Here is a 288,358-nt window from a genome sequence, read left to right as displayed (position 1 = left end):
TCCTACATACACAATAAACCAAACGATGATGTGGCTGCCAAGTAGTCCTGCTGATTTTAATGAGGTAGTGCCTAGCAGTTGGCAAGATTAGGGCCTTCTAGTAGTAATACTGAGCAAAGTAAGGAAGGCTAAAATTCTGGAGTAAACCCTACTCTATTTTCTCATACTATGCAATTCCTAGATTGCTAGTCTGCTTAAACTCTTAGGATTTTTCCTACTATGAAGACAATATAGCAAAAGACAGAATGTTGCTGTTTTACATAGCAAACTGTATCTTATGCTTTAATGTCATAAATGCATCTATTCCTAATGTTATTCCATTTGTGTTCAAGATACCTGACAACGATCACCATTGCAATAATTATGCAATAGATGCATCATCTTAAAGGCATAAGAAATGGAAGACAGTGACTATAAATTAAGGCTAAAGGTCAGACTGAGGGGCACTTTCCAACAAAGGGAAACACAACTTCTGGATTACAAACTTAGGAGTTAGAATAAAAGAAGCATTTTAAAAGAAAGTCCAGCTTTAACTTCAAAAGCGAAATGTTTCTTTTTTTAATTTCAGCCTTTAACAAGAGGGGGTTGAACAAGAGAAAAAATTTAGTTGCAAAAGATACTTGACAAGTTTGATAATACATGAATGGAACTGAAAGTATTATACTCAGCTTAAAAGATTAAAAGATAGAAAAATAAAAGTAGTGTTCTTAATTAGAGAAGTCATATGCTATATGAAATAAATCCTGGTAATAGAATAGCCCAGAATTACAACCTTATTTTTAAATAGATCCTCATAATTCTGTTAGATGCTGTATTTCTGATTTATTTACTAAAATATTAAGATCACAGAGTTATGAAAAAATGCACTTCAGAGTTGAAAGGATATCACAGAAATGATTTTCCTCCCTCTCTTCCTACAAACAGAAGACAGAAGGCATGCTTTTACACATTAAAGATTTTTTTTTCTTTAAAGTGAAAATAAAAACTAAGAAAACTAGAAAATAAAAACTGCCATAGCAGCCTGTCTTGCTCAGTATCCTGTCTCTAACCACAGTCAGTAGCTGGTGTTCAGGGAGTGATATTAGAGCAGGGCATAAAGGGAATGATCCTTCCCCAGTATCTTCTCCCAGCTTCAGGCAAAGATGACCTCTCCGTGTCCCTCCAGGCCCTGCTTTCCATGGTTCTTTGATTCTAATGACTTCAGACAAAAAAGGCAGGAGACATCACCTGAATCCCCAGAGCATGTTTGCTCTTGCTACAACATATTTTAAAAAGGAAAAAATAAATTTGTAGCACCTAAAGGAAACTATTTGTTCTCTACAGAGCTAAAACTCCATGAGTTTTCAAACTTCAAGTCTGTAAGGCTTGAAAGAAACTTGTCCATGATGAGCACTTACCTTAAAGACTGCCAGTGCAGTCAGCTAGTGGCTGACCTTGGAGGTGTAGTTTGGGAGGTGGAGTATTGGTCCCCAGACAAATTACAACTTTTTCCAGACAAAGGGGTAGTAATTGCAAATAAAATATTCTATGACATCCCAGTGAAGAGACAGCAAAAATTAGATCGGCCTTTCTGAGCCAGGAGCCTTTGTGAAGCTGAAATGAAACGTGCCAACCTTCACAGCTCCTAAGAAAGAGCCTTCCAAAATGAAGGCTCTGTTGCAAGGTCTTCAGGTCTGATAGCCCATATAAACACTATAGAACAACTCAGTATTGAGAATCTTCCACACTGACCTCCAGCAGAAAAACAGCAAGAGAAAAGGTCACCTGTGGCTGCTCACAAGATTGAGACGTACACTCAAAACCCACTTGAACCAAAAGGAAAAGAGAACACACATCTCATTTGGGTTCTGCCTGCTTTGGGCTTGAACTGCTAGGAATATGCTATTGCCTCAGTATCACACAGGCGTCAAGCTGGGCATTGGGGAGGGCAGAAGCCAGAGGAGAGGGCAACCACACGGAGCTCCTCAGAGAGAGCTACCTTGACTTTGAAGAGAGAGCGGCCCAGAGACATCAAGGCCAGCCTTGAAAAGTGCATCCACGTTTTACATATGGTTAATCATTCTTCTCAGTCGGGTACAAGCCTGCCTCAGATCAGAGTTGGGTGCAGGTCTGATCGCAGAGCCCAGAGCTTAACCCAGCCAAATCAAGTATATAAGCAAATTTGGTTTCATGATTTACACTAGGGCAAGGTATAAGTGTTCATGCATGCTGAAGCTGTCCCAGATGTTGTCATGACTGCAAATATAGTGGTCTCAGAGGCAAACTAAAAGCAGTAGGTTCTGCCTCTTCCGTAAAACAGATTATTTCAGGCAAATCCATACAGTCTTTGAGAATCAGCCATTGATGTCCTTGCAATTATACCCTTACAAGTTGCAACAGATTTCCATGTTCATGTCACAGCTGGAGCTGGGACTCTGAGTGGTATCATATGGGACAGAGACAAATCAATCAGCTGCTACCTTGCACCATGGTTGTGAGCACTTCAGTGTGTGGGCATGTGGGCATGTCTCCACTCCTGAAATTAATATGAGGCACAATGTATGAATACAATATTTAACAGCGTTCAAATGAAAATAAGCCTCAAGTATTGCCCACATATTCTGAAACTAGAAGGGTCATATGAGAGCATCAGATCCAAACACCTGTCTCACCTTAGGCTTAGGACCGCTCAGAGGGCTTTCGTTTGGTTGAGGGGTTTTGTTTTAGTTTGGTTTTGAGGGGAGGTAAAAGGGATTGTAACTGGTACTATCTAAATGGCATGAAGGTTTGACCTATGTTTTCAAGAATAAATTTCTTCTCAGTGAAATTCACCAGCATTTCTCCTGTCTTGATGAAAGTGTCTTTAATATAATACTCATTCATAGATGCTAAAGAGTCACTGCCATCCTTAATATTTCTATAAGGGATGCTCATAATGAGATGGTTTCGTGTAAGGAGGTACCAGTCACTTTCATAGAGTTGCAGGTAGTTTATATATATATATATATAAGTATAATTTGTTAACATAAAGTTTTTCCAAGCACCAGATTCCCCCAACAAACAGTCCAACCAAGATAAGTAACTTACTCAGCCCTGACTCAGACGCATCTCTAGAGCAACTCGAGAAGATCAAAACTTCTCGCTGAGAAATTTAATGCAGCCAAACTAAATCCAACATAGCAATTTGACTGTATTTTCAGTCCTGTGAGTCTCAGGTCCCCTTTCTGAGGTGCACCTCACAGGATATGACTCTAAATTTTTACAGCTCGTTGGCAATGGCACTTACCTGTATGCACTGTGGCCGTCCTACATTCATGCAGACTGTACAGCTCACTTCCCTTTAAGCATTAACATCTTATAGCTGAAACAGGCTTATTCCAGTTCTGTTGTTCTGATGGCTGAGCAAAAAGGACAGGAAATCATTACAGTCAAAACATTTCTAAAAAAGGTCACTTTAATGCAAAATTACATCAATCACCTTGAAGAAAAAAAGTACATTTCAATTGATGTCATTCATTCATGGGCTAATATCAGCTTTAGTTTTAAAAAGTTAGGCTGGCTCTGGAGAAAAATCATTAAAAATTAACCATGTCTTTCAACAGAGATTTGAATCTTGTACCAGTAGGTAGAATTGTATGAGTTGTTTCATATGGTAATCTAAATGGTTGTTTGAAAACTTTTTCTGAAGACATTACTGTGTAAGTAATTTTAATGCAAGAGAAATCAGCTAGAGAAGAAAAATACGCACGAAGCATTTCTCAATTCTTTACTCTGGTCTAGTTACATGCTTCATAGAACCCAGGACTTTAATTCACATATGTAGAATTATATGAGTGAAACAGGCCAGAATTATTATACCTATAATTCGTAAGTATATTCAGGACTATTAGACACATTAGGTGAAGTATCTAACTTTACATAAAATTTTAGGATATGATTATGACACAGCCACATATTCAGAATATCTTCTAAAACTGTAGGAAAATACTTTATATATCTAAAACTTTTAATAGTAAAGTCTAACTGAATCTGTAGGAATAAATGAGGTCCCACACTTTTAGCCGTTAATACTCACATATGACTTCTAGAGTCAGGAATTAAACTTCCAGTGACTTCAATGGTACATGATCATGCCTATATATCTTAATTCATCTTGTAAGCCCACTTTTCTCTCTATCAGAGTACATAAGCATGTGTTTAGCTTCAAGTAAGGAACCGAAGGACTTTCCCATGTGTTAAGCAATTTGCTGAAGAAGGATGGATGGATATTTTGGAGACAGTGATATAGCAGGACTGGATTCTACAAGCACACAAAATTCTTATTTAAATGCCATCTACTTAATACTTTATGTACACATATTTTACAGACATACAAAAACATGGACAAACAGGACCAAATATATACTTTTACAACACAAGATAGGCCTCCAATCTCAACAATTTTAACCTATATACCTTAATAGGGTCCATAATCTGCAACATTAGAAAATAACTAGCATCCACAGGGCTGGCTAGCAGGATTAGTCAACCACACAAGTTTAATTTAAGTGTAGGTTTTTTCAGGGTCCATGGCTAAATGGCTAAATTCTTAAGTATGCTGCGATTTTAAAAATAATTCCTCAAGTGTTTTAATTTTGTTCTATCTGTAACACATCTATGTCTGGATTTGCAAATAACGCTCAAGTTCCTTAATTTAAAGTCAGCTGGAACACTGTGTTTTGAAATGGCTGGTACAAAACTGAATGTCACTTGATTGTTATTCTGCTTAGGAGAGACTACAAATGATGGATCATGAAGGAGCAGAGAGAAAATCCAGTGAGAAACAGGACGAAAATGGAGCAGAGAATGTGAAGAAAGAACACAGTGTGAGAAAGAGAAATACAGATGGAGAACAAAAAGCCCTCACAGACTGTACTTAAGGGACAAGAAGCTGACACACACTACAGAGCTGTGCCAATGTCACTTGTTGAGGGTTAGGATACTCGAGCAGTGATAACTTCGCATAGCACTTGCTTCAGGACAAGGTTCACTTGAGAAAAGTTTACAGCATCCAAAGAGGTCACAAACCAGAACTGATTTCCTAATATACAAGTTTGCAAGCGCTGCAAAACCCCACACTCCATCCTATTGTATCCTCTTATCAATAGTATGCATGGATAAACCAGGGAGTTCAGTCCTTTCTAAAAGGAACCATCTCTTTCGAAGAAGCAGCTCTCCCCAGACCTGGCACCCAAGACGGTAAGCTCCCTGCTCTGTGAGCCGAGGCTCACAACTCTCAATGAGATTTCTGCCATGCTGTGCTGGGGTCATTCCCCTTGGAGAGACGGGGCCGTCCTGAACTGCCAAAGGCAGGCTGCTACCTGCTGGCTGCAGAGAAATCATTGTCACGTAGCAGCAATGGTGGAATTTGAATTGTTCTCTTTCCAGTCTTCCAAGCCACGGTTCATAAAGACGACAGTGGTAATTAGTCCTGAATGCTTTATGTGCCATAGAGAACCATAGAAGAATATGTCCAGCAGGCAAGGTTTTTAAAGAGTTTCTGCCAAAACTTTGATCACAGAGTGAATGGTCTGGAATAATACTGTGAACTTTTGCTTATTAAAAATGAAACTGGGGTATTGTATCAATGAAATATATTTTATTGTGTTCTGTCAATGAGACAAATGCTATTATATTATCAAGGTACTGATTCAGACTATAAAATCAGCTTTCCATTTCTCCTAATGAGAGACTGTACCAAAAGTAAATTACATGAGTTTTCATCACTGTATTCCTCAATAAGAATAGGGCATTCTGGTTCTCTTTGTTAAAGAGAAAGCTAATATAGTATTTATTAAGTCCATGAACTGAGCAGTTAAGGACTAATACTGAATCTCCAAAATGCTACAAGATCTTTAGTCAAAAGGGAGCATGACAGCATAAAACAAAAATCTTTTGACTAGAAAAAGGAAAAAAGAATGTAATTCCTCAGGTAACAGAAAAAGAATGTTGTTTAATTTTAGCACTGGAAAAAAGGAAAGGTAAAGATGGAGAAAGAGGAGAAAGACAACCAGCATTTCCAGAAATTAAAACAGGGTGTATTTCTGAAAAAGAAGATGCTTGTAACCTGTAACTCTCTAAAGAGACAGTGAATGTGTACACAGAAAAATCACCACAATATCTGAAAAGAAATGGGATCTTCCTTGGCGACCATAAACTATGCACCATTCACTTTTTTGGGTTTTTTTTAAAGGGTCTTGCTATTCTGTTTTGTCAAGAGGAGTTCTAGGTCAAAATGTCCACGTGCTTAATGCCACTTTAGATGGCAATGAAAGGGGATCACAAGAAAAATGAGAGTCCTGGGGCTTGCCAGGCCTTTCAGGGATGAATGTTCCTGGGAATGGCAAACTTGTATAAACGATGAGAATCCATCAGCTGATAATGTTGTGGGGATTATTTACATTTTGAAAAAGTAATAAAAAAAGATAGAGGAACATTTGAAGATAGTCTGTATGGAAAATAATTCAACAGTTAAGAAAAACAGGCTGAGCAATGATAGACCACAAATTCTTCTGCTTTTTTCAGAGGTGGGAGAAGAAATTGTTAGGGGAATAGAGGAAAGCGTGGATTGAAAGAAAACTTCAAATAAGGCTAAACTCTTTTCATAAAGGCATAGTCTCTTCCCTGCAAACACAGGGCATGCTGAAGGTAAACCAACTTAAAGGGAACTTGGTTGAAATCCAAGAACATAAGAGAAACTTGCCTACACATAAACAACAAATTTAGGCCTATTAACAACAGAAAACATACTACGTACAAGTCAAGGAAGTGTTTTGAAGGCAGTATTCAAGTGTGTATCAAGTGAGACATAGCTGCAGAGGGAAGAGTGTCCTTGTGGCTGAGTTTTCAGTGCTCTGTGCACAGCAGCCTGTGACATTGGCAAGCAGAAGTCTTGTCCAGAAAAGCACGAGAGCAGCAGGGTCTCTTGGCTTATTGTGGATTGGCCAAATGCATCTCCTAGGTCTCCACAAAGTTCATGCTGCTCAAGAACAGAGGGTGAGGGAGAAAAACAACAGAAAAACCCCTATCTCCATCCTGCTACACTGTTGGAGATAGGGCCTCATGTCTCCTATGTGCTATGTTTTTATAACCAAAGCACTGCGTGCAGCACAGACCATTCACTGCTTGGATAAACGCTGTATTAAACTCAGCAACCGTAGTTCAGTAAAGACAGTACAGATGTTTGGCAATTTAAATTCCTTTTCTCAATACCCTGATGGAAGTAACAAGGGTTTCCTGGGAAGCTGAAAGGGCATTCTTTCCATCCATTTTGTTTCCTCAGTGTTCAGTTTTAGGGTGGCATTCCTCGCTGGTATTCACATCTGACTGGTGCTGGCATCAACTACCTTAAGGAGATAATTATTCCTCTGAAACGTAGAGTGAATTTCACTGTTCTTTGAAAGATTATGCTTTTGCTTAGAGGATATATAAAGTGGGATGTATACATTTAGCAAGGCAAAAAAAAGGGCCGATTCAGGTGATAGGAAACACAGCTCTCTGTACGCAGCTTGCAAGAATAAAAGCTCTCAGGAAAGCAAGAAGTCTTTACAAGGGGACGTAAGTGCAGAGAAAAGCCTGAGAGCACTGAGAAGCCACGCTCTGGTGCAGGAAGGAGCTGGGCAGGAAAGCTGGGGCTGAAGGCAGCCTGCAGCGAGGTGGGCAGGAGGGAACAAACAGCTTGAGGGTTACCAAACTGCCCCCACTGGGAGAGGACACCCACCCACCCCAGACACACACGCTAAAGGAAAACTTCAGAGGCCCCTGCAAGCTGATGGCTACGGCGGGCAGCCTATGCGTTTTGCTTCTGTTTGTAAGATCCTGCTGTATTTTATTTGTTCAAGAACTTGAACGATTTGAAAGAGTTCACTGATAAAGAAAGTAAACATGAACAGAAAGCTGAGAGAGATTATAAGTGTTGCCAGGAGCAGCAGTTTCAAGAGTCTCACCCATTATACTGTGGGTCTGAATTCTTAGTTCAGCTAACTTAGCACTCATAAGATTTTTTTCTTTAAAAGACAAAGAACAGAACTGAATTCCATTGAATTGCCTATTCACATGCACAAAGAAACAAAACAATGCCCGTTTCTCATGTGCTACTGTGGTATTCATCTTCCACTAAAGGAAGATATCAGCTCCCTTGTCCACAAGCCCTCCCTTGAAATCTTTTCACCTTGGTGCATGTAGTACCTTTCACGAAGGAAAAAGGAGGGCAGAATATTTCCTGAGAGAATATTATCCTCCAGTGTTTGCTGTTTCAACCATAGGACATCAGAAAAGCAACAGCTACAGGTGTTAAAATACATATTTTAGGAACAAAATGCTAGAACAGAGGAAAGGAAATGTCTTTCACTTCCTAAAGGCACTTCATCATTAGCCGGGGACTCGAGTACAGTAATGCATGCACTCAGTATGTCCCCACTCTCATTCCTGTCCGTTATCCAGCTTGTAGATAGATTTCCCTGTTCTTTACTAATCTCTTGGACAAACTGCTTCACCAGGGACAAAAGACAAGAGAGAAGCTCTGCAGCACTCAGAGGAGCTAATATTCACCCTTGCTTAAAGATGCAGCATAAGGCCTATAATTAACTTAAGTGGCTTGAAAACCCTATGAGATCCTCAGCTAAACTCTTATTTGCTGAATCCTAATATGTGTTTTCTTATATAAAGACTGGAGGAGCAAGCTGGTATTTTGATTTCGGAGTGCTCCAGAAATATGGACCTCCCAGGGCATAAAAGTATCCTGTGAAGTAAGTGCCAGTTTTGTGCTGAGATTGAGCCTACCGAAATCAATGAAAAGACTTCTTTAAGCACTACAGGATTTTGGATCGAATTTTAAATCAAGTTCACTGATTTAGCCCCGGGGATGCCTGACTTGAATCATTATATACAGTCAGGTGCAGAGCACGATTGTTCTATGAGTTTCCAGGCTAAGGAAGATGGTGCTCAGCTGAAAGCTGTAGTGTTGCTATCGGGTCCAGGGATACTAAAACAGCAGAGCCAATAGTTACCGATCATATCTATGGCTTGCTTCTAGTTATATCTTGATTTACATCAGCACGCTTGAAGCATTATTAATATCACAAGAGGCAGACCTGTCAACTGGAAGACTCTTGGCAAATTTGCTCCCACCGACTTTCACTTTCAAGTTCATCAGGTACGTCATTTGTTTCTGCTGTTGTCAACTATAGATATGAAACATGAGAAAACCACGTTGCCATTAATTATAGAGGCAAAATAAGCATAATTTGTGCAAAGGAGATTAGGTAAAACCAAAAATGTACAAGCCTACTGAACTCACCCTTAGCTCTGATGACAGGTGAAAGCAGATTATGATCCTTTTTTATTACACTAAAAAGGCAAAAAACTAATAGGACATGGTTTGTATACTAACATTATTTCCTCTGCAAAAATCAACACGCCCATACATGGCTTCAGAGAGTATCTAACAGAGACATAAAGTAGTCCCGCAGGGCAAGTTTGACACATGCACCAGTGTCTGCAAGGTCAAGACCCAGCTCTACTAACACACGCCACCAAGGTTTGTGTGCTCTTGTACAAGATCCTGGACAAGGGCTACGAATCACTGGAGTCCTCCTCAAACCCCAGTTGCACAGAAAACAACATTTAAAGCCAGAGATGCACAAACCAGCTGTGTTAATATGTCCTTTAGAACAGGAAATATAAAATGAGGTGGGTTTTTTTGGTGGAAAGCTTAATCTCATATACTTACCTTCAAGAGCTCTGCAAGCACTGCATTTGCAAAAGAGCTAGAAGATCCAACTTTACTTTCATAATTAGTGATAAAATGTCTGATTTTAGTGACAAAGCATGCTACTTGCCGGAATATTGATTCTACTGCCACCTTGAGCTTCTGAAAACTTATTTTGCTAGGGGTGTTTAATCATGCCAGAGAGATAGTGCTTTCCACTTTTTGTAGGTGCTTGCTTATGCAAACCTTAAAGACAAGTTAGTCAATTGATTTTCACAGTACTGCAATTAGATATTGATTTATTGGCTCTCAAGGGTTGTTATGCACCTGATATTCAGAAAACGTCCTTCCACGTGACTAAATTCAAGCAAGAACAGTGTGAGCTGGAAATAATCCATACCCCATGAAATAGAAACCTATGCTCTAACTCTTCAGAAGGTTTAGATTTAGACAGGAACAAGACAGAAGTTCTAGATTTGGGGGTGGGAGGATATATGGAGACCTTTTGATAAGGTTTTCTCCAGGGGGAAAAAAAAAAAGACAGAAAGTTAAGGATTCATGAGTGCATGACTTAGTTTGGAAGGAGTCATGTAAGATTAGTATCCTGGGCTGCCCAAAGCTAAAATTTAGCTATCATAACTGTGAGCATCAAATCTGAAAAGGATGAATGACTGAAAGAGCTCAGGAGGGGGTCTCTTTCATTTTCCCTGCTTTGGGGAAGAGGGAAACGTAAGAATACAAATCTACTGATTCATACCTATCTATTAGTCATTCTTCTATTGCACTGGTTGCTTATTCTGTAGACATTCTCTGTTGTATAAATAAGGTGCACTGCCTTAGAGCTTAATATAGTATGTCCTTATACCTCTATTTTCTAGTTTTCTTCTTAACCTCTGATCATTTTGCACTTTCTTTCACACATTTTGTAATTCAGCTGATCCAAAATTCTTCAGCAAGAACTTTAATGCAAGAAGTTTGTGCCGTTCACTCGTACTTTCCAATTAAGTGTTGTTGTAGTTTTGCCCAGACATTTCCTAAAGAAAAAAAAATTATTTTATTATTTTTAGAGCAAAAAGTATTTTCACTAAACGTATCCATGGAAGAAATAGACTGAAGCTGCAGTCTTTCTTAAAATAGGCTATGAAGACAGATGTTTATTTCAAAAACTGCTTTACAAAAAGGTCATTTGCAATTTCTCAATGTAGACATTGTTTTTTAAGAAGCCCTTTACCATGACGAGCATTAAGCAGTATATTTTAAACAGCAAACTCTAAGAGCAAAGTTTTTCCCCTTTTAACAACAAATTTAATGAAAAAGATTATCTTGTTTAATTTGTTAAAGTAAAAAAGAGTTTTGAATTAGAGCAAAAGATGTGCTGCGCTACAAATCTGACCATGCTTCAAAGAAAACACTGGGGAGAGGCATATAGGACAAAATTCAGAACTTTCTTGCCAGAGACTTCTAATCTCTCTACATATATTATTTAAAGCTTTACAAAAGACTACTCTGTACTGCTGAATAATTATTTTGCTTGTACTAGTTCAAATACTCCATCTGTTTGTTTGGATTTCCTTTTTGATTTGCTAGTTGTTATTTTATAGTAAAAGGAAAATTATATGCATTTATTTCTCCTAAAGCAAGGAAGTTGCCATAACGTTGGTATTTTAATCTCAATACCTGTCCATACTGGATGAATGCAGAAATCGGACAATTTAAATAGCCTAACTTGCAGTCAAAAACTCATTAGTGATATGTGATTTGACAAGGAAGAGCTTTAACAGTGTTATGTGATTGTTTCTACATTAACCTTTACATTTCAAGTCAAGGGTACAATAACCTTAGCTGATGTGTTTTTGAACTTATTAGTTGTGATTGGTGAAGAAATGTAATGCTGGTGTACTTTACCTCATGCTGACACTGAGGTTTCCTAACTCCAGTATGCTCTGTTTTTTCAACCTTGACCTGAGAAAAAAGTAAGCAGAAGAGTTAACATACCACTTTCTGCAGTAATCTCCTTCTAGAAAACATAGCATCTTTCTAATAAAAACCTGGGGGTCGGACACTGCTCCTTTCTCAAATTTTAATGAAACCTCAGAAAGGCCCTTGTAGCAATCAAAATTTGTTCAAAGCAAAATAGACTAAATTCAAAGGTCATTATTCAAGGGAAACATGCCCTAACTTCATCTGAGGATTTATCTGAATACAGCTCCACTGGTGTTCTTCACGATTTAGCTCAGTGAACGTTCACCCAAGTGAGAGCTTCCCCACGACCAGGCAGAGGAGTTTCATGTGTTAGGTTTATGAACTGGATTACAACTCTATTGACAATAGCAAGTATCATCACGTGCTTGGGTCTACCTAGTTAAAAGCCAAAATTAATACACCACTAATCTGAAAGCAAGTTCCACAGGTGGGAGACCTACGTGCAGATCCTCCTCTCTCCTACAAACACTGCACAGTAAATCCTCCTCTCTCCTGGAGGTGGAGGCAGGGGCAGCCATCTCAGCATAGGCAGTATCTAATACAGACCCTTACAACAACTAATTCTGACTTCAGCTGGAGTAGATCTGAATTCAAGGAAGCTTCCAATGTTACCCCTCACAAAAAAAGAAAAAACGCAGAACGTTTTGCAGCAAATTTGGCAAGACCCTTATTAGCATCAACAGCACTGAAGTCAATGAGAGATTTTCCCACTAACTTTAGTAGACACTGAATCAAAAATTTAAATAGACGTTAAGCAAAAACCAAATTCAGACCTCAAGGAAGCACCCTCTCTCCATCTGGCCACTTTTTCCTCTGACCTTTGCCAGGCAGCAATCTGTTGTTTCCAGGTTCTCTTTATGAAAGACAGTTCTGCCGGGTTTGACTGGCTGCTTTGATGAAATTGGTTAATTATCGCTACAGAAACTGCCTACGCGCATCCCTCGTGTCTCAGTCTGGTTATGCCCGCTGTATGTGTAGTTAGTCATCCTTTATCACAATTGCCATTCTTGGGGGGGGGGGAAGGTATAATTTTTAGTTTAGTTCCCCTGGCCCTATTTTCATATATATATATTTTCCAAACAAATTCCTCTCCCACATGGCAAGAGCACCTGATCTTTGTATCTAGCCTAAGGAACATTTTTTGATATATTAATGTCTTGGCCAGAGTATCCAACTGTCTGCCTGTTTTGCATCCTGAGTTAAAAGAGAAAAGGTCTGCATATTCTTTTAGTTCTATTAACGTTAATTTGAGTCTATATCAAACATAAACCATTGACGGAGTAAAGTAAATCTGTCACAGTGAGGTTACCATGAGCCTAAAAAGTTGCCCAGCATGTGCCACTTTCCTTTGCTATGGGCTCAGATGAATGTATAGAAATCATGAGTATAGGTTTGGCTTGGTACAGGAAACAAGGTCTCTTGCATTTTATCTAACCCAAATTAATGGGGAAGAAGTGTCAAGTCATATTTAACTTTTTCTGTAGTTCATTGTCTAAATTCCTGAGTATTCTATTTAAAAATCCTGCGTCTTTGCCAAGGTTAGAGAGGTTTAGCTTGAGAAAGTTGTAGGCCCTGGGAAGGAAGATTTAAGGAAGATTTCTGTAACACTAGTGAAACAGGATATGACACCGAGCTGAAATACATCAATCCAGTCTGGACTGGGATATCTCCCAGGAAATATTTCGCCCTAATGACAGCGAGCAGCAATATCTGCTATTTATCTGGTAGAATATAATAATATAATAAAAAAATCTGAATAAAAGGAAAGCATGTGCCTAGCACCAAGTGATTAAATAACATCTAACCAGGCATTAAAATTCTCAAACTTTGAGTCTTTCAGTATAAAAGTTAGCAAATAAACATTGAACAGAGAAAAGAGAACAACTGACAAATGAAATACGTAACTATAATTATTATTTAATAAATATCTGGTTTCCTTTTAAGTCTTTGCAGACTATATCATCTCCTCTGTTTTTTTTTTTTTTTAATACATACTTCTTGGCTAAGATTATTGAAATCAACAGAAATACCCCCATTAGTTACAATGAGTTTGAAATCAGTCCGATCAGCCTTGATTCCGAGGTAACACACTAATCAAGGAAGTCCTTAAACAGCTACTTTACTGTACTGGAACAACCGCATCTCCTTTTCAGTACCATTACACATCCGCATGCAATAAACTGTTTGCCTCTTGACACAATCATTTTCATTCAAAGGAATTATTAATACAGTTAAAGGAAGAAACCTTTTAGACATGCAGAAATCTTCATTATCAACTGATCCTATGCCAATGACATGTTAGGTTATTTTGACGCTTACTGTAAACTACCAATCCAGTGTTAGTAGCTATTAACACTGGAGTTATGAGTTAGGATGAAAAGACTTCTGGTGTCATTCATTTACATCTGCTCTTCACACATCTAGTATTCTTGAAGGAAGAAATATTGGTACTTTTCCTTTTTTTTAATCAGAGAAAACAGTATTGGATACATTTGACCTTCCTCCCTTCATAACGTACAGAAGAGAAATCTGAGAGAGATTATAATCCAATCTAGCTCTAATCCATTCGTAATCAAGAGAAAACAAGTATATTATAAATATAACCTATACAAGTTAGTTTTCACTGCTCTGAATTTGTAGGGTATAACAGGACATGAAACAATCCCTTTCATCATCAAAGTACACACTGGTAAAAAATTTGGCGTTAGACAAAAAGTTACCAGTGACACTGAATTTTGTCATTTACATGATTACATCTCCTTACAGTCTGAGATATGTTAGGCAAAATGCCAGAATCTTTGAAGGTAAGCTCATCAGAACACAAAAGCATGCTGGAGGCGGAGGTAGAAGTTTGCCTTTGGCAAAACATTTCATAGAAGAGAGACACCGAGTGACCTGTACCGTGATTCGGTGGGATGGGAATAATTTGGAAACGTCCCCAGTCCATCTATGGAAAACAACACAAAAATATGGCTGCCAATTTCCTGTTTGAAATCAAATTCTCCCTCAATATAACTTCATGGTTTTGATTGCGTTGCCTACATGAGAAGCTTTAGGCAGTTTTTGGTTATTCCATGAAGCTGTTCCGAACGGCAGAGAGGTAGCTGATGAACCAAGACCAATCACGTTCCAGTACTTGTGCTTCAGTTCTATCCTTTAAAGGTTTTCTTAACTGGCTTCAGTATAGGACAAGATGGGTCTTAGGAAGGAATGAATTCTTTTCACAGGAAACTCAGATCATTAACTGCTTGGGTCATTACAGAGGATTCCCTATGCTACCCAAAGACAAACACATATGGAGATATATATGTCAATATTGATATATGGCTAACTATTGGAAGGAGAAAATTCAATTTAATAGTTAATTCTGAAAAAATACTTTCCTTTAAAAAATGTATTTTCCCACTATTTTATTTATACTTATGAATGAAGAACATTTAATTTTACTTATTAGAAAAATATATTAAAAATGCAGGGTTTGGGGGGATTGTTTGTTTTTTTTTTTTTAATAGCTTCCTAATTTGTACTTGGTGATAACATATTGAACTACTGAAACCACTTAAGACCAAGGTGATTGAGAGAAGTAGCAAAAGCACCCTTGTGCTCCTAGGGACTATGCTAGTTTCCTCTTTCTTTTCTTTTCATTTCCTCACATATTCATAATTTTATATCTAAATATTTATATAAATTTTCAAAGATATCGCAGCATAGCACCTTTCAAAATATAGAAGCTTTGCTGAAAATATCAGGCAGGGAGCAGAGGTCCTATTTTTTCTGATCAAAGTCAGAAGCGGATCTCTCACTGTCTTCAAATGATGAGGCTCCATTTCCTTACTCATTACTCCATCTGAGCGCTAGACTGATCCACGCAGTAAAGGTGTCAGTGCCATATGGTTCCCTGAATAATACAGTGCATTCGCTTTAAAATTCTGCATTTTCAGCAACATATTCTGGCCATTTCTCGCTTATTCTTCCACTACTTCTTTCTAAGATAAGAGTTTTTGCAGGACTTATTTACCTAGACAAGAATATGAAGCAATTGCAACCCAAGTTTTTAAGACTTGGCATTCTGAATTTGTTAAAATGAGTTTTCATGCCAGAAACTTATGCTGAGCTACATTCACAGACATAGGAAACAGAAATATATCATGACCTCTGTGCTTATTCAAAATAGTTCACATTTCTGCTTGTATATGTTGAATACTCCTAATGTTCAGTACTGCCTTGTATTTTAGCTCCTATTCCAAAGAAATGTCATCATTGCCAAATTCAAAGTAACATAGAATCTGAACAAAGAATATACATTGCAAGATGAGAGTATTTAGTGCGTTCAGCCATTTTTCTTATATTTGATCTTATATTCTTATACTTGATTAAAGAAAATATCCTGTAATCAAGTTTTCTGTTTCATTTATTAAAAGCTCAAATACACTCCGAGTATAACTCCTTGGTCCCATACTGGGATATATAGAAGCTTTCAGAGAGGAAAAACAACCTGCCACACAGAGCATCAGGTGTCTGCAAACTTGACTTGTCTTAATAGTATTTCTCTTCCCCAAGCTTGGAGAAAGGCCGGGGCTGCACAGGCCAATTAGCCTAAAGAAAGAATATGCTTCAATGAGGCAGCAGGGAGAGGGTAAGTATCCTTTAGATAGCCTTGTTTCATAAAACCTATAATTTGGTGATCCAAGAAAGTCAAATAGCATTCTTTACAAATGGGAAGGTTTGTCATCTAGCCAGATCAGAGTTGTACTGCCCATAGTGAATGCTGCCACAGTCAAAGAAAGCCAAAAAGCCAGAAAATTCTAAGTTAATCTGATCTTAATTTGCACTGCTATGAAAAGAAGTGATTACTGTGAGGAATCACAGAATCACAGAATCGTTTAGGTTGGAAGGGACCTCTGGAGATCATCTAGTCCAAACTCCCTGCTCAAGCAGGGTCACCTAGAGCATATTGCCCAGGATCACATCCAGATGGGTTTTGAATATCTCCAGGGAAGGAGACTCCTCCACCACCTCTCTGGGCAACCTGTTCCAATGCTCTGTCACCCTCACAGTCAAGAAGTTTTTTCTCAGGTTCAGATGGAACTTCCTGTGGTTCAGTTTCTGCCCATTGCCTCTTGTCCTGTCACTGGGCACCACGGAGAAGAGGCTGGCCTCATCCTCTTGACACTCCCCCTTCAGATACTTGTACACATTTATCAGATCACCTCTCAGTCTTCTCTTCTCCAGACTGAACAGGCCGAGCTCTCGCAGCCTTTCTTCGTAGGAGAGATGCTCCAGTCCCCTGATCATTTTTGTAGCCCTCCGCTGGACTCTCTCCAGGAGTGCCATGTCTCTCTTGTACTGGGGAGCCCAGAACTGGACCCAGTACTCCAGGTGAGGCCTCACCAGGGCTCAGTAGAGGGGCAGGATCACCTCCCTCCACCTGCTGGCAACACTCTGCCTAATGTACCCCAGGATACCATTGGCCTTCTTGGCCACAAGGGCACACTGCTGCCTCATGGTCAACTTGTTGTCCACCAGCACTCCCAGGTCCTTCTCGGCAGAGCTACTTTCCAGCAGGTCAACCCCCAGCCTGTACTGCTGCATGGGATTATTCCTCCCTAGGTGCAGGACCTTGCACTTGCCTTTGTTGAACTTCATGAGGTTCCTCTCCGCCCAGCTCTCCAGCCTGTCCAGGTCCCTCTGAATGGCAGCACAGTCTTCTGGTGTGTTAGCCTCTCCCCCCAGTTTAGTATTTAGTATTTAGGAAATACGCAAACTCGCAAAAAGAACATTCTTCTGGTCATATTCAAATCAGTGCTGCCTGAAAACATAGAAGAGATAAAAGGTCAAAAAACGGTGGCAAAGCATGCATATGTATTTATTAAACAACGTTCTGCTTACTTAAGTCTCATTTAAGATGAATACTACCTCTGAAATAAACGCAAAATATTCCAGGTAACAGACAAATACAGAAACATTTTCATATTGCCTAATAATATTTATTATCATTTTGAATATTCAAGTAATTTGTTTGAAGTCTGGATGTAGTCAAAATACAGTCTTCACCTGGGGTGAGTGTAAGAGCCCTGGCTGTGTGTTTAATTCACAAGAATGAAACCTCATTCCTGGGCAACTGCTTCATCTACCATCGTAAATCCAAAGCTGACCTGGGGTCAGCTGGAGTGGTCTAGCATAAGAAGGGGACTAGCTGGCAGAAGGGTAGCCAGACTCCAGTGAGCGTGATTAGGAAATCTCTGCTATCCTTAGCTAGAGGAAAAGTACTGCAAATCTAACTGACAGCAAGCCCGTGTCAACGAAGAAAATTTCTTTCGCAATATTTAAGAAGTGAAAAGTTTTGAAGGAAAGTAGAAGATGATAAATTCATAGGAATTAATAATTTAAAACCTAGGATGCTGTGAATTCTCTTCTTCAGCCACTGAATGCTACAGCTCTCTGTATACTCAGAGCAATTCTTTTTAAATTCAGAATACATATTTCCACTAGGGTCTAGATTCTGAAGTGCTTATTCAGAAATTGGTTTAGGTAAAAGTCCTACTGAAGCTGCTGGGAATTTTTTTTCCAGTTGAGGCTGCATAAATATTGAGTGTAGGTTTCTGGATTTCACCCTCTAGAGTAATAGACAATGCAAACTAGAATGAATAATTGGAGGATCTAGTAACTAAACAGGCGCTTTTAAGTAATTAATATGATTCTTACGAAAGCAATTCTCCTTTGTGGTTCTTATGGCAAGTATTGCAGAGAAAAACAGAACAAAAATACTTCAAATTCCTAAATACCTTGAAACTGAAATCTTAATTCATAAGATTGTCTTGCTGTACCAACATCTGCCCGCTCTACAATCTTACTCTTACATTTGTGGGCGATCTATCTTTGTATTTCTGTACCTCCATAATTCACATATACTCATTGATTGATTACAGTGTTAAAGCTCTTAGATTTAAAAACAATTTAACAGTACAAACAATTTACTAGTGATGAAATTAGTGTACAGAAAACACGTTGTGCTCTTGGGAACTAAACCTGTGCCTGAAACAGGACCTCGATCCCTGCCAGGTGTTCTTCACCACCACACACAGACAGACGCACATTCAAAAATGACCTAAGGTGCCCACAGGCTACCTGATTTAAAGTACTCGTAGATATACATGGATGTTGACATCTTAGGTAGGAGCTGAACAGAAAGAGCCTACAAGGTTATGACTATTTATCCCATTCGATCTTTGTGATAAAATAAAGCAAGCAGAAATCAAAATGCTCGCAATTCACTATCTTGCTGTCTGCCAGCAGGGGGGCAGCACTTTGCACCCCTGGATCCCACAGCTGGCTTGTGGGGCCCGGCTGGAGCAGATCCCTCCCTAGTTCATCAAAAGGCACCAAGAGATTTAGGTTCCCTGCCCAGCTCTGCCAGAGACACCTGTGTGACTTGAGCAAGTCACCGAGGACCCATTCCTGCTTGCTGGCAGACTACAACTTCTCCACACACCCCCACAGGTTCCCCACCTGTAACGCACAAGCAATACTTACTTACCGTAGATGGCGGGTGAGAGGCTTCACCTGCTTAATCTTTGAAAAACCCCCTCATGTTTTCATTCATTCTTTCAAGGGACATTACAGAAAGACATAGGATGGATTCATTAATTAACATGAATTCACAATAAACTGTTTTCCAAAAAATGCCAGTATGATCTCCTCCTACTCTGATGTATTCCATGCTAACTGGAAAAGGGTAAGAAAAAAGGTCAATTTATACACAGCGTGTTCGCATGGAGAATAACCACAAGAGTTTTAGCAGGGCTATTGGTATGAGTAGGAGCTGTTTATCAAGGCAAGACAATAATATTCTGACCCTCTGCATGTACTAGCACACGGTAAGGTATGCTGTATTATATTCGCATAAAGCATAGTAGCTCTGACATGCAATGAGGCAGTAGGTGGGAGGATGATTGCTCTAAATATACAAGGCTATGAAATTCAGGGACATATGTTGCTTCATGCCTCAATAAAACATGGAGAAGTCAACACTTTATAGAACAAGTCCTTGAATGTGAAAATTTCTTCTTAGTGCTCAAAATGCTCATCACAGAATCAGATTATTTTCTTCATTCAGTCTTTTTTATTATAAATTACCATCTTGTCTATCTTTATAGAAAGTGATTTTTAAATGCTTCTGTAGATACAGAAAATTGAAATTAACATAAAAAGAGGATCTTGTTTCCATTTATTTCCACAACAGATTGCTGACATTCTTTTTGAATTATTTCAATTTCTGTTCTGTTTACTTTTCAACGATGGCAATATTGTTGAAAATTATAAACTGACTTTATTTTAAACCAGTTCACCACTTTAAATTTAAATACAGAACTGAATGCTCCATTCACATATTAGCCATATTAAGATTAATAGAAATTCCTCTTTTCATTTGCTCCACTAATTATAGCTCTAGGATTCCAAAACCTAATTTTTCCTAGTGAAGAACTGTAACTTTAAGGAAAATTATTCGATAGGAACCATGTGATACAGCACGTAATGAATTTCCTTTACTTTCCTTGGATCTTCTTCAGCAACTTGTTCCTAAAGGGAGATTTGCCCCAAGCAGAACTAAAATGCCTCTTGCACATGCTCATTTATTAGAAGTAACATCAAGGAAGGTTTTCTAAAGATACTGCAGGATTTTGCTTGCTCCCCTTCTCCCCCATATAACCGAGTCTTCTAGTTTAGTCAAAATGAAAATTCCCATCAGCATGAGGCCAGACAAATAAGTGTTCGTAGGGCAGCCGTCACTATGTCTCGCAGCAGTTGCCCGACTACCTGCAGGACCCTGCAGCCTGGGCTAAATAAGCCCTAACAGGCTTAATTTGATCGTTGAAGAGTTGTGAAACTGCTCATACAGCATTAGAGTTAATAGCAAATATGTAAGCACTCAAATACCATTTATAACGCAATCTTACAGTGCAAACAACCACTGTTCCCAGAACTTTTCCATAACAGTGGGCCTCTTTTCCTTTTTTTTTTTTAACTTGAAGATTTAGGAATATAGACAAGTACAGATTTTGCATGATATCTCAATTACACAGTTAAATCTGGGGTCAAACTTGAGCAAGAGGCTTTGCAATGGGTAAAACTTTAAACAAAATTAGTCTTTCTTTTCTCACTTTCAAAATATTATAAAGTTTAAGACTTAATTTATTAAAATATGACTTGCTGGCATGCTACCACATTTCATACTTTAAAGATTTTTTCATAAGCATAAGAAAGGTAATAAAAGTTTTGCCTTTCCTTCCTTCTTTCTGGAAATGATTAGATTGAAAAAACGCACTTCTGTAAGTACAGTAGCTGCAATTTTTCTGTAGCTTTTATTGATCCATGTGTACTTGTAATAGAAAGCTATCTGAAAAAGACAGTGTGACTGAATATGTTTTTATTAGTTCCTCAATAATCCAAAAATGCAATTTCAATCATTTTCATTAACAGGATATGCCTGCCTTCTAGCAGTTTTCCCTGACACTTTTTGTACTTTTACAATCTAGGTTGCTCAGCTCTAACAAATACATATTTTTCAGATGTGTATTCACTCACAGATACGCTTAGCAAGCCAACACTGAACTTACCTGTTATGTACATCTGAGACCACAGCAACTATAAGTATGTTTTATTTAAGAAATACCTTTGCTGAGGGAATAGAACTAAAAACTTTCTTCTTGGGCCTTTATAAAGGATTTATGTGGTAGAATTTGTGTGTCCAAAAATCATTTCCCCTCAGCTTTCAATATGAATCTTTTAAACTTATTCTAAAAATATTATTATGCAAATAACTGGTTGGCAAAGAATCTCTCCAGTTTTGAGATCAGCTCAGCACAGAAACAGAGAAAACCATCACAAACATGTTCATGATGATGTCAGCTATGACCTCACAACAGGAGTTCCTGCGGGGTTGCATACTGGCTGGAGAGCACCCAAACACCTCCTTCCCCACCCACCCCTTTCCTGCTCCTCCCCAGCTCACCTTGCTGTAGGCATAGCCACCATCACCTCGGTGACATGAAAAAAAAGATGTTATCAGCCTCTCTAAATGAAGAAATGTTAGCAGACATTTGGTTACTGGGGGAGTTAAGCATTTTGAAATACTGATATGTTAAAATATTATTCACATAAAATGGAATACAGCTATCAACTGTAACAAGAATTCATTGTTAGGATGCTCTTTGTTTAAACAATTAATTCTTTAATATTGTAAATATTTAAAGGAGAGTTAGCAAGAAAAAGTACATCACAAAGACTTCTGCTTCTAAACTAATACTAAACCTTTCTAAAATGATACAGCATTGAAGTACTTAAAGTCCAATTCCTCTTGGAGCAATTGTAGTCTTCTGATTTAATTTAAGAGTAACTCAATCTGGCCTTTTTTTGCTTCATTATACAGCAGAAGACTAATCACAGGCTGTCTAGATGTGAGCCAAAGCTTCCCAAAATATGGGGGCTGTTTCAGAAATGGAACATAAACCGTTTTAGTCAGATGTCTTTCACGTTCCTCAGCACTAGCCTCCCCTACACATCCCTCGATTATTCATGTCACCGACTTCACTTATCTTAATGAGGCAAAAGCTTGAAGAGCTGAATGCTTTTGATAGGACCCCAACTTGGCCGTGGCTTTAAATTAGACCTGCCCAGTCTTTCTGCCTCTTTATATATGTACATGTGCATATATACATATGTACAAATATATATATAGTGGATGTCCAAAAAAGCCTTTAAGTTCTGAATGGCCAGATGCTTTGAGGAAGTAAGCTCTTTAAATATCGAAAGGTCAAAGCATTTGGGCAGGACAGGAGGAGAAGGGCTTGCGAGGAGCCCTGGCTGCCGCCACCTGCGCCATCCCAGCCCCAATACCCCTCTGCGGGGAGGGAGCACGCTGCTCCCCTCGCCTGCCCACATCCGAACTCCCTGCAGTGAAGATGAGTGCTCTGGTGGTATTCGGCGGGTATATACCTTTTCCTATGCCGTTCAGTTTACAGTACATCCACACATGCTTTCTCAAAAAGAGTAATCTTTTTATCCTTTGAATAAAGCCAGTCTTTGCCATCTAATTGCAATAATAAATTTTAAATTACTTTTTATGTCATGTGTCTATAATGTGACTATGCCCAAGATTTCAGGCCAGACCAAACTAGACTAGGAAGATGATTTTTGTGTGCTGTATATTTTCAAACGTTAATAGTATCATTTGCATGCTAAAGAAATGAAATTTTGATTTTACAGAGGCCACTAAGGATTAATTTAATGATTTGGATAGAGTTTAGATTGCTTCCCAGGGGAGTGAAGGTTAAAAGGTACATCTTGCTAAATATTTAAAATCTTTAACCTCTTCAGTGTAGAGCAAACTGATTTGAGGTCTATCTTTCTTTCACTTATATAGCCAAGTTTTAGCTCACTTCAAATTTATACTTCTGATCTATAAATCCTGAGGTGTTGTACCTAATTGACTTTTTAATGTAGTGCTTTATAATAACATTTTAAACCTTCACTTGATGCATTTTTCAACATGGTTATCAGATTTCCTTGGGACTCTAGTTTCCGTGAATAAGAGAAGCAGGCTTGTTTCTCCAGCCATATCTCTTTCTAGGCAGCTTAAAATACAGCCCCAGTGACGACCAGAAAAACACAGCTGTTGTAGCTCATCCCAGCAGCTCGCAAAGCAGCAGATAACTTTGCATTGGTAAATGTGTCCTGTGGCCTCCATATACACTGAGTTATTGACATCAGATATGGCCCTCACACAGAACCAGTCCATATGCATGAAGTTTTTGGCAGCAAAGCACGCTTCATAAAGCATTGGCTTTCTTTTTCTATTAGATGAATTCTCCTTTTGCTATAAAAAATACATTACAAGAAATCTGTCAAGTATATAACAAAACTGAGTCAACTTTGCAAATATCTCCAGAGGAAGTCTTTAGATGAATTGATGAGGAATGTACAAGTTGGGTGTACAAGCAGAAAATGATCTTCTTGGATATATGCAATAATCTCATGAGATACGTAGAAAGAGTATTTGGTGTTTCAGTAAAGCACTGAAAGGACACCAGCCTGAAGTGAAAAGCTGCCCTGCTACAGCTGATTTACACCACAAAAAGAAGTTACTATATAATGCCTAGTATTGATGTTCTCGCACTCCAGGTGCATAGATCTGGTGTTCGCTCAGTACATCTCAGCTCTTTCAAGCAGCATCTTTCTTGATCCTTAATATGTCAGACACAGCTAGTTCTTTCAGGCATTCAGAACTTCTGATTTAGATGCTTTTTTGATATTAAACTAAAAAGTCAACAATTTACTCTACTATGCTCTAATCTTTCTGCAGATTTTCAAGGTAATTCTCTTTTGACACCTGCAGCTCAGTTAAGTGCTTTTGGAGCTACAACTATTGAATTTGGTGAGCAAATGCAGCAGGGCTCTGTGCTGAGTAAGGATCAGAGGAGCTGTTCATAGAGGAAGGTTCCCCTTCAGCCATACGAGACAAACGCAATCTGTTCTTTAGACCGTATCATCCTGTGTGATTTAAAACATATGAAGATAACCCTATGAGATTTCCAAAATCAAGTGAGTTTGGCACAGTGCAAAGGTGAGATTTTGCTCTTATGCTGGGTGCATAGCTACCTCTTCAAAAAAATAGTTCCGTTTTTACCATCCCTAAAGGGCACAAAAAATATGCTTTCATATAAAATGGAGGTATGAAAAGATGAGAATTCAGAATAATTCTAATGTAACAATCTTAAATATTAGTCAAAACTAACACAAGATTTGAAATATAGATATTGTTATTGAATTCTATGACATAGCAAGCCCCTGTAAACTCCAAATATTGAGTTCCATAAGTTTGTGCTCACAGTAGCAGCCAAAGATAAGGATGATGAACCATTCTTCTACGTCTGAAAGATACAGAGAGCCACACCTTTGGCATAAGCTTAACAGGAACTATCACGATGCTTTTTCAACCATGTTAAAAATCTGTCAGAAATGAGCGTCATTGAGGCAAATATATTTGTTCTTATTATGACTTCAATTTTACTTCTGGAAATGATACGCATTCTGGATGTGACCTTTAAGAAAGAAGTTTAGATAAAGGAATTTTTGAAATCAAGGAAATTCAGGACATAATCCTACTAATCCTATTAATCAATAAGTAGTAATTAATTTTAAATAGTTCTAAGGTGCTTTGGTAAAAAGATACTGTTATTACACTATATACTACTTCTTTTTAATGCATTTATCTTGCCATTAAAATGCATATGTTCTAGAAATTTGAAAATCAAGATTCTTTTTTTTTTTAAAGGAAAAAATGCATACAACCATTCTGATTGCCAGGAGCTGAGTCAGCTACAATATGCTGGCTGTTCTACATTGATAGAGTCCGTGAGCCAGGGACTGCAAACAAAATCACAGGTTGAGTCATGAAAGAGGGCTGAAGTTGTTTAAGAACCTTTTCCTTTCAAAAAAATTAAGCCTTCTTCTAATTTCCTGACTAAAGTCATTGTGATTTGTGGATGGATGGCAGAGCTGGCTTGTAAAGCCAGAGTGATTTGTAGGTGGATGGCAGTTCTGGCTTGATCTTAAATACATCAGGAAGGAAATTAGGTTAGAAAAATCAATGACAATTTAAGGATACTAAAATCAAAATAAAACTTTTAGGGAACATGAGGCAAGCTTCCAGAGCTGCCCTATGGAGAACTTCTAGACCTAGAGTTACCTTTATTTAAACATCCAGAGAAATATTCCTGCTTCTGTCTTTGGCAGAGGCAGCAGCAATGTCCACTGGTTATTTAAATTAATCTCAATCGTGCAATTCCATAAGTTCACTTTAAGTAATAAATAAATAAAGGTAGATCTGATTTTCTCTACTTATCAGAATGCAAATTAGGAGTAGTTTTGTGAAATGCATATAGATTATACCAGCTGAAAGCCTGCCATAGTCAAATTTATCTGACCAGTGACATTTAGAAAAATAAATAAATAATAAAACCTATCAGCTTTATGTGCCCAAAAGCAAAGTAACACGCCGTTGTGGAGAGAGAGATAGATATACAACTGCAAACTTAATTCTTTTGTAGTAGCTGCCCTAATCTAAACTAATCTAACTATGGTTATGAGTACTTTGATTTCTGAAGTGCTATCTGTGGCCAACAGCCAGTTGAGCTGCACTCTGCTGGTCCTGAAAGGCAAATAAAGGGTAAACCAGAGTTTTCACTCAATAAGTTAAAACTCACTAGCTCCAGGAGTGTAAGCCTCAGCTTTTTCCCAAATTGTCCTTGCCTCCTCTAGGAAGTGCGAGTCAAACTTGACTGATTGCTGGTAATGAATACTTGAAATACCAGAGTGTGAACAAGACTTCAGCAGCAGTCTGGACTCAGGAGTAGTGGGAAAAATCTTCTGTCCTTCCTTCCTCTCCAAGCATTTTCCATAGGAAAAGAAGCTTTTCCATCTGTTAAACTTTGTCTATGGCTTGAACTCACTGGATGCATGTTTTCTCCTCCTAATTTTATTTCACCTATTTCCAGAACTACAGAATACAGATCCTTAAATTAAATCAACTTCTGATAACTTTCAATATTTAGAGAACAAAGAGAATCGAGAGGAGAGGTCTCAGTTCTGTTACTCAGCTTCTCTAAAGGCAGAAGCAGATAGCAAAATGGCATGCACCATGACAAGGATGTACATGGTCACATTAAGAATCACTAAGAGCTCATCCGCACGTAACAACTCATAATAATAACACTAGCAAAAGAGAATGGAAAGTGTTATCTGTCGTACTTGAAATACTGTGTCAATGTTCAGCGTTTGCATTTCATTTCATTTGCAAAACAATGCTTTGCAAATTTGTTTTTAAATGACTGTAGACTGTATTTCTATTAAAATATGCTCAAAACTATCGTTTATAGTGAATGCATTTATTTCTGCCTCCATGAGAACGCTGAAGCATGCGTGTTATGAATGAATAAAAATACTGCACAATATTTAGCAAATTCAAATTAAATGTTGATTTGAAAAGCATGTGGGAACAAAATGTCATGAAGATCAAAACCTGCTGCTTTTATGAAATAATCCTTCAATAAAAACGTGGATTTGCCGTTCTGCGAGACACAAATTTCATTAGTACCTCCATGCCAGATAACAGCTGTACATTTAACATCACTTGTTTAAAAAAATTGTCAAGCTTTTGAATTCTTTTGAGAGACTTATTGTCTGATGAGGTATTTCTTAGGCTGAAAAGGATTAGCTAACATATAAGATTCATATAATCATTTAATCAGCTTAAACAATCACTCTTTTCCACAGCCTTCTACCGTAACGCTTTCCAAAAAAAACTGTGCTGCTGAACTACAGGTGGACTGGAGCTGGGAGAACAGAGTGACTTGTGGAAACTCCAAATCTTAGAAGACCCAAACAAATATCACAGAATCACAGAATGGTTGAGGTTGGAAGGGACCTCTGGAGATCATCTAGTCCAACCTCCCTGCTCAAGCAGGGTCACCTAGAGCATATTGCCCAGGATCACATCCAGACGGCTTTTGAATATCTCCAGCGAAGGAGACTCCACCACCTCTCTGGGCAACCTGTTCCAATGCTCAGTCACCCTCACAGTCAAGAAGTTTTTTCTCAGGTTTAGGTGGAACTTCCTGTGGTTCAGTTTCTGCCCGTTGCCTCTTGTCCTGTCACTGGGCACCACGGAGAAGAGGCTGGCCTCATCCTCTTGACACTCCCCCTTCAGATACTTGTACACGTTTATGAGATCGCCTCTCAGTCTTCTCTTCTCCAGGCTGAACAGGCCCAGCTCTTGCAGTCTTTCCTCATAGGAGAGGTGCTCCAGTCCCCTGATCATTTTTGTAGCCCTCTGCTGGACTCTCTCCAGGAGTGCCATGTCTCTCTTGTACTGGGGAGCCCAGAACTGGACCCAGTACTCCAGGTGAGGCCTCATCAGGGCTCAGTAGAGGGGCAGGATCACCTCCCTCGTCCTGCTGGCAACACTCTGCCTAATGCACCCCAGGATACCATTGGCCTTCTTGGCCACAAGGGCACACTGCTGCCTCATGGTCAACTTGTCCACCAGCACTCCCAGGTCCTTCTCGGCAGAGCTACTTTCCAGCAGGTCAACCCCCAGCCTGTACTGCTGCATGGGATTATTCCTCCCTAGGTGCAGGACCCTGCACTTGCCTTTGTTCAACTTCAGGAGGTTCCTCTCCGCCCAGCTCTCCAGCCTGTCCAGGTCCCTCTGAATGGCAGCACAGCCTTCTGCTGTGTCAGCCACTCCCCCCAGTTTAGTATCATCAGCAAACTTGCTGAGGGTGCACTCTGTCCCTTCCTCCAGGTCACTGATGAACACATTGAACAAGACTGGACCCAGGACTGACTCCTGGGGGACACCGCTAGCTACAGGCCTCCAACTTGACTCTGCGCCATTCACCACAACCCTCTGAACTCTACCATCCAGCCAGTTCTCCAGCCACCTCACCGTCCACTCATTTAACCCACACTTCCTGAGCTTACCTAGGAGGATGTGATGGGAGACAGTATCAAAAGCCTTGCTGAAGTCCAGGGAGACAACATCCACTGCTCTGCCCTCATCTACCCAGCCAGTCATTCCATCAGAGAAGGCTATTAGATTGGTCAAGCATGATTTCCCTTTGGTGAATCCATGCTGACTACTCCTGATCACCTTCTTGTCCTCCACATGCTTAGTGAGGACCTTCAGGAGGAGCTGTTCCATCACCTTTCCCGGGATGGAGGTGAGGCTGACAGGCCTGGAGTTTCCTGGCTCCTCCTTCTTGCCCTTTTGGAAGACTGGCATGACATTGGCTTTCTTCCAGTCCTCAGGAACCTCTCCTGATCTCCAGGACCTTTCCAAGATGATGGAGAGTGACCTAGCGATAACATCCGCCAGCTCCCTCAGCACTCGTGGGTGCATCCCGTCAGGGCCCATGGATTTATGGATGTCAAGTTTGGACAAAAGATCTCTAACCTGATCCTCCTCCACCAAGGGAGAGTCTTCCTTTCTCTTGTCCCCAGGATCTGGAATTCCTGAGGACTGGCCTTAGCAGTGAAGACTGAAGCAAAGGCAGCATTCAATAACTCTGCCTTCTCTGTATCCTTTGTCACCAGGGCACCCGCCCCATTCAGCAGCAGGCCCACATTTTCCCTAGTCTTCCTTTTGCTATTGATGTATTTGAAGAAGCCCTTCTTGTGTCCTTGACATCCCTTGCCAGATTTAATTCCAAATGGGCCTCAGCCTTCCTCATCACATCCCTGCATACTCTGACAATGTTCCTATATTCCTCCCAAGAGGCCTGTCCCCTTTTCCACATTCTGTAGACTTCCTTCTTCTGTTGGAGTTCTGCCAGGAGTTCCTTGCTCATCCATGTAGGTCTCCTGCCCGCTTTGCTCCACTTCTTACTCAGAGGGATGCACTGCTCTTGAGCCTGGAGGAGGTGATGCTTGAATATTAACCAGCTCTCTTGGACCCCTCTTCCTTCTAGGGCCCTACCCCATGAGATACCCTTAAGTAGGTCTCCGAAGAGGTCAAAGTTAGCTCTCCTGAAGTCAAAAGCCAAGCGCCCAGCGTGGGGCTCGAACCCACGACCCTGAGATTAAGAGTCTCATGCTCTACCGACTGAGCTAGCCGGGCAGTGGTCAAGTCCCACACATTTGAGATGGAACAACTTGCAACACCTGAATTAGAATATTAACCACCGTCCCTCTGTCCTGCTCCTAAAAGCACAGACAATGGAAATACAGAAACTATACATTTAATTTCAAGTCTCTAATTCAGAAGATTCTTTGTGCAAACAAAAGCAGTCATTATAAGGAGGCTGACTTCAGTTAAACATGAGTGACAGAAAACTTTGAGATTCCATTTACATCACTAACAGCTAAAATAGCAACCAGGTCAAATCAGACTTCCAGGCACTTTGCACTCAGCTGGAACACTGAGAAGCAGTGAAACAGGATACCTTGGGCTTTACAATACCTCTTCAGTTTGATTTTTTGTGTTTTCTTTTATAGAACCATGAAAACATACAGAGACAAAAAGATATGCCTGCAAGACATCTCAAGCAGTTACGTGCTCTGTCCCTGTGCCCCACCATCACTCCTGACAGGCTTCTGTTCTGGAACCCTTCCAGTCATTGAAATTCCACAACCTACACAGGCAATCATTTCCTGTGTCAAAACTGTCCAGTTTTGACACTAACAGAATTTGTCCCAATGTCTAATGTCAGTCCTTCCTGCTACAATGTAAGATCATTGCTCCCTGTCCTGTTCACTGTGGACAAGTAGAACAGATTCTCTTCCCTTTTGCAGCAGCATTTTATAACACTGAAGACTTATCACATCTCTCCAGCCTTTTCTTCCCCAATTCATTCCACTTGCCTTTGTAAAGTCTGTTTTTTTCCACATCCCTGAGATTTCCCATTCCTCTTCTATAGCATCTCCCATTTTGTGTGTATCTGTCTTGACCTGCAGTGTCCAAATGACAGCACTGCAGCTGAGGCTTGCTTAGTAATGCAGAAAGATTACCTCCTACATCTGGCAGATTACACTTCTGTTCATACCAGTTTCATCCGGATCACGTTTCCCTAAATTGCTCATGATAGTTCTTTCCAGCCACAGCAACAGTAATGAGTTGGTCTTTGTTAAGACAAAACTAGAGTCACATACAGTTCGTGATCCACTGCAAGCTCATGGTCCCTTCCTGCAGGACTCCTGCTTTCACTCCCAGCAAGTATATAGCATCATGTCCTTATAACCATCAGATTTCATCCCTCTTCTTCAGACAATTATTCCAATTTGTCAAGATAATTTTGGATTCTAATTCTGTCCTCCAACACATCCACATGCTCTCCCAGCTGTGCCCCTTCTGCAGATTTAATAAGCTGACAATCTATTCTGTCCTCTAGCTCATTCACTAAAAGCTAAATGAACGCATACAGGGTGGGGGGGAAGAATCAAACAAGACAAGCACAGCCCATTCAACACAGCCATCCATTTTGACTCTGGACCACTGATTGATTCTCTGGATATGGATTTCCAACCAGTTTTGCACCTGTCTGTAGTAACTTCATCTACATTGTGCTTCCCTAGATTGTTTCTGAAAATTATTTGCTTTAAAAGCTCTGCTACATCATTGAAATAGGTTTTTCTCTTGGACCAGCCCCTTAGAGAAAATCATTTAAGAGTTCCCTGAGGCAGTTGAAATCTATCTTTGCAAAATATTCAGGGTCCTTTGGTGAAAGCGTTTTGGCTGCTGAGAGTTTTTTCTTTGCTTGGGAGGAGCAGGTTGTTTCTGTTCCTCTTACCTTTCTAAAGGTCATGAACTCTATCGCTTCTGGGTTGTCCTCATTCACACAGCCTTCTGATTTAACGTTTTCGTCCAGAAATTACCTAACTGGTACAATCAAGTCTGGAAAAGTCTAAGTCTTTCCACACTTTTTTGAAGTAAAAAGATGATGCCAATTCACTTCAAGATTTTGAATGAGTTGCATCCTATTAACTCCTTTCCCAGCTCAAGTGGTTGAAATCCCCCATGTGCCTTGGGCGTTTCTGTCCACTGCTCACTGAGAGCTTCCCCTGACCCTTCAAGGTTTGGCACTCCACAGCGAGCCACCACCACCGCAGCGCCCGTGTTGCTCTCCTCTGTAGTCGTCACCCACAGATTATTCCAACAGGTCTTTCATCCTCTCTGATCTCTACCTCAGAACAGGCACATACCTATTTGACACAGAGAGCGATGCCCTTTTCCTTGTAAACCTCTGTTTACAAGGTTTGTGTTTGTTGATCAAGTTCTCCACTATATTATTCTCGTCACATAAGTTACCCCTTAAGATCAAATCTCTCTATTTTCTATAGGTCTAACATGAAGACATCAAAGGTGTTTTGTAGACTGAGCCACTGTCCCCGTTCCTCCTTTGAGCTTGTCATAAATAACCTAAACCTTCTAATTTGTAGACTCTGGTGCAGAGGTTATCCCAATTACCTGCAGGATTTTGTTATCCTCCCCCTCAGAGCCTCATTTAAAGTCCTACTTTAAGGTCAGGAAGCTCACGAACATGGGTGTAATTTACCAGCTGAACCAAGGGATGGTGCTCCAGCAGAAGAACAAACAAAAATAAGGATTTAAAACAAAGCACTTTATCACTTTACCTGGTTTTTCACCATCTGCTATTTCTTCCTGCTTTATCACGCCTGATACACAAATGGAAAATACAGTAATACACAGAAGTGAGAGAAAATTACAAGGCACCCAGCGGTCACAATCCCTTATGACATGCATTATAAAAGTCCATTGAAGAGTTAAACCAGTATTTATTATTTACAGTGCTTCTATATGTAGTTAATCACTATAGGAATATGAGGTTTATAGCATTCAAATTTATGAAATTCCTTTCTTGTTAAAAAGCAGGAGAAAAAGAATTTTATATACAAGCCATATTTTGCAGAAACTGTGTGTACTGGTATTTATTAGAAATTCTATGTTGACTAAAATTCAGAGTCATTCCTATATAAGGCATATAAAAGATGTATCGGCAGTAACTATTAAAGATAAAATCATTTATTCCATACACTAGCAGCAAGTTTAACCTCCTACCACATTATGCTTCTACAAAGTCTATGAAGGTGTATGTGACAAGCTATGTAACCAGACTTATCCCCCCCACACACTTTTTTCTTTAAGGAAAGATCATAATGGAATAATTACGTTATTGGTTGAAATGACACTTTCACCTAGTTCAGAGACTCCACAGATGGAGCCAAGATTGAACTCAGACTTTTAATAGAAACTCATGGACAGAAAACCCCAATTTAAAACACCGCAAGCAGAAACTCCTCTTCTTTTCAGAAATTGTGAAGTTCAAGACAGGAGTACCACCCCCACACATATTTCCAGATCTCAAAAGCATCAAAATAAGCTTATGTGCCAGCCTTCAAATCTTGCAACAGAAAAACTTGAAAGTAAATTTCTTATCTTTCATTGATTTGAATCAAAGAAAATTTAAGAGCCACAGCTTATTTAAATTTAGCCTCTGTTACACAAAATTACCTGCCATATTTTTAAATCTGTTAATGCAGTAGGAGACAATCTGCAGGACATGCAAAAATACAGCAAAAGAAACAGCATTTAGAAATGAAGATGCAGACGCAAAGAGGAATAATAACTTTGCAGTGAACGAACCCGGAAATCCGGACACAGGCAGGGCAAGCGGAAAAACTGGAAGAGCTCTCTCTCTACTTCTATTTCCATTCAAGTCACAGAGATCTTTATAGCATCAGCATTACCGTGCATATTGCTTTTTCCTCACCCTGGAAGCTAGCCTGGGGCAGGCAGAGACATGACTTACGCATTAGGCTGGCCGCGAAGGCCGTGGCCCACCAGCCCCGCCAAGCGGACCGTAGGGGCTGCCCCTGCCTGTGGCAGCCCGGCGGCAGAAGTGGTGCAGGAGCGCCATGGGGGCCTCCCAAAGCCTTCCCCGTCCTCTGCTTCGTGCGAGCGTCTCTGCGCCCTCCCACATAAACCAGGCCCCCGAGGAAGCCCTAAAATTCTGCCTCTTACCAGATTATAACTGGTGGGCAACCAGGAGAGAACAAGACGACCGTCACCCTCCATATGATTTTTTTTTTAGGCAATCATGCTAAAAACAAACAAATAGCTTGTTTAACAGACAAGCAAAACAACCTTTATTATAACAACCACTCTACATTCACACTGCATGAAGAGGTCACATTAATTTGCAATTTCTCACCGGCCTTTAGTCAAAGGCGTCAAGCACTAAGTCAGGCAATGAAAACAGAGTAAACCAGTACAGCTTGACTTAAGCCAGTTAAGTTAACCTAGCTTTCACCAAGAGAGGATACATCCTCAGAAAATTTTATCCGCTTTAAATATCAAACAAACAACTCGTGGATATCCACAGGTTACCACCCACGTTGTCTGTATTCCATGACTTGAGGCTGTTTTATGAAATACAATTTTTAATGCCATTATTCTGGTACCAGCACTAATGATCACTGTCTTCCTGTTTGCTTAAAAACCCCATTCATGCAGCTGGTTCTCCTGACTAGAAAAGATCATATATCTGGTAGAACTATTAATTTCTTTTCATCTTGCTTTACCTGTAAAAGACATGGTGTGAATCATGTTCACAAACAGATGTAATTTTTCTGCACTATCACAGCTGGTATTGTACCACTTCAACCACACCCCTCGTGGGGCAGAGCTGTTTCCCAGCATGCCAAAGCAAAGCAACGTTATGTTACCAAAATAAGTTTCTGTAAAACACAAAACATTTTGTATTTCAGAGATCCTAAGAACATGGCAATTCATTAACACTGCAACCTGCTGTGATTCACTCTTTATCATTTCTGTAAAATGATAACTACTGCCTATCAAAATAGAAATTTGCAGAAACCTAGGATCTCTAATCTGTTTATGTGAAGTACTTTTTGCAGAACTTCGTATTTGACAGTTTCCAAGCCAGGTGTCTGTGTCAGTAGTTTTGCCTCGTAATTACTCATCTTTTCTCTTACCCTGGTCCATCACAGGGGACTAGTGGCTTTATTTGGCCCTGTCTCAGGACCCTATTAACATCCTGAAACTGAAGCAAACTGATCTTTACAAAAAATCCTTGCTATTTTACAACAGCAAGTATATTTCTCTAGTTTAGAGATACATAGCAAAGTCTAGAAGCAAGTATATTTCTCTAGTTTAGAGATACATAGCAAAGTCTAGAAGGAGAGTAGAAGAAAACAGGGAAGCTGTCATTCTTTTGAAGTTTCATAAACAACCGCCTGCCTTCATTTCCTTCTGTGAGACAGGGCAAGGGGGACTTGACTTTCTATCACTGGCCTGTTCCACTGTTTCACCTGTTCTACCTTAAAAATATAGTGTGTCCCAGCTGCTTCCGGCAGCAGCTCTGATATCCCCACTTTGTACATATATACAGGCTCGTCTTGCAGCACTTGGTGCAGTCTGGCACAAGCCCCAGGACTCGCAGGGAGAGGACGCTGGAAAGGTAGGAGGCGAGCGGGTCTTCTCGAAGGTATCGAGAACTGAGGTGCTCACGGTCACACTGTGGCTGCAAAAAGAAACACCTGAAAGCTCTGCAGCTTACTATGCGGAAGAACCTGAGAAAATAAACCAAAACAGTGCTTAAATACAAGGTTATGTGCAAGAAGAATTGTGTTGGATCTTACGTATAAGATATTCATTCCTTGTGGCCAGCAAAATATCTGAGTTAAATTATCAGATGGGGCAGTTTACACCTGTAACCTCCATGTTTGTCACTTTCTTCTCCCCTTGCTTCAGTCCCGTTTCTGCTCTGGGTTATTTATTTGCCTTTAATTCTTATGGATTTCCATTTAACATTGCCCAGTCTGTCAGTTTTTCAACACTCGGTGTTTCATAACTCACAGCATATCTTTAAATGCTAGAATGTGGTGATTTTGTCACGAGGTCAGCTTTTAGTTTATGGGGAAAAAGGAAGAAACCTCACATAACCACAGAGGGAAGCTAAAAATACATTCCCTACAGACCCTCAAAAATTCCATTAGATAGAATAAAGTTTCTTAAACAACCTGTGAGTTATTAGCTCAATTTTGAGGCACTTATTCATTTTTGAACATTTGTCATTGCCTACATTTTGCCTGCACGGTTTTCCGTCTCATTTTTAGCTCCCCCAGCTCCATTCCAAAAAGTGGACTGAATGCACTTGTTTGTTTTCTTTCTTCTCCTCCCTCTTTCCTAGCTTCCACATTCGACCACTTGGCATACAAGGTTATGGCATACTTTTGCACTCTACCTAGTACTGTGGAATATGATGTATTATAATATAAGTCATAAATAAATTGTTACTCTGACTAGAAACAAACAAGATCCAGTTATGCTCCCATTCTTTCCCAAAGTCAGGGGAAAAACGTAGGACCTGACAATCATAATGAATGTTAGGATATTTCTGTGATGCGAGCACATACTTGCCCAAGTTGCTGATTTTGCTTGAGGGCAGACGATAACTCCACCCCAGGACTGCCGCACAGGCAGCATTTCTTATTAAAACCACTGGAATCCCTTTCTTTTTTATCAGAAACGTTAATAGCCCTTCTCAAAAATATACTTTCTATGCAGAAGAATTTTCACTGGAGACCATATAAGATCATAAGTTTATTAATGAGGATGATCTTTTTTTAGCAGTTACTGTCAAACGCAAAGCTCCTGAAATTACAGTTGACAACATTTACACATTTTTATTTCTAACAAATTGTATTGGCTCTGTAGTATTTTGGCTGTTATAAGGCATGGGTTCATGTTCTATGATTGCTTTGTTATCATTGACCATTAAAGTCATGGTAGCAGTATTCAAAATACCGAGTGCCTGATTCTGCAAACTCTCTCCTTGGACATATTTGGGGAAAGAGGTGTTACACCTCCTTCCTCTAGGGTGACTTATACTTCTGGATGAGACAAGCTCAGTTTTGCAAAAGTGATGTCATCTCCATAATGAGTCTGAGGGTCAGCCCTGTAATGTCATCCTACACCCTGGTACTTCACAGCACTAATGGGCTCCACATAATTGCAGAATCTTCAGGCTAAAACCTCCTTATAGCTTTTCTTTCAGCTCATTCCCTTCTTATGCCTGGATCCACTTTTGTGCAGAGCAGGATAATTTGTATTTGGAGCTCATTCACCTTTGTTTTATTACCTCTCTCTATAGCACCTGGGTCATTCTTGGTGCCACGCAAACATGAGATAATAATGCACAATATTCATTTTCTCTGGTAGAAGGCATGATTCATTCCTCACATCCCAGACGCAACGGTGTGTCCCTGAACAGCTGAAATCATGTGGTTTTGGTTAGGCAAGCTCTATCAGAGTAAAGCCAATTAGTTTGAGATATATTTGTGGGAAGAATGCTTTTAATCACTGCTTTTAGAAGCACAAACCAGAGTGTTAAATAATAGACAGAGCCTGAAAGCAATATTGATTGCTCTGGCTGATGCAAAACACATCATTAATCCATTTGTGAATCTGAAATTTATTTTAGGTTGTTACAAATTATACTCTTACATTCAGGTTGTTCTGCATGTTCAGTCAAAAGTTCATTCACTGGTATCTGTCAATAAGCATGCTTCCTTCAGTCTGTAAGGCAATATATGTTAAAGAATTACTAAGACTGTCTACACTACGGAGGGAATTTGCATGCATATTCCTTGCGTAATCTGGTAAATCCTTGGTGTGATATATGCTTTTTCAGGGACTGCAAAGCCGAGGCAGATGGAAAAAGAAAGCAAGAAACCAGAGCAGAGCACTTTCACATGGTGAAAATTAGCAGCAATTCCAATGCAGAGGAGTAGAACAACACTGCTAGAGAGCTGCAGTAAATAAGATCAGAAATGAGTTAGAGTCACATATGGCCTACAGTCACCTCTTTTGAAAATAGACATATTTTACTGGTCCATCTTTATAAATTTGATCACAAAAAGTAGATACTATCTGAGCTGAAATTTTATCCAAATCCTTACTATGTTAGTCAAAAATTAAAGTTTCTTTTCTATAGCACATTTTGAGGTTTGGTTCTGTCATCAAGTAAGATTTAGGAAGATATCAGATCTATTTCATTTTAATTTTTTCAAAACATTTTGTTTAGATGCCATCACTTTGATATTTTATTACAAAAATAATCAAAAAGGGACCTTAAGAAGTCATCTCATTTATGCCTCAAAACAGAGACAAGGTCAAGTAAGACTCTGCCATCCCAGCAAGATATTTGTCTAACCTAGAATTAAAATTCTGCAAAAAAAGGGCATTTCACAGCCCCCACATGTAGCTTTTTTGGTTCTTAAATATCCATAGAATTAACATGTTTTTACTTATCCTAAGCCAGCTTTTCTTACAATTAAGGCAATTAGTCCCTTTCCCTTAGCCTTTTCGTTCTTGGAAACTAATAGGTCTTTTTCCGCCGGTCTCTCTCCAGTCTAGATTAAACAAATGCAATATCTTAACTCTTACTTTTCAAGCATTTTATAAGAGTTGTGCATATTGTGTGCTTTTTTATACTTAGAGCATCAACATTGAAACGGCAACACTGCAATTAAATGTTTCAAATTGCCTGAAACAAGATGTTTTGATAATATCCCTGCTCCAAGCTTTTGGTTTGTTGAGTCATACCATAAAGCATGCATTTAAGAGATCCTCCCTCTTTGCAGGTTTGTATCGAATTTACAAACAAGGAAAACAAACCGCAGAATTTTAGACTAATTGGCTTAACCCCTCTATACAGAAAAATTCTGGAACATAAAATCCAAGTATTTGTAAGTGTTTGGATGATAACAAGGACATTAACAGCAGCTAGCATGCATTTGTTGTACAAATGTCAGATCAGTCCAGTTTCCTTTCAGGACAGACTGTGAGAGCAGGGAAGAAGGAGTAAGTGTCATATACCTTGTTTTCAGTAAATCTTTGACAGTTTTTCATGGTAAGCTTGAGCAATATGATGCAAGTGAAATTACTATCAGACAGATGCAAAATTAACTAGATAAATAACAGAGTTGAGAGGGACTGTAGATATGTTGACAAGCAGGATTAGAATTTGAAATTATCTTGACAAACTGAGGAAATCCTTTTAAAAATAAGACAAAGTTCAAAAGTGACAAATAGAAGTTTCTGCATTTAGGCAAGAAAAATCAGCTGTGAGCACAGAAGCAACTTGCCCAGGAGCAGTACTGTAGGGAGGGACCAAGGAGCTGCAGCTGTTCATAAACTGAGGAGGACCCAAAAACACCACAAATGTGGTATAAGGATGTGTCAGGAGAAGCAAAACCTGCAAGACGCAACCAGAGACTCCTCCCACCTAATCTGACATAATTAAGATTTGGCTGTCTAGGCTACTCACACCCGTTCTCATCACTTTGAAGACTCTAAAGAGATCATATTAAAAAAGAGTGATAGATTCCTTTTTTTTTTTTTTTAAACTGTAGCTGGCAGTTCCAGTTGGATGATTCTCTCTTCAAAGTCCAGGAAGAGAAACCTAGTCCTACAGTCACTTGAATATGTATCACTTGCATGCATGACTCAAACCCTTTCAATATTTATTCACGTGCCCTGGTTTTTATCATCACTATCAAGCGTGGAGCAATAAAACATTGATCACAGTGCTAATAAAAAAAATTACTATGCATATTTAGCTGGTCATAAAATCTGACCAAGGGGATTGAGTTCCCTGACATGGAGCAATTTAGGTCAAAAATGGGTGCCTTGTTTGGCATTAGAATTAAATATGCAATGTAGGAATGAAAGCTCATGGCTAGTGTCAGGATAAGGGAAAAAGGTTCAAATTCAAGTTTTGCTTGGCAAGATTATGTAGCTCCTTTGACCTGTTGTGTAAAGTGAACTGATTTCAGTGAAAAATCACTGAAAAATTAGTTTAGGTCAGAGTCTTAGCTCATTTTTATTTCCTCTCATTTGCCATATTTCAGTCATCTTCCTTTTAGATCTGATCTTTTCAGGCAGGTCAGGTAAAGTACATCTGTTGCTCTGAAGTTCTTGTGGGCTGATCCAACCTGACCCTAAATCAGCAAGCCTGAGTCACTCGCTATGCAGTCTTTTGAAATCCATACTGTGGGGCCAGCTTCATCAAAACCAGCACAGAAAGCTAGAAACTAGGACTCTGAGCTCCATGGATTGAACGTCTATTCTCTCCCACACCAGGGAGGGTTCCCCAAGGGCAGAAGGGGGCATCTCTTTTCGGGATGGCTTTCAGGGAGGCATCTCTTAATTAAATCTTAATTACTTAAGAGTGACTTGGTCTAAAACATGAAAGATACTCAGCAGCCCCACAATTATTTTCAGTTCAGAAGAAAGCTGGCTGTCAGTAACAGTTATCTTATCCCACTTCATTTGAATGAAGACCTTGGACAGTTAAAAAAAAAAAAAAAAAAAAAGAAATCTTGTACTGCATTATTTCCTCTGGAAAGCTGTGGAGTTTTAATGTTTGCTGTTGTCATACATTTAATTGAATAGAATTCAGTGATAGAAAAGCTGCAATATCTTGTAAACTGTGTTGACATTTTGCAGTTGGTAGGGAGGATACTTTCAGTAAAACAGGATTCTAGCACTGAAAATCAATAGAATAAAGCACATGAGTAGAATGAAAATTCTCCAATGCACACAAGTACCTCTGTTTTCTGTGAAAACCGGAGGAGGGACCATTATTCTGAACACGATACTGTCGTACTGCAAGCTCATCCAACATGCTCTCCTGAAGGTGGCCTTTGACTTGCCCTGAGTTTACACAGGTTAAACATTTTCTGCAAAGACCAAATGAATGTCATAAAAGACCTCACAAATGCAGAGTGGAAACATTTTATAGGTAAGAATAAAATACCAAAAAAAGTAAAAGAGCTGTCCAAAAAAGTTCCAATACCTAACACAAAAATACAGAATAAATCACGTGGAGCAAAAAGATTTTTATGCTGTGACAGACAACCTTGCCGTCCCAATAGTGCCACTGGGGGAATCATAATACCAGAGCAAAAGCACCACTTCATGCCATTGACCCCCCAGGAGGGGAGTCTATGTATTTTGAATATGGTCATACGAACTCACTGACAAGGGAGAAACTGAGACAATTTCATAGCTCTTAAAGTAGTTCCTGGTGCCCAGCCCGTGATTAGCACTGAAAGCAGCAGTGTCCTAGCCTCTTAGCTGGACAAAGACAGGTTACCAATGGAGCAACAGATGTTCCTACTAGAGCAAGGCTAGAAAAGCATTAAATAAGAACTTTAAGAATATTCTTGCCAAACTAAAAATGGGGGAGAAAAAAAAACTTCCTACTACGTTATGAAGCCCAGGGCTGTCAAAGTTGGTGGCTGCTCATGCCACAAGGGACAAAACAGAAACCAAAAGCCAGCTTGCAAATATGAAACATCACCAATTATAAGAGTTTCCTGCTAAAATTGACTGGAAGGATCACTTTAATCATTTTAGTATTTCACTAGGAAATTAATAAAAGGAGCAGCAAAATGTCTTCTTGTTAATTCTGTAAAATAGGCTACAGCCAGCATTGTTTGGCTCTCTTGTTCTACTCGTCCTTTTTTAAAAAGTATTTTAGTGAAAAAACAACTTAAATAGAAGTTATATCTCTTCTGATGAACCATGCAAGAAGGAACCATTTCCCTTGGTATTTTAATATTTCTGATATAACATAGGCTAGGTCTGTGAAGAAATCCTTCTCATTTCACCCTCCTTTCAAAGCCAGGTTACATCTGAAGTGTCACAATTGGTTCCAAAGTCTAATAAAACAATAGTTTCAGTTACTAAAAAAATAATTTCTCCACAACATAACAAATGTAGAGCTTGCAAGTATGGATGAACCGAAATTTAGACCCTGAAATTGGTGGGATCTTCCTCTATTAAAAATGTGCAAGAATTTGAATTTGGACCATGGTAATCGCTCTTACACACACACTAATCACCTTTTCAGTGCTTTGCAATTGCCCTTTAATCCACCAGAATGATCAAAGACCAGACAGTGGTATCATATACTCAAATATGATAAGATAGGAAGAACATATTGAATAAAATAGCAAGAACTCTTCTGCTGTAAAATATCATTTTTTTCCATAAAGCTTTTGAAGACCCTTTTCATTTTTAAATGGCTTCCACCACAAAAATATGACTTTTAACCTTTATGTGCATTCTGCCTTATGTCTAAAGGCAGAAACACAAGGCAGCATTAGAAACTTTGATAACTTCAAGCTCATTATATTCAGCAAAGCAAGCATATATCTCTATGAGCAAGCTTTAGCACAGATACTAAACTGCAGAAGTTAAGCGTGAGTCAGCATGTTTTGCTAACGCAGAACCTGTGTGCACACTAAAATTCTCTGGCTTAAAGCTTTGAATCAACCCACATAATGCCAATTTAATCTGGATCTAATTGAACTGGATCAACACCAAGCCAAGACTACTCGCAAGGACGCAGGAGTCAGAAGCATTTTCTTGGACTTTCCAGTTCCAGCTTGAGATTACAGGAATAACCATGAGGAAGCATCTTTTTGTTGTGTAGTGTGAGATGATTTACTGTGAAAGAGGGAGAGAGACAACAAGCGCAGAAATACAGGCTACAGCCAGTTTTCCCTAAACTTTTAGCTCTCCAAACCCTGCACTGGAGCACGCTTCCCCTTGATGTCAGCAAACATCCCCCATCACTAGCGCCCAGGTCCCCCGGGCACACCCAGGTGTGGTGACGCCAAGGCCATCAGCTGTCCCCTGCCTGGCTATTGCCACCGCCTGGCTGGTGACCGATCCGACTGTCCCACCACCTCCTTGGGTCAGTGATGTCCCCGAGCCCTGCTGAACCCCGCGGGTGCGTCAGCCCCCAGGAGCCATCACTTCTCCCCCCAACAGGGAAAGGAATTCTCTGTATGCAGGATTTTCGGTAATGTTATTTACAGTAGGAGACAGCAAATTAAAAGTGACAATCATAATAAAATTGCAGGAGTAACAAATGGCAAATAATTTCCCCTTCAAAGAAAGGTGGAGAAGTAAATGTCAGAACTTGGCCTCAGTTTGCCAGATCCACCAAACCTTCCGAATTTCCTGTAAATGGCCAGAAACAGCCTAGGCCCAGCAGTTATCAACAAAGGAAATGGATTTTCCTAAAGGTAAACTTCTCCTTAGGTTCACTGTACATCTCATTTTGTTGAGGTTGCTTATGTACCATATAGCAGTTGAATAGTGTGCATTGTAAATACTGTAGTGTATAGCGCTTTTATTACTAGAAATGGTTTTAAAAGGTAAAAACGGCTATATGCTTTTCTTTGGAATCTAGCTAGTACCTAAATAACAGCATTACACCTTCCTTGTTGAAACTGCGCTCTTTTTAAAGCACACTAAAATGAAAAATTCTGAAAATCATCTGTTCAAGCATTAGCCATGCCCCACTGCCACACGCTCTTTTCCAGCCTACATCAGTGAGGAAAGCTTGTTTGATATCTGCCATTTATAAAATAATTGCCACTTAGTAATATTTCATTGAGTCAGGTTATGTCAGTTACTGTTGTATTAGTCCAGCAGATGTCACTGACTGAAACGCTTATTCTGGATTGCCATCGGCTCAGCTGAGAATATGACCCAATTCTCCACAGGACTCAGCAAAATTGGACCATTTTCTCTAGATGCAGCTTTGAGAAGGAACGCGTTAGAACATAACCTTGAAGGCTGGAAAGCGCTCTCGCTCTCTCTTTCCCTTTAAAATTAAGCAAATATTGTAATCTCTCTCCTATATCCACTACAAATTGTGGCTATTTCTAGTCTTTTAAAGGAGATTGAGTAGATCTGAATGCACCTCATATATATCATATACCATTCTTACCATATATCCTTGTTCTCAAAGGGTTTGTCAGGTGATTCTGAGAGAATATTTTCTGAAGCCAAATTTACCTCAGGGATTATAGTTTTCTGTCAACACATTATATAATTTGTTTTCAGAACTGTCCTATTCAAGGGCAGAACCAGAGCATATGTTGTAGCACACCTCCCCCATGTACTGCTTCTAGTGCTCCTTCCAGTTGGTGGTTGTCACAGAGATTAATTTAGCAAGTGTATAGTAAAAATCTGGATAAAATAAAATTTTACTGGATTTGGGCCAAACCACTAGATATAGCACTGCATCATCTGTATTCAGTAACTAACATACACTTAACAATCAGTCTGAATTTCACTCCTTTCTAGAATTTAGGAAGGCAAAACCTGTCAAAATTTTTGGATGCAAAGTACCTGAGGCCTGCCTGATTTGAGCTCCAAATACCAGGAAGTAGCACCTTTCTTAGTACAAGAATTACTAACATCAGACTGATTGTTTATTTAAAAGGCGAAAACCTTTAAAGTTGTACTTTTTTCTTTTATTACATCTTATCAAAAGAGTACACTTATTTTTCTATTGAAAATCAACATCACTTGAAATTCAAACAGCTACACATGAAAATATGAAAAATTGTAACTTTATCCATTTTTTATTACAACCTGCCATTTCAAGGCAAAAAGTCTCTAAAGATCACTTTTCTTGAATACATCAGCTAGTCACCTGATAGCACCTGCCCAACAAATTAAAAATCTGAAAAGCTGTTATATCCTAGCTTCCGTTGCTCCTGCCTTTCTGGATTCTCCTATTTGTCCATATACTCCACTGTCTCATCTCTATTTGTCCCTGAATTCCTGCAGTGGTTCCACAAGGTTCCCTCTGTCTCAGGCTTTATTCCCCTTATTCCCAGTTGGTTTAATCGCAAGTGCAAATTGAGCTAGTGTCTTGATGTTGACAATTCAAAGCTCTGGATATAAGGCAATACAAAAGGCAAACTAAAATCTTAAGCTATCTCCTTGACCTCAGTTCACAGAGGAAGGTCCTGTGGAGCTTTATCTGCAAAGTCTTTTATGGTGCAGTGCAGAGCTCTTGATTCCCCACCCTCACCCATCTCCGCTGCCTCCTTTGCGGTTGCTAAAGTCAGCGCTACCATACTGTCTGCAGTTCAAATCTGCAACCAGGGAATCATGTGTGTCATGGATGCCCCCGCCCGTTCCCACGTCCAGTTCAGTTTTTAAATATTACAGATTGTTTATGCATACCATCTCTAAGCTCTAACGTGTTTTAGCTCTAACGCTTTTTACCTGGGGGAGATATTAACAGGAAATTCTGCAATAAACTTGTGGACATACCTGGGCATATAACACAACAGGAGTTTAATAGTATCATGCAGACAAGCTGAGAATATTTAGTTGTTACATGTTGGAAAACAGGGGGGAAAAAAGGGGGTATAGGGGGATACCCACATTGGAAAGGACCTTGCAACATTCTCCCATGCGCCCCTCCTTCTACGCTCACCCAGAGTGGCTGCACACCCATCTCATGAGCTTGGGACAGCCACTGAAATCCCCCTAAGCAGGTGCATCAATGCCAGATTACTCCAAAAACGCATTGAAGTATTGGTAGAACAACAACAAATCTACAGAAACTAGTTACAACGTTGTAATAACATCTTACCTACTGCCGCTTGTTACATGGTGGAGCTTTCTCTTTGCTTTCTCAAAGATCTGCTTTGCTGTGCCACCACTGCACATCGTTGTAAGACGGACTGACAAAAAACATGTTTTAGCAGGTTGTATAAAGTTCTGGTGGACCCCACTGTTCCTTAGGCAAGATCCTCCCTGTCTCTAAAAATCTATCCCCTCTGACTCCAGTCAGTTTTAGACAGAGGCTGGTCCTATCGGTTACCAAATACTGCAATATCTTTTTCTCTGGGCTGGCATCCTACTTACCTCCAGCCAGAAGGCTCCTGTGAAAATAACTCCAAGTCTGGCGTGGTAACTACACTCCTCTTTGCTCTTTGCACAGTCACTCTCTTTGCACAGTAAGAACTACTACTTTATTCAGAAACGTATTTGAAAGCAACACATCTGACAAGGGTCTAACTCATTTAATGCCCGAGTTCTAATTCATAAGCACCATATAATGTGAATTTTGTGTATGGCACAGCAACGTCTTACTAGCCTTTACCTAGTCCTTCAAAAAACACAATTTGCCTCCCTCCCACCCCATCTGTCATACTGAACATGAAAGTTGGACATGTCTTCCTTTTGGGCTGTCTTTTTCACAGTAGGACCTAGATCACCCTTATCAGGGTTGGCTGTTCACTCCTTAGCCAACTTCACCTTCCTGAGCCCTAAGAGATACCTCCATATTTTCAGCAGTCCCCAAGAGACTCTTAACTTCATGAATTTGTTCTATCATACTTAGCTCCCACGATATCCTTAGCCCCTCACAAGTTCAAGGGCTTAATTCCCTTCATAATGCATATCTTTTTTCCCCCTTGAAATTTTGCCACTTGATAATGGCACATTCAGCAATATGGCAATTAGTACCTCAAACAGGAAAGCACAGCTTAAGCAGTAGGGTCTGTCCATCCAGCAGCTGAACAGCAATATCCAGGATATAAAAGCTCACCTTTATATATCTGTAATATATACAATTTGTTTTCCTGTTAGTTTTTATCTTGTTATGTGTTGATTGGGCCTTTCTTAATAATAATTACATTATGCACATGTTAAAATACACTCACGTTCCACTTACTGCCAATGTCATCAGTTCGTTTGTACACTGCAATTTCATATGCTGGATTTGATCATCCCCACACCTGTATATCCTCATCATGCAATACTTCTGATCTTGCTACATGACTGCACAGAAGCAGCATCCTGTCCTGGACATGCCCATTAGTCCAACAGAAGCCTAGGGACATATCAGTGTTCCCGGTTAGCTTATGCTCAGCTGTCTCCATTCCCCCCTCAAGATTTCCACCACTCCAGCATGCAGCACAAACCCTCTAGACCTCTGTTTTTTCAGTCCTTGCATCTCAGCCCTGCCTGTGCAACCACCCTGCTTATGAAATAGCTGGCTACTTCCCTCAGCCTCTGACAGCACTGGGTCATTTGAAGAGCCTGCCTGAACTTCAGAGTGCTACTGGGCACTGGCCTTCACAAATTTCCTTAGTCTAAACCCCGTTTCTCCCTCTCAAGACAACTTTTCCATGCCAGGGATCCTGCCGGTGCCCCATCACACCGCTGCCCCGTCCTGGGGGTCCCTCCTGGCTCCCAGGGTCAGAGCTCTCTCCTCTGATGTCATCCGTGACATACCTTTGTGCAAAATTAGAGCCACTGCATTTCAGCATGTGACATAGTTAAGGTATGAACCCTGGAAAGACGTTTCCAGTAATAATAACTGTTATCTCTTTCTAACTTTCCACAGCTGGTTTCATAGACACTGTTTCTGACAGGAATAGGGTTTTTGTTAGAAAAATCTTTGTTCAGTATTTCTTCACAAATGAGATCATTTGATACCCCCTTCACCTTGGTTCCTTGGGCTTAGATGAATTCTTGTAAATACATGACTCACATATGAAAAACTTAAGTATCAGTTTAGGTGGGGTTTTACCACATTTTAGTCTAATACTCTGCTTTTAATACTTAAATACATTTAGTTTGGTTATATTAATGGGAGAGCACAACCAGCCACAGCTGAGTGATTTCAAGATTTCTTTTTGCATTAGGCCTTAAGTTCCTGTTGCAAACGTTAATTTGGTACACCCTTTACTTTGAGATTTACTAAACTGAAGTTTGTGTTGAGCATGCTTCAGTCCCACTGTAAGAACTGTTTTTATAAACCACTAAGAGCTTGTAATTTGGGGGATTTTATTCAGGTTTTCCTGTGAGGTAGGTCCTTCCTTCGAGATAACAGAAGGCTCAAAAAGAATTTAATTCTCCACAGCTCAATAGGTGCAGCAGAGGGATATTCTCCCTCTGCTTTGCTTCAGCTTTGCATTTTGAACTGCAGTGTGAAACAGACTTTATTATTTTGACATGCCCTCTTCTCAGATATCTTTTATATAAGGAAAAGGGTTGTAAGACAGCTGTCCTCGCAATTCCATAAAGGGGAGAAGTTTTGTTACTCTTTCATTTTTTGTTTTTTCTTCCCACCTCTACTCTCCGAAGTCCCTCTCCCCCAAAAGTATGAAGTTCATTTTGCATACTAAGAAAACACAGCTTTGAACTTACCAGATATTTTATTTACTTCATTGGTGAAAACAAACTTCATTCATTGATGCTTTAAAATTTAAAGAAAAAAAATAGAATTGATAACTCCTTCCTTTATTACCTGGGAAACTTAAAGTAAATTAATTTCCACAGAATGCTCCTCTGCTTTCTTAATATATCTAGGCAAGTTCTTAAAGATCTTAATTTAAATACATTGTAATATAGACCATTACTACCTTTTCCTTCAGAAGTTCAGTAACACATTGAAGCTCCTGTTGCTTCAGAAGTCTCCTTTTTCTTTCATTTATGCACCTGCAGTACTATTCCCTACCGACTCTTCACTCCCAGCCCTGTTCTGGGACCCCTAGGTGTCTATCTTGATTTGATGCTATTAATGAGCACTGAATCTGGGTAGGTATATGGTGCCTATTTCCTTCTCTTACATCTCCTCAAGGGCGATTCTGATCAGGACGAATTAATGAATAATGATTTGTTTTTTATCACAACACTTATGCATCACAAGGGGAAAACTGAATACAACAAAATCATGCCAGCTGTTTTCATGCCAAGTTCTAACATTGAAATACTTAGTGTTTTATATCATGTTGTTGGGTAGCTTTTAATTGTTTTATTGTAACCACTAATACTGGTTAAAGGTCCAGTCATACTCTTAGCTTGCCTTAGTATCACGCAATACTATCCATCTCTTTCTAGAAATCATTTTTAGTGCTTGATAAGACAGGTTGTTTTTTAATTAGCATTATTACTCTTGTCATTTTGGACTTATATAGAATGGTAATATCCCTTACATAGCCATCCCTTTTTAGTTTGTCGTCTTCTGACTTAGAGAGGCTTATTATTTTGCAGTTTGGGTGGAAAAGGGGTTAATTCACATTTTACTTTTTAATTATAATCATTAAATACACTTACATTAAAAATGTTGTCTCATTTGATACCTTTTTAATATATTCTCTTCATTTTTGCCAATTTTATCTTTGACTGCTTATCTTTGCATGTTTAAGTCTGCAAGGTCATATATGGACTATTGCTGCACACGCTAATCTCAGAATTCCTAAGACTGTTGATAGCATTAGTTATTTATTCAATACAGGTTTATTTTCAAGGTTTTGCTGAGGATTATTATAAATACAGCTAGGGAACTCAAGGCAACTCCATGAAAGAGGCATAAACACGGTATCCCAAAGACGGGGTTGGCTGTGCAGCCGTTCTGATACAGACTTGTTTATATTATGCACTCTGAGGAATTCCTGGTTTTCTCTTTTCCTCTGCCATTGTGAATTTTCAATGGTGAGGTTATGAGGTTATTTAAAACGGGTAAAAGTGGTGGACCATTTACACTTGAAAGGAAGGAATTCAAAACATCCAATGCAAAGCAAGCATGTAAAGCAGTATTGGCAGGCATAGGGATGGAAAAAAAAGGGGGGGAAAGTAATAAGTCTGCATCTTTGATAGGATACAGTATTGAAAAGGCCATTGCTACTTTTTACTGTATGTACAAATATAATATTGAGCATAGAGTTGATAGTTCATTTCTTGATGACTCTGGTCAGACTACACAGACAAGTTCAGAAAGCCAAAAATCAGACTGGAAAGTGACCAAAAACAACCACCACCACTAAGGAAAACAAAATAAAACCAAACTGTAAATTACCAGTAAGTAAATCTTCTTAAGAGATTAATATGTCGGAGCTCTGAATAGCAGAGTTAATCATTGTTCATAACAGAAGTACACCAGCATGTTTGAAAGATGTAATCATAAGTGGCAATCAAAATATGGCATTATCCTTTTTTTATTTTTAATCTTTTCTTAATGGCTTTATTTGCCGTTTCGAATCCAGTTCACTATTTTGAAATTTCAAAGTTTATGTACAGGAACCTGATGACTGGGATCAGATAGGAAGTTTTTTTGTCATATGTATAAACTCTGGTAGAGAAAAAGAATTGCAGTGACATAAATGACACAAGTTGGATCAAATTAAGATAAAAATAGCTGAATATCTCGCAAAACATACTGCAGAGATAAGTAGGTCATCTAAAACATTTAAAACTAGGCAGGCTCAAGTGAAAGTAAGAGTTAGCAAGGGAGGGAAGCAATAAACTAATTAAAGATTAAAAAGAGGACATAATAAGTTAATACTTTTAATTCAGTTGTTCCCACAGAAATAAATGATGAAAATGGATTGGCCTCTTCCTGATCACAGTTATGGTTATTTTACTGTACTGTATTTTTATTGAAATGAACTATTTTAAGTGAAGCTGGTATAAAACCAATCCAAATCAGGAAGGGTTTCCTAGAGCTGCAAACTTGCAATATTGTGTTTCTCCCCTCTTGTTGTCAAATTTCAAGGTTCATGACCTTAGCTCAAAAAAGTTCAGAATTAATTTTTTTTTAAACATCCATAAAAACATTCCCATTAAACGTGACAAAGTTCTTAAGCAACTCAACATTTCTTTTACCAAGTTTTCATAAGGTTAGGTCTACAAATAGAAGTCAAGTAAAGCACCATAGCATAGGAGAAATAGGTTAGCTCAGAATGACTTAAAACAGCTCAAAGTCCTTTCATTAAAGGAAGGTTCAGAATGAAATGTGCTAGTTTATATGCAGTTGGCAGGCAATTAATGTTTTCTTTAACAGGGTTACTTGCTCATAAGTATATACAGATGAGGAACCTTCAAACAGTTCCCTAAAAAATTTTGTCATAGTTAAGAGAACAAAAAAACCACTCTGCTATAGCATTGGCAGACTTTAAAGTCATGTTAAGTGCAGTTTTCATCATCCCTTCAGTGCATGGCCTTAAAAGATAAGTAATCTGTAATAGTAACTACCAATGACTTTCTGGAAGTCGCAACCCAGCCATTGCCTGGGAGTCATGTGACAGTGTCAGAAATGCCAATGCTCTGGCAAAAAAAATTAATTAGAAGAACAGTATTTCGGTAGTTCGTAGTGCTATAGTTTGATTTGGCCTAAGACATAGTGCATGAAGGGAAGAGTTCAAAATGAATCTGGGTAAGAGTAAGCATCAACTCTGTTATCATGACATTGGATTTCAAAATGGTAGGAATAAAAATCCAAATCTTATGACATAGGTTTTTCTACATGATACTGTCACTCAGAATACATATATTTTAAATCCTATAGCTTGAAAATACACGTTTTATGAGTAAATATGCTTAAATACAAACATTCTTGATTTTTCACTCCTTAAATCAAATATATCAGAAAGGTATCGGGATACTCTTACGAGTTTTATTCTGGCACAACACTTCTGGTTATTAATAATATTGTCAACATTTAATGTTCACCAAGATCTTGCATTCATTGCTTTAGAAAGAATTTTAAATACAGCTCATGCGGTTCCTGCCTTGTAATAGCTTCTGCCTAATGCCCTTGTACTGCAGGGAATTTCATTAGCATGTGCCCTGATCTTGTCCTCCAAACCCTCATTGCTTTAGACAAGCATGGATTTAATTGAGAGAAAACCAAGCTGTGACTGTGGCTCAGGTGTGAAGGCTGTTTCCCTCAGCAAATTAAATCCAACGTAATGACTGAGCTTTCTTTCCCTTATTCTTTGCTTATGAGAGATTTAATACTGCATATTAATTACTATGCTGGTCTGCCTTACTATGATGATGTTTTTCCCATCATTTTGTGAAAGATTGATGCACTGATAAAACTGACTGTTTAATGTACTGTGAGGATGATTAACACCTTGAGGACGGATCACAAGGTTATTACAAGTCACCCGTTTTTCCGACCTACTTGAACCCAGGAAACGGCAGCCCGCAGCGAGGCGGTCCGTTGCAGGGGCTGCGCCCGACGGCCCTCTCGCCCAGGCTCCTGTAGAGCCGCCTCGCTCGCAGGGAAGCCTCAGAGGATCGCGAGCTCCTACGTCCACGTCAGATGGCTGATCCCTGTCCGTCAGCAGCACCGACCCAAACGCACTCAGTAACAGCCTCTATCAGAAGCGGGCTCTGGTACCTGCAACCCCAGAATAAGCTACGTGGGAGCGAAGGCAGCACCTGCCCCCGGACAACCGAGGCAGAAGGCACTGCGCAGCCAGCTGGACACGGGGAGGCAGCGGCGGAGGGCAACAGGGGCTGCGCTCCGCAAGGAACCGCTTCGGGGCACGAATCCAACCTGCAAAGCCTCACTTACCCACGGTGCCCGTTACATCTGCTGCCTGGGAGCGAAAGAGCTAAATATCTACAACACACCAAATAGCAACTGTATTACCTGCATGCATGTGCAGGCACCCGCACACCCCGAAACACATGCATCTCTGGGGTGGCACACTTCATTTCTCCCTTGCAATCATCTGGAGTGAAGCAATATCGTCTTTCTGCTGGGAACATAAGTGGTAGCTATACCTGCATGCAAATCCTGTTTATCGCCGTTGCCATCAAGTTTATGGGCACATAAATTTCTTTTCATAATACTTTTTCATCAGAGATCAATAAGCAGCCAGTAGCAAATCATCAAAAAAGAAATGAATATATATAATTGACTCGCTATATTACATTCAGGAAATCATTCTGAAGAGCTTCCTGTACAGCACACAGACTCACTTCTGCAAGTTTTAGCAAACAGAAGGAAGCTGGTAATGCAGCAAATGGCTGAATGCAGTGAATGCTGAACGAAATATTACATCTTTTCTCCTGAACCTAACACTGAGAGGTAAATATAAACTCCACGCTCTGAAGCGCTTGAATTGATACCCTTCTTCTGGATATGATCAGATTTATTTGTTATCTGTTATAGACTCCATTGCACTCCTTCGCCTCCTCTTCTGAAAGTTTCCAAAGCTCCTCTCCATTTCTATGCGTATCCTCTCTTTACTGGTTTGCAATTCGGTCCTTCAGAAAGTCAGTCATGAGGTGTTAAAAAATAAAAAATAAAGTCTTTCAACACTTGATTTGCCACATTTTTCTTTCTTCCAAAAAGAAAAGTGTTTGTAAACATCAAATGACACTTCTTGAAGAAGCTTAGCAAGGTTTAGGGCTCTGGCTGACCGCAGCGAGAGCCTCGGCACACGGCAAGTTCTGCGAAAGAAAAAGGCACGCTAGAAAGCAGGTTGTTAGTGGACGGCCTAACAGTTTTTGCTGACTTTAAAACACAACTAAGACTCCATTGCCATGTAATAGCAGCAGTTGTATTAATCTGTTTTTTCTTCATAAAAATAGGCTTGGATTCTCAGCTAGTATGAATTGGCATAGCCCGTTGCCTCCAAAAGGAGCCAGGCCGGTTTACCTTAGCTGAAGATCTAGCCTTATGCTTAAGGCAAACTGTTGGTATAAACTCCTTAAAGAGGGCAGTATTCTTGCACACCACATCATAGGTGCTCCTCCTCTCAGGTCAGTCCCCTAAACTATGCAAAAGTCATTTTGAGCCTCTAGTCCTGCTAACAAGGACAGAGCAGAAGTTGACTGGTGTGACCTCAGCTGCGCACCTCCGTCACTCAGACGGAATTCCTGGTTTCATTGAAATTCAGTCCTGAGAGTGGGTTTGGCAGCTTTTTAAGCTTTATAAGAATGTTATTTTATACACACACAGATACATCTATATCACACATTTGTATATACCATACATATAATATTCTTTTAATGCTCTTCACTCTTAAATTACTTCCATCCCTGTTCTCAACCTTCTTAGCACTGTAATGAGGTATTTTGTCTAGGAATAATATAAATTATAAAGCAAGAGACCAGATCCTTCCTCTTTGAGATTTCCTGAAAAGCCCCCAATGACTGAACTGAAGGACAACAGAGAGGAGACTAAAGACAAGGAAAGCAAAAAAAGTCTGTCAAATCAGTAATAAACCTTCACTCAGAAGTACTCTGAGGAGACTCCTCATGGGTCATGAGCCTGAGCAGGTTTTTGAACACCCTCCTCTTTGGAGGATTTAGCCTTTTGGCTTTCCCTGATCAGTATAAAAGTCATCTAGCTGCCAAGACTGTAAGGTGGTATCTCAATCAATATCTGCTTTAAGTATTTCTGGCAGGCACTCTCCTTTGGTTGACAACAATCTAATTTTTTGTGCTGATTTCAGCCCGACTTCTCTTGCTATTGAATGTCGCATAGAGAAAAAATATTTATGGAAGGCAAATATTCCGATATGAAGCTTATTCTTAAAAAGTTTAAGACTTTTTTGTAGCATCTAGCAAAGAGTTTTTAACTGAGAACCTACTTTCTTTTACTATCCTCAGTAAGAATTACTATCGTCAGTAAGAATTAACAGATTTTCAAAGTCAGAGTCAAACTCTGTTTACATATGAAATCCTTTAAACTGAGCTCCAATAAATAAGAATAGCATTTTTTTGAGGATTAGAATTATTTATTATTAACAATCACAAAACAAAAATATCAGACCTTGTAAAAAATGCAATTATGAAGGGAAATTTAGGCTGGTGGAATGTAATATTTTGGCTGACTGACTAGCTAGGGCTCTGGCCTGTTATTTCCCAAACTGGACAGACACCTATGTAGTTATAAAAGCAAAGGAGGTATCCAAAATTTCCATGTTGCATTTGAGATATGCAGGCTTACTTTCCATCTGAAAGAGGTGAATGACTACCAGAGTTTATGAAATTATGACTGGCTTTATGACTGGATGGGAGGAGTCAGTGGCCTTTCATTAATAAACTTCTAGTGCAGGACGTTTTCCTAGTTATTGCTGCTGTTACTATTGTAAATATTTCCACCTCATAAAATACCTCCCCTTTCCCCCTCCACCTTTTTTTTTTTTTTTTTCCTCTGAACTTTTATCTCCAGGTAGCTGGAGAGGTTTAATGCCCAGTTCAGAAAAGCATTTGAGCAGGTATGTGAGTCCCAAGACACTCAGTGAGTCAAGCACACACTTAAAGCTAAACATATACCTCCTTGTACCAGAAAGTTCCTTTGCATTTGTTCTTCAGTACTCTTTACAGAGTGAGTTTCCATTTTACAATGCTTTCATCAAATTGTATAGCACACATCACTGCAGACTAGTTGGATTAAGCAGCATGTTCTACAGTAACACCTAAGCCCAAGGCCGTGCAGGGCTGCACTACGCTTACTCGCCATGCCTCCTCACCGCCCCACGCTGGCGGTGAGCTGCTTCCGACTTGCTGAGAGCGAGGCGACAACTTGGGCTCCCAGACAATTGCTATTTCTCCTTTATTATAGCGCTGGTTTTATTACCCTCTTATCCTACTTAACTGTTGCTCCCAGCCCACTGCTCATTGCTCAAATCCATAACTTTATACAATCTCAGGGATACTGGTAGAAAACAAATTATCCCACAAAAAGTTTTGTTATCATATCTCTGGCTTGAACCCCAGATTCTTCTTGTTGTTTGAGGCAGCTGGTAAAAAGAGCGAGACTTGCACTATGCTAGTGAGAAAGCGTAAGGTATTTGGGACACAGGTCTGGAGTCACCGCCCAGTCAGTCGCAGATGCCTCCTGCTCAGCCCACGGCCACGATTACGCTGCGACCTCCCCGTCTCAGAGGAGGGCTGCCATCGCCACCAGCCAAGGACAGCGCTGCCTTTGAGCGGAAGGCTCCCGTTTGACCAAGAGAGACACGAGGAAGCACCTGTCCCCAGGCAGAGGAAACCAGTTTGGCCAAGCACTGCACACAGCCTTGAGCAGGTTTGTAAACTCGTCCTGCTGTCAGCTCTGCTGCTCCCGTGGGGTGCAAACCCATGCCAGACTGCCCAAGGCTAGATTGTAGCTAAGATCTGGTTCACATTTGTTTGATTTATTCCATTTTCCGTAACACTCTTGCTGTTCTTTTCTTTTTCCAGATAGTGTCTCACTCACTTTAACGGAACATGCCTTGTTAAATATTGTTTACCACTATGACTGCACCCATAGGGTCCATTTTGCCTATTTTAAATTAACAGTAGAAAGCTCTTAATTCTATGCTTTCACTATTAGAAAAAATGCTTCCTTTACTTAACAGACTACAGGTGAACTTGTCAGGCCAGGTCCATGAAAAAGCTATAGGAAAATTTATAAATATTTCCTACAAATAAGCTGTTACCCATGTCTCCACTTGGGAAGCACGTAAGTGAGAGACAGAAGTTTAAGATCCTTCATGACACTGAAGGACTTGAGGAAGCAGTATAAGACCCCTTTTCACAAGCCCCACTGGTCTTCATGTGGATGCTGCACAGCTGGACACAGCAAAATTCATATCTGTCAAGAACCTGTGTTGCACAGTACATCACTTGCATAGATGCACCTCACTGTTATCTAGTGATATCTGCATTTCCTGCCCTACTCGCTGGAATGCTTGTCCCCTGTGCAAAGGCCCTTTGTGCAGCTGCTAATTTTGAATATAAGAGAAGCACACAGTGCTGCTGCAGGTGTTCATACAACTCCTTATCTGTCAAGCCTGCTCCCTAGGGAGGGAATAACAGACTGTCACATTAAAAAATTGCATGTGAGAAGACCACTGAAAGCAAATCCAGACACATTTCCCCAAGAGTTTGCCAGCTTCTCTGAAATGGTTAAGCTGAAACTTAAATTTGTTGGGAGATTTTTGTACACTAGCAGCAACAGCCATTTTATTTTTAACCAATTAAAATAACACTATAAGTGATACAAAACATGCTGTAAAATGTCATAGCAGATGTTTGCAACTTAGTGGTAACCACTTAGAAATGAAAGTCTGGGAATGCTACGGAATGCAAGATGAAACCCAGATTTCATGGTGACGATCTTGAAAAGGATGCTCAAAATTATTGGACAGAGAATGATAAAGAATTCAGGTAATGCTTTGAGGGGGGACATCAAAGTTATATGTATGGCAGTGACAGAGAAAGCATATGTTGCACGTTTGAAATCAAGCAGTGTAACCAGCAAGGCAGTCTTTGGGATTCGATGTTCACAGCTCAAAATCTGACCATGATTGGAATCATGGTTTTGTTTCTTGCCCATCAGACCCCCTTTTATTTGTTTTGGTTGGCATCTTGGTTTCTTTCACTTCTCATTTTCTCTTTGTGAAATAACCCCACAGGGACTTATTGCGTATCTTGTGCTCAGTCCCTGAGAGCCTGACTTTGCGCTCCAATTTTGCTGCCTGCTACAGATGTCCCTGGGTCATGCCAACATTAAACCCTGTGCCCATAGTAGTATGTGAATCTCATATCTTTGTAACACCAAATCCAAATTTATTTTTTAGGTAGTAAAATGTGAAGAAACAAAAATAGATTAAGTCTCTCCCTACCCTGACTCTAAGAAAACTGCAAGAACAGGATACTTAGAAATACTTCCAAGTAGTAATAGACTCTGAAATCCTTCAAAGGAGGATCTACTTAAAGATTCATCCAAGACCTAGAAAGGCAGAACATGCAGAGAAGACGTTTCCATGGGAATTTCTGGGAAAGAAGTCATTTTTTTCCTATCACTAACTGCACAACTGAAGTAACCAAACATCAGAAGGTACTTTAAAAAGTCATCTTTAACCACTCCATGTCTCATATTCCTGTGTGTAACATGAAATTAATAACACTCAATGTTCATAAAGGTCATTACAGACATTTACCAAGTTTTGTAACTTCTCAGAGAAAAAGCTCTCCAAGCATTAGTATTACACCTAAAGCTGCTAAGTAAAATACTTTTAAAATCACATTTTCTTATTTAAAAAGAGATATATGAACTTAGAGCTCTTCCACTATCATCCTTTATTTCAAAATAAGTGACTACAGAAATAGGGAGCAATGTTACTTCTATTTTCCTGTCCATAAAGACCATTCGCAGAGCAGGAAAGTCTGCTCACAACGCAGATAACCTAGGCTTTCAATGAGACATAAGAGTTCTGCATTGTTAACGGAGACGAGTGATTTGCATTATATGCTGTAGACGCAGGTGACAAGTGAAGCTGGTCTTTGAAAAAGAAAAGGTTATATATACTCTTGACTCTAATGGATGACAGGTTATCATTGGTTAAGCTACGTGACATAATCTTTGACCCCAGGCATTAAGATGCATTGAATAATTATCAGATAAATGTCATCCTTTCAATACTCTTTCCATTTCCCCAGATGTTGAAAGTTTCGCCTTTTAGGTTATTTCCTTAGGTTAATGAATGCCCACAGATAAAGTGGGATCATTTTAACGTACGTCTGTGTGAAGAGGATATTTTCCTTGACAATAAGTCTAGTGAAGTCAATAACGCTGTGCTGGAAGAGAACCTGATGCAGTATTTAACTTGCTGCAGACCAGAGGACAGCAATGCAGAAAGTTCAGCTTTACTACCAAACTGGCTGTCATCAAGCCAACTATTCCACAACGCAATGCAAAGAGAGGAGTTACGCACAGCATAAGCTTTATGCTATGGTTGACATCTAAATTGTCTATCTACATGACTATAAGAACCCACAAAGTAAAATTAAAAGTTTTGGAAGATTATGCCTAAAGGACTTGAAAGTACATATCTGGAGTGTGTTATCATTTCCAGTGAGTCAAAGCACTGCTACAGCAAAACCACAAATTATTTATAACAATGGTTAAAGCATATCATTAATAATAATCACAGTTCCATATATGGATGGCAAGTCTTTCAGCAAGAATATTGCCGAGTGTTTTATGGTCTGTATTTATGGCACAAACTCACTGTCTGCAGAAGTGGGCTTTCACTCTGGCAAATGCTGCAGAAGTAATTGACTGTAAGGCTCCTCCTTGTTCCTGATTGTACCGGTGAGTTTTGTACATGACATCAGCTGCTCTGAGCTTGCCTGTATTCTCCTAGGCACAGGCTTTTGCTCTTACAATCTCCTTGTGCTGTCCTCCTCCCCCTTTTTGTCATTTTACAAATACAGTAACAAACTAAACTGAACACAATAAATTAGGTAAAGGCAGGCCACAGCTGAGAGAATCCTTGAATTCTGCAGTGACCTCCTGAATTGTTGACACTAAAAGGGAGATTTAACTAGATTTTATGAACTTCGTCAGGAAGTAAAGTCAAGGACTAGGAGAGTTTAAAAAAAATGCTCTCAAGTGCAAGCTATTTATAAGCAGTGGTTTCTTAAACTTACTTCTCTGAAATTAGACCAAGTGGAAAGATGTAGAACCACCATTACCTTCAGTAAGAACTGCTCTCCTAACACTTAATCAACAAAATTCTCTGTGAGAAAGATACATACTTTAGACATGAAATAAAGAATGATGAAAAATGTACCAAAGAGATTTGTTATAATGTGTTAACAGGTTAATAATAAAATTCTTACTCCCCCAAAAGTATTTATGCTTATAATATACAAGGCATAGTTATAAAGTGTGATAACCAATTCCAAACGAACTTAATAAGGAATGCAAGTTTGCACAGCAAGAGACTGCTCCCAGGACTTCCAGATTTAACAGATGCAGGGCCAGGCCTCCATAAGAGCCCCGAGGGGTTGTTTCCAAGAGCTCAGCACCCTCGGTTGTAAGCAGATTTTCAATACACCAAGGTTTAATTTAGACATTTGAGTGAGGGCCAGCCCCCCCACCCCCGAAGCACATGCTGCTCTGCTGCTGCAGACACGCTGCCGAGGTCAGCGTTCTGCACACACCCCACTGGGCTCTTCGCAGGATACGGCCACCGTGTCTGGGTGCCTAAATTGGAAATCAGCTTTTTCAAAAAGAATTCCGACTCATATTGTGGTTACTGATTTTTTTCCTTTTAAAAAATTTGGTCCATAGGGTATTCTTTGGATTACTGACAAGAATCTTTCCTTTGTCATCTAAATCCAGACCGACCTACAGCATGACCTGCTGTGCACAGTTTATACAGAAGCTGAAAGCTTATTGCTGTGTCTGAAGTGTGTACTGACCAAGCATCCTAACTATAAAGAAATACAAGTAATAGTTCTACCTTCGCAATTTATTAGTACAATTCTCAGCTCTCCCACCCTTCTAGAAGAGGTTATGGACTGCTACAGTACCACCTGATGGCTGACAAAAATAAGCTCTTTGATATCACATTACTGTATTACTACCCTAACCTCCATGCAGATAGTTCCAGATGCTGCATATAAGGATCTTCCAAGAGCCAGTATTTCGTCAGGGTACTTCCTAACAGGTACTAGGAAATGATATCAAAGCCCTCATATATAGCAAGTGAGCAGTAAAAGAGAAGCTGTTAATGGTTACCAAACTTGGCTTGGAAGCATATACTGTAAGTATTAATGCAGTCTGCACTCTGAACTTGTAGGGACACCCATGCCAACTCAGACAACTTTGCTGGATATTCACAAAGTGCCCAACAGAAAGTAATCCACAGGAATGTCAAAGCCAGATCAACCCCACACAACAGGGAATAACTCAAACACCAATTAAGCTACCTCCAAAACCAGAAGCCACCTACATGTACAATACTAAGGTGGGGGGGGGGGGGGCCTCTACTTTGGTTTTGAGACATGAAGATAGATTTCTACATGATGATACCCTGCCCAGTGTGGATGGCCCAGTGCATTTGAAACTGCATCAGGGAGTTGTACCTTATGTTATCCTATATGGTATAGACACTTCAAATGTCACTCATTTGAAATGGACCCCGTACTCACCTGATATTCACCTCCTCTTTGTACTAGGAAGTATGGGAAAGGCAGCAGTGGATTGCTATTGCTGTGTTATGAGAGCAAATTGTATATTAATGTTTCACGCACCAAGAGCCTTCACCTTCCTGAGTAACTGTACATAATTCTGCGGATATGCAACAAATTATAAAGTTTCATGATTCTCAGGGAATACTTTGCTCATAACTATTTACTGTAAATCTACAGAAACCTCACAGAAGCCCATTGGGTTAACCCTGAGCCTTGGGCACACACGGGGTGCATGTTTGGAGAGGACAGGGTAAGTCAGTTCCTTGCATAAAATTTGAAATGGAAATCTCCATTTCCTGTCTTTATGGGAACATTGACTTTCAAAAAAGCAAGCATGTCAACATATGAAAGGAGGGTCTGTACTCCCTGGCGCGCACAGTCCCTATCACACGTTTACAGGCTTTTTACTGTGTTTGTCCTGCCTCTAGCTACAATGGAGCTCTAGTCAATAGTTGGTACTCCTCAGCAATGCTGAAGACAAAAGTACGTTTCTCTGCTGTGTTACAGGATATGCCATGATGTACTTTCCTCACTCCTCCACTCATGTCTCCAGAGAGTGGTAAAACTCAAAGATTAAACAGTATTCACTCCCACTCTGCTGTTAAGGACTTTTTAAAGCTTTAACTTTGAGACAGGCTGCTTGTTCCTCCCGTCCCTGCCACACTCTGCGTAGGCATGAGAAGCCTCCTGCAGACACACACTCCCTGAGCTGCTGCACTGGCTGCTCCGGCGCGGGCTGCACACGCCCTACACCAGCCTCAGCCCAGGGTTTCTGCATTCATTCTGCTAAACAAGACCCCTTTGTCCACCAAGAGACATCACAGGCTTGGGAGCCTGAGCTTGTTGGATAGATTAATCCTTGCCGCATTAGCTCAGGTGCAAGTATTGGTGCAGGAGTTGCTCCTGCAGAGAGCAGTTATTCCTTCCTTAGTTAGGAAAAGTTCAACTCAGGGGCAGTTTGCTTCCCAGGGATGTCCTTAAGACATCCCCAAAGCCATCAGCTGGATGTCTTGGCTAGTGTCATCTAGGCTAGGGTGAGGAGCAACCTCGTTCCTCCTGGAAGAGCTGAGGGAGCAAACCTACCTCATTACTGGGCAGAGGAAGGATGTAAGGAAAACATAAGCGACCCACACAAGGTACTTGCATAGTATGGTCAACAGTGCTAGACGGGTGACAAACAACCCCACACCACGTGTCTTGGCCAGCCAAGGTCCTTCCCCTCTGTGAGCAGGGTCTGCTCACTCCATAAAGAGCCTCCAAAAGGGCCAGATGCTGACCCCAGGTGCCAGGGCTCCAGTCAGGAGAAAGTATGCTAAAAATAAAGAATTATACTGGTCCATATCTTCTGTTCTATGTTTCTCAAGCTTCTTTCAAAGAGACTGTCATGTTTCATTTGTGAAGTAGTGGAGCCAGTAAAACAGGCCTGTTATACAACCTGTAATGAAAACAGAGGCTCCTGTTGCTGATAAGTACAATCAGCATAAAAGCACTTTTTTAATCTTGTTATAATGTTTTCAAATTACCCTAAAACGTTAACTGGCATGACACATGTGTCTAGAGTTACCATAACTGTTGCTATAAAAATGCTAAAAGATATTACCACTTTCATCATTTCTATTTTTTCCAAATTAGATAGGAAGCTTCAGGCAACAGTGTTACAGAAAAGAGACAACAAACAACTGTAAAGTGACAAAAATTGTGAATATCTTTTTAAAAAATTACTAAATCCCACTTTTTTCATTTCTCTAAGGTTGTTAGATACCTTAGCACCAAATGGAAGAAATAACTAAGTGCTTAACAAATATAATCTCTGTACCAGGCCTGAGAGAGCCAGCCATATTTCCAATGCAGTGAATCATATTTTAATTTCTGTTCCCCCATACAAAGCCATAACGGTTTGACTGACTTCAGTGGTGCTACTCTACATTTATCCTAATGCAACTGAGATGAGACCCCGGCTTTTGAATTCTTCATTATGGTATCGAGAATCAAATATAGCCCTTATCACTCTTGAGAATAGTCACATGTTAGTAAAGTGGATACTTGAAATCATGCAAAGTGCCTCTTCAATAAAGCTATTTATGAAGCTACCCTGTATTTGGTTCATAATGGATACCTTCAGCTCTGGTTCAGCACTGGGGAAGAGTTCTTCGGGAATGCAACAAAAGATATACTATGGATATCTATGTTACTGAAACATAAATAAAATCACTTTGAAGATGATAAAACATCTAGAGGGACAAGATGAGCCAGCTAGAATTACACAGTGACCAGCAGTTTTATGACAGACACCCAAAATAGAAAGAGATCTCTACAGAATAAAAGGAACTTATGTTGACAAAGCTTTTAAGAAAATCTTTCAGAAGATGCCCTTTGTTCTATGACTGAAACATTTTCTAGGACCATTATGTCTTCCAGGCTCCTCTTCCTCTCCATTTTTAATTAGCCATGCCTGGTTCCATTTCCACCATAATAGCTCTACCTTTTCTGCTGTCTGCATATCAAAAACATTAGCAGGCAGTGTTCCTGGGGCATTAGGTTACAAAGGGACAGAGAAATTAGCTTCCCAGACCAGGCTTCTCTTTCATTTGGGCAGTATGCTGCTTAAAGTAGGGGATCTAGTCATAAAACTCACACTTGGCTATACCCAAGTATCTCCCTACAGACAGATGCAGGGCTGGCTCAGACAAATAAGTAAAAATACTTAAACATGTACTGTTTTAAGAGTAAACATAACTGTACAAATAGAATGGCATAAGTCACCACACCAGAAGGTTAACTTTTCTTCTTAGTTACACTGCTGTAATGCCATTCACTTTAGCTGTGTTCACCTGCCTTCTACTGCTGCATCTTAGACCAGAACTTAACCTCTGCTTTTATCTCTGTTGTTGGTTTCTTTTCTCAAATTCCTTGAAACATTCTGTAATCCTGTAGTTTATCCCTCCAGCTAAGGTTGTCCAATCTCTCAACAAATGGATTTCTCAATCAGTAGCTGGAAGTCTGTAGTAATTAAGAGAAGTTCAGGTAGACTTCAGTCAATATCTAGCAGCTGTTTTTCACCCTCCTTCTTATTGCACTTGACCACAAACTCAGTACAAGTCAGATAGTCAGGTTCTGCGCTCTCCATTTCCACAGATTGCTCAGTCCTATCACTTCTGGCATTCAGTGCACCCCAGGGGGTGTGGGGGGGGGGGGGATAAAATAAAAAGAACCACCGCCTTCTTTTTGCCTCTGATGGTAATGTGCCAAAACTCCACCTTTCCTAAAGGTGGCTATTTTGTTCACGAGACAGAGGCTTCTTTCTCCAGCAGTTGCTGCTGGGATGCTGCTCTGCCACACTGTTCCCTGCCACAGCCATCTATAAACATCATAGCAGGCAAGATCATGAAGAAAGCACATCACATCCAGAAAGCTCTTTATAGATAGTCTTGTTCTTGTTTTGTTTTGAGTTTTTTTTTTCCCCCCCAAAAGCATAAAGCAGGAACAGAAAAAAAGGTTGTAAGGCATTTGAGACTGCAGCAGGAATTAATGTCATAATAGAAGTTCCCAAATGTCTTGCCTTAAGCTTGGATTACCAAATCATTCCCATCTCCAGAATAACCTTTTTTGACGAATTTCCATACTTTCTAAACCCCACTAACCCCAGGAGATGGAGGTATGTGAAAACAATTATCAGTTTTTGAAACCTTCATTTTTGAATATTAAATATGGGTTTGGTTTAATTCTAATTTTATCTGAACTAGTCTGCCTATATCTAATGGCTTGGTTGTGTTCCAAAACACTGTCGTCTAATTTTAGAGGATGTTGCACCTCACTCTTCTCACCTACAAGCGTTTTGAGGTTCTCACACACTACGAGTTTTTCCTTTCTCTGTTAATAAGGAAAGGTGTACTTTTTTGTTTTAAAGGGTTTGATTAATACACAGTCATTTGTTAAAAAAATCTCACAGTAGCAACTTCCCCAAAATGATGATCTTGCAATTATGCATCTTAAGTTGTAGTGACAGAAGACCAATTCAGTTGCTGCAAAATTAACATTGACATCAAAGAACTGTCTCTCTGAGCCTGTTTATTCTCATCTACTGATCTTTTAGAATTCTTATCAAGAGCATAATAAATTATTAAGATGTACAACAAAGACTCCTCCTTGAATGATACAACAAAGACATTCCTCTAATGCTAAAATTCTGCTCATTGCCAAAGAAATTAAAGGAGGCAGGAAAACAAAGGAGGGTCCTGTGTAAGACTTATTTGGGGAAAAGGTGTACTCGAGCCCCCAAGAAGAAAGAGGAGCTAGTGAAGGGAATATGCCGAATCTTAAGCCTTTCACCCCAACACCATCCCCATCATCCATTCAGACAGTGACTGCGAAAACTGCTGAAGGAAAAGGTTATAGTCCAACATCCCGCTGGCAAAATACAGCCACTGTCATTTATTTAATCATCATAATAGCCCTTGGCAGGGTATCCTTCCCAGTAATATAGCAAACATTTTAAATGTCTTTTTAGACAAGCAGTTTGGAGAGCTGTGCAAGAATAAACCCCAAGTAAGCAGTTTCCACTGAAGAGTTAAGGCAGCAGTAATTATTACTTAATTCTTGCTTGTTTGCAGCTCCTGTTGTGGCAGCCCAGAGAAAATAGCCAATGGGAATTCATTGCTTCAGCACAGGTAACACATGAAAGCCGTCAGTTGCTGTAGTAGTCAGCTAAAATGATCAACTAATTTTCACTAAGGGATGCATTTGCTTGGTGGAATAGAGCTGATAATCCTTCGGGATGAAGGGACAGTGATTGACAGTGAATACTAATTGACTGCAGAAGAGACCTGCAGGCTGCTAGTAAACAAAAGTTTCAGACCACTAGCACTGGACTTCAAACATGAAGCTTTCAGCCCACAAGATATTCTTAACTCTCACTTTGTGCTCAACATCTTAATCTTCCTCTGAAAGACTGCATACAGGATCATTTTTCTGCATGTTCAAATCATGCCACATTCTTCAATAAAACACTCACGCTAAGATGCACCTTGCTGCTGACTACAGGAAAATATTGCATATAAGGCCAAAGGACTGGAGCTAGGTCACCAAGCCTAGTCCTTGCCCTCCGTGGGCCCCACGTGGCAGGACTATCTCACCAGCTGGGTGGTGTGTGTTTAAACTGGAATGCAGTCATCTCCCCTTTCAGGGGGGAAACAGCTTTTTACCAGATATATGGTTGGATTTCCCCCTTACAAGTCTTGCTGGAAGGATGCTCCAGGCCCTTACTCTAGGAAGATTTAAATATGTATGGTTTTTCCACTTCTCATGCATTTCTGCTTTTCCATTGCCTTTCCCCCAGTGTGTTTTTAAAGAATACCCTATCAAATATTGTCCTGCTGACCAAAATGATGCTGTATAGAGCATGCCCTTTGTTGTCACCTTATCTATATAAGGTACCCAGTTTAGTCCATTATTAGTGGACTACAGCTGATTTTATACTATTTTCCTCTTATCTTTCAATCACTATTATTAATCTTTTTCTTTCAAAGTTTGTTAGAGAATTGCAAGCTTTTGCAGGCAGACAGAGAAAGCTGTACCGGTCAAGTGTCTAAATGCTAGGTTTTTTTAAAATGATTGAATTTATTTAGCTGACATTAAGTGCCTGTTCTGTGCTGCAGTTAAATAATAAGCCTGAATGACAATCTGGCTAACAGAGCTAAAAACCTTTTGAATTTCATTCCCAAAAATCTCCTTGCTGATCCTACCCCTGAAGGGCAGAGCACTACAGTGGGAATGATTGGAGTGCTTGAGAAAATGCCCCGCCAGCCTAATCTTGCAAGGTGATGAGTCATTAATTCTGCAGGACTTTAATGAGAGTTCACATTCTCAGCAGGTTCCAGCCCCGCACTCAGAACCAAACACTTGTGAGATGTTCCCAGTGAACATCCACCAGGTAGAGCAGCCACAGAAAACAGGAAGACCGAGTAGTTTACAGAAGAATAGGTAGAAGGACAGGAAAATTGAAGAAAAATAATTTGAACATAAATTTTTAAACACCTGAAACCCCAGACTAGCAGCCAATGCATATGTTGAATAAATGAGCCATTTTTCTTACTCAAATAATCACTGCAGCACGCATTTGGGTGCCTGTTTGAAGAGATTAGAGCAGTGATAACAACATTAGAGTCAGTAAACAGCTAGTGTATGCATGTTAGTATTCAGCATCTTTCATTACTTAACCCTTTGGAATAACAATTAGTCTTCAGTTTAATTGACCAAATAAAGTCAGTAGAAAATTTAAAATGTCTTTTCCAAACGACAAAACTGAGACATTTTATTGATCTAGATGTTTTTAATGCAAACTGAGGACTGCTGAGGTAGCAGAACTGTCTACAATAGGCAACCGTGTACAGCGATAAACTCCCCATCTCCTCGCAAGCCTTCAGTGTGCTGTTCACTATGCAGTCTTTATCTGCACATGCTGACACATGTAATCTAACATTCTCACTTTGCCACAGTAGGAGCAATTGCTTGACAATTTGATTATGGTTTCCTGTCAGCTCATACACAGAATATTCTTTGAGCTTTCAAGAATTGCAAAATATTTTGATTTTACAATGATGATAATCTTCTAGGGAAAACATAATTTGAAATATTGATTTCTGATAGCTAACCAACTCCAGATCTGCATACAGAAGCAGCTCTGAACATCCAGAAGCTGATACGCTGCACACAAAGAGAGAGGCAGAAATGACAGTAATGTACGAACAACAGAGGGAGAGGGCTGGCGACTGAAAGCTGTTGCTATCTGATGGGTGGTCTGTGCCCTGTGTGAAATGAGTCGCTGGTCTCAGATCAGACTGAAGACAGGCACCCTCCCCACTACCAACACAGCAGTCTGAGCACAAGGGCCAAATCCTGAAAGGACATGAGAATAACTTTACATCCAAAAGTGACTTCTTCGCAAACCCTGTGCGAGCTTCATCGGCATAGAGGCTGGTGGAAGACATGCCTGCTCTTTCACTTTTTACTTGCGCTATTGAGAGAAATCAAGCCCTCCACAGCTATTGCTATCAGTCTAACACGTTTAGTTTTTCAGAACAATGCACTGTAAAGGTCTTAAACGTGGGTTACAGTGAAAGAGCTACTGCCTACCTCAGAGATTGGGGGCAAAACTGAACCACTACCACCTTTGCCTTCCCCCGTCCTGTACTGGCTTCATATTAAAGAGTTTTCCTCATGATTTGTTCTGATACACATGCCAAAAATCCCCACTGGGCCAACACGATGCCCAGCAGGAAGCAGAAGAGCCTTGGCCAGACTCCTTGGCTCTGGCCACATCCTAGCACTGGCCACAAAGTCCCAGAGGGCCACGGTACAGAAGGGGGTTCACACAGGTCAGCTGCTGCTGGTATCAGCCAGAGCAGCTAGGCAGGCTTCCTGCTCTAGCAGAGCAACCAGAGCAGCTGCAGCCTGCAGAGCACCCAGGGAACTAGGGCATGCAGTCAGGCATTTGTTGCCTTAGAAAAAAAGATTAAAACCAGAAAGAGTTAGTAACAAAAGAACACAAGTTTCACTGAACATGGTTTCTGGGGATGTGGGCTCCTAGAGTGCTCAGACTACGTGAGCAGCTTAGAGTGCAGAGTCCAGAGCACAGGGTGAAAGATGCTATCTCCAACTGAAGCAAACAGGAGACAGACATCTAAATAACTGTACCCTGTGTGGCTGTTGAGCACTTGTGAAAACATTAACCTAAAAGCCAAATTGCTTTGTCGCAACAAAGTCAGAGCAGACCTTTTACTTGCTTAAAAAAGGAGACTTTAATTGCTGTTTTCACCAAGACATCAAAATACATTTTATTTTCATTCTTCCTGTTGCTGTCATTGTCCCCGAGGTATGACACTTACATGAAAGAACAAGGAAACAACTACGAAGGGAGCCAGGGCAGTCTAGAATCAGACTGAAGAGCAGAAACATTAAAATGGGAAAGACATCACCAAAAATAATCCTGTTACTGAAACTGCGTGACTAAACAATAATTTATATGTGCCCAGGAACATATGTGCACCCCCAGAACATAATCAATCACTTCACCTGGAATTCAGCCACTCAGCACTGCAATATTCGTACATACAAGCTGCTAGCTACAATTAATCAAAAAGCTTTTAACTAATTACTTAAACTTTTAAACAACAATTCCATGAACTTACACTAAGTCACAAAATTACCATAATATCTCATTATATCAGTAGGTGTTCAGCTAAATACCCTGCCTTCTGCTGAACAGTAGAGGAAATACAAACATGTCATGAGAGGCAAACACGCCAAATGAGACAGCCAATGCCATGAAAACCTGCTCTGGTCTGAAGAGCTGTGACATGCTGTAAAAAGAGCAGCGCCCAGCAAAGACAAAGCCCCAAGGGCCTCAGTAGGCATGGAGCGACAGCTAAGTGTGGTCTAAGCAGAGCACAGGGAATCTCCAAATGCAAAACGTCCCTAAGAGCATCATCACCTTCATCTACACTACTGTATACAAAAATTATCAATTGTAAAACCGGGGGAAGAGTTTAGGGTACAGCTTCCTTCATGTTACACTAGACTAACACCAGGAAGTGCATGATTTCTGCCAACAAACATGGAGAAGGAAAATAGCTTCTATGGTTTTGAATGAGACTGCTTAACCAACTGCTTTATAACTTCAAGAGGAATCATTTGCTTGTAACCAGTGGGTTCAGCTGCTACACTGTAACCAGTTTCATCAAGAGTGCATGATAAAATGCCATTAGTGTTTCAAAATAGATTTTTGGTAAGAAAAAAAAGAAATAGGGTGGCCTGCATGGAAAAGGGGGAAAAAAATAAACTAGCATAGCAGGGTACTTGACAAATAAAATATGTGCATATATGATTTCAGTTATTTTTTAAAAAATACTATAATATAGTCTGAAGCTTTAAGTAATGTCAATTTACATATACAAACACAGCTCTGCTTCTTAGATTCCTATGAAAGTCTCCATCTTTAAAGTGATCCAAAATTTGAACCAAGTCACTTTTCTAGATTGTACCCAAAAAACTTCTTTCCCGAGCATCTTCCAGCTTAGTTTTTTTGGTGACTGTTGAATAAATGCTATATCAGTAATCAAATTGTTGTTTTTAGAAGATGCCTGATGTGTGAAGCTGCACCACCTAGCAGCATAGCTACTGGGCTGGGATGAAACACTTTGACGATTTTTCCTAGTCAGTCCTCTTTTTCAGTATTATGAAAACACCTTTCCCAGAAACTGCAGAGAAGCCACAAATTGAGAGGGCACTGAAATCACGTTGCTGGTCCTTCAGTCGGATCTAATGAATGTCAGAACTATATAGAGAATCACCAAAAAGAGCTGCCTCTGATCTCTGTTCGGCTCCCCAAAGCATGTAATTTTATAAATAAAAAAATATCTTTATAGTTTTAGCACACATAGAATATGGATGCTTTTTTATTTTTGCTAATAATTAAGAATAAATGTCAGGCCTACTACATCCCTGATCATTTAAGTCACTTTAATGATACATGAAATGTAAAAGATGACTTCACTAAAGATCTCTAAAAAGAAAGGGCAACACCACTAAATAAAGAAGGATTATCATGCTGGGGCAAACCTGAAAGGAGATGGCATTCATACAAAATGCAATTTACTTTGACTGTAATTTTCTGTATTTCCCCTGCTATTATTGAAGATGTGTGTCAGAATAAGAGCTTTTTTCTTTGAGAAACCAGCCGTTCGTTCTCTTTGGTCTGCAGTTAAGTCACAGTCCTGTGTTAATAGTTTCACAATTTGTTACATAAGGAAAAAGTGATTATGTCGTCCCCAGTTTGTCACTTGGAACCCAACCACAGGGCCAAGTAACTGCAGGAAGAAACTGAGAAAAGAAGTTCCTTCAAGAATCTCAGTGGGGTTGGGGTGCGGGGAGACTACAGGTTTAGTTTGTTTAAACAATGAGCAAAAAATATATAAGGAGAGGCATAAGCAATTTCTGAAAGGTATGCGCTTTTATGTGGATGCTGGAGACCAATTTCAAATGCCCATTTTTCACAGTAGCTCTGCATTAATGCTACTGAGCATACTATTTCCCTCTAAAACAGGGCCAGCTCTTTCCTGCCTCTTTATTCAGATTGGTCAAATATGATTACAAATCGGTCTTCCTAGGGATTTGTTTCTGAGAAAGTTTGAGGAAATATTTGACCTTCCAACCTATACTTGAGTTTCTGATAAACAATATTTTCCTGTATCAGATTAATTCAATTCAGCATTCGATATGTGTCACATTTGATTCTCTTCTCAAAAGCTCTCACCCTGTGTGGTGGATGTTTTCACATATGGCTTGTACCATCCTTGGCATGGAAGTGCTGCTCTGGTCCATGGTGAGGTGAGCAGTGGGGAGGGGACAGTCCCAGGCCTGCTACCCCTTGGCAGGAGGCAGGGGAGGACTGCTGCCCAACAGAGCAGGCAGCACAAATGTGAGTTCCAGGTGTCTCCAGCACGACCAGGGCAAGGCATGAGCAGGAATGGGAACACCCACCTTCATCAGCTCCTACAGCCTGACCCATGCTGACAAGATCTCCTGAAGGTGAGGTGTCTCCACCCTGGGGGACCTATTACTCCTGAGGAGACCTTCTGGCCCTGAAATTCTTGGGCCTATTGGAAGTCAAAAACATTGAGAAAAACTGACTTTAAAAAAAAAAGTAGCTAGCTATGTGGAAAGATCTCTCAATAATGAGATGGTGGGCTGACAGAGAGAACATGAAGTAAGTCAAGCTGAAGAACCATTCCAACATAAATATACAATTCACTGCTCCAGGACAGGTACTTACACGTGCTGCTATATAATTTAGGTAGGACATACTTAAGCTGACTGACACACAACAGTTATTAATAGAGCTCTAAATTGCACATTGATGTTCAAGGTCAAAATATTTTATTTCCCTTGCAAATTGGAATACTCAAAATAATGATCAACTGGTAATTGCTATATTCAGATTATCTTATATGTTAACTGATCATTTATAAACAGTTTTAAGATACAAATAGCCAGACACTACTATTCTTTCTTTTCAGGGAGAGAAAGTGCTCATAAAATATATCTGACAAGCTTCCTCACCAGAAAGCAAATCTCCAGAGCTCTTGCCTTGGGGTCCAATGATTAAACCCTGTGACTTATTTCACAAGCAAGTATGGCTACAAGATCATACTTAGCTTGAAAATTAACTGTAGCATTCTTCATAGTCATCCTTTCTTACTGTACATCTGCAAGAGAAATCAGTTAAGGTATTAGACTAAGTTAGCTGTCTTTATGCAGCATTAACGAGTTCTTTGAGCTGTTTGAGCATGGGTGTGAACTATTGAGTCCCTTCTCAGCAATGGCCCGCATGAGGACAGCTCCCTGCACTGCAGAAGCAAAACGCTCAGCTTGCTGACATGATTGTACTGCTTCCCACATGAAGACTGTGTTTATCTACAATCCCACCTGAGATTGTAGATAAGAGAATAGCACAGCTCTAATTGAATTTGCTTGCCATCACTGAAATGATTTCAAATATGCAGTCTTAAAGATGAAGTGACCCCCATTAACTGCATTGTCTTTGGATTTTTTATATCCCCAACAGAGCAGATGAGATTTCAGCTTAAACAGCTAGCCAAAATAAGAGACCACACAAACACATGGGATTAAAATGAAGGAGTTCAGTCATGCAGAGCTTAAACATGAAGGATGGATGCACAGTCGTTTCAGAAGTCCTATAAAATGAACATTGTGAAGGCAAGTTATTAACAGTTTTCAGAATTTGTTTCTGAATGATCATGGATAATAGAAATATTAACGCTAGCTTCTGTATTTTGACCTTTAGTGACCTCAGATTACTCCAAAAGGAATATTCCTAAGGACAAATTATTGATCTAATGGTATACAGTTATGAACCCCTCCCAGCAATAACGGGTACCGTTGGTGAACAATGCCACTGTAGGAAGATAAGCCTCTGTGTCTACTTGGGCTCTAAACTGAAGCCATTACAAACAGTCAATGGAAGCTGGTAGAGCCAAAAAGGGCATGTTTATCATACGAGTCTGTGTCAATTAGATAGAGTTATGCAATATGCCAGTTAGAGGAGAAAGCTGTATGAATCTGTATGTTCCCACCTCATACTGCCATGCAAAAGGGAAGCAAAGCAGTGTCCCTCCCTTCATCAGTCCATCTCTGACCAACACATCACTGGCCTGCCCTGCCAGGGTGAGCAGCTGCTCTGCTAGCAGCAGCATCTGGCCAAGAGCCACCCTGGTGCTCTGCACCCATCTCCATACACCTGGCTTGCAGACTCCGTGCTCTGCTAGTGCAGGCTTTTGGAATAAGTTTACCTTTGTTTCCTCTCCCCCTCAACAGTTCTCATTTACAAACCACATAGACAATGTGGAACAGTATTTTTGAGGGGCAATCTTTCAACAACTGCATTGGCTCATGATCTGCCTACGTAAAACACAGATATTCAGGCTTCTGCTGAATTTTAACATCGTTATTCTTTACATAAGTTTATAAGCATCTTCCCTCTATTGGCAGTCATTTATATTGGTTCCCCCCACAACAAGAAAAAGCAGCTCACACCCTAGCCCTGTTGACTTTTTTGCTTTACCACTATTCTCTAATTTTACCTTATAAGAGCATAAGTATAAGTTGCAGCATGTTTCCACAAGGCAAAGCAACGAAGCTGTCAAATATCAGGAAAGCTGGTTTGTCTCACTAAAAAAAATTACAGAGAATACAAGTCACAGAAGGCTTTTGCTGAGAAACCATCTGCTTTAACTATCAGTCCATTTCCTGCTTGCCATCTTATGCTGTTGCAGGGTAAGGAATACAACGAGCTTTGTCCCCTGCCAGTCACTCTCCTTGCACAAAAGCCTGAGCTCCAGAGAGATGACTCTTAAAACATCCATGCTTTGCAAGTTATCGTAAAGACAGTGAAAAAGCTTCAGAGAACTGGTGAGGAGAAATCTTTCCCTTAGTGCTGACAGTAGGAATGGGCAGCCACTGAAGGAGGAACCAGGCATGATCATCTGGAGGCAGGATCCTCCCTGGGCACAGAAATACAGAATTTTCCCACTCAATCACAATTACTCCAGACTGATAATACTCCAGCTTCAATAAGTTACCTGTATGAAAGTAGTTAAGCTACTATTCATACTTAGTCAAGCAGAAAGTAAAAAACTGAGATCTGCGAAGGAGTAGTGGCAGCAGTTGCTGTCTAATAGTCATGACCCTATCAAGGGCTATTTATCTCCATTTTCCACCTGCTCCCCTTCTGCCCAGCACTCGCCTCCCATCTCCTCGCTTTACTGCAATAACTGGTTTCATATAAGGAACTCCTTTGGGGCCTTTCCCTGTCCTCCATTAACCTCTTCCAGCAGCTAGTATTTCACATTTATGCTTTGTTCCTCACTGGTTGTGAAGCGGCATTTTAAACCACTCCCCCAAAACGTGGGCCGTTCTCAAATGAGCACAAGAGGGGAAGGGGTGGGGGGAAGCTATCATGATAGCAACTATCCTAATAACTTAGGTGAAATGAGTTGTAATCTCTTTCCTGTTTTGGAGCAATGAATCCCAGGAGGGATCTACTATCCCAGTAGATCTTTCCTTGTCCTACCAGGCTGGGCATTTAATTTAAATTTCAGCAAGTATGAAGCTTCATGGGCTGCTGTGTGAGGTAGTTAAGGCAGTAAAGAGAGCTTGATCAACCCACATGTTTTGTGAATGTAGCATCTGTATCCATCATAGGGCCTTCAGTTAGCCTAGAGCTATCAGCAGACAGGGGTGGAAGTCCGATCAACTACCAAATACTTCTTGCCTGCAGAAACCCCTAGTGTAAACCCACTAATATCAGCTATCTTACACAGTTATCAGAGCAGCTAGTTTTGCCCATGGTGTTGGTCTTAAGTTTATCTCCGGCAAGGCAGTCTTGCTAGAGCTGTACTCACAGTGAGGATGCTTTATTTTGGCATTTCCTTACTGATGAAGGGCTCCTGATACGGAAAGACCAGGCAGTACCCAACTGTCCCACACTGCCAAGTTGTCCACTTCTGTTAATGACAGCACAAGTTCAGCTAGAGTCCAATCCACTTACCCTCAAATCCTTGGATTCAGAAAGGACTTAACTGTTTTCAGAACAGTATATGGACAGACCCAGGAAATGCAAAAGTATAATAGTATTTCATATTATCATAATTTATTCTGAATCACCTTTGCCAGCAAAGAGATAGAAGCCCAGTTCTCTCAGGGTTAAAGAAAATGAAACACATGCAGTGGAAAAATTGAAGCTGTTGAGCCATTAGATGACTCATAATTATGTGCATAAATGTTCAAGTTCTACTGGTGAAAGGTGTGAGTGTTAGTAATTAATATTGGGTGTTGCCAGTAAAGATTAAGCTTAGTTATCAGAACACTGGTCGACCTCCTGCATCTCCAGATCATTGCAAATGAGATTCTTTTCTCATTACGCGGTTAAGTGTTCATGTACAGCATCCCATTTCTGATGAATATAGCAGGCAGAAGGGGTATTTCTTACAGTGATTTCCCCACAGGTTTGAGGCGCCTGGAGTAGGGAGGAAGGAATTTAAACAACTAGCTGCTGACAAGTTGGTTTATGCCATAATTACTATCATAAATTATTCTTACCTGAATATTCTGCTCTATATTCCAGCTATACAAGGGATTTTTTTTGTTGTTTGGACTGCACGTTTGAACTACGTAATTTATCATTTACATACCACATGGTGTAATTCCTGGTCTGGTCTTCTAGAAGACCTTTACAGATTTAGGGAAAAATCCATGATACTGTTCTCCACATGACAGCAGAGGGCTGTGACCAAGGGGCAGCAAAAGCCTTGGTGGCAGCACATAATGCACAGCCAAGCATGCCCATCCCAGACACGCAGCCACCGCATGCTCTGTGCCTCCTGCTGGCTCCACCACTTCCCAAACAGGCCTTTGTCCAGACCTACTCACCCACCCACCACCTCCATGTTCCCATGGTGCTCTTGCCAGGGCATGTTCAGTCAATGTTTATGGCAATACTTAAATTTGCCAATATGTAAACTAGAAAAAGCAATTATTCATATGGCCCATCCAGGTATGCCAGGTATGCTTGAACAGCCTGGCTTCTCAACCCTTTCACCCTGTTTTGTGCAGCACTAGATTGTCCTGAAGTGTGTGTGTGTGGGGGGGGGGGGGGGGGGCGGGGTGGAATAGGATGCACTTCATAAAAGCATGAATAAAATGAATGCTTTTCATTTACATACCAGAAAAATATTTTAGAGTGAAAGAAAAAGTTGTAGTAAACATACTAAACTATGTTTGCTAAATCAATCATACAAAGGCCAAAATAAAGAACATACATTCTGGAAATGTTCCTTTTCAGCCAATTAAAAATGCAATATCTCCTGGTTAGTTTGCTCACCAAGACCCACTTTTGCTTAGGAATGAGGATTTCTAAATAACAAAGATAAATTACTTTCCAGTTAAGATAATTTATAATTCATCATGTATGTGGGCTTATAGGTATATTAGTATCACTGTTTCTGGAATACTCCTAGTAGGATCCCACAGCATATTACCAAAAGGAATTACACTGGGCCATATGCCACCCAAAAGAGCCCCTATAGCTGAAGCAGCTCCTGAGGTTCAGAAAGTTTAGAGGTTATTCCTGGCCTGAAAAGGATATGTAATAGCTCTTCCTCGTGCCATAGGTTTGAAAGGCTGTTTCTGACTATTCTTCATAACTATTTGCTTCAAAAACACAATGCAAAAATAAGACTTAATATATCCTTGGGTAGTCAAGCAGTGGAACAGCTCATTAGCTACTCCTCCAGTCGCTACCACAGCGCCACAGGTAGGAGCCAGGCTTATAAGTTCATCTTATTCCTCTTTCGGGAAAAGGTGTACTACACCTTCTTACATAGCTTCCTGCCCAATCCTGCTGCTCTTAGAAGTAGATTTAAAAAAGCTGCAGCTATTTCTACACAAATGAAATCCAGTTTGCCAGTCCTCAAACACATATTTGCTTTTTCATTTTTCTTGTTTTATGACCATTTCAAATTTGCAAGAAAATATGGTGGAAACTTACTCAACTTGTCATATATTTAGATATTTATCAGCTGTCATTCAAGTCTCCCTTGAGGAGGGACCCCAAGTTGGCCCTGCTTCAAGCAGGGGACCAGGAACGCAGTGAAACATTTCCAGCATTCTTCATGGAAGTCATTAAGTGTGCAGCATGCCCTGCAGGACTCTTAGGAACAGTTATTTAGTAGTAGTACAGTATTATAGAATAAGTTACAAGATGCCAGTCAGCAGAAAAGCATAGAAAGCATTACCGCCTGCTTTGGCAAATTGAGATTAAAGAGTTATATATTTGTACATGAAAGCACTCAGATCACCTGCTTTTCCTGCAAGATTGTTTGGTGCAGGAGTTGTCTAGTAGAAATTTTACTTTTGGGAGGGGATCTTGTTTGTTTTTCCTTTTCATTAGTAAACTTCTACAGCACAGGCAGGATTTTGTGATGAAGAGGCACCTGGCTCTAGGAGCTCACTGAGGGGGGACAGGCAGAGCTACAGACCCATGCAGCAACACAGGACAGGCACACACAGCATCCCCACTGCGGGGAGGTCACCAGGGCACGGGTACACCACTACCCTGCTCCCTTTTAAATAACATATGCTTTCCCCTGACAAAGACCTCTGCAGTATATACAAGTTTAGTAGTTCATCCAAAAATATGAAATAAACATCCTTTCTTCCTTATCAAAGGAGGGAGTTTGGTTTTCAGCTAGCAACTTTAACATTAACTTAGGGAACTGACACCGGTTTTGAATGCTGCTTCACAAGAGAGTTTCAAGGCCCGGATGTCAGACTGCCCAGACTTACACCCTTATGGGCACAGGAACTGTACAACGAAAGACTCAGTGCTAAAGTTGTGAAGAGCTCTCTGTTCAGTCATTTCTCTCCCTTGACCTTTATGAACATAGCTGCATAAATGATATAATAAAGCCTTTTTTTAAAAGCTTTTTCTCATTAGTGTCTGCTCTTAGTTCTATAAATCATCCAGCTGTACATGTGACTGTGCCCTGCCATACGTCTCCAAATACAGAAATAGACAAACGAAGCTGCTACCCACCAATACTATTTGACATTTTTAACCCATACATTTTAAGAACTTTTTAATTACATATTTACTGCGATTTCTGATTTAACCAAAACTGCTTTCAGCAGCACTTAATAAATCAAACCACAGCATTATTCACGTTGTTCCCAAGTGTGGTGAAACCACTTGTCACATTTGTGATTGAAGTTCATCTCCCATTAAGAAAAGTTAAGTAAAAGAAAGCTCTTCTACTCTGTTGATAATTCCAGACTTTTCTGCAACTTGTTCTTCCCCATCTCCCTCTCCCTCCAAGGGAAGGTTTCTACATCTTCTTCAGGTAGATGATTTAGCAGCAGGTATGTGGCTGGACCTGCTCTCTGTACAGAGCCCTGGTACAGCCAGAAAGATTGAAGATTATGGTCAAGTTCTGTTCTCGTGAGAGCAGTATAACAAAAATTCAGGTATCATCCTGCTAAAGAGTATAAATTCTCCAGAGCCAAACACTGTTATGAGAAATAACAAAGGACAGTGTAGGCAGCAACTTATTCTCATCTACTCTGGCCTTGTTTCTATAGAAGGTGACTGTCAGACCTTTCTCACTGGTTGAAGTCATACAGCTTCCATTTCACCCTTATTTCCAACAAACGTTCCTATTAAGCTGTAGCTAATTTCTACAAAAACCTAAAAGAAATCGCATGAAGAAAAACTGCTCGACTGCCAAGTATTTTGTGGAAGATATACAATTAATGACTACAATACTGAAAATTCTTTTCATACTGATCTGAAAGTCTCATTTAATCTTTTTATCATCTAGAATATGCAGATAGCTGTATTAAATAGTTACAATCACTTCTGTTCTCACAGGTCTGTATTCTTGTATTTCATTGCAATGAAAAATATAGCCATTGCCAGCTAAAGTATAGGGACTAGTAATTCACAGGAAAGTTGACTTTTCTATAGCACTCTTCATACATGCAAGAACTTACTTTCTTCTGCGAGGCTGTCAGAGCTCTGTGTCAGTCCCTAGTAACATAAAGCCACTCAGCTGTTTAATTCTTCACAAGATGCAATGAAGAGTTCTTGCTAGGAAGAGGTTTTATTTACTGACTTAGAGGAGACTACAACCGAGACAAGCAATATAGACCAATAAAGGGAAGGAAAATTGTCCTTGCTCAGCATTAACTTATGCTTTAAAAGCCTCCTTCATACAAAATAATTGGGATTTTCCAATCCTGTGGCTGCCTACTTCAGCCTAGTTTGTATAACACTGACTTTGGAAGATCAGAAAGCTGGGAAATGGATACAGATTCCTTTGAGTAACATAGAAAAGTTATCTATGATATAGAGCATATTGGGCATACAGAATGAATAACAGTCCTGCACATACTGGAGCAGCCATCACTAGACCAGCTGTAGCACACTGTCTCGTTGGGACAGGAGAGCTGTCAGTGCGTATGAACATGACACAAACATGGCCTTGCACAACTGCTACAAGAGGAATAGCAGATTTCCTACAACACAGCTTCTGCCCTTCAACCAGCTACTGCAGCTAAGCTCCCTTTAATTCCCCAGTTCCTGGGTGACTTTCTGGGGAAGAGGATCAGCCATCAACAACCCAGATTCTCCTCCTCAACCAAAATCAGAGCAAATTCCCCAGTTTATTGAAGCTATTTGGTTTCATGACTTCCTGAGGGAATCACAAACAAATTTTGCTTTGGCATCTCTCCCTTACTCCCACAACCTATCTTCAAGCTGAATGGCAACTACCAATGCCTTGATGAACAAACTGACAGTCAAAACATATCCATATGTTTGGTTACTGGGATCTTACTTAGCCAGAGCAAGACTGTGCAAGGCTACTTCTGTTAACCCTATGTATGCTGGATTAATGATCAGATCCCCAACAGGATATTTTCTCTCTACCCATACAACTGGCAATAAAATCCGATTCTCAGAAGAGTAATCTCTTCTGTTTTCACCCCTGTCATTTAAGGCACCCTGATGAAGATATTTTTCAGACAATTCTTCTTCTTTTGAGCTATTTCTAGCTCAAAAGTACCAGTCCTAGTGGTCCATTTTGCAATATAAAATATTCAATTAAGCTGCAAACAACATTAATGGCAATTACTAGAGATCAGCATGAAGGGTAGCCAGAAGTGACTGATCTGTGCTCGAGTTTAGGGGCCCCTTCAATCCTTTTCAGGGAACGCAAAGGAGCAGATTAATCAGAAACAATGCCATATGTTAACAGGGTTTTTTATTTTTAAGTAATCAGATTTTTACAGTTAGAAAAGCACTGACAAGTTGATGCTTGATTTTCTCAGCACCCATAGTTCAGAAAGCCTTAGGTTCGTAATAAAGCTGCAGCTACTTGCTGCAGCTCTACCATGCCCATAGCTCAAAAGGGCAACTCAGGCAACATGCAATATGGCTCCCAGGATGCATTCTGTGTCCTGGAAAACATGCTGACTGAAACACGTTCATCTAGGGTGACTGGACTTAGGGTGGGACAGAAAGGTAGGAGCACAAGCAAGGCAGAGACCTACAATAAAATTCCAGTATCTGGCTTATGTTTCCATATGAAAAGTTGCTTAGTATAAGACACTCTTCATACAAGACCTTTAACTGCAACACCTCTACCATTTATAAAAAGATTTAACTCAAGTGATTTGTTCTCACAGGCTTCATTAAGGGAGAGATGGGGCAGAATAAACACAAGACCTTTATATTAATGGATGGATAGAGACAACTTTGTGGATGAAGATACAACCAAACTTATTCATTTTTAATCATAATGTATTAACCTGTGGCAGAGAACGCCAAAGTCAGCAATGCATTTAAGGAAGTCTTTAAGTTGAAGCAGACAGACAGCCACACTGCTTGAAGTAAGATCAGTAAGGTGCCTGGAATTAAGCTTAACACATTGCCTTAACACTGGAGGAGCAGAAATGCAGGAAATAGATTATTTAACTCACATCTGCAGTGATACAGTTTTTTTTTTTTAAAGGATTGCAAGCCATTTCAGACAAATTGTTGACAAAAAGAGTTTTTACATTCATCTGGAATGAAGACTGTGGGCCTAAGTTTAGCCATTTCACTTGCAGAGAGCGACTTTTGAGTAGGATCACGCGTTTCACAGGAACACAGCCCTGCTTGAACGGCTGCCACAGTGCCCCAGCAGATTATGCAGAACGAGGATTTTGACCCAGTTTTGGCATGGCTGTTGTTTAAAGCTCAGCCTGCAGCTGACTGGCTGTCCCGTTTTTACCTCTTTCCCTCTCCAATGGATTTCTCTTTTTGGATCTTTTCTTACAGAAGTTTCAGCCCCAGACATAGAGCTGGGAACCCTTCCTGAGGAAGGGAAGGCATTTCACTGACACCCAGCACCAGACAAACCCTCTCTTGGCAGGGGAAGGGAGTAGAGAGAGCAGTAGGTTCATTGCACCCAGTTTTCCTAAGGGTCAGCTACTTAGGCTGCTGCAAGTCCAGCATGCTCTGTGCCAAGCGCATTGCGCAGATTGAAAAGCAGCAGGTGCACAAATAAGTGTGCACAATCCTACTACTGAACTGTCAGAGGATTGCTTCAAAAGCCACATTATGGCCAGGCCCAAACAACAGGTGGTTTTGTGGAGCTTCAGGATTACTCACTTAATCTACTTAAAGAATGAAGCAGAACAGCCAGAAAGGACTCTTACAGATGAAGATCTCAAAGTTCATCCACTGAGAGGTGATTATAAGAGAGCTAATCAGTTTAACCACAAAGTGAATGATGCTATTTGTTCTTTGGAAAGCTCCTCAGCTTCCTCCCAGATCCTCTCCTCTTTCTTCCTTTCCCCCATCCTCATCCCCTCTTCCATTGCTCCTTCTGCCTACATACATACACTGACATGCTGGCTTGAATATTTCATTTAACAGAGGAAATATTTTTAATATGTGCTTATCTGTACATAAAAAGAATATGTACATACTCTTTTTAATATGTACTTACCACTTATGTAGTTCCTACACAGTAGTGGTAAGTCAATATAGTACAGTAAGAACCTTAAAAGTCTAGAGAAGGCCCCTCCAAAACCATCATTTCTATTTGCACTTATCACCAGCACTTGCATCTATGTTGACTGTATTGCTCTATTCAGTTTTCAGTGAAAAATAAGTTCCCCAGAGCTTCCACAGCAGGCAGGGTCATGAAACCTGCTGAGATGCTATGCATCTGCATGGCTTATTCAACCAGCCCATGGAAAACATGCATAGCATTTATGTTGTGTCAAGGCAAGACGACTGCTAACGTACTCTCTCTTAGCCCACAGTTCTTCAGAAGCTTTGACATGCTGCCAAAGACCAGGGAAACAATTCTTCATGTACCAAATACTCCTTTAAATAAGACCTTTCAGATACTACACTAATATGCTTCTCCACAGAGTTTCAATCCTTTGGCCTTATTAGAAGCAATCCTTAGCTACACACACAGAAACAGCACCTGGCAGACAAATGAAACTAGAAACTTCCTTGACAGTGTGGTCATTGCCCATTACTTTTTTCATTTCAGCCTCAGTCATAAACCACAACTTCAGGGCAGTTACTACCTGTTTCTTCTAAGATTAGCAGAAAACAACTAGTAAAAGCTGCACAATTTGTTATCTGAACACATAGCTGTGAGGTTTGGATTAAAAAAATAATAATAAGTTCCTTTCACTTACCCATCAGTAAACAACCAGCTCTCTGTAACTTTCCCACCTGTTCAGGCTCCCCATCAGCATCCAGAAGTTAAAATACTCTAAGTAGCTGCATAAGCCCACTGTTACTGTTATAAATATTTTACTCTTTAAAGGCTGTTTTTTAAACCTCTAATTTAGCAGTGATTGACTGAAAGTTCCCTGATATCATTCAGGAAATAGCCTGATTGGCCACAGCAAAATCATCCTCACCTGCAAATTGATAAGGACCAGGTGAGTCAATTAGCTCACTGACCTTGGGTCTGTCTTGTCATCTTCTCCTGGCCTAAGGAGCCCTTTATTACCTTGTATCATTTTCATGTAAAAGCACATGCACCCATTAAACCCCTATTTTTGAGGACATGCTAATGGTTCATTTTTACTGTGTTCCTATTTCTGTTCTTTTTACACCAGTTTATGCTCATTGAACCAATATCATGAGGATCTGTAAGAGAACTGAATAAATCTTGGGATATCTTTATAAGTCTGTATGAGTCAAAGAAAGAAAGGCTCAGAGTCTAACTGGAATCCTAAATAGATGTAACACACATATTGAAATCATTGTATCAGTTTAGCTTCCTTTTCTTTTAAATTGATTATCAGCCATCTCTGAGTTTGGTTTAAGCCCAGAGTTGTAGAAGGCTTCTCTGTTTACTTCTTTACAAAAGCCATTTTTATATTAACTTTAAAATAGTAAACAATATTTAACCATTAGGACTAATTTAAATGAATCTACAGACTCAGTCAGCTGCTTTCCATGTACTTCTTTCCTAGCACCTGTTCCCACTCCCTGCACAAGGGTTGCTAAAGAGGGTTATCTCCAAGCGCAGCAGAAGTGAGGAAGGGAAGAAGATGCTGGTCCCCTGGGTCCAGGAACAAGCAAAAGCATCCAGATGGGGTTGAGGCACACTGTGTCCTGCATGCAGTCAGACTGCATGTGCATTTATGCAGCAGATCAAGAAATTAGCTGTTGCAGGTCCTTAGTTACATTTCTAGAGAGGACACTTTTGAGGGAACCACCTCTTTAATAACTAAGTGCAATTTTTAAAAGTCCAACGTTTCTGGCCATTCTTATCTTTAGAGAAGGATTTTGTAAACAAAATGCTGTATTTATACCTTTCACAGAATATTGATTCAAGAAAAGTTAGATCAGAAATATCTAGAAATATCTTGACTCTGACCACTATAAAGATTGTCTGGCTTTTTCTTAGGTATTCTTATTCCTCCTATTCTAAGAAGATTTACAAACAGTACTGCATGCATTTTCTTTGAACTTGGTTCAGGAGAGAACTTACACGTGTTCTGTAGCCCATCTCCTTTCAGGGAAGCACTTAAGCACATGTATTATGTTTAAGTGCTCTCCTGACTAAGGGTATTTCCCTGAGGCAGGACTTGAATGAAGGTCCATAGCAGATGGGTTTCAATCATACATTTATTATATACACATACCTCTTTGTGGCTGAGAATGATGTAACTTGCCATTAACGCTGTGAACAAACTGTTTACTCTGCTATTTCAGAGGAGGGGCATTAGCCTGGGAAAAATTTCAGTACCAGCCCATCCTCCTAAGGTCGTTGAGAAATTCAGAGAAATTCTGAAGATGAGAACTTTGTTTAGGTAGCTATGTAGAGCACTCTACCTGCTGGATATTATTCTCTGAGAGTAAATTAGAACCATAAAAAACTTTATCATGCATTCCTGTAGTCTCTTCAGGCAGGGCTTTAAGATGAACTCTGATGGTATTTTACTTGCATAGAAAAATGCAAGCAGGCTTGCCTAACTAGGCAGCCAGACCTATCCTAAAATACATTCTTTTTCAGTGAGCTGTTAAATCAAAAGACATGAGAGGAACTCTATCTGTAATCTTTACTGAAAAAAACTAAAACAATACTTGTCTAAAAATGCTTGGTGTTACAGGAATTGTTAGAAGGGAACCAAAATCTGAATCCAAAATTACTTCTCTTTAATATACACTGTAGGCTAGATTGCCTGTCAAGTTGGGGAACACTTCAGATATGCATGAAGCCAGTGCATATGCTGGCTTTCTAAATAAAGCCTGTCAGCCTCATATTCAAGGGTCTGATTTCCATTTCTGTCTTCTCAAGCTAACCTTTCTCTCAGCGCTGTATGGTATATTAAAAAATTAAGTTCCCAGGACTGGAGCTGTTACTGAAGAGCAGAAGGAGCACCAGAGGCTTTTGGTAACTTCCACTACCAATTTTCCGGCTTTTTGCCACTCAGTTAACAAGGGTGAATTTGTGTTTGTGAGTCTTACTTTTTACCAATTAATTGAGAAGTCAAATCTTGATTCAAGGAATGTCGTATATTAGTTTCTGCTCTCATGGAAACGTTAAATTTGCATCTCTACATGTGCAAACTTACATGTACTCTAGCTCTCCCAATGATGTCAAAAAAGTTCCAGCTGGCGAATTTGGACAGGCAATTGGGACACTAAAAGTCACAGCTGAATCCTAGTGTCCATGAAGTCAATAAAAGTTTGCCACAGACTTTGGCAAAGCCACTGTTTTACTACGTCTGACATGGCCTGAAGAATTTCTGCTGACCTCATTGCATCAACTGAGGATCTGGCAAAACGCTCTTCGGTGGCCTCAACTCAACAGGAAGAAGCCCTGCAAAAAAATTTTATTAAAGAAAACTTTGAAGGATGTCATGTACTGATGAATTGGAGGAACATAAGTTTAGCTATGTCTGCCAACATTTGGGTCTTATAAATAGGAATCTCTTGCTGTTATAATTGCTACTACTAGAGTTTGCAATCATTTTTCTTGAAAAAAGAAATGGGAAAGGTAAATTGATTCTTGAGAATTGAAAATACACAGCGAGGTTCCTCATGGTAACAAGACACTCAGTGTATACATGCCTACCACAAACAATTATTTGGGATAAGTCCGGATTCCAACCCCACAAAGTTTTTTGATTTTTGTGTGAGCCTCATTTCTGAGGTATCCAAACATCTCACTAGTAATTAAGTAGTAGTCAGAAGTAGCAGTTAGAACTCTTCTCTCTTTCTTCCATATAGACCTAGCATGCTTTGTACAAACTACTTTACCTAACGAAGGCACCTACTTAATAAGTCTATACAGAAGGAAGAGAGAGGAATTCTAAGTATTACTTCTATTCCTAATTACTAGTGGAAGGTTGGGATACTTCAGAAAGTCTGACAAAGTTGTTGAGGAAAAGCCATGTGTGAAAAATCCATGTTTTCGTTATTCCAAAGACAATATGAATTCCTTCTGAGCTCAGATTGCTGCCCGTACTAGTTGATACAGTCCCATCTTTTCTCTGAACTCCTCTGTTTAACTGCATTATGTCCTGTCTTAGCCTTAGGCTAGAAATCATTTGGGACAAGGCTTATCTTTCTGCCCTGTGTGTGCCTAGCACACTGGGGCTGCTCTATGACGGGAACTCCAGGTACAACGAAAATCCAACCTGGAACTAAGAACAACAAAAATGAACAGGTCCATGGGCTATTTCTAGCTCGCGTGGGGGAGATCCACAAGTTAAGCGCCCGTAACACACCCGCCTTTCCATCTCACACCCCATCCTTTGCTGGCTGAATTTTTCCTCCGTGCATTTGAGTTTGCGAGCGAGCTGCGGAGGGGGAGATGCGGCCCCAGGGTCTGCCTCGAGGCCTTTGGCTACAAAGAGCAAAAGGACCAAGGGGACCTTGTTCAGGGGGAAGTCAGGCAGGCAGCAGAGCACAGGCTGATGTGTTGATGGTAATCTGCATTACTAAGCCAGTAAGTGGCTTGCAGCAGTTAGAGGGTTTTCAGAGTATTTAGCTTAAGACCTTGATGTAATGAATTGCAATACTGAACATTCAAAAGCTTATATAACTGGATCACGATTTCTAGACGTTTCTAAGAAAAGGGGGTTCAATCTGCACTCTGATCAGTGGCAGATGGAAATAGATGTCTTTCAAGCATAGCAGTACAGCACCAAGATGGATCATTCCCTTCACAGATAAACCATGGCAATAAGGCCCAAATTCATACTTAGAAAAGTCAAACAGTTAAATTACAGTTTTATCCTCTTAAATGAAATACTTTGTTAAAGGAATAAAACAGGATAGAATCAATTTTTATTGCTCTATCATGCCTCTAAACTGATTGCAGCTGTAATAAAATTAGGGATTCCATTTCATTTAAAGCAAGGAAAGTAATTTTATTTACTTTTTTCAGGCACACCCCCACACAAGCACACACACACACACACAATCAGCTGCTGCACTTGTTAGTTTGCTGATTAAATACTTTGTCACTTAACTCTGAACTAATTAAGGAGAATTGAAGTTGCCTGTGCATCAGCCAACATGGCATTAACTTCAATTGAAGTTCATATGCTTTACTCATTTGTTGTCTGCAGAGCTGGGGGAGGGAGACACTTTTTTTTCTTTTTTCGACTAGCGGTTTTACTAACCGGTCCTCAGCTGCTGGGATTTCTTTGGTCAATAACTTTTGATAGCTGTACTAAAACAGTAAAATGTCCTTGTACCTGTAGCCTTGTCAGCTTTGTGACCCAGAAGTGCTCAGCGTGCACACAGTGGCAGTGCAATAGTGCACGATAACTAATGGTTTAATAGTGCTGTTCTAGCCAGTCTGTGATGCAGGACTAGTCAGGGTGGACCCTGGTCACCTAACTGCTGAAAATGCTCACTTGCCAGAGTAATCGCTAATCGTTAGAACTTGTTCAAAGGCCTAGGTCCTAGACGTCTACAAATCTGTGAAAATCTGAGCTATGTTTTTAAGTTCTTTATCGTCTTTATTTTGATTTTGAGACACAAATCCTAAAGCCTCAAAGTCTAGGAACTGATTAAAAAGAACTCCACCTCTTTATATTTGAAAATTCATGATTTCTGAGCTCAGCCTCAGGATTCCTGAAAGCTTGACTCATCAGTTTGAAATATTGTCACCAAAGTAAAATTATAGCCCAGGCAAAACAATATAGCTTCCAATAGCCAAAGTTAACTACCCTAAACATATGCATTTGTCCTCTACCCTCCAAAATAAAATACAGTGCATTGATAAATTAAGAATAAATTGCTTAGCTGTGTAGGTATCTATCTGTGTTTGTAGTTTATGGAGCTGATAAGTTAATTTAGACTGATACTTAGACTGTGTGCGTTTCACAATCACATTTTTTGGAATATAATCAAACAGATGGTGCATGAGCATCACAATATACTCTCAGGTTCCCAGAAGGAGTTAACATGATTTTTTAGAATGGCAGCTCATGAAATAGGTTGTATCACCCTTTTCCCTATAAACTATGATTTTCAAGGGTTTATGATGTAACCATAAAAATTCACTCAAGCAGGAAAAACAGCCTGAAACCAAGAGCTCAGCTTTTGTTAAAAAAATGTCATGCAAGCTGTACTACCATTTTAAATTTTCATGTTTTAGATTTTTTTTGTGAATTCATATGAATCAGGGGGACGGGGAGAGGAGGTCCTCAAGATAAGTAAGATGTTCTTTAAACAGGGTAAATATATTGTATTTTTATGTCAAATTTCAAAGAGGTATGGTATACACTAAACAGTTCTTTATTATACTTGTACATGCTATGAGCCAAAAACGCTGGGAAGCTCAAAATAAAGAATAATCCTCTTTTCTTAGCCACAACATCTTTTTTTTCAAATATTAGAACTGGAGAGACGCCAGAGTCCAGAAATTAGGCTTTCAAAACATCTACTGGCTTGCACACCCCTAAGTTTGTCTTCCCCACGTCATCGGCAGCATCTGGTTTCAGATGCTGCGCTCCCTGCTCCTAGGATGTTCAGAAGCAGCAGCAAGCTCTGAGACTTCCCAGCTAAGAGGTCATTAGCACCAGCGCTGTGGCCGGTGGCAGAGGCATCACCTTGGTCCCACCGCAAGACGGGTTGACTCCACTTCTGTTTCAGCTCCCCTTTCACAGGGGGAAACAGAAGCAGAGTACGGGCTGCAGAAGGAAAGCACGAGTCTTTCTTTGAGCTTCTAAACTTGCTGTCACACTGACAAAGTTTTGGTCGGGGTTTTATTTCGGTTAGGTTCAGGCCCGTGCATGCCCACAAGCACCGTACTGTGTTTAAAACACATGACGGGCGCCCCGCGGCGCAGCCCTCGCCGCCTGCCCCGGTGCCGCCGGCGTGGCGGGGCGGAGCGGAGCGGAGGGAGCACCGAGGGCCGGTTTGGGGGCCCTGTGCAACGTCAGACCTTCGGGGGGGCCACGTCCACCTCGCAGCTTGCCCTCCCTGTTTCCACCCGCTCGGCTCTGCCTTGTTTCTCTCCTGAAGCTCTGCAGCTTAGGAAGCAGGGGGGAGGAGAGAGACGCCTGCCCCATCCCCAGCGCTCTCGGTTGTCGCTGCGGTTCCCATCTCCCTCGCGTTGCCTTTGTCGTTTTTCCCTTTCTTTGCTGTTGTTGTTTTCTCGGCTGAGCCTGTGAGGTCGGGCTTGTCTATAAAACCCCTGAGACAGCCGTACGAACGACCCACCGCGCACGCCGCGTGACCGTGGCTCGGTGGACAGGCACGGGCCTGGCGCAAGGGTGCCCGCCACGCCGCAGGCCCGGCGGCCGCTTGGGCGGCCTGCCGCCAGCCCGGGCCGCCCCCCCAGGGGACAGGTGACGGCGCCGGGGCACCGCAGCACGTCCCCTCCGCTGCGGGACGGATTTACCGCCGGCGGGTGGCCGGGGACACGCCGCTCACGCTACCGAGACGCCGCTTCAGCGCGGCCTTTTGGGCGGCAGCCGGCTCGCTCTGCTTTGCCCGGCTGCGACCGCCCCCGGTCCCAAACAGCCTTTCTGCACCCAACTACCTGTCTGCACCCAACGCAAGGGGCAGAAAAAAAGCTAGGGGAGCACTGGCTGGCCCATAAACAAGCAAAACCGAGGAAAAACACTGAGCGCATCCCTAAGCCCTGTCCCAAGACCCCAGGAGGCCACAAAGCTAACCCAGGGAACGGTGCGCCACCGTCTCCTCCGGCTCTTCCGCCGCCGAGCAGCAGACGATCCTCAGCTGCTCCTCTACGGCAGCATCCTGGCTGGGCTGCACCGGAGCAGCGGTGAACGACAGGCTCCAAGGGACGTGTTTGACACAAGACGTGTACTCATGACTAGAACATAAGCCTGACATCTGTTGCGAAACGGGATTAATTAGGTATTACTTTAAGTGATGAATCCTGGCCCATTCCCATGCGAACAGCTGATAAACGCACGGGCGTTCTAATCGGGCTGGAACTGGGGGGTTTGGCGTTGGGGGGGCTTTTTATCAAGATATTTGATTATAATCACAGCCTATTAAGACTTTTTTGTTAGTTTATTAAGACTTCTATTTGTTTTCTACATGAGCTACCTTAAGTGTCTCATCCTCCTAAATCCTCCTAAAAAGTATTTATATTGGATATAAAACAATGGCATTTGGGGAAAAAAGCAGCCAAAATACACTGGTAAAACCTTTTAATAGTGCAGTCTTAATTTGCACTCTTTGTGTTCATTTATTTTCATGATTAAAGACTTCTGTCCACAGCACTCCTGTTTTATCAGATGGTTGATTACTACACGTTCACAATTTCTTTTTGTTTTCCTCATTCAGCATATGCTCCACGCCTTATAAACTGCATACCTGTAAGAAGCTCCCAGTCTTGTTTAGAGTAGAGAGATTTGTACATACTGTGCTCTTTTTCTGAACAGATTTGCCTGGAACGCTTCAGCCTGACATTAGTAAGTTAAGGCAGTATGCAATAAAGAGATGTGCTATGCTATTGAGAATCACGTTTGACCTTAATCTGGGCTGTTTGTTCTCAGTTGATGCAGCTCCACACCTACCTGTACTGTTAGTCCTGACCAGTGATTTTTACTAACAAACTTTGAACAAAATTTTCCCTTGCTCTTTCGCACACCAAAAAAACTGGAATGCCTTGGCACACTGAGGGAAAAGCTTGGTTCTTAAATTATACTAAACCAGTGATATTGCAGTTCTTGGTGGTTCCTGTAGGTACAGCTATAGGGCAGGGTAAGATAATTTAGGGTTAACTGCTTATAATAACTGCTAAAAACTGATAAAAAATAGTTTCATTTATGCGCTCAGTGCTTCTCCAGTGAAGTCAAGAGAAGCTGTTCATACCACTGGCAGTAGAATTTGTCCCTATATATAATATTCCAGAAAAAAAAAGGCAAAAAATTAAAGTAAGATTGACTTTGATGATAAACTCTTTAGGGCAAAGACGATCTTCTTGCACAGTAGCAGGATACACTGAACCTGATCCACGACTCCAACTTTTAGGAGTTGGCCCAAAACCAAAGCTAATAACAAAATGACACTCGTATTTCTTAGACTAAATCATCGTGTTTGAACAAGGCACATACTCTTTGAACACAAGGGTAAACCAAAGTGCTTTGAAAATAGCAGTGATTTCTTCTGTTAAAAGTCTTTATTTAATCCCTCTACCCATATTGCCCGTCACACCTTTTCTGTGATATCTTTTGGTGTCTTTGCTGACGTTTGGCATACGGACTACATGCTGCCCGTGCCCTTTGGAAGACATGAAATGAAGATACCTGTTTTCACGGGCTTAACATGCACATCATGTAATGTTTTTAAGATCACTACTCTGAGAATTGCAATTTTTCACTATGTAAAACATGGGAAACGTCACTTACTTAAAAAGGCAATATTTAACACGCAGAAACTGCATTCAAACACTGCGAAGGTTGTGACAAGCCACGAGACGTGTAAAATCATAAATAACGCAAAATGGGCTTCTCAGTCAGTGAAATTAAAGGTTTCAAAGTGCACGACACTTTGCCTCCCTTCCCTGTAACCTAGCAGTTTAGAGCTGCTGGCAGGCTGAACAGCTGGCAGTTTGCTTTGCCACAGGTAAAGAAAAAAAGTGTTTCTTTTTACTCTCTCTGTGGAAAATTATCTTCAATTTTATTATAATGCGGTGCAAGTATGAAGTTTATTCTTAGCAGCGTGTCTCATAAGTCATGTTGTGAAAGTAATTGTAACAGAGGGAATATAAAATGTATTATTAGTAATAATAACGTCTTACTTTTATGCAGAGCTTTTCATCCAGAAGGGTTCCCAGTCACTCTGGCAAACCACTGACAGCATTTGGGTCTCAGCCACTCGAGGCAGAGCTCAGCCCCGATGTGCTGCTCGTAGCGTACTCGCAGAGCCCGCAGAGAAGACTAACGGCAGTTGAGCACATGTACAGAAATCAGCGTACTTGGAAGTCAGATCCTTTTGGTGAGTTTGAGACCTGAAATTTGCTCTTACCTTTCCCTCCGGAAAGCGCTGCCTCTCTTGCCATCGCTGTCTCCCGTGGGCTGCCGGAAAAAAACCCTAACTCGTTGTCATTTCTGCTAAAACCTTGGGACTTTTTGTGGAACTGCAGCCAAGACGTGCTTTCAGCCACTGTGGTCTCCTTGTGCGTGGCTGTCAAAATTGTGAGCATGGTACTGAAAAAGACTGCAAGATAAAAAGGCAATTGGCTCACAGGAAGGCAAGCTTTATGAGGACAGTTTGTACTCAAAGGTCATGGATTCCCTCCCTGATTTAAAAGTGAAATACATTTGGATCAGTTGTTCTTACAATAGCAACAGGAAATTTGGGCATACCGGTGGGGGCAACAGGTTCCCTCAAGAGCATACCTTTAGGCTTTACCATTTCCGTTTTATGGAGCCATGCCTGCCACAAGTATCTGCTTGTCTTTGTGACTGACTGTGGTAACTCCATGCTCTGATAAAATGTAATATTATGGGAAAATTTAGCTTATTTCCACAAAATATCATATCATGCTAAAATTCTTTCTGCAGTCACAAGTAAAGCAGTGTAATTATCTACTTAGAGTTTTCTGAGAGGAAACATTATAGATTAGTAAGTCGTTATGCAATCATAATTTTCTCTCTCTTCCAAATGACGGTACCCTCAGCAGGCTAGAACACTGTTTTGTAGCAAGTTTCTGTTAAATATATTCTGATGTTGAGTGGAAGAGCCTGACAATCGTCTGCTGTAAGTAGGACTTCAGGTTTCCAACCACTCTGCCTCGTACTTACAGGTGCACCCTTCAGCCTGGGAAAGAATTAGGAAAGCACACAGAGGGCAGAGACCCGAGATGTAAAATTCCTAAAGAAATTGCCTGTGGGTGAAGGAGGCCAGAAGGGGCAGGGGAGGACAGAACCGGCTGAGAGGATTCCCCCGCAGCAGAATGCAAAGGACAGAGAGAAAACATACTTTTGAGGCTAAAAGAAGAAATAAGCCAGAAGAATAAAAACGTTAACAAAGTAGTTCTAAGTTAATGCATGCTAGCGAAGGACAAGGGAAAGGCGGGTGGGCGGGTGGGTGTGCACGCGCGGATACTCAGTCAGCTACGCAGCGGGCAGCACCTTGGGGAAAGGGCTAAGCGCATGCACTGGCAAAGATTTGCATCTTCCTCACATTTGGCTTTTCGTATTTATTCAAGTTTCTGGCTGGGAATAAATGGTATGGCCAGAATACGATGTCAAGAGAAGTAACATCTGTTATGAGAAGGCAAATTGGCCAAGACTAACATTAAAGTGAGAATTTGAATAATGGTTGTTTACCTGCAAATTTAGTCCATTTCCTTTTTTTTTTCTAACTTTAGATATAATTAATAAATTCTTATAAAATCAGGGCACACACTGTTTTTATTCTTTGATTTGGAATTCAGCTACAAACAGTTGTATCTGAAAACATATTCTGATGAGAGTTAGGCCTGAACTGCCGTCTCCAAAATTCTCCCTCAAATGGGAGAGGACTAAGCTAGAGCTTTACTTGCCTTCATTTTACAATATGTTCTTTCATCTTGGTGAATCCTGTGGAGTTATTTCAGATTCGTCCTGATATACTCACAAAGAAAAAACATTTACAAAATTTGGTCCCGGATATCAAGTCTGGCACCTTGTTCTAAACCCGGTGTTCGCAGTCCTACTTGTATTTCCCAATTTTCATCGGAGGTATATCAGTCACAAATGCAATATATACACATGCATGTGCTGCATTTCTATTTATCGTACCACAGAGAAGTATTTTATGCTGTGATAAAAACAAGTGTATTTATACTAGGAAAAATTAAAATATAGTTTCATTTTCAGAGTCAGTGAATTTCAAAGAAGATTTCCTATTTCTGCCTGCATGAGCCTATGCGTATTACAGTGACCACCACATCAGGAAAGTGATTGCAGTTACATATATTCCTGGTAGCAACCTCTTTACTAAAACAGTGCAGCACAAACAGCATGTGCTTCAGCACAAATTCTCTTTTTTCGTGCATTCTATTAGACATGTTTAACTTACATTCAATCCAGACTCTTTTAAAACAATTTACAGGACTTAAGAAGTAATATATGCCTATTGCTACACCAGTTTCTAATTGCTCCTCGGGGTTCTGGTAAAAGCAGTGACCATGGCAGTGAAGCACAAGAGTTGGGCTGACATCATCAAAACTCTAAGATGAAGTTACAGTCACGGTATGTGTGTACGCTGAGAGAGGATGATGTATGGATACCTCGTAAAAAAGCTACCCGTGTCCTTCTGCCGATCGGTCTCTTGGCCTCCTCTTCTCCATCTTTTTTAAACTCCAAACAATAAACTGTCACCATGAGTCTATCTTTTTTTTGCTAAATTAAGATTGTTTTGAATTTAGGGCCCTGTGCGATTACCTAGAGGCACTGCCATCTTCCTGCCCCTTCACCTCCTTGAGTGAGATTTTTGCCCCAAGGGAGCCCTACCACTTGCTAAGATGCAATTCAGTTTTTTGTTGTAAGCAAGCAAGTCAGTGCTGGCTGTAGTGAGCGGAAGTACAGAAATGCCAGTCAGTGCACCGTGTACCTTTGCAAGAGGTTTTCCCTGCCATGATTTGCTATTAAATTGGTAGGAGGTTTATAAAACACATCAACCAGATCATTTTGGCACTCTGGCTGCCTGCTGCCCTGCATCACCCTCTGCTCGGCTGTGCAGAAATACGGTGAGATGGAGCAGGGACAAACCTGGCTGAAAAATAACGCAGAAAGGGAGAGAGCTCAGGGCTGGGTAAGCCGAAGTTGCCCTCCAAGGCAACGCCCAGAGAAGCGGACTGTCATTTAGCCAGGCTCCGGCATGGACATGACCAGCACGTAATTTCCAACCGAGACCACCCAGACTGGCAATGTCAAAGTTATTGGGAGTCTGGGGCCAAATTTGCCCGAAAGAACAGCATTGCCTCTTGTCCTGCGCCAAACCAAGCCTCTGCCTGCACCAAGCTTCACCTGGCCCGTGGTGGTTTACCACTACAACGTTAAATTTCCAGAAAATGTGGGTAGACCGCAGCTTCAGATTCAGTGCGCTATAATTTTAAAATGTATTTTAACATGGTCTAACAATGCAACTTTAGCTCTTATTCCAATTTCACATCCTTTTAGCTAGGGAAGATCTTTCCTTAGGAAAAGATAGCATTGACAATATATTATTTCTCTGCCAGAATAACTCAGTTTTGTTTAAATGTCTTAATTTTCCAGTCAGAACAACTGAAGAATAACTGCTTCAAAGTGACATCTCAAAATAGTTCTTACTTTAAATAAAAATTTGAAGCAATGATTTTATTTTTGCTTGTTGATTCCAAATGGGAAATTTGTTTTTGACATGTCAAATTGTTTCCAGCTGACTGAGAAGTCAGCGCTTCCCTTCCAGTTTGAGGTAGTGTCAAAGATTTTCCCACAAAAGGAAAATCCTGTTTTTCAAAGACCTGAGGTCAGCTGCAGAGCAGGGGTGGGAGCTGGGGATGGGGAACGGTAAGCTGCTAACACGAGCGCACACAGGCGCTGCTAGCGCGGTTCTGACTGTTTGCACTTTCCTACCTATACCCATACATTCATCTGTGTGTTTCACCCGAGTAGACTGCCTTCGGTTAAGGAGAATTATGTTCAAAATTCCTTCCACAGCTTTGGACCAATGCAATTTTTACCCACGTAGCAGGTAAAGGCCCCAGTTTCTGTTGTGCATTCAGTCTGGGAAATGGAGGCTGAGAGGAAACATCAGTGATTTACTATCCTCTTTCAGGAGCGCTCACGGTGCCAAGATGGTGATGAGGAGGCCAGGCAGCCCAGCTTTAAGAGGAGATATAAAGCCGAGGGCCCAGCAACAGTGATTGTGAAAGAGCCTGTGGCATTTTCTGCAAGTGTATATATAAACATATATAACAGTACCTAGGAGAAATTTCAGTTTGGATAAACTAAATTACCGCTGGATTTACAGTGAGATGCACTATTTTTTTTACTTTCTCTGCCCAACTACGCTGCAGTATTTTTGAGCTACCGTGGTCTAGACCTGAACCAGGTGAGATGATTCCTGCCTCAGGATGAAAAGCATCCTTTCTTTTCTTTTTCTTTTTTTTTGGCTCACAGAGTAGCCAAAATTGGCATGAGCGGCATGATACCTATTCACTCTATTTTGTATACAATTAAAGCAACAAAATGTGTGACTGGAGTATGATATACTCTGTTATTTCTACTAGTACTTGTGTGTGTCTGATCATAAGCTCAGCTTGGGGATAAGTAAATCCATCATATTCTAAACGGAACCACAGAGAGGTTATTCTCCAATTGTTAACTGTTTTTCAGGAAATTCTGTCTTTTTTTTCTCATTTTTTGTAGATTTTCCACTGTAACCTATGACGTTCAACACATTAACACTGAACAGATAACCTAAAGGGTATACTTACATTTATGCTGCTTCCTTATTGTCCACATAAGATGGCTAGAAATTATGTTATTAAACACACTAATAATGTGAGTATGCTTAATTTCTCTTTGCAAAACAAATCGGGTAAAAACACTAGAACGGGAAAATGTCCTTGACCAAGCCTGTTTGTGACATGCAAAATAGAGTTAGTCTGTCTTGTTTATAAATTTTTTTAGGAGATATAGGCAACTACTAAATTCAATAAGGCGTTTCAGATATGTTTTATGCATTGGGCCAAAGTGTGATCATCTAAAAAGATGGTGCTTTGTTTCATATACGAGTGGAATAACAATAAGGGGAACCTGAAAGTTAATTTAAATATCTGTAAAAGTTTGTGAATTCCACCTATTTTATGCAGGAAAGAAAAGAAGAAAAAATATTTTATGCAGGAATACTAAATTACAAGCCACCCTATTCTGTTATTAGGGAAAGCAAAAGAGAGTGTGACTAGCCGAGCTTTGCTTCTTATTGGCTTCTGTATCATTGATTCCTTTTGGCACTTTCTATCTAGAACACAATTAAGTTGTTCAATCTTCATCATCATGCTACCTGCCAAGCTTTGTGCTGCCTGAATTGCACTGCTCTGTTTGGAAAGAATTAAAAATTATGTGCTAGAAAGGATGAAAGTGTTTGATGTGCAGGTTTCAGAGTGAGTGGCTGTTTACATATTCATCTATCAAAGTATCAAGAATCCTTATTGTCGTACATAAGATTTCATGAAAATTGTGTAAGAGCCAAAATAACAAGCACAGATGATGTTTTTTTGCAGTGAAAGTCTACACTGCGGTTTAAGACAAACTTTTCATTACCCTGGCATCACCCACCTGATTCTTCTCGTAATTCGCAAATTATTGTCAAGACAAGAGTTACCATACGGGAGGTGGAGCAGTCCTAGGTCCCTCACTGTCTAAAACCTTGCAGATATCAAAGCCAAGAGGAGACTGTGGCCATGACTCTTCTAAAAATTATGCAAAAGGAGTTAACTTGTGTTCACAGCAGATTAGGTCATTGCTCACCAGCAAACAGACACAGACAGCAGTAAACTGACTCTTGTCACAAAGAGCAAGATCAGTTACCGGTGTGAAACGCTGTCCAGGAGTTACAGGTTTTGCCACTGTCCTGGTCCTGCTGCATGAGCCACAAGCTGAGGACTACTCGACAAACCAATTCTAAGAAAAGAACAACATGCACAAAAAAAAGCTAAGGAGAAGTTGTGGACAGCCATAAATAAGATATCTCTAAGCAACATGTACTCTGAGTATGCCTTTGGCTTAGAGGGGCAACCATGAGGGCTTTATTCCCATGGATAAATTGCACAGAGGTGCAATTTAAAACAGCAAAAATGTGCTTTTAATTGTTCATGATTAGAGGGAGAACCTAAGCAGCAGTGTAATTAAAAGAGGGCAAAAAGAGGAGCACTGCATTGGAGAGGCGCTATTGTAACAAGGCTGATGAAGAATTGAGACAAAAACTTGCCTGTTTTACAACTATAGCTGCTGATCTAATAAAAGACATTATACGTCCATAAGACCTTGCTCACTTATGTCCTTAAAGCACCAGCAGTACAATAACAATATCATTATGTTCATATATATACATATATATATATATATATAGAGAGAGAGAGAGAGAGAGAGAGAGAGAGAGAGATTATAAGTATCTGTAAGATATAAGCAGATTGTTTAGGATATTTCTTAGGATTTTTAGTGCAATTGTGATCATCACATTATTAAATGGGGCATTACCGAAAGGGGAATTTGTCTCTGATTAATGATCAATCATTATGAAATCTGCTTTATTACCAGTTATTATCAGTTGGGGAAAACCTTACTGTAAGTTAGACACATGCAGCTACCTCTCGTCCTGGACAGATGTAACCTCCAAATTCCTTTGTTCATCTGCAAATGAAATTACAGGAACAGCACCTAAAATTGAGGTATTTGGTGTTCAAAACCAGTCCAAGGAATGAGGAAACATTAAGGAATCCTCCTTAAACTGCAATCAGATCCCATCTTTCAATTTCTAATTACCTGCACGACACCAAAAAGCCCAAGACTCGAGGAAGAGATATGAGGGAATTCATACTGACTCACCGCATGAGTTTCTGAACAACTGAAAATCAGCAGGACTATTCCTTCCCCTCCCAGCTTCCAGCATTACACCAGACAGCAGCAGGAGCCCAAAGCAACTTGTTTTCATGCCCAAATCTTCTTACAAAGATGGGGGAAAATGGTAAGGGAAGAAGAGGCCGATGCTTTACCCTCACTCCTATCAGCTTTCAGGAGTGCCCCTCCAGTGCCCCTCCTCTTCAACCCCGTTAGCGGAAAAGAAGTGAAAAAGTCTATATTAAAGTAAAATTTTCAGCATCCTTTAAGACATGCCTACTGTAAAGCTTTTGGGCTGCTGCCTTCACTCTGTGAGCAGCAAAACAAACACCCTATTTGGGAGATTGCTTTCTATGTCCCCTCAAAACACAGATACATCAGGACAGAGGTGCGTTTGTCTGGCAGAGAGGATAAAGCGTGCCTGCTCAGAGGGAGCCAGCTCCTGCAAAATAAAGTCATCATTTACTTTCCTCTTCTTCCCCCACTCCCTTTTATAGTGAGAGGATAACTTAAAGTGTTGGCACTCTGCAAAACTTCTGGCCACATTAAAGCAACAAAAAGCAAGACCACTAAATCTCTGTGATGGCATTTGGCAAGAAATACAATGAAAACAGGGACTTAAACAGCAACCTCACAAATCACTTGCAGAAGCCCAGCGCCCAAGGTGATGCTGGTTGCACAAGAGTGAGAGCTCCCCTTTCCCGGCCCCAGGAAGCACAGAGACCTCGCTCTGCCCTGTGGCAATCCGCTACTTCTGCCAGGCGGGGTCTTGCAAGGCTGCGACGGAGGGAGCGGAGTCGGAGCTGCTGACGCAGCGTTTGCTGGTGCAGCAGGTCACCTCAGCGCAGACGCCAGCAATGACCATGGGCTGCAGAATTAGCATCAGGCAGAGGAAGGATGAGGGTCATTAAAACGCTTGCAGCTAAAAAAATAAAAAATTGAGCCTAGCGAGCTTTGAAACTGCTGCAGTCAGTAGAAATTCATAAAATAAATCTTATTGTAAAAATACATCTTCCTGGGGTTTTCTTTTTATAGCAAGCTTTACTTTTTGAAAATTGATATCCAGTCTTACAAGATATTTACAGCTCTTACGAGCACAGCGATTCCTGCTTCCCTTACTGTTTTGATGTTGGAGCTTGATGAAAACCTTTGGATGCGTCGATCTTTATCAGGAACCCCATCTACATTGAAAACTCAAAGGCAAAAGGTGTTGGCTAGCCCGCTTGTTAGAGCCATTCTTTACAAAATATAGAGAACTGGGCTGCACCAAAACTCTAGTCACAATAAGCAGGAGGCTGGAGGTATCGGCCATCTCTAAAACAAAAAAAATCCAAAATCAGGGACACGATTATTTATTTTAAAACAACCGAGGTGTTCGTAGGATTTTGCTCTGCACACACTGAACTCCTGCCCGTGAAGCCAATTAGCACAGTCACTGTTTGTTCATTACTCAAACCTATGTCCTCCAATTTGCACTACCCATATGCTGGGCTAATTTTGTATGGAATAATATGCCAGAGAAAGGTGCCAGATCACTCGTACACGAAAATTAAGAACCCTGTAGCGGCTCAGCTGACAGGCAGGACTGGTCTAGCATGTAGCGCTGGACCATTCGGCCACAAAATTTGTCCTGCCATATGAACCCTTTAAACCATTTTTCCCAGGCTAAAATTGGATTTTAGCAATGTGAGGGGGCAGAAGGGGAAGGATTTTCTATGATAACTGATTTTGATGGTGGCTGTACAGCATTGTTTGGGAGGTTTTGCAGAGATCAAAGACTCCAACTGTCCAAAGGGGTGGGTGGGTGTGTGTGTGGGGGTGTGGGTGTGGGTGGGTGGGTGGGTGGGTGTGTAAACATGCATTTATCATAAAAATAAGTCTTATGAGAAGACAGAAAGTAGTTTTCCACCCCAATCCTTTACTTTGTGACACAAACCCTAGATATATCAGATAAGATAGCCGCAGGACTAAGCCTATGCACAAGGCGTTACAGACATGCCGATGTATTTAGGCCTGAAAAGGGAAAACGTAGGTTTTTCAAGGAGCTTAGGGGAAAAACATCTTCATATTTTAACACACTCGGCGCCTGTTGCACATCCCCTTGCTACAGCCGTGCATTGCAGTTTAAGGAAAAGCTCAATCTAACCACAGCCAAGAAATTCAGCAGAATCTCAAATTTCAAGCAAAGTAGGTCATATGGAGAAATTATTGAAAATAAAAGCTGGGTTTTTTTTTTGGGGGGGGGGGGGGGGTTCCGCTGAGGAAGACAGCGTTGCAGCGCAGGGGCTGCATGAACCCCGCAGCGGGCATTACCCTTCATCACGCGGCTCGGCGCAGCAGGGGACGCGAAGCAAACGGCCCGGACCACAGGTAAAAGCACTGTTAGCGCCCAAACAGCCGCCAGCCGGGGTGCGGGCCGCAGCGCTCCGCCAAGGCTGGCGTCCAGCGGCTCGGCCTCCTCAGTCCGCGACCGCAGAGCGGAGCGCAAGGCAGGTCCCCAAACAGAGCTGTCCATGGCAATCGGCAAGGCAAACAGACCAGCAGAGTCTCGCCGAGGCCTGCGACCGCGATCATATTTGGTTGCGGCAGCTTTCCTGCTGGAGAGCGGACACTGAGTGAAGGGAAGAAGAAAAAAAATCTCTTGCGCCGTCCCTGGCACCGAGGCACGCGCGGTCCAGCCAGCCAGTAACTAGCTGAGCTAACTCTCAGGAAGGCGTGCAGAAACCCCGAGCCGTGCGGCCCCCAGGCCTGCAGGAGCCCCAGGCCGGTTGAAACCTTTTAGAAACATCACGTGCGGCTCTTCGAAGCGCCAGTCCCAGAGCCGTCCTGAGGATAACGCAGAAGTTAAATCAACTTTACCCTGGGATTACCTTGCCCCTCCAAGTCTCCTCCTGATCAGAAGTAATTTATTAGGCGATTACCTCCATTAAAAACAATTCTCTATCCTCCTTGCAAGCATTTCCTTCCAAAGAGTAAAGAGCTTATGTTAGACTTTGTAAAGCTGGTTAATCGAGAGGACATCGGACTTAACTTCCGCACTGTTCTTTGCAAAGTGCTGGCGCTGAGGACAGCCTGCTCAGGCACCTGACCAACCAGCCTGCCCATTTGTCCTCCATTTATTAGAGCTGCACATTCAGTCTGTTCCAAAGTTTTGCACATCCCCCTGTTAATAAGGTCTCTCAAGTCTGAGCGATAGCTGAGCTGTCTCATTAGCTGCTTTTAGTTTGTGTGTTAAAGTGATTTACAGTACAACGGCTGGAGGTTTGGGGGGGGGGGTGCGCTACTGTTTAGCACAGTAAATAATACAACATAGGAAAGTGCGAACAAATTCATAAGGTATGGTAGCTGACAGGGTCGAGCATGTAGTTACTATCTTAAAAAATAGATCAATCTGGCCTTGCGAGAGCAAGATAGCAAGATAAAATGTTTTTCAGTTAGAACATGTGAAATCTCTGCCTGTTAGCCCATGACACAGAGTAAGTAAAAAGGGTTTAAATGCAAAGTCTGTGCCCAATAAACTGTTTCACAGAAGATATAACTAAATCCTTTAAAAGGGTGAAGATACCTTTATTATCTATTGAAGTTAAATCTGTTTCTTCATTAAGAGCAATAAAATATTAAAACAATGGAGGCCTTCATTGAGAGGAGACGACACAAGGAAATGTTATCAGTCTTTCCTCGTATATTATCAAACACACGTAGTGGTTTTCATTAATGACTTTGTTGTTTGCCTGTAGGTGCTTCACCTACCCTGTGGCTGTAGTCTGCTCCCCGCACTGTGCTGCTGCGAAGAGTTTGAGAGCGACTGGTGCCAGACGGCAAAAAGGAATTAGTTTGTGCTGGACCGCTCCAGCGGTCCAGCGTCCCAGCCCAAACCTCTTACACCGGTTCCTGACTGATTTTTACTCCAAAAAGAAATCTGAGACCATTAAAAACTTTGCACCAGCCAAGAAAGTAAAACATTAACTCAAACACTCAATGGAAAGCAGTGGTTTTTAGCTGCGTTATGTAAAAAATAAAAATCAATAGATAGAAAGAGTAAGAGAGTAAAATTTCATGGACAAAAGTAGAGCTGACTTCAATCAGCAATGCACAAAAATAAGGATCATCAGACTAGAGGATTTCCTCGTGCCTTACATTCCTTATGCCATTTTGCAGTACGAGCTGTTTCCGAACAGCACCTCTGGCGTGGAAGATGCACGACCTGCCTGCCCTCCTCTCCTCACCCTCCAAACACACTGTCCTTTACAAAAGAAAGGATTTTGGTTAGTGAGTTCTCCCTGCCAAACAGATAACCCTGCAAGCAGCAGAACGAAAATAAGCTAGGCCTTATGGATCCCCTAAATACAATCCTTCTGCACAAAAAATCTCCAATTAATAGCCAGAAGTTACTTGCTTGTGAGTCATTAATGAATACTTGTAGATGCTGAATATTCATATCGTTATTTCTGACACCGCCTCCAAGCTTGACCCCCCTGTCATCACATCAGAAGGATCAAAGTTTTAAATGGGGTATTAGCAACTTCTTAAATAGCGTTTTTAAAAATAGCATGGAAAAGCTATTGAACCCAGGACAGTTTGGTCAGAGATGAATATTGAAATTCTAACACATCATCCATCTCTGATGTCCTTCAGCAGCTGAGTCCATGAACACCACATGTTTCATCATGTATAGCATTCTTTACACGAGTGCAGAAATTTGTGGTTATTTAGGCCCTGGCCGTGCAGTGAACTCTGTGGGCAGCTTCCCTGCGCTCTCGTGGCGCCGTGCAGATACAGACAAGCAGAAAAGCCAGATCCGATACGACATCCTCAAGAGGAACTCTCCTTTAATTCACTGACTTTTGAAAGTCAGTTTGATTACACCAGGTGTATAGTCCAAAAGAAACATTTAGTTAGTATTAGAGAAATTAACCTAGCCCTAAAACTGCTTTTTTAATTACCAAAGTTAGGAAAATTGCAATTTTTTTAAACTTATGATGGCAGATACCATTTGATTCTTTGACAACATCACTACCAACACCACCACAAAATATCACAATGGTATTGAACCAGGGGTGCGTGTGACTTTTGCAAGGGGCGAAGCAGTTCCCTTCCACGTCTTAGCCCTGCCCTGCAAAAGGCGGGCAGGACAGACCCGCTGATGGGTTTTGCGCGCCAGGGCCGGCCACGCCATTTCTGCAGGCATCAGGGGCAGGCGGGACAGCCAGCTCCGTCCCACGGCTGCCCGGGACCCCCGTCCTGTCCGGAAAGCCTGCAGAGCCCAGCCCCGCGGCTCGGCAGCGGTGACCCGGCTCCGCAGCCCTCCCGAGGCCGTGCACCGCTGTTCACTTCTCTCTGTATTGAGGATTTCAGTGTAACCTGGCTCAAGCAAAAGGGAAGCAGCCAGACTGGGATACTTTCAGCTGGCCTTGCTGCCTAATAAATGAACAAACACTGTCGAAGGGGATCCAGTGCTTGTCCTGGTGAGCCCTGCACGGGGTCTTTCGATGAGGATTGTTCCTCGGGCGGGAGGGAGCAGTTATTGTGGTAGATTGTTCCTTTTAGATACGAGAAGCTGTGTGAGGCAGAGGATGTTGAAAAAAAAAAAATTGAAGAGTGTACAGGAAAGACTCACATTAATTATTTTAGGGTGGAGGAAATACCTTACAGTGAGAAACATAGACAGCTCGATTTGTTTATCTTATCGAGAAGATGATTGAGTGGCGAGCTGATTACAACAGATAAGCACCTCATGGGGAGAAAATACCAGATACTAAAGGGATCTTTAATCTAGCAGAAAAATGTATAACAAGAAACAAGGGCTGAAAGTTGAAGGCAGATTAATTCAAACTAAAAATTAAGAACATGTTTTTAATCATGACGTTGGTGAGTTATTGGGCCTGACAGTGAAATGGGTGAAACTGAGAGGTCTGAGAGGAGCAGCAGAGGTGCCGGGAGGATACCGCGTTCCTCCTGGCCTCACGCTCTGCATTGCAGAGCGGCGCGGAGGAGCGGGAAGCATTCTGACCTGAGAGAGTGCAGTCTATATACTTCCCATCGGAGTAAACCAGCTTTACTAGCCCTTGCTCAATTCCTTTCTTCCGCTGGTCTGTGAAAGGGATATTGTTAATTAAGAATGTTTCAATAGATAAGTCATTTATGTGCTTTAATGTGCATATCTGCATTATAAATTTTAATGAAGCAGAATCTCAGTAATATTTTTAGTAAGGAGTGGGAAGTACAATTCTCTTCATATACCTTGCTGGGGAATATTCTATTTCTACACACTTATTTCATAGTAACATTACAATAAAACTAGAGAATTAGAACTGGAATTAGATTAAAGGAAGTTTTTAAGACCCTTTCAAAGGGACAACTCAAAGGGGCAAGAAGAGAGTGGAAACTTTATATCAAGTTATTGGCACGTTTTGGATAACATGTTCTATGTTTGTTCTGAAAGCAATTGCAACAGAAGAGGGCTAGGCAGAGAATAATTTCCTCAGACAGTTCAGACAAGTTTTCTCCTCTATCCTGACCTCAAAACCCTTCCTTACCATTGAGTCTCACTGAAGCAAATTGCCAGTACACGGCAGCAGCAGCAACAGGGCAACTTTGCTTCTCCTGCAGATCAGTGGGAAGGTGTGTCAAGGCGAAAGGGCACCAAGTGATGCATCCTTCAGCCTTGGCTTGGTTCAACAAAGTGCTGAGTCTTCATCCTTACAGCATAGGAGATGTGGCCCAACAACACACCTGCCAGTAAAGCCCTCTGCTTGGCAGGCAGCCGCTTCATCTGCATTCATAGGGTGCCTGGTGCATCACCATGCAGCATCATACAAACACGCCCTGCCCTGCAGGACCAAACCTCAGCACTGTTAATGGAGCTATCGCTTTGGGATCTCCTACATATCTCATTTGACATTTCTTGATCTGGTCCTAGGAAAAGAGTGCTGGAGAAAGCATTTCCCTCATGTGAAAGCAACTACCTTCTTTGTGCGTTTTCAGTTCCAGACCTCTATATTCTCTGGAAAACCAGGACTGAAAAATAAAGCCTGTATAAAAGTTGGCTGCTTTCCTGAAGCACTCCCTGCTATGCAGTGGGTAGCTATTAAGCAACATTAACCTTGGGTTTTATTCTAGTATTTACTGCAGATTTCAATAAAAGCAATTGCTCTGGAAACCCTCATGCCAGTTGGTATTTTATCAGTATATGCTGCACATTTTTTTAAAACGCACACATGCCACAGAGAATGCATAGAATATCATATGAATGACTACTTTTTAATTAGGAATTGTATTTAACTAAATGAAACATAATAAATCAAATTCTGTTCAGTTTTAACAGCATAATCCAATAGACGTTAGTACTATTACATTAGTGTAAATGAGAGTAGGATTTCACCCAGTGAAACATGAAAACGTCTGAAGACTGAAGAAAAGAGAAAATGATCCACAATGTGATTATCCATCACTTTCCCATCAGACAAAATAGATGCTTTAGATATTAGCTGCAATTTTGCCACACTTACACTGATTGCTGTATTTTTGGTCCCAAGCATGGAGCTTCTTCACCAGTCTCTCAATGCCGTATTAGAATTTCTGGTACTTCTCAAGAAGGAAATCACATATCACAATGATATGCTTTTGGTAGCTGCCTTACATGATAGGCAAAGCTTCAGGAATCACCAGAAAAGGTTTGACCAACACTGAAAATTGTTTATGGTGAGAAGTGAAATTATAAAATATATTGTGAGATTAATTATCTCAGAAAAGATGCCAAAGTGTAGATGCTGAGAACGAAGGCTGTAAATGGCTTATGCAGTGTGAAGAACTGTTCATGGGTTTGAGATCTATAGTAAATGCCTTCTATTAATCAGCTTAAAGAGTAATTTGACCTTTGTATGGAATAAGACGCCCCTTCAGGTCAAACTGGACAAGGGAGTCCGTGATTGTTATTACACTAATAGAATATATCTCCTGAAAGGTACCAAAAGGAAAAAAAGAGAAGCTTCTACATCCAAATGACACATCAAAAAGTTATCTTCAAAACAAGATTTGAAACAAACAGGAAATCAGCGATTTAGTTAAAGAATGGAATGAATATGCATTTGACTAAACAGGAGACCTGTGCATCCACGAAGCTGCCAGTATTGGGCATTTGGATTAGGAGAAGTAAGCTAAAGCAGAGCAACCAACTCTGTAGCATCTGTATTAGGGAAGCAGAGAGCTTTGCTAAAATATGTACTGGAGTCAGTTCAAGTAGTCTGCACTAATATCTGACATATCAGATACAATTAACATACAGTGGTTATGTAAAGTCCAACAACGCAGTGTTGTAGGTGCAAGATTGTAGGCAGCGAGAAGCCGACAAGATTCACCTCAACTACTGTTTGAAATATGGTGTGTTCATAACAGAGAGAGTTACACGAGGCAGAGTGGATTGAGAAATGGGGAGAGAAACGTTGTATTTTGATTGTTAAGATACTCCGAGGGGAACTGTGCTAACATGGGCACACAGAGAGGAAGGACTGGTAAGAAAGGACCAGTCGAGAGGGTCTGGTGGGGCAGAGCAAGAGACAGCTGGCTCTGGAGCAGAGATGGAAAGAGAAAGAGAGAAACAGGCAGATCTTAGCACAGCGCGAGGCAGAGAAGTGGAGGATGTTTGGAATCTTCTGCTCTGGTCTCAGATGACAGGACAGGAGAAAACATGAGACAAGAGAAGGTTGCACCAGTGATAAATTAACCACAGAAAAATCATTAGCAGCTTTTCCATTTGCAGAACATAGGTAGAAGTCTAGAATAAATGAATTACAAAATTACTCAGTTTAACTCCATCTGTAGTTCTGCCTGCCATCTGATTTCCATAGATTAGGAAATATCAGCAAAAACAGATCTAAAAGCAAGAACAGCAGAAAAACTGCCTTTGGATTATTAGGTATTAACAGCAACTGGAGAAAGGAAACGGTCACCATCCAGAAAAATAAGCTTCCAGGGATTTTAGCACAGTTTAGAAGTGCTTTTTAGGGTGACAGTTTACCTAAAGATGGGGATTAATCGCGATCTCAGAAAGTGGCATGACAAAAGACTGTGAAGCTGCAGGAGGAGCAGCTCAGACTGGCCAGTTTTAACTGGAAGCCGTCATGCCACGACCCAGCTGCCGAGAGAGGCGGTGCTGGTGCTGCCGCCCAGCACCGTGTCCAGCCAGGCGCTCGCGGGAGCGAGCTGCCAGCAGAGCGGCGGGGCACACCACATGGCCAGTGCTGCTTTTTCCAGTCCTACCCACTATGATTTATTCACCTGTTAGAGCACAGTGGCTCCCAGGGAGGAGAGGAAGAGTAACACAAAAGCAGGCTATTATTCAAGTTTGCGTCAAATTATTCTCTTAGCTATCACTTTGGTGACTCCCTAGTCAAGGCTTAAGATGCTGTTTGTTACCAGACCCCAATTTTGAATAACATTTCCTCTATCTCTTCTCCCCTTCTAGTTTCATCTGGAAGAAAAATCATAATGCGGAAGGTTTGATAGTCATTTCAACAGCAGTTGCATTTTGCCTATCTATACTTTTGATATGTTACTGATGAGTAAGGCTGAGTCAGACTCACAATTAAGATATTTGGCCAGGCAATTAATGATGAAATTATCTGAAGCCTGTGTTAGCAGTGTAATTTTGTTCCTATGGAAGCTGACAGGAGGTCTACTTTTGACTACAGTGGCAGCAGAGCCAGGCTAATGGTGAGCAGTTCAGAGTTTTCTACCTTAAAACCTTTTTAATGCCATGAATAGCTTGCTGTATCCTTGGTAGCATATCTTTGAGACTATCTGTTGGCGTGGCTTAACTATCCAGTATCAGCTTTCAATTACAAATAGATGAATTCTGACATGGAAGTCTAACAACTCTTTACCTAAAATGTACAAGTATTCTCTGGTGTCCTTAGGCACAATTTTTTCTTCTCCATCACAGCAAAACGTGACCTCTTTACTGGCATTAGTAGTGACATTGTAGTTCATAAACTGTCCTTACTTTGGGTTGAAAAGCACTATAATGATGTGAAAAATCTCCTTGCTACTGGAAAAAAAATAGATTTTGCTTGCTGAGGCATTGCCTGACAGTTGCTACACTCAAGAATCAGCATGCTAAGGGTATTTTAAGTCAAAGAAAGCTTATGGTACTGAAGTCTGGTATATACAGAGAGAAGATGTCATTTTCTTAAGTATGAACGGAGAAGTAGCAAGAGGATTCCTACTTTTACTATTTTTTTCCTCTTAGTCTTATCATGCATCTTATTACATCTTCCCTGCAACTATAGTGACAGCAAGACTGCTTTACAGCAAGCATCCTGATGTTCACACCAAGTCCTGGAAGCCAGCACCCTTCTCTGCTTAACTACGATGAGAAGCATGGTGCTGATAAGACCACGCTATGGAAAAACTGTTTTTCTAGAATAAAGTTTTCTAATTTTATGATGATTTTCAGCATATTTCCATTTAAAAATATCCAAATAATAAACACATAAAAATGTGTAATGAAAATAGTCACACCATGAACTACAGTAAAAAGCATGTATGGCTGTAATAAAATATGCTGATTCCCCTGTAATAAGCAAAGCAACATGATTTAGATTAAACAAGGAAGCAGAGATTCACTGAAATCTTTTACTCTCGTTTCCAAATTTTTAGAAAAATGCAGCTTACTGTTGCAAATTATTTTTCTTTCAGTTATTTTCCTGCATTGGATGCTGCAACAGCAGCCCGCATTTCATAAGGCATTGTTTCCAACCAGCAAAATCTATTCTCAGCAGGAAATATGCTCCACTTACTCCAGATGTTCTGAGGACATCAAGTGTGTTTGTGTAAACATTATATATCATAACTCAGAGACTTACTAGTACTTGAAATTTAGGCAGCACTTTACAGCTTCAAGGTGCTGTATAAACATTTAACTTATTTATTAATTAAATTTTTCTGACTAGGGACATAACCTAGATTTAGTTAGAAGAAAGTTTTGGATGTAAGAAGCTCTGGTATACAGACTTGTCGTGTTTACGTAAAGGACTTTACCAAGTTGTCTTAAAAGAGCATCCTTGTAAAACAAATAGGTAAAACCCCTCAAAAGATAGTCCAGTACCCAAATCATCGTCTGAATGGCATCCGAGCTTTATCAGGCTTTCCTCTTAGACTGAATTCCCTGCTGGCCTCATGCTGAAGTGAGCTCATGTGAACCATAGCCTTTCTAAATCAACATTAGCCCAGCATCCTGGAAGAACCTAAAAATGCCGAAAACAAATGCCTGGTTAGGCCTTTTGATGAAAACTTAAGAGCGTCTTATCTGGGCGTGTATTTATAAGACCTGCCAGCAACAGGAACTTTTTGGAGTTTGGGATGGGAGGACCATTCAGGTTACAAGATACATTTACAGTTAAAGGCTGATATGTGAGCCAGATAAGAGGAACCCACAGTTAAAAAATAACCAAAGGAACAACTACATGTGCAGCTGCATGCTGGAAATTAAGAATCAGGGCTAGACCAAAGAGCCAGCCTAACATCTGATCTCCAGCACTGACCAACAGCAGGTGCTCTGGGAAGAAAAGCCAAACACATAGTAACACTGCTCTCTGCACAGGTGGGGAGAGGATGGTGGGGATGGGACAGGTATTTAGAAACTGCAGTTCTGAGTGCAAAGTCTGAAAGCTGAAAATAATTGGCTGCATGAAACCTAAAAGCCTTTTCATAACAATTGAATATATGCAGCAGTGCAAAAATGCTCATGGCCTAATACCATATCTATTGCATTTTAATTGTGAAGTTCAGCAGAAAGTCTATTGCCTTCAATGGACACTGGACTGAGCCCTCATTTTGTATTGCAGACATACTTGACATTAACATGGAAATATTGCAGTTGTCGTGTACATACATAAACAGTAAATGTTGCCTTCAAAAGGCAAATCAAAAGCTCAAATGTCCACCTGGCTTCTCCTGAGTGACCAAAACAAGACTCCCATCAGCTTCACCAGACTTTGAGCTGAGTCTTTGAGACCGGACAAGCTTCTGGTCACTGGTGAGCATACCAGCATGTAGCTGCATGGAGAAGGGAGCTTGGACCTTCAGCTTGAGGTCTGCAGATGTATTTGGCATTGATCTCTCTAGGTTCACCCAGAGGAGCTAAGAAGCTTTCCGCTAAATTCAGTGGAACCTGGCTGATTTTTTTTTTATTTATTTCTACCTCTGTCACTCTGACATGTCCTCCCCTACTCTGTAAACTAGAATACTATGAACCAGTAGCTTCAGCACCACTAGTCTGGCTTCAGGTGTTTATAGTCACATTAGGGGATATCTTCAAAGATTCAGTTAGAAGTTATGATCTAGATTTACAGAGATATTGAGATTTTTATTTCTAATTAGATGCTTAACGTTTAGTAACATCAACATCTTTGTTGCCAATCTCCAGCAGGATTTTTGGTAAGAACTGTTTACTTTGCAATTGAATTTTGCCCAAACTCCAAAACTGCTGCGAGTCAACACAGTATAGCTAAAATCATCTGTCCTTTATGAGTTTATGTTCTGACAACACAGGAGAGTAAAACCCTCATCTGATATAGGAATGTCTCTGCATCTTATTATTCTTTCATTGACATATAGTAAATTGAGCCTTTGCAATAGCAATACAACTGGGAAATAAAGATAATTAAGCAACATAAAGCATGCCACTCTTCTTGAACCCAGCTGGAATCTTGGGTTTGTGTGTCTCTTGCAGTAGGATTATGAGCCTAGCTTTAAGTCTGTATTGTCATAATTTTACATAATTGACCATTTGCAATCTTCTGTAATCTAAAATGTCTAATAACTATGCACAGAAAGTGAGCCCTTTCCATAATATTTATAAATATTTCATATGAAATGGAGTTAATACAATTTATTTATAATGCATGGGAGTCTGCAGTGGGTTTATAAAAATAATGGGTGTTAACATGCAGTCATGATTTAGTAATCAGAGACTAATTTCTAAAATATATAGGAGAAAGGCTGGTTCCAGTAACTGGCAATAGGACTGAGAGGTGCAGCTATAGACAGCTATATGACATAAGGTTAATCCACTGTAGAGGGTGGAGTAAAAATGGCACCAACAAGAACTTCAAGCATTCATACCCTGACTGTTTTCCGTACGTACCAAGACAAAGCTAGAGTGGCTTCTCCACAAATTCCCAGGGCGCTGGACTAATGCCCTCCTTCCCGAGGAGGATGTCACACACATTATGTCACTGCGGTAGCATAACACCATCCGAGGGTTGCCTTCTCAGGAAGTTGCTAAGGAGCCATCAAGCTACATCAGTCATTAAACATCTACCAACTAATTGATTCAAAATTGTTAACATGGAGGAAAAGTCTCTCTCTGCTCCACAGTAAATGCCTCTCTCTCTCATCTGATACACTGATGTTGCTTAAGCAATTCCCACAGCCTTTTAGAGATCTACATTACCGACGGGAGAGAAGCAGCTTGTCTGCAAAAGGAAGCAGACAAAGTTATTGTACCAACCTAAGAACAGGCACACGGCTGAAATGGGCCTTCTGGTTTTCCTTCACAGAGAATAAAAGGGTGCAGAAATTAGAAAGCGGATGGCAGTACTTGATGCCCGCTGATAATGGGACAATATCTGCAGTGCGGCAACCATGTGCAAGTTATCCTATAAAACATGATTACAAGGCAAGAAACTTTACAAGTTAATGTCATCTATGACATACATCTTGATTCACTTCCCATGCTCTTTTAGAGCCCTGTGTAGAGAAGAGTAGAGAACAGCAATTGTTGGTGCTGTTGGATACTCGTTGCTGCATCTGGGGGAGGGCGAGAGAACCTAAACACCCCTAATTAGCAAGTGAGACCGCTCCTTTAGTCACACATATGCTTACTCCTTGCAGTGCCAGCCGCACATTGGTTATTATTCGTTACAAGACTCTAATCACACTTTCTATGATGGTCCAGCAATAAAATGACATTAGATGCATTTCTCCACAATTTTTGCACTGCTCAGCATCAGTAAGCCATGAAATGTATTAGAAAATATTTTTAATGACTTTATTTCAGGTTATTCATGTTGAGAAATGCTTATCTTTTGAACTGTCAGATTGCTGGGCTGAGCAAAACAGGGCCTTTAAACAACAAAACAAAAACTTATTTCGCATCCCCATTTTTAGTAGAACTTTTTTTATAAGAATTTGAATGGAGTAAGCAGTTATTTAAGGGCAGCTGGGTCAAGTTTCTCAGAAGTAAATGGGCGTTCAGGCAATGACTTGCAACATGGCATGGCACTAAATATCACAATTCCCTATTGCAAAAGACCTGGTGTTTTTTGTTTGGTAAGATGCCTTGCATATTTATTTACAAGAGAATGTAATTACAAAGACAAAAGAAGCTTTAAGAACTAATATGAAATTATTCCCATAAGCAGAGTTACGTACAAGCTTAAGCATCTGCAGTTATAAGCTGTACTGCCTCAAATCTCGTAAGAGTATTTAGCGTATATACTTTCCTCTGGCTCTCTATCCCCCGATCCATTTTGCCCGTTATTGGTGCCCATAACGTGCTGGAATCTAAAGTGACGTGTTGAAACCACCAGAGCGGCATACTTTTATCTCCTGTAAAAATATCATTTAGCTCCATACCACTAAATATTTACAAATGTAAAATAATATATCTATGACTCTCTATGAATTATACATAAAATACTGTTGCAATATATATTACTCAAGTGCACAATGTTTCTCGTTCTGGATACAATTCATGATTTCAGCCATCAGGCCAAGAATATGAAAAATGAAAACAAATATTTTTGTTTATGTTCCCACCTATGTTAGTTATGCTCTTTGTGCTCCACTTTTTCAACTACCAACTGTGTTCTTCATATAATTTTAATCACCGTTTTTCTGCTTAGGAAAAAAAAAAAAAATTACTTAGTGAGGCATTGCAAACGAGACAGCCAGAGGGATACACATAGCCAAGACCTAAAGTTACAGCATGAGCTGAGGTAGGTTCCGGCTGGGATTTAACACAGAGCCGGACTGGACACCAGCGGCCAGATTTACTTATTGTGACAAGAATTAATGTCAAAAAACATTCTCCCAGGTTTCAGTCACTGTGAACCAAGCCCCAGATCTGCAAATAAGGCTGCTGAAATGCAGTAGCTGGCCCAAGTGACACATAGCAGGCTGCCTTCAAAAGAGCCAAATCTGGGGCCTGCACCTCATGAAATCGATTGCAGCTTTGGCATCAACCACAAACGGATGCTCAATGCATCCCCTTGGCATTTAACCTCTGACTTCAGACATTTTTCTCTCAAAATCTTTTTATGTGTTTGTGCACAATCTAAAAGCATTGAAATCCGCTAAACCATTTGCCTTTAGCAGGTCTTTTGTCCTTTCTCTTTCACCAGCAGACCCTGTCCATCACCTAATTTTCTGCTCTTAGAAAACTTCAAGTTTCTGCCTGACCCAGTTTTGCTTTTTTGGAATTATTTGTTTATTGCAAGTGGTTCATTTCTAGCCCCATTTTATAAGAGAAACCTCCAAATACCCATCTTTTGTTTCCACCTATGCAATCCCTGGACTCAGGGGACAGGAGCCTTGCACACACTTCTCCCCAGCAACATTGCTGTCGCAGCACGCCAGGCGACCAACAGATTTCCTCATGAGACAGTGGGTCAAGCAAACAGAACGTAGGATTAGGAGAAGAAGCTCCTAGCCATAGAAACTTAACTCGTAAAGCCCGGGAGAATCTCCCATCTCCAAAAATGAATTGCGTCTTCCAAGACGCCCTTCCCTTCTGCCTGAGCGCATGAGTCGGGCACGTGCTGGTGTTTCAGGCAGGTCAGACCTCCCCCTGCCTCACCTCTCCTCCAGAGCTTCTTCACGTCAGCATCTCCTCAGATAACCCAGCATACTTTTAATGCAATAGAATAAAATAATAATGGTGTATGTGAGACTAAATTTGTCAATAACACTGATCAAACTTCAGATCAATAGAGCTTTTAACATATGTGAGTAAAAATATGAAGTTTAATGCCAGCTTAAGCCTTAAAACATTTAATTCATTTGTTAATTCATTCATCTCTCCTATGATCTGATCTATAAATTTGGTTCTCCAGCATAAAACCTATTATTGCAGCAAATCTCATCATTTAAATTTGTAACTAGTGTCCCAGATACATTCCATAAAATATTATTTTAATCCCCTAAAAGGAGAAGTGGCATTTTTCTTGAATTAGTTGGACAGTCTTACACATTAAAAGTAGTAATAAATGTCTTCCAGTGCAGGTGAAATTTAAAATATAAATAAATATTGCACCAAGAAGATTTACCATTGTTCATATTGGAAAGTGAATATTCTGTACTCTATGTCTACATTCAGACAGTATCACAGAGTAAAGAAGGACTCACCGAAGGCCTTCCGTCTGCTCAGCCTCAGTCTTACACTGGCTGGTGGACATGAGCTAAGAAGCTGCATGCACAGCTTGCCAGATCAGATTTATATTAGATGTATGATTCTCATTACCCTGATCAATTATCTACAAAGGGAATATAATATTCTAAATTGACATCTGGCCACTTCTCTTTTTGTTGAGCGAGAATGGATACCTTTCCTCTTACTTAACTCTTTCCCACTTTCATCTTAATTTGCTTGGGAAAGGACAAATTTTCTTCCTTGAAACAATGCCTACCTTTGCTTTCTACCTTATGCCTGCACTGAAAGTATGGCTGGTATTCTGTATTTAGAAGATTCATGTTCAATGTAAGTTACACATACTGAATAACTGAAGACTATGGTACAGAAAGAATTGAACTACAGGCTTGAGAAAAATGTTTAACATGAGCCAGTTAGCAAATAATTCATTTTCTACTGCAATCTAAAAGTTTCCAACATCATTCAAATGAGAGAATATTATGGCAAGTCAGTCTGCAGGTTGCCTTCTTCACCCCTCTGTAACTGAGAGAATAGAAATTCTGCTAGTTCCCCTCCAGATAGCCTTCATCTATTTACCATCCCACTATAGACAGATTATATAACACTGATCAGGCCTTTTTAATTACAATGCCTTTTTATAATTGTTTTTTAATATCATCTGTTCCTTTGTGCTTGCTATACAGAGTTTATTGAGTGTAGGAATCTGAAAATCCTGATATTTATGTTTAGGTAGTACCCAAGTCTGCCAGAGAGAGAAAGCAGCTGGAGTCATCTTGGCCTTGCCAACCCCCCCTATACCTGAAGGTGCGTGTGAGAGAGAGGGCAAGGAAACGCACCCAGCACCTGTCATTACTGGTTCGCTATTACTCTTTGGAGGCTTGGATTCCTACATAAATTCACAGGAAAAGGGAACTTACCCCCAGCCCTCAGGTCTGCAAGTGCCAAGGACCCACCCCAAAAAGCACTCCCTGCCGCAGGGCTGGCACCACCAGGCTGCAGAGGCAGTGTCCAGAACCCTTGGCATCTTCCCTTCAGCCTAAGGGCTCCCACCTGGGCCCTCACTATAATTAATCCTCTCTAATTTAGAGCTCACATATGGGAGGAACTGTGCAGGTGCTTACTGCATGCCCTTGTACTAGAGAGACCATAGAAACTTGCTTAGACCAAATGCCTCCTTTTGTATGCCTTTAGCACCATGAATCCACATGCCCTTCCTGGGAGTCCACCACCCGGCACCTCACGTGGAGCTCTGGGTCATCTCCAGGGCTTTGGCTCACCCACCTCAGCTCCCTGGAGACACATGGCCACTTCTCCAGAGCGCAGAGCAGACAGACAGCCCCAGAGATAATGCTGTCTTCATCTGTATAATCAGTTGCCAAGTTACTTCCAGCTGCAGACTCAGGAGCCCTGATTCAGCCTTGGGTTTCATTATCTTTTTGGCAGGAACACCAGCTCTATGCCAGAAACACTGCTGTAAGGACACCTTTAAAAAACTCTAAAGCATCCACATGATGCAGAACTGCAAAAAGTTGCAAGCGCACAATGAACTGCACGATCCAAACTCACTCTAGTACTCTGCTTAAAACATTCACAGCTAAAAACAAGAAAAAAATCCATGTAAGAAGCAAAGAGTTCTGATAATGCCAGTGAGTGGTTAAAATTCAGCTTTTCTCCCATATTTGCTTTTTGCTCACAGCACAGGCACATGTGATAATTACCCATATGTATGTTATGTGCCAGAACTTCTGAGGTCAAAGTAGAAGCTTTTGGATTAATGGGCAATGGCTTGACCTACAGTTGGGCTTTACACTAATCTTTATCATGTGTCCAAAATGCTAATCTGCAGCGTACCATCCACAGGGTCAGTGGCAATTCCTTGACTCAGAACCGGTTCTGGAGACCTGGGATACACACTTTCCCTTCTCTCAGCTTTGGGGACATCCCTGGGTCTGCGTGACCCCACTCCAAGGGCCACCGGCTGCAGCGGACAGCGGGAATAGAGAGGACAAAGTAAGAATGAATGCACGCACGCTTGCTGTTTAGGAGCTGAGTCCAAACAGTGCTCTCTCTAGCACTAAAATAGCCTTAGTATTAGAATAATGACTTTGTAAAAAGGGACAATGCTGCAAATTAATATTATTGGTAGCTGTTTGAATATAGATACATGGAGAGATCTTTTTCTACTATAAAATCACACTGAAGACCTTTATCTACATGGTACTCAGTTAATCATGTAACAAGACTTTGTTCCATCTCTGTTTTTCACAGTCAAGACAAATTTTTCCAATTCAGAATGATGTATAGCTGTTATTTTTACAAGTAAATGGATGAAGTTCATTTGCATGAAGCTATACAATAACATAGTCTCCTAAGGAAAGTCAAGAGCTTTTTTTTAAAAAAAAAAAGGCACGTTAAAATAATTTGTAAAGGTGTGTATGCAGGGAAATAGGAAATTTATAATTAGACTAAATAATAAAGCATCTTTTAAATGATTCCCTCCCAAGCACCACAGTAAATAAGATAGTATTTTGAGAAAATTTACATGAGTGTACAGCTAAATTTGCAAACTTGAGCAAAAAATACAAATACCAATGAAAGTTCTTTCCAATATACTGTTAAGTTTGTTAATTCCTATAAAAACAAGCTGATGGAAACTTCAGAAAAAGAAATGAATGAATGTAGTCTACCAATATGTGTAAAAAACCCTCCCCTCAGTGTTCTGAGCTACAAAAATATCCATATTATTGTTTACATATGATGAATTTTTGTATGTTATGAATTATGACTCTGCTAAAATCTGTTCTGAGGTATAGAACCTGTGCTATAACGTAATTAAACAGCCAAAGCGACCGTACTCTTAGTAAGAGATTCAGCTTTTTAATAACTAAAACGCCCTTTACTAAAATTCATCACCACTAAGCTGTTAATTTGTAGCTGTCGAATTCTGCTCTAAGGATTACAGAGTGCTCTTCAAGTTGCTGCTTTGCAGTGATGCAGCAGCACAACTGATTTAATAGCAAATTCAGTCAAACAATTAATGTTTACATCATTTAAAGTTTGAAAACATAATTAGTGATCTTTTTAGTTACCCAAAACAGTTGGTTAGTGCTGCCCTTTACTGGTTCGTAATGGTATACCACAAATCAAAAATAATGGTTACCTGACAAAACGTGGTTCAGTCCTACGAAAGCTAAAATGACTATTCTTTATTTCCCTCTGCAGGAGTTCTACACTCCTATGAGATGAATGCCAAAATGCCAAAAGTGCCTCTTCATAATCCAGTTTTTCAAGTAGCAAGTGCTTGTATATACTTATTTCTCCTTTTTATTTGGAGGAATAGTTTCCAATCAGTCTTCTGCTGATTCTTCTTCTGTGTTTATCCCATGCCAGTGTGTTGTTGTAACTCATTTGTGAATGTTAAACTATGCTTTTCCTCCATGAAAGAAATTCATCAACAATAGCACAATGAAAATCATCTAATCGTTGTTGAAAATCACTGAGTATTCTTATTCGATATTAAAATATTGGTCTGATTAAAATTGTTACTAATAAGTCACATCTGTATTTATGTATGAACGCGTGTGTGACTGGGTAAATAACCAGTGGTTCTTCATGCCTGCCTTTTCTCTGCTTACGATATAACGCAATAAAACATAACTGCTTCTTAAGAATGGTAGATGCAAACCTTATTGAACCCAAACTTTAAGCTTGATTTGGCAGCTAAATTCAGGAGCGGCTGATTGTTCAGCTAGCTATTACTGCAGTAGTTCAAGTTACAAACCATGAAAGACAAGGACACTTTAAAAAAACAAAATATGTTTAGGATAATATTAATAGCTAGGAGATACCTGACAGTAAATAATTAATTACTGTTAATTATTGTATGTGTTATATGTACCAAGTAGAACTTTAGATGCGCAGCTCAGAGCACTGTTAGGTTTCGTACATGAAAATAAGAAGCGGGCCCGACCCAAAGACCTGCAAGTCTAGCCACTAAAAATAAACTCACAAAATATTTTTAAAAAGTAGATTAAAAGATGGAACCTTCATTTCAAAGATAGGTTCAATGTATTTGGACAAATAATCTATTCTTTGTTATAATATATTATGTTTGACATTATGCTTGTTTGAAAAATGCCTGAAGGTTGCATGGGTGCTGACCGTTTCTGAGGAACGCTCCATTTTTAAAAGCCTGTTTGCAACACAGAAAACACAACAGCTTTGGTGTGCACATTTTTGATGAGCTGTATTTGCAGCTGGGCTTTGCTGCCATGCATTTGGGCAAGCAGGCTCAGCCAGGACGAGGCTCCGTGACACGAACCGCCGTGAAGAAGGTACCTAAATCAGGGCCTAAACAGAAGGCGAACTGAGCAGAGAGAAATTCAGGAGACTGGGAATTTTAAATTTTTTCCTCCAAAGCCACTTGGACAATGCTGTTGAGGGCGTTTGGCACTGCAAAAATGGCTGAGTCGGTCCAACACCCTTACTCTAAAACCCTTACTCTAATATAGTTGTTAGCACACCATATTTTCATTTGATTAACAACTTTTGATCTATAGAGACGTAAAAACTATGAAGTCTTTAAAAACAAACTAATAATCTCTTCCTTTTTCCATGTCTTATGTGTTGGAACTCCTCTGATGTTAGTATTTCACTAACTTTCCCATAAACATAAGCTCAGCCTACTATATGAAGAGGGCTATTTCCAGTGAAGTTTAGTGAACCATGCTTACATACGGTTTAATTGAAAACATATGAAAACTACATTCTCTTTTGTACCAGAAATGAATATTGAAATATGAGCTGGTTTGCTAACTCCTCCCATTGCATAAGCCGGGGGTTCATTAGCACAGCTACAACTTTCTGAGCAGACTGCTGCTGCCTGTGCTAACACAGTAACTAATAGCAGTAATACTGTCACCCTCGATGCGGGCCAGCCATTAAGAGCCAAACAACACAAATATTTTGTCAGTAGGTTTCTCAACTATTGCTGGCTTCTGGGAAATGATGAAACCTAAAAATACTGGGCTCTGAAGGCAGTAGTCAACAGGGGAGGGAAGGGTGTATCTACATCTGCTACCCAAAACCTCTCCCAGATCCTCGTTCTGTCCCGACTAGCATCCTCTGCCAAACGGTGCCAAACGGAGGAGTAACTCTGCCCTGAAGGAGCTTGTTTTCTTCTTTCCACGGCAGGGAGGAGGAGGAATTCTGCTATATCTCATTTTCCCTTTGTTCAGTTGCTGGGATTTTCCATGTTCTCGTCTATCTTTACGTTTTGCTTTAAATACAGCTGCAAAGACTTTGATATTAGCTACACCTTTTTTTTTAGTAAGCCTTGACTATTTTAGTTTTGAAAAAATGTGTGAAGAAACTATTTGTTATTTTCAAAGGAAAACATTGACTTTAATGGCATATCTGTTCGCAAAACAAATCACCAGCGATTGAAAATAGAACGTATGCTACCACTTTGTTTCATTTACAGCACAGAAAGACCACTTTGGCAGACACATTTATGTCTATACAAGATTAGATTTTGCATTTATTATGGGCATGTGGCACATTATTAATTATTAACACCAAAAATAAATGTTTATGTTTCCAGCAAAACAAGCTGCTAAATTCTGAAAAAATATTGTCGAGGATTTACACATTGTGTCATGGCTGTTATGTAAATGGAAACAGCAGAGTTTCAGTGTTTATTATTAGAACAAAACATTTTTCACTCTGCAAGCGGAAATCCAGGCTTTAATTTACATGCATCTGTGAACCAACAAGTTTGATACTTAAGAAGAAGCCTTTGTATATTAAATAATTGACTGTGCCTTCTCACTGAGAGCATAACTCATGGAATTCCTTTGCCCTCATTCCCCAGTGAACTGCATGAGAATTAAAACACGCTTCTCCCGGTAGAGCTGAAAGGGTTCATTCTCTACCGCAGGCCCAAGGAATGAGGAATAACGTTCCAAGCTCTGCCAGCGGGAAACAATGAGATCCAAATGAATAACCATGCTTATAAGGCAGTCTCTCTCCTAGATTTCATACATACCCAATTTGACGATTTCAGACCAAGATGTCCTGCACAGAGAAGCTCTCAGCTCTGAAATAAATTGGGAAAGATCTCCTAACCCTCTAAGGAGAGAAAGCCATTCTCAAGTCGCATGGAAATAAAGGAAGGGACAGAATGGCAGGCTCAAAAATCCCTTTCCGGAGCGAGCATCAGCGTAGCCCCGCACTCCCAGGCGGCCCGGCGGATCTGCTCCCATGTGGCCGGAGGCTCCCACGTGCCACCGGCCTCAACCAGCCTCCCGTTTCGACCTGCCAGGGTTTTCTGTTCTGCCGTCCACCCCGCTCAGCAGAAACCCGCAAACTACACCAGGACAGAGGTTTCAGAGCCAGGGGTGACATTTTTTGCAGCAGCCTCCCTGTCCCCTGTCCTTGGGCTGTGTGAAAGCTCAAGCATTGGCAAAAAGCTGCTCGGAGACGTCTTGTGTTTTTGCTGCCTTGCTGAACAGACGCAGGATTTGTCTCCCTGCCTGCACAAATGCAGAAACTTTTTGGTTTTGTCATTTATCTCAATACAATTTTCCAATCTTCCTGCTGGAAATGACACTGCTAGAGGTACTAAAGGTGCAAGCCCAGATCAACATTCAAATCCTTGCTGATCAATTGACTTTACAGGAGGTTAAACCACTGTGGGCAAAGCAGCAACGAAGTGGACAGGCCAGCTCTGCCTTTGGGAAAATCTGCTGTTGCTCAGTGATTTCTGCCCCTGTCTCAGCTCAGCAGCGGTGGCAGGGCAGCGGCGGGGGCAAGCCTGCACTCCTCCTCCTCCTCCTGTCTCGCACACCATTTGCCGGCTGCTTCACAACATCTCCATCAGCTGACTGCAAAAAGAGGTTAGAAACACGTATGCAGCGTTTTGGAGCAGCAGAGCAGCACACGGAGCAGGCAGAGGCTGCACCAGGGGACCACGGGAGCGTGAAGCTATTGTAACCCGAGGGGCCATCTCCCGCCAGCGGCGCAGCCCTCCGGGAGCAGCCGGCCGCTGCCGCCTCTCGCCGACATCCCTGCTCCGCCGGGCAGGGCACCGGGACGCCACCGCCACCCAGCTCAGCCTCTGCGTTGTGAGGTCAGCACTCAGGCACCGTGGCATATCATAGCTGAATGTTTCACTTCAGGCCTCAAATATTGATCCACTGCGATGCTGTTTTTCCAGCAGTGAAGCTCCCTACTTCTCTAGCCACATCCCCAAAGGCACCTGCTACCCCAGGCTGCCACCGCATCCAGGGCAGGATTCCCGCGTTGTGGAGAAATGCATTCACAAAAACAGTTCTGCTGTATCACTAGAGGTCAACGCAGACTGGAGCAGGTGGTAAAAGGTTCCTGATGGCGCGTGAGGGGATGCACTAAATGGCCAGAACTCAGCTTGAAATCTTGCGACGCTTGCTTAGGTTTGGACTTTGTAAAAAGTCACACTTCAGCTGTTGTTTCCCTGACAAGTTTGCAATCAGGGATAACGCTTCTCTACCAGCAATTTACACTGCCTCTACCATAAATTATACCCTAATATGCATAGGAGCTCCCATACTCAGGCCTGTAATCAAAAATTAATCCATTTCCCTGATTCTATTAAGGGCCAAAACCAACTATTAGCAAGAGAAGAAGTATTCCTCACTTCCTCGTACTGAGAGGATGTAAGAAAGAGTGCTGTAAGCACTTAAAGGATAACATGTTCCCAGTGTTGTAACTTCCCATTCTTCAGCATTTAAGGATTGGCTTAAACCTTAATTTTTGCAAGTTTTACCCCAGTAAAGCAGGTAGTGGACCAGCAGCAGTCTATAAATTTTTAAATATTATATTCAAATTTTGATTGATCTTATTTTCCTTCTGAGTATCAAATCTACTTTTGGAAGCCCACCGACATCTAGTCGCCAGATACAGCAGCGGTGCGTTCCACAGTCCATGCAGATGCCAAATCACAACTTGTAAAGGGGCCGGTAGAAACACAGTATGGCAGTGCATGCAAATATTTCAATTTTGATTATAAAGGCATCATCCTTTCTACATTTTACTCTGGCTTATGACTCCAACAAGCACAAAAACAAAACAGGAAAGTCACACCCAGCTGCTGAATTCCCTCTGCAACAGCCTTTGACAAAGAATTAATTCAGGTCCATCTTTCCTGACGAGCTTAAAATTTGGCTGTGAGGTTTGGCCACATTCTCAGACCGGATTTGATTTTTGGCCATGGTGCCTACATGTACAGCATATCTAATCTCAGACTTGGTGACAGTGCATTCGAACCAGGTGCTCGAGCTTTGGTGTAGAAGAGACTAATACCATTACTGCAAGAACGTAACGATGTTTGACATATCAAATGACGTGGCCCTGCTTTTTATCCTTGTGGGCAACGATTCCTCTCTGCTATGGGGTGGTCTCAGCAGACAGGCCACCAACTCACCACTGAGGACGGAGAGCTTGGAGCATCATCCAGCAGGTGAGGCTTAGGGGTCATTAACTGAGCGGCGAACTCGCAGCCTCGCCACTTGCAGCTCTACTATCCAGAAGCAGTGGCAGAAAGCATACTACTGCTAACAGAATTATTTCTAATGTGAAGAGCTATGTTTGTCTCACATGAAAAGGAGGCTTACTCTCCTAACTCAAGTATGAAGCTAGAGAGCCCTTCCGCACCCCAGTACATGCCTGGTGCATCATCTGCCCCTAGCCAACCCAAACCTGCCCAGCGAACAGCCAGACCCACCCTGCCAGAGGGCACGGCGTGGGAAGTCACTAGTAGCTGCTATAGGCGGCAGGGCTGGCCGATCGCAGTGTGCTGCTGCAGTGACTTGGCTCAGTATGTACAGCGTCTTATACTCCGTATAGCTATCCATCTGTCTTTTAATTAGGGAAACAATCCATTTATTCTGGCCGCAGTGAGAGTCTGCCCCTCTCCTTCGCAAGAAGCCTTATAAAGGAGCCTGGATGCCTGACATGCTTAGGGTTACAGTGGAAAGAAAAAATTACTCATTTTCAGCTTCCTATCCTTGTATACCAGGTTAGGGACAAGTTCCCCATTCCCTTCTGCGCTGGGATGCTGCAAACGGAGCAAGAACTCTTCTTGGGGGTGGGGAAAAAAAGCGCAGCCGCGTTTTCCCACCCCTCTGTTCGCTCTTGCCTTTCCCATACAAACTGCTATCACATGCAGGCAGCATCTGCCCTAGCGCAGCCAGAGACAGTGGAAAGCGCTAAACAACACCTCTGCCCTCAAAGAGGAGAGAAAGCTAGGAGAAATTGGAGCGGGTCTTCTTGAATTTTCTGGTTTAACTGTCTGTAAGGGGAAGAGAAAAATGTCCTTCCCAGTGGACTCTGCCAGTTTTTTACACAATCATCCACCACATTCCACAGCTTCAGTAGAGAATAAGTCCCATTGCTGTTACTGTAGCAGAGATCCGTCGCCCAGTGTCACTCGGTTACACCCTGGCATTGCAGAATTCCAGGTCTTGTCATCCGAGTACATTGGGACTGTTGCCTACATAAACACGGTTAACTCCTCTTAATATACAAAACACACAGCTAAACACAAAATACTGCTCCTGAGCTGTCACAGCACAGCTAACGTGCGGCTGCCCAGAGTTGACACCTGGAGTTGGCCAAATTCTGTAACCAGCTATTTGCCAGGACCGAGCATGATTCCTATATGGGATTCACTGATGATTATTAGTTTTAGACACTGTTTTATAGCCTGGAGAAGTCTGAAGGGCAGAAATTGGGCACATCTTACATTTAAATCACCAAACTGGAGAGCGTGCTGAAGGACGTCAGGCAGCCGGAGCAGAATATGGGGAGCAGGTCAGAGTTTTCACATCTGTCTTGAACCCGGAACGATCAACACTAGGAGGGCTGTTACAGCAGTGCAACAACAGGGCAGCAGCAGAAACGATATTTTCTTTCTGTTTTGGTGGCAGTTTTGGATTGCGGTCAAATGGAGGATCTGTGTGTTTAAGGCACCTCCCGGCACTGTGGAGCTCTACTTAAAAAGACGTGGAGAGCAAGGCTTCTATGTTCCAGGCAGGGAACTTGAGCAGGTGGAAGAGCAAAACAGCAAAATCCAAGCTCCAGTGCAGCAGGACGTTTGCAAGGCGTTCAGGTCAGCCTGCTTGGGATCTGGTTTCGGACGGCAGCAACATTTTACTCATGCTCTCCGGTTAAGCTGTAGCGTTATTAGACTGGAATGAAAAAAAGGGGGGGGGGGGAAAGAAAGAAAGAAAGACGAGCGGCTCCAGCAGGGAGGGAGCGCCGCGGCGGTGCTGAACTTGGCGGAGCCGGCTCGGGCTGCGGTGCAGGAGGGATGGGCGGGTTACGCCCGCCGCGGGCCGGCAGGGCCGGGCCGGCGCTGGCGGCGGCGGGCGCGGCGGGGCAGCCGGAGCGCGGGGCGCAGCGCGGGCGGCCGCGGAGGCGCGCGGGGCGGCGGCGCGGCGCGGGGCGGCGCTAGGACCGCTCGGAGCGCGGGTCTGGAGGTGGGATGAGGTTTGCGATCCCGCTACTCGCCGGCAGTTGCGGATCGCTCTTAAGTGAAACGTCCCCGTCGCCGCCGCCCGCCACGTCGGGAGCCGCTCCGCGCCCGCGCCCGCCTGCAGGGGCCGGCGAGGCGCGCAGCCCCCGCGCCCCGATGCGCGGGGCGCTCCGTGACTCGGGCGGCGGAGCGCGGCCAGGACGCCCCGGCGCCGGCGGCGGGGGAGCAGCTCCGCGGCGCCGCCGCTGCCTGCGATGACCCGCGGCGCTGCCCGGCTCCGGCTCCGGCTCCGGCTCCGGCTCCGGCCCGGCCCCAGCGGCAGCTCCGCGCCCGCCGCCGCCGCGCCGCCTCCCCCGGCCCCGGCAAAAGTTTAACGCCGCCGAGCGCCTGCGTCCGGCGGCGGCTGCCCCGCGCCCCGCCCGCGCCCCGCCGCCAACTTTGCCGGAGGGCGGCGGCGGCGCCGCGGTCCCTCATGTGGCCGCCGCCGCCGCCGGGCCAGGAGCCGCGGCCGCCCCGCGCCCAGCCGGGCCCCCGCGCGGTGAGTACCGCGGCTGCGGGCGTCGGGCCACCGCCGCGGCCCCACGGGCCGGGGGGCAGGGGGGCTGCGGCGGGGAGCGCGGAGGTTGCGCCCCTGGGGCGCGGTGCGGAGCGGGGAGGGGGCGCGGAGGGGCTGTGTGCGGCGGCGGCCGCGGGCGGGCGGGCGGATCGGCGCGGGCCGCGCGCCCCCTGCCGTCCGCGCGGCGCGGAGCGCGGCGGGGCGCGGGCGCGGGCGCGGCGGCGGAGCGCGGCTCCCGCGGGAGCCACAGGTGCCCCGCGCGGGCGGGGGGCTCCGGCGCAGCGCCGCGGAGCGGGCCCGGCCCGGCGGGCGCTTTGCTGGCCCTGAAGAAAGGTTTTTTGTCTTCGCGGGGCGAGGAGGGACGGAAAGCTGCGCTTCAGAAAAGGGTGGGATTGGCGGTATACAGGATAGCCGCGTGCGCCGGCGGCAGACGGTTCACCGTTCAGCCAGGAAACAATTCCGATTTTCCTTGAATCGGAAATTACAAATCATTTTTCTCACCATTCCAAAAAAAAAAAACCCAAAACAAACCTCAAATGATAGTGAGCAGTGCAGAATGGCTAAATCCACTAAAATAGATGCTCTTGTACTCTCAAAGCTGGTACATGTGGGTTTTTGGCCTCTACTGAATATACTTTTATTGTTATGCAATCAACTTTTTACCATTGTGTATTTGATGCACTAGGAGCCAGCCTTACTTTCGCAAAGATGTTAGCAAAGAGAGCGAATGAAATAAACAGTGGAGGTGCTTTTAAAGGGGAATAAATCACTGTTGTGCCTATGGATAATGCAATTCAGAGGCTCAAAACTCTGGCCTAGGTAGCCAATCAAAAGGAATGAAATCACAGTACTGCTTTTCCTTCTTTTTCCTATTTTGAATGGATATTAAAAAAAAAGGAAAAAGTTGATTTCTGGTGTATCTTTGAAGCTTCAAAGGATGTTTAGCACACAGTTTCCAGCAAATAAAGGCAATAGTCTAATGTCTCATGGACTTAGTCATCAACACTCAACCCTGTGACGTTGATAAGTAGAGCCAACTTTCCAGCTACATATGTAAAACCTGGCAGTAGCACAGACCAAATTCAAGGTCTGTTAGACTTTTATTTTTATTTGATTTTGATGCTAAGAACTTAGCATTTCGTCAGGCTTGAAGAAGACCTCTTCTGCTCCCACCACAACTTGAAAGCTTAGCACCCCTGCACACCAGGTTATACTTTTTGACAAGCGCCTGTATTACCTTATTTGTCAAAAAACAAAAAAAACAGCCATCCCAAATACTCACTTAAATTTGGAGAAGAAAAACTTGTGGAACAAATTGATTCTAGGTACAGAGATATTTTAAGCCAATAAGTCGCAATTATAAAGATTCTGGAGTAAAATCTTGAAGCAGCTACAAACTCTGGCTTTAACATTTAAATTTTAGTCCACATGCTGACTACTGATGATACCCTGCAAGTAATGGTAATGTTAGTGTGAGGGCTCACTCATCAAGGAATGATACTGGAAACCTAAAATATTCTAATTATAGTGCAGAATCCCAGCTTTTGCTAGTAGAACGCTGCATTTTATTTTCTTCTGCCAATAGGTATTGACATTTTAAATTCTTCCTAAGAGATAGAAATTTTCTTCTACTAAACAGTTAAATAAGCTAGATAAGTAGAATTTGAACTTCTTTTAGTGCAGCATCTGAGTCCAAAGGCACTCTAGGAATTTTTCAGAATATGCTATTTTTTATGCAGCTATGACAGAAATTGTGTGTTGAATCATTAAGTACAGGTTCCCATTTTGTTTGCGTAGATGAATAATTCTGCATTTATAAGAAGTGATAGTATTATTTTTGAAGTAGTGGGGCTTTATATGTAATGTGCTGGGTTCTCAAGGTTTCTAGGTGTAGCAAAGTAATTTTAGTAAATGGTGTAACTCTTCGCTATGAGGATTAGTTCTGTCTTAGTAATATACATGCTATTTTGTAAATTCTACCCTACCTTTAAGTAATTAATAACTGGGGTAGACACAAACAATCTTCTTACCTGGACCAGATTAGGTATATTCATTTGCTGAAACTGTTTAGAGGTGCAAAGTTAAAATACATTTCCTCAGAAAAAATTGTTCTGTAGATCCCAAATGTTGTCAGATCACCACCAACATTCACTGAATGGGTTTGTGATTTTGACCAGTTTTCTCACGCTGGCAGACACCGGCAGGCGTTGCTAATCATTCTTTTGACTCTTTTACTCATGTGTGGTGGCAGTGTACGTGTCATCAAGTGTTTCCTCTGTAGGAGAGATAATCATTTGTTATTTTGTTATATTCTCCGCATACCTGCTGGTTCTCAAAAAGGAAGAGCAGGAAACCCCTTCCCCCCCTCCATGTGTACAGTAAGTTTTCGACAGGGACCTTGTGCGGGAGGAGGGCTGCAGCGCGGCTCGCTGACGCCGCCGTTTCCGCTGAGCGGAGGAATCAGGGGTGGGGGGAAATTTCCCCTGAGCTCAGAGCAGGCAGGAGGAGGTGCGATTGCTGCCGAGCCCTCAAACGAGCCGGGGGGGGGTTGATACCAATACTAGTTCTCTTGAGATGCATTTTTAGCCAGTTTGTGGAGCAGAGGGAGTTTGATCAGGCTGCAGAATTAAAATGCTGTGTGAGGTCTGACTGACAGCTTTAGCCACCTGGAAAAAGATGCAAGTGCGTAAAGCCGCCTTTAAAGCTGATTTTAGTCTGGGGGTCAGCTGTTCTCCTTCCTTCCTAAACGTATGCTGCAGCCAGCCATAAGGTATTCATTGCAGCCTAAGCGTCCACCACTTTGCATACAAAGAGGTGCCTGGGGAGAAGGCAGAGACGCAGGAGTGGCGCTGGCATCACGGATGCCCAGGGAGCGCCTGCTGGCTTTGGGGCTGCGGAGGATATGTACGGCATGGGTGGCAATTCCAGGCCCTGAACGTTCTGCGCTTAATGCCGCTCTTGCCCCACAAAGAGCGTCTCCAGGAGCAGCGTGCGCCGGTGCTTTTGAATGCATAATCCCTCCTTCCAGCAGCCTGCAGTTGCCTTGCCTGAAGTCAGTAAAGGTGTCACTCCCCGTCAGACCCCACGGACCCGTTTAACACCCCAAACGCGGGACTAGACGGAGAACAGAGAGCTATGAGGTGCGGAGGATGGGGATGCTACATAGTAGTTACTCCAGATTTGTTTGATTCTTTTTACTTTTTAAGGTCAAATGTACCTGGATTATTGGGGAAGAAAAAAATTCTGCTTTATTGCCCACGGTATAGCTAGAAGCTTAGCGCTATGCTTTAGAAATGTTATTCTAAACATTTTCTGCAGAATAATTCAAATATATACAAGTCTTTAGAATCTTTAGAAATAGGCCACTAAAATGCAGAGCGCAGATAATGAGTGACTCTGCAAGAATAAATATAATCAAGACAAATTGTATAGCTCTGTTAGAAAAACCCCAATAGCGCTTAGCATATGATCCTTAATGTGCTTTGGTCAATATCTTTCTGTGTATCAATGGAAGCTCATTAAAAGAAGGTTTTGCAGACTAACTGAGCCATGCCGTATTAGTTCTTGCCAAAGCTTGACATTTTTAATACATTAATAATATATCTGTAATGTAATGGAAAACTATTAATCAGAACTGGTTATATGCCAGAAATTTAAGCTATAATTGGCTGCTTCTTGTCAGGAATGTCTGTCGAACAGTTCTACATCTGCCTAATGCTCAAATGTCTTGCACTCCTCTGCACTTTTTCCTTGTCAGTGCACTAAGTTCGATCAATGTTATAGTCTATAATTCTGTGTAACGACCATCATTATGACTCTGACTTACTTTAATGAGAATTCGTTATATGGGAAGTATTTTAGCACAGTGTGTTAAGACAGCGGCTTGCTTCACATTATTCTAGTCCTATCCAGTCCTATTTATTTGTAGATCAGTCTCAGCAGTTATAAAAGGTTATGGGTAGCTGAAGAACTAGCAATGAAAATATTAAAGAAAGCAAATCTATTTTTGCCTGAATGTAAAGGCTTATCGTTTAAGGATAATTAAACCCAGCAATATCTTATTTCCTTACAGAAACATTCACCTATTGTTTATTCCAACTATGACCGAGCCTTCTCCAGTACAGAGTGTGTCTTGATTTGTCGCAATAAATTTAAAATAATTTACAAGTTTTGACTGATGTCAAGGGATTCTTTTTTAACAGAGCAGTTGTTTCCCTTCTGGATTATGACTGTTCTATTTAAACTTTTTTTTTTCTTGCAAAATAGTAAAATATATTAACAAGAAGTAGAGAGGAAAAGCGTGATGTGTCTCTAGAAGAACATTAAAAATGTTCTCTGAATTATTGAACCTGTGAATTCCAAGATAAGTAAGTATTGCCACTGAAAACAGAAAAGAATGTAAGGTTGTTAATGAAGCTATGGTACTACCCGATGTGATTCTTAAAAGATTAATTTAGTCTTTGATATTTCTGCTTTGTTTCAAATTCAGATTTGAATCTTAAATATATTTGAGCTAATTGAGAATTATTACTGCATGAAAATTCAGATATTCTGTACGTATTCTGATAAAATATATCACAATTGTATGGTAACATTTGATTAAAATGAATATAATGGAAAATTGCATTTACGTCCATACGGCAATTATTGTAAATTACTTTGCTATGGAAACACAATTCAACCATCTGTTGGCATTTCATAGTGACTGTAGTTTAGTTCAGTTTAAGATGGTGCATTATTTAAATATAGGGAAGCAGTTTGTGAATAGCTTTGAAGATAAGTTTTGCTCTTTCTTGAAAACATGTATTACCAAAGCAACATGTTAAGGAGCTCACCCAGCTGCATATTCCTTTCCAATTTTCAGTGGTATAGGAAGGTTCACGACACCTGGCATAATTTAAAACTTGAAACAAGCTAAGTGAGCTACGGATTGTGGTGCCCGACAGTTGTTTCTGAGTGTCTGTCTAAAGCGCTCATGTGGATTTTAGAATTGGGTCAGAAAGAGCAGAGAAATGCTGTAGTGGCTCGCTGAAATTGTCCACCTGCGGGAGCCTGGTGCTGCTCCCCCAAGTCAGCGCCTGCTCCGCATCCGCAGCTGAGGCCGGCTGATGGCAGCCACCCAGGCCCGGGAAACGAGCTCAGCTCTGTAACCCTGGTTTTGATTGTGCATGCTTAGGGGACTTCCTCTGTCTTTGCAGTTTCCCTCATTGTATCTGTATTTTTACGTTTGCCTTTTAGCATATGTGTATTTTAAATCATCAAAAAAAATCCTAGGATTTTATACCTACAATAATATAATTGAGGGGTTATAAACTGAGGGGCTCCTCGTTGCTTTTAAGGAGGGGATAAAATAAACGCTGTGTAACACCTCCCCCACTCCAAACCTAGGAAAACATGGCATCCATATTAAAAGAGGAAAGGGTCCTTATAGTAAGCTACAAATGAATCAACTGTTATCTTCATCAGTAATCGCATTTGGAAAAAAAAAAAAAAAGGAGCAAAGCTCTTCTAATGCTAATGAGAAAAAATCACGGAAATGGAAGCGTGCTCATTACATCTTTCTCATTCTTCCAAAAAAGGCTAAGAAGTATATAAGACTTTTGGAGCTCTCCGAGGTCCTCTTGTCAAGAAACTACCAGCACCTGATAGCCCTGATACTCATCTCTTTGTCACTTTAATAAAAGAGCCTTCCTGCTGTTCCCCCACGGTGGTTCCATTCCCTTCTCCCCTACCTGCCAGCTGAGAAAATGTGAGAAATGTTTAAGTTCTGCTGTTTGCTCTCTGGTTTTGCCAGGGTGGAAATATAATTTTGGAAGCAGCAACCTGTAACTCACCTGGAACATTACAAATCGGTCTTTTTTAGAGAAGAGCTAAATCTTTTATGTTGAAACACTTTTCACTGTGAATGATTTTAGTAGTTTGTTCATTCTAGCACAGCACCCATGCTAAAGGTTATCCATATTACACCAATTTGCTTTACATTGCATCAAACCTCCAAAATGTCAACGTATCATATATTTTGTAATGCACCGATTCTTGGACAATAACTTTTACTCTTTTTTTGTTTCTAGAAGGGTGCTGGTGCCCGAAGAAAAGAATGATTGATGGGAAACAGACACCAGCCTGTAGACACTCATCCTTTCACTTCGGATACTGATTTATCAGTGCGTCTGGGCATCCCCTGTGAGCCGTGAACACGGAGGATCACTCAGGGTTATCGACAGCGTAGCTGAAGACCCGCAACTTCACGAGCTATTATCTGCGCTTGGACATGTGTTACAAGAAGCCCTAATAGAGACGGTATAAGACAAAGGACAAGCTCTACATTGCTGTGAAAGGCTGTCATTTGGGGATTGTGGCTTCTACCAAAGTCTTCAACTTAGTAAAGCAAACACCGTATACTAATGCTTCACTTTTGAGCTGGAACCTATTTTACAAAATATATACGTGTACATATATGTATAATCTATAGACTGCACGTACGCCAGTACCAAGCATCCTTACGAAGGTGACACAAAAGGATTTAGAGATGTATTTATCAAGCTTCCTGTCACTTCACGCCCTCTGGGTTACTGTGTCTTCAGTGATGCAGCATTATCCTTCTGTGTGGGGACATTATGACGTGTGTAAGACTCAAATTTATACAGAAGAAGGGAAAGTATGGGATTACATGGCCTGCCAACCGGAAGCCAGAGACATGATCAAATATGTAAAAGTGACTCTGGATCCCCCAGACATAACATGTGGAGATCCTCCTGAGACCTTCTGTGCAATGGTAAGGCAAGCTTTTCATTTTGCATAATTGGTGGATATATTTCTGTGATAGGATGGATGCAAAGTGGAAGTTCTTATAGTTCAGGTGTAAATATCCAAGAAAATCTGCATCATATTCGAAATGTGAAAGAGTTCTGCTAAATGAAATGGTAAGCGTTTGTTAATGCACTGCATTAAGCTGGGCAATGAGATGTTCTTCTCCTTAGGACCTAATGTGACTTTGTCTGAATTCAGTGTCCTTTTACGTCAACTTTTATGCCTTAAAAGAAAGCAGCATGAAATTCCTGCTATGCTAACCCTTAACTGGGGTGCATTTGCCTGGATCACAAAAGACTTACGTGAGCTGGTTCTGATCAGATCGGAAAGGATCCCGGTGTTGTATAATTCAGCATCACTTCCAAAGAGCAGAATATTGCTAGAAACTCAGGCTGCAGCAGCTTAGAAAGCGGCAGAGGGTAGCTGGGCTGGTGTCAAAGGATGCTGTAAGAGGTCATTAAAATTAAAAGAAACTTCAACTTGAAGATAAACTTTTTTTCTTCTTACAAAATAGGGAAATTCATTTTCTTTGCCTTAAATATTTATTTTTGTAAAATATTGAGTGAAAATATAGTATTCCTTGATCAGGAAATATGGGCTTGAGATGCAAAACATATATATTTGTATCTATTATGTGGTACTATTAAAGCATGAGAAATTTACATCGTATTAGCTAGATAATTTAGGTTTGAAAAATTGATGAGTTCTGGTAAGTGAGGTTATTGTAATTGAATACAATCTACAAGATAGCGGTTTGCCTAAACAAGAATCATCATCATCACTGTGTGACAGAGTCCCCTCAGGAAGAAATTTGCTTTTAAATGCCTCACAGGATCATTTTCAACCACTAGTGTTCTGTAAGAAGTTCAGGTCCAGCCACACACACATTTAGGACAACGTGTGCATGCATGCAGCTGCTTCCCACGTACATTATGGTGAGAGCCACGTGATAAATTGGAAAGCTATGTGAATAAATTACATTCATTGTGAACCTGTGACTGCACCACTTGCTCTCTGCCCACTAATCCATCTCTGCTGACACTACTTTGACATCCTAAACCTCCCAGCAGCTTCAAGCCGCCACCGTTTAAAAATAAATAAATGCAACATACCCAGCATAATATGGTCTTTTTTCTTTTATCTTAAAGCATATTTTCTCTGTCAAAACTGTATTTGATGTGGTTCAGCCCTGGACCAGTGATGTTCAATAAATCTTGTCATGTAACGAATAAAAAGTTGTACGTATCATTTTAGTGCAGTCTACTGCCCAACAAACTTATTTCTTCTGTTTACTGCAGACAGATATTGCAACATTTCCTCTCTTCAGTAATTTTTAAAGTTTCTAAGTGCATTAGCTACCAGCCTACTCTCAAGTTAGAACAAAGATGGTAGATCTAATCAAAATATCTTTTTTTTTTTAAGTATTAAAAATGTTACCGAAATGTTGCCAGAACTCTTCCTGTAAATGTTCGGCCTAGCAGGATCCTTGATGCTGTGACGGATTATGAAAGTTTGCTCAGGGATCATCTGAGGTGACAAACATAACTCACTTCCACTTTAAACCCTTGTGATGCCAAAAGCCAACAGAAACCTAGCAGGAAAGACAAGAAAAGGGGAAGAACGAGAGAGCACACAATACTGTATTTAATGGTGTGAGTTTGGGATGAGCGACTCCTACAGAGTCTGATAACTGGCTATATTTATTTTCAGTACGGATGTAAGCTGTACAAATACACTATATTCACATATGCACTGGTAATGACTTGACTGACTTGGAACATAAGGAAAATTACAGAAATACTTGTAGTTCCTGAGGTATTGTACAGCAGCAGAGCTTTAAAGTATGTATATGTTACAGTGCCCTGCAGCTCATTTTTATTCAGACTTTTTTTTCCTTCAACTGTCATGTCTTTGAAAAGGAAGATTACAGCATGAAGAGGAACTCTGCAGTCCGCTGTCACCCCTAAAAACGCTTCACGTCCCGCTATACTTTGTATACACATAGAAATTACACATGCACGTTCCATTCAAAATGAGGCTTATACATATTGGCAGGGCTGAGCCTTTGGCATTTCCCAGTGACATCTTTTATTTTTGCATTCAATTTTAGTTTTGGAAAATGAGGTAAGGGACTAGCACTGTCAGTGCTTGCAGGAGGTGGACGGCAGAAAACAATACATTCCTACTGGGCGTGTTCTTGCGCTTAAGAAATCCTGAGTTTGAAGTGATAGAGTGTCAAAGGTTTCTTTTTGGCACAATGAAGCACCAGATTTCAAAATGTTTGGTTTTTGGTTTTTTTATTGTGAATGTTAGGTATTAACGTACTAAACTTGTGTATTAGTTTTTTTTTGTTATTCAGATCAGCTTAATGCTTAACTGCCTTCTGTTATTTCCTTGGAGGAAATCTGGGTCCTTTCAGATATTCCAAGAAAAAGCAACTACTCCAAAGAAAACCAAGCCTGCTTCTGCAGGAGGAGGAGGTTGAATCAATTTTCTGTTTGGTCTCCGTATCAGTTCCCCAAACAGCCTTAGTAATTCTCTGTTCACCATAGTACCTTGCTGCACGCAGTCTGCGTGTTGAGTCTGTGTCAGTTGTCAGCCTGTTGCGGATCACGTCCCTGCAACAACACATCCAGGCTGAGGGCTGCGCCCAGGTCCTATTGAGAGATTGTAGTAAAACCTAAAGAAAAGTTGTCTGTGACATGGGACATGATAACAGTCCTCAATAAAATACTCTTCCTCAGGAAAAGAAATAATGCCTTCTCCGTGTCGGCAGAGGACAGGATGAGGCGTAAGGGGCGCGCGTTGCAGCGAGGAGGGTGAGGTGCTGGGATGCTGTGTCCGTGCTCAGGGCTGTGCCGCGCTGGAGCGGGTCCCCGGCGGAGACCTGCTCCTAGCTGAGCTGCCCACGCGGCAGGGAAACCGCTGCGGGGACTCGCAGGGCTATGCCGCGTGGAGAGCAGCGGAGCGGGAGGTTACGGTAAAACTGGCCTCCTACACAGTTTGACGTGTTCCCTGTGTAATTAAAATGTTCTTACGATTCCCTTTCAGTTTTTCGCTCAGTGAGCTTGTGTAGTTGAGAGGCCCAAATAACAAGGTTTTGCACATTCAGTTTTGTTACAAAATGCAAACGCAGGCTCTGAATCTAGCACGCGGCAACTCCTCATTTGTAAGAACCTGCGGGTAATCCCTGCAGGCCAGCGTTCACGGGCATTTTGGGAGAGCAGGCGGCAGGAAAGCTATCCCGCAATTGCTTTTATGCGATCCAGTCAGAGGATAATGTCCTAGTTAATGGTAACAGTCAGTATTGACAACTCCTGAGATTATTCTGAATCCTACAGTTATGTGAGTTTCTCAGATTTTATTTAAAATATCGTCTTTATTTTCTTAGCACTTCTGGATGCAGGGAAAAGTTTCAAAATGAAACTGAAAAGCTCAAACAGCAGAAGCTGAATAACTAGCACACCCCAAGACATTGTTTGTTTAAAATCTCATCGTTTTTAAGTCACAATTTCTAGGGCTTGCGAAAGGATTTTGCTTGAAAGGAGAAACATGATTTAAAAAAGCGTATAAAATGAATTACTTAGAGCAGTTATGCTCCCGCTTTCAGGCCATGGAGGTACCTGTGCCGGTAAGCGGCACGTGGCAGCCCCGTCCCCGCAGGTTGCGCTGCCTGCGCGCACAGCGGGAGCTGTAGTAGCTGGGTTGGCTGGTGACCGCTCTCATCCCTGCATGCTTTAAAACAGGTTTGGGGTACTCAGTGAGGCGCACAGTGGTGGCAGAGGGGGCACGACTGCTTGCTGTACCCTTCCTTTGCCCAGATTTGTGTGCGAGTTGTGAGTGAGGGCGCTGGGCTGAATAGTCACTGCGCGGCAGCACAGCCCACGGTTCAGGGGTCTCAAGCTTTTGATGTCGATAACAGCGCGTCTGGCGCCTTACGCTCAAATTAGGTGGCTTGGGAGAAAAGGGAGAGGGACAGAGAAAGGGAAACAGAAACAGGGAAGGGAGAGGGAAAGCAGCTACTTCACTTTTTCAGAATTAATTTTGCAGAGATATCATAAGCAACATATTAAATACCTGAATGTGCAAGTTGATGTGGCCTGCAGCTTTCCAGTTTACAAACAAATCTGCTTTGAATCCCCCAGGAATACCCAACGGTCGGTGAAATCTTTTCCTTCCTTATTTGCAAGCGCTTCTTAAAATTTTTCCAAAATTCTCTGCAATTATAAAAAGAAACAAACGAATCTAATTCTTTATGACTGTCATCATCTTTTGCCCCACAGAAATATCCTACAGGTAGCTTCTGACTTTTTTTTAGTTTTAAAAGGTTGGCGGACTGTGCCCCCCGCTATGACTGTCAGACTGCCCCAGCGGAGCTGGAGATCGCTGTTTGTACAATGAGAACCACAAACCAACTTAAGGTCCCCTTGTGAACCCCGTGTGCCACCGCTGCCCTCTTGCGCTGGCTGTCTCAGACCACGTCTCCCCAAAATCCTCGGAGGGACCCGGGACAGCAGCGCCCCTTTCGAACCAGCTCCCCGAGCAGGCAGCTGTGGGCTGCCTCACACAGGGGCTGCGCAGTTTGCTAAGATCTAGCCTTTATCGCTGCTTTTGCATTCAGACATTACCCCACGTTAATATTTAAATTCGCAGTAAACTCTCCACCTGGAGACTCCTAGTGGCTATCGCTGTAATGTGCAAACTGGAGAAGGATTTATGTTGTGTTTACAGCTGAAATGGCAATATAAAAATACAACTTTCTGCTCATGTTTAAGCAACCCTAGCTATCATAACCCAATCCGACATCCCAGTGGCATAAAAATGATAAAATTATCTGCAATTATCTGCTGCCTGCAGCTAATTTTCTTTGTAGGTTGAACAGAAGCTTGAAGAGAAGCCTACAGACAGAAGTCGTGTGCAGTTGTACAATTTATAGAGCAGAAGTGCTGATGGCGGTAGAAATTTGAGCCCTTGAGTGCTACTCTGTATTTCATAGCCAATCAAAACTAAATTAAGAAACAAAGATTATTAAAAAGTCTTTTGTGCATGTAATTCTGGCATAATATTATGAGGTGGACATTAAATGTTTCCCTCTGAGACTTTCAGCACCATTAATATAGCATTCCTTTAATTACAAGTAGGCTTATATTACTTTAAAAAGGGAAAACACTCTGCAATGTAGTTAGTGATACCATTATTATAATTTACTGTAATAATTAACAGATATTCTTCGAAGTAACTTATAAATCAAAGTGAGAAATAAAAATGTGTTCTGTTTTGGAAACATTCTAGCATGCATGTGCTTGGGTGAGACATTTTAAAGCAGTGGTGAACAATCCTCTTACAAGATACTGAAAAGAAAAAGCTTTTTCTTTTATTGGCTAAATATGGGCATACTGTTCTTCATTTTAGCTCTGTCTGTGCAGTCTGAAGTAGCATGGGGTAGAATGGAAACATGGAGTTAAAGATGAGGTTATTACTGCCTTGCTTAATATGCATTTTCACAGATGTTCATTTCAAGAGAACGCACACACCTGGCAGTTCTTACAGTCTTTATATACAGCACCTGGATTCATCTACTTTGTACTCTTTTGAGTACATTTAATTAATAGAAATGTCCCTTCATTGATGTTGGAAAACAACCTTATCTTTCAGAGAACACAACTTTTATTTTGGCATTTCCTCTAAAGTTAGGGGATATTTCCTTTCACGTTTAGTACGACAAGACCTGCAGGTACCTAACAGACTCCCCGTCCTTCCCCTCTGCCCCGCACAGGGCAGGAACCGCTCTGGCCGACTGCTGCACCGCCTCCGTCCTTACGGTCCCATCTCAGACGGGAGCGTCTGGGAGGGACGAGAGGGAGGCAGGGCCGCCATCCTGCTAGTCCTTCCCTCCCTCCTTGGCCCCCATCAGCCGGGCCCAGGGAGCACAGCCTACCTGTGCCTTTCGTGACAGCGTCTGTGGAGAAACGTCAAAGCTGTCCTGTTCCTCAGACCTCTTAGGAAAGCTGTTCCTAGAGGAAAAAAACCAACATGCTTAATGGCAGCAGAAAAACAAGTGGCTTGCTAGAATCTCAAAGTTAATGTGGTTTTGCGGAAATCAAAACTAAGGATTGCTGGAAAACCAGACTTGCATTTTATTCATTATCACACATCAAGATAAATCATTAACAAAACGCAGTCCAGTTGCTTTTTTCCCCCCTCTGTTACACCTTGGAAACTTAAGTGTTTTCAAACCTGAAGCTAAGCAAAAGTGTGCCTACAAAATATTTAAGATGTTAAAAATATCTGTGGGGAAAACAAGGTTTCTGAACAAACTTAACAGGGTTCTGTTTATTTTCAGTTGCAAGGTTTTCAGGCACATATCACAATAAGGTAAAAGTGCAAAGATTATTATCATTTTAACAAGATACATATTTTATAAATACAGTTTACAGAAACTGCTTAACTACTGCCTTTAATTCTGTATTTATTCCATTTCATAATTTCCCTAATGTTTTTCCATTTTCTCCTCATTTCTGAAGTTAGCTGGGAATATTAGGCTTTTGTAGCCAACATAATGATCAACAAATGATTATCATAATAATACTTGATCTTAGGAAGCAAGAGATTTTAACGGGCCACGTAAAATTTCCGCAGGTAACAGAAATTACTTCAGGTCTCTATCACCTGACAGCACCTACAGCACGTAACGGATTGAAAGGAAGCCCGTCTGTGAACACACAGCTTTTGTTTGCTGGTTACTGATGGCTATGGCAAGACCAATATAATTTGGCTGTGTTTTAATATTTTTTTTCCTTTTAAATCTACTACAGAGAATTTGTTTCGTAGATGCTTCACGCCTGTCTATACAAGATTTCAAACAAGTAGTTCCTGGCCGGTCAGTACGAAGCAGAGACTGCTGCCGCTCGCTGAACGGTTACACTCCCAGGAAGCGTGGCGGGTAATAGCATTTAAGTCCTGCCAGCTGGCGCAGCGTTGCCTTCCCGCAACCAACTCAGCCCTCTGCTGCTGGGGGCGGTTTTGGCGCCGCAGACGAGGTTCTCGCAACCGCGCGAGCGGCTCCCCGCTGCCGGCCCGGCGCAGCGGGACGCCGAAACGCGGGCCCTGCCGCCCTGTGCCGGGCCGCAGACCCGGGCCGCTGCGGCGCTGCACGCGGCTGCTGCGATGTTCGAAGAAACGAAGCGCGCTCACAGGAGCGCGGAGGCTGCGCCGCTCCCGGGGCGGGGAGCGCGGCACGCTCTCCCTGCGGCTGTGTCAGAAGTGTCCCCTCAGCCCTCTGCTGTCACCTTCGGTGATAAAACAGTAGTACTTTGTAAACAAAAGCTCTACTAACCCTGTACTGCAGTTGGCGCCTCTGCTGGGGAGACAAAGGTGATCTGGAGCCCACAGCTCAGGAGCCTAAGCTTCAGGGAGGCCCTCGTGACCAGGTCTGCTGAGGTAGCACAGCGCAGTAAAGCGGCACCCCCGCGCCTCGTCCCATCAGTGCGAGGTTTCAGACGGGGGCCTGCCTTTCCGCCCTGTCCCCTGTGCTTTTAATCCTGCCGTCACGGCGGAGGAGCGGGGCTGCGGGAGCGGCGCCCGGCGGGCAGGCAGCTCGCTTTGTCACGTCTCCACCGCGCACCGGGCGCCCTAGCGTCCTCCGCAAGCGGCCAGAGCATCAGGCTTTCTGGGCTGCTGCCTCACCCTGAGGGCAGCGTACAGCCAACGGGATATTGCATTTCTTCCTGCTGTGATGGGCAAGTCTCAGAGTGCAAATTTGGGATTTATTTGGCAGGACTCACCACAGCTAGTTTTATGCTGTGTGAGATTTCTCAAAATTATCTGGACAAACATTTTCCCTTCTTCATTTAGTACCTGTATGTCTCCAAACCCCAGAGTTTCACATTCCCTTCTTTCATGGCTCGTACATTATAACAGCTAAGAATTACTGGAAGCCAAATGCAAGTTCCTGAGACACTTCCATATACTAAAATTTGCATTTGTAAGCAGCTTAGTTGGAACAATGCCAGCCAAACTCAGCTGAGAGTTGTGTAAACCCCGTCTATTGTCAAGAAAATCATTCCTGTTAGTATGCTCACCTGTATTCCTTTAAGAAGACTTAAGCTGATTTCCCAATAATGTTTTTAACATTTACATTTTTATGTTATTTATCAAGTAGCTAGTCCAATGTACAGCCCAAGTTCCCCCTTGCAAACACTTAGGAACACAGTATTCTGTCAGAGCATTCAAGGAAAAAAAAATACACAGACTCAGACAATAAGAGCTATCTTATTCCTTCTGCTTTAACTCGTAGAGCAAAGATGGAGAAATACAAACAAGCATTAGCAGTCCCTGTTGACAAAAGTATCGAAATTACCCATCTCTTTATGCAAGGAAGAAAACCTGTAATTTGTTTTGATCCACAGAGTTTAGAAATTGCTGAATTTGGAAGAGCTTCTACATTTTAGTGTGAGTACCACTGCTGCGTTTTTTAAGCAATACTAATACTGTTCTACCAAAGGTGAAATTTCTGATATTAAAAAAACCATGTACCTATACTTTCAGGCCTCTCAAGAGTAGCTAGAAACAGGTAATGGATCTATTAAGCCAAATGTTTCTTGCCTTTGTTCAGGACCTGTAAATACTGGCTGGACCCTGAAAAGTTAAAAATAATCCTAGATACTGTTAAGTCATTGACTGATGAGGCAAAAGCGCCTTTGTCCATTAGAAAATTAATCTCACTAAATGAGAGGTAGAGAGAATTCTGTACCTGATTTACTTGTATCTGTGGAAATTTGTATTTCCACAGGTCATTTGCAGTGACACAGCCTTGATACAGAAATACAAATGTAGTTAGGGACATGAAAATCCTTGGCACCGGGCAGGCTTGTCAATGTGCTTAAGTGCTTTCACGCAGCCTTGATGTTTCCTACATCTTATTTTCTGAAAAGTGCTTTGATTTCTCATCCTCTAATCTTGAGGCAGACTGCTGATAGAGAATTTAGAAATAAAAAAAGAGAGGAAGAAGAAAGAAAAGAGTGCAAATTAATTAAATTTATTACAAGCCAGAAATTGTACTATACCAGAGATATTTTAAGGCAAGCTTCAGCCCAGAGAGAATTTTTATGGCTAAGTACTTGTAAAACCTTTAAAAGGGGACACCATTATGAGAGGAGTATTTTCTTACATGTACATACTGTGTCTTTCCAGCATCCTGGTGCATTTTAGATTTTTATCTGTAAAACTGTCAGGAGCCATCATTTTAACTCATCAATTTGATTTTTACCATCTACACCTGCTCATAATGCTCTTTCCTCCAGTGAAAACTAGAAACAGAGCTGCTTGTGGGTGACATTTACAAATGACTGGGGGGGGGGGGGGGGAAAGGAGAGAATAGCAAACAACTGCAAAAAAGCTCTCATCTTTTAAAAACAACTATGTGCACAGCTATAGGAAAAGGTATGGAATGTAATTTTCTATCTGCTAAAACAATTCTTTCTACATGTTCTATTTTCTCCATCTCCATCTTTCTCAGCCTTGCACTCTCTGGCATGCCTTTTGGCTTCCTTGACCATACGGACCTGGCAAGCAGTAAGAATACTGCAGGGATGGCCTGCAGAAATATCCTAGCAAGGTGTCTCGCTTGCAAGAGTTGTGCAGACTTCCAGAAACATTAACTTATGGGCTTAATGGGTCCACATATCTTTAGCTTTCCTCACTAAAACTTCAAGGTGAATTTTTGCTACCAGTTTACACTTTGATTCCCCTTTTTTTTTTCCTGAAATAGAAGAAAGAGTAGCTTTTGAAAATAATTCAAGAACACACAAGCTTTTTGTTATCTGAAGCACTGACTTTGCCTTATTTTTTTTTTTTAAAAAAAAGATATCCTTCCAAAACTAAAAAACAGTTAAAGGTCAATCATGATGTACATTTCATGGTTAAGAATCAGTGTTTGACTTTTTGTAAACAGGTCTTAAAGTATGATCTCCCACTGAAATTAATGTGCTCTGTGTAAGTCAACAGAAGGACTCCCACTGACGGCAATGGATCATGCCCAAATATTGCTTCCTTAGTAACGTGATTAAGCCCTCTGTACTAGTTTGAAACTCTCTACCAGAAACTTGAAAACTGTCTTAAGTAAAAGCAAAATTAGCAGTATGCCTTTTATCTTTTTGTCAATTTATTGTCAGAGGCAATTTCACAAAATTTCATTTATTTCCCACCTTTTCATTTACAAAACTTCTCTACTCATTATATTAGTGTTTGGCTTTGGACTGCTGCACCCTTCTGAGCTTCAAAGCAAGGCTGAGCGTCTGTAGTGACAAGACAGGATTTGGTTCAAACATTTGGTTCTTAGGTATACTTTCAGCAATTTAAGGGCATGCAAGAATGCTCAGAAAGCATATTTTAGATGTTCTAACTGGAAAGTGCCTTGTCATACATATCAGAGTCTGCATATTAATATATGTTAGTTTAGCTTTATTCATGTCATGGCTTGTTTGTAAATAATTAAAAAGGACAGGAGGATCTGTTATTGAATAATCTTCTCATATTTCTCCATAATTGTACCATCACCCATTGTAGCGCTCTACAGTACCTAAGCGTCATCATTTATGAACCTCATGTTTTATAGGTTTAAGAATAAGTCTTAGGACAAGACTTAGCAGTTTCCTTTTTTGTTAATTAAAAAAGCCCTTTTTTTTAGCATTTTGTGGACATCTAATCAATAATGCCGTTTTAACATAAAACAATAGACAAATGATTGAGGTTTGAAAATCCCAGGATTTTGAAACCTTCACCTCTTCCCCCCCCCCTTTTTTTTTTTTTTTTTGAAAACATATACACACACGTTTGTTTCCCCTCCTTCTGTTAGTTTTGGAACCGGATGGCCCATCTTTGGCAAAAAGGAGGAAATAGAAACTTCCAAGCTGTATGTGAGATGGTTCCCGTGCTGCCAGCTGGGCACTCAGATATGTATTAGCTGAACTGGCACCACTTCTCTTTTGCTGGAGTGCAGAAATATTGCCAGCCCAGCTCCCTCAAGGTGGTGTAAAGGTGTATAAACGCACTGAGCTGAGGTGGGGACAGCAGCACACCCATCCTGCTCATCCACTGTGTGCACAGTCTCCCGAGGGGACACCACCTGCCGGAGGGCCAGCCCCCCTCCCTCCGGCCCCACTGAAACAGAAGTGCTTGAAAATGATGGAGATTGAAGAAAAGGCAGATTGAGGAGAGAAATGTGGAGCTGCTGCAAAGAACACAAGCATCTTCCCAATGCCAGCATGGCTGGATCCATCCTGCATTACGGGCTCTGGAGCTCAAGGAGAAGCCAGAACTAATGGATTTATTTTTACTTGTGCTTCTGCTACTCCTTTTGGGGCAATACTCCCTTGTAAAATGGTAAGGATCCATGCAGTCCTTGGTTGTGAACCTCAGACAGATACAGGTGTTCTTTCTGAAGTCTTAGGATTAAAAACTTCAGCAATAGGATAGAAGTATGCACTGAAATATTAATTGTTTTATGAGAACTCCCTTATAGTGCTGCTTTTCCTAGACACAAACTCTAAGAAAGTAAATATATTGCAAGAGTACAGAGAAAGCTGGCATAGCCTTTTAATAGGCAGCATTTGACTCTTCTGATCAATAACAATCTGACTAAGAATTTGGAGTAAATGTCATTCTGGTGATTGCATCTTGTCAAGTTCCCAGTAGGGTAAGAGATGGATTTGGAATGACAAACAAACAAAAATTCAGACAACAGTAGGACCACACTAAATTTAACCTCAGCCTCAGACAGGTTTTTCAGTTCCCATCCCTAAGGTCACTGAGCCTATGCTAACACAGTTGTCAGCATCTGCTTCTCCTGACAGCCCTGTTCCTTCTGATACCCTAAAAGGAGATTTACAGGAGCTGAAAAACAGCAATTAATTCTTGTCAAAAAGATGAATGGCACCTGTGATGACCTATTCAACATGTTTTTTTTTATGACACCACTTTATATGAGCTTCTATAAACCATTGTCACCTAAACCACAGTCACAGTTTCTATTTTCTGGTGTCATCCTAGCCCCTGTCCAAGGACTGAACAGGCCTTAGAAAGTGGAGTGTGGCATTACAAGGGCAATGCTGAGCAATCTTTTACTGTCATTAGCTTTACTTTGGATTAGTAAGTGGCTTGTTTATAATTAGGAACCATATAAAACTTAGACGTAAAGCAGAACACGTTTACTGTTACAAAGATGAAATAACACCTTTGGCATTCAGAAAACATTGCTCTTAACCAGTGATTGGATCCACAGCATTTTGCTGAGAAACATGTCTCAACATCTGTCATGAAACAGTAGTGCAGGACTAGTACCAAAGAACAGGGCAATAAACTTGTCCCCTTGAACTTGTAATAGCTCTCTGCAAGATAATGTCAGTCTTTCTGGCAGATCCTGCCCTTTAATATTACACACGCTCCAAGGAAAACAGGGGACCTGCCCAGACACTGCTCCCCTGGGTACTGCAACTCCTGAGCAGCCTGTCCCAGTGCAGAGAGTGTAGCAATACTGCATCTCAGAACAGGAGGACAGAAATCCCTCATATTTCTCTGCAGATTTTCACAGATTTGTGGGCAAATACTCTAGTTTGCAGGAGAAACCAGTTTTTCCCATGTAAGAAATATTTGAGAGTCCAACAGTATTGTCTTACAGACTTGTTAGAAGACACAATCTTGCCCATAAATACATAAAGCAAGGAAATTTATAACTGAGCCTATGCTACTTCTGTATCCGATAATACTCATCTCTGCTTATGCCATGTACTTCATAGGTCTCTGCATGCCAGGTGGGTAGGTGCAGTTATTGTTGTTTTTAATCATTTATAATTTTCTGACCTAATTTTCATAACGTTACACATAAACATGATACAGAAAGTAAACACATAACACAATATGGGAAAACACTTTACAAGTGATTTACAAGGCCTTTGCTAACAAGAAATGAGAGTCCTTTTCTACTGGCTCAACATCTTATTCTGCTCTCAGTGAACCTCACAGGCATTGAGCCAGAGCTGTAGCCAGAGGAAAGAGCTATTTTCCAATTTGTTTTTATTTTTTTCTTAATAGAAGATTTTTAGCTTTTCTCCTCTTAGTTTGAGCCAGGCTCCAGCATTTTTTTAATTTTGTGTTTTTGATAATTGTATATGTAAAGGTCACAAAACTAAAGCTGAACAAAAACAAAAACTAATTTTAACCTGCAGTTGATTTATGAAATGATACTCACTTCCTTGAGTTTGTGAAAATAACACATACCACTAATAATCTCTTGGAGCTGATTTAACACCATATTCTTCTAGAGTGCTAGGAAGAAGCCAAGGACTTGTAACAATCCATCATTTGTCATGACATTTTTATTACTCTTTCAGAAATGCTGGGCTTTAATTGTCTCCCTGCTTCAAATCAACTGCTTAGTCTGCTTTAGCAGTAGTTTTTTTTCTCTATAGTTATCATTATCCTTGATAGTGGGAATCTAAACTCTCTATATATTCCTGGCATCATAACTGCTAGCAGGAATGCAACCAGAGAACCTATGTCCATTTAATTTAAGAGAGTGAAAATGGTATATTGATTGCGAGTCACATTTTTATGGAGTTCACGCCAAATTCTCCCTTGAACTATATCCCAGGCAATCCCTCCTTGATTCAATACAATTGAACTGAGTGGAAAAACCATCAAAAAAAAATTTTTTTTGCACTATTATGTCTGCAACAAGCTGTCCAATAGAGAAATGGCTTTACTTTCAACTATTAAAAAGAAACTGTAAGCTCTTAATTTAGTGACAGCGTTACTAGTGCTGTAGTCTTCTGTAGCGTGCATCCAACTGATGAACTGAAGCGCAACTATAAATAGCAATGATGTCTTTGTCAGCTTGTGATAAAAGGGTTTCTTTTTCACAGTTCCTGAAAGGACATATAGTAAAACATCTTTAATCTCATTTTTGCTTTGTATATAGATTTATCTGTTTTACGGGTAACTGAATCAAGCACTGATCTGTCACCAGCTGGTTCACAGACCAGACCAGACCAGGGAACAAAAGGAGCACGGCCCTGTGGTTATATCTGATGTGATTTGAGCCCTAAAGTTGAGTGGTTGCATTAACTCTAAGTTCTCAGCACTATGGTTCGGGACTTTGCAATGATCTCGACTTTCCAGGTGAGCAGCTGGATTTTTTTCCCCCCCAAATAAGCTTTTTCAATCATTGCATTGCACAGAGGATGCAATAGTTACACAAAAGGTCTTCCCCCGTTTTCTGCCTGCAGCGTTAGGTGGCGGCAGTTACAACAGGCAGCACACGCGCACCCCATAGTTACAGCAGCAGGTGCCAGCACGCAGTCCTCCTCTGCCACCCAAACCAAGAGCCTCAGGACCTGCGTGCCAAGACCTGCTATCTCTGCAGCTCCGTACATGGCCAGGGCTCGCAGGCGCCACGGGCACACGGTCGCTCCCGCCACCGCTCACTATTTGGTAACTAGGAAGCTGTCTGGGAAGTGAACAGCTTTGTTAGATTGGGTCTGCCTGTTCTGTACTTAGAGAGAATACCTGTCAAAAGAAGTGTTAAGTTTCACAAATCCCCAGTTTTGGAATCTGAGATAATGACAAAGAGCAGGGACTTGACAACGTGGCTGTGACAGTGTGACTAGTCTGCATGCTAAGATTTTTTAGTGGAACAGATGAAATCTGTGCTGGATTCTGAATCAAGAATTTATTCAGGCAAAATAACGGCTGAAAAAAGGACTTAACGTTAATTTTCAGGGCTTGTATGCCTTCAGGTTTGTTTGCTTGAATATATTTTTGGAAGGTAATATTAGGTGCTAAGAGAAAGTTACAGCAAAGCTCGTGACTAATGGATAAGATGCAGTGCGTGCTGTAATGCTGCTAGAAAAATACTGATGCAGTTAATTTGTATCAAAGAGATAAAATAGCACCAACGTTTTTGCCAAAAATGGAAAGACTTTAAAGTTTTTCACATCCCACCTTGGTAGCATTTTGGAGGATATCTCTAACTAATAGCTACACAAATAATCGCAGATTACAGTGTCATACAACTCCATTAACTAGGTGAAGGGAAAATAGCAACATTTTCATTTTAATGAGATGTCAACTCTCTCCCTCTCTGTACCATGCATCTTAATGTACCTTGCTGTCTGCACTGACTTGGGGCTCCAAGGCTTTGTCATTTCTTGGCAATTCCTTTCTCTAATTTCTTCTGACACATGGTGCTTAAATCCACAAGAAATGTGAGGTGAGGCAGAGAGGATTCCTGCAGACTGCTGCACCATAAGAGGAGCACTCATTTGCATTATTCATTAGATAAAGGCACTGATTTGCATCTCATTTTGGTCGTCTCCATTTCCAGGCAGAGGATGTAGAGAATTCTCAAGATTGCTAAATTTTTATGATATTAATAGTGTTCATTTGGGAGTAAGTCACCATTGTCTGCTGCCCTGTATTTTGTCCAAGCTTACCTTAAATACCTACAAAAGCGACATTCATTCTTTCCTTTTATAACAAACGGCAGATATCTACTGCATAGTAAAGATGTATTAATTTATTATTACAATTTTAAAAGTATTTTTATATAAGGCATAATTCTGTACTCGGTCATTATTTGTAATTATATTATTATGATCTGTTTTCTATTTTTCTAAGGCTGTGGTTTCAATGTAAAAGCTACAAGGGTTGTGTGTAATCTGACAGTATCTAAAATATTTTTTAAACTTTCAGGATTCTGAAACAGTAGAATTAAGAATTATAGAATTCTTAAGAATTTTACAAGTCTTCTATTAAATAACATGGCTGCTGAGAAAAGAAAGAAATAGAAAAACCCTGAATAACTTTCAGCCCTGTTTTCTTCTTTTCTAAGGTTTATTAACTAGTTTCCATTATGCTTAGCATTAATATTTTATTCAGAAAGGCATATTACAAAAAGGAGGTGATATCACTGTTCTATTCACAGTGCATTATGTGGTTTTTAATTTTTTTTTTTTAAGCACTATTTAGTTCTTTCATCCCATTATTAAATATAGCAAATGATCTTCCTGGGGAAATTAAGAATTCTTAAAAAAAAAAAAAAAAAAAAAAAAACCACACACACACAACCAGGTGTCATTATTTAGTACATGCATTTTGACAAAATAGACACTTGGGCAATGCTACTCAGATGCTATTCCCTGAACCATCATTTACCTCCTAGGACAGCAAATGGCAAAAACAAATGGTGGGTTATTGGGATTCCTAAAGCCATCAGTTAAGTTTGGTACTTCACTGCGCCAGACATTATACAGAATTGAAGGAAGATATTGTCCCCATGATTTACAGTATAATTTGAAACACAAATATAAAAAGTAACAAAAAGGAAGGGACCAGAAGGCTGCCTTTAGCAAGATGGCATGCCCACTTTGATGATGATGCATTATTTTTATTTTAAATTACATCCTGATTCTATGACTGACATGCCATCTTGCTTTCCTTAGTTGTCTGATTTTTTTAGGGGTGTCACATTGAACAAGCGCGTTCAAAGGAATCTCTGTCTTGGGAAATACTCAAAACCTGACTGGACATGGTCCCAGGCAACCTGCTCCAGTTAACCCTGCTTGAGCAGGGGTGTTGGACCAGATGATTTCTGGAGGTGCCTGCTAGCTCCAACTATTCTGTCATTATGTGATTTTTGGGATGGGGTTAGAAGATGGAAAGGGTTATGGCCTTGAGAAGCAGTTGGTCAGGACCTTTCACGTGTAAGCAGCTTTATGGCAGAAAATACAATGCCCATGTCGTATGAAAATGAGACTGGTTTACTCTAGGACCCTGACTAACATGCAACTTATAATTGAGTTTGCCACAAGTGAGTAGCACAGATGAATCTAAAACATCTAAACATATCATATCAGTGATGCACTGATTATACTAAAAACAGTTGTTGTCAGTAGTAGAAGATGCCATATGGCTCTCTTTCACTACCAAGGTCAAAATATTATTAGGAAGAAGCTTAAATACATGGACAATACATGGACACAAATGAGGAATTAATAGATCTGGCTCTTATCCAACCTCAGTGTTCATACAAACCCTATAGTTCTTGGGCACTGTAGGGTCGCTATCCAGATTTTCCCAGAACATACAGAGTCAAGTACTGTGATACCTGAGGACAAACCAAAGCAGCTGGTACAAGGTTGCATTGCACCAGTGCAAGCAACTTAGCTCTGTGAAACATGCCCTGATTGCGTTTGGACAGTTTGCGAATGGAAAAGAAAGTATAAATTCCACTGAGCACAAAATAGGGGGAGAACATGAGACACAAATAAAATAAGATTCAGTTCCGCACAAGGGCAGGATTGGGTTTGAGCCTATATAGGATACAGGTGAGCTTTTCACATGAATGGAAACGTGAGTTAAACTGCCACTAATTGCAATGAATTTGTTGAAAGTCTTCTAAAGTTTCTACAGCCTTTTCCTTTTCTTATTTGGGAACAGACAAAATAATATTAGAAGTTTTGCAGTGCCATGACCAAGATGTTACCTCACATCTTGTTGCCTTACAATTTCAGAATCTTGCCCATTTACAATTGTTATTAGGGACTCAGTTCAATCTTTAATATTTTTGCAGAAATTACTTATTCCCGTCCTTCATTGCACAGCCTGGTAGTACTGCTACATTTATAAGATCTTTTGGCATTTCTGTTTAAAACTTTGTTTGACACTCTTCCAGGTTGCATCATGCTGAAGCATAGCAGAAAAGGAACTTACATTATTTTAAATTGTTATTATCAACAAAAAGTAGTCATCCCAAACATAGGGTTCTGTCAGTTTGAGTTATATGCTTTTGCCATGCTTTTTGCTTTGAAAAATATACACATCTGAAGTTACTAAGTGTGCCAGGTAGGCCAGATGCTGTCCTTCAGAAATAAAAATTGTCTAAACTGACGCTATGATGATCTGGGTTACAGAAAAGCAGTAAAATTTCTGCCAGACTTAGAATATCTTCCTTGGAACGCTGGGTCCCACTGTGCTGATCCTACTGTCAGCAAGGGTTTGCAGATCCTCAATTATGAAACACCTTGTCACTGTTCCTCCAATAGCTTGCTCACTCTCTGATGTTACCCTAAGTTTGTTGGGGTACTTATTTCCAGTTTTGAAATACAGAATGGGTTTCCTAATTGTTTTCTTAGCCAAAGGGCTCTGGACAGTCCTTCTGTACAACTCAGAATAGCTATTCTGAAGCATGTTGTGAGAGCAGTAGATAATCCAAAGGCTTTTGCACAATGGATTATTCTAAACGATATTTACCCCTCAAAAACATCCTTGGTTAGCGCAAAGTGAATACAGCAGCTGTTCAACATTTATTTTTATCTTTACTCTTCAATAGATGGTAGACCTCTGCCTCTTTTGGGGCTTGCTCCTGTATCCCTAATGGGTTGACCGCACAGCTCTGCCTTATCATTACAAACCAACTAGTCTGTCTGCCACAGGCTTCTCTGTGCCCTGAGCTTCACCTATATACATTTGGAGTAAATCCACAGAAGTCACTCCGGAAGTTCCTAGGTTCTGGTTTGGATATCCAGTGTTGCCTTGGCCATGTAGCATAGCTGGAAAGCAGCAGAGGATTTTTCCTGGCACAGGAAAATTCCCCAAGTGCAAAGGATTGGCAAAGCCAGTTCAGCACCATCTGTTCTTTGATCCTCCCCCATATCAGAAGCACGTTGAGGAGAGACACCACACCAGAGGCAGGAGGGTGTGGAACAGACCTAATAAAACCCTTCCAGATGGCCAGTACACTGGGACATGTGTGACCAGTATGAATTAGGGCAGTCCTTAGGATGCTCCAAATTATGTCTAGATCCGTTTCAAGTCTTAACCAGGATGAGATGCTTGGTGGGTCTACTTTTCTCCCTCTTCATTTGTGATGAGCGTAAACTGAGAACTAAAACAGGCACATTCACTCCACATTGTGGATAACAAGTTTTACAATATATTCATCCTTGAAAACGTGAAGCTGTGTTTCATGTAAGCTTTAAGAATGGGAATTAAAATGCAACTGTCAACCTAGTGGGTCATGCCAGACCCACTTAGTCTTAGGTGCTTCCTGACAGTATGAAAACCCAGTCTTTTGCTGCACAGATGACCTGACAGGATACAGCCCTCCTAACATGTCTCACTGTAATTACCGAAAACTTACCCTCATGTGTTCATCCCACATGTGTGAAATTCTGAAAGCTGAATCAAATTAAATTCCAAATATATTTTCAGTTTACACTGAGAGATGCCATCATTTCAGCGGGTCTGAGATAAAATGAGTATTGTTTTCCTTCAGACAGCACGAACAACACTGCAAGGAGATTACATCTGTTTCAAGAGGAAAATGCTATATTTATGCCTTTTTGTAAACTAGCCAATGGCTAATGGACAGGAAGTCTTTCAGAAAGTTTTACAAACGTTCATAATGTTCCCGAGTACTAGGGTGTGCATTTACATCTCAGATTTAACTGGGGGTGAGGGAGGGAGGGAAGGAATTTATGCAGGCACATAGCTCATTGTTCACTAAATATCTCAGAAGGATCAAAAGCACAAGTCTTTCCAGCTAAGATTAGCATCATCTTAAGCTTAAAATACTCTTTTCTGATGTTCCTTTTCAGTTCAGTGTTGCTTTCTGCTCTTTGGAGCAGACCAAACTGTTTGTAGAAGTGTTCTGGCAATAAATATGAAGATGACCTTCTGTAGAAGGAGGACTCATATGCGTAACTACAAAGGCTGACAGAAATCCTATAGATGCTAACTAATCTAAATTACAAGGGCCAGAAATGAAGATGTACAGTGGTAGCTGATCATGCTATAGTGTCTCATCATAAGCTGAAGAACCAAGCAAAGTTGGAAGACTACTCTGGTATTTGCAATTTCTAATGACTTTTGTTGTACTTAATATTTGTGTAAGGGATTAAATATGCGATATGGGTACTCCCTAAAACTTTTAAAATCCTTTGAATCAAGTGTGATGTCTACTGTGATCATTCAATTCATTTGAAGTTTCTGTTGAAATATCTTAGAATTTTCAGAAACATTTCATGAATGAAAGGAAACTCCTGCCTCTTATCTCACACAAAGCTCCCTGAATGAGTTGGCATCCTTCCCACATTACTGGATTGCTTCTACAGTCTTTCATATGCAAACTCTTAACAAACATTGTGATTAAGGATTCTCCTGGAGGAAAATAATAGGAGAAAATGATGGGAAACCATAATTCATCTCCTTTACTTTCTCACTGCTTGCTTTAAGTACCTTTAAAAGAATTAAAGGCATTTGTAGAGCTTTAGAGGCTATACTTGATATCTCAGAGCATGGAAGTTCCTGGTTTCATACATAATTCTTGAAGGGAAGAGAGGGGGAAAAAAAGAAGTCACTGCAGTAGCTTTCAAGGAGTAGCTCTACATTTGCCATATCAGCTAAATTTAACAGATTACTGTTACAACTCAAGTATTCCAGTAAGTCAAAAGAGTTGATGGTGCTGTTATAATAGCTTAATGTACTTTCTGTGTATTTTTGTGCTTCGTATTTCTCATGTGTCTCCTTCTCCAGCTAAGCAGTCAAGCCTTTTCAGATTCTCTTTGCCTAAAAATCTTTCCATGCCTCTACTCATTTTTCTCACTTATCTTCAGAAGGGAATCAGTTCTCCAAATATCAAAATAGTGCAAGAATAACCAGCAGTAACAATGTCTAAGAAATTGTTAGGAGTCTGCACAGGAAGTCAGGCTGAGGATAATACTACATTCTACAGTGGCCCTTAAAAGATATAATTTGCATAACTTTGTCAAGACTAAGTGTGTAATTGGTTGATTCTTGAGCAAGCTGTTTCTATGTTGCCATTATAGTAACTATTTATAAACCATACTATTTTAGAGCACTTGTATTTAAGATGCTGTCCAAACATCCAGATAATCCCTTCTCCCCAAACTCAAGCTCTAATTTTAAAAAAGGAGACAACAGGTATGGGCAGGTTGTAGAGCACAAAGAAACAGAAAGGCAACAGTAGTCAGCATGACAGACAGGAGTCATAATATAGCACATCATTAATATTTAGTGTCAAATGTTCGTGAGACATCACTGCAAGAGAGATTTTTATTTATGGAGAGAAACTTAAGGAGATTAATGATCTGTTTTTACTAGTGTTCATAGTGAGCTCCTCCCAAGTGTTAAAGGCAGGACAGGGGAAAGCACAATGGTGCTTGTGTAATAAGTAACTAATAAAACAGTACAAGTAAGGAGTCTTGTTACCACACAGTGATATGAGGCAGGAGTTGATTTCTCAACATTGAAAAAGATATTACGAGTGGCTGTGAAAGGCTTTGACAGTGAGGAGAAGCAGCATGTTTGATGAGATAGCGAAGGGAGGCTGGTGACGGTGGGTGAGGTGGTGGGAGGGTGAGGGGGCTGGAGCAACAAGCTTGAAAACTGGTCCTCACAGCAGCAGTCTGGATGGTTACCAACAGGGCAAAATTGCATTTGTCAAGGCCAGAGGAAAGGTCATTGCCATAATCAAGACATGATGCAGCAAAAGCCTGAATGAGAGTTTAAGTCTGAAGACAGATAGAAAAGGCCATATCGCAGTGACATAATAGGGATGTAGCGTGGAAACTATAAATCACCTAGCAAAGCTGGCATGCTCTCAGTAAGGTCAGCGAGCCTTGTGCTGCCACAACTACGTGGCTGCTGGGACCCAAGCTACTGAGATTATATCTCAGGCACACCTAAACTACAGATTTATAGCTTAGTCAGGTAACTGTTTCGTGGAATTAAGGACAGTGTAAACCTACATAGCCTAAGTGCGACTTCCCAAATTAATTCACCTGACAGACAAAAAGTGCAGTTGATATTGCTTGCTCGTAAGTCTTTCTGTGCAGACTGCATCCCACAATTTTGTTTTTTTTTTTTCTTCATTTGCAGTCCTTGCTTTTGACTTAGTTTTCAGATTCTGTAATTTATAGTCTCTTCCCCATTGCTGATGATTGTCCTACAATGATTCTTTCTCCTTCCCCACTTCCATAGAGAGATTTCACATTTTCAGCTGAGGGTCAAGTTCTCCTTTTTCTTCCATCTTGTTAGGGAAGAGTGTTTTGTTATCATAAAAAACAGATGGTCAGTGATGACATGCAGTGAGAGGATTAACATACTCAAAGGAATAGACCTGTCTGTTGAATCCATAGTTTTTATACATTTCTGATAAAAGGTATCACCTTTGAGACATACTGTGATTTTCTTCTTGCCTTGGCATGGCAGATTTTCCATGACTTTAATTCAGGGCAGTTACATGTATGAGGGTTTCAGATAACTACTTTTCAAAGCATATACTAGTCATTCTCATGCTTAAAACGTGCGGCAGCCTCCCTTGTATCTAGCTGACAGTGCTGCGTGTCCCAGCTTACTGCATCCAGAGACTCAGGCTCTGAGGGCGGATGAAACAGCAGCATTGGGTGTTGCAGTGATGAATACATGTTTTTTTGGATCAAAGCATAATAGTAGATTCCAATAAAACACCTCAGCATCGTATCAGCATAAAAATTCAACAAGGTCAGGCTGTAGGATTTGGGAAGACTGGAGATTTTTACATCTATTCAGAAACAATTCACAATGGGCACCTAGCACAAGAATAGCTGCCTTTACAGAAAGGCAAAGGCTGATTTGATGCACATTTCTTTCATTTGCAATCCCCACTGACCAGAGGACTTGGTCATCCCATGAAATACAGGGGCTTGGACACAAATACTATGACTCCACTGTATAACAAGTATCTTGCCCCACCATATCTCACAGAAGCGAGATGGATCTGTATATTCATTTGCAGGGGAGCTGTTGCAGGGAGTGGTGCAGGGAGAAATGACTTAGCAGCTGCAACTGTTGTACCCCCATTCCCCACTAGCATCGTGGCAAAAATAACAGGGCCCTGGGGCATTACAGACCCCGATGGCTAGTTTCAAGTTGGTGCAATCAGTTATCACTAGCAACACTTTAACAGTGCCTATCACGGAGTTGTCTGGCAGTCTTAGTCTGCAGTGGAGCAGGTTCCTCTTTTCCCATCGTAGGCCCAAACCACTGGATGTGCTTACAACAAATAATTTTATATGAATGATAATGTTTGAGAGCTTTACAGTGATCTTAGTTGTTAAACATGGGGAGTATGAATAGGAAAAAAACAGAATCCAAAACGCTCCTAAAAAAATAGTGACAGAAACCTAGCAAAGTACCATAGCAAAAACTTGCAATGTCTTTGCTATATGTCTATAATATCCTTATATTGGATTTTTGTGAATGGCCAGGTTACAATATTTTCTTTCAGGCTGTTTTATCTACTTGTGATGGCATTTTCAATCTGTTGTTAGTTTCGTAACTGCCAGATATTAAATCTTTGAAGCAAAAAATTAAAGCAAGTGTAACGTGCTTGATTGTGTAAAATAAGACCAATCTAAATGCCTATATAAACTTGCTAAACATTAACAGTTAATGAGTTTACAAGAGAAGAGGGCTGCATTTATTACACAGTATTTCTCCACAGAATGAGAGATTTAATGACCGAAAGGAAAGTAAAATTTAGTAGCTAGCCTCAAACCATTCCTCACTAGTTCTGAAAGTTCATGTTTTTACAGCTCAGACCCCATTGAGAATATTCTGCTTGGCACTAGCTAAACCAGGGATTTCTGTTGTCTTAATCTGCAGTGATGTGGAGCAGGGCTAAAATAACTTGGTGGGGGGGAAGAGAGAGCTGTGAACACTCGAATTATGCCCATGTTTGCTGCATTCCTAGCTTAAGGAGTCGCAAATGGCCCTCACAACTGCATCTCTACATCCACTGAACCCAATATAAATATACTTTTTGGATTCTCTTATTTCCCCTGTTATTTGTCCCATCTCCCTCATTTCCCTTAATTTCATCCATATGGATTTCAGTCCTTAAAGTGCTTCCTTTCTTTGGAAGATGCGCAACAACTTCACAGACCAATATAAAGAAAGAAAACTCAGCTGCAGAAGAGTTAAATGTAATGACTGAATATTGCGAGTATTGCAGCAAAATGTTAGATTTCTATCGAGAACATGTATTTGGGGTTTAGGGGTTTTATCTCCATTTTATCTGCTTTAGACCAGCTTGAGGCTGACTCTTCTCTAGACTGCTGCAGAGGAGGGAACATGCAAGAAACCCTTTCCTTTTCTATTACTCTAAAAGCTTAGGCAAAAAGCTCAGTCCGCATTTGACAAGACAGTGACTCTTTCCTAACAGCCACAAAGAAGGCACACAAACCAGTCCCCCTATCCACCTCCCCACAAAAAAACACCACACCACAAGAACGAACCGTGATCCCGCTGTTTTTCTGCGGATCTGGCATTTTAGGATGCTGAGCAATTATAGGGGTATGTTTATAAACATCATTATAAAAAAAAGTGTGTCTTTCAGGAGACTAAATTCAAGGGTCTCATTCATCAATTTTAAATGAGAGGTGCAGGACTGCAGGGTCAAAGTTATGTGTTTATGCTGTTGCCGTTTTGAAAATGCCAAGAGAGAGATTTTCACTGTAACTCCACTTTGCCCAGGGGAAACGCCTGCTGCATTTTCTTTTTGAATTAAAATGGACACTGTGAAAAAGCACTGTTTTATGAGAGGAAGGAGTTTGCACTGTGGCCTGATCTAAAATAATTATAATTGTGGGGAAGTATTTTTCCAAGTATACTCTCTTTTCCTAATGAAACCCATAGAAATGCCTCATTTTCTGGTTATTGCCAAAGTGTATTTCAAACTCCTGTAGAAATGCTTGATTGTAATTTCATTAGAATTCCATTTCTTCAGGCTATACAGGTGCAATGAAAAGAAGAAATAAAATTAATTAAAACCACGGACATGTTTACATCCACCAGGTGTCATAAAAGTTACAGGCAGAGATATTTTTCAAGTAATTAAGCAGACAGTTCTGTTTTTTCTGATGAGTTATTGGTCTTCCCTCTTTAATCTGTGTCAAAGATTTCATCACCGAGCTATTGTCAGATGATGGGATTATTCTTTAGATCAGCATTTTCCATTTGCGCCGCAGCATGTTAATCGAAATCAGATCATTGCTGCAAAGAAGTAGTGACATGCAGTCGGCACATTTCCAAAGACAGGCTTCATATGCCAAGGTCTGTCCATAATTTAGGCTAAAAAGGGGATAACACAATCTTCAGTTTAACCATATGTGGCTTAAATAACTTGAGTGTTTATTCAAGGCATGAAGCAGCTTCTGCATATGGAGCTCAGTTCTGAGGGCAGCATTTCAGATTCATACGTGTTGACGCTGGTTACGTTAAGCTTCCCCCCCCCCCCCATTTTGTTTCTGTTTTGCAGGAGTTTGTCCTCTGACCAAGTTGAAATAATCAGTAGTTTACCTGAGGACATGCAAATTGTCACGGTCTCATCCTGAGGCAAAACCGTACCTAAGTTGTAACGGTGGTATTTTCTGTTCCCCTCCTTCTTTCTTCCAGTGCTGCTTTAGAGTCAGAGTTTTGGCCATTTAGCTTCTCTGCATTGGGGGTGGATATAAATGTCTTTGTTCTTCTCTTTTGGCTTCCAATACCATGAAAATACAGCACCCCTATGCATACAGTAGTGTAGCTAAGGAGGAGCAGCAGCACCTCCGGTGCACATTGCGCCCAGACACAGCAGAGCCCATCCGTGGTGCCCCAAGTGCAGGGCCAACCCCCTTATATCGGCTCAGCAGGAGGAGACTGCCTGTCCATTGTGCCCCTGGGACATAGCCACAATGCTGTTTCTCCTCCGCGTGGGGCTTGCGGAAGAGCCCCGAGAACCCAGTGTTTTTAGGGACACTGAGAACCCACAGCTCTGTCGAACTTTACTAAAAACTACAGCTGTTCTACACTTCTGATGACAGCATTTTCACATGAACAGTGTTTTCCACCCCACATCTAAGAGAACAGGCCCGATTCTGCGTTGTTGTGTAACCTCACGTAGCGAGTTACACCAAACTAGTTGGTAACAGTTCCTTTTCTGCATGTTGGTGTTTTAGAGTCCTCTTGCAGGCACATGGTATTGATATAATTAAAATTACTTCCAAGTAGTGGATAATCAGGTCCACTATGCTTTCCTAGCTAGGAAAAGTAATTAGTCAATTTTCATTTTCCTTTCCTGTTTGAATTATTTTGTATCTCTCAATCACTATTGATCAGAATTTTCTTATGGGGGAAAAAAGTGTGCGTCACTCTGTGTCAACAGAAGGAGTCAAGGTAAAATTGTTTTGTCAAATATGGAACAATCTAAGTCAGCCACGCTAATCGTATTCGGTTGCAAATGTCTGTAGCAACAAGCATACTTGCAGCAAAAAATAATTTAGAGTGTTTTTGTCAGAATCATAATACTTATTGTGGAGTTCTATTTAGAATTAGTACTATCTCTGAGCATATGTTTTTCTTTGTTTTTACTTAATACTCCAATTTTATTGACTTTATATCATTTTAATTAGGTTTCCTTTCATAATATTGTAATATTCTCCTGCTTGCAAAGTTATCCCTTGCAAGGTCATCTCTGCTAGATGACTAATGCGTTTGACTAAAATGCACAAATAAAATATGATAGTCACATTAAAGCATATGGGACTGTGGTGAGAAGAACAACTCAGTCCAAGCTTAAAAAAAGGGAAGAGAAAGAAGAGGGGGGAGAAAAAAAGAAAAAAAAAAACACACACACACAGCAAAACCTTGGAGTTGAAAGATAAAGTCATACACTTCTAGAACCAAATCCAGCTTGTGTGTACTTTGTGCCTGCTATTCTGGGGCTGAATTTGACCTTTTGAGAGTTGAAAATTGTTTTTGAAACAAAGTTGTTAAGGTTTTTATTCCTTTTTAAATTTTAAATAGCTATTTTATACTCTTTTAATAGTAAATTCTGCTTTCTGTAACAACTAACATAAATCCAGGGAGTCTCCTTTGACCTAAATGGTGCTCCCTTCCATTTCCACTTTGGTATTGTTATGGTCTTTTGCAGTATTCAGGCTTTCAGTTCAACATCATAGGAATAAGTTCCACAGGTATATTTTAAACATATTACTTTTCTGTATCATTGATTTGCCCTATTATTAAGGCAAAAAAAAAAAAACCCACATCATTTACAATTTTTGTGCAAGTCATACTATGTTGTTGCCCTTCTCTCCTCTCCAAACAACACCAAGCTCCCATTTATTCCTCATATGGAAGTCAGTGCAGACATTTAATCATTTTCATCACCTGATTTTGATTTTTTTTCCCCCCCGCTATGTTCTATTTCAGGTGCAGTGAACAAAAGTACATTTTAAGTGAGATTACAGTAACTGGGTATGGAGTGCAAACTCAGCATTTTCAGTGTTATTTTCTATCCTTTCTGCATCCTAATATGGTACTTCCCCCCCCCCCCCCAACTTTGAACATTTCTGCTCAACACACATTGTGCTGTCTCTGGGGATCTTCTGTTAACTTGAAGGTCCAGACTTCAGTTTACCATGGAAAATATTTCCAAAATGGTTTGGTAGGCACTGGAACTTTACAAAGCTTAAGTAAAGGCACTCAGAGATTAGTTTTAAATGAAATACAATACAGATATTTTCAAATTGTGTCCAGGAAGAAGCTGTTCTGAGTCAGTTTTATAGCAACTGACATATTACATCTCTTACAGAAGAAGTGTGCTTGTAACATCTTGGAAAATGCTTGGTATGCCAGACAGGTTCTTGTAGAGCATCCACCACCAAGCTCAAATCTTTTACTACTCCTTTAAGAAGCAGGGCAACATTTGGTTAACGTGGACTGCTTTATTACCTAACAACTTGCTAATAAGACATTTAAAGATAATTTTAAAACATGTCTAGTTAGAAGTTCTTTTACTCTTGTGGTAAATACCAACTTTTAGATTTAAGAAAAAAAAAATTAAACTAGGTCTGAATACCTAACTAGCTTGGGAAGTCTACTGCTGTAGTAGCTGCTGTGTGAGCCAGGCTTGCTCTTTAGCTTTGTTTCTCATAGCACACTGCAACCTGCCCTAGCGAGTGTAGGGGCACAGGACAGAGAAGGCAACAAAACCACAAGTATCCTTGAGCCCTGGCAGCTTGGGAATCACCCTCACTACACAGTTGAATCAAACCACTTCCATTTAGGGCACGCAGAACAGTTCTGCAGCTCTGTTATCACCAGCACAAGTAATAACACAGTGTCAAACACACAGTTTCTCCCTGCCAAGCTTTCTCCTCCAGCATCCCGCAGCACTGCTGGCTGGGAACACTCCCAGCAGCAGCGCACACTCCAACACATACAGCAGAATTCAGCACACTCCAGCTCTCACAGGTGATCATAACAACAGAAATAAACATACTAGTTATCCATAAAATCCTAGAAAGCACCCAAGACTGATAAGGAAGCTTCTACTTCTTTTGTCTCTTATCTGAAACTTACCTTACTCAGAAGCAGCCAGAAGTCATCAAAGCCTACTAGCCCTTCAGCAGCTCCTGTAGACTACATTGGACATGCTCGCTTAAGTTCTTAGTTGACAGATGAACACCATCACCAGTCTTAATTGGGTAATTTTGTGGGGAGTCTCCAATAGAGCAATCATCCACATGCAGTTAACACCTCATTCCTGAAAGCTGGGTAGGTAGTGAGAAAAAGCTTTCACTATTGCTCTCAGAAAGAAAAGAAGTGAACCTAAAAATGAGTTGAAAAAAATACAGATTATGATACTCACAATTTAATTATTCAGAAATTGCAAATTCTACCAGTTATCACACTTTTACATTAGAGAAATATTTTTGTGCACTGTATTTTTAGACTTAAAATGTTTTTAGAAGTTACCACCTAGTGTTGCAATTACATGTGATTTGAAGAATACCTCTATTCTGAAGGATAATGCCTACTTAAAAAAAGTTAAACTAAAAACAGAGTGGTAGCACCTGAGAAAGATATAGGTGGAAAAAAGACTCAATAAATAAAACCAGGAGTGCAAGTCCATCATCAGTGGATATCTGGAGTGGGATTTCTGATGTTTTCTTAGTAAAAGATACCTTAATTCCTTTAAAAACTTTATATGGTAAGAATACAAAGGCATAAAGAAATAGGTGTCTCAGAATAACCCACTAAAGCTTAACAGCTAACTAAGTCATGCTGTTTGTACCTGTCCCCAGCCCACTCTTTCCCTGGCCCACATACGTGTTTTTTCCTAGGTAGAAATTCACTGAATTTTTACATAGCCATTAGGCAATTATGTATGATTACCAGCATGGCAGAAACAAGTTAGTTCTGTTTAAGTAAACTTTTGCACTATAATTTGCTTAGTGAGAATAAAAGAAAAGAGTAAAAATTGTAACCTATCAGTGGCTAAACCTAACAAAGAGGAGCTGTACGAGCACAGACAGGGAAACAAGCAGTGTTTTGCATTTCTGTGGGAAATGTCCTTTCTATCTTCTGTTTTCTTGGGAAAACAGCTTTTGTAGTTGATCATAAAGGTGAGATAGAAGCCATTACTTCCAGGAATGAAGCCTGAATCTATACAAACATTTCAATACAATGAAGTCTGATCTGATGAAGAAACTGAAGGGAAAGGTGGTAGTCTGTTCCACAGAGTATTTATTGCTATTGTCCTGTCTATCTGCAATCATCTCTGGAGATTTCCTAGTTTCTCAGAACCTAGTATTTTAAGTGTCTCTTAAAACATTGTCATCTTCATCAAGTGGTTAAAGATATCAATTCCTTTCCTACTGTCTCCCTCTTGCCTTGCTCTCTGTTTACTGCCCGTTTTCCCGCAGCAGAGTCCCCACAACAGACTTCCTCACCTGCTTCAGCTTGAGGTCTCGTGGCTTAGCTTAAACTGCAGCTGCAGGTGTGGTCAGCTAAACTCATTAATTTTGCACTGAAGCACTGAAGTAAGCAGTCAGTCTAGTCTGCCAGCTCTGATGTGGGTCACTAACCTCCAGGGAGGAACAGTGACTTCAGTCCCTCCTGCTAGATTCACTGGAGAATAGTTGTCAAAGTCCTTAGTGAGCTGAAAGTGTCATAGTGTCTGGCTCCAGCAGCTTTTCGTGTCTGTTGGTTTTGGCTGGGTGCATTTATCTGAACAAAGCTCCTTCTCTGTTTGTTTGTTTGTTTGTTTTTTAGCATTCATAGAAAGAGGGATCAAATTCTTCCAGCATCGGTTCTACTCTAAATCAAATATTAATTACAAACAGGCTAACACTGGAATATTGAACTTGTGCATTCTGAGCAGAACAGAACAATTTCTCTTCTTCACTCGCTGCTTTATCTGGGCCTTGTGGGAACATCCCAACTGGCCCTTTCAGTTATGCCTATGTGGAACTGAAAGATCTTTTTTTTCCTTTCCCCCAGTTCCTTCAGCAGCTGTGTTGATTTAAATCCATAGACAGTCTTAAATTGCTGCAAGTCCTAGCCCCATTTGTCCCACCTGTGACAAAATATAGTGTTTCACTGGCTGCAGAAACAACTCCCCATCTTTCTTTTGGACATGTTGCTAACCGTTGTCAAAATTTTTTTGTGGCCAAGTCTCTTTTCACATTCAGGCAATGACTTACATTGCTTGCTCTTCCTTTGCACCACAGGCTATCAATGAGTCCTTGTTTTCTGCAACACCATAAGCTTGGGAATGCCTATTCTATGCATTTGCAATTTATTCCTTCTTTTGGACCTTTTGTATCAACAGTAACCCTTGTGCATCCAAAGCAGCAAAACCCAAAGCAGCCAACCCCTGTAGATGCTATGGCTATATACTGTGGCCAATGTCTACCAAAGATCACATCTGCGGGGTGTGAAACACATGGTGTATGTTGGAGACATTTAGAGAAATCATTTTTCTAGTAGCACAGGAGCCCTGGCAGCTGAATAGCTTCCAGTTGTACATACAAGGCTGCAGCTGCATAGTTTTGCTCTTTAAATAAAGCTCAAAATTGCATTTTTAAGGAATGTAGTAAAAAGAAAAGGCTTAACACTGTAAGACAAAATTCCCATGTTTCTTTTCTAGCTGGCTGGTCTTGTACTGTTTCTCCTAGCAAAATGGAGTTTTTTAATGGAGTAGTAGTGATTTGTGCTTCCAGGAAGGTCCTGTCTCAATCAAATGATGACTTTAATTTATAATTGTGCATGACCTTGCTTGCCATGCTGACCTTAACATGCAGGTTTTTATTTGAAACTAACAACACAAGGAAAAGTTTCCTTCCTCATTTTCTCTATTTTTACTTAAAATGAATTTTTGCAATGAAGGATTCCTGGCTTTTTTGGCGTACAGTATAACTGATACTGCTACTTTAGGACTGTATTCTCAGATACTCAGAAATTATGCTTTAGTTTGGGAGCTTCTGTTGAAGTTTATTAGTTAACAGGCTAGAAGTTTGACCTAAGGAGGTTTTATATTCAATCTTATTAAAGCCATCAGTATTTGGGCAACTCAGGATTACCGTGATTGACAGTTCCAAAATACAATGATCTGCTGTGTCTAGCCCATATTATGCTAGAGAATATTTAGATCAATAATAAAGCTATCAGAACTAGAAATCAAATGCAAAATAATTCCCTGGGCTTCCTGTGTATAATGACATTTGCTCTTTTGATGAATAGCTAATGTATTCTTGGACAGTAGAACTGGCAACCCAGCCAAGTCAACTGTATAAATTGCAGAGCTGGGAGAGTGGTATTGCATTTACCGCTATTTACGGTTAACAAACAATACACCATTCAACACATGTTATCTCTGTACTATGAATAGTTCCATTCCTGAAAAGGCAATGTCTAAATAAACTTTAAAACTACTCTTTTAAGAAATTACTGTTTTCTTCAAGGAAATGCTAGCTTGTTTTGTTTGTTTTGAAGTGATAGTATCAAGTTGAAATATAATTACTCTTTAAAAAGGCAAAAATGGTTTCAGCTGCCACGTCTGCTTAATTCTCCCAGCAATTTCCATGATGCCTTTTTTCTCTGTGTTCATTTTCTTGTGTACACTTCTGACAACCCCCCCAAAGAGGAGGCTGACTAAGCAGTGTTCAAGCCTGCACTGGCAGCAACGAAATGGACTATATCTAAAGTATTGTCCTATGTGTATAGATGACAAAATGGGGAAGAAAATAGATGAAAAAAATCCATTAATCTTCTCGTTTTATACAGGTAGCAGGGTTTTTTTTTATCTTTAACAGTAATTGGCTAAAACTGATTCAAATAATCAAGAAGAGATAAATTTGCAAGATGTTTTATATAATTGTTTAAGAACGCCACCATACGAAACAACAAAATGTGCACTGAATTTGAGAAGTTTTATTACTGTGAATTATAATTATTGTCAGCATTTAAAAAAGAATACTAGCTCTGAGATTTTTCTAAGAATGCTGTTGTGCTATGATTTCTTTCCATAGTGGATTCATACCGATTTTAAAAGCATGAGGTATTTCTCATTCCCAAATGACTCTGGCTTTGCCGGAATATGACAGCTATAAGACTGTACAGAGAACTTCTTAGTGTGGAAACTAGTAATTTTTAACAGATGCATCTTTTGATCATGAGGTAGGAAAAGAATATCACAGTAGATAAATTCTTTATAAAATTTACTGTGGTCAGCACTTAATTTTATTTAATACATTTGGACATATAGCTATATTTAATACGGGATGTGCACAAAGATCTGAAATCTTTTTAATACTGAAATGTTTCATACGATATATAAAAATATATACCTAAAGATTAGGTTGAAAGAAATCAAATATTTTTCCCAGTATTTATTTATTGGTTCTTCTTCCTGAGCTTTCCATTTATACATTGGTAGGTACCTAGCAGCTATGAAAGTAATATCAAACTGCAATTGCTTAGAGAGAGTTAGATAAAAAAGTAAGTATATGCATTTCAAAAACAGTAACATACTTTTTGGCTTTGTGAATTTTCAGATGAATATGAATTTTCAAATTAATACTTTTTTTCCCCACTATAAGTGATTGAGTGACTGCAAAAAAATTTAATAGAAACCTCACAAGATAGAATATAGCCCTTAGAGTGACAAATTACATTTCACAAAAATATTAGATTCAGGTATCCCTTGCTTTTCATTACCATAAGTTAAGATTTCCTGAGACTTCTGATTTTAATTTCACAACTGAATTGCATCATCACTGAGTGGCTGGAATTTTCATTTTTCTCAATTCTTGCTAGACTGCAAAGTGCTTTCAGGAAACCACGCAGTATTTCCCCTTCTCTGAGGTAGGACAGTAGTGGATTTCTCACTGCTGCTTTATGATTCTGTCTCTGCAGCACTAAATGGATCTGTACAGTATCTGACATAATAAGGCTTGAGTCTTCACTGAGACTTCCAAGCAGAAAACCAGAAATTGTGAATAGTAACAATGATTATCTCTATGGAAATTGCATCCATTGGGAAAAAATGGTGATCTGGGCTCCACTGAAATGAAAGGCAGAATTCCCATGGGGAACTGCCTTCTCTTTTAGTACATGATAAAACATTAAGTAGAATGCTCTCAGCTGCATTCATCTGTAGATGTGGAGAATAAGTCATTCTGGTGTAGGACAAAAGGCTTTATCTGAGTCCTTTAGATATAGGATGCGCCTACCTCTTACCTGACCTTCTTTCCCTGATAATCTGCACACCAAAAGGGTGACAAGAATAGCAATCACTTACTTCCCTTTCTGTCCCAAACACATATCAAACCTATTAGTGAGGTTGTTGCTTCCTTACTGGGTGAAGAGCAGGCTCCTGTACTGTCTTTTCCTGGGCTCAGCTAGCTCTGGAGAGGAGGGCAGAACAATGACTTTAGAGCTGAGGCTTCATTGAGAGGCATCTTTGCTACTTCCCTCTTGTTCAAGCTCAGATTGTTCCACCATTCAAATAATGCTTTTACATTTGTTGTTGTTTCTTTGTACCCATAATATACAGATATTTTAAAAAAATTAACTCTTTCAGTTTTCATGTAATCGTATGACTAATACCTGCAGTCCAAGACACACTATGCATTAATGCAGCTCTGAGTACCTTTGATGTTTCTGTTAAAATTCCCACTAAACTCTATAAACCATGCTTAAAAATCCTCAACGGCATTGTATACAGTTCCCAAAACAGCGCTTAAATTGAGAGTTAGAATATCACAGAGGAGCAACAAGCATATTCTTCATGACTATGAGAATTTCTAACTTGACCAAAAAAAAAGGATAGAAAGAAAAATAATGTTGCAGTGACTCAAACAAGTCCACAAGAAGAGCAAAGCGTGGCTGCATGTAATCAGAATCAAGCTTCAAATTCTCAGGAGTTCCTGCCATTTGCTCTTCCTTGTAACACCGCACTTTGCAGAATATTGTAAGGTGTATACCCGTTCAGTGCTGTATACCTGCAGTCTGAACAAAATGTGCAGAAAAGCACATTTTCATCATAAATTCACAAAAACAAGCGCACAGTACTTAGATACTATTAAGGTGTTAATGGAAAGCAATTAATAAACAGGAGAAATAGTTTATATAAGCTAGTTTACTTAATATTTAAAATATTTTCCATTTATTTTCTTTTTCATTCAGAAGAACAGGGGACCAGTGGTGATTAGATGATTTCTTCTTTTGCTTCATTGTTTCTCTATTGTTCTGAAGCCATGTACATAAAGGATTAGATTCTTAGCTTATGTAAATTACTGAGCTCAAAATATCCTGAATTATGGGTCCCCATTAAAGACTACAGTTCGCACTACTGTCACTTTCTTACCACAGAATGAAATCCCATTTATTCCCCAATACAGCAAGTGCAAATTTTATCAGGGTGACGGATTATATAAGATAATTTTTTCACTTAAAAATTCTGTTTCAGTTTCACCCATTGATTCATTGTTTCAGAGGACCCATTATCTCTCCAGTTTTCTCTACCATTCCACAAAAGGTCATATTACTGTTTCTGGAACTTTTTGAGGGGAAAAAAAAAATCTCTGATTCTTTTTTTTCAGATCTAAAAAAATATTTTCACAGGTTAAGATTGAAAAGGTTAAGATTGTGCCAGCAGCTCAAATGATTAGCACAGGCTACTTCTGTTTGATTGTTTGTGGAGAGCTAGTGTGGCGTCCTGCACATTTTCAAGTTTTCATTGTAAAGTCTGGCAAAACCAGTGAATTCTTTGCCTGTGAGAAAAGCAGCTTAGTGTCAAAGAATTTTTGCTGATAAGATTTTGTTTTGCTGCTTATGCTGATCAGAACAGCAGAGCTTTAGCAAGGTGGCTAGTAAATAATAGATTTATTTGTACTGCGTACGTTCACTGCTATTACGCATGTAAGGAATGCACTGTCCTTGGCTTCTGGCTTTTTATAATACAGTGTTGGACAAGAACAACTTTGCTAGTAGAAAGACTAGATTGATTTTCATTTTAAGTGTCTAAATATTGTGTGAATCATTCATTTAAAAAGATATCTACATATTTGAGGTTTGGATTATCAACAGGCCTATGATACACACTCGCATTCATGTGTTCAGCATATTCAGGCACCCTCAGATATAAATTTGTCTAGATCAGCTGAACACCGATAACTTACAAAAAGGTTTACATTTTCCTAGCTTTAGGAAATCTCTAAGTTGTATGCAAATTAAAATATCTTTCACATAAAAATGATAAGGATAGATTCAGTCATATGTATTTTTTAAATCTTTTCTGTCTTCAGGCATGATTAGTGAATATTTTTCATTATAATCTAATGTACTTTTCACTGTGATATATTTTTTCTTCCTTTTCACAGGGATAATTGCATTAGAACTCTTAGTTTTCAGTACTTTTCAGATAAGTAAGTACCTAGTCCTTTTATTTTCTAGTTCAACCAAGTAATAAATTGTTAATATCTGAGCATATCGGGAATTGCTGAAACTCAAAACTTGCTTTCATTGCAATTAATTTCTTTCTGATCATTTAAATATTCAAACACGGACGTTTTATCAAAAGTTGTTGGTACAGTTTTGACCTTGCAAACACTGGAGAAGGCCTTGCAGGGAGGCCTGCTGGAGAGGCTAGGCCATCCTAATAGGAGTTTCTGGAGTCATGATGGGTGGCACTTCCCAAAGAGCATAAGAGCTATAGGAGCCTATATCCTTAGGTGTTTATTTGATCCTGGCAGCTCGCAGGCCTTCGAATGGCATGACACACGTCAGCTCTGGAGTGGTGTGGCTGCTGGGCCACAGTGGGGCAACAGCAGAGGCAGCATCCCACCTCAGTCCACCTAGTGTAAGTCCAGACTTGGAAGTTCATTATAGTCCATCAGCATAACTAGATACCCCCTCCCCTTGCCCTTGGTGAGATTTAGCTCACGCCTTGGAAAGTGAGGAAGTCGCTTTGCCCTCCAGGACTAGTAACATGCGCAGGAGGTCATAGGGAGCAGTACAAGTATGCTAGGCAGTGGAGCTCACGGTGCCAGAGGCTCACGGGGCAAGAGGGCCACTGCAACAGTACTGGGCAGAGAGATGCCCCCCTCACCCCACCAGCACCAGTGCTGCCCCATGGGCTGAGGAGGGCTGCAACACTGCTCCTGCTACCTGGGCAGCGGCCTGGGAGCCCAAGCTTCTGCATAAGGAGGTACAGCCCCCAAAGCCCCAGGAAATCCCCAGGAGAATCTATCACAGAAATTTTAACTTACATCTGAGCGGTCACTTAAACTGCACAGGCAACATTTCTTTCTCATCACATTTGACATAAGTGCCTTTGTTGAACCTCTCTTCCCTGACCATCAATGTCAATCTTTGTGGCAGGTTCTTTGCGAGCTATAAACATAAAACCAAGCCCTGGTGTAAAATGGGCATTCTCCTGAGAGAGAGAGAGACGAAGCTGCCAACTGTTCAGTGCCAACTGCTATGGGCATCAAGCAACTGTGTGTCTCTTCTCCAGACACATAGACATGCACTTAAAATATCTAAGCATTCTCGCTGGAAACATATCAGTTGTACATTAGAAATTCATCTTTCATTCCTGCATATTGATAGCTGAGATCTTTAGCATACATCATATTTCATTACACCTCATAGTTGTAACTAAGTTTGAAATACAAAGATTCCTTAGAGCTAAAGAAGTGAAAGAAGAGACTATTACAGGAATTGGGTTTACAAGAAGCTGCTTTATGTACAGTATTATTATTTTCTAGCTATTCGGGTTCACATTCTGCTCTGATTTGCACGAGTTAAATGCAGACTACCATCAATGGCTTAGCAGAATAAGTACAGGTTTACTCATGTTTTATCAACATTTTATCAACATTAGTATTTTTCAGAAATAGCTAATGGTCCTAGTGATCTCCACCATGCTAAGGGTTATCTAAGCACTTAAACAAACTTGCAATCTCAGCTTCAGAAACTGGGGAGTGATGGGAGAGCAGAGAGAGGAAGGGCTGACCAGAACGCAGTGAGCTTTGTGCCTCTATTCCTTATAATGGAACCTAGCCCATCACTTTTACTGGCTACGTCATTTGGTTGCCTAGAGAAAGCGATTCATTTGTCAGAGGGAAAACCATCAGTTAGCAGGATTTCCTACTAATTTCCCTTCATAAACCATTTCTAATTGGGAAGGTTCCAAAAAGAAAAAAAATCTAGACTATGTGAATATCTTTTCCAAGAAAGCTGAGCTACAGAACGGATATCATGCCCAAAAGAAGCTTGAACACTTTCTTCCAATTACATTGTCATCTTCTTACCTCTCTCTCTAAAAACTCTGCAGAAAATTCACTTTAAATGCTGATCTGTCTGAACTTTTCAGTTGACATCTGCATGAATTTGTTCTTTGAAGTTTTGGGTCAGCTTGCTGGCCGCTGCATGTACTTGATCAATTTTAATCTTTTATTTTTCTAGGCTTTTTACTAGTGCTAGATTTCAGCAGTTTTGAAATAGCATGTAAACCCACCAATTTTGTCTGTTATCAATCAAGGGAAACCAGGGAGGGAAAGGAAATGAGAAGCAAAAAAAAGAAAGAAAGAAAGAAAGAAAAAGAACCTTGAGCAAAAGAGCAAGCACTATTATTTTTAGAACAGGCAGCTGCTTCAGACAGTTCACCTAAGGTAGTTTTCTATTTCTCCATAGGACTTGAATTCATTTCTCTCAAGAATTCTGTATTGATCCTCTTTCTTTTCAGAGTTCCTGACCTTCCTCCTTCCCTATCCCAGCCCCGCTGGCATGCTTTCATACAGCTTGGCTAGCTTGGCTGCACTTGCAATTTACATTTCAGCAGGGATACCCTCAACATACTTAATCTACTCATTTGTACCATAACAGCTGAATTGTTTGGAGGTATTTCTGTAGATCTGTTTTTTTAATAGAGGATGTTCTCTATTGAAATAAAAAGTCACGTTGTTTTTGCCACAGTTAAGAAAATCTGGCAAATAAAGGTTCTGGTCTGTCTATAACGATGAAATAGCCCACTGTGTTGTTTTCAGAATGATTTTAAAAAATTTATTTTGAAACTATTTCATGGCAACATATTCGACACTTCATACTCTAGATATAACATTTAAAAAATCAAAATGGAAATAAAATAGTCACTCAGAATGAAAATTATTAGAAGTGGAAACCTTCTTTCATATAAAATTTTAAAATTTTCAGTTTCATGTCCTGATCAGAAACCAGGGTTTGAAATCTCAAATTCCTTCACTAAACAGAACTGCTGCCTTCCATAAAGCACAACTAGAGCTTGCCTGACCCTCCTGTCACAGTCTGTTCCCATTCTCTGTTTACAAGCCGTGCTTCTGCACATCCTGCGCTCCGCTGTCCCCTTCACCATCTGAGAGTCCATCTGGCTATGTTCTGGCTCTAGCATAGAGCAAAGAGGAAAGTATCGCAGAGCCTACTTGAAAAAAGTACAGTTGCAGGGACCCAAAGTGGCAATAGGGCCCGCATGTGAACCGTGCTCTTGGGGGGTCAGCAGGAAAAAAGAGCGCTTGCTGGTACTACCATATAAGAGAGGCAATAAATAAATGAGAACAAAAGGGTGGCTAGGTATTGTGAGAATGGAAGAAAAGAGGAAAGGAGAAGGCTTACTTTCTAGAAATTGAATTTTGTGAAATGGAGCAGGAAAAAATTGAATTTGGGGCTTGCTGATTCTTCAGAGAAGGGAAAGTTTAGTCCACTGTGGAAGTGGAACAGGGACTCTTTCAGTGGCTGAGAAATTGGGAAAAAGTAATTTTTTTCTTTCATGCTATTTGGAGAAGAATAAAAAAACATAAAACTGGTTTTGAAGCATAGTAGAGGAAGTGGAAAAGAGAGCTGTCTGTGGAGACCCTGTAGAGAAGAGCAGAAAAATAATTATTGAAGGGGAAAAATCTTCAATAAAAAAATATATTTTATTATTGTGCTAGGATGTTTCTTGAACTACCATTAGTACCTTTCTGTTCTTGTATTCCACTGCTTTCTCCTCTAGTTGCTATTCCTTTTCTGATTTTTCCTTTGTTTTCCATTGCTCCTCACCCTCTTTCTTTGTAAGTGAGGTTATTATTAACAATTGATTTTTCTCTTGGAATGTAACTACTCAATGATTACCTGTCAGACTTTTTGGTCCTTGGGCCAGGCCAACCTTATCATGTACCTGGTATAATGTGCATAATGCACAGCTGAATTTAAATGATGGATATAATGACTCACAAGGCACCAACCTCAGTGTCATCTGAGAAGAATGTCATGATGAGCATTTCTTGAGAGTCCTTAGGGACTATCTGTCCAATCTCAACTGTTCTGAACCACCACCAGGGAAAAGACAAGGATTTTTTTTCCTTTTCATTTTGAAATGACAGGCAAGCTAAATAAATAAACAATACAAAGTAAATCCCATCCTTAAATATATCTGACACAGAAAGTCAATGAAAGTTGCCTATATTCGTCAAAGGAGGAGCTTATTTTTGGTCACATTTCTTTAGAGATTTCAGACAGATTAATTTCAGTAGTTAGGATTTGTAAAAATAAAAGCTGTGTAAAAGAAGAAATTGTTCGAAGTGTGTCTGTAAGATACATATACTATTTTTATTCCTTAAGGAAAACATACTTCCGTTCCTATTCAAAAACACTGCTGCAGTGCCACCATGTAAACTTTATTTTGCACAGCTGTCTCCAGCCTGAGCACTAGAAAGTGAAACCTTCCTGCCTGCTCTTACCATCCAACATGAATGTGAAGTAAATGAGACTTTTGAAATTCATTTACATAGTAAAATCTTAAAGCATTACTTAATAATCATGGAAATGTACTGTCTCTTCTAAAAAAAATTATGTTGCCTATCTTCAACTGGAATAAATCAGTAAAACTACTGGAAGTGGATGGCACGAGGCTGATTTAGACTGCCTGAGTATCAGCTTATGGTTTTTACTATGACATGATCTTTCTAATTAATAAAGGAGAGATAAATTTACATTGCCTACATTGAACCTGTGCCCAAACATCACTTTCTCTACCACTTAAAGTTCACAGACCACAATCTGAGGTTTTGTGGCTAGAAGACTTTAAGTTTGCCTCTTTTTTTCCCCAGTTTCTGAGTACATCTGCTTTTTGTTCTACTTTGACATTGACATTGTTTTGCTTTAGTCTGAACACACAGGAACAAACAACCTGCTCTGCATAAAACATTTATGTCACCTTTCTCTCCTAAAATTCTCCTAAAATTAGTATTCTTCAGAACAAACCAATATGTTTATACGGCATATAGCATCCTAACTATGACAAGCAAAAAATGGCTACAGTAGGCACACCATTTGAAGCTGATTATATTAATTGCTATTCAGGTCATAGCTTAGATTAATTATTGTGTTTGTGTAGGATGTTCGTTAAGAGGTTTCCTGATTGCTGTTCAGAAGATTGATTACTTGTTACATTTACCTTGTGGTTTCTGCAGGGAAAACATCTTTTAGGCTTCAACATTTGCAAACATACTGAGGCCAGACAGGGCCATTGAAAAGTGAGGATACATACACCTGCCACTTTGAGAAGCCACGGCATACATCTGCATTAATATCAAGCTAGAAAATGGAAAACATATAAAATGGACATTTATTTTAAAGTGCCAGAATCTAGAGATAATAATGTAGCCTTAGGCACTGACATACCTCTAGTAATTACAGTAGAGGAAGAGAAATTAAGAAGCACACAGTTTAAAAAAAAAAAAAGTCAATTGGCAGATATGTGTGCATAAGGAAAATGATCTAGCTCAAAAAAAGAACGTACCTGAGTCACTGCTATACCATTTGCACAATCTGCAAAATTCAGTTTCCTCTTCTTTGAATCTCACCTTTTGACAACAGAGTGATCCAAGCTTTATAGGTAAATATAAGGAATTTTGTGACCATTCTTTTAGAATGTTGCCATTTGGGGGCAGAAGCAGGAATATTAGGCTTCCTGTGGAAAAAAGTACAATGTTCCATTTAGCAGAATCTGAAGATTTTACAGGCATTTATAGGTACATTAGCTTTAAAGGAATCTTAGAATAAACAAATTAGGGGACAGCCTTGGAGCTGGTGAAGGTTAAAGGCAAATGTGAACTGTGAGATTTTCGTTTACCTTCTGTAGCACTTTTGAAATCCATTAATTAACCAGCTGGACACTCAGTCTGTATTTCATGATCTGCTCTTCATTTTTATCCAAACAACAAACACACAATCATAACTAGCTGTTTACAATAATAGTAGTACTGAAAAGAAAGCACAAAAGGGAAAACAAACAAATTAATAAAAATATAGCAATCATAGTTGTTCTGAATATCTGTTTTAAAGACTGCCTTATGATATAGTTCTGAAATAATAATAGGAGTAATGAATAAGGCTTGGTATTACTTTGCAACAGGTATGAGATATTTGTCGTTTTTTAGGTGGAGGGGGGTTCTATTTGTTCATTCCTCTATCCCATTTTTCCTTCTTTGCTTCTATTGGAGGTTTGGGGAATTTTTTTGATAAAACAGAAAAAACTGAAAGGTTTAGTTTAAAATTGAAAATAATCACTACAGCCTGATAGAAGGTCTTAGCAAACATTCAACATGGTGGTATCTTTAAGAGTTTTGATTCCCTCAAGTTTTCCTGATGGAGCCAGTAGGAGTTCCAGTCAGAAAGGGTCCTAAATATGTAAGGACTCTCCTCCATCACCAATTTTTAAGAGAAACCAGCAGGACTCCCAGTAGTGTCTTACCATTTGGGAAGGAAAGACCTAGCTCTAGTTTCATAGCTATTATATTCAGAGGAATGACCTGAAAGAATTGAGGATGAAGGAGAAGAAAAACAGTGACAAACAGAATTGCCACTAAGTCTGTTTTTTTTTTTTAAACTGCAATTATTTTTTGCCTTTTTTTCTGATGACCTCAGTTCTTCACACTCCTCCTTTCCTGTTTCATACCATTATCACCTCTCTATTTTAGTTTTACACAGTGTTGCCAACAGTTATCACTGTATGGTTTCAGGAGGTGGTTCTACTCTTTTTTTTTCAGTGACTTTCTTTTCAGACTACTTTTTTGACCAAGGACACACCCAGAAGTCTACCTGTATATATATGAGTATGGACTATGCTGCCTTAATTTGTCTTTCTGTTAGCAAGCACTCATACAACACTTCAGTAGCTGAGTACGTATTATTCACACAATTATCTCTCAGGAAGAATTCCGATGACTTCAGGAAGGCTACTTTTGGGAGTAAATGTTCTCAGCTGTGAATAAAAAGTTCACATTTTATTCTCTAGCCACAAGATTGAAATAGCATGTGTCAATAAACACTTCCTATTCATTTCCTGTGAAAAATGTTGCCTGAATTCTGGTGCTTTGTCTGTGAAATTTTACACTTCCAAACCAATTAACTATTCTGTTTCCTTTAGCAAATAGAAGTCCCAGTAATAGTACCAATATCAACTGTGATTGGTCAGGGAACCAAATTCTGATCTAGTTTGCGCATATTTGAATGTGACATAGAACTGGTCAAAATATTGTCTTGTGAGGTCTTTACACGTTTTTCAGAAAAGACTGAGTTATTTAAAGACACTCCAAGAAAGCCTAACATCTGTTTGAGGTTTTATTTTCCTAATTTTTGATCTACTGCATATTAGTTCACATGAGTTATCCCTACTTTGTCCTAATTTACACAGATTTCCCTATAACATTTCACTGAAGACTAGAATGCAACATAGTCCAAATTTTGATCTAGTTTTTCACAGCACCAAAGAGTAGATGTATATTTTTACAGAGATTTTTTTCCAGCCACTATTGATATGATTCAGGGGGCTAAAGGTCATCTCCCCTCAAGCTGTGGAGTAGTTTGAGGATGTAGCACAGAGCCAAATTTGCATGCAACTTCCTTTGCATTATGTCATACAAAAGTGGGGAAAAAGTGAGTTTCCTCTAACACTGAAAAAGCAACTCTATTGGAAGAAGGAAATTGTATTGTCCGTGCAAGTACTTTATGTTTATCTTGGTTCACTGCAAAAACGAGGCAAGCCTTCCCTAGCCCTTCTTTTTTGTCTGCCCTACAAAAGATTTAGAAGCAAAAAAAAAAACCTTCTCCTCACCATTTACTTAACTTACACTACTGTTGCTCTTTAAATAAGTATTTTAAAAATACAAAGCTTGAAACCACAAAGGAGAATGGAGCCCAGAGAGCTGCTGTTATAGGTGAATGGTGTAGTTTCTTACAAGGTCACTCTCACATTTCATTGTTATTTTTGGTATTCCCTGTGTTCAGAAAAGTTTAGTTTTGAAAGTATAGCATATACATACATCACTGCTTGCCTGTTCTACTAACATCATGCAGGCAGTAGTTCTATTTGCAGAACATTTTGTCTGTTCTTATTTTAATTAAAATCATTTGCTGAATTATTTTAAATAACATCCATCAGAATTGGTGGATGTTTAAAAAAATGCAGATATAGTAATATGGAAAAAATGCAGATATAGTAATATGGAAAAAATCAATTTTACATGAAGTTGAAGTCCAGTAGTAAAATAATTCCAAAAACTAAAACACAGTGGAAGAAAAGTTTTCATCTGAGATGACTGGAGGGGTACATCACTTTTCACTACAGTGTCATTCTGTTAACCTTTCTGATTATTTGTCATTAAGGGATTGATTTTACTCGGGGTACCCCTATCTAACACACTCTGTACCTTCTTCATTCCTTTTCCTACCGTTTTTTATGGAAGAATTTCATTCTCATAGAATCTTGTTACTATGTACATATTTTCGTGTGCTGCAGCCAATCTGCTTCAATTTAAATTGAAAAGACTCATAGAGTCTTTAGTGGAAGTTGAAAGGAACACCCAAAGGACCTGGCCATCCCAGATGGCAAAGTAACCACACCAAATATGTATGAGGCCTAACCTTCTTGTTATTCTTTGTACTGCTCTCTGAACATATTCCTAGCAGTGATTTACTCATTAATTTAGGATGTAACTGTTCTACTGCATGATTAGAAATCCTCTTTTCCAAGGCACAGCAACAAGCAAACACCTGAACTTCTTAAAGACCAGTGCATGACAGGATATCACAATGTGATGAAGGAGCAGCTGTCCATCAACAAAATAATAAAACTGAATCAGATGTATCAAAATGCTATGAAGACTGTGAATGCCTCAGGGTCGAGATTGTCTTAATACATGTTTTTGCAGTGCCTCTTACAAGAGGCCATTGGTCTCAGACCACTCTGTGACTTTGTATAATGCTTCTGCAGTACCAGTGTATAAATAAATATTATTAATATATAGAATAGTGAACTGGAAAGGGTTTCTCTCTCTCTTTCTCTGGTCATAATGTTAATCTTGTTACTGTAGCAAAAGGATAAACTTTTGTATATAGACCTGCAGTATACAACATAATTGTGTGTCTTGAATCAAAACATAAGTTGAAAGTGGGCTGGCAGTCTCTTGAACTATAAAGAATGAATAGAGGGATCAAAAATATTGAGTTTAGAATCCATCTTTGACATATAATATGCTTTTTAATGACAAATGCTGGCTATCAAATATAAAATCAGAATTCAAGTGCCTTTATTACATAATTTATCCTAAACTCTCTTCCACAGGATGATGAGCTTTATTGTTGTATAAAAGCCAGTCAGAACATGAACAAACTTGTCTTTTAAATGTAATTGTCACTGGTATTTAAATCAGCCCGTGTATGACTTTGCATGTTATTCTAGACGCAGCCACGCAGTTGTATCTACTGTTAAAAAAACAAAAACCTGTTCATGATAGCGACTGAAAAACATCGAGCATCTTAAATGAAGCTCACCTGAAGAACTTGTGGCCTGCAGTGCAATTTAATTAAGATATCAAAGTGATAGCAATTATAGCATCTATTGTGACAGCTATTCTATTATAAAGCATTTTTTTAATTAACAAAAGATGATAGTTGATAAGGCAAGCACTATTATGAAACATGCTTACCTGGTATCTAGAGAAGAACAATTGTTATTCATATTTACTCTAGTCACGCATTTGTTTCACTGTCTTTTTAATCTGCCTTTCTCTGTCTAGCCTATGTTGAGAGCATTTGCAAGATAACCCGGGTAAACAATCTGCATGGTATTCTGTCTATTGATTTGAAAAATGTTTCTATTTCTGTGGTCTTTCTACACACCCATAATGAGCTAAACATAGCATATTAACAGAGAGACTTTTTGAAAATTATTTGGATTATTTTTTTTCTTTTGTTAACTAAAGGGAAAAAACTAAGTAACTTGGGAGCGGACAATTAAGAGTCTAATGGAGAAGTATAGATCGTTTAGCTAACAATTATGGGACTATCAAGCCTATCATTGGTGAGCAATGACTTGAGTTTAATGAGGAACAAGCTTCCCAGAGAAACTGGCACCTCCATCCTTGGAGACGTTAGAACCCAGCTGGGCAGCCCAGCACAGCCCAATCCAAGCTGGCCCTGTTTTGGGTGCAGGCTTGGACTCCAGAGGCCCCTGCCAACCTCTGGGATCCCACGGTTCGGTGCTGGACACGCGAAGGAATGACATGTCCTCCGGTCCTGGGGCAAACCTGCCTTCAGATAAGGATGAGCCATGTAGGCTCATCCCAGCTTCTCCTGTTCTGAGGGACTTACTAAAAATGCTGGGGCACAGCCAAGTCCTCTCCCACAAGTTCTTTGCCTCCAACCCTGTGTTATTTCTAAACTCTGGGAACAGAGCTGTAACTTTTACTTTTTCTCACTCAAGAACGAACGCGAGTCACTTTGCTCCGCTGACACGAGGAAGATCAGCTGATAGCAAATTAGGCCAGCTTTAGAGAAGTGTGATGTTCATGTAGTGCTGAAAGCTGCTGGGAAGTGACAGAATGATCTGGGACCTCATAAATACTAGGATACCTCCTGCAGCTTTTAGTCAATTCTTATTCAGGTTTTATTCAGTAAGAACATCTGTTGATTTCAATGAATTCTTGACTAAGAAATAAGTTAATTGAATCTCAGGACAGTATGTGCTTCATTGAAAGGAACTTTGGAGAATTTAAATAAAATCATGAAGTCCTAATAAAATATTTTCTGCGGCACAAGGTTATTTTATAACATAATAAATACTTAAACATATCTTCATGCATTCATCCATACTCACAATTTTAAAATAGCTTTCTTATATGCTTGTAGTTACCAAAAAGGTCAAAAGTTCCTATTTTTGAGCATAGTAGCCAAAATTTGGATATCAACCATGTTCCTAGTCATCCACATACATGCAGTCAATTTCTCCAATTCCAGGAAGCACAGGACCTTACAAGCAAATGTTAAGTCAGAATTAAGGTCATTTTCAAACTTATATATTATTTTAACTCTAGGTTTCCAACTCTTATGTCTGTAAAATAATACTTACAAAATTAAGTCTAGAAAAGCAGTTTAAGAAATACTGAGTAGAAAGCAGCTTTACTGGGGATAAGAGTGGAAGAATTGATTTTATAATATAAAGCTAGTCAGTGCTGTGTTCCATAATATAGAGAGATAAGTAGAGAGATATAGACAGTGATAGAGTCGCAAATGTTTCTAAAGTGGCAAGAGATAAACAGCAGTTTGTTTGTTGGTTTTTAAGTAGCTTCTCTGACAAAGACAGGTACCTCTCAGCTTGCTCGTCAAATAAATTACACTAATAAATCATTTAAAATAACCTTAATATGGCAATCTGAGTTATTAAAATTGCAGATAATTTAACAGAGTGCTTTCTTCTTTTTGTGTACATTTTAATCGTCTGGGCAACTTTTTAAATTTGCAAGTGCAAGTATTTATTATTTATTGAACTAATGTACTCAAAAGCTATATAAAAAATTTCACAAAAATAATTTCAAATCAATTTTGAATTATTTAGGGGTCCATGTTTACTTCAGTTATCAGCTAAAATTCAGAGTTATTTTCCACAGATTTCGATTTCACTGCATCACATTCAATAAATGTCCAATCAAAAATTAGGAGGAATGAAAACATGAAGAAATCTTTTGAAGTCTTGGGGGTTTTCTTTCTTTGTTTGTTTGTTTTTGCATGAACACATCACAGATGGCCATGCTGAACAGGGTAATTTTGTATGCTGTCTAAAGATTCATCATTGTTATAAGCAGAGCTCTGCCATTTCTTACCTTTTAGACCCTTGTATTAGGGTCTGAATATACTCATGCTTAAGAGAAGTATATTGAGATTCTTAGACATATTTTTATATATAAAGCATAATTGACATCACTTTAATGCTGCACATTTTTAAAGGAAGAGGCGTGTGGCTTTGGTTTGCAGCACTGTACAACCCTAAATTCTGTATCTGAGGAAATAACACCTTGTCTTTTCCTAGGGTTTTTAATTTTGCACCCTTTATAAATAGTGACCCATTTTACAGAGAGCTATTTTTCATTCTAATAAATACAAGTAATGCAAATGTATTTCGTATAGCTCCTTTCATATAAAATGTCTCCTAAAATCCTTTATAAAGGTAAAAGTTGTATAGTGGTATATTGTTTAAATTACAAATTGTAGGACTGCATTGAGACAGACCTTTCAGTGCATTAAGGCAACTTTTTGCCACTCTGGCTTTGATTGCTTTCTCCAGCCACAAGAGGGTCTTATGTTAGAGGCACGTTTGAGTGATATGGGGCTGATGTAGCCACCATACACCCCCACTGAGATAGCAGTAGGAGATAGAGCTGGGGTAGCATAACATATTCCTGTCTCTTGTGACCCCTGACTCTCCCAACAGCACATTCTGGATACTGGCCGCTGGTACAAGATTTGGACCTTTCTTACACTGTGGCAAGAGGGCTAATTTATTAGAAAATAGTCCTACAGTCAATCAGCAACTTATTAAACTCCATTTTTACTCAAAAAAAAGGTTGAACAATTAGACTGGTTTGTGGATGAAGAAATGTAACTTTTCAGATTTCAAATGGCAGCAGTTAACTGCATTACTTTATCAGAGGTGTTTCTCTTTATCATGTCTTTTGTAAGACAAGCCTATGATGGGTAGAACTGATAGGGAACATAATATGCTGTAATTTATCACTCTCTCAGGGTGGTGCAGTAAAAAGGAGTATACTTGGAGCTTCTCTTATCAACTTACTCTGTAATAGATTGAAATGTATTAGGATAAAAGGAATCCCTGTTCTTAAACTTTACCTTCAGGCATCCCAGCAGGCAATCATAGAAAATCTATTTTTTCCCCACTATGGAAAAATTATATTCAGTTTCTTCTTGTGTAAAACTTTCCCACCTACTGCTTAACAAGGTCAAATATGTTTTAGGGTATATTTAAACTACCATCTTCATGAGGTACAATTGTGTCATCTACGCATATGCAGGCAGGCTTAATCTAGGTAGAGGGTTAACAACAGATAAACAGATAAAGAAATGCCTTGCACTGAAGCTCATGCTGCCAACAACATCGTAAGCGCTCAGCACCTCTGGTGGCTTTACATAGTCCACGCTGCCCTGGTTTCACTGGTGTTGCTACCTGAGCTAGCTAAATTAATTAACTCAGCTGTGGCAGTGTATGTTGCAATTACTCCTTCCTGTTTCAGTGGAGACATGCAGAAATTTGAAGTGCAACCGTACCGCAGTCTTACCATAACTCTACAGTAAAAAGAAGCCTCTGCATTTCCAGATTGGAATTACTTTACAATTGACTCAGTAAGCAAATTTGGTTCAATTCTCAAGGAGATGCTTCTGTGCTGCACATATGATGATTTATTAACTGAAAGTATTACATATGTTACCAAGAGCGTTTCTTGCATTTATAGATGCTCTTGCAACGTCACTGTTTTATTTCAGGTAGAATATTTTTTTTTTATTAGACTTAGGAGGTTCTGTGTCATTTGCAACAATAACTGAAGTCCTAAATTATTACTGAGCAATTCCTGAGGACCTAGTTTTATCCCCACTTTCTATTGCTCTGAGTCTCCTGCTTGAGGTGGCAGAGCCATAGAGGCAGTAGCAGGCGTAATGCAGATATGCCTGCTTTCTGCATGGGACACAGAGAAGCAGCTGCTTTCGTTTCTCAGGACCTGCACCCCATTGTGTTGTTATCTAGCCAGACGGAATTTTCGTGACGAAGTATGTTTTGAAAATGGCAGACTGGTAGATATAAGGAGTCAATACAACCACATAACATACCTGAAGTGTAAATTTGCAAACAACAGTCTTAGAGCATATGATTTTAGAATATTATTGTTTCAGAGGTGTGCCATTATTTTTTATTTTGGGTATATATAATAAAATTATATGACAATCTTCAGCTTATAACTGAAAAAATTACCAGCTTATCACAAAGTTTGCCACCCATCTTCAAAAGATACTGTACTGGGGGTTTTTTCGCTTGAATTACTTATATTGATGCAGTATTCTAATGTTGATTTGACAAGTGCCTTCGTTCTCTTTCGAAGTACTATATTTTAAAATCTGAATGTGCAGAGATGTTGCATAGTTCATTGTGCATACTAATAAGACATCCCTTCACTGTAAAATGAATTTCAGTATTTACATTTGTTTCTATAGAAATTCACCATTATGTAGGTATAAACTGTGATTTACTAAAAAAATTTATTTCATCATCCTGATAAACACAAATGAAGGCAAAGCAATGTAACCCACCTTTTAAGAGAAATGAGATGAAATTGGATTTCACTTACAATTGTCATTTTTATTTATGTTACTTTTCCTTCTTGCTTTATAAGTGGTTCACATACACACAAGTGTCCTCTGAGTCTGGGATTTCTATGACAAGAAATGATCAAATACAACAGAAATGAGTGCAGATTCTGTGGCAATAATATGACAGATTTTTTTATATTAAAAGCAATGTTTCTGCATAACATCAGCAATTCTAATTGTGGTGTTTGACATTCAGTGTTAATCCACTGGCTCTAAAGCTTCTTAAAAATGGCAGTAGACACACTGGTAATACAGGAGCAGGTCAGAAATTGTCAAAAACAATACTGACATTAAGAATCAGAAATAAAATTATGCTTATTGTAGGGATATGATTTTGCATGAAATCCACAGGCATAGAATCAATAAAAGTCCAGAGTGGAATGAATAGTGCCTACAGATGCAGACAGTCCCAGGAGCACAGCTGAGACATCCCCAACAAGAAAAGAATTTCTTTTGTCTTTTTAAGTCTCTTTTATTTGTTGTCTGGCTGTGCAGTTTCTCTTCTCTATGGCATTAACCATAAAATTAGCACAAAGACACTTTTTTTTCCTCTTAGAGAACAAGCCTCAAGGGGCAAAGGAATAGGTTCTATTCCTGGCTCAGCCACCAATTGTCTAAGCGCTAATTACTTCACCTCACCGTCACTGATTTTCCCCAGCTATTACTTTGGGGGCAGTTGAACTTACAAGCTCGCAAATCATTTTGAGATCTACAGATAAAATGTGATACACAAAAATATCATATATTACATAAACATCAATTAACAAAGGTTTCTCCGAAGTGACACAGATTCACTATTCTCCTTCAGTAGAGGCTATCATATATGGGGAAAAGCAGCCTGCCTTGGCTCTGCAAAACTATCTACTTTCAACTATACCGAAGTAAAAGGTTGTTCAGATTTGGGGAGTTGCCTGTTTGTTGAACTGCGCTCAGGAATTGTGTCACTGTGAAGATTAGTAAAACATTCACTTATTATTAATTTGGTAATGTTCTCATGAATGACATGCATTACTCAGTGTAGCCTGTACAGGTGTTTTATTAAACATTTTATTTATTGTTTTATTATTTATCTCTTCTGAGAAGGTGATTTTCTTTTGGAAGAAATAAATCAAATTTAAGAGACTGTTTTTTCTATGTTTTGCCTCATATTTGAAAAACAAGTTATTTAACTATGGCTGTTGCTCAGGAATCTTCTCTAGCAGTCTTAAAAATCTCCCACAGAGTAAGCAGGAATCATCCCAGGAAATATTATTAAATTAAAGCCGACAGTGGTTTGTCAGAGGCAACCATTAATGAATACCATGGGGGACTGGGTATCTTTTTGCTCATTGTCTTCCAATAATTTATACTCAATATCCCACAGATTATACAGAGTAGATATGAGTATTTGTTGTAGTTGCACATTTAGGCAAGCAAATAGCATTTTACAAACTGCTGAAAATAAGAAGTGAAAAATAAATTGTAAAATCTGTTTCCTGAGGGTGAATATTTAAACAAGGCATGGGTCTTTACAAAGCTAGTTAGGGTCTGGATTTTTTTTTTTTCTTTTAATTTCCCAGACTGGGAGTTTTGTGTTTCAGTGCGTGAAAGTAATTTTGGATACATTTTTTGGCCAATCAGTATAGTTTGGTATGATGCATTTTGGCATCTCATAATCATCATGATGGTTCACCAATATTCTCACAAAACTTAAAACTCAGAATCACAATGTGATAATGTAATGTACCTGCCACCAAATCAGGAGTACTGTCATGGTATAGCATATTCTGCAGTTCCAGAATTCTTTTACTTTTAGAAAAGAATGAAATTTTCATATGAAGTAAAGATGGGAAAAAAAGCTGAAGCATGCTCACACACATGAAAAAATACTGTACACAGAAAAACAGAATTCTTTATACCTCAATTTAGATTGTAGGGTTTGCAACAGAGTTTCCTCAGTACAGAATCCAGTTGCATTTTTCAGCTGCTATGTTTACATATGCAGGAAGGAAGAGAATTTAAATTTGTTGTCCTGAAGCTTGGTGTCCTTTGTAAGGATAAAATCCTAGTGATGCCTGGAAGGGGGAGGAGAGGGAATATGTAGTGAAAGTAGTTTCACTGGGGCAGAACTGGTTGTGCACAAGTCCAGTACACATTTGTTCTCCAAGAACAGTCTTTTACAGCATAAATAACACTCGCACATAGCATTAGCAATGTGTATGTGTAAATGATCTTTTTATAGATAAGCATGCATATAACAGAACAGGCATAATTTAGTTCTTTTGTTCACAATTCAGGGTGTATTTTCATGTTGCCCTTAAGCAAATCCAATCTGCACTGCTTCGCTTCTATCCCAAGCTGTTGCTTCCCTTCTGGCAGTATCAGCACTCATAAGGCTAAGCAGTACATCAGATCAGAGACTTGATTCAGTGGAAAACTAACACTGCCAAGGGGGTGCAGGTGGGGAGAGGACATACTTATTTTTTGGCCAGATCAACCCTCTCATCTAGCTGACCACACAGTTGCATGATTCCTAGTGGTGGCACAATGGTGGAATCTCCAAGCTTGCCAGAAATTTGTCCTTAGAGAGAAAATGAGATTTTTTTCATGATCACCAGCAGGCATGCAAGGTGAGACAGGTAGGGAGAGGGATAGAGCAAGCAGAGCTCTGTTAGATTGCAGATTGTGGCTTGCTTGCGACAGGGAGAGGGCCCACAGCAAAGGTTCAGTGCTGAAGAAAAGAAAGACTGGACTGGACCAAAAAAGCTGGCACAATAGGAAGGAAATTTGCTACAAATCTTTTTTTTTTTCCTCTCCCAAGCCTAGCAGACCTAAGTTGGTGCTATTTTAAAGAACCTTGTTCTAATTTAGTGTAAAGCTTAGCATTAGTAGCTGGAAGCCCTTGGTTCATTTTGCTGTGCTGCGAGGAAGAGGCAGGGCAGGAAGCAAGCGTGCAGCCGCAGGGTACTGACACCATGGGACCCTTCTTTGGGCATCGCTGCATGTGTGCAGCCTTACATCCGCACTTACAAATGTAACCTTCAGAGTCTGTCTGATGTGCAAACCATCACTTTTAACTATACAATACTGGTCTGTATGTGCAGTTTGAGCTTCACTGAATCTGAAAATTGCCGAATTATTAAACACTAATTACAAAGCATATCATGTTGGTCAGTCAGCCAAGCAAACATGTAACTTGTGCTACTGTGTGAACTACATATAAGTTTTATAGATTTTTTTTTTTTTTGGAAAAACATTCCCAGTGGGACATTAGCATTTCAAAGTGATATTTCCTAGTCTGAAACTGCACAGAAGCCAATAATGTTGAGGTTAAGTGGCTGTCACTTTTTAATTTTTCTTTCTTCATTTTATTTGCTTTATATTAATTGCCTCTATTAACATGGGTTTCTCTTATTACTCTGTACTTAGATACAGTTGGAATAGGCAACAGCCGCCTTTTATTACTTAGGAATGGCTTGCTATTTTGCAATATACACTTTTATATGCTGCTTCCGTAAAACACTTCTGAAGTTTCAGTCAAACATGGCCATCTTCAATTCCACTGTAAAGCGTGGGACGCTGCAGAACAGCTGCACACTGTTAAAAACTATGATCGCTTGCTTTGGTGGACAATCAGCTCGTTCTCAAAGCTACGTTAATGAATTACACAGCGTTTTCGAAACCTTCTGGGTTGAAAGATATCATGGCAATGAGAAAAATGAATAGGTTTCTTGTGCATCTTTCTCAGTAAGTAAATAGTACATGCAACTTTATCATTAAGCTGAATGACAACTCGATGACGGAAAGTTTTAGTCCAGATGCATTAGGGACAGAAGATTTTTTACACTGTAGTGTAAATCCATCCTATTATAGCCAGAATCTTACCACAGTAAGATACAAGTAACTGATAAGGGCTTGGTGAAAAAACATTTTTCATGGTAACGCTCTTTAAAATAAAAACACAAAAAACAGGGTAATTCTCTCATCTAATGATCTCTCTAACTTTCACTTAACTTGTTACAAAATCATTTTATGTTCATTTTTTGATAGCTTTAAAAATAAAATTTAAACAAAAATGTGTTTTTACACTACTCATGTTTAACCTCATGCAGTGACTTAACACGTACGTTACTTTAGGACCAGTTTTTAGAGCTGGGGTGAACGTCCTATTAAAAAGCTGTCCGCGTCAGGCACCCTTACTGAGATTAGCAGCCAAGGGCGTCGCGCTGGCCGCAGCTCTGCGGGGGAGCAAGCAGCACGCCGGCTCTCTCTGCTGCCACCTTCGTTTCATTCACCTAGGAATCAAGCTCAGACCCCTGGCCAGGGCCAGCAGGGAGCCCCAGGTGGGCTGTGCCTGGGGACAGGGCCACAGCGCCGGCCAGCACCCGCCCCGAGCCAGCCGCAGCCGGCTGGAACCAGCCCGGACCGGCTCCAACCAGCCGCGCCTGCAGCTGGGCTGCCGAGGGCCGGCCAGCTGGGCCCAGGTGAGGCTCATCTCCAAGCCCTCACAGTAAGTTTCTGAGTTTCAGGGAGATGATGGAGATGGTCCCTCAGTAACGAGGCTACCTACCACCTTGCCTTCCCGCGCCTCTTCTTAGGAGGGGGGGGCGACACCTCTGCACTGCAGTATTTTAGACATTTCCTGTTTTCTACATTCCCCTTTCCAAATATGTGGTCTGGGAAGAGGTGGTTTCCTGTTCTTTGGCTCCCCTTCTAAACACATAGATAATCCAAAATGAGCAAAAAAACAAGCGAGATGTGACCTGGAGCAGACCACAAAATGTAAATTGGAAACACCTGAGATTGTTACCATTGACACTAGGAGGAGGGTGTCTGGGTTAAGAAACCCCCCCATCTCCTGCATGGCTTTCTGCCAGCAATCCTGCAGAGTAACATACTGGCTGAAAAAGCTATTCAGAAAAAGAAAAAACATATTTTTCTGTAAGAAAATATGCTTAGAGAGCTAAGCATGACAATAGAGTGCAATATCCTCTGCTGTTTTGTCGAAGGAACGCTCTAGCGGAGGGGCTGGTTTCGCCAGGACGGGTCCCAGTATCCCGATGGAAGTGAACGTTGTGTCCTCTCTGATTGCAGTTTCTCAAAGCTAAATAAGCATCCAGCGTTTAAAGATACCAAAAATTGGGGGGGAACACTTGCCACATTTGCCAGGAAAGTGTTTGTGTTGCCAGATACCTGCTGATGCAAGAGGAAAACACCAATATTGAACCTTCTCAAATAACAAGGATACACTTGGGTCAGTGCCCGTAGATCTGTTATAAAGTACTATTTATGCCAGAATCACCAAGTGGTTAAAATAATATCAGCAAGGTTGCCAAGTCAAAGATAGCTTCAGAAACGTAAAATCATCAACTGGGAATAAATAGGCTTTTCCTTAAAAAAAGTGGGTAGAGATATTTCAGAGGAAACAAAAGTCAGTTTGCCTAATGAAGTAACTTGAAAAGCATTTCAAAAAAGTAATTAAAGTAGCTGAAAAGAGAGAATATTCCAATAGGAATTAAGTGCCTTTGCAAGTGTGATCATATAATACCAAGGCTGATATGCTAATACTTTTGTTAAATCTCTGAGTGTGTCTCATGTGAACTAGAAATTTCCAGAAGCCTGAGCAGATTTAGAAATACAATTTGTTCTCTCTTTTCACCTGACAAATTATGCCTTGTGTTCCTGTTACACACTGAAGAAGGGCCATGCAAAGAGGGAATACAGTTTCTTCCCTAAATGGTGGCCCAAACATTAAAATATTCCTTTCCTTTGATACGTTTTCAGTTCACAGTAGTCAAGAGAGTCATGATCTAAAAATCTGAGAGCTACTCTGAGTACCAGGAATGCCTCCTAGTGATCTCCTTTAAAGTTTTGGAAGAAACAGTACAATATAATCGGAGATCACAGAGTTGATCATGCAAAGTGCTGAGCATTTCTCTTTAACTCTTGAGTCTATATGTACATTTGGGACAGGATACCTGCCTCGTGGAGGTATTGTCAGGAAGATTACTTACGTACACCAACGTTCCACAGTGCAAAGTGCCAGATCTTTAGATGCTTAAATATATTTTTAAAAATCTGTCTTCTAAGGGCCTGCTTGCACTGAGCTTGCTGCAGGCTCAGGGCTGTATTCTGCAGTGTACTTTCAGGCTTAAAAGTATGTGAAGTTGGTAAGTTTTATTATTTATATCTAGCCAATCAGGTCCTTCCTAGTTTAAAATTTTAAGTCTCCAAAGAAGTGATTTAAACATGCTTTTATTTTCTTTTTGCTGTTTTTAGAGAATTCATATTGCTCAGCCTGCAGCTCAAAGTGCTTGTCTGACCATCCACATGCCTCTCCCTTGGGAGGTCTGTGAAAGAGAGCATCAAGTCTTCCACTGAGATTTTAGCATTTTTTTTTAACTTAATTCACTTTAACTTAAAATGCTGTCACTGCAGTGATGAAAGGTTATTGATGGTAAAATGTTCTTGTCTAGAGCCATCTTGTCTTCATCTTTACAATAATTCTAGAGATATCTCAAACTAGCTAACAGTAAATTTGATAATATAAATTATTATGCAATAGATTATGTGCCTTTTAGGTTGCCAGTCCACTACACTATTTGCCTTTAGTGGGACTACTCCCAATGACTAGTATCTCCCAATTAATGGTTTCATAACCTGGGTCTATCATGGTAAACAAGTAATTCCTGTTTAGAAATTACATGGAAAACGTAAGCTGCTGCGTTTTGGTGTTCCTATTATTGTGTAGTCATCTACAATGTATAGTATGGGACCGAGTGAAGTACTTGTAATGATCTCTTGGAAAAAAAAAAATACTCTATTTCCAAAAGTATTACTTCAGTGCAGTAATTTACTGTACTACCTCAGTCCAAACTTGAATCAGGCTATATTTTTTCTTGTCTAGTACATCTGAGCTAACTATCTTGAGGCAGCAGTATAAAAATCAGTTGCTGTGACTTGCTTCTTGAAAATTTATTTTGCTCCTTCTTAAAATCTCGGCCTGCTTGACCTCAGCAGCCGTCACTAGTTTGAAAATGCAAGTTATAATCCTCTGTAGGAGTTTAGCCAGGTGTCTATTACAGCATGTAATCTGTGATACAGCTTCCAATATTCACGCTGTAGAAAGGTTAAGCCCTCTGTCTTTGTTCCTGAGTGAAAAAGTCCACAAGGTGTTAGTGTGGCCAGGAAGCAGATTGAAAGAGGCAACATCTTCAATCAAGCCCTAAGCCTTTGTATATGCCACTGAAGGATCTTTGTGATGGGCGATGGGAGGCTTCGTCTGAGAGGGAGCAATCAGATTTTAACCCTTAAACAGGACCTGCAACAACAGCGTATATTCTGTTTTAATGTTCAAAGGTCACACTACTGTTAGACCTCTGCTTTTATCGTCAATGCTTATTTTAGGGTCACCATCCTATTTGTCACCAGAGCTACAGTGGGCAAGACATGTTAATTACCCCACTGAGAAGGAGCCCACACCAGCATAAGGCCAGCTCCCAGTGGGGGTTTCCTTCGTGGGAAACGCAAAGTGGATGGGCTGTGTGGCCGGGGGGGGGCCACTTTGCAAAATGTTAAGCAATTCAGACACTGTTACAAAAGTTCAAGCGGGCTGACGCAAACAGACCTCATCACTGTGTGCTCAAACAAACTAAATTCAGCTAATTGACGGGAAACCCTACTGGAATCAGTCAATCCTAATCAACAGCTTGTCACCTAACTGTGCTGTTTCCAGTCACGTCTGAACTTGGTCACACTGTGTGATACAAACGCGTGCACTTGCAGTGCTGCTAGGCCAACCAAGGTATTTTTTTTTTTCAAACCAAAACGTTTCAACCATGTCAGAATTTTTGGTAATGTTCTGAATTCCATGCGTAGCATAAAATAAAATAGTAGCAACTTAATTTCACTGCATGCAAGGAGCTGTTTAATAGCAATCTCCAATTATTTTAGAGCAAAATAATAGGTTTCTTTTAGAAGGTAGTGGTCCAGGGGAAGCCGCAGCAACCTTTTATCCTAATTGGCAGTATAGTATTTAGAAGAATTTATTAGTGTTTAATTATTCATAAATCCTTTAATGGTTTAAATATCATTTTTAAAAGTTAGAAATATTTTCCACTTGTCCAGCTGAAGAGCTGTTTCTTGGAAGGGCTTAAATTAAGATCTATTTATGGCTGCCTGCTGGTCACAAAATTACTGCTAATGTTCTAATCTCTTAGATGTTCCCAAGAAAAAATATGCTTAGTTCTGACAAATCAGGGAAAGTTTCTCTTTGTTGTATTTGTTTTACTGAGGTAGAGGCCTTAAAGAGGATTATAACAGAGGTGAAGACATTAAAATATGTAACTAATCCCAGTTAAATTAATTATTTTCATACTAATGTGTCCTGAGGGACTGGCATGTAGGATAAGACCACTTTATAGTGTTTTGGTAGTATAAATATGATTTACCACATAAATGCTATTTAATATGAATTAGAAGCATTTAAAGCCAAGTTGTTGACAGAGGAAATGGGAATCTGACTCTATGCCTGTGAAGCAACGATCAGTCACATTAAATATTTCAAAAATCATGTCAGTGACTGTCACATCAATAGGCAATGGTCAACTCAACTATAGTCCTCGTTTCTCTCCTCCTCCCCCTGTTAGATTTCAGGACAGTCATTTTATTGACTTACCGATACTGATTTTTCTCTCTAAAATACTGAACTTCGCACAGATTATTTTGGTGTCTTCAAATCATTCATTTCTTAAAAGAGAATTCAGTGCTATAAAATGAAAAGAGTGATTCAATTTATTGGGTGTATGTCTGAAGCTTTTGATTAGGATTCTCATGTGTGGTGATTTCCTTAAAAATAGTTTTAGCAAAGGGTTGTGCCACTGGTGCAAATTCAGGTGCAGGACAGTACTGTGATTCTGATCCATTTCTCACTATGCTCTGCCATTGATTAGGATAGTGTTGTCTTTCCCTATCAGCTTTATGCCCACAGAAGTGTACGCTAGGATTTGGTAGCAAGCCAATGCTAAATTTCAGTATTCACTGTACCATTCTTTTAGATAATTTTATTGCTGCCAGCTTTCATGATCTTACTGCAGTTGTGATGGCTTGTGTTTTACTAAAGCCCAACTCCTAGAGTTCTGTGACTATATTAGAACCTCAGCTTTTGTTAAAAAGGAAAAGGCAAAAAGAAAAAAAAAAAAAGGAAAGAAAAAAGAAAAAAGGCCAAGGAGATCAACTCATATACAGAAAGAAAAAAAGCGTCCCACAAAATCTAGGTTACCCACTCCAAGTCACAAAACATGTCTCCTGCAGTATACAGGGTTGAATGGATCAGAGCAGCTTTAGTTTTTAATGGGAAGAATCGCAGCACACTTACTGCTTGTGCTGTAGGAAACCAAAGTCATCCTTTAGCACTGCTTAATACACATGCCTTGCTATCCAGTAGCATTTATTTGTCATATTTTGATACCTGTGACCTCCCAATGAATTAGTTTTTGCCAAAAGATAACAACAGTATGTACATTGCAGGTATGGAGACAGCTCCATGTTGACTGGCGTTGACGTGACCAGATTTTTCAAGAAAATTTCATAAAAGTGTGATTTATGTAACACTGAACATTTTCTGCAAAAGTCATATTTATATATAGTCAAAGCGTGTAGAACTTTACGGATTTTACAATACGTATATCCTCCCCAGGCAAAAGAAAAGGCCTAGACAAGTGGAAAATCCTTGCATTTGTGTCTGATATATCAAATTGAGCTTAAAATATAAAAAAGTAAGCGATTTATCTATTCAGCTTGAAACATTTTTTTTATTTGCTTTTCTCTGTTTTAGTCAAAAGGGAGGCATAGAAATAGTAACTGTGAGTTTGAAATCAGGAAAACTGTAACAGGGACTTATAGATACACTTTACAGAATATTTTTCAGTTATAGCTGCATCTTTAGAATCTGTCAGTTTAACAAGTGGTGTTCTGCTTTTCAAATAGCCCTTTTGTGTTTTTTTTTTTTTACTTTGAGTACCAATGAATTGTTGTCAGTTTTCAGATTCAGCTGTATTAATGGGAAAGAGAGAGAGAAAAAGAAAAAAATATTTCTGTTTCTGAGTAAGAGGAAGTTGCCTCTGGGAAGGTCAAAGTGAATGCTTAAGTCCTTTTTCCTACATTTCATGGCAGTATGTCAAGGAGTATAGCAGTGACCAATGTAGAAACTCATGTTTGAAACTCATTTCACACATCGGATGACCCTAAATATCTTCATTGCCCTGAGGCCTTGAGATGGAGAGAAGCATAACTGTAATTATTAAAAAAAAAAAACAGTTTGATTATCATGCCTGTTCCACCATCAGCGTAGGTGAGGAGAACTCTGATTAACGTCAATAGCAGCCACACTTATTATGCCCATTTTCAACATTCCTAAATATAGATTTGGGCAACTTGTTCCCCAACAGCGCTGACTATCAATGAAAAAAAAGGTTTAGTTTCTTCCACAGTTGGTATTTAACACACAGTGAAAGATACAAAGCAGTGATTGTTCTCTGAAACAAATACAGAATGAACAATAGCCAAATATTAACGTACTGTTGAAATCCTAAATTAGATAGATGTGATTCAGTGCAGCCTACAAAGTATGAAATCTTGGCTACTGCTGCAAGATATCCACCAATCTGCAGACAAAGTAGCCTTTGTGAAGAAGCAAGAGATTGTAGTCTGCAAGTTAATGCATCAAAAGGCTAAGAAGAGAATAATTCACTTTCACCTTGCTACAGAGGACAAGTAGCCGTAAAAGCTGTGCATTATTGGCAAGGCTTTTTCGTTGCTGTTTTTAACTCAACCCACAGTTCAGACCTCCAGCCACCTCGGCAGCGTTCCATCCGCTGACAGCCGCTGACATCTCCCACCTAGTCAAGTGGTGGATTATCTTGTCCTGATAAATTGGAGCCAGTGCCTGGTGAAAAGTCTTTCCTGAAATACTTTGCTACCCTATAATAAGGTGGCAGATATCAGAATCAAACCCCAGAGCTTGTAGCGCACTATGTTTCTAAGGACTTTTGGTGACGAGTGTAAATGTTTTAAGGAAAGGCATTGCTAGACTGGGAATACAGTTAAGCATGGTAAATTTAAGCCCAGGGTGAAAGTAAGCATGAAGCTGCATTGGATGTTTTTGATGCAGAGTACATAGGGGCTACATTGCTGACTCCAAAACACTTGGCCTAAAAATGACTTTTTTTTATGAACTGAGCTCTTGAGGAATGTACTGGTTTTAAAAAGACATTCTCCTCGGCTGCTGCCTCTTTCTAAGAAGAGTCAGAGTTATGGGGCTGTTAGGCACTTGCTCATTTTTCTTGGTCTTTTGTGACTAGATTACTGGTCAAACTCGTTCAGGGTAAATAAATTCTTTCTCTAAAACACATGAAGAAAAATACTTACATTACAGAAGCAAAGGTACTCAGTGTGTGTGCAGACACAGTGTGTGCTGGGGGGCAGTTAATTTGACAAATAAACTGTACAGGAGAAATCTGGGTAAGATAAAGGTATGATTTGCAAACATTCATTTTTTATTTCTTGGTTTCCCTCCTAAAGAAAAAGAAGCAATTCTTATGGGCCAAAGAAGAAACATCTTTATGTGTCATAGTCATCCATACAGTGCTCCTTGTAACAATGTTTTGCTCTTTTCTAGGGGAATCCCTACATGTGCAATAATGAATGTGATGCGAGTACCCAAGAACTGGCTCATCCTCCAGAACTGATGTTTGATCTTGAAGGAAGACATCCCTCCACATTTTGGCAGTCCACAACTTGGAAGGATTATCCAAAGCCTCTTCATGTTAATATTACTCTCTCCTGGAACAAAACCATTGAGCTAACAGATAACATAGTTATCACGTTTGAATCTGGCCGTCCAGACCAAATGATCCTGGAGAAATCACTGGACTACGGACGAACATGGCAGCCCTACCAATATTATGCCACAGACTGCTTAGATGCTTTCCACATGGATCCAAAATCAGTGAGGGATTTATCACAGCACACAGTCCTGGAAATCATTTGCACAGAAGAATACTCTACTGGGTACATGACAAATAGTAAAATAATCCACTTTGAAATCAAAGATAGATTTGCTTTCTTTGCTGGACCTCGGCTTCATAATATGGCTTCTCTTTATGGCCAGCTTGACACAACCAAGAAGTTAAGAGATTTCTTTACCGTCACTGATCTGAGGATACGATTGCTTAGGCCAGCCACTGGAGAAGTATATGTAGATGAGCAACACCTGGCACGCTACTTTTATGCAATTTCAGACATAAGGGTATACGGAAGGTAAGAGAATATACACCTTTAGGAACAGGCATATGTATTTGTTTTAGAGGTTATTCAAAACTGTTTATTTCCCCAAACATGGCAACAATTTCTACACAAGTGTGTTCACTAGAAATATGGCTCAGTGAAATAAGTTTCTGAAAATACCAGAAGTTTCTGACTCAGCAGTACTAAATAATGGCTGTTCCCTGTCACTAGCTCTGGGAAGTACCTCAGCTCTTAAGAGATTAACAGTTTCGTACATTGGTGCAGGAATTCACCCTGACATTAGGACACTTTGCAGGGCCGTTCATTCTGTTTTCACAGAATCCCCAAATAGTTGAGGCTGGAAGATACCCCTGGAGATCATCTGGTCCAACCCCCTGCTCAGGCAGGGTCAGCTAGAGCAGGCTGCGCAGGACCATGTCCAGCTGGGTTTTGAGTATCTCCAAGGATGGAGACTGTACAGCCTCCATGGGCAACCTGTTCCTGTGTTCAACCACCCTCACAGTAAAGAAGTGTTTTCTTGTGATCATGCAAAATTCCCTGTGTTTCAGTTTATGCCCATTGCTTCTCGATTTTTTGTTTCTATACAGTTGGAGCCTGAGCTGATGTTAGTTAACTAAAGGGAGGGATTCTGTTTTATCATTTGATTTTTTTCAGGCCTTTAATGTAATATGTAACTGATACAACAGCCTTTGCATGGAACCTTTCCACCAGGGTGAATTGTGCATTGTACAAAGAAGGCCACAGAGATTAGAGTCGGTTCCTTGTACTTTAACCAGCTCTGAAATGCAGTGAAGCTGAAGTAAAAGGGAAAAAAAAACAACAGGTGCTTTGGAGAGCATAGGACTGATTTGAATATTAGATAGATTATTATTCAACTGTGTTTAAGACAAATAGTCCCTCTGTGGCAAGCAGTGGCTGGTATCAGGTGTCATAGTCCCAAAAATAACAACTGTACAATGACATTCCTATCGGGAAATTTTCTTCAGAACTCAAACTAATAATTGACTGATGACCTCAAGCAGGAGGGGTGATGTCCTTTACATGTATCTTGGATACCAGCTTTTTCAGAAGAAATAAATGGGACCTTCTCTGTTAGCAATTCACTCACTTCTCTAATGTATCTTTTCCTTTTTCCCTATATCTGCTATAGAGAGTTCAAATCATACTTTTAAAATTTTTGTGAAGGAACTACATATCAATGCAATATGAATATTTTTACTGAGTACAAAAATAAAAGCTAATATAACCTGGAAGGCCAAGGTATTTTTGGCAGGCTCAGGAATGGGAAAGTTAAAGAAGGTGATTATTTAAAACATTGAAGATTGTATTTTTAATTACTCCTTTGGTGACTTAAGCTTGCCATTTTCTACCTCTTTTATAGAGAAGGCTACTGCCTTTCATGTTTGTAAGCATTTCCATGATACAAAAATCAATACGTGAAATTGAAATAGAATCAAATTACTGTGACATAATCTATTGAAAAATATTCACCTAAGTTTATATAAAAGAAGAGTTGGCGCCATGTACAGATTTGAATGCATAAGTACTTTTGCAGTGCTGATATTTTAGTATTTTAATATCAAATGAAAATACGTTTCTTAGGACCATATATTCAACACATAGCTGCAGAGTTTTGTGTCCACACCAAGTACATATGCATACATAGAGAAGCATGAATTGAAAACGTTATAAGGTATATAACGTTATAAAGGTTATAAGGTAAATGTTAGTGTTTAAATAATTCTTATTGTAACTGTTATTAGTTATACTGTTTATAAAGTAATATTGTTCAGAAGTCTGTTGATAGGGCTTTGTGGCTCATGGACAGCTTAAGACAGTGTTTGAAATGGTTTAGTATATTAATGAGAATGTATCAAAATTAACAGATAGATTTTACTTAATGTGTATCCTTTCTCCAATGCTCTAAGTAGGTTAGATGTACTGAGAGAGAATACTAAAGCTTGGGATTTGAAGCTCCTTAAACTTAAAGGAAATGCTACTCCCCATTTGGAAACCCCTGAACGCTGGAATTTAGTCTGACTTCAGTATCAGTGCCTTATCAAAGAAAGCATTTGAAGGAGAAAAAAAAAGAGTGAATTTCATGCAAATTAGAAACAGAAACTTGCCAAACACATCTGGGATTCAGTAATCTTTCCAAAAATTATCTATAAAATTGAAGTGTGACTGTACAGAGAACTTATCTGATGGTGATGCTTGTTGTCTAAATGCTACAGTAATCAGACACATGCTTTAAAAGCTATCTGATATGTAATATTACTTCACTAGATCAGATTCATGAGAATTCTTATCACTCTTCTGCTAATGTGAAAAACACCTCTTTAGGGGTTTGGGGTCTTTTTCTTCAATATGTAATGCGCCATCCTTGTTAAATACTTTAAGGGATTGCTTATTGCTAAGTAGATGTGGGGTTGCAGTACACATCCCCTGATTCTTTGGTCATGCCAAAGATAAGCTTGCAATAGGCCCATGGTCATCCAGCTTTAAGTATTTTTTGGTCTCTACTGGGGTTTCCCAGTAGGGGCCACCCTGAAGACTCTCCAGATGAGCATTACATTCAGGTTATCTGGTGCTCCCTGAACAATAAGTAAGTGTGGAAACTTGATAGAGGGGAATAAGGGTTACAAGTAGTTTTATGCTGGTGTTCCTGATTCAGCTGAACTTTCTAGCCATTCCATGTGAATCCAGGCTGTTAACTGGGAATTAGTATAATAATTTTTTGCCAAAAAGGCTGGTGTTCTGGTTTTTGAAGTCAAAATATTTATATGCATTTAGAAAAGCTAGACTACACTGTTCCATGAGGACAGGCTACAAAAGGAGGTTACCAAAGAGCTTGGTATGTGGTGGATGAGTGATGTTAGTGATTTGAAGCTATTTCTTTGGCTTACAAAAAAAAAAAAAACTGTAAGTTTAATATAGTTAAAATCACGAAAGCTCGTAATAGCTTATTTTTAAAGGCAGCATACAATGTAAGTTGTTTGATATTGTATCTTAAGATTCAATGAGAGTGAAAAATATCTATCTTAAAGCTGTCATATTTAATATGCAAGATCCTGGGGTGTGGAGTTTAATACTTCACAATGAATAAAGATAGGAGATTTTCCCTTTTAATGTATGATTTTCCCATTTAATGTATTTGCTTCATCGTTCCATTGCATTTGGCTCTGAAATAGGCCTGATGTATGTTGTATTAGAGATGAAAACCTGTGTACTCTTGATGAACACTTTGCCTCTTCTATTACCACTCGTTTATTCATCTTCAATTTACCACTTTCATTGTATGTTTATTCAGATAGTGAAAAAAAAAGGAAACATGGCTGTTAGCAATTTCAGCAACCCCATTGTGCTCACATTATTCAAGAGACCTAATAATCTACATGAACTAATTCTGACTTACGGATGGTCTGCTTCACTAAATCAGGGTGGTTTTTTCTTCTAGTGAATAATGGGCAATGTAGTGTGCCAGTACCTTAATTAAAGAGAGCCTCTCTTAGTCTTGATCTCATTTTAATTTACAGGGTAATACTACAATAATATCACTAATGGAAGGTACATTAAAGGGCATCAAGTAGCATTAACTGTATTAAATTATGGCACTTGTGTTAATTAACTGCTGAAGCAAGATGGTTCTAACAGCTAAAAAGGTCGACTAATGCATAAATAAAATCTTCTAGGATGGAAACTAAGAAAGACTAGACATATTTTCTCCCCATCTCTTCTTGAAGCAGAGAGAATCAAAGGGTGTTCTATGTGGTAAGCTCCGGAAGGTTTTCTTATTTCAGTACTTGAAGAGGTGGACTTTCTGTGGGTTCTGAATAGCTTCGATTCAATGTAAAGAATGGTCCTGACAGTGAGCTGTGAGGTACAGCTCTCCCCATTTTTTTGGTAGGAGAAGTTCACTAAAATGCTGATAATAATCCCTTTGAAGTCAAGTAAAAAGTTCCTAGTGGATTTTGGATCAGGCTACTGCAGGTTTAACCACATTCATTGCAAAAGAATTTTGGTTTAACTGTTATATTGTAAATGATATGTACATTTATATACTGTAAATTAGCTATAATTCAGGATGTTAGTAGAAACCATTACCCCAGTGGGTTATAGAATGACTATCTAGCTAAAACAAAGGATCTTACTGTTTTTTGGTAATTAGTTTTTGATCTAAGAGCCAACAGTTTCCTTTTGACACTAGAATATCCAGCCTCTATACAATATGTTATTAAGCCCTTTGGAATTTATTTTTATACTCTTTCTTGCCTTGAAGCTTCTGTACTTAAGCTGCAGGGTTTTCTGACCCTGTCTCGGCTGTGTTTGCAGTTCCAGCAGTAATAGAAACCTCTAACTTACATAAGTGAAAAATATCCTCAGTTTTAACAGTTTCTCACTCACATTATCTGTTCTAAATTTAATCTGTCTCAGAACCTGAATACATTAATCTCAGGAAAAGCATATTTGCTATTTTATTGTTTTGGGGGGTTATCTTTTTAGTCAGCCTGCCCTTCCAGTCAGTTGTGACTCTAAATTATTCAACACTGATAAGACTTCACAATTTTGGAAGTAGTTGAGAGGCCTTTACTTAAAAAAGAGCAGATCTGTCCTTGTGAGTCTGGAATACGTGCTACAAACTTCAGTGGATGTTCACAAGCTAAAGGCTAGGTTAATATCAGATTGCATTCTTTGGTTTATTCGACTGATCCATTCTACAGATGGATTAATTGCATTAAATCCTGTGTGTTATTGTGGCATGCATTTAACAACATTGTAATAATATCCCTCTGTAATTTACCCAAAAGCAGAAGTTTGCCCTATGGAATGGTAATATATGGATGGATTTAATTTTAATTGTAATAGAAAACATTTTCATTAATGTTCAACTCAAGACCAGACCACCAATAGCTTTACAGCTATGGGAGCTTAAAGCTTTTAAGTGGATAACTGAGGACCATTCTTTTTTTCAAGTATATATTTACAATACTTGAATACACTTTGTTTTACAAGAACACTTGCATAAGCAGCTTGTTCTCCTTTGAGGTTTTCATTAGTGTTTGGAGTGAATCTAGTAATTTTTCCAATTAAATTATAAACTTCATTAGAGATCAGGAAAGCAAAGGAAACTTAGGTACTTACAAGCATGTCAATTTATCTTTAAATCCCAAGTGTGCTTAGCTTTTTTAATATATCTACTTTAGTATGTCACTAAAGAAAATGGTCTTTCATTTTCTGTAAACACATCTAGGATCATCAGGAATTGAAATAATTAGATGGTTACTGTGTTCATTCACACATTAGCCGTCTCCAGTGGTTTACTCTGGACGAGTATCCTGGGCAGGCTGACTCCTGCCCATGGTCAAGTAATACATTTCCACCCTCCATCCTGGTGACATAAGTCCTATCAATCAGCTCTGTCAAACTGGCCTCACTCTTGTATTAATTCGATGGGTAGTAGTACAGTAGAATCTGGAAGACTCACTACGTCTTTAATTTCTGCTATACACATTTCAAGCTAGTGGATTTAAGTCACTAGTGAATTTCTCTAGTCACCATTGCTCATTAGCATTTGATCAGCCTTTGGGTTTTTTTTTTTGTTTTGGTCCATTTTGCAAGATGTCAAGTATTTCTTTACTGATCTCCCTCAGCTGTCTTTCAAGGACACTCAGTATCTTGCAGAATCTATGTGTTTGAGAAAAACTGAGCATTTTTGTAGTATAATTCATTTTGTCACTGAACATTAAAGAAGTAGAGATGAAAATCCTGATGAAAGAAATGAGAAATTTTCTTTCTTATTACTTTGGAGTACAATGTATGCTTAAAAGTCATCGAAAGAGCCTTTTTCGAATAAATTCAGTGATTTCCATATCTGGGAAAAACTTTCTTTCCTTTAAGCTTTGTACTTCAAAATAGTTCAACTTAATGCAAACAGTGAAATAAGCTTCATCTCCTGGCTCATATATCCAAATGATTCCTGGCAGCAGGATGTCCTTCAGGTTAAATTTAAAGCTGGAGCATATTGTTATGTTAAAAGTTTAAAATCTCTCAACTACTTCTCCAGTGACAGGAACTACCAATTTTGAGAGCTTTTCTGTTTTGTTATTGTCTTTTTTTTTATCTTAACATACTGATCTAGAACTCAAGGGGCTATTTCTGTGTAGTAACAATCTGCCTTCAAATCTCTGCGCTGACAAAGGTGTGTGAAGATAAAGGATCTCCCTTATGAAACACATCCTGCAAAATATTATTGGTTTTAAGGGTTCCTCCATTGGTGGTGTTCCTTCCTTGCAGCGGTCTCGTAGGTGATCTGGAAGTAGAGAGGGAGCACTGTGCCCAGTATTCTGTGGGCAAGTAGAGTAGACTAATCCTCCACATCACATCAGAAAACTTTTGTAGAGACCAGCAAGGAAAATCATACACAGAATTAGCAAAACATGTTCTGTCACTCTAGTCTTGAAGGGCTGTGGGTTAAGGAGCATTCTGCTTGCTTTCCCAGTGGTAGCCTGGCATAAATAACTGTGGGATCCCTTCCACCACTACCAGTATGGTGAGATAACCCACAATTATTTTTCAGTAATGTGCTGAGGAGCTGTTTTTTTCCTCGATACTCATCAGCATATGGAGTGTCAGAGAGGATAGTAGTTGAACCCAGAATACTCACGTGCTTTTTCTTGACGCAGCTGATATTTATCTCTCTCTGTTAATCTTTCTTGTTAGTTGTAACAAATGAGCCATCATTCAGCTGTGATTTATGTAAATATTTGAAACTAAGTTAACTTTTTTGCCTTCCCACTTCTTTTCCTCTAGTACTGCACCATCGAAAATGTTGTGTATCGCTTCCTGTTGTGTATAACATGCTATGTGAAATTAAGTATTGAAATGAGAGACCAGGCCTGATACCAATTTCAGATGCTATCCTGTAAATCAGGAGTAATTTCAGTGAAGTTACTTGTATTAAACTGATCAGTTTCAAATACATTCACATAAGAGGAGGATTGAGAGAGAAAGGGAGGAAGGAAGGAAGGAAGGAAGGAAAGAAGGAAAGGAGGGAGAGAAGACAGAATAAGGAAGCTATCCTGGATTCTTTTAATTAAAAACACACGCATGCACGCATGCACACACAGAAAAAGCAAAACCTCCCAGTCTTTTTATCCTCTGTTAAGATAATAAGGCAGATGTAAATCAGGACAGTTTTGCTAATTTCAGGGGAAGTCCAGTGATAGAGTCACACAGAGACACCTATTCAGAAAACTGAAAAATGAGTTAATAAAAGCCAAATTCTGAGTCTCATTCAACTGAATTGTTATGTGAAGTCTTTGAGAGCCCTTCCTTTCTTTCACTCCTGAGTCCATCTCTGGGATTAATGGGCCTCATCAATACTAGTGAACCATACATACAAAGAGAATCATTATTATTCTTACTTCATCCATAGAGGGCCTTAGTGCAAATGAGTCAGCTTAAACATCTAGGCTGAACTAGGCTGAGCAACAGTCTAAGTTTTCGACACCAGTTTACTTCTGTTTTCATAGAATATACTGTCGCAAATGAACAGTAGGAACAGAGCTTCAGAAAGAAACAATAGTGCTATGAATTTAGCATGCAGGAGCATGGTAAAGGAAAAGAAGAGGGGTCACACTGCAAGCAAAGTTCCCCAGAAAAAGCTTGGCTGCTGACTTCCTTCCAGAAAGTGTAATGTTAGCTGCAGCCCTTTGCAGGAGAACGTACTCTGTCCTGGTTCACTTCATGGGGCGTTGGAGAAGTGAAAGGATGCCGGATGGCAAGATCTGTCCTAATGACGTTAGGAGAGAACAGGAACTGTAAGAACTTTTTTTTGAACTACAGCTCCTGTATGAGGCCACCTGAAATCAGACCTTTGATTTCTGCAGCACACAGAGTCCTTGAGGCATTAAACTCCTGTCCTTTAACAGAATCTGGTTCTTCACACAAAAGTACATCCAGACTTCTAGCAAGTAGCTGTAACAATTAATAAAAAGGAAAGATCTTGTTGGTATGATTTTTGTGCTGGAAATACTGCCATACTCACTTAGGAATAGCACAGTTATACTACGCTGATGCTTATATATTGACATTTCTGTGCTGCTCAGCACTATTTTAGCTTAAGCCTAAAAACAAACATGACTATTCCAAGATGCGGCTGATAATCCATAGCTACATACTGAGCCTGGTGTGAGTTAAAGCTGAGCAGGCCTTGGGACATACTATGGCTAATGCAACACACACTGTACTAACACATGTGGTTGTCATATGCCAGTGCTAGAGGGCCATTTTCCAAAGTTTACTTCTTTGAACTCTTGGGTCTCTCCTCCCGACTCTGACAGTTGTGCGAATGTCAACAGTTGTCCACTACTTCCTTGTAAACTCCCTGGAAGACCTCATGACAGCCTGATCAAGTCCTCAGTTTCTTTTCATTTTCATCCTTAAATCAATTTTTGTCTTTGTAAGAGCTATGTAGAGTGCCTCTCCTCTCTACCAGGCAGTATTCCCACTTCCATCGTATCCCCCAGTAGTGTTTTGGCCTAAAATATGAGCCAGTATCTGATATATTAAGATTTATAAATTACTTTGAGATACACTTTAAAAAGATTGGTAGAAGAGCACAATGGATTGTTATTATCCGTCCTCCTTGTACCATCATTCATAAAACAGACATATAACAGGAGTATTGGTACAAATGTTAATGACAGCAGTGCTGTCCCAATGACAGAGGGACATTATGGTTCATGTTCAATTGCCATCAGCATTTCTGTTACATTGCACATTAAACCTATTAACAACCAAAAAGATAAAATTTGGTTACAATAAGGAGACATACATTGAGATACACGTCTTTACACTCAACTAATTAGTTGCCACTGACTGTTTTCACTTTGCTTGCTGACATGTGGTATATAAATCATTACAATATGTTAAATGCAAATTGTTGGTAATAGGGTAACCATCTGCTCGCTGTTGGAAAGTTTGCAGAGGGATATAGTAAGCTGTACTTCTAATAATGATGCTAAATTCACATCCCTGAAATACCAAATATCTAAAAACAGCTGCCTCCACTAATGCCAACATTACTAATATATCTCTTACCCTTTTCATTTTCACAACTAAACCACATATTGTAAGAGGTAATTTTGTTCTTCAGCATGAACTTGACTTCAAGGCTAGAGTCTGTAACAGTAATATGAACCACCATATCTCAGAGCCTGATCTTTTTCTCACGTTGTGTTGAGTGCTTTTGAACAGCCAATAAATAATCAGGCTGCCCACTCTTTTCAGGACATCTTTCCTTCCACAAATATAATTAAACTCTCTCTCTTCCCTAACCTCTGCTGCCGGGCCCTTTTCTGGGGATGACATTATTTTGTAAGTGATAGATTGTTGGCACATTGCTGTCTGATAATGTATTACACTAGACACCATCAAAGAGAGCCTTCCATCTGATAATCTACCATGCCCTATGAGTATTAAAGATGACCAGCAAAGAGGGATCAATTATTTTACCACAGACATGTGTTATCAGGGGCTGTCACATACCTTCCTAATGAGCATCACTGGATACCCAAGTGACACAGTAATGCATTAGAAAATTAGTAGTGGGACAAGAGTGAAGGACTGCCTGCCGAAGTTGAGGCTATGCCCTCAAGCTAGCTCCTTTTCTCTTTACCCATTCAGTCATCTGCTGGTCAGAGTCACTGTCACGCAGTGCTTATATATGCTGGCTCCCACGTCAGTAATATATTGCATTATCACCTTTCAGCAAGATTAGTATATTCACATACTGAATTCCCAAGTTGCAGCTCTCAGCATTAAAGAAGCCTAGGAATTAATTCAGCTTCCATTGACGGAATGGAAAAGAACTTTGTGATTTCATCAAAGTCAGGTGCTAGTGCTGCTGGGCATAATTATCAGAAACTTTCTTAAGCCACTTTGGGGAGGGGGAGGGGTTGGTGTTTGTTTTGGGGGGTTACTTGCAGCATTATGGTGTCTGATTTAAGACTGTGCTTCTAGGGAATCTGCTGCAGGGGCAGAGGCTGCAGGAGTGCTCATTAGCCCCGCAGATTCTGCCTCCCTGGATGAATTACACAAAAAGATGCTTGCTCTACAGGGTCTCAGAAGCCTGCAGCTTTGTGTAGGTGTGCTGTCCTGCAAAGCTATCCAAGTTTAAAAACACGTTTAAAGGAAGATATTTTTGTGCTAAAACATTTTCCTTTGTTGTCTTGCATGAAAAGAAGAGCTAGCTGAAGGCTACACAAATTTGGTGACTCCATTTTGATTCCCAGTGAACACTTGCCTGATTCAAAATGGGGTGCCTGCACTTTAAAGTTATCTTGAGCATTTAGAGACAGAGCTGGTGTGATGCGTAGCAATTTCTAATAGCTTAAAGGCATGGTGCCAGCGCCTGGAATTTGATAAGCTAGGGTTTTGAATTGGATTCCAACAATGGTCACAGGTTTTAGGAAGCTCTCATTTTAAATTGCAAGCAGAGGAAAAACAGGATTCTTACTCTTTAATTGTATTAGTTTTATTGAACAGAAGCATTGCTTCAGTTCCCAGCACACTGTATATATATTTTAATGTAAGTTACTAGAGACAGAACACTAGCAGGAGCGTTTATTGTTTCTGACTTTTATATTTGGTAAAACTTATTTTATTCATTTTCCCATTTAACTCTCTAGTGCAGTAAGGCTCTCTAGACTTTGGGACGGCGTTTACCAAAGTCATTAGAAGCATATTCATTTTAATTTCTTTGATTTGTTTATACTTCTGTAGTGTTTTGTTTAGGCCTATTCAGAGAAGCCAAGCCAAGCCAAGCCAAGCCAACATGAACTGCAGAGAGTTGGACTCCATGACCTCACTGGTGCTTTTGTACAGAATGGGGAACATTAAATTCACTGCCTCAGTAGAGCTTTATTTGATGCATGCTGCTGGCACTTGCTGTGACACTAATGCCCTGGCAATCGGATGCTTCCCATCCTTTTGAGGGGTGGGAGAGGGAGGTCGTTGTTACCGAATTTGCCTTGGCTGTGTTTTTATAGCCTCACACATTTTAATTGGCTCTAGATCCTCTCATTTTATTTATTGAACTGTGGGCCACTTCTCCCTTACTTAGAACTAGGATTGTTAAATCCTTTTGCCTTGTAAGCACAATCAGGAATTGTTTTGAAAAAACATTTTAAAGAATTATCCTGCCTCCCCCACCTCCTCCTCAGTCAGACAGCTCCCTTGACCTTCTGTACCCGGGGAGAGGAACAGGCAGGAACAGAGTGCAGCAGTGGCTGTTGGGACGGGGAGGAGATCTGCAATGTGAGAAGGTGTCTGTTTGTTAGAGTGACCCACTTTGGGAAATCCTCCTTCCCTCTTCCCCCACCATACCTCCAGCTGCTCCTTTCTCACTGTCTTCACTTGTCTTTTTGGTGATCTTCACTCCTTCAGTTGTACCACGTGGGGAGTCACTGTCTGCGTGGTGGTGCTCACAAAAGAAATGGAAACCTTTGCAGAAGAGGCAAAAACAAGGAGCAGAGGGGAGGGAAAGGACAGAACATCTCAATTTACAATGAAAAACTAAACCTATTATTCTTTGTCAATGCAGAAAATTGTTTATCATTTAACAGGCTTCCTAGAATATCCTGTGTTTATGGAACCGTGCCTCCTTTCCTTTGAATGCTCCTGAAATAGTTCTGCCAGTAGGACAACAAAACAGCAAGGAGCCAGTCATGTGTTTAATCACTGTTGTCCCCTGGAATTGCCAGTCTGCTAGCTAGGGCAGCACTCTGCCCTTTGCAGCATAGGAGAAGAATTAAAAGATTGGAAGCTGTGGTTCCAGAATTGTTTGTTACAATTATTAATGAGCTAAATGTCAAACCATCTGAGTGCCATTAGCTGCTAATCAACTACTGAAAATGTTATAACGCAATCCACAAGCCAGATCTCAAAAAGTGATTTTCAACCCCCTTTTTTATTTGCTTGTATTCTGGATGGTGACTAGAGAAACAGAAATAGAAAAGAACGGGGAAAAGTAAAATCACTTGTTTATTTGCCTTCTACTGCAGATATGTCAGAAGAAAGGACTTTTAACACTGAAAAGTCCTTATACAACCAAGCCAGATCATTTTGATTTTGGAGGCCTTGCTCACGTTATTTTACCTTCACATCAGCTAGTCACTACCAAAGTTACCCTCAGCTTGGTGATCCTTGCCTAGGTTAGTCCTCTCGCGTACATGACATGCCTTCATTCTTAAACTTACAAGTATCTCGTGGTTTAGATTGAGTGTCTTAAAATGCTGGACTTTTGTTTTCTACATATATACAGAAGTCACTACACTGAGAGATGAAATTCTGATATATCTCTTCATTCCAGTAGTATTCTCACTTTTGGAGAATAATGCAGACTTAGGATTTTGTGATCTGTATGTTTTTTTTAAGGCTTCATAAAATATATATGCTTTCAATAGCAGAGATGTAGTAGAGGGATACCACCAAAATGGCAAAGGGTTATATGTCTTGATCCCCAGGGTCAGTGAAATATATACTTTGAACATTGTTTCCTCACTGTATGGTCACACCTAGAATTTGACTAACAAATACACAATTAGTGTAGGGCTAACAGGCAGCCTGCCTGTGAACTGCGGAACAGAGAGCTGGCCATATGCTCTCCCTAAGGGCTTCAGAGAAAGAGCATCCGGTTAGATTGTTTGGAGGCATTTGACACTTAAAGTGAAACCACCTAAAAATAGCTTTGAATGCTGGCTCCTGGAAAAATTTGGGGTTTTTTGTAAATTGCGACTGTGTTTTATTATACCAGGGCTTTTGAAGAATTCCTTGCAGATATTAGGTCAGCCATGAAAGGGCTTCCTCCCAGGAAAAGGTTCTGCGATTTACAACGGGATGAGCGTATGCTGTAACAGGACAGAGGCCTTTTTTGAGAGTTGTGCAAATATTTCTGCAATATAAATTGTAACTATTATAATTAATAAAACATAAAGTTCAGTCTCAATACCCTGTATACAAGAGCTTCCCCATAATTCATGAGATAACACAAAATATGTACTTTTTAATAACCTCATATGCTTAGCACATCTGAAAAGAAAACAGGTTTGAAAATTCAGCTGCTATAACTATATTAGGCAAGCAGTAGGACGGGGAAGGAATTGCCTTGAGGAAGAGGTGAGACTTCATCCTAAGAGACATGCAGGCAGCAGCCAAGGGCACTTGTCTGCCTTGCAGCCACATGAGCAGGTGCCATATGACTGAGCGAAGGGGGTTGTTGTCAAGGGTATTGTGCACGTTCTCAGTCTATAATGCATTTATCTCAAGGGAAATCTGCATCTGTTACATACTAAGACTTTTTTTTTTTTTTTTAACAAGTTCTTTATCTTTAGGGGCACCTGAAAACCCGGAGATTATCACTGAAGGGGTAAAACTGACACAGAGCACTGGGGTGATATAGAATAAACGGAATGGAAGTGTTGTATTCTTAAAGATACAGTCAAACTTTGTTACTAAAAGTCTGGACAGCTGCCAGAAGTTTGTTCCCTATATGATGGGATTATATAGCCACTAAGTCATTTGGTTTAGCCAATTTGCTGTATATAATATAAATCTGTATCTATCATAAAATCCACAAAACTCTGCCCTTTTCCTCTCTTGAGGTTTTCTTCCCAAAGTGAAAGCCAAGAACAACTTTGACAAGGTCTAAGGGCCACATTTGAGTGTGGTATAATGCTCTCCTCCTGGCTTGTGTAGATCAACAGGAGAAGATGCTGAGAGGATATAGGGGCAGAGAAAGAGAGACAACGAACTAATTGTGGGGACAGGAGGTTATGACTGCTGTGGGTACCATCCTAAATCCCAGTGAGGCTGTCTGCTTCCTCTTCCTGTGCAGCTCTTGCAGTGTTTGGAGAACACTAGCACTAACACGTTAGACACATACACCAGGTCCTTCAGCCTCAAAGTATCACTTATGGAAATATTTCCCCATAAAGTAGCTATTATCTTTTTTGTTTGTTGTTTGTTTCTTTGTTTGTAGCTTAATTCAGGAGGTTTCTGATAATTATGCCCAACCTCATTAACGATAAAGTCTCTTTGTCATGCAAGAATTCTTGTTAGGGTCATCCCTTATCTGTTCTTACCTGTCAGGTCTTCAAGATGAGTCCCTCTTCCTTTTGCCAGCTGGCAAGTCTCTGTCAGAATCCAGACAAAAAACAATATGTTTTAAACAGTGGTCGCTTTATGTCTATGGCCTAAAGAATATTGTAATGCAGGGAAGCTATTATTCACCTTCTGACTGTCTGCACCCTAAATGGGATCCTGTCCGTGGTCAGTCTTGCTAGATCGGCTCCTCATAATACACTGCTGCCTGAGAGGGGTGCTGATAGACATCAGTGCATTATTACTGACAGCCTTTACTTTTTCAAATTTAGGATCGTCCTCTAAACTGCTATTAGTTGTCTAGTATTGTTCAGAGCGTTGCAATTTTTATTTATACATATTTAAATTTGTTTTTTTATTTCTAAGTCAGCTCAAATTTTCTTTGAGAGCAGAAACAGCATCTACATTTGCATTGGAGTTTGAGGCTGAGGGAAGCTTGCACAACATTTCTGAAGGAAAAGGAAAAGATTCTACAGGATTTTAAAAGCTAAGTTAGGCAAGATTGCAAAGGTTTATATTTCAGTATAAACATATACTGATTGGTTTTGTCAGCAGCATTTCACCATATGCTTTCCCCTATAAGAGTTTTTAATTATTCATAACCTACAAGCTATTCCTTAAATTTTCAGTTATAGTGGTTTTATGGTGGAGGGCCACAGAAAAAGAAAAGGGAACTATTGATTTGAAATATTTAAAATATAAATGAAGTTGTTTAGTTGTTCTAGTACATGGAATATTATAGTCACTGGATCAGATTCAACCTCCCAGCATGGCTGTCTTCATAGACACAAAAACATGTTCAGGACACCTCAGTGGACAGTGTAGTTCACCTCTAGCCTCCTTCTGAAAATCCTTTGATTTAGCCAGTATTTATTTTTTAAAAGCATGAATAATCAATGTTTTGGTGCACCTGAAGGCCAAAAGGGATCACTATTTTGTTTTAGTCTGACTTTGGGTCAGAATCTTAAGACTTTGGTTTGAAAGTACAGGTCCTTTGTCACTTCAATTTTTGGAATAATATCAAAGCAGTATCATCAGCCCCATTTTAGAAAAGACGACTTACACAAAGTCTCTTGTCCAGTGTCACATGCAAATTTGAGGTTAGGGCAAGTATTAAATCCAGCGACAGAGCTTTTTTTTTTGACCCTAGGGGAAAACTGGTCAGTGTTCCTGGTGGTACTGCCGTGGATCGACATACCTGCATGTCCGTGCATCTCACCTACTCTCTGCTCTGAGGCCAGATGACACAAGCCAGGTCTCCTCTTCCATTCCCTATCTGTGGTCTGTGAGCTCTTTCCCAGCTGCAGCTCATAAGTGAATAGGACCGTCTAGCTCTGGCCACCCAGCTCTTAGAAGACCAGGTCATCGTTTAGGAGTCATAACCATAAACCATCTATTATTTACTACATTCAGATTTATCTTTAGTAAAAATCTGCTTACGATACATCTCGATCCTAATATCAAAGAGCATTTGTAGTTTTCCCATCTTTGAAGAATTCCACTTACTTTAATAACATGCAACAGAATATTTGTAGAATCTAGCTAATTGAATGGCTTAAGGTTGACAATAAATAGTGTCTAATTGAACAGTAATCATATGGTATTTTGAAAAAGAAAACAAACTTTTTCCTATGGAAACAAAGCCAACTATTGAAATACAGTAAGCAAAAGAATTGTTTTCCCAAATTAAAAAGAAAAGGTACAGTGAGAACTTTATTTCTTGAACGGTTTAAAATTAGTCCCAGCAAACAATTTGACTGTGCTGTATTGTTATACCAACATGACTGGAGATAAGATGACCTAGTAGTTCTTTTTCAGTATCTTTGTTACTTATGGGATGCTAAGTTGCTTTTGGCATGCTTCAGACACAACACACAGACACAAACCATTCACTTTTCATCTAGTTTTCTTTTCCTCAGCAGCAGAGAGGATTAGGATTTTTAGGAGTGTAAATTATTCACAAAAGAAATTTCTGTCAGGGATGGCTGAAAGTATCTTCAGAATTCAACCCACGTTCTTAACTAATTTTTTGAAACCTCAAAAAAGGCATGATTTTTCCTTTGGAAATGTTTTTGTTCAAAAAATTGTCAAAAATAATTTCTAAAAAGGGATTTAAAACCTGAAAATAAAACTACACATTTCATTTGACACAAGTGATTTTTTCCCCATTTTTTTTCAGTTCAGGCAGTGAACTGAAAAATCAATTATTCACACAGCTCTACTGGCAAATAATTCTTATCATAATAATTCCAGAGGGAATTATACTGTGACAAGGATTTTATACTGTATGGAATTTAGAAGTCAAAAAATTGAGGCTAGCATGATAAACAATGAGAAACGTTCTGTTTGGTTTTATCACTTTTCTCTTTCAAATTATGAACTCCAATCTAAGTGAAAGTAAAAGAGAAAAAGGAAAAAAGAGAAGAAAAAAGGTGTACATTTTCTAAAGTGGATTTGAAGTGTCTATTTTGGTAATAATAATAGTAATAAGCCAATTCCCAATTATTTCAGATGGAGCTGAGTCCTAAGTATTCTGAAAATCAGACCTAATATAACTTAAGAAAACACCAGAACTAAACCACTTTTGAAATATTTAGTCACATTCTTTTTCTCTGAACAGTTATACTGCCCTTTGCTTTGATTGTTTATTCATGAATATCTTGGGCCACGCTCCCAAAAAAGAATTTATGGGCCTTATGCCTCATAATTATCCCTAGAATTAAAGTTTGGCAACGTATTTCAAAAGGAGATCAATTACCCTTCCCTTGTAGTAAGTGCTTTCTGCTTCTTAGCCTTTATGAGAAGCATCAAGAACAGGTTATTGCTGAACAAGTCAGAGAACAGTATCTGGGATGAACAGATAAGAACAACCTGCCAGGTACACTTCCCTTTTTTGGGGTAATGTACAAAATCCACAGCAATGGCATTATTGCACAGGGAGAGACGTGATTCAAAGTCCTTAAACTCGGGTACTACCTTGAGGTAATATCAATGATAACCAGCAGAACACTGTGGGGAACAGCAGGACAACTTTTACCTGTTTAAAAAGGTGCCCTTCAAAGTGGTAGCAGTGATGATTGCTGGGCTGTGATGGTTCTGTACAGATGAGGAACCAAGTGAAAGCCTAGGAGGAGGAATATTAAGCCAGCTTTCAGAATCAAGTATTAGTATTAGGCTAGACTGTATATTTATAATTCAAAAATAATTCAAATATTTATCAATTTAAAATATCTATCCAGAGTACAGGCCACAAAGTCATATGTCAGAAGTTACAGTGTCTGCAACAGGATTCTCAAAAGAGAACAAAATGATTTAAATTTCCTCTGAGCCTTCAGCTATCCCAAGGGTTTCCCTAAATGTCCTATCAGTGCCTAGACATCTCATAGTGACATTGACTGAAAATTAAAAAGTGCTTTTACCAACATTCCTTTACCTCCATCCCACAAAAAAAGATAGAAAAAAAGCAAGTCTGATTTTGAAGTAAATTTCTTTTTGAAGCACTTCAGTCCCAGGCTTTTCAGGGACTCTTAGGTTGTGCATTACTATATTTATCGCCAGGACTTTGTTCTTCATATGTGCTTTCTTGCTGGTACCTCTGGAGCAAAAGGTGGCCAAAATATGTAGCAAAAAAAAAGCCAAGAATATATTCAGTTTTCCTTTTCTCTTTGGAGAAAAGTTTTACTTCTTTCTAGTTGCGTTCTAAGAGAGGTAAGTGGGGTCTCCTGACCAACTGCTTGAAGCTTTGATGCTGTCTCCTAATCCTTGCTCTGACTCTGCTTTCCATGACGCACATTTCTCCCTGTTCCTGTAGGAGCATGCCCAGACTGGCCAGGCAGATACATTCACAGGAACCTCATGACTTCTTTTGTTGAATCAAGTGCTCAGCATTTGAACTTTCCTTTCTCTGATAGGATTAGTTAACCTAGGTAAATGATTCTGCTTTGCATTTGCTTTTCTCTGAATTGTGACTCATTTTCTTCTTGGAAACAAATCTCCTGGCTTCTCTGTGTTTGTTTTAAAAGGGAGGTGGAATTCTCAGGGTGTTATTTGACATGTAAAATCCTCTCTCCTGCAGACATAAACTTAAAATAAGGGCTTAAAAGCAAAATTGGTCACAGCAGATGGCTATCAAGAGGGCAAATAGGACAGAGAAAGTTCCTCACTAAATGTGCCAGCAGTGCAGCACAAGAGAAAGGCCTTTCCTGACCACACTGAAGTCTTGTTACTGACTGCAATTGGAACGGGACTGAGCTGTTAACTGCTTCAAAGCTGCCAAAGAGGTCTCATTTTTTCAAGTGAAAGTGGGAATGGCCTTAAGGCCATATTCTGCATCTCTTCTGTGCCTATATGCAGGGATCTTGCTCTACTTGCCAGTGCACCTGCACTAACGGCAGCTGGAGCTGGTTCCAGTGCCTCCAGTCCTCACTGAATGTAGAGGAGGACAGCGGCAGCAGCATGGTCCTGTGCTTCCCTCCCCGGGGATCATCATTTTAGGGTTTATGTTGACTGCTCCTGCTAGGGGTATTTCGGAGAGTACCACAAGGCATCATCTCTCCGCCCTGGAGGTGATCCCTTACAGCCCATACACCACTCTTTTATATATACTATCACTGTAGCAGTAACTACTAGGGCACATTCTAGCCTTGAAATGGCTTCTTAGGAGGTCTCTTAAACCGAAATGCCTAAAAATGTATTGAAAAGAGCAAGAGATGTACTGCTTCACAGAGCTAGTTTCCCTGGTGTGGAATTCTGAACACACTATGGATATTTCTATGCTGTTTTTCTCTATTATAGTCCTTAAGAAGTTATAGAAATCTGTATGAAATTAACCTTGCTTGTTTCTCATGTAGCAGGAATGCTGTTCTCCTGGCAATGGTTCACAAAAATACTTTATTCCCTATTGTGACACAATAGGTGCTACACCATGACTCTTCCCTAAGCTGAAGAAAGTGAAGATATTACTGCTTCAGCCAGGTCTGTCCAGAGTTAACTATTAACTCTGTTAATAGTTCATACAAATTTATAACAGCTCTCTTAGGGTATCTCTATATGTGAGGAAAAAAAATTCCATTGCAGTGAGTTAAGTAACATTTTTGAATGGCATTGTAAGCATGTCCACTTGGATGGTAATTTAATCTCCACAGTTTTAGACCTCCCACACAACAAATCGTTCCTCTTCAGTGGTGTGCTGAGAAAAAGAATTCAGGGTACCAGCTGGCAGCTGATACTGTGGAATACTACTTACAAGTAAAGACAGAAAGTTTGGTGTAATCACTAGCATCTTAGAACAGCTTTCCTGAGATTGCTGCTGAGCAGATGTAAGACTGGTATTAATTAAATTAAAACCAAAAAATTTGTTTCACAATAAAGCTAGAGGTGGTGACATGCATTATCCCAGTGCCAGGAATTCAAACTTAATGTTCAGATTTGTATCAGGATAAAAGAGAAAATGAGGGGAACAGTGAATCTCAAAGACTTCTTAAACTTTTGTTTTACAAGTTTGCAAGCTATAAAACTTTGTAGTGATATAATGCATCTTTCATCTGATATTATTGTGTAACATTCTTAAGAATCTAGCAGGTTGTGATACGGACTTCAACAATTATTATGATATGGTGGCTTCTATCAATTACAGAGGTAAAAAGGATATGTGGATAGGTTCTATACTGGTGTGTATTGTCTTGCTGACGATTACTTTCTCTCCAATGGGTGGATGGCAAACTAAGCCTGGCTAAGCAGAACATTAGACAACGACAAAAAAAAACAACAAAACCCCAAAAAGCATTGCTCCCTTAATACTATTGTGGCAATGAGAAGCAGTCAAATCTCTATCAGCATGCCTAACTTTTTTGCAGCATCAGACAGGTAATGACAAGGAACTGCTGAGCTGATTACATTATTCCAGCTGGTGGAGACAGAGCTGCATTTTTGTCTCTATACCCATTCTCTGACATGATTCATAACAGTATGGGCAGTTGAGGAATAGAGTATTCACAGGTTTTTATCCTATCCCAGTTATTCTTGATATTTAGAAAAAAACAGTTAAAAAATTTTGAAACATCATGACCACTCATAACGTCTAAGCACTGTACTACCTCTGCAACAGACGTGCTTCACACCCTCCCATCCCATCCCATCCCATCCCATCCCATCCCATCCCATCTCATGGTGCATACAGGAGATTATTGTATGAAATACAGCGACTTAGTAGCTGTGATTCCAATGAAAAAGAAGAATTTCTAGTGAGAGAGAAGGAAAAAGAGGAACTAACTGTAACACTGAAGTATTCAGAGTTTGTGTCCACTGCTTTTCCTCTATTTTTCAGCAGTAGTGTGGGGTCCTACCAAATTAATCACTAGCTTTAAATGTTTAGTTGCCAGCAGTGGAAGAAACTGTCTTTATTCATCTTCATCTTAATAGGAGACTTGACTGAATGACATGATATGAATGGTCCCCAGTGTTGACATCCTTTGGGTAGATAATAAAAACTTCCTATTTCTAAAGTTAAAGGTTGAACTGAAGCAGACAGTGCAGAATACCAGCAGCCTAACCTCCCAATAGTCTTGTCCCTGCAAGCACATCACACCTGGGCTTCTTATGCTCCATTGACTCCCAGTTTCCATCCCGTGCTTGTTCTAGATCCTGAGATTCAAAATGCCATTCAAAATGACAAAAAGATTATCTGCCATTATCTTGAACGTTATCATCTCTAAAAATACAGCCACCAAGCCTAGGATAAGATGGGTAAAAGTTGGCAACAAGTTAGGCCACATTTCAGACAGTGGGAACTAATGCAATTTCATTGATTCTAATGGAGCCAGACAGATTTGCATCAGTTCAGAATCTGGTAAACTGTGTTTATGGGTGAAATTATTTGTGGAACATGCTGCTGAAAAACTCTAGCAGATTTCATAGCCACTCTTTTATTGATATATTTCCATGAAAACTAATATCTCTGAAGAAAAAGCAAAAATGAGTATTTGGGAGGGTGAAGGAAATTAGTTCTCTATCGTGTCTAAAAACAGCTTTTTTCAGGCAGATTTATTTCGGCTTGAACACTTAGACACTGTAATGATTATCTTTATAGAAAAATAAAGACTTGGAATCTGAAAAAAACATAAGAATATCATTTCTGTTGTTCTACAACTGGAGTATTTTCTTGCTCCATTCAAATCAACAGAGTCCTTGAGTACATTAGTGGGTTCTCAGCCTTAGTGAGGCATTCAGTTTAGGATTAAATTAAATATTTTCTAATTTTCTTTCTTGAACTGTATTGCTTTATGAAACAGACTTTTCATATTGCAATAATTCAATTGCAATAATTCTTGCAATTATTTACAAGAAAATGTGAAATAAAAATTAGAAAATTAATTTGGCTATTTCAATGGCTAGGTCTCTCTAAGTGTTTAATATTAAAAATATGTATTTTTAATGTGGCAAACTGAAAAGACTCTGGAGTAACTGTTCTCTTCTACAAATACAGTTGAGTTGTTTTTAAATGGCTTATTACAGACCTAAGAGACTGAAGTAACTGGAGATTTTCTAATCTGTTGGTAGAAAGTTTTTAATTTTTATGTTTTTTTTTAATCTAGCACACAAACTAGAAGAGTTTCGAATGTTTAGATATGTAGATGTTTCAAGTTTAATAGATCACTGCCTCCTCTTCTTCTCCGTTTGAGTTCTAAGTGTTGTTGTTCTAGCCTGCAAACATTTTCAGTTTCCTCCTCTTTCCTTTTTGTTTTAAATGCTGTCATCTAGTAAACTAATATATTTCAGAAACATTCACAATTTATTTGGTGACAGAAGGTTAAATATCTTAAGAGAATTCATTCTCTACTCTAGAATTTTCCTTGACGTGGGGTGTATTGTAATGAGCAGGAAGGCTACCATATTGTAGTGTTTTGGCCACTTTTTACCAGTGTAGAAGTTTTTTTCAGAGGTAAATGAGACCTGATACTGAAATCTGTAAAAAGTCAATATAATCTTTTTAAAGAGAGCTTTACCGCCATAGAGAGATCCAGCCTCTAAATCCTTATAATTTGCTGCTCTTTTAAATTTTAATTTAGTATTTGAATTCGCCAACTACTTTTTTTTTTTCACTTGCCCATGATAATTTATTATCATATGAAACAACTTCTGTGGGATTGTGGTTTCACAGAAGAGGAAAAGAAATCTCTCTCAGACCAATACCTTGTATGCTGAATTTAATGCCAGGTATAAACCTCTCAAAGCAGGGAATTAAAAGCAAATGCTAGCATATTGCCAAAAGACTACCTTATTTCGGTAATAAAAGTACTCTATGGAAAAAGCAAATGATAAAATTAAGATTTGCATTGCAATCTCTGTTCATCATTGCTATGTAAAATCTGTTGAACAGATAAACTCTGTAATACATTAGGAAATCCCCCTTTTAATGCCTGAAAGATATTATTCAATGTGACATCTCATTGGCTTTTACTGTATGTTCTTCAGTTCTGACAAAAAACACACCTTTTCAAATCTGCAAATTAAAAATAGCATTTGATGACACATCTGTTATTCAAAGTCTTTTAGAAATACCAATTCTGATTTTGTTTTTCTGCAAGTTTGTTTTTTCTGCATGATCACTTAGATTTATAATAACTGTAAACAGCCAAAAATTAGAATGCCGTACATTGCTCCATATAAAATTATATGATTCTGTCAGCCATGACTTTCAAACGTTTTAGAAAAGCAAGTATGTTTCCTTAACCATACTTACCAGTTGAGTAAATGGGTACAAAAAAATGAAAAGATTTGCTTCATTAAATGCTTGAAAGTAGGACTAAGGTTTCTGTCATTAGACCTAAGTTTTGGGAGCAGGCTCAGAAGGGGCTTGGCCTTTTCCTCTGGAGGTGGAAATCCCAGGGTTTCAAGGTTTGCAGACTAGCTCCTCAGCTACTGTAGTTAATGAAGGTATATTTTATAATAATAGCAGAAAACATGCTATCTTTAATTTTTAGATTAGCTGGAGAATCAGGAGGGTAATCATCTGTTGATGGTAGAAGAGAACGTAGTCTCTACCCCTTCAAAAGAGAAGGATTAGGGTGCTTGTGGCAGTCTGCCTGCAAGGGGCAGGAGGCAAGGGTCAGCCTGCCTTGCAAAGCAGTGAAGCCAAAGGGACCTGCCACAATATCTGTTACTCTCAAAAAGAAAAGACATTACATTATCTATCAGATAATGTACTAATCTGATACAGGCTGAGATGCAGATTGATCAGAAGTGATTGTGTAGTTCTTGTTCATATTCACCAGCATTTATTTTGACATTTAAATAATCAGAATTTATGGAAATGTTCACTAATGTGTGAACACAATAAATCATAGCAAGATGTTAGTATTTAAATTTATCACTTGTGCCCCAATACTGTTGGGCGGGCTTCATCCAGACAGTGGACAATTCAGTGCCCTGCATGTTTTATTTCCTGCATAAGTCCTAGAAAGTCCTCACTCTTATGGGAAAGCAAATTATGCTGCCCTTTTGGACTTTGCTTTCTTTTTTTAATTTCAAGCTGTCCAAACTGCTTGGAAGTACACCAATGAGAAAGGAAAGCAAACATGCTGTCTCAGTCTGGGTTATGTTGTTCCCCACTAGATATAATATTTTCAGCTGAGGAAGAATAAGAAGCTATTTTCCCCAATTTTCCATACTGCCTGTGGAAATCTAATTCAATTTCCTCCCAAATTTAGCAATGAAAACTAAATAGTAAAGGATAAAGTTGAAGAGGCTTCTGCAAATCTCTGGATTCTAAGGTACTAAGGTGCAGTAGGATTACCGAGTGCAGGTTAAACTTCTTTCCCAGCCACAAAGCTCCTTACAGATTTAAGAAGCTTAAAAACCTGATCCAATGTTAGTCCTTGCTTTGCAAATGAAAGAATAATATATCTACCTATATAAAGTTATATTTGTTGTTATTGAATTTTTTTATCCTTCATTATTGATGTAGCCCCATTCCACAAAGGCATCTTATTTTCAAGGGGAGATTATTATGTACTAAGTAAGTTCGGGGAAAGGGGCATGGAAAAAGACTGATGACCAAATGCATTTCCAAAAATAAACAAATGAAAGAAAGGACACACATTTCATTACTCTCACTACAGTTCTTTAAAAGTGCCTATTTATTACAAGCAGACCCAAATGGTCTCATTCATAATTTCCAGAAAAAAGATGTAATGCGTTTTTGGATTCCGTACACCAAATATAAGTGTGGACCCAAGATATTCATATAGCTCAAAAAATAATAAATTAAAACCAAAGTTGACTTTTCTGCCTCACATGAACTGGAACATTTGTTCAGCAGACCTACTTAGAGCTAGCAAACCACGTCATTTTCTGATTGCCAACTGTCCTTAGTTGTTTTGACCTTTGTAGCTCAGAACTTCTTCAGACAGATAGTCGCTGCAGTGAGCACTAGTAGTCTAGATTGCAGTAATTATCTTGTTAGCTTTTTTATCTCTGTGTTCCCATTGTCTAGTCCTCTATCCTCATAGAAATAAACTAGCCAGCAGTCATTTTATTTCCTTGCAATAGTGCCCTCTGTATTTGTTTTCATCCCCACAAAATCTGCTTCAGTAGTAAAGCTATGTAGCCATCTATTAAGCTTTGGAAATAGGGATAAGGACTGGCATATTTTGGGGTTTTCTGACACAGCATGGAAAGTCCTATGATTTACTGAATAGTAATACCCGGTAGACACGTGAGGTTCCTGTGACTAAGTGAGCTTCTATCAAAAGATGTTCCACTTGTTAGGTTTAAGGGGAAAACAGACTTAGATATCTAAATATTTTCAGGTTGTTTACCTTGTACATTCAATAGTATAAGAATTTTACCACTTACCTGTATAGGCTGTTTCTCAAGTTTTAATGAGCTTGTCACATACAGTGACAGAAAAAATACTAAAAAAAAAAAAGAACAACTAAATGTAAAATCACAGAAAGGAATGATTCAGATACAAAGTTAATTTTATCCCAAATATTTCACTATATATTTTAAAGATGTCAATATTTTAAACTTTTACTTTCTCCTACCTGTACCCCTTCCTCCTCCACGGCTGAGGTATCAGTGGAAATGTATTTACAACACAGAATTTCTGTCTCTGTCTAGATTACATTAGAAAACTAGATCTCACTGGTGAAGCTGTCTCAAGATCTTCAGTAACCTTGAGCCCTAACATGTTTGATGGCCAGGTCCTTCAGAGCAACAGCAACAAGATGCTGGAAGTAGTTGCTAGCCTGGGGAGCTGACACAGGCTCCTAATGTCGCTAGCAATGATTTCAAATTCTTAATGTGGGCAGTGCCTCCCAGCGTTTCCAGTATGTGAGGATGGTGTTTTATACTCTGTGTGTGCTACGATGTGCGGAAAGTAATGTGAGGAGCAAACATGCAGAACGCTGTGTAAGTTCAGGCTCTGCTTACACAGATGCAGAGAGCTGACCCATGACATGTGAAAATGAAGAGTCTGTGCAGAGGGCTTACAAATTGGTTTGGAGTCATTTTTTAAACTTTGGCAATGACCTAGAATGATCCAAAAATGTATCTAAGTGAAGAGCCTATGGCTAGCGGTTAAAAAATGTATCAAAGAGTTTCTCTTGTCTGTCTTTCTCATGAATGATCTCTTCAACATAAATGATCCTCTTATGAGACCTCCAGTCTGCTCGTTGGCACTTACATGCAAGTGAATCAGCATGCTATTAGCTATTACTTTAGTGCTATTTACAGCATTGTAATGTCAGTTGTCTATATGTAAATAGAATCTGTGAGAAACACAGCATGCCCAGGGCTCTTTCTCCCACTGAAACGGAGCTGTTCCTTGAACACACCAGAATGCTTCCTACACCTTACATAACGGCCAAAAATATCATTTAAATTGTTTTATGACAAAATAATGAATCTGTCAAAGATGAGTGGTCAGAAAAACAAATTTGTTCTCCTACACAATTAGAGCTTATAGTGTTGGACAGCAATATCAATCTCTCGCTATTCAAAATTAAATTTGCCCATTGGAAGGAAACATGTTCTTGTTTATGTTCTAAACAGGATGCTTAGGCAGGAAACATTCTTACAGGTTGAACTAGAAAGATGGAAATCAACTGAGGTGTAGAAGCATCAGGCTGGAAGTTTCAAAATATACACAAATGTTGTGGGCACTTGGTGTTCGTTTTCACAGGCTCAGTGTTGACAAGGGAGCTCCCACGATGACCAACCAAAAAAAGTCTGGGAAAACTCTCTCTGTCACCAGATTTAACCAGCAGACAATGCTTCCCTTCAGGTAGAAAGCTGTTTCAAGACCTGAATCTCCCCATGCGTAACCTAATTGCTCACAGAATTGTTGATATTTATAATTACGTAATTCTGAGCTTCTTTGTAAAGATGTAGCAAACCTTGACAATATACTTTATGTTGAGCATATACTGTATTTGAGAATTATGCTTTGCCCTTAATAACTGCTTTATTTTTACATGCTGCTTTACTCCTATAATTTTTTCTAGTGCAGTGAAACAGCTGCTCTTACATTTGCCATACCTTACCTGTATTCTCAAAGCTACTCTACTTATGCCAGCTCCCTCAGTCATCTCTTCCCAGTACACAGGCAAACCCACTTGATGTGCCAAGTAGCTGCCACCCACACAGTGCTACCCAGTAATTGCATTTATGGGCGTGTGTACGCAACACTTTGTGAAGCACTTTGAATTTTTTTTGATTTCAAAAAACTATATAGGCATAACATACCGTTATCACCTGGAACATATCTCAAACTTACTCAGTAAACAGGATGTAGAAGCAATTTTGCAAGTTCTCTTGCAGGTTTTCAGAACTTCTTCATTCTTATACATGGAGCCAAAGTGACCATATTCTTCTAATGGAAGAATCTGCTAAGCCCATACTAATTTGGCTATTCATGTACTTTGTACGTAAATCTAATTCAGCTTTTTGTTACTATCTCAGAGTTAAAGCAGCAATAGCCAGGAATGGCCTTTCAGAGCCAAGTGCTTAAATAAGTTACCAGTGGTACCTAGGCATTTTAATAGTAATGTATCATCATGGGTATTCACATAAGCTAACAAAATATTTCCTTTCCTCTGGAGCATAAAAGGAAGGTAATCTTCCTAAAGGGAAGAGGAGACAGACGAGAGACACTGATTGTGGACAATTAATCTTCCATAGGAAGCTCATGTGCACATGCCAACAGTGGTCTAATCGGAGACCCATCTGGCCACCAGATCAGTGGTGCTCAACTGATTCATAGTCAGTTTGAAATGCCTAAAGTCAGACTTCTGCTGCTTCATTTGGAAACTCTTCACAATCCAGTATATCTCATTGTAAGGATAATTTTCCTCATGCTCCACCTGGATGGTCTATTTTACTTAAATAACCTTCTTTCTATAACCTTAAATATTTCCTTTTTCCTTGCTATTTACCCCTCAAACACGAGTAGCTTTTTTTTTTAGTATACTCTAGTCATCTCTTAGCCCCAGTAGGCACATTTACCTCTTTCATTCTTCCAGAGAAGTTTGTCCCTCAAGCACAACAGATCTCTCTCTTATTTTTCTGCAAACTTTCTCAGATTTGTCCATACACGCTCTCTGATGAGGTCCCTGGGACAGATTGCCCAGTTCTGTGTGCAGCCTTCCTAGAGAGAAAACAGACACATACAAAATATTCTTTCTCTGTTTCAGTAAAAATGCCTCTCCATATGCAGCACAAAATTTGAAATTGGCTTGTTTTTCCCCAGGCACGGTGCACTCCAAACGTATGTTCAGTTTGTTTTCCACATTTTCTTTTTGTTCTCTTTCAGTTTTAGTGCTATCTGCATTTTACACTCATTCAGTGTTCAACTATGTCCTTGGTTTGCTGTGACAATCATGAATAATCTCTGAAATCTGTGGAGTGACATGAGCAAAAAATTGGTGCGAGTGAGAAGAGAATCAGTCTGTGGTTCAAGTCCCTGAATTTCTTACTATTTTTCTGTTTATGTTTCTGCTTGCTTACTCGTTATGTAGAGTTACTCGTACCAACAATATCTGCAGTTTAATCTCTGTAGATTTCAATAATCTACAGACTTTTTCACACTTGTATAACACTAATGATCATAAACCGAACCTAACTTTTGTTACTTACAAACCAAGATGCCAAGGGTAATGTTTTTTGCCACACATTGTCTGATCTTTTGTAGTTTGGATTTTTGAAAACATTCCTTTTTTCTGCTCACTTCAGCTCGCTCTGTGCCTTACTTCAACTCTACGTTTGACATTTTTAATATAAATGTATTTTATGCTTTGATATTTCATCTTTAAGTAGTCCAAACACAATAATCATGTCTTGTTCCTTACTTTCTTCTCTTTAGAAATTGTGCACAATTAAGTTTGAATTATTCTGATTTTTTTTTAAGATTACTAGCATTGGTAGCTCTTCTTTGCTCAGTTGTCTATGTTAGGTCATTTTGACTATCTATTCTCTGCCAGCAAAGCTTTTGGAAGAGTCTTATTTTTTCAGTGGTCAAATTTGTTATTCTTTCTTTCATTCACTTATAATAATATTCCCGGGCAGTTACTCCTGTCTCCTAATTTTGGGGATTGCTTTTTTCAGTTGATCTCAGTTAATAGGGCTTTAAAATTTGACCAAAGGCCCCACCTACTTCCAGAAAAGTGCCTGTTTGCTGTTTCTGTGACGACCTGCCCATATTTGGTACAAGCATAAACCTCCAAAATCCGTAGTTTTGTTTTGTCTGTTAGAGTTTGGTGGCTAAAATCCTGAAGACTCCTTCTGCAGAAACCCTTCCTGTCCCTGTACTACTGATGCATGGCCACGTCTGCTGCAGAACAGCTACCATGTCCTGATGCCACAACCCTGGGCTGAGAAGCGCTTTCTCTGCAGCAATCTGGCTCTAAGAAGCTCTAAAACTTGGCACCAGAACTGAGAACCATGTTATTCTGTGCTCTCCATGGTCTCTCACCTGGCCTGTGGGAAATAAGGAAAAGGAGGCAATCTATGAAAAGGTGGATTACAGTGGAGTTAGAGAACATGGGAAGTAAAAGGAAGTAAATAAGTATGATAATTTATGGAAATTTTGTGTGTGTGTGTGTACATACATACATATATGTAAATAATATATATCTCTTTCTCTAAATATACATGTATATGTATATATAAAGAGGCATGGGACAGGACCAGAGGGGAGCAGGAGGAGAGGGAGAAGGCTAGAATCCTAGGACTTTTAAACGTGCAAGCAAAATTGAGGAGGAGTCAGTTCTTCGGGAACATATGACAAGAATAGCCTCTAAGATGTGCAAACAGACTTTGCACAAGATCTTCAGACACAATTATTCTTTACTTGCAGGTGATTATTATAAGCACCTTATGCGCATTTGCACTAATTAGCAGATGGACCTACACACATTTTCCCCTGCTTCAGTTCCTTTGCCAGTCTGGCACACTCTTTCAGAGCCCAAGGAATTAGAGTTTTTTCCCAGAATTATCAGGCTTTTTCTTTGTGCCATTTTGCTGTCTGCTGCACTGATGATCCCTCCAATAGCTAGAAATCACCCCATGAACGAAAGCCAATCTCTTCCTCTCTCTTATGTAGTCTAGTGACTCCACAGTCTCTCCTACTTCCTCCTCCTCTGATTGCCTTTATTTTTTTGCCTTGTCATCTTTGTATAGATCTCCTGTTTGGGAATCTTCTATTCTTGTATTCTTGTGGACAGTAAAACAACCCAAAACTTTTCTTAATAACAGTGCCGTTTACCAAAATCTTCAGGCTGTACATGAATGGGTACATCTCATCCGCAGACATCCAGACAGACAGCTTTCATTCTGCAATGGCTAGTTTTTGAAAAGTCACTTTACATTCATATAGTCTCTAAGCACCAATATTTTGGAAATAACATAAAAATGAAGCACGTTTCCTTTTGTCTGGCATGTTTAATACTTTTTGGTAATTTCAATTTAAAAGGTGCTGATTCTGTTTTTCTTTAGAACAAGCAATGCTTAAATCACAACAGTTTTATCTGCCTCATTTCTAGCAGTGAACAGAACACTACACCATCATCTGTATTACAGTCTTGTGGATTTTCTCTAGCAGCCACTTAATGACAACTCCAAGTTTGTTTTACCCTGGGGATATATAAGTATGTGGCCAGTTGCTTCAGGTCATATTCCTTCTAAATGGAAGTCAGCTTGACAGCTGTTAATTTGCACTTGCTAAAAATCTTGGCCATTCCATGTCTTGTTGTGCTTTAATTATTGGTCACTGTATGGAACAGGTGACAAATACCCACATGAGAACCCTTTAAATCACTGGATGTGCAATCATTAAGAAAACAAACAACCAGGGTCATTAAATACTAGTTTTCTCTCCAGCCCCAAACAGAAATGGATTTTGCCCATTTCTGACATCTATTGGAAAGAGATGGAAAGAAATAACAATACCTTACTGTTTATGAAACTAGCTTTCCCATTCTGTAAGTGTCCTAGTTTCAGGGGAAGAGAAGAATTTAAAGAAAATGCAACTGTTCTAAGAACAGATGCAGAGTCTGATTTATCTAATGATTGTATCACAAAGTTTGATTAGGTGTTTTTTGCTAGGGAAATGTAAAACAAAACTCCTCTAAAATATTTCCTCTGACCTTCAGCTACTACAATTATATCAAAATAAAGTGAGCAAATAATTGTCCTTTCTGAACAAGACAGTGCTTACTGAACAAGATGGCTTTTGCAATTTTATATTCAGATATGATGTTGATAGCATATTTTTCTGTAAATAACATTTCTATTGGTATATGCTATGTACACTATCTTAGCCACAGAGAAGACAAAAAGCAAAAAAAAAAAATCAGCAAAAGGGTTTCCAAGTGCAGGCAGATCTTTTGCTTAAGCATTTTGTTTCAAAGTAATTGGATTTTTAGATGTTCTTTCCTATTAGCTTGTCACACAATGAAACTGTGTTTAAACACACAATGTTTAAAAATAATTTTAAACGGTCTTGAGGTTAGACCTATAAAACACCATTATACTGAACTTGTATTTCTTAAGATTCCCCTCTGCTGAAGTATGGCATTACAGAGGATATTTAACTGAAGTCTATTTTCTAGGACTAATTTTGACCTTAAGTTGGGCCTTATGTTCTTTAAGGACATAAGTAGAGATTTTGTTTTTATTCATGTAAGTAGTGAGTAACTCTGGAAGTTTTGCAAGATTATAGAGTTGCCTGTAGTGAAAATTGTGAATAACTTAGCTGATCTCAGTAGACGTGTATCAGTGGAGACAAGAGAAGATTCAGCACCTTGCAGTCCTGGTGAAATTATTGCTTTTAAGACTAGTGCTAGAGTTGAAGATATTACAAACTGCTATTTGATTGATGTGTTTCAAAACATGCTAAAATAGTTACACGCTTACAACACACTAAGATATAGAGTGATTGCCACAGAACATATTTTATTAAGACTTAGTCTAAACTCAAATTCAGCTCTAAATAATATCCTACTCTTTTTTTTTTTCCTTTTTTAAAAAATAGGTGTAAGTGCAACCTTCACGCTACTGGCTGTAAAGAAGAAAACAAAAGACTGCTTTGTGAATGTGAGCATAACACAACTGGCCCAGACTGTGGAAAATGCAAGAAAAATTACCAGGGCCGACCTTGGAGCCCTGGTTCTTATCTCCCCATACCTAAGGGCACTGCTAATATCTGTAAGTAGTTTTGTATAATAAGGATCATTTCATTATTAGAATTCTGCCCCGAATAGTGACTCTGAAGGAAGAGAAAAAATGCTAGCAAGTTTGTCATTTATTTATGACTCAAAGCATATAATTTGACTGAGTTAAAAGCATGTTAATTGTCAGTATGCATCTTCTGTGTTCTTATATGCTTGTAAAGAATTTGCATAAGAACTGCATGTTTGTATCTAGTCTAGACAAATCCCTGGACACTGCACAGCAAGGGCTAAGGAATAAGAAAAACAGCGCCCTTCACTTAAAAAGCACACGCAGAGGAGAGAAGCCAATGGGTACATCTGCAGTACTGCCCCAGCTATGGCTCCCTCAGCTCTCCATTCACATATTCTTATTGCTCTGGATTCAAAAAAATCTAACTTCGATTTTTGCGATGAGGTCCTTTCTCATATTTTCTCCGTTTAAGAAAATTAAAAAACCTCAGACTAAATCTTTTTGATGTTTAATAATTAGATCTAAAGGCTGGTAAGGGAAAGTTTGTGCGTGATCTTGACCTGCAGTCCAGATTCACATGCGATCTTGTTGATCTCCATAAATGTTTAAGAGGGAAAGTGAAGGCAAAATTCGACTTGTTATATCTGCCTATTTCCAACTAATACCCATTTAACCACATGCATACTTACTATTCCAGTACACTTTTGTATTAGCCACAGGAAGTTATTGACAGCTGCATTTACTGGTCCTGGCCAGGATAAGGTCCAAAAGAAAATGGTGCTGAAAGAGAGGACACAAAGACAAGTATAAGCATCAGTTCTTCCTTGCATGCATGTATGAAATATACAATGATTCAGATTCATCCTCAACTGAGTAAAATACTTAAATTCCTTTGAGGAAAGGAATAAAGAAGATGAGGATAAATCATCAAACCTTTTGACAGAACTTATTAACTTCTTTTTAAAAAGAGTTCAGAGCTTTGCCCTGATTAAAAGCAAAACATTCATTTTAGAATATTAAAATATAACAATTCACTGAAATATTATTTAGGAGAAACAGAACTATGGGCTGCAGGTGACTGGAAAGTTTAAAACCAGGAGCAATGTGGAATCCTTAGAATGTTATCTAAGACTTCAAAGCAGCAGCTGTGAGGAATCAAAACTCAAAAATGAATCTCACCGGAAGCAGGACCTTACCAAGTTAAACGCAAGAGTAATAGACCAAGTAACAAACCATAAAGTGTGGGAGCATGAAGTTATGATAAAATTCCTACTAAGCAGAAAAAAGGAACTTTCAAAAAGAGAGGGAAAAACATTTTGTAGGAGTATTCACAGAATCACACAGAATCAGAGAATGGTTGAGGTTGAAAGGGTGATCTTGAGATCATCTAGCCCAACCCGAAATTCACTTGTTATAAAAAAGTAACAGTATGGCTCACAGAATTATTACTTTAAAGCTAGGTTCAGAAAAAAAAATGGTGAGATTTACAAGCTTGGGTTTTATTTAGATATGTGCATACACACATACACGCACACACACATAATGCAGTTGCTACCTCAGCAGTCATCTAAATGGGGGACAAGCTTCATCTAAACATGAAAATAGGAATCTTTCTAAATGTAGTCTGCCATGTCAGTTACATAATTTTACATCAGTTGAGCATACACCAGAAGAAACAGTGGAATTAGCACATACACAAACACTACCTGAAGCTGATCAAAGAATTTTTAACGTTATTAAATTCCATGAAATACGCAGTTCCATCAAAATCAAAACCCCTTTCAAATAATAGGCAGTTGTTAATATTATTTCATTATTATTATTTTGATAGCGTCTTGAAAATGTAACCTTACTCATGCTGAACAAATTTCCATCTAGCCTCAAGTCCTGACTTCAGCAGGAATTTGCAGAAAATTTTAAGCAGGGTGAGTTTAGAGGGATGTCTTCTTTGCCTTCCTAGTTTCCAGCAATAAAGTGGCTTTCTGAGCTGGAACCTGCATCAGAACCATTGCAGTTACTAGCTGCTGAGTGGACAGAGACCCAAATTTCACAAGTATGATTTCAGTGACATCTTATGACAACACGTTTCACATTTTAATTACCTACTGAGTGAAAGGTATTTCCTTTTGTTTAGTTTAAATCCTTTTATTCAGTTAAGTCTGTACCTCCTTAGACTGGAAGAAACAGTGAAAAACACATCCCTGTGTACATGCTTTATACTACTTATGATTAGGTAGACTTGCCCTGTCCAATCCTCAATCTAGTTTCTATACAAAGAATCCTAATCTATTTAATCTCTTCATATATAGAGGTCATGCCACATCACTGATCATCCGTGTTGTTCTTGCTCTCTTCTAGTTCTACAATGTCATTTTTTAAGCTGGTAAAACTCAAACGACGTGATGTTCTAGACATGAGCACAACACGGGAGTTTTTTTACAATACCATAAAAATGTGTCTGCTTTATATTCTGTTGTTACAGGAATCAGCCCTAGAGTCCTTTTTAAAGACTGGTGTCATAATTACAGCATTTCTTCTGGCATCAAGGCTGACATAAGTGACAGGTTATACGTTACTGTTGTTAGTTCACAAATTTCACATTTGAGTTCTTTTAATATCTTTTTGGGGTGAATACCACCTTATGGTGATTTGTTACTGTTCATTATTATTTGTCTTCTATAGCAAACAATGATAGACATTCAGAAACTTCCACCGTTTCAATGTGATCATCTCTCTAACCTTCTTTGTTGTGACCATCAATGGAAAAATTTAATTTAGCATTTAGCACTCTTCTACCTTGATTGCCTAGCTACCCAGTCATCTCGCTGGGAGGCCGCTTTCTTCTGATGTGTTTGTTTTAATAAGGTTTTATGCTTGTTGCAAGTTGCTTCTCAAAATACTGTGGTTCATATTTAACTTGACAGATATTATGCTTTTTTTTCCCCCATCTTCCTCATTTGACATGATTTACACTTTTGAAGGATGTCTTTCTGAAATCTTTATTCTGCTGTTTTGGGTTGGAGTCTTTTTTGTGTTTTATATAGCTTGAATTGTATCATTTAAAAATGTTTTTGATTGGTGATATATGATTATTCTGGGTCTCTCATATACTTTATCTCTAAATTGTCTCCATACTGTCTGCATTAAATTTTTAGCTGTTCTTTTCAATTTCCATTTAACTAACTTCCTCATTTTTATCTGCTCTCTATCTTAAAGTTAAATATTACTGCAGTGAATTTGTTTGGCCTTTTTCTTCTCTACAAGTATGTTGACTTTCAGTCCAGAACTGGTTCTCGCTATTTCTTGAATCAAGTCCTATGTACTGTTCAGAACTAAATACGCTTCTCTTCTTGTGGGTTGTCTGATTGCTTGCTACAAGCAGCAAACATTTATGGTATGTTAAATTTTTTTCTTTTGTTACTCCTTGATTGATCCAGTATGTGTTGAAGCATACAAAATTTATCATTATCCCGTTATCGTGTAATCTCTCTGCACAGCCAATATAGTTTCACTTAACTTATTGTGTTTATATCACCATCCTAGTATGTAGTCAGTAATGTAGCCCTGGCTATATTACACTTTTCCTAGATAGGGATGAATTCTATAAACATTTTCTGGAACATGTTAATAGACTTAATTATCTGGTTTGTCTCTAAACTTCCCATGATATGTTACATTACTTCTATAGGGACAGTCTATTTTACCTGTACTGTAATACAGGTTACCTCCAGCAGCACCATATCCCTTTGATTCTCTTTCTCCCTCCAATTTTCAGTCATACTTCTTTATCTAAGACCAAAATATTTTTCATTTTAAATGGGTCTGAGGGTTTTCTGTTTTGTATGATTTTGTGTTTGAATAAAATACAGTTAAATCTAGATGTACAAATGAAGCAGAAAGTTTAGTTTTCACAAAGTAAAAAGATGACAATTTTTCTCAAGAATCTCTAAATTTTGGAAATTTACTCAAATTCAACAAGAAGCCTAATGTCAGTTTAAAAACCTTTCCAAACTGGAACTTATGTTCTTTCCACTGTTCTGTTTCTACCATTTTTACAGCAAATAAGAATTTGTTATACCTTTTCAAGCTATAGCTCATGAAGTTTAGGATCGTTCTAGATTGTTGTCTAATTACAGCCTAAGCCTTGATATTTTCTGTAAAAAAGCTATTTTCTCATTATCACTCAATGCGACTTTTTTTTCAGGAGAACATTTTTTCCCTTTATTGTGCTTGTGAAAGAGCACTGAGTATTTTGTTGTTTACTGATACTAACAGTATCTCTGCATTTGTCTACTGCATAACATTTATTTTATGTTTTCACTCTGTCTTATTGACTATTTTATGATTACATTTATTCCCCTGTGCTGCCACATGCTATGGATAGTTTGTTCTGCAATATGTTTTGACACTCAGAGTAATCTTATTGAATTCCTCTATGCTTGGTATTACAAAGATAGCTTTTCTCCTCAACAGTTATACATGTCTGACAGCACTAGCCCTTTTCTTCCTCCTATTGTTTAGATCATCTTTGGCACTTACATTCTTTGCTCCATCAAACGGAGTTGTCTAAGACTACACTAGGCTCCCATCCGTCAAAGCCTGCTCGCTTTTTGTCAGTCCCTCCACAACCAATAACCTGCATCAAAACTGCTTGACGCTCAGTAAAAACCGTCTCCCAGCTGTTAACATGACTTTCCTAATTCATAGCTCAACATGAAACAAAGGATTGACCAGGATACAGAGAATATATTTTTTCAGTGACTGGTTAGGCAAACTCTCATTCAGTTTACAAAATTTCTTGTGCAGTGGGTCTCTCTCTGATAGTACAGCCTCTGTCTCAGCAGCACTGCCTTAATCCTACCTGATTAGGGAAAAGACTTATGAGGCATCACTGCCACAGAAAGGATTTCTGGCAAAAAAAAAGCACTTGAAGTATTACACTGATTACCCTCATCTGTGTTTGTATTTTTCCCCATGAATATTTGATGACAAAGCTATCTTAAAGGACTGGTGTGAATGAAGTTGGCCAAGAGGTTGCGTGACAGCAGGCTTTCTATTCAGGAATCTAAGTACTATGTATCCCTCTAACTGAGAAGATCGTGCATCTTGCTGTCCCATCAAAGCATATTCATCCTGTAGAGAACATCCCATATTCTGAGGGTCCCATTTTATCAAAAAACTAGAAGGAGCTTTACTCAATGAATGGGGTAGAGGAAGTGGTCCCACATGATCTTGATTCAAAGGAATGGGACACTCCGGCTTGAGTGGTAAATGTTGCTCCTTGATGGTTTTGGTAACACCTTTCATGGAGGAAAAGGCAGGTATTTATGCAAATATATATTACGAAACAACAAAGCTTCCTAATGTCCTCACTTTATTAAATATTAATTTTGGCTCTTGAAGCTTACAGAAGATGTAAAGCCACAGGCAGAAATCACACAAAAGGTGTATGAGGCTGAGAAACTTGTTGGTGAGGGCAAAATTGTATTTGAGATAGGGGTATACGGGAAGACGAGAGTCAGGAAAACATGCAGCTGATAAACTGACTTCCCTCTTAGTAGGTATCCACTGCAATCATCAGTACAAGGATGCAGGTATATATCTCAAAATGATGCACCATAAGTAATATTTGCTATATTTTTTAAAATGTGGCTTGAAAAATTATTCTTCAGCACTGTATCCTCTTGTATGAGCCTGCTGAGTTGCTTGTGTCAGTTATGGTGGAATCTATTGTGGGGAAATCAACTGCTTCCATCCTTGCCACTGGTTGCAAACAAATCTGTTTACATAGTATACAATGAAGAAGTGTTGGGTTTTCGAAGTCCCCAGTGGAACTCAATGAATTAGGATTACTTGAAAAATCCTTTGATCTTACTAGGAGTCACCCAGTTTTCAGTACTGGGTTAGAATTGCTAAAACATCATGAGAAAAGGCCAAAGTTTTAAAAGGTGTTACCTAATCAAGCAGTGACAAATTATTTTCTATCTCCCATTTATTTGTGGTGATATTGCTTAGGAAAGCAGAGGGTACAAATGTCACTTAAAACGCTTCATTTCTGTGAATTAAAAAAAATTCAATCTTTACAAAGCAAGCAACTTCAGAATTTACAGTGGCAGGAATTTTATGGCTTTTGCAATGAAACACATGCTAAATTTCCTAAGATTTTTGTCTTTCTCTGTATGTGTGATTCTTTGCATGAATTTTTTTGCCTGAACATTGTTTGTCAACACTTGGAAGGTTTACTCCTATGATCATGACAATTGCTCACTTTGAAGGATTACAAGATGCTAGGAGGTTCTCCCAGCTTCTCAGAGTGCTAAATTACTCGAGAATTCAAAACTTCTAAAATTGATGATGAAGTTCTGATATTGCAGTCATACCTCAGTGGAGGATTTGCAAAGGGAAAAGAACTTGAGTGCAGGGCGTGCTGTCACACTGCCACACAGACACTCTAGCAAAAGATCAGATGTGGAATTAACAGCCCAGGTCTTGCTGTTTGCTGTGGAATTCAGCTCTATATTTTGTTTCTGTTTAAGAGTAAAACAGGTAGTGAGGAGCGCAATTACAAGGACGTCTCTTCTGTCAGAAAAGCGCTCTCTCAGTTATGATCAGCAATTAATAGGAGTCCAAACTTGTACTGCATTGTTTACTGTTATATATATACTTCATAGCAGGCATTCTCAGTTCTCAGTCTCTGGGCTGTATTCAGCTCACTTCCATAATTCATTGAGCCTTTCGTGACATTCTTTCCCTGAACATAAGCAAACTGCAAGCTAGGTGTATTGCTCTGATAGCAGCAAGTCCCTGTCCCTGGCTCCCTGGCATATGACAGGTGCACGTTCAACTTGCGATAGAGAAGAGGCAGAAAAGCCCCTGAGAAAGATGGCAGCCAAGATCAAGTTGCCAGATAATTCGTGCGCCCCATACATGCTCTCTGCCCAGGAAAACATGCAGCCTTGCTGCATTAAGTGCTGTGCTGGCAGACAGTGCACACGCAAATTGACTATTTGAGGCGATAAGAGGACAGCAGTGTATGACCCACCCTGATGCTACTGCAAGAAGCAGTGTGGCCCTTCTCACTGAAAAGGCTGACACTGTTCCTTTGTATTATGGGCTTCATACTGACATGATCCATAGGAAAAATCAAAAACTCACTTTCTTTGCTAGTATCTGATTTGGTGAAAAAATCTTGAGAGGTTTTTTTCTCCTTTCTCAATAGAGTCAGCTATATGGTAGCTAATAACTAAACCAAACCCATTTCTAGAAAAGAGGGAAATCAAAAAATTACAAGTCAGATGCAGAAGACCATTTGAAAGCAAAACACCAGATTTTTTTTCTCCCAAATAATACGTACGTATTTACATGCACTTACAGCAAACAGCTGTATACCAAAACACCACCCTCAAGTCAAGTCACAAATAGTCAGTAGTATTAGAGACTTACTTCTGGAATCTTTGCTATTTCTGTGGCAATAGGTACCTCTGAACTTACTTTGTATGTTTTAGTTACTGTTTTCTCTACAAAAAAACTGTCTCTGTTACAGTTTACGTCCTTCCCAGTGGTTTCAAAGGAAGAGAATTTAGACTAAACATTGTCTTTAGTTTAACAACTGATCATAGGTAAATGCAGTTAGTTGGGTTAACTTACTTTTTACATCTAGATGAAGAGCGAGAACTGTGCATTGAGGGAAGTAGTGGGCCTGATTCTTCACCTCTCTCTATAATTTATTTACATCATTTCACTGCTGTAAAGTGCTCACAAATCTCATTAGAAAGCCAACTGGAAACGATTCATTTTATATAACAGTTTCTCCATCAATTCCTACCCAGAGGGACTGCACTAGTGGGAGGACTCTACAACTCCTCTTCTGGGTTGCACAGCAACCTATTAGTTCTGCCAACAGTGGGTGCTACTGGAGCAGCCATAAAGTGAAGCCCTTACATTTACGCCCTTACAGAAAAAGGAAGGGTGAATCAAACCTCCTGTGCCTTATTACCTAAGCCCTTGCACTAGATACAGCTCCACTGAATTCAAGAACTAGCCTCAATATGTAACTCCAGATCTCACAAAATATCTCTTGCTAAGAATAATTTTCCCATCATATGTGCACTTCATTTTTTTACAGAGTATTAATAGATCCTGTTTTATGGCCCTACATAACCATCTCTTTTCTAGACAAACTTAGAGATGCCATTTTCACACTCTTTATAAAGTAGTGCATTATCAAGGTCAGTCATTACACACAGGGAAACCAGGTATTCAAAAATCAAGCTGGTTAAAGAAGATCACAGAAATTCTGCATGGAAATAGCAAAAGAGTTTTTCAAACAGAACGTGCAGACAATCTAGCAAGGTTAATGCAGAGCCCTTCAGGCAAGCTGCTGTCTTGTTTTCGTTATTCTCTTCCCAGGAAGCACTTATCACTATGAATTCATTAAGAATTTTGAAATACAGTAGAAAGAGGAGTGCAGGCTTGCAGGAAAACCTCTCTCTCTCTGCTACAGCTTGTTCTGGAGAGGCAGGAGAGGATATTTGAATGTGCATGTGGGAAAGAAGGAGAATTGAAGAAGCATGGGGAGGGGAGAATACCCAGAGGAAATACAAATACCATCTCACAGTGTGAGAATACAGCATCTGTATTTTATCCAATACCTGTGCACTTTCCATCAGTGTAAAAGGAAAATGAATCCTGCTAATTTAAAATAGCTACATGACTTGCAAAAATGTAAATAAGTTGCTATTGAAACTTTTGGAAAAATCATTTTAAAATTGATTGCTTTTTTGACATTTAAGGCAAGGGGGTAGAAATTTTCTTACAATAATCTCTTCCAACTGAAAACTACAGTAGCAGAATAAGAACTTTTTGTTATTTCTAGAAAGATGATAGCATTTTTCTATTATGATGATGTTTTATTTAGCTTTTAATATTTATTGCATGATTCTAAAATTTTGGAAAATACCTGTTAATCTCAGCAGAAATAAAAATAATTTATTTTACAAACAACATCTGAATATGGAACTCAGTTAATAGCAGGTGCTGTCTCCAGTGCAGTACTCAGCACTCTTTCAGACCATGGGTACCATATGGGATATAAAACCCATATAAGCTAGCTGGTTTTATATCTGCCCCAGGACTGATGTGGTGAAACACAAAAGAACAGCTTATGGTCCCTGTTCTGTATATGCAATTATTTCAGCATCGTCTTAGCCGTGACACAATTTAGAAATGCTCCTAACTTGACTCTACAGCCTTACTTACAGTGAATATCATTTATCCTCAGCTTGCTTAATTGCAGAATGAAGTCCATACCATCTCTGACTAAGACAGTACTTCAAGAAAGACTTTGAAAGAAGTATAGCAGATGTTTAATGGAGAAATAGACAGATTTCTGCAGTAAAATGCAAGCTCTCAAGAGTCAATAAAACTTACAAAAGGCAAACTGTATTTAACTGAGAAGATGCAAATATTCAGGTTTTAAATACTGATCTGCAATATGTGGCTCTAACCAAGGAGACTAGCAATAGTGTCATTAGTGATGCCATTTTATCTAAAGAAAATGACAGTTCAGGAAAGATTTCATGTCCATATTTCTCTGCCACACATCCTTCAGGGGTAGTCAAAACCAGAAGCTAAATGTGGGATTGCATCATGTAACATGGGATTGCTAATTTGACAGAGAAGCTTTAATCCTCAGGAGACCCACCCATTCCAGAAATCTCACCTGCCTCTGGAATGCTTTCCTTGTGTTAATTCAGTATAGGGCTTGAAATGAAAGCAAAAAAAAAAAAAAAAAATCAGTAAGAGGTTTAATCAACATGAATGACCTAATGCATTAAATCATTTTGCTCAATTACATTTCTTTTCCATATCTTAATTTAGATAACCACCAGGTAAAAGAGGAAAAAAAATAATAGCTGTATACAGTTAATGCAACAGAAGGTATCAGCTGATTTAACCAGCTGGCCAAAGCAGTTAGGAGTGCATCTATCCCTTGGTTAAATTATTTTCCGAGATCTGCATAATCATGCATGAGTGATATTTTTATCCAGAGCATTAAACCTAATGGCTGGTTAGTTCAAATACAAAACTGTTCCGAACAAATTCATGAAGTTCAGAGAGCTGGTGTAAGTCCCAGAAATACCCATCTGTCAATACATTTTAGTGGTCCCTGCAGTCTCATATTGAAGAAGCTAAAGGCTCTACATTTAGAAGGGTCTGGATATGTATTGACAATTGCTTAGTTTTAACTATTTATTGATATAACATTCTGAAAATTAGGAGAAAATTGTTTCCAGTTTCTTAGATTTAATACTTCAGTCAACTAAAGCAAACAGCTAACAACACATGTTTTGCTTTCTTTCTCTACAGGTATACCCAGTATTTCCAGTATTGGTAGTAAGTAATAAAAACAGTATTGTTTTGCATTGTCATTCAGCTTCTTGGATCTATTTTCCCAACATCCATTTCTGTTGTAGATAATGTTTCTCTGAAATATGCTTTACAGTGAAGGGGCTATGTATTGGCTTTCCTCTGTTACATTAAAATGTAACCATATTACATGATCAGAGAGAAGGTCTCTTATGACAGTACGTCTGCCTTCAAGCACAATTTCCTGATCTGTTTTGATCAGCAAATGAGAGCTGCATATTGTAAAATTCACTATTATACAGAGAATTTAGACACTGTTCTAAAGAAAATATTTGTTCAGTATATTTTCCCAAAAAAGTGCTTGCTAATAATGGATAAGTATAGAAACATTAGTTTTCATGCGCGCGCGTGTGTGTGTGTTTAAACATGTGTGTATGTGAGGGTATGTATATTCAAAGAACAAATGGAATAATTTATTAAAAATATTTTTCATTTTTCAGCTTAGTAAATGTAGCATATCTGTTGGAATCTGTTGGAAGTTCTGTGCAAAGCAGAACTATCACAATGATAAAATATCATAGTGGTAAAATATGATTTGCAATATCTGATATCCAGCTGAAAAGCTTCTTATAATTTGGATAAAACTGCCTTGCTTCTTATGATGCATGGTCAGGTGTGTCAATTTATAAATCAGCTCAGGTTACTTAAGCTTATGAATAGGCGCTGATTTGTAAACTCTAGACAGCAAGTTAAATGGCATCAAAACTAGCCTCCTTGTAAATGAGAGTAGTGTTACCAAATGAATGCCATGGCATCTGTTTTGCAGCTTTAAATAGTGAAACAGCATCAATGACAATAACTTGCAGATGAAAGCCTTCAATTGTAATAATGTAATTTTTCTGCTTTAGTATCTGCTTTGACATTTGCATGACTGCAAATGTGCAGGGATGTACTACTTTCAAAATCTTGTATTTACACATCTATTTTATAATCAAATGATGAACTAAACAAAAGACAGTAAAATACAGTTTATGCTATTGTTATCAGGAGTACTCCTGCCGTTGATAACAGAAATGGGATAAATGGGAAAATAGCTCTTTGGAGTTTCTTAGTGCTATAGTTTCTTAGTACTGTGTTGCATGGACTATATGGTTGTGTTTTCACTTTACACGCCATACAACCTTCGTCACCACATCCACCATTTCTGAGCATCAGCAGATGTTGGCCTTTGAAAACTTAATAGGGAAACTCAAGTATCTTTTAAACAATGGTGACCTGAAAGGATGCACTGTTGACCTCTTTGAATTTTACACTGGGGTGATTAGCACTATTTATCTATTAAAAATGGAGAAAAATCTGTTTAACATCCATAGGAAATACAAGAGTTACTGCAAGCCTATGCGTTACTTTAAATCTGCTTTAAATGTCTTGGAGTAATATGTGGTAGAATTCAACAAATTTATTTGCCTACATGGAAAGGATGAAGTACGAGTCTCTCTTCATGAGCACAAGTACATACTGACTATTCTGCTTGGCTTTTCAGTTGTTTTTTCTTAAAAATAGCTTGGGGAAAAAAAGCTTTACTTGCATAATGTTCTGAACATATTTTCTATAGGATAGGAATAGCAGAATTATCATTAAACAAGGATAGAACCCATAGATTGATGCTGGTCTCTAAAAGAATTTAGCAGAATTATAATTAATACATAAAAACAAACAAGGCGAATTAGTTGTGGCTGCTTTAATGGATTTTGCATGATTTCTTCTTTTGTCTATGCTAATACAATGTTTGTGTTCATATCAGTAGATTTTTTTCCCATCTGGGGACAGGAAGTTATTCTCAGGAGATGCAGTTTCGCTTTTATTTTGCCTGGCAGCAAACACTAATGTGGGGGTATTGGCTTTCGTGTGCTACAAGCTTTTCCTAGCGTATATGGGGGAGTGGAGGGAAGTGAACACTAAACTGCCAGCATATAAAGAAGATGCCACTTCAAACAGATGTTCATCTAACACTTTTAAAACAAAAACCGAGCATGCCCAAAGAAAAATAAAAATACACTTACCTGTGTGCACATGTATCATTCTGTTTGGTTTTTTGTTTGTTTTGGGTTTTGGGGTTTTTTTTTTAACCTCAGAGGATCTTGTATTAAAGCAGCACATCATAAAATCTGAACACAAAGAAAGAGTGGTCATTAAGTAAACATCCTTTCTGATCATCTAGAAAAATAATTACATCAGAGCTTTCCCATTAAGGTCATTTGTACCTGCTGTTGTCTATCAGTTGAATAATAGGTTCTCTGATCATTTCCAGCATTCTTGATTCCAATGCTGGTCCTTTCAGCATTTTTCAGCCATGTCTGGAAAAATACTGGTGAGAGTGTTAGCAATTAATGAGTCCCAAAACCATTTCATAATTTTTCAGCTTTTATGATCAGCAATGTCTACATACAGTATGTAAATATTCTGCAAACTACATTAGCTTACTTGCTATAAATAATCACTGTACAATTTTATGTAGGCCAATGCATCTAAATGTTCATTATTGCAACCAAATACCAGTTACTAGTTTGTACATGTATGCATTCAAAAAGCTTTAATCTTCTAACCTATAGCTTCTATCTTTATTCCTGTAAAGCATAATTCCACTAATTATGCTAAGCAGTTAGTTATAAAGGGTATAATTAGATATGGGATAGGATTGACATGATGTGCAAATAGCTCTGTGTGGGTGATTATCACCTTAAAGCCTGCTGGTAGCAGATGAGTCAGAGTTTAGAGACAGACCGTACAACCAAGTGCAAGATGCAATCAAGATAATCAAATGGTATGTTCTGCTTTGTTCTGGATGTTTTTGTTCTTCTTTATAGCCAATTTCAAATTAAGAGAACTTTGTTTTTTTTTTTTTTGAAATGACAATGAATGCAAGACACAAAAGTAAAAAAAAGATTGAATGGGCTTTCTTTTATTTGATTGGTTTCTTAACCTTGAAAGATCTGGTAGGTATTTTTCAGGAATGGCAATAGCGTTAGGATGAGTGAAATTGTATTTGTTTTACATGTTTGTTATAGAATTTTTAATGTGGTAAATATATATCTCCAAACGTTTTGAGAAAAAATAACAAAGTTTCAAGGTTTTTTTTATATCACTGGAAGTATTTTGGACCTGACTTTGCACTCCTGCAGCACTTGAGATGTTCTCTCATTAACTTTACAGTTGCAGGGTCAAAGCCATTACAATGCCAAACTGTGGACCAGAGTATATATGTAACGCCCACATATGTCAGTAGGAGATAAACATTCATAACTAAGTGTTATATTGTTTCTTCTCTATTATTACCTGAGGTCAAGTTTTACAGAGAGAGCTGTATGATTAAGAGACCATTAAGTTGTTTTTCTCCGTCAAAACATTTAAATAGTATCTTCAGACTGTGTATATATATTGTTTTGGACACAGTGGCAATATACTCTGATTTAAGTTCAGTTTTGTCCAAATTTGATTTGTGAATAAATAATACTGTTAATCAGTCACCCTGTCTAAGACAATCACCTTATCTGAGTAACTGATTATAATGTCAAGAAAGTAACAGATAGATAGATTAGAGTCTAAATAACAGATAGTTAGGTTAGAGTAACAGATAGATTGTTGTCCTTCCTTTAATTCGTCCAAACCCTCTAATTTTTTTTCACTTTAACTTTTTCACTTTTTTACTTTAACAATTACATCTTCTACGATATTTAAAAATCACTAGCTGAAAAAAATATTGATAGGGTATGTGGTATAACGCATTCATTTGAACATCAGATCTGAAAGAAAATTTAACATTCCAAATTAAAAAAAAAAGTGAGTTATTTATATATAGTTATTTACCTGGTAGGATTCGTAACAAAACTATTTTTCTTCTGTATAAATAGGATTTCACTCTTGAATAACCTTCTTGAAGTTCAGTAGGCAGTGCAAGTGAGCTGATCCCCAGCACTGAACAGAAATCTGCTTTGTGGAGTGATCTCTGGTGAAGGGTCACAAACCACCAACATTCCTGAAGAAAATACTGATAGGTTGTTGCATTGGGGCTTGCAGGAGCCTTTGGTTTTTTTAAGTTTGGTTTTGCCAGATCCACCAATTTTACCAGATATGAAGAGCCATTCTCACCAGTTTAGTAGACATGGCCAGTGGCAGTTTAGTACTGTTTCTCATTTTTCATCCCAAGATTTATCTTCATCATCTTCGGTTACTTTGAAAACCAATGTATCTGTCAAATTGTCTTTTCAGTGCTTTTTTTAATTTACTGTAATACATGGGAAATAAAAAATAAGATTGCAACATTTCAATATGCACCATGGTAGCTGTGCAAAACACATTGCATTTGCAATATCCAAGTTTAGCTACAGTTACTCAGAAAAGTTTGTACAGAGCAGATCTGATCCTTAAAGGTATTTAAAGATCTGATACCTTTAAAGCTTGGATAGAAATTACTGAAAGAAAAATATTTTCTAGGCACTTCTTTATTTTTTCTTCCCTCCTATTTTTTCTTTTTTTTTTTTTTTTGCTCTCCTTTAGACACATGATCAGTTTACTGATTAAAGCTTAAGGGAAGAAGGAGGTCTTCACATCAGCATTCTAATTTCTAAATCAGGTCTTTATTTAGTTTTCTTCATCAGCTGTGCATTCCAGTTTGATAACCCTAGTTCACTCACTAAACTGCAAACTTCCGTGTCTTTGTAGGAAAAAGCTGAACCAATGAAAGAAAAAAACTATCAAGAGAATAATTTGTTTTTCCATTAGAAAGTACCTAAAATATTTATTTCCCCAAAAGACTGAATTCATTGTACTTTTTTTTTTTAATTACTTTACTGGAAATACTTATAATTGAAGAATATTCCTTCAATCCTTGTTAGTTTGAAACATACTAGTCAACACACTTATTAAAATCAGTGGATTTTTTTTGATACCTAGAAAATTTCCAGAGCTGGATCATTGGATTTTTTTTTTAAACACATCTAAAAAGATTGCTTTCTTCTACTCTAAGAAAACAACTGGAAAACCAAAGGACTAATTCCATTCAAATTCTTCCAACAGTTGTAAAAGCTGTTATGGTTGAGGAGCTGCCATAAAACCACCACATCTTCACATTTATGCAGAATTCTCCTTTCTTCAAAGGAACAGGTATGAAACTTCCTACATTGCTCCCCCCTCCCCAAAAAAAAAAATTGACTAACATTGTCCCCATTCTTTTTTTAAAACTCTATAAATAAAGGGGGAGAGATTTTTCTGTTTTTAACTCTTTCAGCATTTCTTCACATCTTTTGATGAGCTAGATTTGCAGTGTTATGAAAGTGCTAAAAAATAAATTTACATGAGGTAGATTATTATGACTTGAAACAGATCTAATAAGGTAGAAATGCTGTAATAACAGGAGTCTAATATTTGCAAAAAGTGCTAAAATATCATTTGATATAAATACATCCAATTATTTCAGCAGTTATTAAATCTGCCACTGATTTGAGAACTATATTTTATCATTCTTAATTGTCTGCCTAATAGTAACACATAAAAACTCTGTCATATGTGTGACTCCCTTATGCTCAGCAGAGCAGATTTCTACATGTTTGGAAGAAAAAATTCTTAACTCAATTACTCAGGGTCTAAACAGGCAATGGGAAGGACAGTCTTCTCTGACTAGAAACTTGGACTTCTACCAGAAAGATGAAAATTACACTGACAGTTTTTAAAATACTTTTCTGTATTTTAAATAAAAGTTGCAGGAAAGTTAAGAACTTCTTGAACAGAGTCCCTGGCTAGGATTCCTTGTTGTTATTATAATGTGAATAAATAATGATAGCAGTCATCACAAGTGCTTCCCATCTATTATTAGAGGGAGCATTGCTCAAGACTTACTGATTTATTAGTAGCATTTTTCAGCAAATGCATTGTTAGTGGAAGGTGTCAGCTTAAACAGTTTAGGAGATGAAAATATTCTAGTCTGTCCGAGAACGCACACACCACAGTAGAGTAATCTTCATCCACTCCATCCACAGCGCTCTCTCTTATGGAAGGAAAGCGCCTCTCTCTGGGAATACGTTTTAATCTTCCTGCCAGCTCAGTGCTTGGCTGGAGTGAGAAACCAACAAAGTGCTGATTAATTTCTGCCAACATCATGACAGTTTTTTTCACATGCAGATGTCTGGTTGGAATCAAGCTGAAACTACCAGTTCATTTCAGTTATTTCCCCAATTTGAAACCGTGATGTAGCACATGATGCAGATTACAATTCCAGTAGATGTATATCTTCATTTAATATCATAGGTAATTCTGATACTATATATCCAAAAAGGGCATTGCGGGGGGAAGAAATTATCATTCATCTAATAAAAATCATACAGTCAGTTTCTCCGTACTTCACGAACATAAGGTTTTTCCAGAAGTTACTTTCTGCCAATGATTGGATTTGGAACAATATTAACTAGGAATGCAGCAATTTCCAACGCAAATTTGAAATGCATTATCTGATTTTCTGCTGAGTCATATATCTTACGTATCTGTACTCTTAAGTCTTCAACATCTTTATTTTTAAAAAATACACTAAAAATGTACTTTCTGACACTCTTTCACAATTCTGTAACCTTGTCTATCCAGAATAACTATCATAAAATATATTACATTGGAGTAGTATCTTTTGAAGATTGATCTAGTGTATATTTTAGAACACCTAATGCACAATTAATTATTCTTATATTTAATTATTTTTAATAATTGTGTCCATACATGGAGCTGTTCCGGAAAAGCTTAGTTTGTTTAGTCAATTTCTCTAAAGATAAAACCTTTAGTGATAATCACTGAGGACTAGAAATATTTTCACAGATTGCTATAAAAGAATAACTAGCTGCTAAATGAATCTTACTGATGTCTGCTCAAAGGATGACTCATCTGCTCCAATATACTTGTGGGAATGACAGTCAACATTCTTGACTTGGAAGTCTCACATACCTTTTTAGATAAGGCATTTAAAGTCATCTCCATAAAGAAAAAGAAATAAAATGTTAAAGATAAAAACAAAGGCCTTTATTGGCCTATACTATAATCTTGGAGATAATACATTCCATGAGCAAGGATATGAGGAAAAAAAATCATCCAATGATTAAGAGACTCAAAAATTTTCAAGAAAAAGTGCAAGAAATATAGAAAAATTAAGTCTCCAGGGGCATTAACTGCATTACCAAGTAGCCCAGAGGTACTGGAGATGTCAGCTCGCTCAGCTGGATATGACCCTGCACAACCTGATTTAACTTTGAAGTTGACCCTGCTTACGAGCAGGGGTGGACCAAATGACTTCCAGAAGTCCCTTCTAAGATGGCTATATTTATCTGGAACCCAATAACACTTAACTGGTAGTCTTCAGGCACAATAAATATCCTTTTCATTGTCTTGGATGCCCATTAACAAACTCTGCTCAATATAATCTAATTTAAAGGCTCAGAGAAGTTTTAGGGTTTTTTAGAGCAAGCCATAATCCTCATTTTAAGTAAGTTTGCTAAAATTAGCACAGATCTATAGCATTTATAGGATTTTTAAGAAATATGTAAGACATTTTCTGCCACACAACTAGTAATTTTATTCGGATGAGATGAGTTTACTTGAGGAAATCATTATCAAAATAAAAATAAATCTGATTATAGCCTATCAGTTATAGTTTATCTATCTGTAGTTTATCTATCTATTATAGTTTATCTGATTATGGTATAGAGCCTACAGTTTATTAAATGACAGATATTCCAGAGGGTTAGTCCTAAAGCATCACGGAGTTTTGACACTTACTTTTACTTCTGGTAATACGTAGGCCATTTCAATTGAAGATCCCCATTATGCATGTGAATTTTGGGGAGCAGGTACAGCACACAGAATTCAAGAAAAGAAGTATGACATTAGAAGCTCCTATCTGAAACATAATAAGTTTTCTGCAACAGCTGTGATATTGCACTGTGGTTAAAGAGGAAGAGGCTTAAGGGACAGCAGGGCAATGTAATCAATGAAGACTGCTTTTCCTTTTTCATTCATAATTTGTATATGTATTCTCTGAGGTCCGATCCCTTTAAAAGCTTTAGGTCGAGCCTAAGCGATCCCAAAACTTTACCAAGGAATTAATTGTGCAAGTAAGTGGTTGGCCTTGTGCGTTTGAAGCTCCTTTACGATAATTAGTCAGTCAGTGTTTCAGGAGGAAAATGAAGGGGATCTCTGAGGTGCATAGAATTACAGTCTCACAAAGTGTGCTAGGTCTAGCGGTCTACCTCAGTTAAGGATGGCTTTTAGATACCTTTGACTATGTTTGCACTTCCTATGTGTGTGAATTGGTGGATCTGATCAGTAGAGGTGGGTTATTTCTAATCAAGACATACACTGTTTGAGACTCTACCAAACTTGCCCTTTAGGGGTGGGGGAGGGGGCTCCAATTTCTTGGCTGATAACAAAAAAGCACAAAAACACAAAGAATGTGATGTAGTTAGATCACAACTTAACTTATTCAACTACAGAAGACTACCTAGCAGTAAATGACACAGTCTATGTCATCATGCTTTCCTTGAATTGTTCCTCTCTGTGTGGGAGGACTTTTGGGTCATTCATCCCCACTCAGCCAGTTTCTATTCACCTTTCACAAATGGGTCAGAAGATACTAGGGAAAGGATCATGTCTTCCTTCCTTCCAGATCAGACGTTTGAAGCCCCAGTCTTTTTTTTGTTAGCATCCCCGGAGGTCTTTGCTAAGACTGTCTGTTATAACGGTGAAATAGACCTTCTTCAAAAAGACCTGCCAGCCTAGATCCTTGAAGCCAGCCAAGCTGCATCTGCAGACAACTGCAGGCTACTTCGCTACCCAGCTGAGTTCCGTGTATATAGAAATGAAAAAGCATCTCTCCCTACTAACAGCATTGCTATGTAGGCTGATATAACAATTAAGGAACATTCTCTTCAGCTCAGAGTAAAGGAAGCAACTGCTACAATACTCTCAGAAGATGACAAAAATATGGTCCAAATCTGATGTTAAAAGCAAGGCAGATGGGACCTGCCAGTGAACAGGGAGACGATCATGACAGATAAAGTAGAATATAACATTACTGATTTCCCAGATCTGGGCCCAAAGAAAAGTTTTCCCTCACCCCCTTCACTACTCTCAGCTCCAACACCCATCACCCTCCTGCTAAGGGAAGTCACTCTCCACTACCCCCCCCCCCCCCCAAAAAAAATGCATTGACCAAAGGAAAAGAAACTCTAGAGACCTGACTTCTTCTGCAGAAAAAGTGCTTCTACACGTAGGTGATGCATTAGGGGCTTTAAGAAATGTAGACATTCTGTTTCTTTAAAAAAAAAAAAAAAAGCTGTATAATATATCAATAGAGGTGGTATAAAACAGATACAGCACAGTCTGAGAGTGAAAGAAAAAGTTCACTCCACTGGTAAATATATTTTTTTCTGATAACAGAATAATAATCCAGTCAAAATTCCCTGAAAGAGGATGCTACAGTAAGATGTGTGTCTTTGGTAAGAAATTTGTATTTGTCTGGATATTGTCACCTTATTGCCACGGAGGAGATTAACATAAAAACATGAATAAAAGGTTCCTAATTTGTTCCTAGTTTTAGAACCGTATATATTGGTCTAGGATATCTTCTTGTCAACAAATCTGATGTTTTAAACTGTGCAAGATAACCTGTTACACACAATATTTTATGTCCATTCAGTGTTTTGGGAATCATCAATTGCTTGTTTTCTTGTTCAGTGTGAAGTTATGTACTGTTCAAGTGTGACATGGACTAGTCCAGTAACGGATGTTTGTAATCTGTGTCTCTGTCCATATGCTTGCCTGTTTAGAACAATGTCACAGATGTAAATAACAAATCCTGATTTTTCCTGATGCATGCAGATCCTCCAAAGTTTGATAGGATTTGGCCGAATATTTCTTCCCTTGAGGTTTCTAAACCAAATCAAGGTAGGATGCTGTAAAATTCCTAGTGGTATAAATTTACTGAAATTCCTTTCAAAGAATCCCACATGATGACAAAAATAATAACAATCCAACTAATTTTTCTTTTGGTCCTAAGTAACGCTATTCTGCCAGAAAACATACCATAAAACAAATCTTACCTGAAAAGGGATTCCTCCAACACACAGATTATGCACAACCTCGCTGCAAAAAGTCTGGAAAAGTAGACACAAAAGTTAAAAGGATTGATAGACATTAAGTTTAATAGACGACCCTAGAGAATGCTGGACTTGTACAGACAGCACAATCTGTATTATGAGTAAGTTTCAAGAGTTTTGAGTGAGAAATTTTTCCATTGTCTACGTCAAACCCATTTCTTAATGTCTTGCTTCCACTTTGTTTTCCTGAGTGAACTGAGTGGTATTTCCCCATGTGCACTCTGTACACAATACAAGCACGTTCTCTGCAGGACAGGCTCATACTTTTCTAGAATTCAAGCGCCACATAAAAAATTATTGACCGATTGTGGCATGATGATTATCATTGAAAGGGGCAGACTGACTTAAGATGACTAAAAGTAAAATGCTATGTTATTTGATGTTGTATTAATCTGTACTGCACATTTCAAAATGATTGTTCATTATAAAAAAATAATGTCCTTTGATCTCCTTATTTACTGCCCCAGCAACCATTCCCTCCCAGAAATCTTTGCAGAAGTCTGGCCTATGGCTTGCTGTGACTATTCAAAGGATGCCCTTTTTATGCTAAAACAAAAACAGATGAGAAGGAAATGAATGAAAAGATGATCTAGAAAATAGCTACTAAACTGAACAAAATGTGTTAGCAGTCTGTTGCGGAGCTACCTGGGAAGGACCACATGTTTTAGCCATTGTTTACAATGACCAAATTGAGAGAAACGTGCACATGCATATAAAACCTAATGTTATATTTGCAAGTTTCTATATGTTCCGAAAGAAAAAAGTACTAATTGATTACTGCTCTTCTGTTCTCCATGAAGATTAGCAAAGTACACTAGTTTGCATTATTCACATACTTTTTAAATTAAATATCCTTGATTAAATGATACTTAGCATTCTAATGCCTTTCGTTTAGCCCGTATTATATTTTCCAAGCTTTAGCATGTGCTCCTTAAACAAACAAAAAAATATAGACTGCTCTCTGCAAAGATTAGCCCACATTATTCACAGGAATTTAAAATCAAAACATCTCCAGTAAAATGGCGCTTAGCATTTCTAATGGATTTCATAATTTAACAAATTATACTGCTTGAGGTCTAAGACTTAACTTCATTGCGCAATACATCTCAAACAGTACAAGATTATGCAGTGTTTCTTCCCAAAAAAGAGAGACAACTTTAGTTGATTTGGTTTTGACATTTTATTAGGGGAGCACAAAACACAAAAACTTAAAAGCATTTCTGCTCAGATTACACATTTGCAACATGTTATTACAGTGTTAAACATCTATTGCAGATTAAATACTTCAGGGCAAGTATAGCATATGAAGAAGATAATTATAGAAATCTGCCTATATCTAGTATTATTTTATTGTTGCTTGTTTTATGCCATTAGGCCAGAACATATATGCATGTAAACTTAATAAAACCGTTTGTATACTGCTCTGGTTAGTGTATAACCCATTTTCCTCTAATTATCAGCCTTTCCATACAAAACAAGAACTATTATTAAAGCTAATTAAAAAGTTAGTAAATAAAGAAGTTTATTTTAAGCTTTTGATTTGCTCCTATTTGATACTTTTTCTAATGTACTGTTCATTTTATTACCTATCCAGTTGCTCCCAAATTAGCTTTGTCAACTGTTTCTTCTGTTCAAGTTGCAAATCACAAGAGAGGTAGGAATTCTTGGATTCATACAGTGATTTCATAGTGTTATGTGTGTGAAAACATTGCACTGTATGAATCTGGAATAGCTGTGAAGTGTACCTATCAGCTTACTGGTGGGGCGTGCTTATTAACAGAAGCATTAAGTCACGCAAACACAGCCATACAAAAAAATAGTAAACATGCTTCCCAGATAATCACTGCTGGCATATAAAGTAACATGGCATTTGTTTTTAAAAGAATTAAATATAAGAATATGACCGTTCACATTGTTGCCTAGAAAGCAAACCTTTGCTAGAGACTTGTTTTCCTCACTAATACACATAAATTGTAAAAGAGGAAACATAAGCAGATTAGTTGAGGGCAAAAAATATATACAACATCAATTGCCCATATCCTCAAGAATTAGCTGTAAATGCCATGGAGGGTATATATAGCTACATCTTTTAATGGATTGTAAGTGTGCCTTACATCTTCATTTTCTTGTAATAGTGTGCAAATTCCAAATGTAGGCATTACATTTTGAGCTGATACTTCAGTGTTTTATCAAAATAATGGAATTACATGGGCATAATGAAGGATTCCAATATTCTCTCGGTGACTTATAGGCAACCTGTTTCATTTGCATATCTATCATTCACAGTCTGAACTCTCTCACGCGTGCTGAGAACTTCTCATTGTTTTTTCTCATCAATTTATCTGTAAAGATTATGTATAAAATGTTTTGTCTTTCAGCAGCTATTGTGAATATCTCATTATTCGTGAAATAATGTTACTAAGGAACAGGGATATTAACAAATATTTGAACTTAGTTTGACCCACTTGATGAGATCATGATAATGAGCCATACTGTTTGTTACAAAGCAGGTTATTTCTAAGGTTATGATGAAAGTCTCCTTTTGTTACTGTATAGAAGAGAAACATATACACTTTTGTTAGTGTATAGAAGAGAAACACAGAATTGTCAGAAAATGACAAAAAAAAAAGTCCTTTATTTTTGAATGCACTTTTCTTGAAATATTCTTTGTGCTTTTAATTAGAAAATGATACTCATAGCTGTCTCATGCATTACCTATTGAGTGTCTTAATTTAAACATTATGTTTCCCTTCCATGTGTGTCTACCATCATTTCATGTGACCGTTTTATTGGTTCTGGCTGAAGCTTGAGCTGAACCTAATTCCTACAGCACTATAACATATCCTCTCAAAAGCGTAAATGCGTAGCATTACAAAGGAAAGAAAGGAATGTTCAATTTACAGAAACAAAAAAATTAATGAGCAACCTTTCTAGGAGTATCCTTCAACAGGTAGTTTTATTTTGCTTTGTACAACAGAATCAGGATTGTTGCAGTAGAATCATTGCATGGGAAATCACCTTTAAAGGCTCATACAGTCAAACAGTCAATTCAGTTCCTGAACCACCAGAGATAGCTATCAAATCTCACCTGGCTATCACTTCTTCACATTAAACATACCTGGCTATCTTTACCCTTCCTCTGAGGTTTTATTTTCCAAACCACTTACGTGTATTGTTATTCAGCTTAAAAACTGTCTCCCGTTTATCCATATCTTTGACATGTGATACTAGGAAATGAAAGCAGCATTTTCCAGCACTGTAAGCTCTTGACATTTTGTTGTCATTAAACCATTCGCAACCTGACTTTTGCCACTTTTCCCCCCATCTTTCTCAGTGATTGGCCAATGATTGAAAGTCGTTGGGCTCCTAGACAGAAAAACTAAGTTGTGCTTCTGACAGTTCTGATTAGCAGTCTACTTTCTGGTCTTTCTGTGCTGGTCAGGAAGAATCACATGATCAGCTAGGAAGTCCGTACAGCGTTGACAAGTTTTAGATTCCCAGCGGCAATGCTGAACGCAATTCAACATGTTAGATTTGACTGGTTTAGGGTAACGCCTCATGTAAACAGCAGAGAAAATACTTCCCGTTTGTTCATATGACGACCCTTTCCATAGCTTTTGTTATATAAATCACTTTTATAAAGCTAGAGGGATGTAAAAATTATTCACTGTTTAAGCCAATAACAACAGGCAAAATAAGTTCATATTATTGTATTAGCAAAATTTTGATTTAATAACAAAGCAACATTAGTTACATGTCATGACAGTTTTTTCCTTTGCACCATTGCTATCTTTAATCAGCTGTTTGACTGTTCCTGAGTTAACTGTTTTTGTTTTCTATACCACGTAGCATTTACTACGAAAAGCATTTACTTCAGACTCTCGTCTGAAGATCGAGAGTCCAGCACTTTTTGTAAATCTTAGCATACATTAACTTTAAGAAAAAAGGCTGTTTCTTTCACACAGCACAAAAGAGCAGTACCCATGTGAAGGCAACCAAGCATAAGAATTGGTCTCTTTGTTTACCTTTAATATCTATCGACGAGCCACGTCTGAACCAGTATAGTCCTTCTGCATATGTTTAAGAGTATGTATGTACATCAAGGCGAACCTTTTTAAATATTAGATGCTTAGTCCAAATCATAGCTTGGAGTAAGCCCTGTTATAGCAGTAAATTACTTTACCTGCAGCTTTGTTTCTCATGCTTTTGTAATGGCTAATGATGTGTTGCAGTAGCAGTGAAGGTCACACTACAATTTCAGAGTGCGTGTAATGCAGTTATTCATTCACAGAATGGTCTCAATTTCTTTCTGTTATTTTAAACATACAAGATGATCTAGCATAGTCTGATTTACTGTCACTTCTTTACAGTCTACATATTTTTGTAACATAAAAATGTAATGTTATTCTGCTGCCTGTTACTGTTTGGAAAAACAAGGTGAATTATTTCCTCTAAATTTACCTGCTGTATGATTATGGGTAGCCACTAGTCTGATGAACCTATCATCACAGTATTTTCTTCTCACCAAGACAAATTGTGTAATGGTAGCTGCAAACAGGGCCTTTGTCAGAGCAGAGATACTAAGAGAAAGTCACTGCTGAATCTGAGATTCAGAACGATGGGATTGCTTATCACCAACCAGTCTGTCTTAGTTTAAAAATAAAGCACATTAAAACAGCATTGTTACAATTTTCACTGTGACTCCTGTTTGCCTGCGCTAGTTTCCACTTTTAGACATGATACCTCTGCCCCACACAGGCAGTTCTCACTTGAGCAAAATGGATATGCTAGTGGAGGAGAGCTGCCGGGCAGCTGGCTGAGGTGCTGTACAAGACAAGAGAGACATTAACACTTTTTTCCTTCCCACTGCATTGTGTCAAGTGGTAACACGTTGAGACTGATACCCCTAGGTCTGACAAAGTCTAGTTACATCGTTAATAGTCAAAACCAACTTAAACCAAGTTAGTGACAGAAGTAAACTATTACTAAAATAAATTGCTTCTGCAAATGCATGCCAGTGAGCTATCACTTTATTTTATAGTTATATTTGGTAGCTACTGTTACATTTTTTTCAAGTTAGAAATTGAATTAAGATGCTTAGAGATGGTCCACGAATACGATCAGTCAAGAATCCTCGTATCGTTGTTCTAGGCAGTGCATATACATTGTACTGAACTCCAGCAGATAGAGGTGTCAAAATTATCAGGCTCACATGAACCACAAAACATTGGTTTAGCTGAATAACATTGAAGCGGACAAGTATCTGGCTATATAAACTGTGTATGCAAATTGAATTAACGTTTTCTGGCAGCAGAAAGGCAGCTCTCAAGATTGGAATGCACGTTGTGCTAAAAACTGTACAGTACGAGAAAAGATGCAGTCTATTTACAATCTGCTGCTGTCTGTCAGACGACAGCAAAAATATATATGTATTAGTTGTGCGTAACTCAGAAACATGTACTGGTATTACTTTATAAAGATAAAAACGGGCACTCATATTATATCTGAAGTCCCAAGCCAACAATCAGGAGACTCATTTGACACCCCAGCATAATAAGCAATGTACCACAGGAAAAGTAGCACAGGGGACTTGGCCCCTCTCATTTATGGAAGCATTTTACACACTCTTGCACAGCTTTATCTAATAGGAGGCTAAGTTAACTTCATAGACCCTGGAAGCCCTTCCCAGTCACTGCACCCACTGTTCCATTACTGCAGGAAACGTATCATAATCTCTTTCACCAGTTTATCAAACTGCATTGTTAAACCACCAGTGTTTTTGCAACGAATTGGAAGTGTGTTCCAGAACCTCAGCGCCCTAATGGCTAGGTAACTGTCTCCTAATTTCCAGCTGAAATTTCTCAATGGCCATTTAACCCATTTGTTACCCATTTGTTCTTGTGCCAGTATTATCCATTAGCTCAGATACTCACCTAGGAAGGCAAAAGGCTATCTCCTTGATGTATTTATATCCCACAGTTATATCTCCTTGCAGTCTTCAGTTCTGTAGACTTAAACAAACCAAATTATCCTGTTTTCACTTTTTAAATAGGATCATGCTAATAACCTTTCCTGCATTCATTCTGGGCTCATAATCTCAGAGATGAGATTGGACTTGCACAAGCTTTCATCACAAGGCATAGGAGTGTCTTACATGATGATATAATTTTCTAATTTCTACTTGCATAAAGCCACTCATTGTTTGTGATTAGAAAAATTATAAGAAGCACTAGCATTCTATGTGTAACAAAAGGTTTCTTTAAAAGTGGCTGTCATGCAGCCTGCATTTCAGATGGCTACAATAAACATGCTTTCTATTCAATATAAACATTTCAGAATTTTCAAGATCTTTTCTGGCCCAATTGCTTTTTCCTCTCAGTTTAAAAATGGGTCATGTTTGCCTCAGAACTATAGTAGAAATGGCACTTAAATAACACCTCTGTTCCTTCCTTTTCTTCTCTCTTAATTGTTTCAGAAGGTGCTGGCCAAAATTGTCAAACTTGAGGCTGTTTAGGAGGTCCTAAAACAGTTTGGTTCCCACAGGTGCCTATCACTTACCGTACCCCCTGAGTTCAGCAGTAGTTGTGAATACACAGCACTTATGCCAAAACAAAGCTTTTTTACTTTATATATAGTTGTGGATTTAAGTATGCTTAAGTTTTACAGTTTTGTCAACCATATTTAGTATTTTTAATATGAGGAAGTTTTGCCTGTGTCTTGATTTATACCCACCTCAAATGTGCAAAAAGCTGTGCATTTGTATCAGTAGAAACCAAGCCTCCTGTAGCCTTGAAAGGTTTACAACTGCAAATGCTTCAGTTCCATCAGGTCTGCCAACTGCAGCCAACCTCCAACGCCATGCCGTGGTTGTCGGGTCGCTCTAACCTGCCTGAAACAGAGCTCACTTCCATTGCAGATAAACATCTGCTGTTGTCCATGTTACATTGATTAACATGTCTGTGCCATTCATTCATACTTCTATTCATAATTCATTTTTACTAAGCATGTAATGTGCTATTACTCTGCTGCTGTATACATTTTGTATACATTTCTGTTCTTCCTTGAAAGACTGTGAATGCTTCGGCCACTCCAACCGGTGCAGTTACATCGAGCTGCTCAATACAGTCATTTGCGTGAGCTGTAAGCACAACACTAGAGGTCAGCACTGTGAGTTATGCAGGCTGGGCTACTTCAGAAATGCCTCTGCAGAGCTGGACGATGAAAATGTGTGCATAGGTCAGTCCCGGGATAACTGCGGCTTATCTTCTGTGCCTTTTCAGCGACTGGCGGCTGCTAGGGACCACTGCTGCTTATTTGCCAGTTGAGCCAGAATGAGCTTTTTCAATGGATAAGAACATCTGTGTAGACTTTAATCTAGTTGTCTCAGTTGGCCCTGCAGCCCCAAGGAGGGGTTTTGAGTCTGTGTAAGCAATGAAGCTCCCTAGCTAACAGTCCTGGGACGATGTGCCCAGGAAGACCCCGAGAAGCTGATCATGCCGCCCGTCTGCAAGGGATGCCACTCTGGAATTGCACATGTGTAAAATTGAAGGATTGAGTCATAAATCCTTGTCCCCAGACTAACTTTTGCAGTTATTTGTACAGGCCCTTGAATACTTACCCAGAGACCTACAAAAGTCGCCAGCTGCTTGTATACAAGCATTTTGCAGCAAATCCTGCTCCCAGGCACAGTGCTCTAAATGCCGTGTTAACTCCCCTCTTAGAGGAGTGACTGCAATTATGCCCTTGCAGTTAGGAGTAGAACTTGCAAAATCAGTTTAACATTATGTCAATTTAGAAATAGCATTCCTAGGTGAAAACTGTGCTTTAAACCTCGCATCTGATTCAAGTATCCAAAATGCAGAATTAAAGAAAATGTCAGAACATAACAAAAATAGCATTCTAGAAAAAATGTAAGTTCTTAATCACACTAGAAGAATATGCATCATGCTTACATCACCACAGACATTATATAGAGAAAGAAAGTTAGGACGCTCTAGATGAAGACTGAACACAGTCATTAAAGGAAGATTCATTCCGTGGCTAGTAGTTAACAAATAGCCACAAAAGGCACTGTTCTAGCAACAAACAGAGCTGGAGTATTGCATTACGTAATATTGCTTATAGACAAAAGCATCAGTGGAACTCATTCTGAATTTCTACTGTGGTTTTTTTATTTTTCATTTTCCAAGAAGCAAAAAAAGTTGGTATAAGATTTTCACACAGAAATAGACTATGAGCAAGTAAGTTATATTTTAATATTCTTTATCATCCATTGCTAAGAGTCAAGTCAGAAACTATTAGGAATGCTATTATTTGTTTCAGTCGCAGCCTGCCAGATTTACCTTTTATTTCATGATAAACACCCAGATCCATCCACACACTGCATTTCATGTGTCCTTCTTTTAACTTTGCTTTGGCAACATATTCCAAAATGCATGATCTCCTCTGACATTAATTAGGGTGAGCTAATATGAACTTTAGTAGGCAAGTCATGATTTCGTATGACTCTGCTGAGGGGATTAACTCAATCAAATGTTCTTGAAAAAAAGCACTGTCCCTCATATTTGCTTGATGTAGATGAAGGCCATCACTGGCATGACATCAGGGTTGTATAATTTAAACTGTCTAAACAGACCTAATGAAAATGACACTAAATTACTCTATTTGGGATTTTTCATCAGCTCATTCAGTAAATTGTCGTCCCATGTACACTGAAATGCTAAGACAGCATCTGTAAGCTTTGTCAGTGAAGCAAGGAGGATAATAAACCAAGAGTTAAAAATAAGTACATTTTAAATTAATTTGCAAGTGATATATTTAGAACTTCATAGTAAAACAAACAGTTGTGCAGTTCAGAGTTGCCCAGACTCTGTAGACATAAAGTAAAAAACCTTTCATTTAAAAGGAAGCTTCTTCAAGAAAGCAATGTGATACATTTGCAGACCTTTCCACCTTAATGCAAGCAGAATTTTCCTGAGCTACCATACGAACTGTGCCATGTGAAACGACTACAGGCGCAAAACCTGTTTCGCTAAAAATTAGGTAATTTGTTTTAAATAAATAATACTCTTGTTGGACTAGGACAGTTTTCAGGATCATAGTGGTCATATGACATACAAAATCTGTGAATCCTAGCCAATTCACCGAATCAGGTAGACTTTCATACTGCTTCAGGTTTAAAGTCAGTGGAGTGAAGCAGATGTGTAAGTACTTTCCTGGAAACAGAGATCTTTGCTTAAAGGGCTTTTCTGAACTGGGGCTCCTAAGATTTAATCCTGCAAAATGCTGAGTATTCTCAACTCCAACTCCAGAGAGTTGATGAATTCACCATCTTTCTGGGTCAAGCACAAAGTGTCTTGCTCTATTGGAAATGCTCATTTTTCTTTTCTCTGAGTTTAAGAGCAGTTTGAGGTTTTAACTATATGAGTGGAACATTGGCATGAACATTTAATAAGCAGATTTCCAGTGACATATGCAAGTCTTATTCTCGTATGAAAGTCTCACTTTTCTAAGTTAATTCTTTCATCTCCAGCCATAAGTTTAGACAAAATCAGAAATGTTTGGATAAACTAGTTTAATGGCAGCTAACAGGGTTTTGGCTCTGATTTGTCAAAACTACTTAGTTTTAATAAATACGTGTGGTAAGTACACAGATAACAAGTATGTGATTCTTAGCCAACGTTAAACTAAATGGAGAAAATGTAAAATGTTTCATTTTTTAAAGTGACAAAGTTGCAGAGAATTGAAATATTGAGAAGGTTTTTACCAGTGAATCAAATGCAACCACACTATACAATGGGCTTAAATCTAAATGTATTATACCTTTAATTTCTTTAGATGTAAAATAAATTACTTTTATTTCCTAAAATGAAATATTAAAAATTTCTGGATTTGTCAATTAACTGCAAAATTACCTCATACAGGCAATTGTAATTTTTAAATACATGAATGTCTTTTAAAGTAAAAAAGAGTTAACTTGACATGCTTACATTGGAAAAAAGTTTAACAGAACATGAAGGGATTTTTATTTTTAGAATGTCTTGACAAAGCCCTAACAACACTTTATTTCAGTGAATACATTGGCAAGCATGGATATGACCAAGTAGACCCAGAGTAATACATCGTTTTCTTTGCCTTTTGAAATAAATACTTAAATGGTAAATATTGTCTCACACCTGTAACAAAGTCAAACTTGCAGTCACTTTGGTTCAGCTTCATTTAACAGCTGTGAGAGCCCTATAAACTCTAATGGTACATATGAACCTTGAGGGTTATCCTGCAGCCACTGTCAACCCAGACTGACAAACGGCAAGCCTCCAAGCTTCAGACCACTTTTCCCAACCTTCCTTTTACTTATTTTCAATGTATTTTCTTGGCAACATCAAATTAATATGGTGAATCTCAGTGAACAGATGTCTACTACTGTCATCCTCCCACCCTTTAAACAGTCCTCAGGTTGAGGTCAGGAAGAAATTTCCTTCTCAGTTCAGATCAGCAGAGGTTGTTTTTCCCCTCCTCAAAACCTGGGGTGCGGCTTTCTTGCGAGGATGGGCTGTGAGTGTTATTTAATGCCTAGTTGTTGCAAGGACATGGATGACACCCAGCGTCTTCCCGTGAAATGCTGGCATTGGGGCTCTTGGTCTTTATAATGTCTGAAGTATGCAGCAGGTCTTGGGAAGTGTTTCGCAGCCTGTGGTATTGTATTGGCCTGTGAAGTAGATGCTCTGTGGACCCCTCCAGATTATATATCTGTGGTATCAATTGGGAAAGATGGAGGCTAGATTCAGTTACCAAATGTTACTGGGCCTAAGGTCTACACTGTCTTCTGATTTGACCTACCACTTGTGTAAAAGGGTTTAGCTTAAAGTTTTGTTTAAGGGAAAGTAGACACTGGAAATAGTGAAGTCCAAGCCTCGTCCTTCTAACATACCCATGTGATAGAATTCAGCAGGACTGCTTTCACTGGCCCTAGGTCAGCTTCTCCTTCCGTGGATGACATATTATGTATCGATAGCATTCAGTATCATAGGCCTTACTTTCCTTTCACAAATACTCATTTAAATCACTGCATTATATTCATCTAAGCTGTTTTTAATGCATGAGAATTGGGCCCTCTGTTTCTAATGTAATTCCAAGCTTTTTGTCTTTCAAGGTGGTCTATAAATACTTTTTAAACAAATTTGACTTCCTGCATTCAATATCTATCTCAGGTCTGTGCCTGTTTACATAAGGTTCCATGCATCTGATTAACATCAGAATTGCCAGCTTTTCAGATGGTGCTCACTGAGGTACAATTGTGCTCAGTCTGGCACAGTATTTTTGGCATTTCAGTATTCAGCTCCATTAATGAATGTTGTTGGCTAATTGACTGGATTATTATTGTGGAACTATGTTTGCCAAAGGTAGCTGTTCTTCTTTAGCATGCCAAATGTTCAAAGTGTCATCTGTAATTTATAGTTAATAAACACTGCGACAACAGATGACAAATGTGTTTCTGGTAACACTTTTTCTGTTACAGTTTTTCCACTGGATTTTTAAATACTTCACTTCCCAGTTCAACTTCATTTTGTCATTTACAATATTACTGAGCTTCACATAATGCTAGAGAACAGCTGCCAAAGATAGTCATCAAAGCAACACTGTTTTAAAGACATATAAAGCCAGACTCCCAGCAGGTTGCCCAGATTCAGGAATCGATTTGTATCTTTTGCTTTCAACAGCAGCAGAGATCAGAGAAGTTGCCAAAACATAAGTGTGTCTGTGGTCTCAGTTGACAGTGGAGTTACTCTGGGTCTACATGGGTCTACATACAAATAAGATATCGCCCTTCAGTTAAAAAAGGGAAAAAAATGAACAACAGGAGTGCCAAAAAAGGAGCTCTGCTAGCAACAGTTTTATCTCCTCCTTGGTTCAGCTAGCTGAAAGCTGAACATTGATTTTGCAATTATGTTAAAGAAAAGGGCTGTGAATGAAGAAGAAAACGTATTCCCCTACAATAAGAGTTGTGGGGGGAAACTGGTTACCCTAGTCATTCTTGACTTAGGTCAACACACGTCTGGAAAGTATACAGCAGGGAGTCAGCCTTCTTGCATCTTCCATCTACCCACTGAGATGCAAGAAAAATGGAATGAAAACGGCTGGTGTAAAGCCAGTTCTAAGCAAGTTTCACATTGCCTCACTGCTCACTTCAAGTTTATCTTTGTGGAATATGTAGAAGGGTTAACGTTACTGATAAATATACTGTCATCAATTTAATGACAAATATCCATATAAGTCGATATACTACTCCAAACTATAAAGGAAGACTATCTTGGAAATAAGTAAAGTGCCTTTATATAGCCCTATAAAGACATTCAGCACTTCTCAAAATATTGAGCGATATAGATAAGCCTATTTTAATAATGTAAAACATTTCACCCTAATGGCATATTGATATAGCTATACTATACAAACCTTTCCTAATGTTCATTAAACTGTCAAAAACATTCTTACCAAAACAGAATCTCTGTTAAAGTCACTTGTCCTCAAAGAACATAGTATCTTCTTCCATTATATCTTCTCTGTTTACTTTTTCTCTTCACACCATGAAGTGTCTCCTCCTGAAATGACATGTTTAAACAAATAAATGAACCTATAGTCCATAGTATAGAATTATGTGCACTGCTCCATATATCATTAATAGACAGTCTTCCTTTAATACTGGAAATGCACCCTTTACTGGTATTGAATGAATTATTACCATATGTAGACCTGAATCCAGTGTGTGTATTGTCTTGTTTCTGCAGACTGTTATTGTAACCCTTTTGGTTCAGTCCATGATCGCTGTAATGACAGAGGATTTTGTGAGTGTAAGGAGGGAACATCAGGGCCTAAATGTGATAAATGTCTGCCGGGATATATCTGGCACAGCTTGGGCTGTCAACGTAAGTAACTTTGAGAGTTGCCCTTCTCCTGCAACCTTGCTGCCTCTGCGTCTGTATGCTACTAGCACGTGCAGCTAGAGCAGAAAATGAGCAAAACTTCTACGAGCTGTAATAATGCCAAATTGCCCAAACTTTTGTGGCGCCTCCAGTAAACTGACTGTGCTTTTAGTGTTCTCTCTCTTTCTTTTGCTAACGCCTGGAGGAACCCCCAATGAAATATATAAATATGCATGTTTTGCAACTGTGAAATAAGTTTTGTGTACTAAAACGTTAGCATATTAACTCAAACTTAAAAAATTCTTACTAAAAGTCAGAAGGTGATTTCTCTGCGTGTTCACTTTATTCTGTACTAAACTTCAACTTTTTGAGTAATTTAATGGTCTGCTTTCATACCTTAAACTATGTCTATATACAATAGAAAACTGCAAAACCCTGGCTTATTACCTGGTATAAGAGTGAAAATTGGGCAAAAGCTAAAAGTTGAGATACACTTGACAAACTTAAAAATAGGTGCTGCCATTATGCATAAATATTATTAGAAGCAGATGTTGTTTCAATGCTCAGCTGTATATTTATCAGCTTTTCTGAGTAACAGAGATCTTGTAAACATCTGAATGCAAATACCACATCCGTAGCTATAGAGTTAGGGTTTTGTTACCTATTTCTTTTGTAGTAGGTTCTTAAGATTTATTCTTTATAACTGTTTTGATCATCTACTTCTACAAACTCTGGAAAGTCCTTTTATGTTTTTCTTTCACCTTGTCTCCCTGCCTCTCCTCATTCTTCTCCACACATATTAAAGAGAGATCTCTACAAGAGCTTGCTTTTGATTTATGAGACTGAGAAACGCAAGAGAAAATGTAATTACTGACACTGATTAGCCAAATATTAGAAAATTTGCTGTACTGCCAAATGTTATAAAATGCTCTAAAACAAATGCAAATCATAAACAAAAAAGACTGAGATAACAGCTTTCCCCTCTAAATGATGAGTAGAAGTAGAAAATCTGGGACAGTTCATGTAAGTGACAAATATGTCCAGAAAGAAAACCAAAAAATGAAGAGTTTCAGGGAAATAGTGACAATTAACCAATTAGCCTTAAAGCAAGGGAATACATGAAGAGAAAGTAAGTTTGCACGGACAAGGCTACTAAGTGTTACCCAAGAAAATTGGACTTTCTCTGTTTCTGCCAAAAACTCCTGTTTATATTTGGCAGGTTATATAAACCATACTTTTTACATGTGGTTGTCAACTATATTCTCATTTTCTGGATGCTTACACTTGAGTTTTAATCACAAAATACCAAGCACTTACAGTTGCAGCAGAAATCAGGCAAAAGAAAGTTTTAAATATATGAACACTTTACTCTGATTCTGAAAAATTATGTCATCGGTATCTCAAAAGAAGTATTCAAAATCACAGAATCTTCATCTGCTGTTGTACCCCTTACGTAGAAGGTTCCCACCTCCCCTCTACCTCATCTAGATGCTGGCAAAATAAGCATTAGTATTTGTGAAGCACTGAGATTTTCTAGTGATAAGAACCACAGGAAAACAAAACAAAGAAAATAAAAAAGAAATCAATATGATTTTAGGCAACAGAATTTGAATAAAGTACAGTAAACAGGTAAATAGCAGGACTAAGTAAGATATTAAATAGCTGAGATATTGAACAAGGCTCTGTCTGTGGAGCAAATTGTATGATAATATAATAGCATATATACCAGATAGTCAAACTGATTACATATTAATTGCAGTATTTCCTATCTTTTCAGGTTTTGACATTATAACCTCAATAATTTTCTTTTCATGAGGATTTTTGTGTGTCCAACATATAATTAGCCTAATTTTAGCTGAATCAGAGTATTTGAACTTCAGACTGTTTCTGGAAATGCAAGCTAGCTCTTTTATACTTACTGACAAAACAAATTAAACGTCTCTCACCGTGTTTTAATTTTCTAAATAAGTCTTAATCTGACTGTGTAACTGTTATATATTCTCCAAATTAGACCAAATCATCGGATCAAATGCAGAAGAAGAACTAGATGCAGTTGTCAGTTTTGTGGAACGGACATAATTGCCATGCTTTACCAGGCACACGTGGATTTGAATCTGTTCTTTCAAGTCAGAACAGAATTCCAATGTATTTAATTTTGGAGTGAAGCAATTTTAGCCCATTGAAATCTAAACATATGACTGGACAAGCAGTCATACAATACAAAGGAAAAATAAGAAATCAGTCCACTGCATTAGCAAAGCTTGAAAGGATTATTTGTCTAGACAAGTAGTGTGCGTTTTTGATTTGATTTCCCTATGCTTGTGCTGTACAGAAGTAAATATGTGCAAAGATGGAGACACCCACACTTTTTTTTTTTTTTTAAACTTTTTGTCATATATAACCTGTTGGTATTATTAATGAAATCCATGTTTATGGAGCTTTATTGCTAGACATCACTGACCTAGGGAAACCTGAAACTTGACTTATAAATATGTAAGGCAAATCTATACTCTAGATGGTTTAATTACTCATATGATTGCATTAGCAAATAAATATTTTTAAATATTAGTAACCCACTTTGGGAAAGACAACCATGAAAGTCCAGTTGTGTTCTAAGCCTCACAATATGTGATTTGATTGGATAAATTACTGTTCAGAGACTACCATGTACTACATGGGCAAAACACACAGATGCTATTATCCTCTGAAGTATTCATTTAGGTAGCTCACTCTTACCAATTTCATCTAAAACCTTTGGGAATCTCGGCAGAGAGCTCATCACTGGCGTCTCTGTGCATACAGAGGTCAGGTGCAATTTTGGACTTTGCCTCCCAGATAAAAAGCACCGTGATAACAACTGTTATCTTATTGAATTCAGCACTATACTGCATAGACATAGGGTCAGCAGGGTCTGGTGGTACAGAGAGGTTTGCTGCCCTCAGAGGAAGAGCCCCCAGCTGATGCGACTGTTGCTTGCAGTAGTCCCCAGCTCTCCCCTGGGACCACTCGTGCCTCAGGCACCAGGCGCTGAGGGGAGCTGCTGAGGCTTTGCTCCCCACCTCCCTTCCAGGCGTGCGTGATGGGTCTCACTCACGTGCTTAGAGCAAAGTGTAAGGAATGAGTTAAGAGCAGAACAGTCTGCTTCTGAAACTGTTTCAGATTTCCAGAAACATGAGAAATGACCAAAATAGCTATATTTCATTTTTTATCATCTAGAAATTACAGAATTATCTTTAAAAATAAACATAACAGAAGGAAAAGTTCCAAGCCAGGCAAGAAATTCAACAGCTACAGCCTTTTTGGGCCAGTTTTAAAGGGAACATAGTACTTTGTGATAAGGGGAAACCTGTAACAACATGGAAACATTTACACTCTGAAGAACTGCCTGAACTAAAAAAACAGGTGAAGGTGTAGAGGCAAAATATTATCCAGGAGCATTCATTTGATTTTCCAAGTTTACTTGTCATGCTCTTGCATCTTTTGTATTTTTTATCCATGACATTTCAGGTGACTGAATTCTGTTGCATACATGCTGGAGCGTTTGAAAAGAATAGCTTTTAATTCCACATGCACAACAATTGATTCCAAAAACAGCTGCATATTTATCCAATCATGTAAAGAACAAGTGACTCTTTTGCCAATCTCAGCTTAGCAGCACAGCTCGAATTTTCATTAGGTGAGATCATCCCATGAGGGAAAAGGTGAGGGAAGGTCCAATGATTAATATTATTCAGAAAATCACTACATCCCTTCCTATAGTCAATGAGCAAATAAAGAGGTTTAACCTTCAGTCCTGCAGCCAGATCCCCACAAAGGCCTAGACTGCATGCAAGAGTTCCCAAATGTAGTCTTGCTCCTGAGGTAAACTCAGGGCATTATTTAGTGCGAGTCATTGCTTTAAATCATCTAGGTTCCATGGTGTAAATCTTAAACAATTAGCACATGAGTTTTTAGCCAAATGCCTTATGTCAAGCTCTGAACAGTTTCTTCAATTTTACCCCTTTTTCTTCCATTTTAAAATAGCTTCACTTAAAGCAGGCAGAGGATTACAATTACACTCTTGTCTTCAGTGTTCAAATCATGCTGAGTGGTTGCATCCGTCTTCTGGACGGAACTTGTATCGCTCCGTAGCCTGTTAGATAATTCATATTCTGTCACAGTGTGCATTCTACTTATATGATTATTTAAACACAAACATTTCTTTTGTTGTCTGCATTTTGCCATATATTACAAACGTTAGAAGCCAAGGTATTTGATCAAAATCATCATGCAGACTGAATTTCCAAAGAAAATCAAATCTAAAAATGTGACTCTGTGAATTATATTAACATTTGTTTTTGGAGCTTTGTATTCACAATTCAATGCGAAAAGGTTGATTCTAAAACAAACAAGCAGACAAACAGCAATCACACCCACCTTTTCCCATGTGAGTATGCAGGTGTAGCCAGCGAGGCCTTCAGTACCTACGCACTGAGCTTGTGCTTGAGCAATTGTGCACTGGAAAAGTAGTACAAATTCAGAACGAGGATGCCCTGCTTTCCGGTTCAGCGTTGCACCTGTCTGTGCGTGGGGCTATGGGCAATCCATTTATTGTCTTTTTATCAGTGGCAGTTTTACTGTTTTTCAGTTGGTAGGGGTACAACAGGATTCCCCCCCTGCTCAGGCACTGTGTATACTTTCAGTTCTGGTGTGTTTCGGTGCCATGGCTGGTGCTAGTAAGTGTCCTGCCACACTTAGAGCAGGAGGGAAATAAAACATTGAAAGAAGTTATCAACAGGTATTAAGTTCTGATGGAGTTGAACACTACTGTTCCCAAGGGAAGATCTGCCTCTGGTTTTAATTCATGAAATACTTATTTTACAATCTCTCTCTTACATGATTGTTATGCAGACTAAAGAAATTGTGCGTATACAGGGTTTGGATATTAGAGGGACACACTCTGCTTCAGGCTTCTCGGATTTAAATACAGAGGGATTCTCCTGAAATCAATCTAGAATCACACTGCTATAACTCAGGGCAAAGTACGGTTTACAGATGTAAGGACAAACAAGGCAAAATTACAAACAAAATTACAGAGTTATTGGCGTCAATTCTTCAGATGATAAAAAATACTGTGATTCCACTAACCTCGGAGGAAGAACGCTGAAATATTAGTATACGTGTAACACCATACTGATATCCTAGGTCTTTTAAACCTGAGAAAAGACAACATCAATGTGCTGATTAATTCCAATACATATGGCCTATAGAATAACCACGTGGATATCGGGATACATAGAAAACTTCACTATCAAAGTATGAATATCATGGAATGGTATTATTTTTTCAGGAGGTACTGGATTTGAAGGAGAAAAGGAAGGTTGATATCTCTCAAGGAAGAGGATCTTTTAGGTCAGGAAAACAAGTGTCAACAGAGAATACAAACACTGTAGTTAATGAAAATGATTAAGTGAAGTTGCTTTCATCTATGAAAAGCATAGAGGAGAAGATGAAAGCATAGTACTCTTCCTCTATATAGTTATTCTACAGATCTGTATAGTTACTGTAACTTACGGGCAGGTGGAGGATCAAGCTGGATGTCTCAAGCTTGGTCTTAGCACTGCTGCCTACAGAGTCCCTGGGGTATCATGGCAGCGTAACAGGCTGCGGAGGGATCAGAATCGAGGGCCATGGGCAAGCACTTGAGGATGTGATCTCAGCATCTCGGTGCTGCGAGGAAGGCCTCTGTAAAACGGGAGCACAACTGTGAGTTAGGAAACAGGAAACACCAGCACATGAGGAAGCCCAGGGAAATAACAGGTCATAAAACAACCAGAAAGACTAAGGCATAGGGCAGACAGCTAATAAGCATAGTTAACATCTTAAGAGGCATCAGGCTTTTAATAGACTGCAGCTCTCCAGCAGATTTAATCTGATCACTTGGTCATCAGACCAAGAAATTGATCCTTAGCAACATTTCTACATCTGACCTTTAAAAGAAGGTTTTTTTCCTAGCAACGTGAGGGATTGGATTGGAGCAAAGAGGTCATTCTCCTCTTGATCCTGCCCAGGTATCAACATCAAGTTCAAAGCTCCTATTCCACGGCTATCTGAGCTGCTCTAACTGCAGGTGCCCCAAGCCATCTTCTCCCCATCCCAGCTAGTTAGTCCCACAGCTCTAGTCACGTCCCAGGCACAAGTCTGACCTTTCACTGAGCCACTTCAGAGCTAACTCTGCAGGACGCTAAGCAGACAGCAACATGAAGAATAGTTTTTTGCTGCATTATTGCTGCAACAGGACTCAGCGAAGGGTCAAGCAAGCAGGAAAGCCAAGGGAGGGCATAACCCACACCGGGGAACCAGTGGCCAGTGAGGCTGGGTTAGGCTGAGTGCAGTGGCAGCACGGCTATCGGTATTCTCCTCTTTCCCTTGTTAGATCATTCATGTTCTAGCTGAGCAAGCTGTTGGTATTTTTACTAGGCAAAGCCATGTAGTTTCAGGTGGATAATTAGGAGGACTTTTAAAAACCTAAAGTGGCCTCTACTTTCCTGAAAAATAAAACTAACCTACAAAAAAACAAACAACTCTCTAAGAAACCTCTTGAATGGAAGGGGAATCATAACCTTTTCAGACTGCAAAACTGGTATTCTGCATGCAGATCCCAAATGCAACTGGTGATGGAAATGAGCAGCGTACATTTCTAACCAGGCTAATTTAAAGATCATGAATACACTTTCTAGGTTCTTCAGTATTTTTGGTGCTGTATCATAGGAGAGTTCTGAACAACTGTGTATTAGGAAATTCATAAAAAGTTAAACAAGTAGCATTATTTGTTTTCTTTAGTCAGATGCTTTAAAAATGGTTAATATTTGATAGCACAATGATAAATATTTTAATATAGTATATTGTGGTCAGGAGTAGATCAAAAGAGATACAAAGAAAGCTCCAAAAGATAAACTTTTATTAGGCATATGAAATAGAACATAAAGCTTGATAGCAATTACCATTTAATCTGTTCACGTTTGGAAACGTATTGAAGGGGAAACATAATGCAGTGTTATGAATTATTAAATGTTCACTCGAACAGTGATGAGCAGGACTTCTCTTCCTCTGAAAAGCTCTCACGCTTCTCTTTTAAGCCTGCTCAGTGGCCATAACTTCTGTATAGTTTGCCTGCTCACCACCTTTTTATGAGGGTGGAAATAAAAGGTCCATACCACCACAGACACACCCAGTTATGATATTTTCATAAAGGGGCTAAAAAAGGGCCATTTAAGTTCAAGTAAAATAATCTCCATCCTAGTTAATTAGGGATAAAAACTATTGACCTGAAGCAACAAAAAATAGCCAACATTTCCTATCCAGCAATGTAACTGAGAGCAGTGCTGACATGCACATGCTGATTATTAAGGCTTCAGTATTCAGAGCTTTAAGTTCATTTACACATGTTCAAATATAACTCTCACAAGAGATGCTTATGTTCCCAGTGACAGCAGTATGAAAACCAAAGTTTAGTTTAGAAAGGGCTGATAGGTTTGAACTTGCAAAATTCTGACTTCCTCCCCTACTAGGGGCTAACCACCACCTCTCACTCCCCCTCCCATTAGGTAAAAGTCAGTGCTTTTAAAATGTTTGTTAATGTTCTGCATTGATAACCGGATGCCTTGGAAGTAGGTACATCAGGATTCAGTCTAACTTTAAATTTCGATTTGAAGGGACTAGGTTGCACCTTTAATGGATTTCAAATTTCTTTAGGTAGATGGGCACACCTAATGTTAAGGTGTATTTCTGCCTCAGATTTGAACATGCTGAAAATATGTAACCCTAAAGTACCTAGCAGTTTTGTACAGAGTTGAGAACTGTAGTATCCAACAGCTGAGGAGCTTGAGGCTCTCTGACTGCATGCTACTATTATTTAAGGTATTTTCCAAGAGAATTTAGATTTCTTTGCTGATTGACAATAGTTATAAATAATCTGTAGAGACAATAGTTATAAATAATCTGTAGAGTTGAAAAAACCTCCTCAGGCTGTCTTAAAGAAATTTAGTTGAGCTAATGGATTGATTTCTTGTTATCAATAAGTTGAGTACTTTATCAGTGAATTCCTGAGAGTAATCAAGACCTTTCAAGATCTGAACTCTTAACTAAAATGCTTAACACAAGTACTTTTTTATGTTTCCTTATTCCCGCTTCACTCGTATAATTGTTTTCTGACCATCCTATCTAGACAGTGGTAGGGCTGGTCTTAAAGACCTTTTACTCCTGTGAGTCATGTATTTATCCATCTTCAGGTCTGAATGGTTGCAGACAGTAGAACACCTTACAGCAGAATCCTGAGAAGGTCTGCACTGGGTTAGACCACAGGTCAATTTACCCCAGGATCCTGTGTTTGGCAGTAGCCAGGAGTATTGAGTCGTACATCATTTAGCACAGGCATCCAAACTCTAGCAATCTACAGTTTAGGGACTTTCAGAGCCAAAGATTTTATCAGTATCTTTGTACTTAGGAAGTCTCTTCCGTCCACTAATTTGTCTAATGACTCTTTGAGACATTCATACTTTTGTTATCCAAACATCCTGGCCACAATTAAGTCCACAATTTAATTACGCAGCATGCAAAACAAACTTCTTTTGTTTAACTGACTGACTGATAATTTCATTTGGTGCCTCCCAGACTGGGAGGAGGAGGCAATAAAAATAAACAATCATTTCCAATTCACTTTTTTCATACTATTCTGTGTATAGTATTCTATACTGTGTATACTACTGTATTTTCCATCAATCCATCTTCCTTTCATCATGCTGAAGAATCCTCCTCTGTTTAATCTCTCCTTTTACAGGAATTGTAATATATCTATCATCACTCTACATTGTACATTTTCTGATAGTACTATATACATTTGCAATATGAAAGACCATGCAGTTTTTTCAAGAGATTGGCACATCACAAATTTATATAGCGACATTGTGACATTTTCTCTTTTATTCTTTTTCTCTGTCCTAATAATTTCAAGATTCTATCTGCCTTTTTCCTGATACAGAGCATTAAGTCAACATTTGCAGTAAATTACGCTGAATTACTCTTAAGGTCTCTTTCCTAAGTGATTAAAGGCAGTTATCTGTAGGTGTAGAATTTTTGCTATGGATTACTCTTTAACACCAAATTTCATCTACTGTTTTATTGTACAGTAACCCAGCAGCATAGAAATTCTTCTGCGGATCTTCACAGCCACATTTCTTTTGACTAACTGGAATACTTTGTTATAAGAGCAAAGCTTATTACAATTACTCTTCACTCACTTTTTTAGCACAGTTCTAAATGTATTGAACACTAAATCCCGACACAGTTCCTGTGCAACTGAGTGGCAGCCTCCTTCCATAGTAATAATTGACCATTTATTCTTACCCTGTTTCCTATTGTTTAATGTATGATTATTCCCTCCCCAAAAAATACAAAAACACAAAAAAAACCCATACTTCTACTGCATAGTAGCTTAGTTTCTTTGAAAAGCACTGCTGAGAGATGATGTGAAATGCTTTTTGAAGATTCAGGTATGTTTTCAACTTGATCATTTGTGTCCATATGCTTAGTGACTCCTTAAAAAAATCTACTACGTTTGAAAGCTATTATTTACGTCTGCCGAAACTTTGGTCACTCTTTCCTGCTCAAACTCATTCATGTATCTGCTAATTCTATTCTTCATCACAGTTTCTATCAATCTGCTTGCTGCAGAAGTTGTACTTCTGGTTCCTGTCAATCTCCTTGGAGCTCTTTATAAAAACCATATCTGCCATAGCCCATTCTTATGGTTAATGAAGCAAGTGTTGGGAATTAACTTCACAGGTAGTGCAGAAAAGTTTTCTTGCATTTTTTTAGAAATTTTTGCATCAATATCATCGGCTTCTGGTGATCTAATACTATACACTATTTCAGTTTTTTAAAAACATGTTATATTGATATTTTGAGCAAGAGTCCATCAAGACAGGCACTGCCATGACAAGCTCCAAAGGCTCTTCCATAGTGAATGCTTCTGGGAACTTTTTCTTATGTATACCTTATGCACCAGTCATTGGTCCTACAGACTTTCTGAAAAGTTTCTTCTTCTGATATGTTCAGGAAAAAAATTAATTACTAATTTTAACATTTTTAGTGCATTGCTCCAAATCATTTCTGGCCTTCCTTGGTACCTTGGCACGTTCTTATAGTTAATGCCATAAAGTTTATGATTGTTTTCCCCTCATTTGGTCATGGTTTCAACATTTTTCTTCTTTATTATTTAGAAATGTATTTCCTTCTAAAGATTTCTATTACTCTATTGGTAGCAATACCTTTAAAAAAAAATCCTTTTAAATAGTGGTCCTTTTCTGATACTGGCATAAGTTTACTCAGCATCTTTAATATGACTGCATACCATATTGCACTATTAGTTTCTCCTTGAATTTAACTCACCCAGTGATTTCAAATTCACCTTGAAATTAAGCATGCAAGTAAACGTTTTTGACAGGGAACATGGAAATGATAACATTAGGAACAAAAGTTTGATCTGACAAGTGTCAGTCCACCTTTTTAGTCCGATCTTTGACTACTCCCTTTTACACCACAAATTTTAGTCAAGTCAAGCAATTCATATGAATAACAACGATGAAAGTGAGTAAAGTTTTACAGGATCCAGCTAATATGTATTTAGAGGAGACTGATATCCCACCCTAATGGTATTGCACTTTTCAGTTCCTTTCATCCCTATGCAATTTGGAGATATGATTTTGTTGATTAAAAACTGTTCTTCATTCACATTGGACTACAGTCAATGGTAAAACCACTCAAAGAGACTTTAGTGGGAGCCAAGATGAGCCCATTGTAAGTACCTTGGCTTCTAAAGAGAATAATTAAATTGTTAATAGAACTTTCACCTATGATCATCAGGTGAGAGAGGAAGATGAGACAGTGCTAGAAGTTTAAAGATTTCTTCCAAAACAGAGAAAGAGAGAGTTTGATCATAAGTCATTGGTTCATAATTAACGTCTATAGAAAATTAGTGATAACTGAAATCAGATTGGCAAATCACATTAAAGGAACTGTGTTCATTTTCCCAGTATAAATGATTAAAGTATTACTACCAAAACTATTTTCTGTTTTTATAATTACAAGTTGGACAAGTGCTTCTTTATATGCTGTTTTTTCTTTCTAATGATGTTCTATGTCTTTTTGGGGAGTCAAGTCTTCAGATGGTAGTGGAAAATCATGTGATAGTAGTTGCACCAATGCCACTGGCTGAATCTAGAGACAATATTTTGATTTGTACTTCTGTTCACAGATCAATTTACCGACTCCATTCCCCTTCTAGAGACTTGATGGAGTAACTTTGCAAATCTTATCACAGTTTTGAGACAAATATGAAACCCTGTGTATTTGCCAGCTGTACAAATCAAGAAGGAAAATAAACTCTGTCTGTGGATAAACCAAAATATTGCACAGGCTTATGAAGTGTTTAGGTGGACACAGTGACCACGGGAGTCATGTTGGGGAGCTACAGCCAGCAGCTGAGCTGCACCTTGGGTACCGCAGAACAGGCGAACACAAAGCCACTTCTAGCTTTCTAGGACACCTATGTGCCTGCCAGCCCCAGCTCTTACTACACCTCCTGCTTAAATTTAAAGGCTTTTCTAATGGATCCAAGGATCTATTCTTGCACTTCAAAACTGCTGGGTTATAAAAGAACCTCAGCCATAACCTTTTTGGTGGGGGAATCGTCCCCTGAGTAGTTATTTAGGACAGTCTTAAGAAGTGTGCCAAGCAGCTATAGGTCAGGGATGCACAAGGGCTACAGTCAGAAGAGCCACCAGGTTTGTTACCCACCCACACAAACCGTTTCCAGCTCCCATATTCAGTGACAGCTGCAGGAGCAACAACAAACATCCCCCATATGCTCAGTATAAAAATCACTGTGCAGAGAGGCAGGTCAGCAGGGTGTTCCCTTAACGAGCTCCTGCATCGGTGAGCTCTCAATGTTATATGTATCTTAAATGCAAAATAAACTTCTCTTTTAAGCCAAAAGATCCTTGAAATGGGACTCTTACTTTGAAGAGTTTAGAATTTTATTTCTGAGAAGAATAAAGAGTTTCACCGCATGTAACTCTTTTTTTAAAGAACTGAGGCTACATTTTGATAGTGAGGCAATAAGCACCAGCTAGACCAGAAAGAACAAGTTACTCTCACTGGGTTCAAAAAACTGGCTAACTTCCTACTGATTTCAAGGAGAATAGGAGAATCCCACAGTGAGATTAAAACTGGAGCCATTAGTGCAGGCAAATTCATATTGAGGGCAAACATATTATCCTTAAATCAGCCCCATTACGTCAACTTTATGCAGCAAACTGCAGCTCTGCAAGAAGGCTTCAGTTCTCAGTTACGCACACCATAACTTCTGCAAAGGTTTGAAAGTTTGGATCAAAATTTATACCTCCTATCAAAATAAAGCCATATACAGCTATAATTTGCTCTGCAATGACCTAATAGCTTTGCTAGTTGACAACAAAACCATTACTGATTTAAGAGACAATGAAAAGATGCTTAGAGCAGTGCGTTCTGGTTATATCGTGTCTCTTATCCAGTGGCAACATGACAACTTAGCAAGGCCACAGCTGATGCCTGTTCTGCGCCATTCGAAGACCTTGACTGTGCTGCAGATACAAAACACTGAGCAGCCAGGATAAGTGGTGACCTCCCTCCCTCACCTCCTGCCGCCCATCCCGGAATTGGCCCAAACCCATCGGTTCCAGCTCCAGCCCTTTCCCATAAAGTTCATCTTTCTCTTTTAGCCTAACACCTCTTCTGTAGCTTTTTTGCAGTCTTCAGAAAGCCATCGTCCTGCTCAGCTTGGCCATGTTGCCGCTCAAGAAACGCTGTCGCACACAGGCAGCATAAAGCCTTTGCATTTCCCACTCGGCTCACTGCACAGGGCCTGTGTTTCAGACCTCACCCCAGAGCACCCTCCCTGCCCCAAATGGTGCAGCCGCACAGAGGATGCCCTTACCCGCAACGCGCAGGCTCCCTGTGCTCGCCCTGTGGTTTTGTGGAGCAGGAGAAGAGGCTCGCTCTTGCAATATGGTGGGGATGTGCGTCGCGTCCTCATAAGGGTTCGGCACAGAGCAGTCCTGGAAAAAGTCACCCAAACTGGAATCACGTCCTCCTTTTCTTATCCTCCGACATGAGGCACACCTGTGGGCCCATCAGCTTGCCATGCAGCAAACGCCCCATGAGCCCCTGCAAAGGCAAACGCGCCGCTCTGGCGGAGGTCTGGGATCAGAGAGGTCAGATCCCCATTGCCGCCCAAGGAAGGGCGCGTGGTGGGAGCGGGGGTTCGGGATGCGGCAGGTGGCTGCGCGCGAGGGAGACAAGGCAGCGGGGGGACAGACGGGGCAGGCTGCACTGGAAGGAGAGATGAGCTCGTTAGGAAAAGCAGCTTCATCATCCAGATACTCTGCAACAGGATTCTACGCCCGTTTTCTTCGACAGCTCTAGAAAGAAAAATATCAGGATGTTATTTTTTGAAAGAATGCACAACATTCAAACGTACATTTTCATAACAATCGAACATTTCATGTCCGAATCTTCTTTATCTAAACTGAACATATGAGCTTGTAACATGGCTATATGTGCAGCTTCCCAGACGCTATTTACCTGATGGCAGGACATTACTATCATGTCAATGATATAATGAATAACGCACAGAGAAGATATGACTATTTTGTTTCTTTCTCCCTGAAAGTTTTTTTATTTGAAGCATAAGAAAATGGTCATGTCTTTAGTTTTTCAGTTTAAAAGAGCAAGTGGAAAATCTTTTGCGTAACAATTATTTCTTTTCATCATGAAGCTCAAAGGTACTGATACAAGACATCTATAGTAAACATGTAACAAAATGATTATAGATAAACTTATTTTACCTGTGTTCAGATTATTGGAGATAATATCTTCATTATTTTTCAATTCTGGCATGCCTTGACAGTCATTTAAAAATTGAAGAAAATTTTTAGTAAAATAAAGCAAGTAATTTTAAGTGAAATCATATACTGCAGTTTTATCTATTCCTTAAGGATCTCAGGCTATTTCAGTCTTTACTCATAATTAAATTTTAACACTTTTGTGCATCAGGATTGATAATTAGAAATATAAGAATGTTAATCAACTTGTCAGAATTTGTGCAAGAACCGTATAAAGCACTGAGGGAAATAGAGTTGTGTCTCTCTATTCCATGCTGTAACCTTAACAGTCTTAATTCTGGAATTTTTAATATCCTGAATTATTTTAACATTTTGTCATAGTATGCACTATCAATGTCCATATTTAGAGACATTATCTTTAGTCCTTTAGGGGATAAAAAGAACTTTTCTAACATTAACCAAGCATATATATATATGTATGTTGAGTGCTCTCTCTCTGTGTTTAAACCTGGTCTAGCGTTACTCAGATGTATTTCTAAATTGTAGCAAAGCAACATAGTTGATAAAATCAGATTAGTGCAATCCTGTAACTACTGGAATAAAACTTATCAGTAGTAGCCTGCATAATAATATTGTGAAACGTATGCACATCGACCTGTATGTTAGTCTTTTTATACATATGGGCCAACCTGTCATATTGAATCATGAATTTTAACTGTGGACATACCTGAACACTACATTTGAAAAGACAAACAAATAATCTGGGCTTTTGGAATGTTGTTAAGAGGCAGTATAGTTAGAGAAACACAGACAGAGCTCTTCTGCAGGTCCGTGTTCTGGCATGAGTGTCTTTTGAACATTTGCGCTGAATGACATGATATTGAATGAGGGAAAAAAAGTTTTCAACTAAACCATTGGCTAACTTGAACACGTTGTTTACGTCTGCAAAGCCTATTGCAAACAGAAAGTAGTGTGCTAGAATAGAATGGTGTTAGATTGCAAGCATCTGTTATCCATGCTTTCCCATCTAGCGGCTGCTCTGGCATGAAGATAAATGCACAACAATACCAAGAGCAAGTCTATGTGTAGCAACAAATATTTGTGATGAAAACTATCCTGAAGCAGCTAATAGCTTTAATTATTTGATGCATTAATTTATTCGTTCTTATTTTTGCAGAATGCTGTATGCCAGTTGTTTGAGGCATCTAGTTGATATGCTGGTGAAAAGAGTAGGAAAGTAAAGCACTACACTCCTTAAGCCCCCACTTGCATGATAGCATGTCAGCATCAGGATATATCAGAAGGGGATTATTACAATTAGCCTGTTGAGTCTCAATTTTACTGTAATAATTAAAAATAGAAAAATAACAGATGATATTTTAAGAAGGCCAAGATAAAGCGCAAGGGATAAAAATAATTTATGAATCTTTGCCATGTACTTGATATATGAATATGAAGCTGTTAAGGCTCTGACCAGTCAGATTAGGAGGAGTTACATACACAAAAGTAGTATTTCTAATTAGCAGAATATTTAAACATCTTATTCAATTGCCTGTGCCACTTTTAAGTGGACAAAATTGCATATTCCTTTTTTAACATCATAGATTATAACCCCTTTTCTGAGAGTCTCCAAAATCCCTTGGAAACAACAATCAAACCTATTAACACATTTATCTAATAAACAGTGCAAACCTGTAAACAGCACTGGGATTCACAGGACCTGTGCTCTTTCCCTTCTTTTGTAGCATAGGCAAGAATTTGACTTTCCTTGGCATCAAATACTCCCTTATTGGGTGGCAATAGTTATCTTACTCGCCCTGAAGAGCTCTGTGAGACCTACGGGGCAGTGGCTTCACCCCCCTTCTCGGGCTCGCTGAACAACAGCGCCATGAAGCTTTTCGCCTGCTTGCAACAGCGAGTCAGCGTAGGTTCAGAAAAAGATCCGATTCCCAGCATCATTGCTTTAACAAAAATATGTAGCCCTCACATTTTGTATGTTCTGAAGGAACTAAATGTATGTTTTATCTCAACCTTTACATTGTAACTAACAACCACGTAAGCACCGAATGCTCATCTCCTGAAAGCTTCTGGGCCATTTACTTTACATCGTCGGTGTTTTGGTCTTCTATTGCAGAGTATTATCCTGATACCTTAAACCTCTCTGTTCTGAAAAATATAGCCAAGACAGACACTTACTGATCACATAAATGTCTCTATCCTTACACCTATTGTCACTGAAGCACAGCTGATTATAAGTCACACTTACATAACACAGAAATGTTTCTGTATTTATCAATTATTTTAGAGATCCCTTTCTCTTTTGTTGTTTACATGCCCTTTCCATTTTAATATCTATGCTATTTATGATAGTGTGATTGAAGATCTATTGACACCCCATTACATACACTATTTTATGTAATTTAGAAGTTGATCATAACATAGATTTCCAACAGATTTTGTTATTAATTTCTTAAAACACTCCATTCAATTGGCTTTAAGCCAAGGCAGTAAGAACCAAGAAAAGTTAGTTAGCAATATTCAAATGATTTTAGATCACAAATAACTTAAGAATAGCAGTTTTAAAATTTAATTTGGCATGAATATAACATCTTCTCTTTCATGTAAAAAAAATACAAATCCAAGTAATTCTGCTTTAAAAAAAAAAAGGCCATTGAAATGCAAAATCATTACTTTTCGAACAGCTTTCCTACACAGTTTTCACTAACGTGATCTGAGTGATACTAAGCTGTTTACTCAAAATGTAGTTCCTTCTTAACACCAAAAAGTAGACATATATTCTTAAGCCAGAACAACTGTACCCTTTTTGATAAGAAAGGTTTCAGATAATTCATTAGTTTCATAAATATTCTTTATCAAAGACATCATGAGCACTTTTGCTCAGCTTACCAGAGAATACACACTAATGCACCAACATGTTGTATTTTTGGTAAGCAGAAAATTAGAAGAGAATAAAAAACAAAACAAAAAAACTTCTTAAATAGCATACAATTTCAATTTAATCATAAATATCTCACTCGGAAGTTTTCTTTGAAATCATTCTAAGTTTTGTCTAAGAAACTTAAGGATCCAGGGCTACGCAAATGTTTTGAGGAATACAAATACATCCAAAATTTTGTCTTCAGATTAGTTCCATTATGCAGTAAATAGAATTAATAATAAAAGTCATAGATTTTCCCTCTCTCCATTCTTCCCTAAAAATTTTAGGAAAAAAAAATTTTTAAAAACTCTAATCCCCTAAAATAGTAGAAAGTATTTTCAGTTGTACCTTTTGTTTTATTTCTTTAGTGATGGACTATTGGAACTGATATGTATTAGAATATAAGCAATCTGATACAGATTTGAAAATTTTTCAGAAGTACATACACAAAATAAGAGCTAACTTTACAGTGCATTGTCTATTTTTACCAAAAGCTTGCACTTCAAAAGACAGTGCAGAGTAGCAAGCATGCCACAATTTCACAGGTTAGTATGCACTAATTTTTGAACAAGACTGAAAATGATACTGTTGAAGTGCAGATAAATGAAGAGCAAAACCTTTTTGCATAAGGAGAAAGATCTTTTCATTTTCTTTTTTAGGTATTCATTTCTTGTGGCTGGCACTTATATCTCCATTTTGCATTCCAGCTGCTGGAACAGTTCACGCGTGCTCAGGGAGCCGAGCCGTTATGCCTCTTTTGAAAGCCTCCATGGCACAAAAGAGCCTCACTTTTTCTTGGCTACACAGTTAGCCTTCTGCCCGATTCCAGCTTGTGCCAAACTCTGGTTTTGCTGCTAAATAAAGTAATAAGTGTGTGGGGCCACCTCATGGCTTTTGAAGGTCATTGGTGCAGTGTTCCTTGGGAGGGATGAGGGGAGGAGAAGCTTTTATCTTCACAAATAAATAGAAATTGAGTACTTCTTGTGTTCAAAATATTATTGCAAGTCAAACATCCTAACGTTTAAGGATTGTTGTGCATGCAGGAATGTTCAGCCTCTTATATAATTCATAACTCCTTATTTGAAAGCATGCCCATTTGTACGTTTCTGCTTTGGCTTGCTCTTTGGAGTTTTTTTGTGCTTTTTTGTGCTCTGTGAAGGTCATACTTGTTCCAGCTCTGTTTAATAGATCTTGGGAACTCTTAAGAAAATACTATTTGTATACACAAAGCTGAAAATGCTGCTATTCAGCCAAAGCTGTTCTGCTCACGCTCCAGAAAGGACTAAACTGCCTAAATGCAGGTGCCCAGTACATGGGGCCCCAACAGCCACCAGGGAGACCCAAGGGTGTCCCCTGCCTGGTCTCCTGCCACTGCCCAACCCTGAGACCCCGTGGGCTCGCCTGCTGCCCCCACGCACATGCCCCTCCAGCATCTCAGGGGGCCTTTTGATGACTGTTGCAGCTTCTGTATCTGAGGGGGTTTTGTGCTTAGCAGCTTTTATTGATAGCAGTTATATGCACTAAGCCTTGACCTTGCCCTTGGCACTAGACAAAAAATCTGTAGTTTCAATTGCTTCTCCTCTCAGCCAAGGAAGGAGAAGACAGATCATTTAAGAATGTTCATTTATCTCCAAGAAGATAGAAATAATGGCACCACAGCTTACAACTTTGTAAGTGGAATATGAATGATAGAGGCATGTGGTCCCTTTTGAGCACTAAAGCAATGATGTAGTTTACCGGTCTCCTGAGATTACTCTAAAATATGCTGAGGGTCATACTAGTACAGTGGTGCTCCTCCATAATCAAAGCAATAAAAAAGCATGAATGTTCCCCCCTTGGAAATCAGTCCTTTCTGGAGAAGTGTAATATCTGAACTGTATAAGTTAGACAACTGAAAGATTAATTAACCATTTACTAAAACTGAGGAAGATTGGATGGTTTTATCTGAACAGTAATTTTTAGACTACTAAATCTAGATTTGTTTTCTTTTCAACCATTTTAACAAGCAACCTTGCATTATCTCTGACAAAGCTATTACAGCTTCTCTACCATGCAAGAGCATAGATTCCATAATTCAGATATTCCCCTGTCTTTCTGACAGATTCAATGGATTTCTTCTCATTATCTTTTATTAATTAAATTCAAGCATTTTAGATTAAGAATAGAGATGGAAAATGAGACAGCACAGACACTGCTCATGGAAAAGAATAACTTCCCAGTGCTGCTCCCCCTATACCATGGTTAAAATAAAATTTGTTCTCTAGAGAATTTTGCTCTTTCAGGAGTGAAATAATCATCTAACTTTACCCATGTGGATGCCAGGATAAATTGGTACCTATTTAAAGGAGAAAGGAATCACCACCCGTTCGGTGGCTGAGCGCAGGAGACTGCTCTGGAGAGGAGCTGCGTCTGCTCTCAGGAACTCTGCAGACTTCTCCTACAATTTGATTAGAAGTGACATAACTTTGAAGTGAGAACTGTGCAGCAGTTCTCATAGTTAAGACCAGTTCACATAGTTAAGACCAGAAATTACATGTAGTGAAACAGTCCAAAAACTACCAGAAACCTTCAGCAAACACAGTTCCTCCATTACCCACCTATTCATTTACTCCCTGGTAACTTATAAAACTGGTTTTATAATACATTCAGCGTCAGTTCAGTTGTACCTCGAACAGGCATTTCTAAGAGAAGGCAAGATGGAGAAGTCTGCCTCCAGGAGCTACTCTCACTTGCTCCATGCTTCTTGCCTTAGTGTTAGTTACAGTATAACTCACCGGAACATTGTTGCAACTTTGCACCAGAGGTCTTCATATTGAAGTTTGTCGTCTTATGACTATAATTTTGACACAGTAAGATTAGTTCTTTGGGCATGTGCTTGCGGACCCTGATTCGTTCCGTCTTGACTTGTGCCTCACTAGATAAGCACAAACCCGCTTCTTTTTAAATGCTATCCAAGTATCTACTTTGTCTTGATCTGACAGTATCATAAGATAATTTTACTGGTATTATATCATACTACAGCAAATGGTGAATTAGCATCACTTGAAAAAAATAAATTATTAGGAATGCTTCTTGCTGAACAAGAGCAATAGCCGTTTTTCATATCAGATAACTCTGTAGTTTAAAACCACTCAAGGAGTCTGATGAAGAATTTGATGGGTGTATTCATGATAGCAGAAAATTTATAAACCCTTTGGCAGTAACTGGTAACCATAAATAAATAAATTCCAATAATAATCAAATAAGAGACCTAAGTTAATTTAAAGACAGGTAGGGGGAGAAATCTCCTAACCTCCAAGCTAGTTATTAGCCATTGGTTATTGACATGAGTAAGATATTTAACTTACACAATTCTGAAGTTTTGTCACATGCTGTGAAACACTAGTTATGATAGCAATAGCTGTAACACTTCAGAGAAAGCCCGACTACTTGCAAGTTTTCTCCATGCCCTTATGTCCTTATTCCAAAATTTTACTCTAGATGGGTGAAATCTCACTGAAGTCAGTGGAGCTCTCCATAGAGGAGATCTTTAGCACATGCTACAGGAGCATAAATGGGTTCTTTTTTACTATATATAAAGAATATTTAGCATAGTTTCCAAACAGTGGAAATAATTTGTTGCTACTAACTCTGGCAATTTGAAAATATTTTGGTTGTGATCACTTACATTTTAAAATAAGTGGAAACGATTTTAAACCTTTGCATTTGAATTTTGCGTAGGTGTTTTGACCCAACTCCATTAATGTCTAGTTGACAACTTGTGGGAAAAATATTATTCATACCTTCACGACTGCTAAGGTTTTCTTGTGTGTGTGTTTGCTATATGCATGCGCAGAGCTTATAGGCATACACAGAACCTTCCTCATTTGCTGTGTTTTCTTTTAAATGTTAAAAACAATCACAGAATATAAGTGATCAGATTTTTAGAGAAAAACACCAATTTACAGAATCTTTATAGCAGTCGTAGGAAATGATACTCTATTTGATGATAAACCTCTTATGCTCAGCCTCAATTTACTGAAATTATTTATTTGGTGAGATGAAACCTCCTAATTTTTTCATGGTATTGCAATGTGCAGTTCACAGCTCTCTATATATAGACAACCACTGCATATATTGAAGGTAGCTATGAACATCATTACTGAAAATCTGTGTTTCACTATGTTTGTTTTTTACCCATTTATTTTGCTGAGACAGAATATTCAGTTAGCATGCATACTGAAAACTTCTTCCTAAGTGATTTCAAGCTACATTCTTCACTAGATACAAAGTACCAAGAAAATAGATGCATTAGAGAAAACTCAGCAGAGAAGCATTTTGTCAGCCCCTAAATGTGCATGCTGTCAAAGTTATTAACAATGGGTGACATGCTAGGTCAAAAAGTTCTTGTGATTTCAGTAGTGCCAAGATTTCACACAAACTACTGAGGAACTGTGGAAGATTCACTACAGCAGAAGCAGGGTCAAAACTCGTATCAGTCCTTTAGAATAGACCAAAGTACCTTGCAATATATTCAGGGCTGGCAATCCACCAGCCTGCTCAGGGACTATAGAGGCTCAATTTGGTGGATCTGGGAGACAAAAAGGACAAAAATCAAGAGGTGTTCTTAAAAGGAGAGAGGAGAATAGAAAAGGCTGTATAGCAAATGATATCACACTGAAGAAAAATAGCAATAGGAGAGATCATACAAAACATTTCTTGAAATGAAAGACTTAACATTCAAGAAAGAAAGAAAGAATGAACCTCTAAAAAAACTTTTCTTTCTGTGACCTTACCTTATGCTTAATGGTCTTTATGCTGTTAATGCAAATAATGAAAATTTCAAAACCAGCCTAGATTTAGATGCAGAAAGGTAGCACCACCTACGCAGATCAAAAAAGACACCTCTTGATCACCTGAATTTCCTTTTTAAACCTGTCTGATTTTTAAATCAGTCTGACTTTTCACATATTCATGTGGCTGACCTGCCTGGATAAGATGCTACTTTTGCTAACCTGGACAAAAACGAAGGTAGCCCCCAAAAGGTACAAAATATATTTTCTCCCCTTTTGGAAAGCCTTCAGGCAGGATAGGATGCTGAGAGAAATTGGGTTTAAGTCCAATGGTGTATTTTTTCTCTTTGAGTAATGGACAGACCAAAGGCCCTCTGCTCTGTGCTGCCCAGACACACAGCCAGGACACGACCTGACAGCACGACACAAACCAGCAGCCTGCAGCGACACGCCAGGCCCAAGGGAACGAGGCTTGAGTTGGTGTCACTGCGCCTATGTTGGTGCTTCAGAATTACGTTCAGTCCTGAAATAATTTGTTTTCCTTTTTTTTAAAGAAAGTGCAAAGGTATTAAAGTTGAGTTTTGGACAGACTCAGAAATTTCCATGCATTATTCAGATGTGAACATTTAAGAGGAAAGTCATGTCAAACATCTACGCTATCCTCAATACTTTTCATTAAGTAGCCAATATGAATTCTGTGAAACACTAGAATATCACTTACCACTTGAACTGCTTGAGCTGGCTGAAACACTGGATTCCCCCCTTGTTTTCTTTTTATTCCATTTGCAAATTTAATGACAATAGAATTACAAAATACATGGTTTCTCATGAATATTTTGTGACTTGTGGCAAGGCATCTTTCAGTATTTATAGAGGTCTTATCCTGGAGAAAAAAAAAAAGACTTCAATATTTTATTAATGATTACTTTAGGAAGATGTTTAAGTTTTAATTCAAAAAATTAATCATCTCTTACCAATTGCAGTGGTTTGTTGGTTTGGATTTTTTTTCCTCCCAAAGATGGCAAAGCTTCAAATATCTTTCCATTTTTGTATGTGGCTTTTTTCTGTCTCTTTGTGTACTGTTTTAAGGATGCCATAATCGGAAGACTGTCACTTAGATCATAAATTGATGAATTATGAAAATAACATTAAACATTTTCCTTTAGTTTACTTTTATTAAATATTTGACTTCCCACAGTAGAACAGAAAATCTGGAGACTGTGCTCAGAAATACTCTCCAAAAAAGCCTCCAAAGCTCTCCAGAGCAAATCTTAAATTTTCAACTTGATGTCCTAACCTTCTGATTCATGAAGATCTGCCAGGAAACTTGCAGCTAGTTCAGCCACACCAGGCTTAGCGGGCATGCGTGACCACTTCAGAATGTATTTGCATTGCTTCTCAGCATTTCGTTCTTTGATCAGGACTTGCTAGCTGATGCCTTTGAGATTATGAACATTTAGCTTTTTTTAAAAAACCATTTAAATGAATTTCCAGAGCACAATTTTGGACATCAAATGCTGAAGATGCATAACCAAGGCATAGATATTTTCTGATTCATAATTGGTTATCGGAGTGGTGCTGCCAATAACGCGAAGAGCAGGAGTATGGCAAAGCTAGCATCTCCAGTTATTTCCCTTTACTTTAGCCCAGCTGACTTTCATTCCTAGCTATGCTCCCAGTTTTTTCATATAAAGAAAAGAAGATAGTTCACTCCGACCACCTACAAAGGCAATGGTAGAAAAGCTGAAAAATCAGCATCTTTAATGTTCTACCCAGAATTTTGTAGACAACAGTGATTACAGAGGCATTTAATAGGCTGCATCCATGTGTCAGGCAGAGTTAATGGCCGGTACATAGCAGAACGCTACTTCAGTCACCCATATCCAGAAGCCTGTAACTACAAGATTAGCATCTGGGGTGATGACCTTTTAAAATATCACTGTAGTGTTGTCAAATAAGTTTAAAAATAGGAAAGCTATTGGAAAATAAATTTGTTTTACTGAATACTTGGAAAAATTTGGATAGTATCTCATTCATATTCAAGGCCAAACATGAAGTGAAATATCTCTTCTGCTGTAAAAAAGTGTGATTTAATTAACTATTGATTTCCACTCAATTATTCAAGAGAATTATTCAGTGGTCAATATTGATGGAACAGATATTTCACAGTTTTCATTGCCTGAATTGTAGGAAGCATCCCCGGCAATGAGTAGTCTAGAACATGCAAACTCAGTAGCTGTACCATCAGATAAAGTATTTTGATTTTGCATATTGATATGGCTAAGTATGTACAGTATGAAGGTAAGGTCAGCTTTAAGGGTACCTAGCCTCAGCTATAAGAGATATAACTCAAATATTAATGTTTTTTGTTTAAGTTCAGTTTTTGGACCTATTATCCTGTGTTTTCCTGGGTTGTTCATCTCTCATATTTAGCTGGTGGTGGTTTACTGTTCCTCGTGCATAGTATGAACGCTATTTTTGCAATGCATATAAAGAACATTGGAATTCAGACATAGGGTAGTCATCATCAATAATATAAACGTGTCTGTTGTACCTCAATATTCAAGTTTTGACATTACTGTTCAGAAGCTGGACACTTCAGTGTTAAATATCTAGTTCTTAATAAAACCTTTTAATTAGTGGGGTGAAAACAAGAGATACTTATTTAGCTGCACTCTGTTGATTACTTCTATGCAGTTTCTTATACCCTGCCTCAGTATTTGCCCCATTTGAATGCACAACATTAGGAAGCAGTTGTCAGGGAGTCCTTCTAGAGTGAGAAGATTATTTTTCTTCATGCAAGCCAGGACAGATAAGATTGCCAATACAAAAAATGTCACAGATTTATGTAGAACTGCATCACTTAAGAATTTGAATTTTAGTTCTCATAATATTCAGGTTACTTTTAAAAATAAACAAACAAACATTTATAAAACTGTATGTAGAATTTGTTGTAGAATTAAAGAACAATTAGCAACATTTTTCCATATTATCAATTACTTTTAGCATTTCCAAGTATGTCTCCAAACCCAGTCATCTTTCTCCTAATTCCCTGAGGGAAAACTACGGTTACGTTCTTGCAGAAGGTGCAAGATCATTAGATCTTTGCTGACGTTACCGCTCCCGTGGAAAGCAGAACTGTAACCTAGCGCATATTCTCCTGTGCAATGTCGTCAGGACTAAGCCGGATTGACGCACTTCCATAGCACGATACTCCTGTCTGTACATATTTACCCAAGGAAATATGCCAATTAATACTAAGTAATGAAAAGAAAAGCCATAAAATTTTCAAATACAAAAATATAACATGAGCTCTACAATTTCTACCTGTGATATTTTCTCCCAACTCTTTTGTCAAATGGGACTTCAGAAGTTACTACCTCAAGGTGCAGGGTCTAGCTAAGATAGTTGTAAGATGCCAACTATCCTTGAACCAAAGCAGCAAACCTAATTAAAAAGAAATATTTGATGTGCAACAGAAATAGCATTATCTTTTATTTCCGTATGAACATGCCATATAACGCCCATCAAATAGCGTACTGATTTTTCTGTCTGTGTTTGCCTTCTCTTTTTGCCTATTTTTTTTCAGCTCATTAATACACGCAGCTCTGTCAGTATGAAGCGCTGGCTTCTCTTACAGATCTTTTTACTTCAGCAAAGCCATGTTGCATTTTTCACCACCATTCGTGTTTTCTAAAAGCTCTGTGCTCTAGATACCTTGCCCCTTTCGAGTAATAACGCTCACCTTGAGTTCCAGTTCAGTAATAACTACCAAAATACAGACGGGGCACGCAGCAGGTATTAAGTAACTCTGCATTCAGTGGTCGGAAACGATCACATTCTCCAAGACTACGGTAAAAAGAAAAAAAGAAAAACAGCAGATAAAATTAAAAAAATGCAAGCTTTAAGCTTTTAAAAATTAGGAGGCATCCCCTGTTTACAAGTCTCTCGGAGGGGAGGGAGGTATGAGATGAGCCACTAGGGGCTGAGGCCTGTTTTTAGCGCGGGAGTTTCTGCCAGAGAGGAGATGAAGTTACATGTGCTCTGCTTTTCTCCCCCTCCCTCCCCGCTGTCTTGCAGCGAGCGTGTGCGACAACGAGCTGCTGCACTGCCAGAACGGAGGGACGTGCGTCAACAACGTGCGCTGCCTCTGCCCGCCCGCCTACACCGGCATCTTGTGCGAGAAGCTCAAGTGCGAGCGGGATCCGGGCGGCTGCAGCCGCAACGCGGGCCCGGGGGCAGCGCGGCGGGGTCCGCTGCCCGCGCTCGCGGCCCTCCTCGGAGCGGCGGGACTCCTCGTGCTCTAGGCGCCGGACGCTGCACGGCATCGCGCGCAGGCTGCTTCCGCTGCGGGATGAAACCCGGGCGTTTGCTGCTAGAATTAGAGGAACAAAACAAAACAACAAAACAAAACAAAACAAAAAACCACAAAAGAGAGGAAAAACCACCGCGCACCAACTCGGAAGGCCTAAGAGAACTAAGCCATATCGGCGGGCTGGGGACAGTCAGGACTGCGCCCCGCCGGCTCCCTCCGCCGCGCCCCAGCGCCGGCCGCAGGGCTCGCCCGGGGCCCAAGCGGCTGCGAGAGCCCGCGACGCGGAAACGAGGCGCCGGCCCGGGCGCCCTTTGCTGTCGGTGCACCGTGGGTCCAAGGAAATCCGCTCGAGCTGCCACGTTGGCCTGCTTCGGCCCCGACTCCTCCCAAGCCGTGCTTTAGTGAACGTTGCTCTGTCACCCTTGTTGGTTGAACGATTTCTTTGTCTGATGTTAGTGATGCACATGTGTAACAGCCCCCCAGTCAAACTCAAGCCCGTCATACCCTTGTATACCTGAGCAGCACGGCATCAGCCAGATGCCGCGTTCACCTGCTGTACAAGAGTGGCTATAGGACAAAAAGTGTATTTATCCTTTTGTATTCAAATGAAGTTATTTTTCTTGAAATAATGTACAATGTAGATTTTTTGTATTATTGCCTATTTGTGTTACCAGACAATTTGTTAATGTATTCAATTCTAATCAGATAAGAGGAAAAATATTACTTTTTATTTAGTCCTTTTCTTTTTCCTTTCATTTAATTGTGCAGAGATTTCTCTGTATGGGCAACGTGCTGGCATCAAAGAATATCAGTTTACATATATAACGAGTGTAATAAGATTCCACCAAAGGACATTCTAAATGTTTTCTTGTTGCTTTAACACTGAAATATTTCAAAGAATAAAAATTCCTGCATAAACAATTCCAGGAATATGTACTGCTATTTCTTAAGACTTTTTAGAAAACCAAAATATTTTGATCGTTCGCCATCACTTGGTAATGTGGAAGTAAAACAGACTCAGCAATGCAAATTACATCACAACAATCTAACCCTAACTTTATTTTACTATTATCATTATTATTTTGGCAAACAATTCTAAACATAAAGGCTATCATTTGTTTGGGGGAAATTTCATCAAAAGCTAAGCACAGAAAAGGCATGAGAAGGTGTATAGTTCTTGCCTTTGTTCTCTCAAGTCATCGCAGAAACTATTCCAAGACTAATTTACAAAGTATTACAGAGACTAGTCTTTAAATCATGCCATTTTTGTGGATTTTGGCAGTAATGAAGTAGATATAGCCACTGCTTAAATTTGTTTCTGCAGAAGCTTCATTAGAATACGTTTATACATACATACATACATATATACATATATATATATATATATAGTAGTCTGCCTAAGAAAATGCAAAAGCAGCAGCAATCACAAAAAAAAGATTTAACTTTTAATAAAGTCAAATTTAATATTTAGGAGTGTCAAAATATACAGCAGCAAGTAGATAAAAAGTGCTACTCCAGCAAATAAAGTTTGTTTTAAGTATTGCCCAAGGTGTAATAAATTCTTGTTTCTGCTATTTATTAGGCCAATTACTGAGTGTGACGGAAAAGGATAGCAAGAATAGAGAAGCAAGCCAAAACCACAGCAGTGTTTCAAAGTCATAGAGGAAAAAAAAAAGAAAAATCAAAAGGTAGCAAGACTGTGTGGATTCATTTCCTAGCAATTTTCTTCATACAGGCTGTAAATATCTTACCAACATAATAGCCTGGTACGGAAAACAATTAATCAGCAAAAGAAAAATTCCTGCGAGAAATAAATTCTACCTGGCTCCTTCTTCCACATGGGAAAGAGAGCTGAATTCAGGCTGTGCAACCTCTTCGCGCCGAGGAAGCACCTTGGCGAGCCAGCACCACCCTCCAGAAGGGGCTCGGCACATTGGCTCTTCACTCCCAGTGCGAAGGCCCACGCGAGGATGAGGATGATGAAGGTAACCAGCTGATGTTTGTTCATGTTCTCACCATGGTCCTTCACGAGGCAGGTCTGCTATTTGCACCGGTGCTCTCTTTCCATGGACTAAATAAGATAAGGTAAAGATAAATTAAGAGCTTGGCTGGTTGCCAGCCATGGCCTACCTGAAATTGTAGGTGTACATTAGAAGCATGTTCACAACAATAAATAGAAAATTATATTGCAGGCTCAATGAGGAATATGAATGCTAATAGAGATGACATGCAAAGCTGGAGACTACCTATAATTAAGTGGGTTTCTAATATTGAAATGTGGAATTTAAGTTGTCTAAAAGCTTATTAGCATAGACAAAGTTCAGATTGTGTAATTATTGGAAAAAGATGCACTTTAACTGTCATTATAAACTCAAGGCTTTGGGAAAGTGCTCAGAAAGCATGTTATGCGCACTTGATTATAAGGGATTCTGCCGGCAGTGCTGAAGTCTAATGAATATCAGATTGTAATCAATTCAGCTGCATTCCAATTTCATGTAGTTATGATCATCTAAACTGGGGCAGAATACATGGCTTTCTGCATATTTAGCTACCATTTCCTGCATTTTACCTTCCCTCATCTATTAATAAAATTATAATTTTAGGTGTACACTCAGTGGAAAGTTTTCTTATCAATCATCATTTTCTTCAGCTTCAATATTTATGCCTCTAAACTCCACCGAACTTCACTAACTGAAAATTTTGCATACAAGTTTCTGCTGTTGTATTCCAATTACATTTGTAAGGGTATTTGAGAACCTCTATGGAG

The 288,358-nt window shown here is 39.5% G+C and overlaps 1 protein-coding gene, 2 long non-coding RNA genes and 1 other non-coding gene across 9 annotated transcripts; 1 reads left to right on the top strand and 3 right to left on the bottom strand.

Moving 5' to 3' along the window:
- Positions 1 to 29,314: 29,314 nt before the first annotated feature.
- TRNAK-CUU (transfer RNA lysine (anticodon CUU)) lies at positions 29,315 to 29,387 on the bottom strand. Its single transcript has one exon. It is a non-coding gene; the product is annotated as a tRNA-Lys (tRNA).
- Positions 29,388 to 119,484: 90,097 nt separating this feature from the next.
- NTNG1 (netrin G1) lies at positions 119,485 to 285,884 on the top strand. 6 transcript variants are annotated; one of them, XM_068952239.1, is made up of 10 exons: positions 119,485 to 124,189; positions 131,183 to 131,886; positions 193,699 to 194,339; positions 226,021 to 226,193; positions 236,538 to 236,564; positions 246,450 to 246,515; positions 248,322 to 248,381; positions 253,796 to 253,963; positions 259,513 to 259,650; positions 285,357 to 285,884. In XM_068952239.1, exons 2-10 carry the CDS (start codon positions 131,641 to 131,643, stop codon positions 285,581 to 285,583), a joined length of 1,746 nt encoding a protein of 581 aa, XP_068808340.1. In that variant the 5' UTR covers positions 119,485 to 124,189; positions 131,183 to 131,640; the 3' UTR covers positions 285,584 to 285,884. The 6 variants fall into 6 exon arrangements, with proteins under 6 accessions (XP_068808340.1, XP_009668137.2, XP_068808339.1 ...); XM_009669842.2 differs by lacking the exons at positions 246,450 to 246,515; positions 248,322 to 248,381 and having other exon boundaries at positions 119,486 to 124,189; XM_068952238.1 differs by lacking the exons at positions 253,796 to 253,963; positions 259,513 to 259,650 and having other exon boundaries at positions 119,487 to 124,189.
- LOC138068006 (uncharacterized) lies at positions 127,148 to 160,463 on the bottom strand. Its single transcript, XR_011142517.1, has 7 exons — positions 160,383 to 160,463; positions 137,860 to 137,935; positions 135,999 to 136,138; positions 134,477 to 134,578; positions 133,359 to 133,512; positions 132,224 to 132,365; positions 127,148 to 127,386 (listed from the first exon to the last, which is right to left on the bottom strand). It is a non-coding gene; the product is annotated as an uncharacterized lncRNA (long non-coding RNA).
- Positions 259,245 to 273,135, bottom strand: LOC138068007 (uncharacterized). Its single transcript, XR_011142518.1, has 4 exons — positions 272,660 to 273,135; positions 265,201 to 265,371; positions 264,775 to 264,842; positions 259,245 to 259,326 (listed from the first exon to the last, which is right to left on the bottom strand). It is a non-coding gene; the product is annotated as an uncharacterized lncRNA (long non-coding RNA).
- Positions 285,885 to 288,358: the final 2,474 nt, after the last annotated feature.

This window comes from Struthio camelus, chromosome 8 (genome assembly GCF_040807025.1).
Source record: "Struthio camelus isolate bStrCam1 chromosome 8, bStrCam1.hap1, whole genome shotgun sequence".
Classification (NCBI taxonomy): Eukaryota; Metazoa; Chordata; class Aves; order Struthioniformes; family Struthionidae; genus Struthio; species Struthio camelus.
Note: the sequence above shows the minus strand (reverse complement) of the source record. Positions and strands in the feature narration are given on the sequence as shown.

What these genes read in the sequence shown, in the direction of transcription:
- NTNG1 (XM_068952239.1), top strand. Translation starts at nt 131,641, where the DNA reads ATGTATTTATCAAGCTTCCTGTCACTTCACGCCCTCTGGGTTACTGTG. An exon ending in GACATAAGGGTATACGGAAG is followed by an intron (nt 194,340 to 226,020) that starts GTAAGAGAATAT and finishes TTTAAAAAATAG; the next exon opens with GTGTAAGTGCAACCTTCACG. An exon ending in GGTTTCTAAACCAAATCAAG is followed by an intron (nt 246,516 to 248,321) that starts GTAGGATGCTGT and finishes TTACCTATCCAG; the next exon opens with TTGCTCCCAAATTAGCTTTG.